The sequence below is a fragment of the Rattus rattus genome, chromosome 7 (assembly GCF_011064425.1).
Source record: "Rattus rattus isolate New Zealand chromosome 7, Rrattus_CSIRO_v1, whole genome shotgun sequence".
NCBI lineage: Eukaryota > Metazoa > Chordata > Mammalia > Rodentia > Muridae > Rattus > Rattus rattus.
In genome coordinates this window covers 6,824,704-7,113,061 of record NC_046160.1, presented here as the reverse complement: position 1 = coordinate 7,113,061, position 288,358 = coordinate 6,824,704, and the positions used below count along the sequence as shown (strand labels likewise).

The following is a 288,358-nucleotide window of genomic DNA, read 5'->3' as shown; positions in this document are numbered from 1 at the left end:
AGCAGTCATGTCTTCTTCTCCTCAAAGCTCCCCCAAATCCATATCTTAAAATGAGGCCCTCAAGTCCAGGGTACCATCTAGCCAAGGAGGTGGAGAAGAAAGACTCTTAAAATCTGTCAACATTGCTACGACTTGGGTGCACCAACCAATCAGAACAGGGCTCCATCAAACCTAGTCACGTTAAGCTTTTCGTTTTAACCTTTAGATTGCCCCTCCTCCCCTCCCCCCGCATGATGGACAGAGTCATTCTCAAACATCTGCTAAGGAGGCAGCATCAGCCTTTCGGCCCTCAATCCCTCCTTATACCTCATTGTACTTTTCCCAATGTCTAGGTCTTCCAGAACAGGCCACCAAGGACACAATAAGGAACTACTCATTCCGCCTCCACGGCATGCTTCCAGCTTTTGCCCTTTCTTCTCTCCATCCCTGGCCTCTTCTCTAAGCCAATTCCAACAAAGCTTCCCTCTGTCAGCAGTGTTTGCATTTCTCCTGGGATTAGCGCTGATGTTATGAAGCTTTGCTTCTGCCTGCCTCTTGGTGACGACTTTAGCCATTAGTTCTACTTGACCACACCTCAGAGGCTGGGCACTCACTGAGGCAAGCTCTTCTTACAAGCAGGGAAGGTCTGACCACTTTGTAGGCGTTCAAACAAATTGACAGGTGTCTGGCTTGGAGTTATGTCCAGACACTGGCCGTCTCCTCTAAAGACGGGCCTTGGCTTCCTCATCTCTATAATGAGAAGGTGAACTATAGTCATCTGTCCATTAGAATCACCAGGGGACGGAGTCTTCATAGTGGAGGGATGTTCCAGGGATTCTAGTTGGACAGTAGTTGAGTCAGACTCAACATTGATTTTTGTCTATTGCTTCTTTGTTGTTGTTTTCTTTTATTATCTTAAGCATTCCAAGTGATTCCAGCGTGCAGACAAGGCTTTGAACCCGCTGGGTTAGGTCATCTAAAATGGTCCTGTGGAATCCCATGGCAGAAATGAGTCTTCTAACGAAAGTCTAGTTCAGAGCCCTAGTGACACACAGGCATGGAAAGGCGGCGGTGGATGCTGTGTCTGTCAGCACTCAGTCCTGGTTGTCACCCATGCCTGTGGCAGGTCCTCCCTGGGCTCTGTTCTAAAGCAAGGTCTATCTGCAAAAGACTCTTGGACCTCAATGAAAGGGTTAAGGCTTCACCACCAAATCCGTCATTCCCCACACCCCACAACACATTATGTGCTCTTTAAAGTGTCAAGGAAAGTTCAGGATCGCTCTTGGCAGGTCGTGCCAAAATTCTTGCCTGAACATATTGGATTATAGAATATGTGGGTATGACAAGCATATCTGACAGGTCGGATGCCTAACTCGGAGATGATATGTAAGGGCAAGACACGGATTTTCACTGTTGTGGTTTTGAGTTTGGGTTGTTCCGTGTGTTTGCCGAGTGTTTTCATTCTTTGCTCCTTAAAATATGCCCCTGACGTTGAGTTGTGACATCAATTAAAAACTAAGCTAATAAAAACTCTAGACCCACAGGAACACATTAAAGGCCACTTAAGAAAGCTAGTTCCGGCTCCTTCCCAAAGCCAGGTCTCAGACACCATACCGTGCTGAGCTACAGGTCCACTTCTATTATTCCCTGGATCTACAGTTCTCTCTCTCTCTCTCTCTCTCTCTCTCTCTCTCTCTCTCTCTCTCTCTCTCTCTCTGTGTGTGTTGCAACCTTATTCACTGTGGGGTTCATAAATGGGCAACTCCACATTCTCTCTCTTTTTCCTTCTCTCTTCTTTCCCTCTCCCCGACGTGTTGAAACAAGCTCTGTAATTGCATTACCAGATTCCCAGGGTTAGCTTTGGGTTCAAGGGAAAGAGCTGGGTTTGAGCCCAGATCTGTAATTAGTGTGGGAGGGTAATTAGTGGCGCACAGCTAGCAAAGCCACTGTCTACAAGGGGCCCAGAAGACACGTCTATTTGTTCTGTTTCATCAAACAATTTAATCAAACACCGAGTGCTTTGCTCAGAGGCTTCACAAAACAAATATTTGCTGACTGATTGAGTCATCAAACAACTGGTCAATTCAGTTAAACCAGCTCTTCGCTGCCCAGTGAGCCAAGGAAAGAAAAAAGGCTTGAAGCAAATTTTTACATTTCAGAAGACTGCCTTACTGCAGAGAGGCTCCGGGGGAGGCTCTGGGACACTCTTAATGCCTTTCCAAAGTAAACAGCATTTAACAAACAATGGGCCACAAAATGGAGCCCAGACCTACAAGGGGCGTTCATTTCTCGGCTGCATAAAGGTGTACATCCTGAACAATGTGTCCCCTGGGGGGTCTCCCTCCTGAGAGATAGGAAGACCATGTACCCCTGCAGTGGAGCAGCCGCAGACCCCGAGGCACGCTCTCTAAGTGCCAAGGCAAAGAAGCAGTGACCTCCCAGGTGTGGACAGGATGCCAGCACTCATCCACAGACAGCAAGTCCAGGTGCTGGGGGCCCTCCCATCTCTGCTGTCTTTGCCACAGTTAGCAGAGAGCCAGTGACTGGCTGGAGTCCCTACTCTACCCTCGGTGGAGATGCCCAGTGGGGAGCGAAGTGTTTCAACACACTTTATTTTCCATTCTGGAGCCACTGACCAAGAATATTTGTGTCTGTTGGGGCCAGAAGAAAGCAGCTAGTCCCAAGCAAAGCAGGACTCCTGCTGAGTTCAGAACACCTGCCTGGAGGCTCTCCTCCCCCGGAGGAATGGCAAGGTCACAGCTTTCCAGAAAGAGCACCTTAAAGTGACATGATGTCAAAGTCCAGGAGTCCAAGAAACGGCAAACAGCCCGGCACCTGTGAGCCATCCCCTCAGCTAGCATTGTTGAGAAATCCATCTCACAAATCGCCTAGTGTTTGACTTGAAGTCCAATTGTTAATTTGGTAAACACGGACATGATGCTGACAATACTTCCTTAATCTGGGCAGGAAGGAAGTATCTAGTGTCAGGCAACTCCAGGGCCTCTCCTGTCCCCCCTCACCTGAGGGCTGGTGGGAGTGCACCTGGGAAGGAGAGTGTCAGCTTAGACAGACAGAGGAGAGAACATGGATCCTTCCAGGGGCTTCTGAGCTCACTGCGTACCAGCACTCTTGCCCCAGGGGTACAAAGACAGCCCACAGAGTCCCTCATTGTGAGAGAGAAGCTTTCAGAACGTAGAGGACGTCTCTTATTTCCTGACTAATTAAATCTCCAAGCCTGCCCACTGGGACCAGCTGTGATGATTAATTTTGTATGTCAACCTGGCTGGGTTGAGTGCTTAGGTATTTGGTCTAACATTCAAGACGTCAGATGACATTAAAATGTATACCAGTAGATAGAGTAAAGCAGTATCCACTCCAGGACTCGGGTAGCCTTGTCCAATCAGCTGAGGGCCTCAAAAGAGCAAAGCCACATTCCCCCAAGGCCAAGGAACTCAGCAAGGAGTCTGCTTTTAGGCCAGTCAGAACTCTGAGTCTCTGCCTCCTGGTCTGCTCTGTACACACACACACACACACACACACACACACACACACACACACACACACACACACACTGGGCTGTAGGTGTTTTGGAAAACCGTGAGAAACAGTTGGTGTTTCCAACTTCCAATCTGATTTTACAGGTGAGGAAATAGTCTTGTGAGATTGGGTGCCAAGGCTAGACCACCATGGCACACATTGATCCCTCAGTGAGAGCGTGGTGAAGGCATCCATGCCCAAGATGACATCATCTAAAACCAGAAAGGCCAGAGCTCAGAGGTCAGCCTGACAGCTGCTAGGGAAGGCACTGTCTTGAGGAAGCTACTCTATTCTTGTAGTGTATGAAGCCCATATTTGCCCCCAATCCCATTACCCATACTGCCTCCCCTCAACGCTAATGGGCTTCTCCTCTCTTCATTTTCCTCAGGGCTACTGCCTGCTTGAGGGATTGGAAATGCCTGGCTGTGTGGAGACCGTTACAGAAAACCACAGTGATCAGTACACAGAGCTATGGAGTTCACGCTCAACTGATCTGTCTATAAATAACATAAGCCCCGTATCTACAGCTCGGGGATCACTTTGGAAGACTGGGCTGAAAGACACAAGAGCAAAGGCACAGGAAGTGCGCTCTGAGAGAGATTGTGTTTCCTAGAGAGTTCAGAAGCCACACGCGTGAAGTCCCACCAACATGGCTGCCTAAACGTGATCTGAACGAGAATAACACCCATAGACATGCCAAGATGGAAAGAGAAAGCTCACGAGACCTCAGCCCTACATAAAGAACTGTAGGCAGGTAAGGAATGCTCAGAGGTGTGGAGATAGGAAGAAAATGGTCAGCTTCAAACTCAAACATACAGACTGAACAGGTCGAAAGAGCAGTTGTGCTACACACACACACACACACACACACACACACACATAAAAATAATCAAAGAAAAAGAGGTCATGAATTTGAATGACAGCAACAAGAGAGTGCATGGAGTATGTTCCAGGGAGGAAAATGGAAGGTAGAAACGATGTCATATATTGTAAGTAAGTTAAAAAGATATATAAATAAGTATATAAAAGTCTCTTAGTTAGGGTCTTATTGCTGTGAGCAGACACCATGACCAAGGCAACTCTTATAAGGACAACATTTAACCAGGGCTGGCTTACAGGTTCAGAGGTTCAGTCCATTATCATCAAGACGGAAACATGGCAGCCTTCAGGTAGACATAGGGCTAGAAGAGCTGAGAGTTCTACATCTTTATATGAAGGCCGCTTGGAGGAGACTACTCCTATGTGGTTAAGAGGATGGTCTCATTGCCCACCCCCACAGTGGCACACTTCCTCCAACAAGACCACACCCACTCCTATAAGGCTACACCTCCTAATAGTGCCACTCCATGGGTTACACAAAAAGTAAAAAAAAAAAAAAACATTAAAAAAAGAAAAGAAAAAGAAACCTGGTTGTGAAGCTTCTGGTGTGGCTTTCTGTGGATTAAATGGCCATTTTTAAATAGCCCATAGCACAATGCTGCCCAACAAGAAACGAAGAGAAAAGCTAGTTCACGGACTTCATCAGGGCTCTCCACATATGACTTGGGACTTGTGAAGCCCAGCGTTCTGCAGTGGTAAAACCTCGCACTGCCAACCCTGTTGCTCTGGCTATGGGACTGAGTAAAGCTGAGAGAAACAGTGTGGTGGGCGTGAGAAGATCCACGTCCAACGCTGAGGTTGCTCCTTGCCGACAGGAAGCACAGGTGCGGTGATGGGAGACTAAAGACCCGGAAAGTAAGTAAGCCATCGCCAAACATCTTCCCCGCTCTATGCTCTGGATGTGAGTGTCTCCCGAGGGCTCTGAAAGCTTGGTCCTCAGTGTAGCTAGCAGTGGAATCAACCCACTGGTGTCCTCAAATTTTGATGGCATTCCTGAACAGGGTATGGGCTTATTGGCAAAAGTAGGTCCTTCAGGGGGACCCCTTAGAGCATGCCTTTAGGGGCTGTGCAATGAGCCAGGTGGTGGTGGTTAATGCCTTTAGTCCTAGCACAGGAGACAGAGGCAGGCAGATCTGTAGTGAGGGCCAAATGACAAACTGACCCAAAGTAAACCCCTGCTCCTTTGTGTGGTTGACTGTTTGACTGCAGCAATGTAGCTCACTGGCGATACGTTCTCTAAACTACACCCTCGAGGTTTTCTTTTAATTTTTTTTAGTTAAAAAAAATTTTCTGGGGGTTGGGGATTTAGCTCAGTGGTAGAGCGCTTGCCTAGGAAGCGCAAGGCCCTGGGTTCGATCCCCAGCTCCGAAAAAAAGAACCAAAAAAAAAAATTTCTGTATACACACATACACTTATACTGTTCCCTGCCTTTGCGACAGCCTCCGTTGTCTTGTCTTTCTTTTTTTTTTTTTTTTTTTTTTTTTTTTTTTTTGGAGCTGGGGACCCAACCCAGGGCCTTGCGCTTCCTAGGCAAGTGCTCTACCACTGAGCTAAATCCCCAACCCCTTGTCTTTCCATGACGTTCAACAACTCCCACGTCAGTTCCTGAGAGACCCAAACTTCAATGCTTTACCTACCTTGAATTCATTTGAGTTCTCACAACCAAAACAGTCCTTCTCAACAGAGAACATGAAAAGGTGTGTTTACTATGAAAATTTACACACACACACACTCACACTCACACCATGGCACACATGTGGAGGTCACAGGACAGCTTCTAGGAGTCAGCTCTCTCTTTTCTCTATAGGACTTGATCCGTGCCAAGCTTGTGAAGCAAGCAGTTTTACCTACCAAGCCATCTTATAACCCCAAATTTTCGCAGTAAATACATATTTTCCTCTTCTCTGGTGAGGACTATTTTGGTTGTGAGAAATCAGAAATGAATTCAGGGTAGGTTAAGCATGGAAGTTTGGGTCTCACAGGAACTGAAGATGAGAGTCCTTGAAGATCATGGAAAGACAAGACAATGGAGGCCGTTGCAGAAGCAGGGAATGGCTTTTCTTTCTCTCCAGTGGATTTATTTTTGTCTCTCTGTTGACTCAGCACACATAGTGGACTAAAGTCTCCTCATTTAAACCTTCCTTTGTTCGAAACTCTAGCCAAAAACAAGGTTGCTAGGTTCTTTTTTAATTTTTCCAAGACGAAGTTTCTCTGTGTAGCTCTGTAGACCAGGCTAGCTTCTCACTCAGAGATTCACCTGCCTCTGCGTCCTGAGTGCTGGAGCTAAAGGTGTGCGCCGCCACCACCACATGGAGCTATATTCTTATTAAAAGCCTGAAAGCAGTTGATTCTGATGGTGGGCATTTTATCTAGTCACGGGATGGAGATGGCATCGGTCTGTTAACACGATGGCAAGTAGAACCTACTCTTGTGGCCAGTGGCGGCAGGGTGGAAGGATTGTCAATCACAAATTGACAGAAACATCTGTTTCTCAAATCTCTGCTGCCAAAACTCACACAAAAGCCTCAGGAAATAGACAAACTCCCTCCAAGGCCCTAGACCTCTTTCCCCTAGAATAGCCTAGGAGCACAACTAGACAATCCGTGCACTTAGCAATAACCTTCCCCTCTCCTCTACACCCACCCCTCCCTTCTGCATGCTCTGCAATTGCTGAAAGACCCTTTCTTATGAAATCAGTCATCCTGGTTTGGACACCCAATGTCCCCCAAAAGATCCATGAATTGAAAAGTTGGCTCTCAAACGGTAGGTCCAGTCACCGAGAGGACCCTGAAGGCTTGGATTTAATAATGGATTCATCTACTGATGGATTGAAAACCTAATGTCATATTGGAAGGTGGGATCTTGGAAGAAGTAGGTCATGGGGCACGTCTTTGGGGCTGTCTTATCCAGTGGACCTCTGTGTTGTGCTCTCTGCCTCCTGGTTGTCACACAGTGAGCAGCCCTGCTCTTCTCTGCTGTACTGCTCTGCCTCACAACAGGCCCACAGCAAGAGGCCCAAGCCACCACTGGCTCAACCCTGTAAAACTATTAGCCAACACAAAGCCTTCCTTCTTTTCTTGTGTTTTTGTTATATTTTTCTTTAGGGGGAAGGCTGGGGTGCTCAGGTTGAGCCAGGGCCTCACACTGACTAGGAAGTCACTCTTCCACCAAGCCTCTTTCCCAACTCTTTTCTTTTGTGATGGGGTTTTACCAAGTTTCCCAGCTAGCCCTGAACCCATTCTTTAGCTTAGGTAAGGTAGGTTTGCTTTAACCCATGATGCTCTTACCACAGCTCCCCCAATTACTGGGAATTACTAGCTTACACTGTGTCTGGCTGCCTCTTTATTTATGTCAGGTACATACAGCATTGAGAAAGGTATTGTTAATATCAACAACCAATGCACATAAGAAAGGAGGGATAGCAATCTCACGACCTGTATGACCTTTCTCTACATAGACATGTTTTCCTGTTTGCACCCTTACTCCCAGCTGGCTGCTGTGCTGACCGGGTGACAAGTGTCATCTCATTTCACCCCATACAAGATGAGGACAGTGAAGTCAGAGGTGTTAAGTGGCGTGCTTTGACTTGCCTGACACCACAGTACTTGTGTGTCTCTCCTTTAGTTCCCCTATGTCAGAGATGATCGGTACCTGTGCTCATGCCAGCAGGAGAGGTGTGGCTCAAGGCCGCACAGCGAATGTTATGTAGATGAATAGCAAGCTGATAATGGTCTCCAGGTTAGGCCGTCCCACGTGCATCTAGATTTCCACCTAGCCAGCCCTGAATGTCTTTGCGGGCCCTGATGGGTCATGGGTGGATTATACAGCATTTCCTCTCAGCCTCTGAAGAGGCCAGGACCCTGGACCAATGGCTTCCTCTGCCCTCTTTCAGGGAAGATGTAGTCCTTTTTCCCTAGGATGGATGTCAAGCAATTAACACTAAAGAGCAAAGATTCTTCCTGCTAATCAAAAACTCAGAAGGTGGGCTGTGCCCTTACCATAGGTCACGTTGTTTATCCAAACCCCGTCTGTGATATTTGTAAAAGGGCTCCATGCCCTCTGTCTCAGGAGAAGAATTACGTGAGTCCTCATGAGCCAGCGTTTTTCTCTCTTCAGCTAGAGAACCCCAAGGCTTACTTCCTTTGTCCAGATTCTGACTCGGGTTGGGGGAATGGGGAGGTGGATGCCTCCTCGGGTGCAAAGAAGCTAACCAGGGAGAAGGCCAAGGCCAACAGCATCTGGCATTCCTCACGTGAAACCCAGAGGCTCTCCGCCTGATGCCAGGACTCGGCAATGCCTTTCCTGCCAGAGGATTACGCTCATTTGCACAGGATCTGAGACAGGAATTCCAACGAGATGATACTGGAAACCAAAGGCCTATAGCATATTAATAATACAGACAGGAAGGCTCCCTCGGCAGCTGGTAGCAAACGTCTATTAAATAAAGAAAGGAACCTGGCTCCAGCCCAAGACCCAGCAATCCAGCCAGGTCATTTTAGATTACAAATAGAAACAATTAAACCTTATTGGGTTTATTATAGACTTTGTCTCTGGTTGGCTATTAGGTTTCTGCACTTACGTGCTAATTTCTGAGCCAAGGAATCAGAAATCTCCCCAGATTAGGTATCTACCACAGCCCAGCAGGCAACGCAAATCAAGTGGTATTTACACTTTCCTGAATGCTCGGAGCCATGCCGGGTGCAGCACTGAGCGGAAGCCAGTCAAACGAGGGCCAGGTTACAAGCAGGAGAAACCTCCATGCTGGATTCACAGGGGACCACAGCTGGCAGACATGGGAGAGGCAGAACCTGCGCAGTTGTAATAGCCGTCTGCCCGAATACCTCAGCACTCACCTTCCCTGACTCCAGATCCCCTTTCCTATACCCACCACTGCTCAGCCAGCACGCAGCTTACTACATCAATGTCAAAAGCAACCACGTGGTCCAGTCCTGTGGGCTCCGACAAGAACAAGCAGAACTTGAGGTCTTTCACGTATAAACTAAGATCAGCGGTGGCCCTGCCTGGGCTCTGGGCTCCTCTTCGTGCTCAGATCTCGAGTTGTGTAGTTTAGGTTACTTGGTGTGGGCTGCCCCATCTGTGAAATGGGGACTGCCTTCTGAACAGATGTAATAAGATGGTCTGACAACCTCTCCTGGACCCCACTCACTGTTGTCCTATGTCCACTTTTATTGGGGACATTTATTTTCTACTGAATGTAGACAGAGAATGCCTGGCTGAAGACCTCGCAGGGCAATAGCACGTTTACTGCACTCTCTTACCAGGTCCTCAGAGCGGTCCTCACGTGGGTCCAGACAGCCATTTACATAAAGAGAAATGGAGGCTCTGACGTTTTGTTTTCTTTTAAAAATACAAGTTGGGCATGATGGCACACGCCTTTGATCCTAGCAGTAGGGAGGCAGAGGATGGCAGATCTTTGCGAGTCTGAGGCCAGCTTTGTCTGCACAGTGAGTTCTAGGCCAACCAGGGACATGGAGTGAGACCCTATCTAAACACAATGCAAACAAAACGCCAGACAAAACCAGGGCAAAGATCTGGGCTCCTGATTCCCGCGAAAGCCCACATTCATTAATTACATACCGGGGCCCGCCTCATGCTGGGCCACTGGCTATGAATCTGGTCTATCCCCAGTTCCAGGGGCTCTTGGGGTTCCTCCACCTTTCGTTTGCTCAGTAGACTCTGAAATTTCTGAAACCCGAGTCTCAATCCAAAAGGACCCTGGCCTCAGTGGCACGTCTCGGGGTTTTGAAAACATCCCTGTATCATATGTTTAAGGAAACAGCACAAGACTGCCAGCCCTTGAGCCCAACGGCTGGCGACCACAGCCCCTGTGAGGGCTCAGCTCAGAGGCCACGGAGAATCCCCAGTTCATCTGATAGCATAAGAGGCTTGTTCGTCTCTGAAATCCCTTTGGTTTCACTGCCCCATTTGAAACCTCTCGTACATTTTAGTTCCTGCTAACTCAGCAAGACAAACATAATTTGAGTTAGCACAGGCAGGTAGGAAGGTACTCATGTCCTTAAATCTAGTTCACTGGCAGCCAAAGCTGGTGTGCTCTGTCTACCCATCTATCATCTGCCTGCCTACCTACCTACCTACCCATCCATCCATCCATCCATCCATCCATCCATCCATCCATCCATCCACCCACCTACCCATCTGTCCATCCATCCACCTATCTATCTTCATTCTTCCCATAAGCTCCTTGCTCTACACACACTTATCTACTTACACCCATTTGCACAAACACCTACCCCACTACAGGAACTATTGAGCAGTCGGTACAGTAGTGAGGTCACAGAAACATATGACATAATGCAGACCAGCAGCTGCATGGAGCTCTGTGCTCAGGACCCCTCCACCGACCTTGGTGTCATTGCCCCAGGATGTCCCTTGTAGAGCTCCTAATCATTGGCTCTGTAGTCACTGAGCTCAGACACTGGATCGGGTGTCTGGAGGTCCCCACAGTAAACTGCAGGTCATGTAATTCATCATGATTCCCTCACTCCAGCCTACACTTTATGTGCTTCGCGGGACACCCAGCCGATGGTGAGAGAGATAAGTCCTTGCCAGGGGCCTGGGAGGTGAAGGATTGCTCTAAAATGGAAAAAGTTACTCAGGTCCAAAGAGAAGCAGCTGGTTCAAAACCTCATGGAGGAGAGGGAGCCGCCCCAAGGGGACTCCACTCTAAGTCTCCATTTCTCTCCTCAGAACCCCACTAGGAAGATGCACATGGCCCTTCTCCGTATTTCAGGTGGGCTCCTCAGAACAGTGTTTGGGGCGTCTTGACTCTGAGTTCCCTTTGTGACACAAGAACCACTCTCAACTGAGGAATGAGACACAGGATCAGTGTGCACCACTCCCCTGGAAAGATTGACCCGTGAAGGAGTGAGAAGGTGATTTTATTTTAAATCCAATTGACCGTGCACCTTCAGAGAACGCTTCATTTTATGCCCAGGTTGTGACATCTACTTGAGAGGGATGGTGGCACAGAAGGATGTATGTTTTTTTAAACCCAAAGTGCAGAGTAGCTCTTTAAGAAGGCAGAGCCCTACACAGAGCTAGCTATTCAGAGAGGGGCTGAACCCGAGCTCCTGTATTGAATAAGAAGTCAAGACTTCTGACCTAAAATCTAAGATGTAAGTCCCCTGCCACCAGCTGACTCCCACACCCTCGAGACCTGGGACTCCACCAGGAGGCTCATCCTTCTTGCTGTGTCCTTAGACCTGAGGGTCATTTGCCCCAGGGGCACTAGTCACAGTCACCATGAGTCCCAGCCCACAGGCACAGCCAGACAAGCCGATGGTCGAGGGCCACCGCACAGCAACATCTAGACACGTCACTAAATGTTTCCAGCTGCCCCAAGGACCCTGTACTATATGAGGTGAGACCCTGCAAGGTTTCGCTGTGGAGGCGAAGACAGCCAAAGGGCATTCCCTACGCTTTTTTTCTATTGTCCCCCACTTGATGAAAGACTTGTGGTTAAACCTTTATCTTCTATAAACATTGAAAATGTGGTTACCTTGATTTCCATGTCTCATTTTCGTTTTATTAAAAAAATGGCTTCCTTGCAGTAAAACATCTGATACTCTGGATGTTCCGCTGGAAACAGATGTTTCTCCATGTAATAGACGTCGGCGGCGGGCCTCTGTGTGCCCACCCGCCTCACACTCACACTCAGACACACATGCACACATGTGTGTCTCGTGAAGAGCCCAGAGCAGAGTCCGCCCCGAAGGGCGGTATTATCTGAATAGCCACCAAGTCCCAGGGCTGGAGCCATGACAGCCAGAGCACCTATGAGTCAAGAGGCCGGAGAAAACACGAGAACACCAACCGAAGCAGTCCAGAGGCCTGAAACTGCAGCTAGAGCGCATAGCTCTAAAGGTCTCTCCTACATCTGGGTGCCCTGCTGGGTCCTGTCAGACCACGAGGGAAGGTGGGTCTCGTCTGAGTACTGTGCTCTCTCTGTTTCTGTGGGAGATAGGACACAGTTTAAAACCAGGCAGGCCCAGCAAAACCCCATAAAATCCCCATAACTATTTTCACCAAAGCTTCAAACAGGTCTTTGTCCTTCCTCCCTCCCTTCCACCTCACGGTCTTAAGCTGAAGAGAGGCTCACCTTCGGAAAAGCCCTGCTCTCTTTCCCCATACTGGATACACCCTGTCCACCAGCTGTTTACTTCAGACATTGTTCAGTCTTTCTCCCAGGAATCTGGTTCCCCATTCCCTCCGAAGGCTTCCCTAGAGCTTGCCAAATCACCCAAAGCCTATCCCCTTCCTTTCAAAATACGTACTTTACGTACAGATGAGACTGAAACATGAAGGACACACGAGGGACTCACTCACTCACTCACCAACTGCCTTGGGTATTGTGCGAGCTGCTTCTGGCAGGAAGGACTCTTCCACTGACACTGTGCCCTGTCAGACATACCTGGCTTCTCCTCAGCCTGCTCCTCTCCATTACTTATACTCCCTGCCTCTCAGATTCACTTAGGACACTGCTCATTGCCCTCTTTGAGCCATGTTTCCTGCAGGTTGATGCCCCATGCAAGGGCTTCCCTGAAATAACCTTTGTTTATGTCCATATAACCTCACTCTCAACAGGGTTTGTTAGAGTCTCTGTAAGTTCAAATAAGGCAGATGGGGGCCAACCAGAAGAGGGGCCATTACAGCAAATGAAAGAAAACTGAGCAGAAACATAAGATGAAGAGCAAATCCTTGCAAAGAAGAGCTATAAATTGGACTCTGAGCTCTCAGATGCTCCAGAAGAAAAGTAATTCTACCAGCTATGGGACTCGCTGCAAAGCGAGGGTAAAATACAAACCATGTCTAGGAAGAATCGCAGCTATTTCAGGGGGTTGGCAGGAACAGGAGACTACAAAGCAGTTTTCACATGGATTTGCAAAGGGAACCCCCAAGGGTTGTGGTATGCCAGCGGTTTTCATCTCAAAAACCAAAACCAAAAGGCTCAACTAGATAAGTCTCTCCAGACTATGTTCATTTTAGAATGTAAAGAAATGTGCTAGACAAAACAAGTTTTCCTGGTTGAAGTACTCCATACTGGGCTCTGGATGCCGTCCAGAGCCTCAGTCCCTCAAATGCCTCAGGCAGAACCACTAGGCACTGCATGAGTCACTGTTTTGCGATCTTTCCAGAGGCTTGAGTCCCCAGAGGGCTGGTGACGTCAGGGATCCCACAGCCTGAAGCAAACAGACTCTCACAGAATCTTCAGGACAGAGCAGGAGTCTGGTGTGTGGCCCTACATGATATCATGTTCAGGAAAACTTTGGAAAACAGGCCACACACCAGCAGCTCACTAAAACCTTGCTCTGGGTATATGACCTTCATTGAAAGTGGGAGCCCCTGTGAATGGCTCTGACAAAAGAAACAGTTGGGGAACAAGAAACTCTCTGCTGTGACAGAGAATTCCTCTGCCTCCTTCCCAGCAACACGCCTTCTACCTCCACACAGGCTACCCCAGCTCATCTTGTCCTCCCCGCTGTAGGGGATGTGGGTCTTCTCTTTGAAAAGAAGCAGAGATCAGTGGCAACCCCACTAGGGAGCAGAAGGAGAAGCCCAGCCAACTGGTCTACCATGGCGCACTGTCTCCTAGTCCAGCCTTCCCCTTAAGCATAGGCCAGCAAGGCTCCCACAGACCCTGCTCTCAGCATGTTATCTCCACTCTGCAAAGTGCTTGAAGGAACACCCATGGATTCATCTGTTTATCAGGCATCTCATGTGTAAGAGCTTGAGGGCCAGATCCTAATTCAGAGCCTGTCACTCTCACTTACAACCTGTGTGTCCTTGGGAAGTTCTTGACTTAGTCAGAGGGCTGTTTTCTTCATTTGTAAAATGAGGTGACACGCCTGTCAAGGGTTCTGCCAGACAACGTATGCAGACTGCAATAATAAGAATCCCAAGGGTCAGAGATTAAGACAAAGAATTATTGTTTTTATCCAGGCACAGTCAGGTGCTGATCTGGAGACGTCCCCAGGTCAATTGTCCTCTGAAGGAAACCTCTGCATAAGCTGTTTCAGGCATTTGTCTGTCACCCTGTCAACTGCTTGCTTCCCAGAGGCCGTTCAGTGCATCAGCCCAGACACATCACGTCCACACATCAGTCATTGGCCAAAACTAACCACAGGGTCCTGCCACCAACAGGGATGCATCCAAGGACAATCATAGAAAAGACCCAGCTGTAAGGAAGTGTTAAATATGGTGATGTTGAATGAGGTACTGAGAATAAAGAAAAATAATAAAGTTAATAAAGTAGTAAATATTTTAATAAAAACAATAATAAAAAGAACAAAATAATAAAATAATTTTAAAAGATAATAAAATAAATAAAATAATGAAAATAAAGATAAAAGACAATAAAATAATAAAGAAAAATAATGAAAATCTGTAGTCTAGTTTTTGCCAGAGGCCGGGTGAATGTTCATCTCTTGCCTTTTCTTCTGTTCTGATTTTCTAAGCTGCGGTCAGCTTCTGTGCTGAATTTCTAACCTGCTTAGCCCAGGGTTTCTGTCACTTGCTAGGCTCAGACTTGCCATTTCTCCTTTTGTGATGTTTATCATAAAACTCACTATGAGATATACATCAGCCACTGCAAGAACCCTGGATGCTACAATGGCAAGAGGCTAAGTCTGAGTCCTCACCTATTACACAACCACACACACACACACACACAGAGCACACTTACACATGTCAGAGGTTGGCCATTAATGTTTTATCAGTACCACCATCACTGATGGCCATGCAGGAGGGAACACTAAACACAGAGAAAAGAGCACACTTCAGGGGAGGAAGCGATGGATCTTGATCCCAAAACGTTGCTTTCTTGTGTTAAATGGTACTGATGTTCCTGCCAAGCTCACTGGGCTCCAGATGGGTCCCTGAAGAGGGGTAGGATCCTGGCCTTCTGTGCTGTGACATCCTAAATGCAGTGTTTTAGGCTTTGGCTAAACATTGACAGGTGCCAGATCCTTTGGTATGTGTCTCTAGGAAAACTCATCAGCAGATTCCTTTGAAGATCTCAAATGTTTCTCTCTATCCCTCAGGGTTTCTCTCTTCAGAGGTCTGTCTGTCTTCCACCCCCTAATTCTCGTTACAAGGATAATGGACATACCAGCAGAGTGCACAAACATATCCTCCAGCTTCCAGCTCACTGGGAAAAAGCTGTCGGATGCATTTGGGGGTATACACCGCTTCCCTGGCCTTTCCCACCGAAGCCAGAGCTCTGGGGAACTAACTGCTCATGGCTGCACTAATCGTAACAAGGATCCTTCCACCATTACTCCACTTTAATGCCAGCTTTTATGCGGGCATCTGGGGATGTGTGTGCTTACGAGCAATTTGTAATGAAAAAAAGCCTGGACCTGCAGTGGAGCTGGGAGGAGAGGGACCCAGAACACCAGGAAAGAGAGGCCCCTTCACAGAGGCCGCCCCAGGCTCTAGGGACAGGGCAGCTGCCCTGGGATGTTTAAGATACCATTTGATCTCTTGTTAAGTCCCACATGGCTTCAATTTCCATGTGCTCTGAGAGAGAATGGAATTAAGAGTCAACAGATCCATTGTGTCTTTCATTAAAGATGGGCCCTTAATCTAAAAGGAGAAGAAGAAAAGGGAATTCCACTCAGACAACCTACTGTATGCCAGGACCATGCTGAGAGCTATACCACCTCATACAAACGTCACAGGAACTCACAGAATAGAGTTTTGTTATTATCTGTGGTAGATTACAAAAAAAAAAAAAAGCCAATGTTTTGTATCATGTCCCATTAAAAGCTGGAATCAGTTTCTTCATGATTTGGGTCAGGTTTGATCATCTTTCTCTGGCCAACGGGGCATCACCAACAACATACGAGTGGGGCTTTGAACGCTTTGCCACTATACAAGCACAGGTTGGCTTCATACAGAACTAGGGACCAAAGAGAGGAGAGTCAGCTAGACCAACCATCACAGTGAGGGCCACAGCATAGGAATAGGCGACCTTGGACTACCAAGACCCACAGAAAGATAGCCCAGGCCTAACAAACTGCCCACTCAACCTACAGAATCATGAGAAATACTCAATGTTTGCTGTCTTAAGTCACTCACCGTGTTTGGGAGAGTTGCTTCTTCATTGAAAGCTATGCGATACAGCCCTTGTGGTTCAAATAGCTTGAGTCGCTTCTCCTAGCTCCCTCAGCTAGGAAGCATCAGACTGAGGACTTGAACATGGGCTATTGCCCATGTACTGCACAGCCTGTCTCCTCCCTCAGTCAGTGGTTGGTTCTCAACCTTCCTGATACAATGACTCTTTCATTCAGTTCTTCACCCCAACCGTAAAATCATTCCATTGCTACCTCATAACTGTAAGTTTGCTATTGTTATGAATGGTAATGTAAATGTCTGTGTTTTCCGTGGTCTTTTAGGTCCCTTCGAAAGGGTTGTTTGACCTTCAAAGGGGTCATGACCCACAGGTTGAGAATCACTGCCCTAGAACATGCTAGCAATGGAGGGAATTCCTGGGAGAAATTTTCCCTGAAAACATGCTAACTCCTCAATAACATGGTGGCTGTTCCATATTGAGGAACACTGGATCTCTCATCCTCTGAGGCTTTCTGCCTGAGCGGACTTCCCACACAGAGCACAGCACAGATCTACAAACTTTTCTCCAGGTAGAATTTTCATAATCAGCAACATCTTCTCTACTTCTCCTTTAAGAATCCTCAGTCCTGGGGTTGGGGATTTAGCTCAGTGGTAGAGCACTTGCCTAGCAAGCACAAGGCCCTGGGTTCGGTCCCCAGCTCCAAAAAAAAGAAAAGAAAAAAAAAAAAAAAGAATCCTCAGTCCTCATTCTTCAAAGGGGTGTGGCAACCCTGCTGGGCTCTCTGGTCCTCTGCTAAGAGACCCACCTCTGGTCAGGTGCTAAGCAGTTCAATTGACCTTCAAGTGAGTCTGGGCGCCCACTTGCTTAACAGTTATTTTGAGGGGAATCATTTTGGATCTATACATTCACCTCCTGAGAAAATCATTTCCCAGCCTGACATCTTAACCTAAGACAGCTAGTTGGAGCATAGATTCACCAGGCTCCAGGACCCCAGCGACAAGTTGACTATGTCCCAGCAGTAAGCTCATGGGCACAGACACCCACGGAAAAGTCCTGTTACTCTTGCTGGCATGACCTCAAGCAGCATGTGCACTCTAAGACATGCTCCAGACATAGGGCCAGCATGGCCTTTATTCTGAAGTGAGGGTGATTTTAAGCAGAACTGGAAAGAGTGGTTCTTAGGTGTCAGCAGGTCTGGGCTCCCTTTCAAGCTCCTGATTTGCCCACTTTTGAGTGGGCTCTATTTGTTGTCTCATGTCCACCCAAGGGCTGCATGTCCTGAAACCATTTTCCTGTGGCATCCTATCTCTTTCCCTCTTCCATTCTCCTCACGGTCTATATGGGAAAGACCTCCATGCAGCCTCCCTTAGCTGCCCCCATTTTGGGGGTTGGTGAGACAAGGTCTCACTGTAGTCTGGGCTGATGTAGACCCTAGTAGTTCAAGCTGACCTCAAATTCACAGAGAGCCTCCTATCTCCACCACCTGAGTGCTGGGGTTTCAGATGTAAGCCAGCCCACCCTGCTTTCTTCTGTTTTAATTATTTCTCATCTTCCATTAGACTAGACCAGTCTAGGCACAAACGTTAGACTGAACTCTAATCACATCTGGAATTTTAGATATAAACTCTACGCGCAGTGATGAGGAAGACTGTACACTAGTCTATTTCATTGCTTACCTCTGAAGTCTGAACCTGTTTTCAAATGCATAAGGCGAAAGAAATCTTTTGATATGATTAATGGGATGCATATGGAGCCTGGGATTTATGCTTGAAAGCAATTGTGTGAAAAGAAATTAGCAGATACTAATTGCTTTCGGGAGAAAATTGCATCTTATTACAAACTATTGGATTTTTTAAAATGAGCTTCTTCCCAGCAGCGTGAACATCTGGATTCCCAGGAGCCAGTGGCACTGCCAGAGCCTCATTCCAGCCTAAAGACGGCTTCTGCAGGTTGCTGATGTGCTTTGTGTAAGAGGTCCTGCTGATGGAGACCTGTCTACTGCTCCATTTTTACATCACAGAGTGGGTTCACAAAGGGCCTGAGGAACAGGCAGTAGAGTCTGAACCTAGCATGGTGCTCCAACCCCCTAAAGCCTGGGCCCTGGAGCCTCTCTCCTCACTGCCTCCTTTGAACCCCATCATTCTATCTGACCTCCATCTTTCTATTACAACTGCACCCAGTTCACAATGAAGTCCTCTACCCTGGAACCACTTCCTCCCCATTTCTCTCAGATCTAATCCCTTAGCCTTCAAAGCCCTACCCACAAAGCAACTTCTTCCCTGCTACCTGCATCTCTCAATCGATAGGGCCGGGGACCCTCCCCAGCACCGGCATGGAAGAACTGCATCTCCTAGGGCTCATCTCCTTTTCCTAAGGAAGGAGAAGGCGAAGGCGAGGCTAGAAAAGTCCTCAAAAGCTCAGACACCTTCCCAGACAGCACCATCAGGCACCCCTCGCCTCAGTCTGAAGACTGATGTCAGGCTGAGAACAGAGGGGTTTCTGGAACTTCTCCTGGGCTCTGAAACATAGCAGGAAGCCTCAGGGCAGAGCCTCGCATGATCTCTTCAGTAACACTGAACGGTCTCTAATCAGGAAAGGCTCTGAACTTCGTGTGAGGGCCCAGCTAGCTCTGAAGCCTTGGTTTTACTGACAGAAGAGTATGAACTACAGCCAGGCAAAGCTAATCTCTCAAGCAGAGGAGAAGCTGAAACTGTGATGGGAGGGGGAATCTTCTGTGACGCAGCACCCAGCACCCGTGGTGTTGTCAGCAGATGGGGTAGCTACCTTCTAACCTGGGTGCTTCTGACACAAAAGTGGAAACTCTGCCTCTCCCCTCAGCCCTGATTAAAGAATGGGCATCCCTAGCCTTTCTCTTCTGCTCACAGAAAACACATACTCAAGAGTTTCTCCCTAAAGCACACAGCTCACCAGAAAGGCAGTCACTCAGGTCTTCACAGGCTTAATTCAGGCAGTGGACTGAGTTCCCTAGCACCAGTGGTCACATTCTATCTTATTCGTGGACGTTTGTGAGGCCCAGGTCACACACTGGAAGCCCAAGTTCCAGCCCCATTCTGGACAGCTCTGGGTTACCCGGGAGCTCCTAACAACTGCAGAGGAAGATAGGCTAGGCCTCCACCCAGACCCTGCCTGAGCCCTGCCTAAGGCACATCTGACTCTCAGTCACTGAGGAAATGTAGAGATTGAGGGAAGGTCCCTTTTCCTCACTGACTCACTCCTAAGGATAATTGAATTCCCTAGGAAATATAGACAGTTAATGGTTAGTGAAACTGGAAGGCCAACTGGTCTACCTTCCACTCTATGGTATATCTTCTGTGCCTAGTGCCCCAGCTGCAAACCTGGACCCAACAGATAATGAGCCACAGTTTGGACGCATTTCCCAAGAGCCCACCACATTCATCTAGAAGCAGCTTACCTACCACATGCTCCAACACCAATGCACCCCTAAATGCCACCAGGCCCCTACACCTCAGAGGCCTCTGTTGTGGGCTTCATGCTCACATTGTATTCTTATCACCAAGGCCAGACTCCTAACAATATTTCCCACCAATTAATGTTTATAATTTTTAAAAGGCCAATTTCTTAAATATTATCAAAGGTTAAAAAGTTCTGTGTATCACACATATGTGGTCTGCATACATATATATATAGGCAAAGACTCATAGACACAAAATATAAATAAATAATAAATATTTAAAATATTCTGTATCTCAAAAGACAAAGCATGTGGTAACCCCATAATAAAAGATACATTTGTAAATCACAAATTTGATAACTGAATGGTATCCAGGTTTTATGAATAATTCAACTACAAGAAAACAACTTTTAAAATGGACAAAGGGCTCGAAAGGCTTTTCTGAATAAGAAGCTACAGAAATGACCAACAAACACATACAAAGATAGCAGTGTCACTGCAAGATGCCACCTCACAAGCATGCTACTCAAAGTAAGGAAGGAAGTGGCCAGTGTTAGGGAAGACACAGAGTAACCAGACCCTTGTCCCTTGCCGATGCAGACGAAAATGATGGAGCTCATATGCAAACAGTATGGTGGTCTAACACACAATCTGAAGGAGTTACCACATGATCTCAGCATACATGCAAAAGAACTCAATTCGGGTCTCAAAAACGTCCACGATTATAAGACTGTCACACTCAGTGGTCAAACGGTGGGAGCAACCAAATGCTCTCACCGAGTATCAAAGACACTGTCACTGTGAGGTTAGAATCCCCAATCTCTGAAACCTGGAGAAATACATTTTTGTTATTTATAAACAACGTATTGTATTTTGCCATAGTGGCCCAAACAGATTTAGATGGGTCTGCATACACAAAGGAATATTATTCAGCTATAAAAGGAAAGCAATTCTGACGCTTGCTACAACACAGATAATCTGAAGGACATTATGAAAAAGACAAACGTTGTATGGTTCCATTTATCTGAGGTACCTAGAGCAGTAAAACTAACAGGGGGCGGGCGGAGTGTTTTCAGGGGTTTGAGGGTAGAGCTGGGGGGAAGAGGAAATATGGGATTTCTGTTTCATGATCATGACATTTTGGTCCTAGATTGCATGAGCAGTAACGTGAGCATACCCCTAATGCTCTATGCTCGAAATGACTATAAATAATAATCAAACCGATGCAAACTCTTTAGATTTGGGTCTCCGCACTACCACTTCCTAAGAGCCATGCTGACTGCTTGTGTTAAGCTATCCCCAAACACGCCTCAGGCAACATGATGTGTCTGCAGTATATCCAACTTCTTCCCAGTGTAGTTATCTACGCAAACACAGCAGCACAGGCTGAGCACCAAAACGCAGCCATCGACTAGAGCAGAGAATACCTGACCACATCTTATGTGAGGACGTCGCACCTGCAGCCATGTCGGCCCTACGTGGGAAATCCCCATCCTATGCATGATTTAATACAGGCTTTGGGGTTTAAACGGCTGTTCCACCAGAAGGCTTCACATTTGCATTTGTTTAATTTCAGATAAAGGGTGACTAATTTTCAGTTTAACCATGCCCCCAGTATCGCACAGGACAGCACTAACCCCGAGATACTCTCACGAACTTGACAGTGTCGTAGAATTCCAACTGCGCCCTTGAGTGGGCGTTGGGTTCAGGAGGTAGAGCTGCTGTCTTCTAAGACGCATTCACTTCAAGGAGCCACCAGCTCTGGATGCTAGCCTATCACCTGCTCTCAAGGGTGGGGTCCCAGCCCTATTGTCTAGAGACTTCATCTGATGCCCCTCGTAATCATTGTGCATCCAAGGCTCTGCCAGGATATCAGACTTTCCTCAGAGCAGCACAGACTCACCTTGACTTGTAGCAACAAAGCCTCAGACACCCCGCCCCCTCCAAAAAAAAAAAAAACCCACGATGTCTGTCCAGAGAGGAAGAGAGGGAGCCACAATCAGGGGGCTGCGATCATTTCAGTAAGTGAGGCCCAACGGACACAACCTGGCAAGCATTTCCAGGCTCCGTGAGATACAGACCACGCAGCTGGGCCGGAGACCCTGAGAGTCAGGGTATGAGGGAAGACAGGAAGTGAGGCTGAAACGCAGGAATGTCTTCCAGTTCTGGGTGACAGAACTTGCTGAAGCAGGCCCAGGAATAGAAAGACAAACACAAGCTCATCTTACTCTCAGATCCGGAAAGAAAAGAAAAAGAAAAAGAAGAACAGAAATGGAGACGTCCCATAATCCTCCACTTCTGGCTCCACCTCCTCTTAAGGCAGAGGAGGAGGAGCCTCATCGGCACCCAGTGCCCAGCGTCCGCTCTCTTAGTAACACACAGTTGCGTGTAAGTGGACTCATGTGGAGGTGGCTGCCCCACTAGAACGCCCTCCTCCTTGGAGCCGAAACAGTGGCTCAAGTCCTAGCACTGTTCCTATTTGTGTTCCCACCTCGAGCAAGTGTTTGCTATCCCTAAACCTCAGTCTCCACTGTGCAACGGTGTCCATAGTTACCAGCCTTACCAGGCAAGAGACACGAAATGGCATGGTAGAAGATCCAGCTGGTAAACCAAAGCTAATATGAGCCGTTAGACGACAGAAAACGCGATCTTCCCTTCAAACAGTTTACCGTCCATTGCGGCAGCCACCATGAATGCTGAGAGCCCGGAATATTGCTGACATGAAAGATGTCTGTGTTGAGTATAATATTCACACTGGAGTCCTGGGAAGATGGCTCAATTGGTAAAGTTCTTGCCCTAAGTATGAGAACCTGAGTCTGGATCCCTGGACCCTAGCCAGGTGCAGTGGCTTATTCCTGTAGCCCGAGTAGGCGGAGTCAGAAACCCGAGAAGGCAGAGACAGATCACAGGAGCTGGTGGGACAGCAAGTCTAGCGCCCCCTCCCCATCTCAAAAAAGTAAGGTAGATGGATAATGGTGGCACACGCCTTTAATCCCAGCACTCAGGAGGCAGAGGCAGGTGGATCTCCAGGTTCGAGGCATCTGGTCTACAGAGCAAGTTCCAGGACAGCCGGGGCTACACAGAGAAACTCTGTCTCAAAAACAAAAGAAAAGAAAAAATGGAGAGCCGTAGAGGAAGGAAGACACCAGACAATGGCAACCTCTGGCCTCCACATACTCATTCAGCTATCTGCACGCATGCATTTGAGGGCGCCTGCAGGCACATCACAAAAAGACATCTTGTTACTGTGTTTTAAAATAGTAGGAAAATTGTGTTGGATAGCACATTACTATATTATTAAAATGTCTCAAGTTCTTTTTGCATCTCTTAGTGTGGCCAGTGGGACATTTTAAATTGCATACTCTGTATGGTTTTGTCCCAAGTCAGTGTTGGTCTTGATGGACCACAAGACACAGGGAATCAGTAACAAACTATAAAGCGTCACAAAACACAAAGTCAGGAGCTGGTCGCAGCACTTCACGCCTGCTTGCTGGTGAGAGGGATTTATTAGCATGCAAATCCTGGCAAACCTAGAAATGTAAACTAGCCACACTCCCCAAGCCTCTTTTCACCAGAAGAGCCAGCAAGCATTGAGAATTGTGCACAGCTCTCGGGAAAATCCAATCGAACACTTCCTCTTATTTTTTTTCTTTCAGAAGAAGAATTTAGGGTTCAGAGAGGGTTGGGATTCAGCCAAGATCACATAGCATGCCATACATTATCCAGTGTTTTCCATTGCTTTTTAGACCCTGTCGAAGCTTTTTATAAAGATTCCTAAATCAACTTCTATAACATATGTGATGTACATTAGACAAATGAGAAACTGAGACCCTAATGTGACAAAAAGACTCACGTGTGGCATCTTTGGGGCAGTCACAACCCTGTCCTTTTGTTCCCTGCTATCCTCCCAGCCCAGGTTTCCTCCCCAGATTGGAAGCACTGCCCTGCTTGTGTCCTCCCACAAGCATTCTTCCACCTAATTAAATAATGGAACCTCACTGATCCTTTCTTCAAGGTCCAGGGGCACTGTTTCCTCTCTGCCCCAGATTTGCTTGGAAATGTTGATTTTGGAAAACGGGATGAAAAACACCTCAGCAGCAATTTTCGAATCAGCTGCAATTTTCAAATCAGAAACAACTCCGCCCCCTCCCCCCCAGATCCTCAGTGCTGAGGAAGAAGCCTTGGGAGGATCAGGAGAGCCCGGGGAGAGCCCAGGGAGAGCCCAGGGAGAGCCCAGGGACAGCCCTGGGAGAGCCCTGGGAGAGCCCCGGGAGAGCCTAGAGCCACTCCTCCCCTGATAAGCAGCACTTGGAGAGATAGCTAGCTAGGTAGGTAGGTAGATAGATAATCAATCTAGTCTAGTCAGTCTGCAAATGGGTACCAGCCAGGGGTCCCAGGATTCATATGAATGAGGCCCAGCCTCATTTCTCTTCATTCCGTCTATCACAGGAGTTGTGAGAGGCTGGACTGCCAGGCAGGAGAGCACGGGTACCATTCCAGGGTCTCGGGGTAGAAAATCACAATCCAAGCAGGCTTCCTAGAGGAGTAGCCCGACTGAGGTCTCGGAAAGTGGCCAAAGCACTGTACGTTATTCCTGGAAAGCAAATGAGGTCATACCAACCTCTGAGAACATGAGATCTGGCCTGGACGCTCCTTCCTGGGGCTCTCCTTCCCTTACTCTCCTTGAGCCCAGCTGTTTCAGCAGCCTTAATAACTCCCTGCCTCTTGTGGATTCTTTAACCTATAAGACGAGCACCCCAGGAGATAAGCCAGGCAAACATCACAACATTCCCTCGGCAGATCAGGAATGCCACCCGTGGGCAAGTTAGTGTCCTGATTGATGTCATCTGGCAATATCAGGAACACTGCCCGAGCTGAACAAAGGGCTCTGTGTTCTGCGACTCAGCTCTGCCTGGTACACACTGCTCAGAAGCGCGGCCGGCATGTGAGGCCATGATTTCCTATGCCACTCCCAGAGAGTACCAGGTTCCCCTCACCGGGCACTTTCCATTATGTGACTATGCCCTGTGGCTCTGATCTCAGGACCTTTATCTTCTCTCCTCAGAGCTAAGACACAATGCGGGGCACACAGTAGGTGCTCAGTAGACCAACAGGCAGACCAGTACAGAGGTCAGAAGGCTGTATTAGAAATGGATTTCAGTCCTTTAGCTGCCATCTTGCAGGCGCTGCGCATGCGTGTGCCTTATCTCAGCTGATCTACCCAAGACTGTCTAAGCGTGAACCTCAGTGCAATAAAAAACTGCAGTTCTCCTTAAAGACGTTAGGGGTAAACGATCTTTAGTATTGAAGAGGTCTCTGGCAGCAAACACCTTCCCCATCACAGGGGGACGAAGCAGCTGACAGAGATGCTTCCCAGCATCCTCAACTAGCTTGGTGCAGACAGTCTGAGTAGTTTAAGGAGACCGGCGGAAGCTCTGCCCAAACAATCTGTGGATGGAAAAGCGCCACTTGCTCCTGGAGAGGAGGAGGAGGATGAAGTTCCCGATCTGATAGAGAGAATTTTGATGAGGCTTCTAAGAACGAGGCAAATTGAGTTGATGCAACTTCTGAAGAATTACGTACATTTTATATCATAACTGCTTTTTAAATTTTTTACGTATCTTACAAAATCTAGATCTCCAATATTTTTAAGCCCAAGCCCCCCCGCCCCAGACACTACAGCTCTTTTCAGTTTTTGCTTACACCTAATTCATTCTTGGCAGCAAATTAAGCTTGAAGAAGCCTGGGAATAAAGTTTGGAGAAGGTTAATAAAGTTCTTTGCCTAGTTAAAAGGAAAAATAAAAAAGGATTTCAAATACCATTGTCACCATGTTAATCCACAGACACTTTCTTTGGCGGTCTTTCCCCAGCAGGGCTAGCCACACTCACTGTACCCATGGTTTTTGAGACAGGGTTTCTCTATGTAGCCCTGGCTATCCTCTAACTAGCACTGTAGACCAGGCTGGCCTCAAACTCACAGAACTCTGCCCGCTTCTGTTTCCCTTGTGCTGGAATAGAGGTGTGCACCACCATACCTGGCCTCACGAAGCCATTCTTAACTAAGACACACAAGCGTAACACACTGCAGACTTCAAAGGCTTAGTCCAAAACGTATGGAATGTGTGTGGAAATGACAATGTTAGACATATTGGGTTAAATAAGTATTATTGCTAAATTCATTTCACCTACCTTTCACTTTTATTAATATGGCTACTAGAAATGCTTTAAGGAACAAAGATGGCTCCGGTGACTTGGTACCACCCTGACCTGTAGAGAGGTGGTGATCTGGAGATCTGGAAGGAAAAGAATGTGAAGAATCTACCCAAGTGAGCCCTATGCATAGGGGGCTGGGCCCTTTCTAGATGTTTGTGTGTGTGCCTTCATTTCTTTCTGCAGTGTCCATATTTTATCCTTTAGTCTGTCCAACGTGATTATGATTTTTTAAATATCTCCCACTTCCAACTAATCCAAGTCCAAGATTTTCAGAACACAACTCAGGAGCAGCCTTCGTCCACGCCCTTATTCCTGCACAGATGTTAGCAGATCCGCCCAGCTGCGAACCGTTTACTTCACCTGACTGCTGCCTTACCAGCCATGGCAATAACCGTGCTGGCTACAGGGTGGTCCCCCACAGTTATAGGTTGGTCCCCCACATTTATAGGGTGGTCCCCACAGTTATAGGGTGACCCCCAACAGTTATAGGGTGGTCCCCCAACAGTTATAGGGTGGCCCCCCACAGTTGTACAGTGGTCCCCCATAGTTATAGGGTGGCCCCCACAGTTATAGGGCAGCCCCCCACAGTTATAGGGTGGTCCCCCACAGTTATTGGGCGGTTCCCAACAGTTATAGGGTGGGTGGTCCCCAACAGTTTTAGGGTGGTCCCCAACAGTTTTAGGGTGGTCCCCAACTGTCAGGATTCATGGTTGACAAAGCACTAGTCAGACAAGTAAAGAGAATCTCATTCTGATGGCTCTGTTTCCCTTCTTTCTATCTGATGTGATTCTGTTCTTGTGTGGTTTGCTCCTTCTGAGATACCTTCCCATGACTTTAGTTGGACTCTAGTCACATGATTTTAATGTCAGGCACCCAAAGAGTTCTTGATAAATAATTTATTCTTCTCCATGGCAAACCAAGCCTCCTGTCCTTTATAAAGTCTCCAAGATCCCATTGCTCCCCAACCTTCCCCCCAATTCCCAGCATGAGCTATGTCTACAGTGAGATAGGTTACGTATGAAGTTTCCCAATGGTGTCTCAGTATAGAGCCTTCATTCTCTTTAGTCCCGTTGCTGTAATAAACGCTGTGACCAAGACAGAGAGAATTTCCTGTGGCGTACGGTTCCTGAGGAATAACGGCCTATGCTAGCAGAGCAGGAAGAGTGGCTGGAGCTTCGAACTCATGTCCTCAAACCACAAGCATGAAGCAGAGAGAGCAGGCTGAGAGTGGAGGGAGGGAGGAGTTCTAGCGCTGAAGGCCCACCCTGAGCGAGGTATTTCCATCAGTAAGAATGTACATCCTAAACCTCCCCGCACAGCACCATCAACTGGGGACCAAGTAGTCAACTACAGGAGCCTGTGCGGGACATTCTCATTCAAACCGTTCAGCTATAGTGTGTATCTTGAATGTCGCCCGCAAAGGTTCATGGCTTAGAGGCCTGGTCCTCAGCTTGGTGCTAGCGGAAGGAGGTGAAAGCCTTCAGGAGAGCCTACTGCTGGGGGCTGGGGTGGGGTGTTATCTGCAGGTCACTGGAGTTTGTCCTTGAAAGGAGTACCGGGGCTTCAGCCACATTTCTTTTTCTCTGTTTTGTTTTTCAGCCATGAGGGAATTGGTTTTGTTCTGCCATCTGTTCCTGGGCTACCTCACCTCAGGCCTAAAAGCAACAGGGCAAACCCACCATGGAGCCAAACAGTTAAAGCTGTCATCCAAACTAGCCCTGATTTCATTGAACAACACCGTGTGCGGGGTGCACAGCTCTGGATTCTTTGTCTTTTTCCTTTTCTTTTTCTTTTTCTCTTTCTTTCTTCCTTAATTTCTTTCTTTCTTTCTTTCTTTTCTTTTTCTTTTCCTTTTTCTTTTTAGACAGGGTCTCTCTGTGTAGCTCTAGCTGTCCTAGAACTCACGATGTAGATCAGGCTGGCCTTGAACTCATGAATTCACAGAGTTCTGCCTGCCTCTGCTTCGGAGTGCTGGGATTAAAGGTGGGTGCCACCATGCCTCACAGATTTGGGGTTTCTTACCAAGAACTCTGTTTTATCTCCCCTTGGGGCTACCCTAAGATATGAACACCGGGAACCCAGGCTGTAGGCACCGTCCACTGTGTTAAAAGCTGAAGCCGAACTTCGCTGCATCCGGTGTTCTGAGGACAGGGATGTGTTTACATATCTCGTATCTACTGTCCCTCCCCGCCAGGCTAGCTGTAAAGTTCAGTGAGGACTGGTGAGCTTCTGCGTCAGCTCTCACACAGGCTTACTAGGGAGTGGCTTGTCTGATACATGGGCACCCACAGATAGAAACCTGTTGGCCATGAGATGGGCCACATTTGTGCCCGAGAAGCCCAGAGCAGAAGTCAAGCCTATAGCAAGGTGGAAAACAATGCCTTGTAAGAGGTACATGCATGCATAGGTGTGTGCATAGGTGTGTGCGCGTGTGTGTTTGTGTGTGAGTGTGTGTGTGTGAGTGTGTGTATGAGCATGTATGTGCGTGTGCATGAGTGTGTGTGTGCATGTGAGTATGTCTGTGTGCGCCTTAGTGTGTATGCGTGTGAGTGTGAGCGTGTGTGTGTGTGTGTGCGTGCATGTGAGTGTGTCTGTGTGTGCCTTAGTGTGTATATGAGCGTGTGTGTGTGTGTGCATGTGTGTGTGCATGCGTGTGTGTGCATGCGTGTGTGCATGCGTGTGTGTGTGCATGTGTGTGTGCATGTGGTGTGTCTGTGTGTGTCTTAGTGTGTATATGAGCATGTGTGTGTGTGTGTGTGTGTGTGTGTGTGTGTGCGTGTGTGTTGTTGGCTGTTGCAGCACCAGGCAAATTGGATCCCCGGCAAGCGGAATGGAGCAGATTAAATTTCTTGAAACCCAGGAGACAGTCCAGGTCCCAGTCCTGAGCAGGACACACCCCGCTCCGGGATGTCGCGATGGTCCAGAGCCCTCAGTTGCAGCAGACGAGTCTGAGCATCCAGGCTGGGCTCAGTTCAAGCCTCAGAATCTACCTCAATCCATGTGTTAACATAGGGTGGTGTGGACATAGGGCCAGAGTATCCTTTTCACAGCCGACTAGAAGTCACTTAGCAATGACTAGCCCTGGGACATTGATGTGACTTCACCCCAAATTCTGTCACCCCGTGCCACTGTCCTGCGAACAGGACACAGAGAATTTCTACACTCCTGCAGCCTGGTCTCTCCGAAGCCCTTGATTTTGAGAAGGTTGGCACCGCTTCAATAGTGTGAGTTTGCTGAAGTGTGTGACACACGCCTCTCTGAAGCATTAAAAGGATGTGTTTGTGGTTTTTACTGTCCTCACAGGCCTTTCTACTAAGCTTACATCTTCCAAACATTTTATTGGAAGTAGAAGAAATTCCATGAACGTGCAGTGGAATCACTGACATGTTCAGGAGGTACAGGGGACATTAAAACACTATTAGAATTTGATGACAGCTGCCAAGGATCCTTTTAAGAGTTACAAATGAGATAAAGACAAAATAATGAAAACAACGTAAATGAAAAACAAAAACCTGGCCAGGACCAGAGACAGGTGTCTCTCCTGTTGGACCTGCCGGAGTCTGCTGCTGCTGGAACCATGCAGATCAGGGGCTAGGGAGCCACAGAGAGCCCACCCCCTTCCTATGTACACATAATGTCCCAGGACCATACACATTCTGGCTTAAAACGCCTTCTCTCCCTGTTCCCAGCATTAGAATCCCTGCCAATCTTCCCAGCCCGGCACCTCTCCCCCATTCCTCCCCCAAAGTGCACCTGGCTCACCCTGTCTCCTTCCCTGTGACCTCTATCCGTGGGTCCTGGATTGCTTAGCCAGCAATGGAGCACCCCCTGGCTCCACAGCCAGGAGCCCGGTTAGTTCAGGGAAATGTCGGTTGCACACTGGAGCTCAGTGCTATGATTTGAATATCTCTACCAAGACTCTTAATCCCCGTTGTGAAGAACTTGGAGGTCGTACGTTTGAGTTAGTAAGTCTCGGGGGCTCTCCCCTCCTGAGTGGATGTCTCTATTTGTAGATTAATAAACTGATGGATTGGTCATCTTGAGACCCCCCAAGAATAAAAACCTAGTGTGGTTCTGCCTCCTATGTGTGTGTCTCCCACCATGTGATGCCCTCTGACCAAGACTCTATAGAAACTCTCCACCTGCAAGAAAGCCTTCACTGGATGTAGCCTCTCAGCTTTGGACCTCCCAACCTCTACCACTGTGATACGAGTAAGCCTTTATTCTCTATAAATTCACAGTCTCTGATGTCCAGGTATAGCAACAAAAAATATACCTAGACTCTCACTGGGCCAATAGGCCAGGCCTTGCAAGTACTGCAGCCTCTACTGTTGCTTACTCTCCGACCACCCTCTCTTCCAGAAGGGTTTCATTCTGAAACTTTGAGTCCAAGTGTTGTTCATGCCACATCCAGACTCTTATCTCAATGGAGGCACCCAAGAGAGCAGACTCACAAAAAAAAGCTATGTTGTACACAGAATAGTGCCCATTTCTGTCTTTTCTTCACCCTCTCAGCTTATTCCTGCCATGCCTGATGATATAGTACTTGGGAATAGTAGAGGTGGAAAAGCAAGGAAGAAGGGTTAGTTAGTACTAGTTAGTTAGTTAGTGCTAGTTAGTTAGTACTAGTTAGTTAGTTACTTAGTTAGCCCGAAGCCAGGTTCCACAGGGCAGAACTCAGATGCCCTAGGAAACAAACCGCAGGGGCATAACTCCTCCTCAGTACCTTTCCCTGCCCTGGCCTGAGGCAGGATGGGAAGGAAGTGAATGTGCTCAGGGCATCCAGACCACATACCCTTCTGCAGTGAAAGCTAGCCACACAGAGAGGCAGAGGTTCTGAGGTCTGGCAAAGGATGGAATACCTGGTGGTCAGAACCAAAGGACAGATACAGGGGCACTAACCTATCTGTGCTTAAGACCTCATTTCTGCCTAGACCTGCTCCCCTGAGGCTGCCCCCAAAAGCATGCAGACTGAGCCAACAACAGTGGGGGCGGGGGTGCATTTGAGACTCCAGTTTTGAAAGCTCCTCACTGAAGCACTGGTTCATGAGCTAGAGCATTCCTCCAAGTTCTCAAGCACAGCTAGAGAACTCACAAGTACCAGTGTTTGAGAGGAAGACAATGGTGGGAACTCTGGAACAACGCTTAATACACAGGACCATTCTGCACAGAAGACAGCGCAGAAGACAGACCAGCTTTCCTCAACTTTTCCTTCACTAAAGGTACTTGTGTCTGCCCAAGGGCTGGCCTCTGCCCAGTGGTGCCCATCAACCCTTCTCACTGCCCAGACAACTGCCACTGTGTTGTTTATAGCCAACACCACTCAATGCGAAGGTCCTCAGGCCTGCAGCCTCTCCAGGCTTCTCTCCTTGGCAATGGCAGGACGACTTCCTTTTGTCCTGTGGATTTAGCTAGCAGAGTTGGCCCTTGGGAAGCACCTGAATACTGGCCGCCATTCAAAATCCCATCTGGATTTTCCATTGACATTTATCTTTTAGGTACAAACGAGGGCCCTGAGAGGCCTGTAGCCAGCATTGCAGAAGAGAGGGAGGGGACACAGCCTACCTTGCTGCTGCTGGAATCCTGGGCCCCATCTCCTATGCACTGAGGACACACTCAGTAGCAGTGTCTGTAAGTTAAGCAGGCAAGAATCTCCTGCAATCGCAGCATAGAACAAAGGCACACCTTTGGTCTCTGTGCACTTCCCGTGAGCACCCAGGTACCATGCCACTGCTGTCCCAGGATGACGCTGTGAACCACTACTGTAGAACAAGGCATGAAGGGACACGAAGGACTCTTCTGCATTGTCTCAGTATGTCCCTACCACCCAGTACAGAGCCTGGCACCAAGGAGTGGCTAAGAAGCCCTGGCCTGGTTTGTGTGTGCCTTGATGCCTCTGTGGCCATCTGGCCCATAGCTCATAGGCCCTGAGGGTCAGAAGCCTGTTACCCTCTGCACTTCAACAGCCAGGGAGACCACTCAATGGCAGTCTCCAGCAGACACTGCACAAGCCAGAGGACAGCAGCAGAGCCCATCACAGTTAAGCCCTCCCATGTCCAACATCATTAACTAACTGGTCTGCAGTGGGAGGGAGGCAGAAGGTAGGTGGAGAAGGCAGGGCAGTGTAGTCCACAGATGGCTGCCGCAGACTTCCACAGCCCAGAGTCGGCTGCTGCAGCCTTTACATAGCCCACCAAGCCTCCTCCCCATCCCCTCTGCCTCCTCTTCATCTCTGTCTGGTTTTCCTTCCAGGATCTTTTGCTCTGTCTCCATCTTCTAAAATATCTTGAACAAGGACAAGGCATCCTCCCAAGTGCAGAGCTTCAAGAGCACCTCTGTTTGAGAACCAGGCTCTGCAGACCCAGGAGGGTGACTCCTCCCAACATGTGGCCTCCCTAGCGCCTCCCATGCCTACAAAGAACTCCGCCCTCCCAAGGCTTCCTTTAATTTGGCTCATGTTGCATCCAAAACATTAGAATTAGAATTAGACCCCTGCAGACTTCTATCTTGTGCACCCCAGGAACTTTTATTTTTTTAGGCATAGAGAATTCTCTCTCCAGGAGCAGCTACAGTCCTCTCTGTGCTGGAGAAAGTCATTGGGAGAAAATGCTAAGACAGCAGAATAGAATTAGATCAATTTATTATTTTCTTAGATAAAAAAAAAGGTAGAAGGAAGTCTAGATTTATCCACATTAATTAAGGAACCAGAAATGGAATGAAAAAAAGACTATTATAAAGTCTGGGGATAATTTTATTTTACTAATTCTTGTTTTAGAATGATTCTAGATTTGCTGGAGCTGAAGAACTGTGGAGAGAGTTCCCATGAACCTCTCCTCTCCCTCAGTTTCCCCGATGTTAACATCTTATCTAAATAGAGGAACTCAGAGATTTACGTTGTTGGATTGTGATTAATAAAAAATACAGATTTTATTTGATTTGTACTAATATTTCCACTGTTTCCCCCATCCACCCTTTGCTCTAGAACCCAATTAGGCAAATAAATGGCTTTAGAGTTCAGTCTAACTTGTACGGCTGTGCTTAACTCTGTGGCTGGTTTACCTCGGGAGCTGTCAGGCAAGGTCACTGAAATGCTGGTCACCTACATCTGTCATGCAGAGCAAGCACTTGTGACTTCCAGGGAGGAACTCCTTTCAGAAGTGTTCCTAGCAACACAGTGTTGCTCTGTCTGGCTAACTTACCAAGCAGATAATTCTGAAGGTCCATGTCCTTGTTGGGGTGGTGCTCTTCTCCAGATAAATAACATGGTGTGGTTTATACTCAAAGTGTACCCCAACTCAGGCATTAAAGCTTGGTCCCAGAGCGTGGGGTGATAGAGAGGTGCTCAGATCCTGAGGGGTCTTGTAAGAGCCAAGGTTATGTTTTAGATAGTATGCCTAAGAGATCCATGAAGCAAGCCTACCTCTAGCCTGGAAGCCCTTGCCCAAGGACAGATACTGCATGAGCTGCTGCTGGAGGCTGTTGTTTAAGGGAGATAACAAGCCACGTTTTAACTCCCCTAAACAAGTTTGTTTGACTCAACTTTCCCAGATACGTGGAGGGACGATATCCGGGAGAGAGGTATGAAGGCAGGAAGTATGTCAGGATATATGCTTGCCCCTGATTGGACCTGATGGGAAATACGGTGGCCTAGCGCTTTGTCTTCTTCAGCCTGTGAAAACGTGACTCATTAGCATTTTCTGGGAATCCAAAAATGGAGCTGACTACAGTCCACCATCCTGACCAATATTTATTTAATTAACGCTTACTTCAAAGTTGACTACAACTGTGAGAGTGACTTATTCTCTCCCGGTGGGATTAACAGTCTGATTTAGTCAATGGATCAAACCCATGATGGCTTTGTAATCTGACAGCATCTGAAGGCAGCAGGAAAAGTAAGGAGGGCCCAGTAAGTGGTTGCTAGTGGTGTCCTGCAAACACGTGATGTCTCTGGCGCCTTCCAGAGACCCTGCTTCTTAGCCACCCATGAGGTGAGGCAGCTCCACTTATCTGTACCCTGTCTGCCACAATGATTCTGCCTCTCCTCAATACCTAAAAGCTGAGCAATTGGTGAGTCTGCCAAACCTTGGAAACCCTGAGCTGAAATACAACTCCATGCCTTTCCGTGGTTGTAGATATTCGTCTGCAGCAACCGCAAAATCACTTCTTCAAACTGTATCTCCTCTCGCCTCTCCTCAGAGACCAATTTTAAAGACATAGAGGCTCAGAGCAGCTCCATCAATGGGTGTATCCAAGGCACTTGTGGGGTGTGGTCAGTAAGACTTTGCCATTCCTGTCCCTAAACCTTCCATCAGGTCACTTTCAAAGCTGTTCCTGTGGCCCAAAATCTAATCCACCACGCAGTAGTTTCAGGTCATGTGAGCAGAGCTCTTATGCATGGGGTCAGTGCCTTCATTTTGTCCTACCACCCACTTCCTCCTCAGCTGTGGCTTGCAAGCCCACGTGAGGTCGTGTAACTAAATGTGGAGGCCTCCAAAGGCTGGCAACAGTAAAAGGGCTTTGAACAAGAAACAACCAAACATTAACACAAAATAGAACGGGTAATGGATCCGAGGTGATTCTGGAGGTGCTTGCCCATGCTGCATCAGGTGACCTCAGGACGGCCTGGGCTCTAGCGTAGCAGAAGCCGTCTGCACTGTGCATGTCCTGGTGAAGGCTGCCACCTACGCCTCAGCCCAGACTTGACTACCTCACATGCCCAGTTGCAGGGCTTTTATTGTTCATACACAGTTTTCTGCTCTCACGGAAACACAATGCTTAACTACAGAAAACAAAGGCTTTTAATAGTTTTCCATTGTCTTCCCTCAGCCTGTAAACATCCTATGAACATATCTTAGGTTATGTTAGAATGTTTGATCTTAAAAATTTCTGCTTGAGTTTCTGACTTGAGTTACATTTTTAAATATCACTTAAAAATCACTAAATAAATTTTAGCTTGAAATAAAGACAGAATTTCCAACAATTTCTTAAACAGTCTGAAACACACTTCTGCTATTTTCTATTACCTATGTGAAGGAACACTCTGAACATTGACAATTATAAAATCAAAATATTGATCAACTCTGAAAACTGTTGAAGATTCTCTCCATCCATCTAAGTAGTTTGCAAATTTGATTTAAATTGTTTTAGAATAAACTTCTTTATGATTGTGGTGGTTGAAATGAGAATGGCCTCCATAGGCTCATATGTTTGAAAACTTGGTCCCCAGTTGATGGAACTGTTTGAGAAGGATTAGGGGGCGTGGCCTGTTGGAGGAAGCATGTCACCGACTGTGGGCCTTGAGATTTCAAAAGCCTCATGTGATTCCAGGTTCTTTCTCTCTCTCCTTGTCTTGTGGATGTGGATCTCAGCTGCCCCTTCATTCCACTATGATGAACTATAACCCTCTAAATCCAAAAGGCAAATTAAACACTTTCTTTTATAAGTTGCCTTGGTCTTGGTGTTTTACTGCAGCAACAGAACAATAACCAAGACAATGATTTATTATCAGTAAATGATTTTTTTGCATACTCATTTTATTTCTTATAAACCCGGGCCTCATACAAATATTCTTAGGTGAATAGGATTCATAAGTGGAGAAAGTTAAGGAAGCCCTGACTAGAAGGCAGGATTAACAGAAGCAAAATGCAGAGGCAAGAGAATCTGCTCTGTGACTGGCAGGTCTTGAGAATTTCCCTTCCAGTCCACGTGTGAATAGTTACAGTGTAAAGGTGTCCACTCAGAGCACTGAGGGGAAAGGTCAAGGCCAGGGTGTGCTACTCCTTACTGCAAGGCTTTCTCCACACAAAACGGGCTTGTCCAGCAGCCCTAGGCTATGCCCACTAAGTGCCCACCATGGAGGGGTGGTGGGGAGATATTCAACATGCTCCTTCCTGAAGCTCCTCACTCCATCCTTCCCAGAGACATAACAGCACACCCAGATGTGATGCGATGTGTCAACACCTTCCACCCCCTCAAACCTTCACTGGATGACAAAACAAAGAGAAGCAACAGGGCCTGTGTCTGGCCGGCTCTGGCTTGCTCTTCATAGGAGGCCTGGTTTATTTGTTTTTCTGAGCTGGCCAGCTGCAAGCTGTTTGGTTTGGGGCTGGGGGATTAGCGTTGTTTTTCTTTCGGCATTGGATGGAATCAGGTGAGAGGATGCCCAGGATGTGGACTCCTGCCTCCCATCTCTTCCTACTGCTGCTTAGAATTCCTCTCACTCCAACAAAGGAGCAGGATGCTTTTCAAGGGAGGGTGATTCCTGGATGCAGACAACTAGAAGTGGGGTCTGCCCCTAGGTGAAAAGACCTCTTGCCAGGGGCTCTACCACTGGCACCCCTACCTCCCCAAGCCCATCACCACCCCCACCTGATGTCCCAGTGGAAGTCTTTGTCTCACTTCAGGGCAAACAGGCAGAAGAGCCGCTCCTCTCTCAGGCTTCTGGGCTTCCAGGGCTGTGGAAGGAAGATCCTCAGCACTGCCAGGGCATGCAGTGAGCACCGGGGTGGGGTGCGGGAGTGGGGGGTGGGGTGGTGGTGGTGGTCCTCAAAGCCTCTTTGTTCTCAAATCTGTGAACCACTACTGCCCCTGATAACCAGCTCCCCATTGTGATAAGGGCTACACTTTCATTCCTAACTAAGATGAGTAACAGTTAAGTTCGTTTAAGGATTAATCTGTGTTGGTTTTCTTCTTCATTTGATCAAAAGGTCTTTTAGGGTGGACACATTTTTCCACAGTCCACAGGACTGGCTGAGAAGTCATCCAATCATACTTGCTGACTGCTGAAGCTCAGAGACGGACAGCCAGGGGGCTAACTGGAGCACGGAATGACTGTGCACACCTTTTACTGCAGGCTCTTCACGGCCACACTAATACTAATCTTCCTGTGGAATCTCCAACCAATCTTCTTCTTACCATGTGCTGGCCGTAGCTTTAGGTCAGTGGAATTCATTCATGAACAAGAGAGAAGGTCAAACATCCTTGTCCTCATGGAGCTAATATGCAAGTGTTGGAAACCCCAAATAATAAACATTTGAAAATAAATAAATAAATATGCGTACAAGACGTCAGAGCAGGTGGACCGCCGTGAAAACAACAACATAGAGTAGGGGGAAAGGCTTGAGATGTGGAAGCAGGGATAGCACACAGGGCTAGTACAGTAGAGGCAGACATGGTGACACTGAGCAGAGGATTTAGGGAGGGAGGGAGGGAGGAAGGAAGAGAGGGAGGGAGGGAAGAAGGAAGGGGATCATGGGAATGGCTGGGGACCATTCCAGGAGGGAGAACGCTCCAATGTCAGTTGGAACTTCCCTAGGGTATTGAGGAGCTGCAAGCAGACCTGGGGTTGGGGTGGAGTTGACAGAGGTAGGGTAGGAGAGGAGTTTGGAAGTGGAGCTGGATGGCCTAGCTGTATGTCTGTGTCTCTCTGTTGTCTCTGTGTCTCTGTTGTCTCTGTGTCTCTCTGTGTCTCTATCTCTTTCTGTGTCTCTCTGTGTCTCTGTCTCTGTCTCTGTCTCTGTCTCTGTCTCTCTCTCTCTCTCTCTCTCTCTCTCTCTCTCTCTCTCTCCCTCTCTCCCTCTCTCTCTCTAACAGTTATTGGTCCAGGAGAGCAGCAGTACAGTCCCAGCCAAGATGGTAGCCACGGGTAACTAGAAGACTAGACTGTACCAATTGAGACAGAGATGGTTGTGGATGAAGGCTCGGCCTTAAAGGACCAAGGAAATGAGGAGGGCCATCAAAAAGGACTGAAACTCCGGAGACTGAAAACAAAGAGACCATTGTCTTATGGGCAAGGGAGAAAACAGCACCAGAGTGAAGGGCAAGGTGTGTGAACAGCAGCCAAAAGGACCTAGGCACTATCAGTGGGCCCAGAAACCCGCGGTGACAAAGGCATGATAGGAACAGAAATGAGAGGTTGAGTCTGCTTAAAGGAGATGGGAGGAGACGGGGTAAAAGTGAAACACGGAGAACTTTCTAGAGCAGCTTTGTGGCATTAGGAGCACACATGAAAGTTTTGGGTAAAATGGGGCCAAAAGAAGTTGTTTTTAAAACTAGAAGTCAGTTCTGTATCGTACGCTGATAGGGACTACAGAGGAGGAAGACGTAGGAAGGAGTGGGAAATGCGGCTGGAATATTGTCCTTGGCCGGCTGAGACGGGACGGGTGATTCAAGGTGGAGAGGTTGGCTTTGCAGAAGCACTTGCCATGTTCTTCCTTGATGTGGACAAGGAAACGAGGACACAAGGGCGGGTGTGTGGTCTGGCCATGAAGACAGGAAAGGAAGCAGGGTCATCTATCAGGAGGATCGATGAAGAGGAAGGCGTTAGGGGTCTGAAGGGAGAAGTGAAGGTTCTCTTGGCGAGAGGGAGGGTGATGTGTCAGGCCATCGTGTGTGATAACCCGTAGGCGTGAACCGAAGTGAGAACATTCAACATCGGTGTGGCACCCTCATGCCCCCAAACAAGCATGGATTAAAGGAAAAAGCGGACTTGACCATGGGTGCGGTTTTACAAGGAGATGAGGGGGACAGAGGTGTCAAAGGGACCCAGAAGGGAGCAGTCACAATGGCTGACCACTGAAGGTAAGTTTCACTCTAGAAAGGGCTTCCGGCTCGGTAAGTGGGAACATGTGAGTCTTTTGCTTTGCCAAGACTGACTGTGGATGGAAAAAGTCTGAGCCTCGCTGCCCGGAGCCATCATTAACTCGGTGGCTCCCTGATGACTTCATGGAGGTGACCTGCCTCCTGAACCTGCTCTCCTAATCAGCTCGCCAAGAGACGGGACACAGCACATGGGCTGGCAGGGGAACAGAGTAAGGGGCTGTCATGTTTTATTAAACTTGCCAGTGGGCCACCGTGGAGCACCCCATTCGTTAAAACAAAAGCTTTCCTGCCTCATCGGCCAGTCTGCCTCGGCAGGGGTAACTCCAGCAGCGGCCTGGACCTGGGCCAGGCGTCTCCCTGCTTCCACTGAACTGAAGGAGCGCCGCCACACGGTTGTCTGTCCTGCCTTCCTGTAATGGTTGGCCTCTTACCCAGTCTGACAGCCCCACCTCAATTCGGTCCTCTGAGTTCTTAAAGAGGACAGAAGGTTGCGGGTGGGGGGTCCCTGGCTTCTAGGACCAAGTCCTTGGCTGCTCTGCTCTAGCTCGTCTCTTCCTTACCTAACCTGGTCCTCATGGAGAGGTAGACGGACCTTGGCTGCAAGCCTCCTTCTCCCACATGCAGACCCAGGATGTGCCGGTTCAGCCTTGCCTACCCGCTGGCCGCCAAGCTCCAGAACCAGGGCAACAAATAAATACCACAACGACAGGGAAACACTGCGAAGGTAAGATTCTCGCCTCCTCAGCTCACGGTTGTGCTCGGAGCCTGACACACAGCTGCTGGTCCGTCTTTCTTCTCCTTCTCTTCCATGTATACGTCTGCGTGGGGGCGGGGGCGGGTATGTGTGAAATACAGACACACGTATGTGCACACGCATGCAGGGGTCAGAAGTTGATTCTAGGTACCATCCTTCATCGCTGCTCACCAGCCTGCTGGCTCACTGGACACAGAGGGCGCTGTTCAGTTGGACCGGCTGGCCAGCATGCTGTGGGTATCCTGGCTCCCTGTATCCTCCATCCTCACCCAGTCCCACACGGTCCAGGATTAACGGGGGCTGCCATGCCTGAGCAGCATTTAAGTTAACCCTGGAAGCCCAAACTCTGGCGCTTAAGCCTGGGCAGCAAGCATCTTACCAGTTGAGCCATTCGCCAGTCCCTTGGGGGTTTACTCTGAAGAATAAGCGCAAGTCTCTCGTTCATATTATCTCATTTAATTCTCCCAACGACCCTTAGTAAAAGCTGGTAGTGCCCTAGTTCTACAGCTAAGGAAAGCATGATAATAAAGAATCACATAGCTAACACGTGATCAAAATAGAGGCCAAGACTGTCTGCCTCTGAAACTCACGTGGGAAAGCCACTCTGGACCCATGAAAGTCAGGACCATTACTTACAAAGCAAAGCCGTTCACCAGTCAAAACTATGTTTGCATTCGGTATGACACAGAATTGGACAGCCTGTGGCTCCAGGAAATGACTTTGACTTCCCCAGCACTGGGAAGCAGGCCCAGTGCTTGACGGGCCAACTCCTCAGGTAGCTTTACCTCAGGGATGCCACCTCACTGGCTGGGGCTCTGCAGACAGGTTCAGAAATTCCTTCCGCTAGCAACCGTCCTCAGGTCTCCCGCACGGCACATCCCACGTGTTCAGGAGAATGACTCAGATACCAAGAGAGACTCGGAAGTTGTTAAGTCTTCCAGAGACCGCCAGCTGAAACTGCATGTCAGCCACTTCCTTACTGATAGAACGCCCGCCCGCTCACACTCTGAGGAGAGCGACTGTCTCCTGAGTTCTGAGCATGAGAAGGGTACCAGAATAGTATGTGCTTTTCTGCATCCACTTAACTGCACGTGACTTTGCTTCCCAGGGCACTTGACAATGTCTGGGGACATGACTCACTTTCGGAAGATGTGATGTGACAGGAGAAGATGACTCCTGTCATCTGGAAGGTAGATTCCAGAGCCGAGACATATACTACACCATACAAGACAGCCCCTTACACAAGAGTTTCTTGGCATAAAATGTCATCGGGGTCAAAGTCGCAAAAGGTCACTCTAGGCCATGCCCAGAAAAGGGATGCTTGTCTCCTCCTCTGCCCTTTCCTCTTCTCCTCAATGTTATAAGGTGAGATTAGAGTATTCTGCTAAGATTTATGTATTAGCAGAAAGGGCAGGCTTGGTGGCATGGCCCACACAGCAGTGTCTCTGTGAAAAGCCATGGGGGGTTGGAGCTGATTAGACTTGGAGAACTCTGATGTGATTGGTGGATGAATTCACAGATTCCTAATTTGACGAGTAGAGGGATCTTAGGCCAGGTCTGACTAGAGGAAGCAGGTCACTGGGGATATGCCTCTGTCTCTGGTCCCTTGCCTTTCCACTGCTCTGTCCTATGACCTTGTCACCATGATGTTCTACCCCACCTCAGGTAAAAAGCAATGGGGCCAGATGGTCTCAGACTGAAATGTCTGAAACTGTGAGCTAGATTAAATCACTCCCCCGTTATGCAGTATCATCTATCCTGTCACAGCGATGGCAGGCTAAGGCGCACACCTGGGCATGTCAGTGTCTTCCCAGCAGCCCTGCCCGCTGGCCTCTGTGACGGCGAGGAATGAAAAATGACCTTCCTCGTTTGCGACCTTGCACATAGTCCTTAGTTATAGTAGCTGAGGCTTCTCGGCTTTGCAAAGTCCAGTATGCAATGGCAGGTTCTGAGAACTGCAAACGCCTTCTGTTTCCTCGTGTCTTAGCTGAGGCAGTGGGATTTAGGACAACAGCAATGTGGAGTCTCTAAATGGCCTCTAGAGTCATCAAGCAGTCCCTTTCCCAGACCGTCCGGTAATTGTCTGAGATCTTTTATGTTAGGTGCAATCGGACTTCAGATGAGGGTAACTTGGTGTGATACTTTGTCCTATTCTTTTTCTTCCTCTTTCTCTCTGCAATAGCTCACGGTATGCAGAGTAATGCCTCTCACCATTATCTACATCCGAGTCTCTAAAACCTCGCAATTCCGAGCACTTGAAAGCAGGCCCCATGATTGAGGAGCTAGACCCCTCATATAGCTCTTATTCCGGGAGGCCAGCTGACCGCTAGGGCAGTGCTTCTCAACCTGTGGGTTGCCTTTCACAGGGGTTACCCCAGACCATCAGAAAACAGGTATTTCAATTCATAACAGTAGCAAAATCACAGTTATGAAGTAGCAACCAAAATAATTTTGTGGTTGGGGGGGTCACCACCACATGAGGAAATATATGAAAGGTAGCAGTATTAAGAAGGTTGAGAAAGGAGGGTTGGAGAGATAGCTCAGCAGTTAAGAGCATCTGACTGCTCTTCCAGAGGACCCAGGTCCAATTCCCAGCACCCACATGGCAGTTTGCAACTGTCTGTAACTCCAAGATCTGAAACCTTCACACAAACATACATGCAGGCAAAACACCAATACACATGAAAAAAAAGAAGGTTGAGAACCAATGACCTAGAGCTCCAGAACTTTGGAGAAGGGTTCAAGAATGCCTGCAGCCATCCTCAGGCTCCCCCACAGCACAGCCATGGTGTGTTCTTGGCATCTGAGCGTGACTCATATTTTGTCAGTCCAACTGCCTCAAACTGGCACAGACACCACCTAAAAGCCATGACTATGCTATATTACTCAGCAAAAGCACCAGTAGATCGCCCGGGTAAGCCCATAATCATCACAAAGGTGCTTGTAAGTAAAGGTGGAAGCAAGAGAAAAGGTAAAAGGACGAGGTGTGAAAAAGACTGACTGGTCACTGCTGATACTGAAGACCAAAGGGACCACAAGCTGAGGGTTGCAGATAGCTTCTGGGAACTGGGGAACCAGAAGGCACTCGCTATTTCCAGAGCTTCTAGAAGGAATCAGCCCTAGGGAAAGCTGGACTGTTACCATTTAGGACTTCGGATCTCACAACAGTAGAAGAACACCTTTCGTGAGGCACCAAATATAACTCGTTACAGCAACCGTAGGAGAAAAGATTCACTGGACACCCTTCTCCCTACAGGCACGCAGGCACGCAGGCACGCAGGCACGCAGGCACGCAGGCACGCAGGCACGCAGGCACGCAGGCACGCACGCACGCACGCACGCACGCACGCACGCACGCACTTTGTTTTCTACCTCTTTCCCGTAGTTTCTGGGGTTCTATTTCTTTGTGAAGGTGTGAGCTGATGTGTAGGAGACACCATAGCTGAGCTGGCACTTGTCCGAGGCCTCTGCAAAAGCCCTACCGGCAGAAAGGAACTAACTCTAGACAGCAGAAACTGCTCTCACTCGCTCAACAAAGGCCTGGGGCGCAGTGAGTCTTCTTAAGATGCGCTTTCTGAAACACTGCACGGTCCCCGGGGTTCTGCAGCAAATCTTTCCGTTTGTTCGTCTGTTCCCGTGCAGTAAGTCTTTCCGTCTGCTCCTGCGGAGGGCCGCTCATCACAGGGATAGCCTACTCTGCAGGGATGGCCCGCTCCTCAAAGGTGCTCAGCCCAAAGCCGAGGGGACCAGGCGGCATGGGCTGGATGGAGGTGGAATTAGCCAACCGTCTAATTCCGAAGTGTTTAGCTTTGGAGCACAAAAAGTTAAACACCTTCTTGCAACACATTGTAAACATGTCAGTGTGTTTAACATGTTAACCGTGCTCTGTTCTCCTGCCCATGTGTTTAGAAAAGAAACAGGTTATAATGTTTAACTAGTAAATGGATGTATGTGCTCATAGCAGCTAACACTTTTTAAACACTTGTGGATGCTTAAAATTATGATGTGTTTAAGATTCGAACACGTTTGCTTTTCTACACTCTTAATCCAATGAGTACTGACTGCGCTCTTAGCTGCTCGCAGGGCCCGTCCGTCCACCTTGCTAGGGCCGGTCTGCAACAACTCCCTCCTACTGCTGACTGACCTTCTCTCTCTTAGCATTCTTGTGCACACAGACCTCATCTCAGGTGACAACATCAAGGACCAGAGGATAATTAACAGTCGTTCTTCAGCGGATGTCTAGAACCCCCTTCAAAAGGGTTTTCCTGGAACCCTCTATGGGGCCTTGCCAACTCCACTATATGAGTCAGGAAATGAAAAACAGGAAAAGGACTCAAGTCCCCTGGCAGGCCACACAGTGTGTGCAGGACCAGGGCAGGGGTGAGGCCAGGCCTCCAGGCTCTATGCAGGCTTTGCATGCCCACTTGTCTTCTGGACCTTGTCTTTCCAAACTAGCGTCCAGAAAAGGGTGTGGCACTTAGCTTTGAACTTCCTGGTATGAGCTCATACCGCACAGTGCCGTCCTGGAAGAGGGCAGGAGTGGGTGGGTGCCTCCTCTTTCCTCTGTCCTCTGTGTCCTCTCACCTCAGGACTTCTCCTCTCTGAGGACTGCAGGTATCTCCCCACTTGTCCCCCCATCTCTTGTTTGTCACTTCTTCATGTGGTCTCCTGCCTCTAGGTCTGCCATTACACATGATCATAGGCCCCCTTGTTTCTTGTTACAACCCCTAGGCCTTCTTTCCTTCTCTGGTATTTCCTGCTCTGGGGCATTTAAACTGCTATTCCCAGGACCTGAAAACCGTTCCTTTCTTGGTTCTCTCCCACAGGCATTTTTGAATAGCAGATCCTCAGGAAAGCTTTTAGTCCAGGTCAGATGGCCTTTTTCTATGCTCTACCAGCCTAACACCCCTGCAGTCTCCCCTAGAAGCACCTAATTACCATTCATTTAGATTTTTTTCCACCGCTGAGCTCAGTTTCCAAGGAGAGCTGGTCTGTGGCTGTCTCGGTCACCACCGCATCCCAGTACCCAGTGCCTGACACCTAGTTAGCACCTAATGAACACGTGTCCGATGGCCAGTGGGACTTCCAGCTATCCGGTTAATCTTGAAGAAATGGAAAGAAAGGTCGCATTATGTGTTGGGGGCTGCGGGCGTAGTTTCCCACCTGGAGTAAGCTGTTTAATTTCTCCAACTCTTAGCCTGGCCGACGGCCAGGTGGGAGCAAGCTCAACTCAGCAAATGTTTATGAAGCTGGCCAAGTAGATGAGGGCTCTGCTGGACACTCTGGGAGGGGGTGACCCGGACAGGAACAGACAGGCCGGAGGCATTTGGAGCAGCGTAGAGTCACCTGGGATAAGCATGAGACAGTGACACTGGGTGGGTGGACTGGAGTACCAGTGGGAAGATCTCCTCCAAACCCAGGCAGTAGTGCCTGGTGGCAGGCTGTGAGCGGGGAGGGATGGGTGAGAGTCAGGCGTTAGTGCGGAGCCATTGTTTCCACAGTGAGAAAAATACCTGAGAGAGACAAACTTGGTTGTATCCAGGCAGTCGCACAGTCAAGAAACAGATGAATGCTGATTCCCATTGGCTGCTGTTGCCCACACAGCGCACTTCCTTACAGCGTTGAATTTATCTGAAAACACCACAGATGCACTTAGACGTGTACCCCCTAAGTGATTCTAAATCTAGTCAACTCGGCGATGAGGACCAACATCTCGGGGTGGTTACTGAGTAGGGAGGGGTAACCGGCTGAGTAGTAGCAATTATTCCATTGGCATGGCAGATAAAAAGGCAAGAGGGAAGCAGGACACGGCAGCCTATGTCTACAGTTCTAGCACTCCTACCAGGACACGTGGGGACAGAGAGAAGAATTCTTGAAAGCTAGCTAGTCTGGCGGAAGCAGTGAGAAACAAGATGGAAGACAAGGTTACGCCAAGATTGACCTCTGACCTCACGAGTGCTCTGGCACGTCTGCAGCTACACTCACACACGCAAACACACGAGTGTACGGGCATGCACACAGGCGTGGGCACACACATGGGCACACGCAAGCACACAGGAACACACACACACACACACACACACACACGCACACACACACAGATGTAAAATCAGGAAAACAAGGCAAGGGTTGGAGGATGAGATCAGGAAATGGTTAAAGACACAGAGGCTGGTTAGACATAAAGGTAAGGGACAGAGAGGAGCCCAACAAGAATGTCAGGGCTGCACGCCTAAACCATTGGAACTCGATGCCATAACACGCTAAAAGGCAGGGACAGTGAGGGCCAGGAGAAGTGGCACAGGTCAGATAGGCTCACTGCTAAGCTCTGACAAAGCCACACAGACACCTTGGCAGGCAACAGGAAATGCAGGTCTTGAAACCGGAACCTGGGTTGACGCTTCCCCACCCACAACAAAGAAGCTGACGCTCTGGACCACACCAGCCAGTGTGCGCGGAAAGGGCGGCAGTGCGCTTGTGTTTTGCTGGAACAGATACACGTTTTAACGTCTAAGTCCAAGTTGAGGAAAGTGTGTCTAATTGCTTTTTTCTCTCTGCTCAGAGATGAGAGTTCCAACATGTTGAGGTGGCCTGCTTTCCTGAGAATGAAAACAGCTCAGGAGCAAGCCCCGTGAGGTACTAGACTAAGACGGAACTGCCTTAGGGCCTGGGGGTAGTGACAAAGAAATCAAAGAATCTCACTCGTGAAGGACGGGGACAGGTGATCTCACCTACCCATAGACTGTCTAGGGAAACTGATACAAAAAACATCCAATCTCTGTAGTGATGACTTCTCTCCCAGCACAGGTCCTCACACCTGAGCAAGGTGCAGGCCCTCACCCACGCAGGCACACACGCACACACTCCCTCACCCAGGCAGGCACCCGAATGGCAGTGGATGAGACCCAGGTGAGAGAAAGGAGTGAGCCCAGGAAGGGACTCTTACAGCAGTGCGACCTTAAAGGCGTCAACACTTAGAGAATACAGCAGGCACTCACTTTCCAACAGTAACCTATCTTTATGATTCTTACCAAGACAGAGCCTCAGAGTGTGCCACCAACACTTTAGCCTATTTGAAACGGGCTTTTATTTTCCTCGTCCCTAGGAAGTGTACAGCATCCGTCCTTCACACTCAGCGGCATCTGGGGTAACTTCTGTGGACAGCAACAAAGCTGTACCTGAGCATGACTTAGATGCCATTTTTCCCTACCTTTCATTTTCTCTGTCTTTCCTTTGGCACCGGGGGAGTGGGAGGCTGGCTCCCTGCAGGAGGCTGGGTGGGTCCCAGAGGCAGTTGGCTCTTGCACACTGTGGATTCCCTGCACTTTTCTGAACCAGGTAACGTCTTGGGAGGTACATTAAAGTCTTTAAACTTTAGATTGATAATAAATAAATTATTCATTTCCTGAGAAGAGCATCACGCTGTGTGTAGTGTGGGTTCAGATCTCAGCTGATGATGCTCATCAGCGTGGGGCATTCGTTAGCTGGCAAATCCTCACCTAAGGGTGCAGTGAGGACCTCGTGCAGTGCACATGGGCTAACGTGTAACTGTGAGGTACCACAGGACTCCAAGGGACAGCCAAGGGCCAGTGCTGGGGAAACTTTACCACAATGTCAAAGGGACCGGGTCTGAGAGAGCACTGTAGATATCTGAAGTATGCTTATTACATTTTAATTTGTTTGTTTCATGGGAGGGGCATATCAGCACGCATAGAGAGGTTAGAGGACGACACGTGGGTATTGGGGCTCAAACTTTTGGAACTTTTGGAGGCTGATGTGCTCTTGGCTTGTGTCCCCTTTCTTCATCTTCAAAGTCAATAGTGTACCATCCTCAAACATTTACTTCTCCATTTTTGCTTCAGCAGCCACACCACCCTCTGAAACTCTGACCCTCATGTCTCCCTCTCAGAAGGGCACTGGTGACTGTACAGGGCTCAAGTGGAGAACCTCAGGTATTCCTCTAAATCCTCGCCCGAAACCTACCTGCAACACTCCCTTATGTGAGGTAACAGTTTACAGGGTCAGAGAATTCAATCACAGATATCTTAGTATATATAACCATATATTTGCTTATTCAGTTGGTCTCTGTGAGAATTGGCCAGCGGCAGATAACCTCCATGTAATGGTCTTCCACACTGCTTACAGGGAAACTATCACGTCACAGAAACCTCTTTCTTCTGATACATTTGTAAAACTTTGTACACCTTTCTTCTGATACATTTGTAAAACTGTGGAAGAAATACTCTACATAACTGAGCCACCAAACTCTGTAGAGAATGGGAAATGTGAAAGGACGTTCTAGAACATTCCATGTGTAAATAACTTCAGCCACTGTGAATACCTGAGACATAACTGAGTAGCTAAACTATAAGACCATTTCTAATGACAACAGCACATTTAAGAGACCTCAACACTGAGGCAAACACATCAGAGAGAAGTAGACATGTTTACCCCGAATATCCATGTGGGTTCCTTACTCCTTTCTTGGAAGCCACATGACTCTTTATTATTGTTGTTGTTGTTGTTAAGCCACATGACTCTTTTATTATTATTATTATTATTATTATTATTATTATTATTATTATTATTGCACTTTTTAAATATCTGCAAAGAACGAGGATGTCTCTGACATCAGAAAGCTCGCCTGGTGAAAATAGAGGGTCTCTGCGGTCAGAGTGACCCTGAGGTCCCAGGGGTAACTGTTCCTTGAAGAAGGGGCGGTGCTAGTTGTCTGTGGATGCCTGTGGCTGTCAAGTCCCGCTGCCCTGTGTGCTCAGGCCCCAGGTCCCTCCTTTTCTGTGTACCTTCCCTGACAGACAAGTTGGGACCTCCGAGGGAGGGAGATGGACCCACTGGGCCATCTTGGACAATGAGGCTCGAGTTCCACGGCAGCCCAGTGATAATTGGTTACCCATAGGCTCCTGTCGAGCAAGAGATGATGAAGGCAGAGTCTAGGCAGGAAAAGGCACCCCGTCTTCTCGTGAGGCAAAGGGGACATGTGAGGAACCAACGTTTGAGGAGCTCCAGGAAATGAAGCAGGGCAGGTCTGAGCCCACCCATCTTGGGATGAAAATGAGTGACAGCTGGCTTGGCACACAGAAGGAGTGGGGAAAACGGGCTTAGTCAAAGATGGCCGGCCAGTCAGAACCTTGAGAACAGCAGGAGGGATACTATCTCATCACAGAAACCTCTGACTAGCCAACTATTTGCAACAAAAACCTACAGAGGGAGAAAAGAGCCATGGGGGAAGCACCTGAGGGAAGGTCGGGAGAACACATGTGAATGAGAGTAGAGTGAGGGAATACTGGGGCTGGAAAGGGTTAAACAGGAATGGTGATGTCAACCGACACTTAAGACACAGGGAAAAACCAAATAGAAACATACTAAATTATGCGGCAACCGCGAGATTTAATTAATTTTTAAAAAAACCTCTAAACATAGGTATGAATGGACAGTGCTGCCCTCAGAGTCTGGTGTCAGAATCCCTGTGCCGAGGGTGGGATAGCTTCCGGTGAGTTCCTGCCCAGAGAGCACCCCCAGCACACACCCAGAGCTTTTCAGAACAATGAAGGCTACTGTCACGACTCTCGGATCATCCACCAGAACTGGATGGTAAGACCTGTTTTGACGACACACATTTGGAATGAACGTACGGATGAATCAGTCTGGAGCTAAGACGGAGGCCTCCTTTCTGCTGGCTAGCATTCATGGAGCCACGGATGCTAGCAGAGAAAAGGGGTCAGCCATCTTGGCCAGCTGTGGATGCCGAGTGCTACGCTGTGGACCTGCCAGGCAAGGTGCAACCAACCGCTCTCTCACTGGATTAGAGGCCCTCTCCATAGGAAGAAATACGCACCTGACACTGTAACAAGAACAGACCTGTGGCTGAGGATGTTATAAGCCCTCGGATAGAACTACTGGCTGTAAGCTAAATACTCACCAATCTGCCTTCCAAACATTTACGTTCTTAGACTAGCACAGCTGTCCACTCTGGCTAGCGATGCTTCTTTCTGCACTGGATGACGTTGTTAAAACAGAGTCCTAACTGGTCAAATGCAGAGAATATATGGCTGCCGAGAGACCTGTCCTAAACGGGACCTGGGGGGACATCACAGAAAATGATAGAAGGATGGCAAGACCTGGACACTGGGGACAAACCTTCTGGAACATCTTCCAGCTGTGTGACACAGCTGATTTCAGGATGGACACGGATGGCTCCGCCTATCCACACAAGACACTGCACATAGAGCACATAAAAGCAAGACATGAAATTAAAAGGGGGTCTGTAGGGCTGCGCGGTGGATGAGCAAGGTTACCCCGGGGTATGTCTATTCAAATTATAATATATATTTGTGTGTATGTATATATGTATGAAACTGCCAAAAACTTGAATTTTTAAAAAAGAGAAAAATGGTTCTAATGTCCAGATTTATGAGGCCCATTGGTGAAATACCACCCATTCTCTAGCCCTGTGTTGGAGAGAGCATTCAAGCAAGAGAGGCTTCTCACACTGTAGGGTTTGAAAAGCAGGATATCAAAAGCAGTATGTACGATGACTCACACAGTATAATCTAAGTCCACAGCAAGTGAGTAAATGTGCAATTGGGGGGGCTGGGGATTTAGCTCAGTGGTAGAGCGCTTACCTAGGAAGCGCAAGGCCCTGGGTTCGGTCCCCAGCTCCGAAAAAAAAGAACCAAAAAAAAAAAATGTGCAATTGGATGTCCCTAGGAGAAAACTCTACTATTTTGTTTCCAAAATCTTTACTCAAAGCTGCTCGCGCCTTTGGGACCTTCACCCATGTGCACTGTCTTTCCTAGCTACGTCTGAGTGGTCAGTGGAGAGCACTGCCCAGTTTCGCAAGGTCCTTCCTCCGATGCAGCATCAGATGCCCAGGCATGAATTCAAGACTTAACATGATTATTTTAAGGCCAGGGTAACAGTTCCTTCTGCTAATTATTTTTAAAAATACATTTGAAATGTTTCACCTTTGGGCCACCCCATGTATAAGACAAGACAAAAAACTACCACTGAAGTTCATATAGAGCTGGGGTGTAGCTCAGTGGTTAAAGCGCTTGACCAGCATTCACAAGGCCCTGGGTTTGAATCCCAGTTCTACAAGGAAAGGATCCCCACACCTAAAGTTCTCACATATTCATAAGCCTCAAACCCACAGACTGTTCCCGAAGGTGCTGGCTGCTGGCCTCTGCCAATGCTCTCGGATTAGCAGCAATTGCCTTCAGCCACCTGAAACTAGCTGTAGGTGGGAAGGAAGCCCTCAAAGCCCTCCTCCCCTATGGGCTCACCGCCATTGTGGCAGAACCCAAGTCCAAGCCTTTGCTAAGTCAACAGCTACTTAAATACCACCAACCCTGTGCTTCAGTTTTGGGAACAGAAGTGGTTGGTTGTTTTGCAATCCAGCCAGGTTCCAAGTCGAACGGACTTCCACTCCCATTTATCTCAGGCTTCAGGAAAGAGATCAGTGTAACACCACACCCCTGCCCTCTGCTCTCCCAGGTCAGCCAACCTAATGCAAGATCGACTTCACCTTCCTTTAGGATTCAGTAAATATAATGAAATGATTCCCACACGTTGAGCATCTCCCCAGATGCTCCAACCTCAGGCAGCTTACGATCTCTCTTCTAAAATCAGGGAGTCCCACTGAGTGTGTCTTTAACATTTAAGAGAGCAGTAACTTACTTACCAGCACACCAGGGGAACAAGGCAGAGCTTCCTGCAAAGCTCACAAGTCCCAGGCAATGCTGACTTGGCGAGGTAACTACTTTAAAGGAAACGAGTTTCCCCTGTCCGTGTATGTTTTGTAAAGTTAGATTTAAAGATGTCTGCTTCGCTGTCCAATTAGTCATACTTAGTAATTTACTGCTCCCTGTCCATTAAGGCCTTTCTCATGTTGGTTGTCACATGGGCCTCTCAGTCGAACCCAGAACTTGGCAACGTGGTAGGTTTTACTGACTAGCTCGCTCTGGAGATCCTTCCTCTCTGCTTTCTAAGGTGGGGATTATGGGTGGGGCACCATGCACGCCTGGCATTTACGTGGGTTCCCGGGGATCCGAACTCTGATCCCTGCACTTGTGTGCCAGACACTTTAACTACTGAGCTACCTTCTTGGCTTTGAGATAAGGTCTTGGGTTGGGGATTTGGCTCAGTGGTAGAGCACTTGACTAGCAAGCACAAGGCCCTGGGTTCGATCCCCAGCTCCGAAAAAAAGAAGAAAAAAAAAAAAAGAGAGAGAGATAAGGTCTTACTATGTAGCCCAGGCTGCCTCAAACTCAGAATCTTTTGACCTCTATCCCCTTAGTGGCTGGCATTACAGGTATGCACCACCACACCCAGCTTGCCACATATGAGCCACACCCATGCCCACTCTGTCCCCTTCTCCTGGCCTCATTGCCTGGCAGCCCCTCACAGCCCACCCTGGACTTGCCTACTGCCTTTAGCATGGCCCTGTCCTGCACGGGAATGGGCCTTAGGTCTAGAGCCCCATTGTGAGCTGTTCTTCTCACCTCAATGTGGTAACTAATGGGCTTTGACTGCAGCCTTGATTGATTGGGTGACAGAGGAGGCAGGGTTGGAGGCACCCTAGTGACTCTTTGCACAAGAAAGGGGAGCCCAGGGCACATTCCAACCCTGTCAGCATTGGCTTAGCCCCTCGTGGTGTAAAATCTCACGCCTGGAGCCTTGGGAGCTCCTGGTACCAGCTGCGGTTTTATTGGTGGTCTGTGCCTTCAAAGGCCTCTCTCCTTTTGCGTGGTTGGGCCAGGCAGTCTGTGGAGCAGAAGGCCCATCTGTGCCCGGGCACTGGGGATCTCTGGGGAGTCAGACCTAGCTTACCCTTACCTCTTTCTTTCATATGCAAAAAGTCTTTCCCAATTCACTGTGGCCAGGGCACAGAGAGGGTACGAAGTCTGCCTGCCTAGGAGACTTTACATAGACCAGTGTGCCCCGAGTTCACAGATAAAATTCTTCTGCTCAGAGATCTGTTTACTATTGTGACTAGCGAGGGCTCTCCTTTCATATTAGAGAAAGCCCTGTGAGGGTGTGGTCTGCATAACTCTGGATTCTCACCTGCTGCCTCTATCTTTCTCATCTATCAAAGGGGGTGACACCAGAGCCTGGCCATGGCCTCACAGCTGTTAAATATGACGAGGCAGGGGGCAGAGCTCCTGTCAGAAGGCATCAGTCATCCATACTGCTGGCACCTTTCTCTAGCAGATCTGAAACTCAACCGAGTGTTGTAAGATAGACCCAACGTCTGAGTCTCCAACCTGACCCCCCCAGCCATGCTCCTTTCCTGGAGTAGCCCGACCCCTCTGTGCCTCAGTTTCCCATTGGGGATTAGTTAACCCTGGTGAAATACTTCTGTAATCTGTAGTCTGTGGTAGCGCTGGTGTTTAGGAAGTGTCTGCTGTTACCGTCATATCCACAGGCCATCCCACCTTGCTTACTTGTCCCACAGGAATGAATATGGGTGACCTGCCATGAACAAGATGGCCACCTTCAGTGTCTTTTCTTTCTCCACTCTTCTCTACAATACAGACAGGCACACAGACCCCAGGCTGGCACGGGAAACGTGGACAGCCCAGCCTCTGTCCGTCTTCGCTCACTTGGTCAATGAATTTGGACAAGTTAGTAAGCCCCATAATCCAGTTTCCTCCCCTGGAAAGGGAGCCAAGAGCAACTGGTTTTTCCAAGCCATATAGGACTTCCACGGAGTTACGGTAAAGCTGCCATGAAATATGAACTGAACAGAACACCCGGCCTAGAGTGGGCATCTAGTAAGTATCCATGCTCTCTGTGGCATGGAACACGATAGCCCAGTAAGCACTTGGTCAGTTGAGGTCCTTTTCTGAACGGTATGTGTTCGCTGGGGAAGTGGTCTCAGCAGCTGGCCCCACCCCCATCCCGGCCACGCATTGACAGTGGCCTCGCTCAGGTCCCCTGATGGGCTGATTAGTTTGAACTCTTTGAGAGCAAGAACTACATCTCGTCCTTCACACCTGCCGGCATCTGGTGCAGCTCCGTACACAGCCCCTAAGACGCGACTCCACAGAAGCAGCCCTTGGCCCTCTGAAATCCTGTCCAAGGGGAAAAGTGAGAGAAACCAAAGTCAGAACTGCCTTCCCAGCATCTGCCCAGATGCTGGAGATGGAGACTACGGGGATGGAAACATGACAGCAGGGGGAAATACACACCATTTTGAAGTCTGCCCACCTGGGAGTCAAGCCACATTGAAAATCAATAAGGCATTCAAGGCTAGGAGCCCAGAGAGCTGACTGGATACCTGTTTGGGGCTCCTTTAAAGGAGGGAAGCCTTTGAAGTTGCAGATGACCAATAAAAATGCAGCTGGCATTTACAACTTCAACCCTTCTGTGTTTGCTTTCTCCTATGTTGCTAATGCTCTGCATGAGGCTACCCCAGGCAGGAATCTTGGCCTGGGACCACAATGCTCCTGCACAATCTGCCAACGAGGTCAGGAAGTCTGTCTCCTTGGCTTCACCGGCTAACAGTTGATGATTGACTACACACCTTCTCAGGGCAAACCTGTCAAGTTCGAGACATTAGAAGCAAGGCTTAGTCTCCCCCAAAGCATGCAAGGTAATCTCAGGTAGAAGCCCTCTAAGTCGTGGCCGAGATCCTCAGGAACGCTCTTGTCCTGGAGACCATTCCTCCAGTGTGCATTCTCACCCAGTGTCTCCTTCTGCACTTGTATGAGACATGGAACAATAGAGACCCAACACGATGAGAAGTGTCTACAGAAACAGGGAAAGAGAGAACAGAGCTAGCTCCCACTTCCCAGCAGGAGCGGAAGGATGAAGGTGGGGTACTGGAAGCTCTCCTCTTTTCTCTAGTTTCCCCATTCACATCCACAAGAAGTTCTGTGACCTTACTCTTCACTCGGTAAGCACAGCACAATTTCTTGGAACCAAGGCCTCATGGCCCAGGCAAGAGCCGGAGACTCAGAGACATAAAACACGCAGGGGAAATGTGTAAGGCTGCCTGCCACAGGCTGGGTAGATGTCACACTACACGGTATATATAGGCGATGTCAGGGCTAATGACCCAGCTGAGCTAATGTCAATAAACAGAGAACTATTAGGAAATTCATTTATCAAGATCTTGTTTATACTCCTATTTGTCAACCAAATTATTTGTTTGACTTGTGGCCTCCTCGGTTTCTTACGGTCACTTCTGTCATCGGCAGGGCAGAGCTCCTAGAATTTCTCACATTGCCGCAAGGAGCCGTATGGTCAGCACACGGGTTAGCAGAGCTGCGGTGGCCAGCCTTCTCCGGGGTCTCTCTTCAGTCAACGGTCACTCTTTATAACCCAATGACCGCCTGGACCTTAATCGATCTGCTAATCGCTGCTTCCTGCTTTCTGACATCAGCCGGACACGATGACCTCCCGAACACCCTCCTGCTCTTGGGGGCTTGTCAACAGGAAGCAACTGTGGGGCTGAAGAACACAGCAGTCCGGGGACCAGCAGCTTTCTGAGAACGCCAGGGTCCTACTCTAGCCCATTGTGACCTCCGTCATGTGGCCTCTCACTGGTCCTCATATTCCTCAAGCATGAAGCCTTTCCCTTCGTCTCCCCACACTCCCTCAAACCTCCCCCACCCCTAGAATCCAAGGAGGATTTGTCTCTCCTCAACCTTTTTGGATCTTAATGACCAGTTGCTCTACTAACACCTCTCAGTCATGGCTTTGTGCTCTATTCTGGTCAAGAGGGCAATGGCGGGTGAGTTCACGATGGGGGGATGGGAATCCCAGACTTCCATGCCTCACAGCTCTGCATTCTAATCCTTAGCCCACCGATACACACGCATCTGTATGTTCACTTGTGATGAGGGACCAGCGGCACGTCAGTCAGTGCAAATGTAACTGTCCCGAGGAGGCTGGGCCCCGCGCCATCCCTGTTTAGGGCCCTGCCCGTAAAACCCAGGCAGGCAATGGTGATCAATCACCTTCGTACTACGTAGGTCTTCCCCTCTTTCATCTACTCCCTCACACTGACTTCTGGGGTTTCTACCTCTCTGAGCCCGTGCTTCCTGTTCCTTGAAATGACTTCTCCATCCCTAGTGACAGATCACAGGAGTCTTCTGAGTAGCAGGCAGGGAGCCCACCTCATAAAAAGTCAACATCCTTGATTACTTTGACGGGGAAAGGGTGAAGGACCTTGGGTGGGGAGAGACCAGGGATCTGATTCCTCTTAGAATCACTCGTGGTAATAGCTAGCTAACCTCGGCAGCTATGGAGGCCGACACATCTCAAAAGGAGAGTCTGGAAAAAGCAACGAGAATATTTTACCTTCTGCGAAGGGCTACTGTGCAGTGTGTCCCTTTGTAGTTAGGGGAGGAGTGGGGGGGGGCATCTTGGAAAAATCAGAAAGCAGATGCGCCCGTAATTGAACTTGGCAAGGGCAATAGAAACCTCGTTATGGGTGTTACAGGCACTCACACCTCAATTAACCTGGGGGGCTGAGAGGCTGTTGGCTGCTTTGCCCAGATGTCTGGGGTAAGATTTAGGTGCCAGAGACTCCACGATATAAAGACCCAGGACCCGTGCCCGGCCTGCAAGCAGAATCCCTTCACCAGGTTTCATAGGCTTCGGTCTAGGAGAATGCCTGGTCCCGGGTGCCTCTCAGGTGAACCCCCAGTTGCCTGGGCCACCAGGCCCACCCCAGAGCAGACCCAGCTTAGCCTGAGTCTGGCTCTGCTCCCACAGCCACGACCTGTGCCGAGTTTTACTGTCCGTCATTTACCATTCTGACGGGGCAAACAAATTTAAAACACCTGGAAATTTATGTCTCTGATGGGTCGAGTTGCACTGTTCCATTATATTAAATAATCCAGGCTGTGCGCTTCAAAGGAGGCCGGCCTCCTGGAGGCCGCCTAGGCGCACCGCCTTTGTTAGCTGAGCTGGGGCGGACAGCCTCACCTGCGCCTGCGCGGAGCCTGGAGCAACTGGGCCCACGAATCCCTCAAATGCGCCTGCGCCTTGGCAGCTGCAAGCTTGGGCTCAAAAGGCCAGGTCCAGGGCCAGGCTGACTTTTGGGTACTTTTTCATCCTCTCTAACACTTTGCAGCCCTTTCCTCTCACCTGAGCACGCTCAGGACTTGGGCAGGTAGGACCTGCCATTTACACTCGCTTGAGTTCAAAGTTTGAGGTCCCACTTCTCAGGAAGGCGTTTACTGGCTCGGACTTGGAGAAATGGTTTTCTCTCGAGTGTTAACAGGATGGGCATGGCGGGCAGCGTGTGCTTGGCCTGCTCCACTCCCCAGCCACATACCATGGCCTGCACAGCAGCCCTCAGACTTACCGGGGAATCAAAGCTGGGGCCTCTGTGAGCTTCTGTGCCGTTTTTGTTTGCTTTTATTTTGTTTCGCTATGCCGCTCTGGCTGTCCTGGTACTCACTGTATAGACCAGACTGGTCTTGAACTCACCAAGATTCACCTGCTTCTGCCTCCTCCCAATGCTGAGATTAAAGGTGGGCGCCACGTGCTGTGTACACAGCTTGCTCCTCCTGGGTGCGGTTTTGTTTGTGTTTATTTTTATCGCCCCCCTACCTCCCCTCGGGTGAGATCCGAAGAACTTAGAATGCCCTAAACGTGCTACGTGGCTTCAGATTCTGGCACTGTGGTTAGGTGGTCGGCAGGTGTAGACACGTCACAAGTGAACCAGCACTGGCTTAGATGTTGATTGGGCTCACTAGCCACAGAAAACTCTGGAGAAGTTAGCGTCTAGAGGCCACCTCACCCCTGCACTCAAGTCTGCAAGTTGGAGGGGCCGTTTGAATTTCACACCACCCAGGACAGTGTCCCTGGCAGGAAATGCCCACCTCTGAAACAGTCCCTCCATGTCTCGAGCAAGCCTTGGAGTTTTGAAGTGGTTTGTTCTGGTTCCAGGCGTGTGAGAAAAATCTCCCCAAAGTCATTGTATAGACAACATGGAAAGGACCGTGAGAAGTACCAGATGCTTTCTGCCAGGGTGTTTAGAATCTAGAGACCCATGTCTAACCCATTCTGAGGCATCAAATGGCAGTAGTTAATTAGCGCTGGAAGAAGACTCCACGGAGCTTCTGACTCAAGCCTCCTTGCGGGCAGAAAGGTGTTCAAACCCAGGGAAGGGAAGAGCATGGGCAGCCCTGGCGTCTACTCTAATTAATGAGGAGTGTCTCATTAACCAGATTGTACAGATGTGTGCAGCTGACAAGCTTGGGGTGTTTTCCAAGTTAAGTGTTGATCACATGATTGTCCCCAATGCTCTTACACAGTGTGACTGCACACAGGATTGTCCCCAGTGCTTTCACGAAGTTTGATTGCATATACAATTGTCCCCAATGCTCTCCCCCAGTGTGACTGCATACATCATTGGTTGTCCCCAATGTTCTCCCACAGTGTGACTGCATACATGATTGTCCCCAATGCTCTTATGCAGTGTGACTGCATATATGACTGTCCCCAATGCTCTCCCACAGTGTGACTGCATACATGATTGTCCCCAATGCTCTTATGCAGTGTGACTGCATATATGACTGTCCCCAATGCTCTCCCACAGTGTGACTGCATACATGATTGTCCCCAATGCTCTTACGCAGTGTGACTGCATTACGTGTGGAACAGGTGGGTGGGTATTTGTACTAGTCTCATAGATGATATGCCTGGCTTACTATAAGCCGTGACACTGTTCAGTGTGCCAGGTCTCCATTATCTTCCACGGCCTTCTCTGCACCCAGGTTGTCCTTAAGCAGTTCTTGCCTAGAATACAAACGAGGCTTTATCATTTGCCTCATCAGCAGTTTTATCTTTATTTAAGGCACAGATAATAAAGATGAAACTCAAAATATAAGATTATGTTTGAAGTATAATTTCCAGCTTTGAAAACATTTAGGTCACACCCACATAGAATAAAATAAAAGAAAACCCGCAGCAAACGTTTAAGGTGTGGTTACCCTTGCGTTATGAAAATGTGGCTGACTTGCACAGTCATCCTTCATCTTTCTGTGTCTTTTAAGGCCTTTTAAAATAGCATGTGCTAATTTTGAATTTTAAAATAAAGTATTTTTAGAAATTGAGCTTTGGCTCGGCAAAGCATGCAGGAGTTAAGACTCGGCCTGGCCCCATCTGCATCATTGTGAGTTCAGAGTGGCAGCAGTCCAGTTGGGGGGTGGCAATTACCAAGGGAGAGCTTGTACTTTAGCGCCCCAAGGAAAGCCCCAAACTAATGGCCGTTAGCCATCGCAATGGCCGATTTCTCAGGGGTCACTCCAATTAGGATCTTCTCCACGGCTTACAGCACCAGCCCCCCAACTTCAGACAAGGAACATGTGTGGCACAGCTGGAGCAGCTGGGCTGGAAAGTCAATCACTGCCTAACAACTGTGGGACTGATGGTCCATCAATCAGAAACATAAGGCATCCGCTCCGTTTATAAAGCACACACATTTGCTTGCAAATCCGCAGATGCGCTCGGCAGCACCGGCACCCCCGGCCCCAGAGAGAAGGCAGCACCGGCCACTTCTATAAAGTCTATAAAGAATCACACCCTGGCACCCCTCTGAGGAATGCTCCCACTTCAGGAGCCTGCCTGGCAAATCTCTTTGGTCCTTTCCCCGCTGGCCCCCAAGCCTCCAGCCATCCTCCTAGGCCCCCTGATACTCTCAGGGTTGCCTCGAGGGTTTTACAGGCCCTGAAGCCTGCCCACTGCCACTCTGCGAGAAGCTCTCTGCATGTGGAATTGAAGGCCTTGTAAAATGCCTCTCCCACCTGCCTGGATCCATTTCTCCTCTTACCTTTGAAACTTCCCACTGTAAAGGTGCCACCACACTCCTGTGATGCCACACTTGGAGGCTCAAGGAAGGAAGGTGATGATTTTGAGAGTAGCCTGGGCTAAACTGTGATCTATCAAGAGAAGGAGAGAGACCGAGATGAGGGGCTCAAATATCTTTTCTCATGATCATGGTTGGGCAAAGAACAGACTTAGATGTCTTAAACGCCCATACATGAGCTGACTTCAGGGTGGGTTATTTTCTCGAGCCCACAGAACATCGCTTTACATATTTCAGAGGACCTATTAGATAAACTCTGAACCTCATGTCCAATTCTGTCCTCTTGAGAATATCAGAGCCACCTCTGCCTTTCTGTCCACTCACTGGCCTCTGGAGGAGGTTGGCAGGCTTGAGGCGTTGTCTCCACTGGGCAGGAAAGGTAGCCCAGCTAATATCAGCCGAAAACATTTCATATATGTCTCCTGGTAGTGATGAAGACAACTACTGAATACTGTTTGTGATTTCTAAGTGATCGGGTTTGATTGGAAAAGGCTGTGAAGAAACATTGTCATCCCTGGACAGAAAAAAGAAGGGAAGGTGAAGAGGAAATAAGGGAAGAGAATATTGGATAAATGTTTACTGTTGGTGTGTTCCACCGTATGTTAAGCACTTTTCGAATGTGAAGTAATCTGCCCTTTGGAGCAGACTTGAAAAAGTGAACCATACACATGCACACACACACACACACACACACACACACGCACAAACAGGATTAGATCCATTTTACACCAAAGGAATTAAGACTCAGGAAGGAAAAAGAGTCAGAGAAATTGTAGACTACATTGTAAGTGGATAGGATGTGGTGGATGAACTGGGATTTAAACTTGGGGCATCTGATTGGTAACGAAATCTGAGAACTTTCCAACTGTTGGGGTTTTTTTTTCAACATTTTTGTCAGCATAATATTTTTATTGATTTTTTGTGAATTTCACATCACGGACGCCGACTGCACTCATTTCCCCATCCTTTCATGTTTGTCCCCTACCCTTGTGCCCTCCCCCAAAAAATTAAATAAAAAATGTCCAGTTTCTGCTAACTTTATACTCACTGTGGCATGGTCAAACTCTCAGTGTCTCAGTGGTCTCCTACCCCTCCCGTGGCCCTGCCAGACATCAATTGTAGGGAGTAACGTCAGCATCCCTGTCACTGTTGGGAGAGTATAGGGTTATCACAGAAGCCGTCCATGTTACTCTCTGTATGCGTCTTCAGCCATCGATGTCACTGCACAAGGAGCTCGCTTGCTCTTGAGTCTGCAGGAACAAGGATCATGGGCTTCCACATGGTTTCTGGTGACAGTGCAGAGCACAAACATGGCCTCTGGTTGCAGGGAGTCCACAGACAAGGCCTTGGAAGCAGCCCAGACCACAGGCATCACCATGGCCTCAGGTGGCAACACAGGCTACTCACACCAATATGGCAGCATTACAGCCCACAGACATCCACATGGACTTTGGATACACAGTCCACAAAACACAAACATCAACACAGACTCCAGCTACAGTAGAACTATGGGCCCTCAGCGGCAGCAAGGGCCGGACAGCACCATGACCTTCACATGGCCTTAGGTGGCAATGCAGGCCACTCAGAAGTATGGCCCTTGGCCACAGCACAACTCACAGACAATAACATGGCTTCAGGTGGCAGAGAAGACCATGGACAACCACATGGTTTTGATGCTGACACAGGCCACGAACACCAACAAAGGCTACGGTTGCAGCAGGGCCTCAGACCCAGGCTTGGCCTTCTGCAGCAGCCCCAGTCTACACTTCACCACGGCCTCGGTGGCAGCAAAGGCCGCTGAGATCAGTGTCTCCCACCCTCTAGCAGGGCCCACGGAGATCAACACGGCTGCAGTGCAGACTTCAGACATCTGCAGGGCCTTCGATGGTGACGTGGGCCACGGATGTCAGTACAGATCCCAGCTGCAGGAGTATCTATCTCAGACCCAGACGTGGCCCTTGGTGGCAGCATGAGTCTGGACATTACCATGGCCTTCGGTGGCAGTGTAAGCCGTTTGCATCAGCCTGGTCCCCAGTGCTGTTCTGTCCAGTCATGTCTCCGGTTCCACCCGTCTCCACAGGACACACATCGCTCCGTCCTTCTGTCCTTCCCATCTCTCCATCACAGATTTAGTCATTGTAGTCTACTGTCACCTGAGCCACAACGGCAGGGTGGCCTGGGTCTGGTTTTGTTTTTAATTGACGTGTAATAGCCAAAGAGATGTATGGGGTTCACGTGACATGTCAACACGCATTCACAGTGCGCACTGATCAAATCAGTGTAATTCTGGATACAGTTCTGCGAGTCAGAGAGGCTTACCTATGGAAGGGCTGGCAAGACGGCCCAGTGGGTAAGAGCATTCACCATGCAATCCTGACAAGTTTGATCTCTGGAACTTAGGGTGGAAGGCGAGCACCGATTCCCAACAGTTGCCCTCTGACCTCTGCACATGCACTGTGGTGTGCATTTGTCCCTGGTCTCGTCGCACACACATCCCCAAGGCTAAGTGGAACTTCAGGATTCTGGTGATGCCACTCCACACATTCCAAATACAAAGCCAAGCTACCTCTCAGTCCTTGCCCACTCGGCCTGGAACTGTAGCTGGGTTTGCTCTAGAGGGGGTGTTTCTGAACCCCAGGACTCCCCAACTATGCTGGTTTCAAAGAGCTGAGTGATCTCCGCTATTGGTTTTAGCAGGTCTTTTCCTCAGTGGGCAGGAAAGAGGGCACAGTGGGTCCTGTTCCCATTCTGAGAGACCCCCAGAAAACTCCAGGCAGGAGAAACAGACTGACAAGCCATCCTGCTTCTGGGGAAAATCGGTGAAACCGTGGGATGAGCTGTGCTCAGGCTGTTTGAGTGTACTGACGGAGCTCAGAAAGAACGGCAGGGGACAGGGGTTGAGTTTACATGTGCCGAGTGGAATAATGACGAACTGTGTGGTACCTTGGCAGGACCTCAGGGGGACAGACGTCAGGCTGTTAAGGGAAGAACAGAACTGCAGAAATGAAGAAACCTGCATGTGTAGGGTCCTTCTCCTGGAGAGCCCTTCTGAGTGTGGACGTGCCCATGTCCGTGTTGTTGTGAGGAAGCATGAGGCAGAGGAGCAAGGGGCGAGATCTGAAAATCTTTCCTTCTCCTCCCACCAATGAAGTTTCCAGAATCCCTCTTCTGTTTTAGCCACATGCCTTTTCTCTTCTGTCCTTCAAACCAAGTACTCGCTGACATTTTCCAGCAACCCCGGCCAATCGCCGTGCCCAGAACCTCCTGAAGAGATGGGAACATGAGAATTCTTTTTCCTATGTCTTCTTCACACAGAGATTTAAAGCTGTTATCCAGAACTTCCCATCAACAGGCCGTTACTCATGCCTGCAGCCCTCTGTGCTGTAAAAGACAGTGACTTTAGGTAAAATAGGAGAATGTTACAAGGATAGAGCCCAAGAGCTCGAAACCCAGGTAAATACCACTGAGAACACACACCACATAGAAAGATAACCTAGCGGACAGACAGCAGGGAACTCTTGCAGGTTAGCAACCCCTGAAAGCGGCCCACGGGGGCAGAAGTTCCGTTCAAACCCACGATCTCAACTGTGAGGAATCGCTCTGAGGCTTCCCCACTCGAGAAAGAGGCAGAAGCAGTACTGAGGACTGTAGCTGCAGGCTCTGCTCTACCTAGAGAGGACTGGAAATAATGTATTCTTGAAACAGGACGCAGGCCCAGCCTACCACGGGATCAGACTAGGAAAGCCCACACCGTAAACACCAGGCCTGCAGGAGACACCTGGACCACAGGACCCCTACAAAACCACTCAGCAGAGGTAAAGGCAAGGTTGGAGAGGGAAGGAGGGAGGGAGAGAGGGAGGAGAGAATAAGTGGGCGGGGAGAGAAATTGCATTCAAAATAAGCTTGCAAACACAAATTCCAGAATGTGAGGAAAACTGGCCCCCAGAAAGTCATTTATGTCAAATGAAATAAAAACAATAGAGAACGTAGAAAGCAATTTGAGTAAGTACATTCGGGTAAAGAGATAAAAGGAAATTGACATTTAAAAAAATCAGAGAGATTAAATCAGGATGGGACAAATACAGAAATTAAGAAAACCCAAAGCTTTGGGGGGGAAATATAATTAATGACAATTTAAAATGGAATAAAATAAATTCTACATGGGATGGATATGGTTAAAGAGAAAAATAGTCCATTGCAGGGCAGAAGTGAGCACGTCCTCAAAATGGAGCATGTAGCCAGGGGTGGGTGCTTACCTTCAGTCAGAACTTGGGGGTCAGAGGCAGGCAGAGCTCTGTTAGAGGCCACTCTGGTCTACATAGTGAGTTCTAAGCCAACCAGGGTGATGTGGTGTAAGAGATAAATAATAAGTCAGCATGAAAAGAAAAATAATTTATAAAAGTAGCTTAAGAGAGACCCAAGCATAATGCAAGCGTACTTAGAGACGCTTCGTGCTGTTAAAAGGAAAGAGAGGGAAAGGAGGATGGGTGGGGCGGGGAGGGGGAGAGGGAAAGGACAGAGGGAGGGAGAGAGGGAAGGAAAGAGGGAGGAAGGAAGGAAGGAAGGAAGGAAGGAAGGAAGGACAGAAGACAGGAAGAAGGAAGGAAAGAAGGACAGAGAAGCTATATTCTGAGAGAGGAGGTGCTAGGAACTTTCTGGTAGGATGGCGGTGCATCTCATAAGATTGAAAGTGGCCAGAGTGCAGACAGGCTAAACCTGGACATCCCTGTGGAAACACAGGCCTTTGGTCAAACAGGATCATAAAGATGTCTTAGACCTGCTTCCAACAGAGCTCAGGAAGGGACTCTTCAAGGAACTCTGTGCCTAGAACCTAGAACCTCTGGTTCTTTTTACCTCTTAACATTTATTTTGTGTGTGCACGGGAGAGGTGCATATGCGTGCTTTCATCTGGTTGGAGGACAACTTGCAGAAGTCACCCTCCACTACGAGGGCCCCGGGGATTTAACCCAGGTTGTCAGGCTTGGAGTGGGCTTTACCCACTGAGTCATCTCACAGGCCTCAGAATTTCTTTCGTTTGTTCTTCGGTGAGGAGAAAGATCAGGCCCAATACCAGGAAGGAGCAGGGCCACCAAGCTGCTGCCACCATGCTGGGTAGGGCGGTGGTCCAGGTGCACAGGGAAGTCTATCACCATGACCTGGGCCACATCCGTCAGGCAGGTAGCTCTCTGCACACCCAGTCCTACATTCTCCTTACAGAAATGCTCAGGTTCCTGGGCGCTCTTAGCACTATTTGCAATGAACGGATTCCAGAACTTTCTCTTGTAAAATAAATCCTGATTCCTAAAGAAACAGGTCTTGGGGAGGCGTCCGGTTTCTTTTCTTGCCAGTTGGTGTTTTTCTTAACTGTAACTTTCAGTTTTTCCCACAGTTGGTCAGGCTGGAAAGAATGTGGAAAGAGGGGTTTTACATGTTTGAGAAAGAGAACAGACTCCTGTTGGAAAAATGAAATCTCCGACCTGGAGCCCTGAGCATGAGTCAAACTTCCCACAGTATCAAAATCTCTACTTGCAATTTGAGAGGCAAAATTAAGTTGTAATATTCCAGAAAATAGCTAGGGCCATTCAGAATTCTACTCCTGGCTTCTTGGCTGGATCGCAAACCAAGGTAGAGGCAAAATTTAATTACCTGTCAGGAACTAAATAAAAAGTCTGTTCATCTAATACTCCCAGTGTGCGGGACAGCTATGAAAACAGTTCTGACACTCAATCGATTGGCTGTTTACAGAGGCCTAAAGAGGCACCAGGACACGCGAGGGGGACACCTGGGACTGGAAGCTCTCACTGTTGTTTAAATGCAATTGGCAACAGCTCTCTGTCTTGCTGACCTACACCCAAAGCCACTGCCTACCCTCAAGAGACCTTGCATTTATGTCTTTAAAATACACCATAATCTTCCCTTTCAGAGGTAAACAATGGCCTCTAAGGTGAGGCCCAGGGCACTAGGTTATATAAACAAGAGAACACCCGGCTCTCTAGGGAGAATTCTGCTTTGTGAGGTCCAACGGTTAGCATCATACCCCCAGGCTTCCCTTACCCTCGGCGGCAGCAGCTACCCGTGAGTCTCGATAGAAAGACTATGCTGGTACCAGTCTGGGAAACAAAGTTAGTTCACATCCATTGCTGTAGAATTCACTTTCCCCAGTGCTGGCTGGAGAAACCTACCCTGCCCACTCACAGGACACTAGTGAGCCTGAGGGCGAGCCAATGAATTAATTGTAAAATGTCCCCATCGGCCTCAGGTGTTGCATGCTTGGTTTCCTGCTAGTGCACCGTTTTGGGAGACTGTGAAACTTTAGGAGGTTGGCCTGTCTGGAGGAAGTAGGTCCCGGGCAGTGTCCTTGTCTCTGCTTCCTGACCTTGTGAGAGGAAGACTAGCTCACCGTCATGATGTTCCGCCCAAGCACATGGCCATGAGCTACCTCAGTCTGAACCTTGTGAAACTAAGAACTCAAGGAAACCCTTCCACCCTTAAGCCACAGTCTTAGGAGTTTGTCTACAACCACACAAGTCTCATTAGAGAGGCATGAGAGGGTGGGATCCTGTAGGGAGGTGTCACTATGCTGGCAGACTGTTACTTTACTGTCTGTCATTGAGGGTTAGAGGTCAGGAACTACTCACCATTTCAGGAAGGCGGTGCCACAGTTGAGAACAGAAACAACCATTTGGATGGTGAGGTGGGGCTAGCAGGAGGAGAGCCCACTAGTGCTTTGCAGACAGCAGCATGACCCAGAGCGCTTTTTTAAAAATCCTTTTTTGCCCAGCCTAAAGTCAGCAGCACTGTTTTTTTTTTCTGAGCTTGGGGCATTGCTGTTACACCTGGACGCACCTCTTAACTTCTCTGGGCCTAAGTTCCCTTATAGAACAGATTCTGAAAACCACCATGTGATCATTTGAATCATCACAGTTTTAACTTTCTACTCAGGAACCTGAAGGACTTCTGACTCATCAGTCTCTCCACACTGGCTCCCTGGCCCAAGCGAGCACATGATCCCCTTAAAGGCCTCAGCATCCCAGCATGAATGTTGGTAAGTTAAAGGTTTTCCCATCCTCTGCTAACCCTGATGCCCAGGCACTCACCACCCAGAGCAGAGCTCCCCGGGGCAGAAGGCCCTAATGTACCCATCCACACATCCTAGCAGGCCCTGTGCATGCAGTACACACCTGAGACTGCTCTACCTTTGCTGTGCATGCATCGTGCAGGGGCTCCACCCACATCTCCACGCCCTGGCTTCACAGACCAACTTCATGTTTTTCCCTCTAACCACCAAAGAAGCATCCTACTGTCCAGTCGCACTCGACCTGAGTGCAGAAGGCCCAGGTGGGTGTTAGCTGGCCCAGAGCTAAGAATGGAATGAGTGACTGCACCGAGCCTCTGCCTGCTTGCTCCCCGAGCAGAGCGAAGGAAGAGGCTTCCCACACGTCTTTTAAGAACCTGATGATCAAGAAGATACAGAAACTCTAAATTGCTCTCCTTGGTGTTTTTCCTAAACAGTGCTAATAAAATCTTAAACCCACGTGGCAGCCCACTGCTCATCAACCATCCACTGCCCTCAGGGTGTACCAGTCTGTGTAGATTATAAATAAAGACTAAAATATGCAGCGCGCTCCACACAGGTTCCTTGGGGCCTGTGAAAGAGGACCCAGCCTCCTCCCCGCTGCCCCCAGTTGGGAGAAAGCTGTCCTTACAGAGTTGTTGCCTAGAGGAAGCTCCCCTGGACATTGACACACCACTACAAGGACCTGCTATCCATCCCTGGAATCCTGGTTTAATTATTTAGGAGGAAGAGAGCGTTTGCTTCCCCCAAGCTCTTCAGGCCCCCAGAGCCCATGAAACCATTGTTCAGCGCTTATTACCACGGCAGGGCCCCCGGGCCCAGTGTTGCAGAGAGCTCATTTCAATATTTACCACTTAGATCACTTAAGGGCTGTCAGCTTTAATAACATTTTATCAATTGGATACTTATATTATTCACGGCTTCATAAAAATAGCAAGACCTGCCTTGCCATTTCAATCATACCCCCGCTAATTTCCGTGACTGCTCAGGGATTTCATTTTTATTAACATTTAGATCCAAAGTGGCTCGTTCCCTTCTGCGATGCAGTGTCTGGGGCGGGCAGGCTGTGGGGAGCTTCCGCAGAGCTCTTGCAGTGAGCCAGGATCAACCAGGACTCCTGACTAGTGCCCAGTGCTGAGGACAGCTTGGGGGTCCTGTGTGTGTGAGTGTGTGTGTGTGTGAGTGTGTGCGTGTGTGTGAATGAGAGTGTGTGTGTGCGAGTGTGTGTGAGTGTGTGTGTGTGTGTGAGTGTGTGTGAGTGAGAGTGTGAGTGTGTGGTGTGTGAGTGTGTGGTGTGTGTGTGGTGGGAGAGTGTGTGTGTGTGAGTGAGGTGTGTGTGTGTGTGTGGGGAGTGCGCACGTGTGTGCGGCGGGTGCGGGAGTGTCTGGGTGGGGAGCGTGTGGGTGTGTGTGAGTGGGGAGGGTGAGGGTGTGTGTGTGTAAGGTGTGTGTGTGGAGTGTGTGGGAGTGAGAGAGTGTGTGTGGTGGAGTGGAGTGTGTGTGGAGTGTGTGTGTGGAGGAGTGAGGTGTGTGTGTGTGTGTGTGTGAGTGTGTGTGAGAGAGTGTGTGAGTGTGTGTGTGAGAGAGTGTGTGTGTGTGTGTGTGTGTCTGTGTGTCTGTGAAGATCTGATCCCAGCTTCTCTCTCCTTCCCATTTTTTTCTGCAGAATTTGCTGCAGGATGCAGTCTACACAGCCTGCTTCAACCCTATCCATAAGTCACCTCTGCCATAAAGTCCTCCCTCCCCTGCTCCCTGAGAGCCTGCAGCCAGGTAGATGCTCGATGTGTGTGTGTGTGTGGCAGGACTGATGGCCCTGGCACCCTTCCTCAACCCTAGATTCCCATTCCCTCCTCTTCCTCAGGCATCGGAGCTGAGGCCTCTCCCAGCTCCCCTTCTCCCGCCACGACTCCAAGTGCACTGAACTTCTTCTGGTTTTGCTTTTAAGATAATCTGGCATCTGACTTGTGGCTCAGAGGCATTTGCTGTTGATGGTCAACCCCAGCTTGGTTTCATCGCGTTTCAGCCTTGACCATCTTGGCCACAGCTCCAGAGATGTCCTTTCAGGGGACACCACTTCCTGCAGCGGCTGCTCCATCTCTGGTCTCTTGATGTCCATCGCTGATTCATTTTCTGCCTGCACACTTAAGCGCCTCCATCACTCACTCTCACAGTGTTCTTCAGCTCCACGGAGGAGGGAACTGTGCTCCCTGCTGCCCTCTCAAATCCATTTGCCTCACCGAGGCCACGGCTCTACAACCTGGCTTAAATCTATGTACTTCAGTTGCTCTAGGAACCAGTCCTGAGTTTCCCATAGAATGAGCCCAATGTTTGCAATCAGGACTTCAGGGAAGCCAGTTTCTCCCAGCTGCCCCCCAGTAAAGGGTAGCCACATCCCACCAACCCCACGGCACAGCCCTGCAGAGAAGGGGCAGGCTCTCTGCCTCCCCTCTGGGAAGGTGAGCACCTCTGGCTTGTGGCCCTCTTTTGCTAGAGTCCTCTGACCACGGATGGACCCTCTCCCTGCCCCATGACTCAGTTTACCTCTCTGAATGGCACTGACAGTAAATGTGTCTGTTGCTCTGATTTCTATTACAGAGATGTCAGGTGCCTCCTAGGGTGTGTATGCCTTCAGAGTGTGTGTGTGTGTGTGCGTGTGTGTGTGTGTGTGTGTGTGTGTGTGTGTGTATGATAGATTTGTTCCTGTGCCACCCAGGTTGCTGCCCTCCCAAAGGTTACATCTCCCAGGCGCTCTCACTACACAGCCCCTCCTACCCACAGATGTGTCTTTTGTTACCAACAGAGGTGTTGATCCTTCCTCAGTCAACGGCTTAATTAAGTCCTTGGAGATGAAAGAGACATTTTGACTTTGGGAGCTGATATTTATAGACGAGCCTCTCCCCTGCCCCTGCACTGGAGGTGTTAACAACCTGAGGGCTAGATCAAATAAAAATTACAAAACTCATTTCTTCACTCTACAAAAATTACCAGCAAACACAGAACTCTCTGGACTCTGAGTTGCCCAGGAAGCAGTTTCATGGAAGCTGCAGTATTCGGCACAGGTTTATGCACACAGTAGCCTACTTGGGAAGTATTTGCCGAATTAAAAAAATTACATTGTGTTTCTTTACTATAGGAAAAGGGGGAGGCATTCATGCCACCGTCCATGTGAGCTCAGAGAACAGCTAAGGGGATTGGTTATCTCCTTCCACCAGGTGAGTTCTGGTGATCAAATCCAGGTCACAGCCACCCTCCCTGCTTAGCCACCTTACCAGCCCCATTTGTTGAAGTTGTCATGGTTTGTTTCGCGGTCAGATGTCACTATGGCATCATGATTAAGAGCCTGGTTTGGGAATTGTCTTGTACTCACCTTGTCATTCACATCCCTGTCTTTGGGTAGGCTGTTTAACATCTCTAAGCCTCAGCTTCCACATCTGTCAAATGGGACAACAGCACTACCCACCCTCCCCAAGTCTGTAGCACTGCCTTTGGAACGCAGAAACATATTTAGTATTGGCTGCTTTGAGCAGAGTTTGTGCTAGCGAATAAACGCAAGCCTTTCTGTTTCTATAGAGGCCTTTGGGCTGCTTTGAGAATAGTCCCTAGGCATCTCAGCTCTGTTAAGATTAAATATTCAAGGCCCTGGGTTTGATCCCCACATGGCACACAAAAGGAATGCACTGACTTTGAATAGGTGTGGTAGCACACGACTATAATTCTTGCACTTAGGCTGACTGGAGGTTCAGGATTGTTCAAGGCCACTCTGGGCTACATGGTGAGAGTTTGTTTTAAGGAAAGAAAGAAGGACAAAAGGGAGAGAGGGAGGGAGGGAATGAAAGTAAAGGAGATATTTGATTCCCTCATTTGGGAAATGAAAATCAAAATTAGAATTAGAATCCACTTCATCCACTAGGCCAACTATGATAAAGAAGACTGAGAAATAGCAGTGTTGGCACAGCTGTTGGGGTTGGAAGCCTCAGGTATTGACTAGGTATGGCAGCGCCTACTCAATGGAGCTGGTAAGTGTGCTCCGTGGCACAGCCACTGTGAGAAAGCCCAGTGAGTCCCCAGAAAGGTGAATGTGGAATGGGCCATGGTGCTACACACGCTCGATCCTGTCTCTGGGGAGGATAAGGGGAAGGAGTGTAAAGTCAAGATCGGACTGGTTGTCCAGCAAGTTTCTGTCTCAAAAAGAAAACAGTTGACCATCTTAGCACTCTCCATCCAGCAATTACTCCATGTGCATCTTAACCGGTTCTGACTGGAGTAGCAAAAATAGACTGATAGATGAGTGACCATGTACTGTAGTTTGTGGTTCCATTGATGTGAAATGCCCAGAAGAGACACATCCGTAGAGAAAGAAAATGGCAGCACAGATGCTAGCTTCCTTCCCCACAGTCTTCGATTACACCAACAGGCACAAGGTTTCTTTTTCATTCTTCCTTCTTCTGAGACAGGGTCTGAGATTAGGCTAGACCATGTAGCTGAGGATGGCCTTGAACATCAGATCCTCTCCCCTCCACATCTTGTGCTGAGAGAGCAGGCATGCACCACCGTGTGCAGCTCACGTGCTGGAGATTGAACCCAGGCGTTGAGCATGCCGGGGAGGCACTCTGTCCGCAGAGTCCAGGCTTTGAGCTTCTGCTTGGGGAGTCAACACTTCTGGAATCAGTGCTGCATTTCAAAGTAATTGCCCTCAAAGTTACTGAAATACATCCCCTAGAGCAGTACGTTTTGCACTCGGTTTCAAAGAGAATGCATTGTCCTCCCAGTGACCCAAACCCAGCCTTCACTCCTGCTCTACCCATGTGAGCATGCCTGGCACAAAGGCCCCCTTCATCACCTTGCTGCCTGACACAAAGCCTATGCAGTATGAGACTTCTCCTAATGCTTTACAATTTGCAAATCACCTTCTCATTTGATCCTTAAAGCAGCCACAAAGGCCTCTGTTTCTGCTACTAGTCTGCAAAGGTGGAAGCAGATTAGAAATATAAAACACCACAGCCGGGGCTCTCAGCTAAGTGGACAAGGTTGAACGGATACTCTGGCCTTCAAACTCTGGTATCTTTTAGTTCTCCTCTAGTCACACTCAATCTGACCAGTGGAGCTGCAAGCCATTATGGCCAGGAGCCATTTCCAGAGTCCTAACTTTCCTCTGATTTCAGCCCTTAGCTTCATCCATATGCACAGCTCTCCTGACTCTGGGCCTCCAGAGACGTGTCCCATAGGTCAGAGGCACAGGGTGTCACACACAGAGATTCTGAGAAACGGGTCTCCTCATTTTATTTCACCTGCCGTGGACCTTGAGATTAACCACATCAAATACTCTGGGATGGCAGTCCCTGTTTGTTTGCATCCGTCTCCGGCCTTTGACCTGTAGTCAGCTTCTCGGGACGGTCGGTCGCTGTTACACATAAAGGTGAAGAATGGGATGCGGGGGGTACCCAGCCTGCTGAGTCAAGAACAAATTAAAGCCAAATGTAAAGCTGAGAGATGTGGAGGGGGCTCTCTGTTCTGGGGGTTGGGATGGGGGCTGAGAGAAAAGGAGGAAGGAGGAAGCCAAAGGGAGGGTGTCTGAGGAAGCCATGAGAGTATAGACTGCTTGGGACAGAGATACAGCAGGGGCCGCAGAATTGCCAGGTCATAAGCAGCATGCTAAGGCGTAAGGACCATCATATGGGCAAGTCACCCAGTATCCTGAATAGAGATCTGATAGGAGATCAAGCTGTTTGTGAGGAGAACCAAACCAAAAACCACTTGCTCATAGACCTGAGGTGTAGTTAGTTAGCATGAGTGGCCAGGAGGTGTGGAGGTTGCTGTCTGAGGAACAGAGCCAGCAGCGTATACAGAGAAGTTCATACTAACACTTGAAACTGGGACACAGATGTTAGAAAAAGACTAAAATCTCATCCACCCCCATCCCAGCTCATTATCCAGATAGAAGGTGACCTCCTTTGGAACTCAACAGACTGAAAAGGCACAAAAATAATGTCTTCATCGCTTGCTTCTGCAATGACACCGAGTCATTTCTGGCCAAGGCTGAAAGTGATGTTAAAGTCACCAATGCTCTCCTGTAGCCACCGGGATACCATGACAAGTTCTTTGGTGAGTCACGACAAGCAAGGAAACAAGCCAATGCCAGAGCCCCCGTCCACTGTCAGTGGGGCCATATTTACATTCTTTCTAAACATCACACGTCCTCTCATGTGTCTGCTTCAGCAAAACATCCTCTTACCTGTGTCTGCCCCGACAAAACATGCTTTCACCTGTCTGTCCCAGCAAAACATATGAAATTTCCACTCCACCCCACCCCCCTTAGTTAATACTAAAGTATGGGCATGGTCTCAAGTCCTCTTCACCTTGCAACAACCTGGGAGTAGAGACATCAGCTGTGACACAGAGGCTTCTGGGAGAAAACCAGGTGAAATGACAAGATGTGACATCTACACCTCATGGGCCTAGGAACAAGGAAAGCGTTCGACAATGAAGACTACAGCAGGTGTTATGGTTGAGAAGAAACACTCTTGGCCAAACAACCTTGGGCATCAGGGGAGCTTGGCCAAACAACCTTGGGCATCAGGGGAGCCATTTTCAAGGGTGGGCCTCTGAGAGGTGATTGGATTATGAAGGCTCCTGTCTCCTGAGTGGATTCGCCCACCAATCTGGATAGGTACACGGGCTATTCAGTGTTGGTGATGCTGAAAGGGGAGGCAAGGTTGGAAAAACTGTCTGATTGAGAGCATGCTCTTAGAGAATACAGTTCGAGTCTAACTTCTTCCTCGTCTCTTGCTACTTTCTGAGGGAAGCAGCTTTCTCCTCTGTGTACTTCCAGGCCTAGTAACCAGGCGCTGAAACATCTAAAACTCCGAGTCAAACTCTTCTTAAGCCTCTGTACAGCAACAGAGAGCTAACACAGGACTCTCCAGAGATGGACCGGGCATCCCAAACAACCCCAAGACAGGCCCAGGCATCAGCGGGGCACTGCAGCAAGTGACCAACAAGCTTCAGGGCTGGGATCTTTATTTTGAGATTGGCGTTCTGTGAAAGCCATCAGAAACAGGAAAAGGGCACAGGGAATTGAGACTTGCATCTGCACTTGGACAAGGGACTTGGACTGGGCCAGGATGTGTGCCACTGTGACCATTGGTAAGAGTTCCGGGGCACACCTTCTACATGGTAGAAGGTCCTTCCAGTGGCTCTGGTGACCCTTTTGCATTGTGAACGCTGGTTCCTCTTGCAACCAGCACACTGCCCACACTGTCCTCGCATTCTCCTTTTCCCTCTCTCTCACTCTCCATTCCAAATCTGTAATGGAAAGTCCTCTTCACGCTCTCCACATCTGTATACTCCTCCTTTTCCTTGACTGTTCCGTCTCCCTGACACTGTATCCAACTGGTCCTGTGATTCCGAGCTGCTGAGACAGTTTCTAGAGAGGAGTTTTATGGCTGATTCCAAAAGTCGCTCCGGGATAGGAGGTAGAAGGACTACCATGGAGGTCAGTGTTTTCAGACCAGCAGCCAAGGCTGACATCAGAAGGGGAAGAGTATCAAACGGCACTTAAAGCTGTTGAACTCAAAATTGGACCAGAGCTGCCTCCCTCAATCCCGCCCACCAAAGCCTGGGATGAAGGCAGCCTGTAGTATGCAAGGGAAGCGTTGCCAAGCCTGAAGCAAAGGCAGGGCTCACACACGATCTCCATGCTAGTGCAAGACTCTGGGCGTGTACAGTTCCCCCACACTGCACTGGTCCTTCCTTCCCTCAGTATGGGAGACTGACAGATTCAGGAACTGTTGGATCCCTAGGAAGGGGTGCCTTGGAAGTAATCTCTTTTCAGTGTCAAAAGGAGGATGCCACCTGTCTTGAGTCTCTCCAAACTGAACAAATACAGGGGCAGGAGATGGCGCAGGAGTGGATGTTGTTAGCCAAGAGACTGACTTTATAATAAGCAACTGGAAAAAATGTAAAATTTCACCGTGTATTTAAAGAGCTCCTAGCACAACTTGGACGTGATCCTGCATATGAAACCTTGTAATAGAAACTGGCTGGACTAGCTCTGTGTGTTCCTATTGTAAAAAACACCACACCCTAATGAAGCACTAGAAAGTCCAACGAGGTCACCCGGAGGGACCACGGCCAGGAGGAGGGCAGAGTATCTGGAAAGCATTGGAGCCTATCAAGGCATCTGAGCAGGGTTTTATGCAAATACAATCAGCTCCAAAATCAAATCACAATTATTTAACCCATTATCTCTGGCCCTCGGTAATGTCAGTGTGTTGCCCTCCCCAACCCCTTGCCCTGTCAAGAAGACGATAAAATGGGAGTGTTTACTTCTGTTATTGCACATCCTGTTACAAACCCCACTGTTGCTAAGTATGTGCGGAACCTTTAACTAAGGAACTAATTGCAAGCCACTTTCAATATCTCTTGTTTTTAATTTAATGCCCTCGGAGAGACATAATTGGGCTGGAGGGAAGAATTTTCACTGAAGTCATGAATTTGCTATATAAATACAAACAAGAAAGAAAGCTAATACAGTAAGGGAATATGGGATTAATTTTGAAATTGTCTGATTAGTGGATTGCTGCCCATCAATAATTGCCTTATATTTTCCCAAGGCCCTCTCTTTATTGGAGTTTGGCACCGCATCTGCCCACAGCCTGTCAATCAGCCTGTGCAGCTGGGAGGGCCTGGAGACGCCACAATTGGAAGCCTGCTGGGGCGCCTTGTTAGACAAAGCAATATATCCCAGACGTGCAAACACTCCCGTCTCAGCTCAGCTGCTAATGTCTTTACGCTCGGTCCTCCTATGCTGGAGTCTGGCCTCTGTGGGACCAGGTCTGACTTTTTATTTTAAGGAGAGGGAAAAAAAAGTAACAGTGGCCCATTTGCATGTATTTCGTGGGCCTGGGCTGTGGTGGAGTCTGAGGTTAGAAACCCTTCTTCCCCCCCAGCAGCCAGGATGTTCAGCGCCGTCATTAAGCTGGACAACAGCTGGAATTCCTAAAGTCCCGTTAGCTTTGTGGGGGACGGCTAAATGTGCTTCCTACATCCACAAAGTCAGAAAGACGGCCGGGGGATAGGAGTAAGTGTGGAGATGGCGCGTTTCTAACTTAATGAATGCTGGAAATCTGGAATGTTCTTCCAGCCCCTGAACCGTTTCCTGACTCTCATCCCCACGCCTGAAGCTCCAATCACTAAAGACTCTTGATCAGAGGGAGAGCGGAGTTTGTTGACGGAAGACACCGTAAACATCTCTTCAAACCACACTCGCTATCACACACACACACACACACACACACACACACACACACATGCAGAGTTGCAGCCTGGCTAATGATATGTTTATACCACGTCCATTTCCAGAAATATTTACGTCTCTCTATCTTGCCAGCAATCAGTCAAAATATACAAAAGCGACTTGCACTCAGGGACTCTTTCTTTGGAGGACAAGGCATAATAAGACAAAGATGGCTCCGACCTGGCTTGTTTGTGTTTGCTTTTCTTATTATCTACTGTTTGCCTTCCCTGTTTCGTAAACCGAACATTTGTTTTCAACGGGGAATTTGTTCCTGCTAAGTAGGAAACACTAAGGCCTGCAGCAGGGTCCTCGTGGCAACAGCACGGGTTGATTAGCTACTCAAAGGCAATGTCCTCTCCAAGTCTCGGTCCCTGCCCTGTTGGGTGGCCTGGACCAGTTTTGGGTAGCATCCTTCATCTTGTACTGTGGACGCCTGCAGTGGGGACAGCCTACTGGGTACAGGGTCAAATTCTGGATGTCCTGCAGCTCTACCCCTGTCTCTCGCTTTGGAGGAACTGGTGGCTTCCAACTGCATTCCCTCTGCAGTTCTTAACACCAGCTCTTGTCACCTCCTCCTCCCTGGTCTGTATCATTTGTGACTAGTAGGTACCACTGCCCACAGAGACCGTTCATTTTGGATGTGTTGAGAATCTCCTAGTGTTGCGTACAGTGTTTGCACAGATCCACACGAGAAATACACGTGTGTGTCATTAGCTGTTATGTCACTGCAATCTGCCTGGTACCTGGAAGATGGTCCACGAACACTCTCTTTAGGTCAGGGGGTAGGTATACGGGGCTTACAGGAACTGAAACGTACTCAAGGGGTACTTTCTGGGTTGTTTTGTTTTGCTTTTAAGACATGATCTTGCTATAAGATCCTTGGACGGCCTGGAACTTGCTAAGTAGACTGAGAAAGCTGACCTTGAGTGTGTGGTGATCCTCCTACCTCCACCTCTCAAATCCTGGGATGACAGGCTTCTGTCCCCAGGCCTGGCCAAGGAGCAGCTGTAGAATGAGTAAATTAATGTGCAAGTGGGTAAGTGAGTAAGTTGGAAGGAAATACAATATTGTTCTCATAATCACAGACACAATAACTTTCATGGGGGGAATTGAAAAAAAACTCTGCGTGCGTGCGTGCGTGCGTGTGTGTGTGTGTGTGTGTGTGTGTGTGTGTGTGTGTGTGTGTGAAACAGTGGTTTGCCAAAAGAGAAACACACAGATTCATATCCTAGACCATAAAAAGAGCCCTAGCTCCCACAACAGAGCAAAACTCAGACGAACCTGAAGAGTGTGCTGGGGAGGAAGGATGCTCGACCTGACTTTCTGGTTCTCTTCCTGCAAGTCTTGAGGGGTTTGAATGTGAGCGGCCCCCATACGCCCATAGATTTGAATGCTTGGTCACGAGAGAGTGGAACTACTTGGGAAAAATTAGAAAGATTAGGGGGCGTGGCCCTCGTGGAGGAAGTACATCACTAGGGATGGGCTTTGAGGTGTCACAATCCCATGCCAGGCCCTGTCTCTGTCTCTCTGTGTCTGTCTGTCTGTCTCTGTGTCTGTCTGTCTCTCTCTCTGTCTGTGTGTCTGTCTCTCTGTGTCTGTCTGTCTGTCTCTCTGTCTGTCTGTCTCTGTGTCTGTCTGTCTGTGTCTGTCTCTCTGTGTCTGTCTGTCTGTCTCTGTGTCTGTCTGTCTCTGTCTCTCTGTCTCTGTCTGTCTGTCTCTGTCTGTCTGTCTGTCTCTCTCTCTGTGTCTGTCTGTCTGTCTCTGTGTCTGTCTGTCTCTGTCTCTGTGTCTGTCTGTCTGTCTCTGTGTCTGTCTGTCTCTGTCTCTCTGTGTCTGTCTGTCTGTCTCTGTGTCTGTCTGTCTCTGTCTCTCTGTCTCTGTGTCTGTCTGTCTCTGTCTTTCTGTGTCTGTCTGTCTCTGTGTCTGTGTCTGTCTCTCTGTCTCTCTTTGTGTCTCTGTCTCTCTGTCTCTCTCTCTGTCTCTCTCTCTGTCTCTGTCTCTCTCTCTCTCTCTCTGCTGCCTGAATATCCAGATGTAAAACTCTCAGCTCCTGTTCCAGTGCCATGCCTTTCTACTTTCCGCCCTGATGACCGCGGACTAGACCTCTAAAACTATAAGCAGTGCCCCAGTTAAATGGGTTCCTTTATCAGAGTTGCTGCGGTCTCCATGTCTTCACGGCAATAGAAGAGTGACCAAACAGTCCCATCCCTCCTCTGATCCAGCTCTGCGTTTGCCTCAGCTCCAGTTTCTTGCAGCAAGGCTGAGACAGGACTGCCCATCTAAAAAGGACTTCACCAACAGTCCTGGGCCTGAAGGAAAGGCTCGATGAAGTCCCAGAAGTTATGTGAAGGGCACAAAAAGCACAGGAAAAAGCTTTGAGTGTGGCTTTCTTGGTGATCAGTTTTCTTCACAAAGCTGGGTCACTCTGGGAAAGGTTAGGTTGCAAAGGCTCAAGGAAGACTGGAGTCTGGCTGTGTTTACCCATGGCGGTCTTAGTATTATTGACTCAGGTTGGACACAAACACAAGTAAACATTGGGCATGGAGGGAGGAATCGCCATCAGATCTGCCAGACAGGAAGGCTGAGGGGCCTGGAAACAGGCTGCATCTCTGCTCCTATAGAGCCCATCGCACTGAAGTCTTCCCGCGGCTGCCTGAAGAAGATGGCGCGAGTCCACTTACATTGCAAACACGTGTTACGGCTTGTCGTAGAACAAATGGTATCACCCTTGAGTGCCCCGTGATTATCAATCCAAAATGAGAGCGAGGAAAAAGTTCTGAGGCAAAGCTGCTCCCTGACGATCAGGCCCAAACCCCGCACGCACGTGACTGATGGAGTGATAGGAGGTGCGGACCGTAACAAATCCCAGGGCAAGCCCCAGGTAACCGGCCGCACTGACAGAGCTGGGTGCCGTCTGCAGATTAGAAACAGTTTGCACTTACCCGTGTGGAACAGAACAATCTGCAGTGTAAAAGGAGAGCAACATTTGGCAAGCTTGCGTCAAGCCGGCGAAGAGGCATGAGAGGAGAAAATTCCTGAAAGAGACCCTAACTTAATCAATCACTCGAAGCAGGAGGCTGAAATAGATCAAAAGGGCTGTATTGGCCCAGGCATGCACACACCGTATCAATCTCTGGCCCAAGCGTGGAGGCTCCAGGCGTCCTCTCACAGGCATGCCCAGAGCAGCCTGGTTTTATTTGTAAATGCATGGAAAAGGCTCGAAGGCCAATGGGCAGGGACCATGTGGAGTAGGAGTCGGGACCTAGTGGAAATTCCCTTGGATTTATAGTCCTACTGATTCCATTCCTGTGGTGTTCGTACGAAATCCATCCCCAAACTGACAAATTAGTGAGGCTCCATCGAAGTCTTTCATTCTAGGAGGTGGAACAGGGTCCAAAAAAAAAAAAAAAAAGTCGCAGCTAGCTGTGCCATGACAGAGGCTGGCCTCCTTGGCCTGTGTCTCAGTGACAGAGAGACATTTCTTGTCTCCTAGATCAGCATTCAGAGATCTGGCCCGACAGCTAGCCTCAGCCTGCCTGACTCCCTGCACATGTAAGCAGTGCCACCCACAGCTTTTTAGCTTACATGAGGGGAATTAATTTTCTATCTTTTCTCACTGTGTAGTGTATACGTTTAAACTTCGGACTCTCCCTTGGGAATATTTTCATATAAACTCTGCTTGCTTTGAGGTAACAATCAATGTCTTCTTTGAGTTTGCTTCTGTCCTCTGCGTTTGGTATGTGACATAGTAGTTACAGCCTCGGAAGAACAGAGAAAAGAGCCAATCAAGTGGCCTGAGGTTGGGCAAGAATGAACCTTGCACGACAGTCAAGAATGAATTTAATGTCCCCTCGTTTCTGTGTGGCAGGCTGAATCTGCCTTTTTCTTTTTCTATGTTAGAATTTATTTTACTCTTTTTTATTGAATATTTCATTTATTTATATTTCAAATGTTATCCTCTTTCCTGGTTTCCCCTCTGGAAGCCCTCTAGCTCATCCCCCTCCCCCTGCTTCTAAGAGGGTGCTGTCCCAACCACCTACCCACTCCCGTCTCCCCACTCTGGCATTCCCCTTCTCGATGGGGGCATCGAGCCTTCACAGGACCAAGGGCCTCTCCTCCCATTGATGCCAGACAAGGCCATCCTCTGCTACATATGCAGCTGGAGTCATGGGTCCCTCCATGTGTACTCTCTGATTGGTGGTTTAGTCCTTGGGAGTTCTGAGGGGTCTGGTTGGTTGATATTATTGTTCTTCCTATGGGATTGCAAACCCCTTCAGCTCCTTCAGTCCTTTCTCTAACTCCTCCATTGGTGTCTCCATGCCCAGTCCAGTGGTTGGCTGTGAGCATTCGCCTCTGTATTTGTCAGGCTCTGTCAGAGCCTCTAAGGAGACAGCTATACAAAGGTCCTCTCAGCAAGCGCTTCATGGCATCAGCAATAGTGACTGGGTTTGGTGACTGCTTATAGGATAGATGCCCAGGTGGTGCAGTCTCTGATGGCCTTTCCTTCAGTCTCTGCTCCACACTTTGTCTCCATATTTCCTTTAGACAGGAGCAATTCTGGGTTAAAAGTTTGGAGATGAGTGGGTGGCCCCATCTCCCAGCCGGGGGCCTTGCCTCACTCTGGATATGGTCTCTGCAGATTCTCCCTCCCCTTGGTTGGGCACTTCAGGAAGAAGTCAAAATATCACTATTTGCAGATGATATGATAGTATACTTAAGTGACCCCAAAATTCCACCAGAGAACTACTAAACCTGATAAACAACTTCAGCAAAGTGGCTGGATATAAAATTAACTCAAAGAAATCAGTAGCCTTCCTCCACTCAAAGGATAAACAGGCTGAGAAAGAAATTAGGGAAATGATACCCTTCACAATAGTCACAAATAGTTATAAAATACCTCGGTCTGACTCTAACCAAGCAAGTGAAAGATCTGTCTGACAAGAACCTCAAGTCTCTGAAGAAAGAAATTGAAGAAGATCTCAGAAGATGGAAAGATCTCCCATGCTCATGGATTGGCAGGATTAGTGTAGTAAGTATGGCCATCTTGCCTAAAGCGATCTACAGATTCAATGCAATCCCCATCAAAATTCCAACTCAATTCTTCATAGAATTAGGAAGAACAATTTGCAAATTCATTTGGAATAACAAAAAACCCAGGATAGCGAAAAATATCCTCAACAATAAAAGAACTTCTGGGGGGAAACACCATCCCTGACCTCAAGCTGTATTCTTCTGGGGGGAAACACCATCCCTGACCTCAAGCTGTATTATAGAGCAATAGTGATAAAACTATATGACATTGGCACAGAGACAGGCAGGTAGATCAATGGAATAAAAGTGAAGACCTAGAAATGAACCCACACACCTATGGTCACTTGATCTTTGACAGTTGAGCTAAAACCATCCAGTGGAAAACAGATAGCATTTTCAACAAATGTTGATGGTTCAAGTGGAGGTCAGCATGTAGAAGAATGCAAACCGATCCATTCATGTTGTCCTGTACAAAGCTCAATTTCAAGTGGATCAAGGACCTCCACATAAAACCAGATCCACTGAATCTAATAGAAGAGAAAGTGGGGAAGAGTCTCACATGGGCACAGGGGAAGGCCTCCTGGGGCCAGAGATAGCCTATTTCTGGGCAGGACTTTTTTATATAAGTATATTCATATATTTTACCCCATGAAATTTAAAAGTATAGACATGGGCACTCTCTGTATTTTTCTATGGATATTTTACTTCCGCAAAACTTTATATATCATTATAGAAATATGTTTCCATCTTTGTTATTAAATGGTACCATTTGACCTCCCAGTTTTTAAAGAGTTTTATTCTATTTAAAACATGTCTTTATCCATTTTCCTGACCTCTGTTATTTTCATTCCATTTTCAAATATCTTGGTTTCTATTTACATTCTCCTCTGTAAGCAAAAACTCCAAGTTTTTCATTTGATTTGATTGATTGATTGATTGATTTAAATAGGTCATCTTGCTGGAGTTGTCCAGTTTTTCCTTAGGTGATTGAAATGTGTCTCTTGCTCATCAATAAGGTTCCGTGTCACAGCCGTCCTCAAGTGTGTCTGGCATGTTCGAAACGGTGTGTTGGTTGTTTTTTATTTTAGGATCATAGCAATAGAAGTCTCATGGCAAACCTTGTGCAGAAGCTCCATCTATCTATCTATCTATCTATCTATCTATCTATCTATCTATCTATCTATCTATCTATCTATCCATTCATCTATCTATCTATCTATCTATCTATCTATCTATCTATCCATCCATCCATCCATCCATCCATCCATCTATCTATCTATCATCCATCCATCCATCTATCTATCTATCTATCTATCTATCTATCTATCTATCTATCTATCTATCTATCTATCTATCTATCTATCCATCCATCCATCTATCCATCCATCCATCCATCCATCCATCTATCTATCTATCTATCTATCTATCTATCTATCTATCTATCTATCTATCTATCTATTCCATCATCTTTCAGTCACTGTGAGGTCTGTCTGATGAGCCCCATGGTTTGCCTGCCCACAAGTCACTCGTGTTTGCTTACCTACTTCTCTAAGGAATTATTAGAAGTCCAGCCATCTTATGAGCACTTTTCTCCACCGTGGCCGTTCTGACTCAATGTTTCCTAGTGTCCTTTCCTCGTGAAGCTTTCTACTTTTAGGGAATTTCTCTCGAATTGGATCTTTATTTGTATATTTGTTCTATCCATTATTCCCGACGCCTTCTTTGAACACTCTAGTTAATTTGTCTCTTAACTGTCATTTCTCCCTCAAAGCTTTGCTATTGGCAGTTTTGCTGCGGTTGCATTTTGATCTTTCTCTCACGCTTAGCTCTGTTTGCAGTCTTAACCCCGTTTGCATATGCGAGGGCAGAGGCTTTCTAACGGCGAGGACGGGGTAAGAGCATTGATTTCTATGCTCTCAGTTTTCATGTGTTCTTCTCCAAAATTGACTGACTCGAAACACATCTGACATTGAGACGTTCTGGGGGTTATTTTCCCATCTCTGATTTCATAGTCGCTCACTGTCCCTGGTGCTGGCAAAACCTCTTTTAAGGAAGGACCACAACCCATAACGTCTTCATGCCTTGTGTAATACATGCTCACAGAAAGGTTGGCCTTCTTCACCTGTGGCCAAGGAGCTTGGGTCTCCACGGGAAGCTAAAGCCTCTTTGGGGAGGGGCCCTTACTTCATCCGGTGAGTAGTTTGGCATTCAGCAGGGCCAACCCTGCTCCCGAGGCCTTGGGCTCTGTGCACTGGATCTGTTTCGCCCCGGACCTGCACAACTTAGCACGAAGGGTGAGATCTCCGCTCTCCTCAAAGCAGCTGATGTAAATGGTAGACCGCTCTAGCCTGCCTCGTCTCCAAAGACTCGGGTCGCTCTCAAATTGGGGGCTTTGTCTGCTACTCGGGAGCTGGTGGACCCGCTCCAGGATCTGGCGCTGGGCCAGCGGCAGCCCCATGCTTCCGTCCTTACACTTCCGGCTGAGCAGTTCCTCCTTAGCCTGAAGGAGAAGGAAGACGAGTCTGTGATAACCAGGCTTGTTTGTTCGTTTGTTTGTTTGTTGTTGGGGTTTTTTGATTCTCTTTTAGTTTTTGTCTGATGTTCTCTTTTTACCAAATCTCTCCTGTAACATGTTCATTAAAAGGCTGAACTCTGAAAATCAATAGAAAGACGAAGCCAGGCACTTGAAGTTAAGAATTCTGTCTGAGTCGGCATATTCAGAACTCACTCTAAAGAGGGGCAGCAAATGCTGTGCTGGGACAAAATGTTACTGAAAAAGAAAGAAAACAGGGCTCGAGAGAAACAGAAACGGTGTGACCCAGGTACCTCCTACGATAAAGAGCTCCGGTGTACATTTTGACACTTATCAAAGCATTGTGATAGTTAATTTTCTTTTTTGAGATAGGTTCTTCCTATATTGCCCTGAATAACCTGGAATTTACTTATGCTGGCCTGAAACTCACAGAGAGAGATCTACCTGCCTCTGCCTCCAGAGTGCTGGGATCAAAGGTGTGCACACCATGTTTGGTGTGTTGTGATATTTAGACAAAGGAGTCACCCATGCTACTGGCAGCTGGTGAGGAGTGAAGTCGGGTTCTCTGTCCACACTCTCACTTCTTCCTCGCTGACAGCCACAGAACTGACAGTCGTGTGGGAGGAATATGTGGCCAGCCAGTTCTTACACATTCCCAGCAGCACACGGGAGTGGACTCAGGCATGCGCCCTTAAATGTCACACTGTCCGCTCTGAGCCTGTGCCATGGGCTCTCTGTGATCCCTGCCTCCTGCTGGCATCCACAACTTCCGGCTTTTGTTTGCTTGTTTGTTTAATTCAATTTGGATAATCTCTGCCTTGTAATCAAAGAATACTTGAAGTGATTGTTGATGTTTCACAGTTTAACACTAGGCCACGATTGCTTTCTATTTGTCCCATCCACAGTGTGACTCTCTTTTCTTCCATTTTATAAGGAAATTAATTGAATACATTTACTTTTGCTTTTTCTTCTTGATTAGTTTAACTCTATTTCATTTACCAGCCTCTTCGTGGTTACTCTGAGATTTCAACATGCATCTTGATTTGCCAGAACCTGATAGAAATTCCTATTTTCATCCATGTACAGATTATATAGAATTTTCAGGACTCTTCATAGTTTTCTTACTTTTTGGCTATCATCTATTTTATTTCTGCGTATCTTAAATGCATCTGAGATGACATTTTAAGAGTTTTAATTTATTTATTATTTCAAGGTTTTGAGGGTTTTATGGGTTCTAGGTCGGGCTGGCCTAGAACTCACAATTCTTCTTCTGCAGTCTCCCAGGAACTTAGATTGCAGGAGCGAGTCGCCATTTTCAACAAATATAAGAGCTTTCAACAGTCAGGGCCCATGCATTGGTTTAAATGTTTTTCTGGCCTCTTTGTCAAGGATGATGGCTCCCCTGGCCTGGGAGATGTTTCCCTCATTGCTGTGAGAAATTAGCAGTTTTTCATCCACACCTGCTGGACTTCCTCAGTGGGACTTAAACTTTCTTTACATGAGAAATTTTAAGCTGTAAATCCAATCTCTTTAGCAGACACAACACAGTTCACGTTACCCATTTCTTCTAGAAGGAGCTACAGGACTAAGTTTATGCTTCTAAGGAATCGACATCTGGCTAATAGTCACAACGTGGCCTATTGGTCTGTTCCCACTCAGAGTAGAAAGCAGTTTATCACAGTATAGACAGAGTTTATTACAACCTGAAGGGAAACCCTCTAACGGGGTGAGAATGATCAGTGGACAGTTTGCCATTGTCACAACCACATTTTAAAATGTATCACTTGATAATTTCATACATGCACCTTGATCATAATTCAATCCTCAATATCAATAGTTCCCCTCCCATTTTCTCTGGACCTCTTCCCAACAACTTCCCATCCTTCTTTTATGTGTCTTTAAAACAATAACTAACGACTCACTGAGTTTAATTAGAATTGTTTGGGTGAACATGGGTGTGGGGTTATTTACTAGAGCAGGGACTGACCAGAGGCTGCATCACTGAAGAAAACAAGTTAACTATCAATAGCTCCCCAACGAGGGGTGTGGCCTCCCTCATCCACGCTGAGCGTTGATGGGCTTGGGTAGACACTGTGCAGGTTGCTATAAGTTCGTGCGCTTGGGAGCCATAGCATGTCTAGAGGGCAGTGTTTCATGGCGGCCTTCCCCACCTTCTGCCTCTTGTTCTGCCATCTCCTCTCTACGATGTTCCCTTAGCTGTGGGTTGAGTTGACATTGATGTCCCATTAGGGACCAGCACTGTACTGTCACTATGGTCAGCATCCTGACCAGCGGTGAGTCTCTGCATTAATTACTGGGCACTGCAAAAAGAAGCTTCCCTGACCAAGGATGAGAGGAGCACGGGTCTTGACCTTTTCTGACCCTGCAGGTATGGGGGGAGCACCCAACCCTCCCTTGGCTTCATACGTTTGTTTCTAGACCTTCTCTGGTGGGTAGACAGCTTAGTGGTATTGTCTTATTTTTTCACGGCCTTTCAGTGATGAGGTTAGTCATCTGCCATCTTATCCGGAAGGCCAAGCCTTGCTGTGTTTAGTCTTTTAAGACAGAATATGGATGGTGGTGGCTATGCCATCCCGCTCATTCCCAGCGCTGGGACGTTGCCTCCTTTGCTTTGCCTATCTGGAGGGGATGCCTATGTGCTAACCCCACACTCCAAACGTTTGCTTTCACTGAGTCCCTGTTGTTTTCCTTGTGCTTTTGTGTGTCATTTCCCTCCTTCCTCTCACGTGGACTTCATTTGCTGTTCCTTTTTGTTTTATAGTTCTTTAAGTTGGGAGTTGAAGTCAATGACTTAAAGAAAACTGCCAAAGACGCTCTGATTTTCCTATTCAGTCAACCTGCTGGTCCTAAATGACTTAAATAAAGAGCTGGACAAACAAAGCAAAGAGGAGTAACTTGGATCTTGAGAATCCAACAGAATCTTCGCCCCTAGGCTCGGGCCTAGAGTCAGCGTCTATGAGGGAGGAAAGGCTTTATGTACAGGCCAGCCTTGTAGATACAACTCTGCAGGGAAGCATCATAGGTATATGGGCAAATGGGAACCAGAATGGCTGGACTGCACTGACACGTCTTGTGAGCACTTCCCATGCTGGTCTCAAGTGATCCGTCCCAATAGTAGTGAGTAGTCTCTGGAAAATGGCAACCCTCACCAGAGTCTCGCAGTGAATCCATGATTTTCATCCGTTAGTGTCTAAATCAAGAAATTGGTAAACATGCAAGGGGATAGGACCAAAGGACACAAACTGAGGAACACAGCAAACTGCAGAGCAGACTCACGGACGGCACGGGTCTTAGAATTATCAGAAAAAATAGCCAAGTAACAAAGCGCTAGAAGCAAAATGACAAAAGAATCACAGGTAAGATCTTGGGCTGAAAAACAAAGATGACTTTAAAAGTCCTTAGAATTAAGAACTGAAAAGGCATAGGGGAAAAGGTTCATTGGAAGGTACCCAAAGTGAAGTAAATCGGGGAAGAGATGTGTTCGTGTGTGGATACAACACTAAGTTTACCAAATCGCTCACTTCGAGGTGCTGTTTCCCACGAGTTGATTCGTCCACAGTCAGGACACAGGAAACACAGTGGAACAACAGCCACGGTAGCCCTCGTTCTGCCAGTGATGAAGAAGAGTAACGCATTCAAAGCCCTCAGGAACATTTACTTGTATTCCAAAGTTCCATGTTCAGCTAAGCAGTCAAGAGAGAAGGCAGAGTAATGATAGTTTCAGGCATTTAAATCTTAAAGCATCCACAGCCAATGTATTTATTTCAAGAAAACTTTAGGGATGTGTTCTGGTTAATCAACAACAACAAAATGTAAGAATAACACCTTTCGGTTTCAAGGGACAGTTGTCCTTTCCCGTGAGTATGACTTAAAGGTGTTCACAGGACAGCAGATGAGCAACTCAGGCCAACCGGCACACAAAGAAGCCGTCTTCCAAAGAAAAGAGTATAGAGGGGATGGATGCCTTGATAGTGTGGTGAATGTGTGTGCTACATGCTAGAGAGAATGTATAAACTCTAGGCACCAAGAGAAAAAGGTAACTGAAAACCTGAGGCAGAGGGTGGGGCCTAAGAAAGATGGCCGACTCAGATCTGTTCGTTTTCTCGGCGTGTAGGAAGGATCCAGCGCTGTCTGGAAAGTTTTACTTTAACAGTAAGTGACACAGGACTTTGTTTCTCTCGTTCATTTTCATTAAGTTTCCAGTAACTGTACTCGAAGCCACAGTTCATAATATTTTCACAGTCTACAATAATTTAACCAAACGCTATTTTCCAGTTTTTAAAACTGAAGGGGGAAAACCCACAGAGGACAGAGTTGCCGCAAATGTCAACATTGTAGGAAGGACAGAGCAGTGCCAGATGGTGCAGGGCGGGCAAAGAACTGTGGATAACTCCATTTGCTTACGACGCAAAACGATACTTCTGTGTGCGTTTAAATGTAGGAGTGAGAAATTTGAACTTGATAGGCAAGAACTAGAGGCTTAGATGAATAGGACATGAGAAACAGTGAAGAGAACTAAGCTAAACTAACCTTGACTAAACTAAAGCTAGCAGGTCTTCATTTTACGATGCGGAACTAAGGCCAGCTCTTACCTCTTGTGTCTTCTGAAGTCCACCAAAAGCAAGATGAGTACAAACTTCATCTGGAGAAGAGAGGTCTAGAATCCTGTGCCATACTGCAACCTAGACTTGTGCCTATGGGTCTCAGGTGACCAACAGTGGACAATTTTCCAAGTTAGTGACTTCCCCTGAGAAGCAAAAGTTCTTTATCTGAAAAGCAGGAGGGAGTGTAATCTCCACTCTGGCTAAATGAGTCCTTTCTCCCTTATAAAATCACATAGATAGAGGCTCTCACAAAGGGAACTTTTAAGGAGGTAGAGGAGGTGAGGATTCTGAGTATCTCTGGAGAACTAATTCTCATACATAAAATATTGTAAAGTCTGAATTTATACTTAAGATGAATCCCAGTCAACTTACAAGGGGCTTCTCTGTGAGTTCGAACCTCCTGTTGGCCTAGAGAGTGTTTAGGGTCTGACGTCCTTGGTCTGCACCCTTTCTACAGGAAAGCGCAAACATTCACCACACACACCATCAAAGCATCCTTCCCCTCTGTCACAGTCACTTTTGACAAAGTCTACCCTGTTCTTTGTAAGATGGATTCTTTGTGGGCCAGTTGGGGTGAACTTCTTCAGAGTCTTGGTGAAAAACAGACAAGGAAACAAAACCCAACCTATAAGCAGCCAAGCAACACCTGAGAGGAAAGGCAGGAATGGTCTCCCAACTCCGTGAATACTGTTTAACAGTACCACGTTGTGAGGCTGGGAGATGGCTGAGTTGGGAAAGCGCTTGCTGCTCCAGCATGAGGACCTGAGTTCGGATCTGCAGCATCCACACAAGCTACATGCAGACGCTGAAAGGCTTCTCTGCAAACCTGGCGGCAGCGGGCAGAGACAAGTGAATCCCTAGGCCCACTGTCAGTCAGGATCGGTAAGAGTCCCTGCCTCAGAAACCAAGGTAGGAAGGGACTGAGACAGGCACCTGCTGTTAGCCTCCGGCATGTAGACGCACTCGCCTGCCCACGTAGGCCACCACATGCACACAAGAACACGCGAGCACGCATATACCATGAACACATATTTTAAAATTGTGCAATCTAAATGGGTAAATTCCACTGCATGTGAACGGTGTTTCAATAAAACGTTTAAAATGAATCAGGAAGGAAAATAATTAGAGGAAACTTGCAAAACAGGTGAGAAAACAAATCCAGCAAATGTCAAGAGAAAGCACTGTAGAAGAATGGTCGGAAATAGTGACCAGATAGCTTTACATGGATTGAAACGATGGAGTGAAGAGGCAGCAGTGCCGGGCACGGGTACAACACGCAGACACAAAGACAAAAGACATGAGAAGAGGCACCGTGAGGACAAAGCTGAACTGAGTGAACCCAAGAAGATGTGGAAAATTGATGACGTCACAAACCCGGAAATTACACAGACAGCAGGAAGGGATAAAGGAAGCTAAAGAAACAGAGGACTGGGGCAAGTGAAGGAAAAAGGGAAACATAGAAAGAATTATAGAAAAACATTCATCTATGTGAGAGGCAGATACTAAAAAGTCACAGTTGAATTACATTAAGACAGCAGAAAAATCAAACAGTCGCGTGCACACACACACACACACACACACACACACACACACACACACACACACACATGCTTCAAAGCATAATCCAAGGAAGTCTTCTGAAATAAGACACTTGAATCTATACATTTCAAAAGTACTTCATCTTCCAGGAAGAGCTAACAAAGGTTAATCAGCTAGAACATTTGCTAATAAAGTTATTGCACTTCAAAGATAGGATCGGTCAGATGGAAAACCAAACCGCTCTGGGGGAAGGGCAAGGAATGAGGTTAGCTTTAAGCTTCATTGAAGCAACATTCTGCATTGTAGAAACTTGCTGTCTTCAAAAACCTCAGGAAAACTATGACTAAAGGATTTTTATTTCCAGCCAAAGTCTAGTTCAAACATAAAGACAACATGTGGACGGTTTTAAACATATAAATCTTCAAGGAATAAGTACATGGATTCTACCTTTAAACTTTCTTTTAGCGGGCTGGGGAGATGGTCCAGCAGTTAAGAGCACTTGCTGCTCTTGAAGAGGACTCAGTTCAGTACTCAGCACCCATATGGTGGCTCACAACTGTCATACATGTATATGTATATGTATATGCATATGTATATGTATGTGTATATGTATATATGTATGTATGTGTATATGTATGTATGGAGAGAGTCACATGACTGAGCATTGCTGACTACCATGCCGAGAGGGCACCTAATATTTCCTAATACATCTTTAGGTTTAAAAACAATTCAAGAGAGTAAAGTACTAATAGACACAAAACTATGATCATGAAAAACTCACATATTTCATACGAAAAACAATAAACTATACAGTGAAATGGTGGGTCCCATGAAAGTCACAAAGCAAACAAGGCACGGGTTACCAGGATTATTTAACTTTGTGTGACAGATAGAAGCCAATATCATTAGAGCAGAGAAAAAGAAGAAGACGACTGCGTTTAAAGGTGAGATGCAGGGCTGGAGAGATGGCTCAGATGGTTAAGAGCACTGACTGCCCTTCCAGAGGTCATGAGTTCAATTCCCAGCAACCACATGGTGGCTCACAATCATCTGTAATGAGATCTGGTGCCCTCTTCTGGCCTGCAGTCACATATGCAGGCAGAATGCTGTACATAAAATAAATAAATCTTTAAAAAAGGTGAGATGCAACTGAGTAAGATATGTTAGGAAGTAAACTGGAAACACTCGTCACCAAAAGCACGATAATTTACCAGATGGCAGACAATGAAATTGGAACACAGAGTAATAGTTATGTTTATAAAATAGTTATCTTTATAAACAGTTATCTTTTTATATATCTGTATAAAACAGACATCTTTGTATCTTCATAAATTTTTATTCTATCTAGAAATATAATAGAAGAAAATCATGCAATTTATATAGGATTCTTAGGGATGTAGGTCATCATGTAATTAAATAAAGAAATGGTGATAGTAACATGGGAATCCTTTCTAAATAAACCTGTACAGAAATTTTTAAATTTTGAACTAGCACTCACAGTACCTTACACACTAGCAGAGGAGAAAAGTAATCATCAATAGGACACAACTATAATTCTGTGATCCACAGCATTGACCTGCCTGTAAGATCTGCTAGCACGGTAGTGTCACCAATGTGATGACATGAGATGGAACCCAGGCCAGACACTGCTAAAGTGACCAGGAACCTAACACTAGATATACGGTCCTAGGGAAAAACTCACTCCTATCATTGAGGTAAAGGAACAGAACAATAAAATAGCTCTAATATCACTATCCCCATAGATCAGGGGTCACTCAGCCCTCATCAGAGAGGCGTCCTCTTGCAGTAGGCGGTAACTAGCATAGAGAAATCGAACTGGAAGCAACAGGAAAACCTCCTTCTTGCTTGATGGCTTTCATACTGCCAGCTGTGCAGAGCACCAGCAGGAGGGGTTGTGTGTAGAAAGGCTGTGGATGGTATCCTCTAACCGTGGGTCTGCCTGACCATGGACCTGCTGCTGTGTTACTGGCCAGGTAAGATGTGCTCACTCACAGATGCAATAGCGGGGCAAGGGTTATGGGGACAACCACGTTTCGATTGGATCAAGACCAACTCCGCAGGATAGAATTCATTCCTGACATGTAAAACTGGTCAACACCTCCTGGTTCAGGAGATCCCAGGCCCTAGGGAGGAACTTACTATTGTCCTGTTATGTGGACATGTTGTCCAACTGCTTTCTAAATATTTATGTGTATATATACATATAGACATATATAGATTATGTATATATACATGTATACATATAGACACATATATGCATATATACATATATATACACACAAATATGCATATATACACACTTATATATGTACATGTATATCCATACACACACCTATATATGTACACATACACACACCTGCCCTCAACCTGGGCTAGAAAAGTTTCTTTGTGCAGTAGTCCACAATTAACGCAGAGACGCATAACTCAGCAGGAAGCGCTGAGAAGAAATGACTCGTGGATGTTCAACCCTCAGTGGGACATCGGCATCAATCCCGCCTTCCTCCAAGGCTCAGGGACCAGTGTGGAAGAGGGAGCAGAAGGAATTTAGGAGCTGGGGGGTCGGGGGTGCTGCTGCGAATGCTGCCTTACTCCTGAGCTCCAGGCAGCTGTGCTGACCAGCCCTGGTCAGGTCAACAAGAGCGGCCACCATTCCACAGGCAGCACTAAGAGGCTAGGTGGGCTTCAGTAGGGGAAAAGAAGGAGGAGAGACCATGATGTAAAGGAGACGGCAGGTGTGGATCTGATCAAGCTATGTTGTTCACAAGTATGAAATTGTCAAAAAAAAGTAAAAGATCCAATTGAAAAATCCTCCATTTTCGTCCTTCCGTCTTAGCGTATCTGTGCTAACTCCAGTTCACACGGGCTCCGCTGTATCATTACTGCCACTGATTCCCCTGTTAGTTCTTCTTCAGGGGGGCTGATTTGTTTTGGTTTTGTTGTTCCTAAATTCATGTGCCTGGTGCAGTCTCTTGAACTCAGCTGAGCGAATTCTTTCAGACTGCATTCATTTCAGCAGGTGTCGAGAACCGTTATTTCAATCCATGTTCTCGGTTTGAGAGTTCTGGGGTCACTCGCATCGTATGAAACCAACAGCGGGAAATGGTGTATTTGATAGGGTGCGTTTTTCTCCTCCCCCTTCCCCTCCCTTTCCTCCTTTTTAAAGTTGTATTTTCTAATTTTAACTTTTTTTTTTTAATTGAAAGAATTTAAAGCATTAGGTGCTACTAGCTGTTGTTGCTGTTGCTGTTGTTGTTGTCGTTGTCGTTTGCTGTCCCGCATGGCCTCTCTGAGCTCTCTGCAGGTGAAAGTCAAACACCAAGCTTTGGTTAGTCCTTGGCTCTCTTGCTCATATAGAGTAAGCAGTGCGCGCTGTCTCCGGGACCCCTGTTTTCACTGTGCTTCAGGGTGGATGCTCTTTGTTCTTCTGGTTTGTTTTTGTTTTTATTACCCATAGTGGCAGGTCTAATCCAGAACTTACAAATTACTCCAGAGGAAAGAGTCCCCAGCAAACCTCCTGGGGAGGGCGTCAGTGATGAATGGACTCACCTGCAACAATAGAGCCCACTGACGCCAGGCCATCAAACCTGCTTCCTCCAAGGACAGAGTCCATTTGTTTAATTTCTGAAAGGTCATCTGCCCTGGGAGGAAGAAGGGCTTTCTGCATCCTCGGTCTGTAACCTCATCCTCGACAGCTGCAGGGGCGCGTGCACAGGGAGAGAGCCGGCTTCTTTGCTAATCGCACGGAACTGCGTGGCACTTTGCTCTCCTCACTGTGGTCTGGGGTCAGGTTTTACCTGCTCTCGACACCAAGCTCATCACAGACGGAAACTGCTTCTGGGCTTCTCAAATCGCCAAACCAGGCACCGTTCTCTTCCTGGTCCCCTTCAGGACTGAGCTCAGTTTATCAGCCAGTCCCGATGAGCTCTTCATTTCGGGCTATGAGTCAGTGTTGGATCCTCCCTAATTTAACATGGCAAAGTTCTGTTCCCTGTTCATCAAAGCGATTGACGGAGTGCACCAGATATATTGAAATGGCTCCCATTTCTTTTGTCCTTCCAAAAAAACTTCAGTAGACCTTCTTTCCTATGGTACCAAGAAAAGAATTGCAGGGGATCGATAAAAAAGTCAATATAAGGAATCCTACAGAGCAGAACTTGGATTCCTTTACTTAGTTTCCCTGATGGATACTGAGTAATAACCACACCGATGTGTCCTTCGATTTATAATGCATATAACTGTAGCCATCATGCCACATAATGCTACAACACAGTAAGACAAAAATGGTACAGAAGGGAACCAGAGAGGGCTGAGTCGCATGGGAGTAACGAAGTTCCTGCATCTCAATGAGATCAAGTCGGTGTGATTCCGAAGTTGACTGTATAGGCTAAGATGTAGATGGCAGGTGTGGAGAGACACCAGAAATATATAAATTCAAGCAAAGCTATCCCGTGCAAAGGAAACTCCAAGTCAACATCTGTTACAAATACAGCTTTAAAATCCCCAGCAAGCTCTGAGTCAGCCAAAAGCAACAATATATAAAAAGGATCATATATCATATAAGTTTTCCAGGATTGCAGTAACATATCAGAAACGGGTATCAGTTCTGGAAGCTAAATGTCTGCAATGAATGTATCACAGATCTATTTTAGAACTCTCTTGTACCATGGTTCTACCGAATATCAGTATTTGAACAACTTTCTCCCCAGGTCTGTCGGTGGAAAAAACCCTCTCCTTTTATAATAATGAAAGTGGTGCTAGAATTGGAGCCACTTTACTGTAATGGGTCCGCGTTTTAAATAATCTTATGAGCACTGACCTTATTTGCCATTGAGGTCATCATATTCTGAGGTACTGGTGAGCAGAGCTGTAGGTGTGCTTTTAAGGGCACAATTCGACAAGTAACATATGCCATGAGCAGTGGAGTTAAGGGTGAGCTAGTATTTGAAAATTAATCAGTGTAAATTTCGTATTAGAAAACTAGAGATCAGAACCTGTGTTATCAGTCTCGAAATGAAGGGAAAGAATTGCCAGAATTCAACATCCTTTATAAAGGATCAGAAATAGAGAGACCTTAAATATCATAAAGGGTATACACACACATACGCACTCACATATACACGTGCACGTGCACACACACACAAAACCTCTATAGCTAGTATCACATATAATATTGAAAAACCTTAATATTTTCTAAGACTATAAACAGGGCAAGAACAGCCACTGTCAATTTTTTCCTCAATTGTACTGAAGCTCTAGAGAGAATGAGCAACTGGCTCCTCTCAAAATTAATGGGAAAGAAGGACTATTTCTAGTCATTAAAGGCATCGTCTTATACATAAGTACCAGGGAACCCACTACAAATCAATGAGTTTAGCAAGTTGCAATATACAATCAAGACAATAATAAAAAGCCAATAATAATAATAAAAATTATATTTTACACACTCGTAGTGAATGTACAGAAATAAATATAAGGAAACAAAGCCATTTGTAATTGCGTCAAAAGGAACAAGGGTAACAAAGATAGAAAACTTATCTTCTACAAACAACAAAACAGGTGTGGAAGAACTTTAAAAATGAGTAAATGGAAAGACAGCTCATGTTTGTGATTGGAAATCTTAACATCGTTACCATGACAACACTGCAGTTGGTCAGCACTGACAACAGAATCCTACTAAGTCCTCAGCAGACCTTGATGGAGAAATTTACAAGTTCACTCTCTAGCTCATAAGAAAATGCAAGGGTCCCAAAATAACTGAGATATTCTTGAGAATTAGGAACAAAGAGGACTCACACCTCCAAAATTCAAAATTTGCTCTAATCCTACAGCCCTCGGGAGTGGGCGCTACTGAGCGTCTCTTTCCCACAGCCCTCGGGAGAGGGCGCTACTGAGCGTCTCTTTCCCACAGCCCTCGGGAGAGGGCGCTACTGAGCGTCTCTTTCCCACAGCCCTCGGGAGAGGGCGCTACTGAGCGTCTCTTTCCCACAGCCCTCGGGAGTGGGCGCTGCTGACCTTCACTTTCTCAGCTGGAGATACGGAAGCATCGATCGATCTATCGATCGATCGCAGTCCAGCGCAGGCCCCATGCCCGGGAGCCATTGGCCAACAGAAAACGGACTCTGGGATCTTTACAGAATCTTTGTTTCTTTTTGGCATCATTTTGACTTACTGGCCTTTTGCCTGTTTACGTAGATTTTTATTTCTTTGATTTCATGGAGTTTTTTTGTTTCTTGTTTTTGTTTTGAGAGCAAGAGGAGAAACATGAAGTTGGGTGGGGAGGATCTACAGGAGTCAGGGGAGAGAAGAGAAAATATGATTAAAGTATATGGTATAGAAAGTTTTAATTAAAAAAGGAGTGCACGGTAGTAACATAAAGGTACGTGGGTTAGAACGGTCTATAGAGCCCCACCACCGCCATGGCCACTGATTATTGACAGTGATAAAACAAATGTGAAAGACGTGTCCTTTTTCTCCGCAACAGATAGTGCTGGGACAACCAGACAACTGGATACTGACACACCAAAGGACCAGTTTAGGCCTCTGTCTCATTCCATAAACAGACACTGTGTTTGCGGACTAGCTAGGAACCTGTCCGAGCTAAAGATACTAAACGTTTTTTGAGACAGGGTTTGAATGCTTGAGCGTTCTTTTAATTTGGTAATCCCACTGCCTCCGCCTCCTGAGCATGGGCTTTGTGGGTTTAGCATCACCACACCTGGATTAAAATAATTAAAATCCAGATAAGAATGATCAGGTCATAAATCTGTGGGATCTGGGACTAGGCCCTAGTTCATTAAAAGCAACACCAAAAGCCCAAAGTAACCATGGTGGTGGGGCTTAAGGAAATGACACGCGAAAACTAAAACCATGGCTCAGAAACCCTCACGGAAGTGCAAGGGCGAGGCCAAGCACCATGGGACAGTTAGAAAAAACTGTGTGTCTGAAAAGAAACCTCTACAGAACACGCCTATAGTGTAGACGGCTGTCCTAAGGACAATGCGGCCGCAGTCTAGACATTTTCAAAGCAGAAAGCGCACAAGAACATGGATGACATCGTCTGGGAAACAGACGTAAGTTAAAATCACAGTGTCAAAACACTGGCGTGACTCCAACTAAGCGCGAGTGGGAATGAGTGCTGAGGAAGGTGTGGGAAACGCGACCTGTACCAACTGCTGCAGTGTTGGTGACCGTAGGTGTGCCGGGCACTCACCTTTACTCCCAGCACCTGGAAAGCAGAGGAGGACAGATCTCTGCCATTCGAGGCCAACCTGGTCTATTCCATAATGAGTTCCAGGCTAGCCAGGATAACATAGTGAAACACTTTCTAACAAAATAAAATAAAATAATAAACTATGCACCTCACTAATTATACGTGCTGGCATATACCAGGAGACACACCTGGAAGGGAAGCTACATGAAAATTACACACATACAGGTTTATGAGAGAATAGGTACTAACAGCCCCAGAGTAGAACAACGCAATGCTCACGGATAGAGGGTCAGCGTGGTACACATACGTAGCATAGATTATTCAGCAGTAAAACACGTACTGGTCTGTGCTTCTCCCAGATAACCTCGACAACAACCCAAACCAATCACAAAAGGCCTTGGAGGTGGCAAGTGGATTGGTCACTGCCTAGCCCTGAGGCTGCCATTGAGGTGTAGAGTTTCTGCTAACAGGGGCGAGATTGCTGGGTGGTGAAAAGTCTAGGGACTTTGGTGTAGCATCAGCTGCAGAGGTCTGAGAATGCGTAAAGCCTGTTACTTGCGCCCTCCATGATTATCTTGTCGTATTGTCTTTTCAGGCAGGGACTTGCTGTGTAGTCCAGGCTGGCTTTGAACTCAAACTCCCCTACCTCAGCTTCCCGAATGACAGGGGTAACGGCGTGAGCCACCATGCAAGATTGGCTTGTACGCACCTTTTAAATGGGTGGAGGGTCGGTTGTATTTGATCTCGGTGGGCCCGTTAACCGAAATCGAAAGCACAGGGTACAGTTTCTGAGGTGAAGAGTGGCTGCAGACTGTTTTCTTTGGTCCTGGCCCCGTTTGCTGGGCCCAGCAGTAATGAAGGGTTGGCCAAAGCTCAAAGGACCTCTCCTGCTCTGTGCTTTGCTTCGAGCAATTTATTTTTAAATAACCCTTTGTCAAATCAGACAGACACAGTCTAGTTTTGCATATCCTCTCCTAGGGGTTTGCTGTTTTTATCTTGGGGATGGACCAGGACATGGAGCGCTTTCCTCTCCGAGAGATGTGGGTTAAGGGCCATTGGTCAGCTTTAGTTTTCTTGGCCCTTGACTCACAGCCATTTTCAGCTACGACAGCTTCCAATGTCAATCACACAGGAGCCAAACTCTCCCTGAGCCAAAGCCATCTGCTCTGAGTTTCTCATTTCCCTTCATAGATGTGCAGCAGCTGCCGGGAGCTCTCAGTGGGCGGGGTGGGAGTAAAGGAACCGAGGGAACGATGAAGATGGGCGGGGTCTGGGGCTGGACAACCTAGGGCCAGGAAAATGGGTTGCAGTTGAGGGCCACAAGTACAGAGTGGGGATCAGGGAGGACGGGGAAACTGCCCTAGTGAGGCATCCTAATACACAAAAACTAAGTGTGCAAGGGGGAGACCAAACATTTTTAAAAAAGATTTCTTTATTTATTTTACATATGTGAGTACCCTGTAGCTGTCTTCAGACACACCAGAAGAGGGCATCAGATCTCATTACAGATGGTTGTGAGCCACCATGTGGTTGCTAGGAATTGAACTCAGGACCTCTGTAAGAGTAGCCAGCGCTCTTAACCTCTGAGCTGTCTCTCCCACCGACCAATTCTAATGTTTGTCCTGGTAGTTTATGGGGCTCCCCAGATCCATATGGACCTCTCATCACCCCCAGCACTCTCCTCTCCAGTTGCTTCATGAGAAGCCTGAGTGGAACTCTGGTCACTTAGCAGGGCATGAAGACTGAGAACAAGGACCCTACCTAAGCATGGCCTCCATCACAACCATTGCCAAAGGGATCCAAAGTGTATCTGGCACAGTGCTCTAGCCCCAGGTAATCCATCTCGCTTGCTGACGGTAGAGACCAGGAAGTAAAGCCTAGAGATCTATGGGAGCCAGCGTACAGCCAGGCAAGCGCTGAAGACCCGGCCGGGTTTTCCTCCACAACTGTGAGAACTTGGCTAACGGCTCTTTGGATTTGGTTTCTCCATTTCCTGAGCTCTTCAATCTTCTCTTCCTTTTCCTCCCCTCAGATTATAGCCCTCAAAACAACCTGAGCACATGAGATTTCTGTGTGCTCCATTTTCTGCAGAAAGTGAGCTAAGAGAAAGCCGGAGGGGAACACATCTGGGAGAACCAAGGCGAGAAGACGGAGAACACAGGTCAAAGCCAGAGGAGACCCCGCTAAGAGGGCCAAGGCGTCTGCATTAGCATCAATAGTGGTAGACATCCAAGGTCACGACCAGCAGGGAGAAGGCAGAGGGAGCCGTTAAACGCTGTTGAGTCATGGATGGACAGGAAGTGCAGGCTGATTTTGTACCATGAGGAGGGCCTACAATGGTTGGCTTGATTTATGCAGCCTTAGGAGGCCAGTGAATCTTTTCAGAGAGGATCTCATCTAGGGTAAGGTGGTTCCTGGGGTCTGATGGACAGGTTGGGAATGAATGTGGTTGTCCCAGGCTACAGGAGAGGCTCTAAGAAAGGAGAGGCCACAACTGGAAGAATGACAGGTGATCTTGTCGTCTGGACCGCACTTGAGGTCACCTCAGAGACACGCTCTTGCCTGTTTCTGTGAGGGTATCTTCAGAGAGATGTAACTGAGCAGGGGACACCCAGTTTGGACATAGGCAGTACTGTCTCATGGGCTGAGCTTCCAGAAAAAATAAGGAGAGAAAGAGAAGGCTGGGCACCAGCACGCATTGCTCTCAGGCGCGCGACCAGCTGCCCCATATTCCTGCCTTTGCCACCGTGAAGGACTGTACCCGCTTTTAAAGTATGATTCTGAAATAAATCCTTACCCGCTTAAGCTTTTTGTCAGGGACTCGGTCACAGTACCGAGACTAGTGAGTCACATGGGAGCAGGATCACAGTTACTCCTCAAAGATTCCTTCCACATGTGACTCCCCTTTTAAATGTCACAACCCCAGATAAACAACACATCCAGTTTCACATCTTAACCCTTCATCAGCACGCAGTGGTGGGCACGCAAAGCCGAGTCGCAGAACGACCCTTGTCCGTAGCCCTGGATTTCTAACTACGCTCACACTCAGCAGAAGGCTTCTTTCGGGCCGTGTGGCGGTGCTCCGGCAACTGTGCCCAGAGACTGCCTTTCTCGCTGCTGTCAGAACAGTTATGGAGAGAAGAGGCAGGAGTCTTCAGTTTGTTCTTCATTTTGGTTAAGGATTCGGGTTCCATCCCATCACCTTAAGGACCACATTACAGCAACCAGGAAGTACAGACAGCACAAGACCGGAACCAGGGACAGATTAAACCTTCAAAAGCTCTTTTCTAAAGGACCAGTTCTCCCACATAGGTCCCACCGACTAAGGCCCCCCGGCCTTCTAAAGCAGTGCCACTATTTAGGAGAACAGGTGCTCAAACAACTATTCTGCCAGGGGCAGCTTAGATTCCAGCCAGGACCCATGATCAAGCAGATATGTAGGTGTTGATATGAAAACATCATTCATACTATACATTTTATAGAGAAAAAGCAGACCAGTATAGAAGTAACCCCAGTTTAGTAAAACACTAGTTAGGACTCCAATTTATCAAAAGTCTTCATGGGAATACACGCGATCTGGGAAGTCTATGAACTATAAAAGTAGCTACCTTTTTTTTACACTGTGGATGTTTCGGTCTCATTATTTGTATATTTTATAGCACTGTGTGTGTGTGTGTGTGTGTGTGTGTGTGTGTGTGTGTGTGTGTGTTTTATTCAGGAAAAAAAGGTCGTAAGATTACGATAAAATGGCCCCCGAGAATTGCAGGTATGTGTCAGATAAAATGACAGTTCACCTAAGAATCCAGTCGTTTGAGTTATTAAAGGACCAAATTACACACACTTGGCCAAATGGGCATTTTGTTTTCTGTTTCCTGAATCCCTTGGCAGTATGAAGCAAAGGATCCGAGAACACTGTTTTCTCTGGTGCCACCTTCCTCATTCCTGAGAGAACTGAACCGGGCCATGCGTGCCAGGTGATCCAAGGAGACAGCCACCGGGTCGCAGAGCCATCCAAGCACAGGCTGCTTTGCAGTCGGTTTCCCTCCTTGCTGTAAGGGTGGACAGTTTTGTCCGTGGTGACAGCGTTTAGTAAGCACCAGGCTCACGCGTATTACTCGGATGCTTTGTGAGGTAATGCAATAATTCCAGAGTTGTTCTCTGCCTAATTGCTTGGATGAAACAGGCTTCTCGAATTTTGGATCGCCATCGAATATGCACATTACCCCACCTCTTAGCTACCATAGTCTCTTCAACTGTAGACTGTCCTGCTAGGAGCTGGCCTGCTGGATGACCATTGTGCTGTGAGAAGCTTGCTGGCGTGGCCCTGTGGCATTTAGATGAACGCTTTCCTTTACTTCAGTATGAGATGGTTCTAAGATATCTGAAGGGTGGGTGTGACGGTTTTCAGGGCAAGAGAAGCACATCTTTTCTGGGGGTGATTCTTAACTTCTAAGAGGTTGTCAGTGCTGTTAGGAGCAGAGTCTGCACATCCCTGCACCTAAACCTGCCCGTGTGAACCCTCCTCGTGCTGTAAGACGAGCGAGAAGAAATCCCATCCTTCTTCCTGTGAGACAGACAGCATTGGCAAGGAGCCCAGTCATCCAGGAGTTCTCCAATCTGTTAATAAAACCCAACTCATAATTATGACTGACTGGCAGGAGGCCAAGGTGAAGAGACTAAATTTACTTCTGGTTTTCCCATCCTGTTCCTTCTAGCCATTTCCAGTGCTAACACAAGTGTTAACTCTGGGGTCAGAGTTAGAAATGCAGACCTTCCAGCCCCAACCCGAGTACTCTATTAACCCGGAGGAAGGCTTTCCAGCACAACAAGATGACACCAGTATTCTTCAGGAATGCTCATGACATTGGACCCGATGCTCCTTTGGATGACCCACAGGACTGCTGACAAACTCCGTGGCTTCTTCTTCATCCGTGGCTCCCAGCACCTGGCACGGGGCCCCACCACAGCTGCCCGGGGATACCCGGGGAATGCCCTCCTGACTAGAATTTTTACGTTCATAGATCTATGCTTTCTTTTTTTTATATATTCCACGTAAGTATTCAAAAATTTCTCCAAGCCTTTCTCCATTTGCTTGTAACCTTTAAACGTAATTTTATTCATGTATATCCATCTGGAGTTTATTTTATGGGTTATATGACAATATAATTTTATCCCAACTCAAAATACCACTTGTTAACACACAGAGACTTCATTAACATTAGGTTGATTTATTTTGTTAGTCCTGTTTGTCCAGCCCCACAGTTTAAATGGAAGCAGCTTTACAAGATACTTTTTTTTTAAAAAAAAATTGGATATTTTATTTATTTACATTTCAAATGTTATCCCCTTTCCTGGATTCCCCTTCACAAGCCCCCTATCCCCTCCCCCTCCCCCCACTCCACCATTCTTGCATTCCTCTACACTGGGGCATCAAGCCTTCACAGGACCAAGGGCCTCCCCTCCCACTGATGCCAGATAAAGTCCCTTCAGCTCCTTCAGTCCTTCCCTAACTCCTCCATTGGGGTCCCTGTGATCAGTTCAATGGTTGGCTTCAAGCATCTACCTCTGTATTTGTCAGGCTCGGGCAGAGCCTCTCAGGAGACAGCTATATCAGGCTCCTGTCAGCAAGCACTTCTTGGCATCAGCAATAGTGTCTGGGTTTGGTGTCTGCGGATCCCAAGGTGAGGCAGTCTCTGGATGGCCTTTCCTTCAGACTCTGCTCCACTCTTTGTCTCTGTATTTCCTTTAGACAGGAGCCATTCTGGGTTAAAATTTGGGAGATGGGTGGGTGGCCCCATCCCTCAACCAGGGGGCCATATTTAACCTCTGGATATGGTCTCAACAGGTTCTCCTTTCCTTTTGTGAGGTATTTGAGCTAATGTCACCGCCATGGGGTACTGGGAGGCTCTTGCTTTCCTGGTATCTGGGACTTTCTGGTTGCTACCCCCAATTCCCATCCCCCATTGCTACCCAGCTCTGTTCAATTTCCTGACCCTCTGTATGTCTCCTCATCTCCTCCCATACCTGATTCTGCCCCTCTTTTCCTCTCCCCCACCTCTCTTCCTACCAAGTCCCTCCCACCCTCTACTTCCCCTGATTATTTTGTTCCCCCTTCTAAGTAGGACTGAAGCATCCACTCTTTGGTCTTCCTTCCTCTTGAGTTTCATGTGGTCTGGGAGTTGTATCTTGGGTATTCCAAGCTCTTTGCCTAATATCCACTTATCAGTGAGTGCATACCATGTGTGTGCTTTTGTGACTGAGTTACCTCACTCAGAATGATATTTTCTAAATCCATTTGCCTGCGAATGTCATGAAGTCATTTTTTTTTAATACTCCATTGTGTAAATGTACCACATTTTCTGTATCCATTCTTCTGTTGAGGGACATCTGGGTTCTTTCCAGCTTCTGGCTATTATAAATAAGGCTGCTACGAACATAGTGGAGCATGTGTCTCTGTTGTATGTTGGAGCATCTTTTGGGTATATGCCCAGGAGAGGTATAGCTGGGTCCTCAGGCAGTGCAATGTCCAATTTTCTGAGGAACCTCCAGACTGATTTCCAGAGAGGTTGTACCAGCTTGCAATTCCACCAACAATGGAGGAGTGTTCCTCTTTCTCCACATTCTTACCAGTATCTGCTATCACCTAGTATTTGATCTTAGCCATTCTGACTGTTGTGAGGTGGAATCTCAGGGTTGTTTTGATTTGCATTTCCCTGATGACTAAGGATACTGAACATTTCTTTAGGTGCTTCTCAGCCATTTGATATTCCTCAGTTGAGAATTCTCTGTTTAGTTCTGTTCCTCACTTTTTAATAGGGTTATTTTGTTCTTTGGAGTCTAACTTCTTGAGTTCTTTGTATATATTGGATATTAGCCCTATATCGGACGTAGATCTTTCCCCAATCTGTTGGTTGCCGTTTTGTCCTATTGGCAGTATACAATATACTTTAATATTATATATTTTCCTCCAAGCTTCCAGCTTTATTCCTTTAAAGAATTACTTTGCTTTTCATGTAATCTTCAAAATTACTTAACAAATAACCAACAGAAAAAAAGCTGTTTGGAATTTTGGCAAATGTGTCTAAGAGGCTGCTTTTGTGTAGGTGCTATTTTTGAAGCACTGGTGTTTCTAATTTAAAAAATATTTATGTGTATGGGTGCGTTGTTTGCATGTATATCTGTATACGGTGTGTGTCCATTACCTACAGAGGCTGGAAGAAAACATCAGACTCTGGAGCTAGAGTTACTGAACGTCGTGTGTCACTATTTGTGTGCAGGACTTAGAGCCCTGGTCCTCGGACAGGGCAGCTCTTGATTGCTCTCAATCACCGAGCTGTCTCTTTAGCCCAGAGCTGATCCTTTCACACTGCAGTGCTTATCTCTCAGGAGCCTAGCAGACCTTGAAGTAGCTGCTTTCTTTTTAAATTCAGTAGTAAAGTTTTATAACTTTTCATCTCTTAGATCGCTTGTTGAATATTTGACATTTTACAGTGTATTATAATGAATGGTAATCTATATGCCTCTGTATTGTCTAATTGATTTTATAGTTTTATTAGATGTTCAGTCATTCACTGACTTTTATTGAACACCGACTATATGTGGGGCGATTTTCTTCATGGAAAGGATACGGCGAGGAGCTGTGACATGCAGTAGGAAATGCACTTTATTCCCAGTTTAAATAAATGATTTATTTTTTCTTACATGGTGTGCAGTCCAAAGGAGGCCATGCAGGGCTACTTTGGGTCACCTACAATGCCAGGATAAATTCAGCACTTTCCATAGAGCTCTCACCACTGCCCCACAGCCAGCACGGCCACCACTCCAAGCAGGAGAGAGCAAGGACAAGACAGTCTAGTGGTGGTGCTGGCACCCGACCTGGCACTCCTCTACCTTTCCTAGAAGCTGTTCAGTGGGTGGATTCTGCCTATACTAACCGGCCAGACCATCTTCATTAGTCACTCTCTTCTTCCCTTCAGTTAGCTTTCTCTTAGCAGGAAATAAATTCTAGTCTCATGGAGAGGTTAGGGTTGTCTGGCATGGGTTTCTTGGAGCTTCTGTTGTTTTATGCTCACTCACTTCACTAGTGGTCTCTTCCTGTTTCATGGCTGTAGCTGGTTACAGGCTTTCCAGAGTTCTCCGGGTCTTTAGAATAGTCTCTGATGGTCAGTTTTAATTGTTCACTTGAACCAATCTAGAATTACCTGGGGAGAGTTCGTGGGACTGTCTAGCTTGGGCTGGCCTACAGACAGGTCTGTAACGTGTTCTTAACTATGTGAAAGGATGTGGGTCTTCCATTATAGGCAGCACCCTTCCCTGGGCTCTGAGTCCTGGACAATATGAACCACAGGGAGTTGAGCTAGCATGCATGCATTGACGACTCTCTACTGACTAGATACAATGTGAGCAGTTCTCTCCACTTCCCACCACTGTGGCTTTTTGGCCATGCCATGATGGACTCTAACCTGGATGTGAGTTCAATAGGCCCTTTCTCCCTTAAGGCGCTTTTATTGGAGTATTTTTATCATAGCAACAGAGAAAGAAACCAAGACAGAACTGACCCAGCATGTCCCCTTGGATATACTCTACTGAACATCTGACACTCCCCTGTCCTAAATGGACTCCTTACTGTGCCTTACAATTGTGCATCTCAGTAGATGACAATTCTACACTCCAAGTTCCTATGACAGCAGCCTGGAGCCATCGTTGCTTGTTTCCAAATGCAGAATCATGATTTTTGTGGCGCCTCTACCATGCTTTTTCTTACATCTTTAATTTCTGTTTGTGTATATCTGTATTTGTGTGGGTGGATGTCCTATGTGCTCACGTGGGCCAGAAGAGGAACCTTTGGTACTGGATTTGCAGGGTGCCGGAAATCGAACTTGGGTTCTCTGGAGGATCAGCAAGAGTTCTTAACCACTAGACAACCTCTTCAGCCTCCAATGGTCTGTCACCATATTTTATGCCAGTATATCCATTGCAACCACAAAGACAAGATCTTTATCCACAAAGCGTTCAAACTCTCAGCTCCTGACTTCTAGTGGTCACCTTCTCGTCTTCTATCTGTCCGTGCTAGGTCACCATCTCTCTCACTGCATCATTAACCAAAAGTGATGACTCCAGGCTTTGAAGGTTATGCACCCTCACTACTATGTCCTTTATCCACACCCAACGTTCCTTGGCTCTACCTGCACTCCTTCAGCCTGCGGTTTCCCCTGTCCTCCGCTTCCCCTTTGGTTCCCACGTTTCTTTTTACTGAGTCTAAACTTCAGTTAGTAGTTTCTTTATCTGCAAGCCTTTAAGCTCCTGCCCTTCTCTCTAGTGTGTACTTATTTTCAAATCCAAGCAGATGCCCCTCCTCCTGACCTGATCCTGCACCCCCATGGATGATCTGGTTGGTGAATCTGACTAACTGCGAAGCCAACTATCCTCCCTCCATGTCTGAGCATGGGCTGACCGACTCTCCTCCATGTCTGAGCACTTTTCACTCTATCTCATCCTTTTCTTGTCTTTCCCTTTCTTATTTCCCTGATCCTTCTTCCTTATTTCAACCAGAAAACCAGAAGACATTCAGAGACCTTCTGTACGTTCTCACATGAGCTCCTACCTCCGTGGTGCTCCTTATGTACCCTATTTCCTCACACGAGCTCTTACCTCTGTGCTCATGTACCCTGTCTCCTCACATGGATTTCTATCTCTGTGCTCCTCATATACCCTGTCTCCTCTCCTACTAATATGGCTGAACTCCTGCATTCTTATTTTAAACACTTTTTTATTTTCTATTTTATTGTTTAAATTTTAAATATATTTTGATCATATTGTTCTCTTCATCCTCACAACTTTAAGTTCTTTCTCAAATATCAAACAAAAACTCAATACAACAGCCACCCCCTCAGTCAAGAAAACAAAATAAGACCATGTCAACCTCCTTCCCCATACACTACCAAACTGTAACCACAAGCTCACACACAAAAACAAAACAACAACAACTCTTGTGGAGTCCATTCTTTGTTTTATGTTGGTCAACTCCTCCTGACCATGAGGCCTGTCCCAGAGTGGTTGATATACCCAGTGTCACCCTACTGGAGAAAGCTCCCTCTTCCAATGGGTACAAGTGACAATCCAGTTGTCACTGCACCTTAAACTCCCCACAGTGAACTGGATTCCAACTGAGTCCGTTCAATCGAGAACATTATTTAGAAACTTTCCTGTCCTCTGAATCAAATTTCTCTTCATTTATACACATTATTTCTTTTCTCTAGAAATACATAGAAACCCTTGGCTCCATTTCACTGTCTAGCCATTATACTATTTCCATCTCTACAAAAAGCCACTGCCTCAAAGCCAACTCCAACTCTTAAACCCACATCAGTAAGAGCTGCAGTGATGACAGAGATATGGCTCTTCTTTCCCCAGGCTGGGCTATGCAGAGTTCCTCTCGTTAGATAAAAAGGGCAAAGGACACACTGACCTCCTCCTGCTCACAAAGGTTTAGCTGTCAAGGGCACAGAGCTTCATCCAACATGCCCAGGAGGAGGAGCATGCCTGGGAGAGTCCTGCCTGGGATGTCACGTAGCTTTCATCTGCACACTAGGAACCAGAGAACCTTGGCAAGAAGGAGTAAGAAGGCCAGTTAAAAACACTGGCACTCCTTGTCAGGTAAAGACCAGTAAAAAGCAAAAAAAAAAAAAAAAAAGACACAGGAATGAAACAGGCAACCAAAGCTCAAATGTGTTGCTTGTTATGGAGTCAACACTCAATGATCTTAGGGAAGAATGCTGAGCTAGCTGTAGGGGTAAACGCAGGCCCTGGGGAACCCACAAGTCCCATTTACGTGTCTTGTCTCCTCTCTCAGCCCTTTGTTGTTTTACGTTATCTGGAGGCAGAGTGGTAGTAGCCTGCTTTGTGCTCCCTTTTCAGGGGCCAGTGTGAGTGGACAGAGGTGTGTCCACTGGGGTGGGCAGGAAAGGGCCTGAGACAGGGACCTAGGGTCCTCATCTTTGTGTATCTGGAGTACGGCAGAGCACTAGTTAGAGTACTAGGTTTTGTAATAAACACCAGGCAGGACTAGTGTGTACCATGAGTACATTACTTCCTAACAACTCCCACTGAGGGATTATATGATCCCAAATCAGGCATCCTGAGGACAAAGAGCAGCAGCACTGAAAAGTCTTCGAGGGTAATGGTTGCTTCCTTACAAATTAAGGAATCGCTCAAGACAAAGAAATAGGGCTGGCCACACTTTAGTGTCCTCCCTCCACACATCACCCATGGAGACTGTCAGGTCCGTGCCCACACAAACACTTTACTGAGTGAGTCATCGTAGCAGTAGTGGTCAGTGTGGACTCTGCTCACCTCATCTGACCCTGAACTGTTATGTGAGAGTCAGAGTCACTACCTTCACTGTTCTCGGTCCTTCTTAGATGATGGCCTCTGTGATACATTACGTCAATTAAAGTCATTCTTGAGATGTCCAGCATCTTCTGTCTTCCCTGAGGCACAGTTCCACAATCACATCTTTAATTCAGTGTGGCTTCTAGCATTCACTCAATGAACACAGCACACCGAAGTCACCAGCCAGTCATTTATTGTACAGGTTGATACATATGTTCTGAGGAACACATCGAAATGATTCAATTGATGGTCATAAACACATGATAATCTTTTACTAGTATATTTTTACTTGGTTTGCTACGGGAAAATAAAGATTATTACAAAATTATGAATTGTGAGTAAAAGGGCTAATAACACCTCAATAAAATGGCAGGATTAAAGAGTGCTAGTCTTAATATGTCAATCAACACCACACACTTGAAATAAGAAAGACAACCCACCAGGTCTGCGGCAGCAGACGGCAGCAGGAGGATGTGCAGTCACCCGCGTAGAGTGTGGTCAACGAGAAATTACAACGACAGAAACTGCTGCTGCAGGGCGCCACGTGAGGACGGCCATGGCTCTTTTTGTGGGAAGTCAGGAGAGTGTGATAAACACTTCTACCCAGGAGCCCCTTCCATCTATTCTCTAGGTTTCATGAGCTCTGGCTTGTCCTTGTCAGGCTGTAGAAATGAGGGAAGACATTGGTGTTTGGCCTTCACTGGGGCACTCACAACACCCGGAGGAGGTCAAGTGAAATCCTTGATCGGGGAATGTCAACGCTGAGGACTTTCACCTCCACTTTTTCTCCAGGGCCCAGGCCCAGGCTCCTTCTCCTCTTTGTCTTGGATAGCTTTGCTTCTGTTATGAATCGGATGGGGATCAGCCCCGCCTTCCCCACGCCTATATCTACAAAGACCCCAAACAGAGTGGCGTTCTCCACTTTGCCTGTAAGAACTGTCCCGACCTGCAGGTCTTCCAGACACACTATGCTTCTCTTGAAGTCAGGCTTATCAAAATCTGTGAGGAAAGAGGGCAAGCGTTAGTGTAACCAAGAAGGAACTGTGTCTAGGGGCTGACGCGCTGCGCATTGATCGCTATGGAAGCCCAGATCAATAAAGTCCTTGGAGGGAAGAGATAAAGAGGCTAAGGACACAATGCCTGTCTTGGGAAAGGAAAGTCTCAAACCCTCTCTTCCCTAAAGCCAGCCTCACTGACGGGACCGTGAGCGCTGTCGGGGGCCTGGCTCACTTGCTTCCTGTAAAGGGCGATGGTCAGAGTCTAGCTTTGCTCAGTGACCACACCAGACTAAGTCACAAACACAGAACGTACGAGCCCCGAGACACGAGAGGGAGAGCTGGCTTTCGGTGCCTGGACTCTTAAGCTGTTTCAAGGTGGCCAACATTCACTAGCTTTTGGACAAATGGGGGTGAAGTCAAGTGTTATCTCTTTAGTGGGAATTCAGGAATCAATTCTTTCTATTTAAAACACATTTATTCAATCAGAATGTATAGGTTCTCAATTACCTATGGTTCAGAACTGCACACCAGCCAGAGTCAGCCAGAGTTAGCCTCTCTCGTCCTCCAGTTCCACTGATTTGACTTTTACTGTCATTATCCGTGGCCAGGGCTCTGCCGTACTCCAGATACACAAAGATGAGGACCCTAGGTCCCTGTCTCAGGCCTTTCCTGCCCATCCCAGTGTACACACCTCTGTCCACTCACACTGGCCCCTGAAAAGGGAGCACAAAGCAGGCTACTACCACTCTGCCTCCAGATAACGTAAAACAACAAAGGGCTGAGAGAGGAGACAAGACATGTAAATGGGACTTGTGGGCTCCCCAGGGCCTGCGTTTACCCCTACAGCTAGCTCAGCACTCTTCCCTAAGATCATTGAGTGTTGACTCCATAACAAGGAACACATTCGAGCTTGGGTCTCCTTCACTGAGACCTCACCCCATCTCCCTTCCTCCACAGGGCTGCCTGTGCCTTGATTATTTCCTTAACATTTGTACTAACAGCTGGTCACTCTTTCCTTCCCTCCCCAGTCAGACCTCCTTAAGACCAGGATCTTTTTAGAAATTGAGCTCCCCCAACTCAAAAAAAAAAAAAAAAAAAAAAAAAAAAAAAAAAACCCTAAACCCTAAACTTCACTCATTGTCTTATTAAACACACGCATGTGAGAACAGACTCAGGGATTTCACCCGATGCTAAATCCCAAAGCAGGAACTTCTGGTAATTTGAACCACACAGACCAAGACCATGAAGGGAACACGAAGTGAAACTAAGGTGCCCAGGGCAGAGGCAGGCTGGCCCTCAGGCCAGGAAGGCATTTTCATGTTTGGAAATCTCTCCCCTCCTTTCCTTGCAGAAATCTGGGGGCCGCCAATCCCCATGAGGTTCTGATCAGCTGCTCAGTTTAGTTTTGCATGAAAACCAGAGTCAGGAGCCACCCAGCATGTCCTGTCCCCAAGACAGCCAGGAGCATGGAGAAACCAGAAAGTCTCCATGAACTATATACATTTTAATACGTCAAGAGCCAAGGCAGCAGTTAGGCCACTGCACTAGTGTGCTCTTAATTAAGGAACCTAACTTTCAAGGAGAGTTTTAACCTCCTTGAAGAGAGGACCGATGTCAGCAAGGAACGGAAGCCAGATGAGTGTAAGGAAAGGATGAGGTCATAAGACAGGAAACACTGTTGAGAAAAGAGATGTAATACAAATACTGTAACATGGAGATACTCAAAGTCTGTCTACCGCCCCCACCTTCAAAGTCATCTGCTTCTCCCCCTGGAAATGTGTTGTGACTTAACTTGGGCAAAGTCTAGTTGACAGTTTGCTTAGAGAGAGGGTGTGAAATTGCACACTGGAAAGCCCCGGCCCATCTGCATTCTGCCCAACAAGAGTCTCATCAAGGAGGGGCCTCTGCTTAGCTGGGTTAACTGAGCGTTTGCCTTTGCTTAGAGTCCCTCGTGTGACTGAGATAAAGGAGCAATCAACGCCTTGATAGAAAAGTAAAGGTGGGTAGGAAAATACAGTCCAGGCTACCCTACGGGTAGACTCAAGTGCCTTGGTCAACCATCCAGTGAGTACATAGGGCTATTACCAGTCCACTTGTCATGAGACACACTGACCTTCCAGTCGCTGCACAAAACAGCCATGGAACCCATAAGGAGAGAAGCGGTCCTCTCCACAGCCCCTTCTGTAGGGACAGCCACTTTACACGAGGACCACTGGGAGGCTCCGATGCCCACATCTGTGGCACTGGTCTGACTCAATGTTTTATTTTCTCCAGCTGCAACTCTGTCTCAATGGATCATTGCTCTCAACAACTACGGCTATTACACTTCCTGTACCCTCTCCCTGCACAGAAAGCTGAGAACGCTCTAAATCAGAAAGACAATCAACAGAGATAGCATCTTATTTGTTCAGTGTGCTCAGCAAAATGGAATCCAGAAACCCAGAAGGCTGTAATTTAGGAAGAAGACTTGCTTTTTGGTGTGAATGGAAAATTTTACCTTCTGGCTCTTCAGACATATAGACAGTTAGAGGAGAGCATGCGTCCATGCACACACAATAGCATACATAGCACAGGAGAGCCAGGGAGAGCATGCGTCCATGCACACACAATAGCATACATAGCACAGGAGAGCCAGGGAGAGCATGCGTCCATGCACACACAGTAGCATACATAGCACAGGAGAGCCAGGGAGAGCATGCGTCCATGCACACACAGTAGCATACATAGCACAGGAGAGCCAGGGAGAGCATGCGTCCATGCACACACAGGAGCATACATAGCACAGGAGAGCCAGGGAGAGCATGCGTCCATGCACACACAGTAGCATACATAGCACAGGAGAGCCAGGGAGAGGCATGGTCCATGCACACACAGGGCATAGCACAGGAGAGCCAGGGAGAGCATGCGTCCATGCACACACAGTAGCATACATAGCACAGGAGAGCCAGGGAGAGCATGGTCCATGCACACACAGGAGCATACATAGCACAGGGGAGCCAGGGAGAGCATGCATCCATGCACACACAGGAGCATATCTAGGTCAGGAGAGGCAGAGAGTGCATGCGTCCATGCACACACAGGAGCATAGCACAGGAGAGCCAGGGAGAGCATGCGTCCTTGCACACACAGGAGCATAGCACAGGAGAGCCAGGGAGAGCATGCGTCCATGCACACACAGGAGCATAGCACAGGAGAGCCAGGGAGAGCATGCGTCCATGCACACACAGGAGCATAGCACAGGAGAGCCAGGGAGAGCATGCCTCCATGCACACACAGGAGCATACATAGCACAGGAGAGCCAGGGAGAGCATGCGTCCATGCACACACAGTAGCATACATAGCACAGGAGAGCCAGGGAGAGCATGCGTCCATGCACACACAGTAGCATACATAGCACAGGAGAGCCAGGGAGAGCATGCGTCCATGCACACACAGGAGCATACATAGCACAGGAGAGCCAGGGAGAGCATGCGTCCATGTACACACAGTAGCATACATAGCACAGGAGAGCCAGGGAGAGCATGCGTCCATGCACACACAGGAGCATAGCACAGGAGAGCCAGGGAGAGCATGCGTCCATGCACACACAGTAGCATACATAGCACAGGAGAGCCAGGGAGAGCATGCGTCCATGCACACACAGGAGCATACATAGCACAGGAGAGCCAGGGAGAGCATGCGTCCATGTACACACAGTAGCATACATAGCACAGGAGAGCCAGGGAGAGCATGCGTCCATGCACACACAGGAGCATAGCACAGGAGAGCCAGGGAGAGCATGCGTCCATGCACACACAGGAGCATAGCACAGGAGAGCCAGGGAGAGCATGCCTCCATGCACACACAGTAGCATACATAGCACAGGAGAGCCAGGGAGAGCATGCGTCCATGCACACACAGGAGCATAGCACAGGAGAGCCAGGGAGAGCATGCCTCCATGCACACACAGTAGCATACATAGCACAGGAGAGCCAGGGAGAGCATGCGTCCATGCACACACAGGAGCATAGCACAGGAGAGCCAGGGAGAGCATGCGTCCATGCACACACAGGAGCATACATAGCACAGGAGAGCCAGGGAGAGCATTCGTCCATGCACACACAGTAGCATACATAGCACAGGAGAGCCAGGGAGAGCATGCGTCCTTGCACACACAGGGAGCATAGCACAGGAGGGAGCCAGGGAGAGCATGCGTCCATGCACACACAGGAGCATAGCACAGGAGAGCCAGGGAGAGCATGCGTCCATGCACACACAGGAGCATAGCACAGGAGAGCCAGGGAGAGCATGCGTCCTTGCACACACAGGAGCATAGCACAGGAGATGTGTCCAGCGTGGTGCAGCTGCAAAACAACATGGACAAGGAGTTTGAAGCCATGCTTCTAGCTTTGACCCCAGATAGGAATTCGAGTGACTGTGGAAGATGAACGCTGACCCTTGACCCTCTCTGGTCGTGAGGTCCAGAGGTGGTGATGGAGCATCCTGAAGACAAGGATAGCCACTCACCTGTTCGGATGTCAAAGGTCTTGGGCTGGCTCAGGCCATCTATGATGACCTGTAGGGTGTGTGCAGTCGTCTGCAACCTTTCGGCAGTTTTCTCTATGCCTTCTTTTCCGAGAGACGAATTTATTTTCTGTTGCATTTCAGGCTTTCCAATCTCACACAGTGTCCCCCCAATGAACGACAAAAACCTTTAGTGGGAATAAAAGTCCAATATTTACCAGTGCTATTACCTTCTACATTTCCATACATAGGTCACTTTCAGATTCTCTTACCCTAGGACACCATACACCAGTCGGATAGTCTATAGTATGCTGGGTGCTATGCTAAGATTTAGCTAAAGGGCATGTGGGCAAAGGGGAGAAGGTTTCCAAGTGGCACCTGCTCCAAGCTGGCCCAAAAACATTTTGCAGTGAGCTGTGCCCGACATTTCAGTGTCACATTATCTCACGCTTCCTGCAATTTTCAGTAGGAAACCACTTGGATTTAGATTAATAGTCAAATACGATCTATTGATGATACCAGAGTGCAACACAGCACGTGTCAAGCATTGCTGGCCTCTGACACTGCCCACGCTCCATATCCTAGCTGGACATGCATAGCTCTGCCTGTGGCCTGACACTCCCACTTCCAATGACACAAATGCCACCGAGCCACACACAAGTCAAATTACCGAGAAAGCTCAGAGCATTCAACAGGAAAGGAAGTCCTAGAGGGTGGGTAGGGGCGGGGCACACTTGCGCTCCTCCAGCAACCCAACAGCACAGAAGGGAAGGTGTGAGAGAAAAGGTGACTTTTTCCTCCAAAAGAACGCAAGTACAACCTCAAAGCTATAACTGAAAGCTGGATGTTCCTTCCCTACGCTCTACACACCACACAGCTGCACTGCTGCCTTTAGACCTCACCTTTGCCCGGCTTGCTCGCTCCCTTGCCTGCACCGATGCTGCCCTTAATGAGCTGAGGTAAAACCACACAACAGGAAAGTAACAACACAAAGTAACAAATTATGGTTAAGATGCAGTTTGCTCCGGTTTCCTGTGCATTCCGGGCCATGGCTCCCTTCCTTGACATTCTCTGGCTGGGTATTTTCTACATCATTAAGTTCCATTTCCTATGATTAATGGCACTTTAAAAATGTCAACACAGTAATCAAACAGATAGTGATACTAATGCCCTCACATTCTTTCCTCTGAGAAATCGTCTTGGATACAGGAAAGGAAAGGGAAACTGCTGGAGGCTTGTCTCTGGCTCTAGGCCTGCGGTAGGCAACTGCACTGTGCAGGATGACTGCTGGCCCTTCCCCTTCTTTCTGGGCCCCATGCTCAGGCAGAGCAGACCTCTTCAGTGACATCTGGGCTGATAATCTCAAGCCTGGTGGGAAAGGCCTCTCACCTCGCACTGAACTAGGGTATCTCTTGGGGTCAAGTGTGCAAGCCTTCTACATTTCCAGAGCCATATTTTTTTTATTTTAAAAGATTATCCAGCATCCAGCAAGTTCTCTTGAGGACAGCTTTGGCGAAGAGTGTAATAAAGACAAGAGTGATGCTCATATCCTTCTTTGGGAATGTGCATTAATTGAAGTGGGAGGCCAGGGAGATCTGTCCCCTCAGTCTGGGACTATGGCTTCTCTAGCAGGGGAGAGGCAGCATGTGTGTGCTTGGGCGCTTGATGGACAAGTAGTACAATGGGCTAGTGACAGGGCACAGCTGCTGAAGCTCTGACCAACAGGGCAGGTGACATAAGGCGGCATCTGCCCACAACTAACTTCCTTACTTGGCTTTCTCAGTACCTCCTCCTCGGTGGACAGACTTTCCTGGCACTCATTGGCTTGATTTTGCTGGTGCACAACTGATTACCATGGAGGACACATCCCACATCCTCCGTACTCTGGCTCACAGCCGTGCTCATTAGTGGATGTGTTAACTAGCCGCATGTGTTAATTAGCAGGAAGTTAGTAGGTTTTTGGTATATATAACTGTTGGGGTTTAAATCTCTGCTTGCGCCCAGACAAAGTACACCAAGCCAACATGGCTCCACATGGAGAGGTTTAATGAGAGAAGAGTAGAAGAAGAGAAGAAAGGCTGGTCATGAGCACATGGAGGGAAGTGGGGGTGGGGTGCAGAGAAGGCACAGGGACAGTGGGGAAGAGAGCAGAGAAGAGAAGAACAAAGAGAGCAAGAGAGAGAGGGAAAGGAGGGGACAAGCAGCTCCCTTTATAGTCAGGCACAGCTGGCTGTTGCCAGGCAACTGTGGGGCGGAGCATACCTGGCTACTGCCAGGTAGCTGTGGGGGTGGAGCTTAGGCAGAATGCCAACAATAACCCGGAATAGTACCTAGTAATTAATTAGTAAAGCCATGGCAGGAAACTTCCCAGAGCAGCAGTCAGCGGCCACTCGGAGCTCTGAGACTGTACATGCAGCTCACTGAGAGGGACTAGGTGCTGCAGAATCTCTTCCATATAAAAAGGAGGTCTGCTTCTGGCAACTGCAGCTCAGTCTATCCTGGGAGTGCAGTTCATATATCTTTTCACCCTCCCAGAAGCCTGCCTGTGGGCAGCAGTGCTGAAATCAATAAGGAAGTGGCACATTTGCCTCCAGCTAACGCTTTCTATTGATCAAACCTGTTTTTAAATAAAGATGGAGCAAAGTCCTTTTTGCATTTGAAAACTTTCTTGGGGCTGGAGAGATGGCTCAGCGGTTAGGAGCAATGACTGCTCTTCCAGAGGTCCTGAGTTCAATTCTCAGCAACCACATGGTGGCTCACAACCATCTGTAATGAGATCTGATGCCCTCTTCTGGTGTATCTGAAGACACTGACAGTGTACTCACATACATAAAATAAAATCTTAAAAAAAAAAAAAAAAGAGAAAACTTTCTTAAAGGTAACTGGTCACAGAAAAAGCCAATGAAAGGGGGAGACTGGGAAGAGGAGCCAGCCTCAGGGAGGGTCTCAGACACACCTGGCAGCCCAGGATGGGAGGAGGTGCTTCATGGAGTCACTCATCAGACCTGGCTTCTGCAGTAACACAAGAAAAGTATCCTCTACATTCTAAAGCTCCCTCCAGCAGTGAGAAGCATGCCCAACACAAAGAACTTCCTAGCTCCAGAGTGCAAAAGGGAAGTCAGACGCTCGGAGCCTAGAACAAGCACATAGTGACCAATGCGCACCACGCTGTGCTTGCTAGCTGCGTATCATCACTTAGTACAGCAGCAGCCTCAACATGAGAAACATCAGGCTGCCCAAGGCCATGCAGCCACTCCTGTGCAGTGGAGTTTCGTATCACACAGGTATCCATGCCCCTGAGTGCATGTAGACAATTACTGTTGGATTTGGCCAAGACAGAAACATGATGTGTTGGGTAATACCGTGCCAACACAATTTAATGGCAGATCACTTCTGACCATTAGACAGTTAGCACCGAGGAAATCCCACAAAGAAGTTATTATGCACAAGCTTCTAAAAAGACAGTTCTCTCGAGTCGATGAGTTATTAAAGCCATCGCCTTGCTCTCTACTGTCTCTGCAAGGCTTTTTCCATTTGCTAAGGCTGCTGTTGGAGCTGCTGTTTTTATTTAATATGTAATTTCATCCATCTTACTTAAAGTAAGAAAGTAGCATAAATGCAACAAATGAGCACATCGTGTTCTCCTAGCGCACATCTGCACGGAGTTAGAGCGCAGCGCAGCACACAGCGCGCCTACTTTCCAAGCAGCTACACAAGCTAACAGTGCTGACGTTTCCAACAGAAACTTGCTACAAAGGCCAGGTCCTTCTTCACAAAGAAAAAGTCTTTGTAAAACTCTTCCCCCAAAGATTAAGGAATTCTCCAGATTCGTAAGACTCTGGAAATGGCCATTCAGATTTATGTAATCATTTCCAGCACAGGGATTTAGAAGCTGAGGGGTTTGTTACATAGAGCAACGTGACACCCTGCAGAGCTCAGAACCTTGGTGATATAACACCATCACTTTACAAGGAGCACATACGGTTTACAGCCCATCAAGAGAGAGCCACGCCACCACAGCAAAGGCCACTGCCTTCAGAGACTGCCAGGGTTGTCACATTTTATCCATTTGTCCTATAGGAATCTCATCGTAAGTAAGAAATTAAACACAAGAGCGTAGCCATTTTGGAAATGAAAGGAAAAAGAGAGGGTAGGTCACAGCTGTTAATGTACGGAGAAAACAATGACATAGGCAGATGTGGCTTTTAAACTGGAGTTGTGTGCGAAGGTGGGGCACTGACTCAACCAGCAATGGTTTGCTACTCTAAAAACTCCAGAAACTGTATATAGTTTCAAATCTATCATAGTAAAACGCAGAGAAGAAAACTTGAACTCAATATGGCAAAATGACCCCCATCCTCTGCCCCGGCTGGTATACACAAGTGGGCTGCACGCCAGGAGCTCGGTCTGGCTTGATGGACGGGGTGACAACGTGACTATCTCAGCTGTGATCACATCAGGTGACAACCATGGGAACTGCACTGTCATAATTACTAAACATCTTTCAAATTTCTCCTGGGTAAACCAAGGCACAGACCTGGGCCAGGATCTTAAAAATCTGGGCTGGTACAAGCCCCACACACAAGTAGAAATCCAAGTAAGGTGTATTTACAGAAGACCCCAGAGCTACCGACCGCTCCACAGAAGCCAACAGAGCGCTGATGAAAATGGTATTCAAGTGGCTTTTCTTAGCATTTAACCAACAGAAAGTACAGAGAATGCTCCATAAGAATATGCAGCTGACTAGGTTTTAAAAACACAGTCCAGATCAATATCTTGAACATATAACGGTGCTTTCTTTGAGGCTCTCCTCAGAGTCCAGTTTTAAACAGTATGAACTATCTGGGTCAGTGGGGACTTGAGAGTCCTTTTGTGGCACCATCTGGAACGTCTTCAGAAAGTCTCCTGCATCAGTGAGTTTCAGAAGTCACCAAGAACCAAGAGAAAGCTGCCATGACTGAGGAATGCAGGCTTCTTTAGAGCACCAAGCTGCCATGTGCTTTCACCTTAGGTAGACTGAGTGCACACTTCCTTCTATTTAAGGGCTGGTTAGACAGTGCTCAATGCTGAAGATGGCACGCACACAGTTTAACAAAGCATGGGAGACTAGGGCAGCAATAACAAACATCACACACAGCATTGGTAACCGATTCCAGAACAGCTTTCCATGAGTCTCATGCTGTGTAAGTATCGGAGATTAACTCTAATTTAAAAGCAACATACGCATGCCTGTGCACAACCACGCGCACACCCAGACTGCAATGTTGTGTTGATGTGAAGATGTCCACACTCCTCTTGTTTTAGGAACTGCCTCACAAAAAAATTGACCAGTGCCATAAGGAGTTTCTCAGTCTTAAAGAAACGGTCCCACTCTCCTGCACCTGAGAGAGAAGCGGGGGGGGGGGGAGAGAGAGAGAGAGAGAGAGAGAGAGAGAGAGCGCGCAAGCACGAGCACAATGGTAGGGGTAGGGCAGGATGACAACATCTTTTGATCACCTCCTTCCTGGTGAACTAAGGTGTTCTCAAATACACACACCCTACCTCAAATGATGAAGATTTGCTAAAACAATGTGACAAAATGCTGAAATCAATTCAAACTACATTGGAAGAACATGCTTAGCTTTAGTTGAAAAACATTTATATCGGGAGGCTGGGTGGATGACTTCAGCTCCGCCTGTCCTCTCGTAGGCAGGGTTTATGTTCAGATGCACACATACCTCCATGCACTCCACACATCTCACCCATGCCTCGCCCCTGACTTTAGAGGAGCTTCAGTATAGACACAAGATTGAGACTGCAGATAAAACTTGGCACCCAGAACTACTGTCTGGGAGCAATTTATTATTATTTTTTAAACCAAATTTGAAAGAAAGAAACTTTGGCTCTTTTTGAGTTACTGAGTAAGGGTTGGACAAAATTAAGTTAGTGGTTTCAAAGGCTGCAGCCTCTATATAGTTCAAAAACACTGTGTTTAGAATTAATCTAATTCAATTTACTGCCTGTAAAGCTATAATGTGGATTAGTGCCTGTGACTATTTGAAAGAGGAGGGTAAATAAAGCAATAGCATTCAGAAGCACACAGGCGGCTGACAGAAGGGAAGGCTGAAGCGAGCCACTCTGGTGCTGCTTGGAACAAGCCCAAGTGACAGGGAAACACTCCTAAGAGACAGATTTCATACCACAGGGTCAATTGTCAGTGATGTTCCTTTCCAAAAACTAGCAGGGGTTTATTAACATCCACCATTAACGCCCACCATTCCTGGCTGCCTGATGAATGGGCTAGGGACACTCGTCAGAGTGGGGAAGGAGGTTGCAGCAGCTCACCTATGACACAGAATCAGAAGACAGACAGAGACTCAAACCCACAGCTAGACTGGGAGCAGGAAGGAAAGGTAACAGGAGAAGGAGTCAATGCCTCCCTGAGTGCTGGGCTCCAGACTGAGGGGGCCTAAGCTCGAGCAAGAGAGGACAAGGACATCCAAATGCTTGTATGACAGAAGATTCTGAAGCCACACAAGTCCATGGCTGGCAGGCAGCTCCCTCTTTGTTCTCTTCCACTGGGAAGGCAGGCAGAGAAACAGTTCTACAGTAGAAGGCACAGAAACTGGCCTTCTCCCCAGTCCCAGGAGCTGGCATGCTGGTATTAATAGGAATTAATAATGCTAACTGTGAAAATTACATCCAGATTACAGAGGACGGGACTCCACTACCACTACCACCTCAGAGAGGCTGTTGTGACCTGCCGTATTTTTCTGCAGCACCTTCCTGATGACAGTGAATGTAAGTGATCTTTACAGCTCCTACCAAGTCCCCGGAGCTAAGTGTAAGGCATGCATTAACTTCCCAGGCTCATCTGATTACTGCTAATATTTTAATCATTTAACAGACAAGAAAACTAAGGCCAGGAACTTCAAAACCATTCCCAGGTCTAACAGCCAGGCAGTCTGAGGGCCCTTACACTTTCTAGGGCTCTCCACTAGTTTCATTAGGAGTCTGAAGTGGGCTGTGGTGGAACAGCGTGGTGTATGGTAATTCTGGGAGTGTCCTGGCCTGGCCATTCAGTTCTCCAGCAGGCTGACTCCCTTTCACTTCTGATATGCTAAGTATAACTTCCTGGGCATTACAATGAGAAATTAGATCGCTATTTACTATTGGCTGATTTCCCCAGCCTGCTTTCCCTGGGGACCCACTGTTTCCATCTCTCCAAGGCTGGGATCACAGGCTGGTCAGTATGCACATCCAGGGTTTACTGGGTTCTGGACATCCAAACTGTGATCTCACACGTGCATGGCAAGCACTTTACCACCTGCTTGCTTTTTCTCACAAAAAGTAACTTAAACCCTCTGTAGTACAGTTGCTTGTCAGTTAGGAGACTCGTTCCTAGCTGGCACAACTCTGTAAGGTCAGGAAGCTTCTATCGACGGCTCTAAAGGAGAGGTTCAAGCAGCACAATGCCTTGCACAGGCGCTCAGTACTGGGGCTTGCCATCCACCCTCATAAAGGCAGGGCCTCCAGGGAATTTCTCCAGCTGTCCTGTCCTACTGCTAGCCAGGGGTGCCAGTCAGCAGCTTCTACCCACTGTGTGCATCAGATGGATTTGTTCCACTTTGGGTCTTAAAAACCCCAATACAACTTCTCGATAAATCAAGTCAACATTGCTTCTTCTTCCTCCCCACCTAAGGAAGCTTCATGCCCAGCTTATGTGATTATTCTTGTCCTACACCTGATTTTAAATTTACAAGTTGTTGATGCTCTCAAAATATACTTTGCTGCATTGGTCGTAAGAGCCAGAAACAGGAAAATCTGCAGTAACAAGGTAACTTCCATAGCTCTAATACTTCAGTACTGAGCTGATAGGAGCTAGTCTCTGAGATCCGCTCACGTGGCCACAACAATGATACCACATACCTTCCTCCTGCTATGCTGGGATTTCTGGAAACCAGTCTTAAAAAATCCGGCCTAACAGCCCAAATGGAAATAGCATATACTTTATCAAAACGAGTGCTGAGTGAGTCTTGACATGAAGTTTCCTGGCATTTTTCAACTTGCACTGAGAACACGGTAGTGTTGGAGCTCGACTATCAGCAGTGCATTGAATTCTTAACACAGCAGACTGTGGCTGAGAGCCAAATTTCATGTGATGCAGAGGCTTGGCAGAACCTGCAGCCCAGAGCTCCCTCCTCCCCTAATTTGAGCGGGAGAAATCAGATATGGCGGCTGCTAGACCAACCAAGATGGCAGAACAAAGGAGAGGGAGGAGGCACGGAAGGGCGGGGAACTCTGCACACGTTTGCTGGCTCCACTTCTACTCATAACCCAGCTGCAATTTTATTTATGGCTACAGTATCATACACAACCAAACCACTCACATGTGGATATGGAAGAATTTCTCCACAACAAAAAGTGCAGGCAGAAATGCCTATGGCCTTCCTCTGCTTGTCTAGTCCGTGATGTCTGAGAGGTCACTGGACACAGACAAATTGCTCTGTCAAGGTACAGAGGATTCTCAAGGACGGACTACGTTGGTATGTGGCTGAGGCAAGCACACCAGTGTTCACAGTGACCGTGCTTGCCCGTGGACCTCAGCCTTTCAGACTGTAGAAGAGTGTGGGAAGCAAAGCTAAGCATCCACCGTGTTCTGTCAGTTCGTGGTTTCTTCTCCTCAGTGCTCTACACCATTCCCTTTCATTCTCTATTTCTGCCACTTATTCCTTCAGCCGGCTAGATCAGCATCTGTCGGGTGCTGTGGATGCAGTGGTAAGCTAGATTCTTAGTCTCAGCTTACAGCCTAACTTTTAATTCAATCGCTAACAGCCTGACAAAGATACATCATTTATAGTACAGGTTCAAGAACAACTGTAGAGAGTCACAACTTTATGCTATTACGGGGTCTTTTTTTTTTTTCTTTTCTTTTTTGGCCACCCAAGTCTATTGTGAATATGTAAGATAAAGTGGAGAAATCATGGTCACATCAATATAAGGCATTTAATGCCAAAGTTTAAATTTAATCCTACTTTTCTTGATTATATACACACGTATGATCTCTAAGATCAGTTCAATGTTTTTGTTTTTTATTTGTTTTCTATGTGTATGAGTGTTTGTCTTTATGTGTATGTATGTTGTGCAAGGTGCCCATTGAGGTCAAAAGATCCCTTGGAGTGACAGGTGGCTATAGCTATCCCATGTGAGTGCTGGGAAGTGAACTTGAGTTCTCTGGAAAAGTAGCAAGTGCTGCCCCTATGTGACTGATTGTCACAGTCCTCTCCCTGGGGTGTCTGTCGTAGTCACATGTTCCAGGACAGGACCCTGGTTGAGAGTAGATGAAATGCTCACGGTCCTCAGGTCTGAGGGCACCAGGGTTTCTGAATCCACTACTTTACCCAGCTTTCTATCTGAGGGCACGGTCTACTGACCCACAGGGGACTGCTGGTATCCTCACAACAAAGAGTGGAATCACCCCTGAGAACTATTTCTAAACAGGTCTACATCTCCATTTTACTACTAACCTTTCCCCCTACCTCTAATTGGTGGGTTAGAAGGGAGGTTGAAGCATTTAAGAACCCTAAATAAAGTAGATTTTGAAAAAAATCTAAGGCTAGAGATCATTCTTGTGATATTTTGGTGAAGAGTGTAAATGCCTTTTGCCTTGTCTGAAGAGTCTGCCTGAGGCTAAGGTGAAAAGATTCAGATTGGCTGTACTGAGGGAGGGGTTAGCCTAGCATATACTCTGCCCTGTGGTTCTTTCTTATAAAGAGTCTTTAATCACATATAGCACGCTTAGAAAGGAAAAATAGAAAAAGTATGGTTCAAAGAGTAAAGGGGCACCAATAGTAAAATGGACCTAAATCCCGTGTTCAAGAGCATCAAATGGAATTAAGGGAATGGTGACCCAGAGCGAGACCTATCCAGCTAAACTTATTGTTATGGGTTTGCAGTTGAACAGGGGAGAGTTAGGCATGATGACCAGCTTACTGCTTTCATTTGGATATAAGGAGGTATATGATAGTGTCAAACTGACAAGGGAGGAGTTGTGATGGCTATTCTCAGTTGTCAACTTAACTAGTTGTGGAATGACTACTCATGTTGGTACAAATCTTTAATTCTAGGAGACAGAGGCAAGCAGATCTCTGAGTTCAAGGCCAGCCCAGTACAGAGCAAGTTTCAGGTTAACAAGAAAAAGCTCAGGTGAAGGCGCAGTAGAACACGACTTTGATTCTAGCACTCAAGAGACAGGCATCTGTGAGATCAAGGTCAATCTACTGAGCAAGTTCCATAACAGACACAGGATGTGAAGGAAACCACTGAGCACAGAGAGCTGGTGAGGATAGAACAGAACAAGAGGCTATGGTCCAGTCCCCGCGAGTAGTAAAACATGGCAGTGTCAGCTCTATCAATCTATCTTCAGGTTACTGGGACAATTGATGCTGGCCAGCTGGAGCTAAGAAATTAGTGGTGACTAAGAAGAGACCAACATTGCTGAGGTCAAATTTTCTAGAAGTTTTTTCTGAGAGCATAAAGAAGCTGTTCCAGAGACAGACCTTATGCTTTCTGTTGGACTTGGCAACGTGTTAAAAAAAAAAAAAAACTCACTCAGGTGGTATTGCTTTGAAGACTTGAAGGGGTTATGGCCTGGCACTGTGAGAGGGCAGGGAAGGCCACTGTGAAGGTGCCACCTCAGCTGCAGTTGATGGCTCAGGAAGGAAGGGATCATGCAAAGAAGTTGAGGCTTGGGACCATGAAGAGAGCCTGTGAAAGGATTTTGGTGAAGGCTAATTGCAGCTGAAGATCCCAGCAAATTGGAGACGCCAACACCATGGGATGACCACCAAGAACAGCAGAAGCAATGGAGTGGAGTCAACCAGAACCTAGTGTGCTACAGAGGGCAGTACTATAGAAGTGACCAAGCCCTTTGGGAGCCAGAAGATAGTGTGTGGATCCTGGACATTGGAAAAAGAAGCTGTGAAGTTGAAGTTGCCTCAGAGACCCCAATGTTAGAGATGCAGAGCTGTGGGATGCCTGCCAAGGAAAGCTGCTGACAGGGAGTGGAACCAGCCCAAGACAAAGGATTGTGTTGCAGTCGAGAAAGCTGAAAGGAGTTGGACATAGGCATGGAGGTGCAGAGTTTGGGTTTTGGTCTTGCTTAGGTTCAGTGTTTCCTCACTATGAAGTTTCAGAATAGTAAGAGAATCTCTGGTGTACTATATGGATACATCATCTGTCAATAAATATCCCATGGCCTTCAGAAAAGTGTCCAATAGAAGGTGGGATATCCAGTAGGCAGAAAGGATTCACCCTCGGACATGAAGGAGGAGAGACCCACGAGGGCTGAACAGAGGTAACTAGCCACATGGCAGAACTTAGATCAGAAAAAATATGATATTAAGTTATGATCGAATCAGGGAACCAACCAAAGAACATTTATAAGCCAAAAATCTTACACTGTATATTGATATAAAATTGAGGTTGTATTTTGTTGTATTGGTATAGATCTTTGTATATTGATACAGATTTATCCTATTTTGCTACAACATGCTAAGATATTTTACTTATGCAATTCATTTAAAAATGCAATGCTAAGTTCTGGTCCTTTTGAAATCTGCTATTACAAACTATTTAAGATAATTAGAAATACAAGTTAATAGCCAATTAGATGTATGGTCCTGTAGGTACTAGTGTAGTTATTTACAAGAGTAAGTTTTACTTAGTCTCCTGTAGATGTTTTCAAGGTTATTTAGGTTGTAGTGAACTAGAAATGAACAATTCAGATATACTACAGATAGATAAATGGTCTTCAAAATCCTAGAGATCCACAGACTATGGCATTTAAAGATGTTTTATTACTTTAGGCTTTTTTTTTTTTTTTTTGATGACACAGGTCTGCTCCTGACAATACCCCATTCCACTTTAAAGCAGATGATGAGTATCAGAGAATCTCTTTATGGAGCTTGCTTCAAATGTGGCAAATTGCCACTGGACAAAAAAATGCCCTTGTCTCAACTGTAGACAGAATGACGTCCAAAATGGACAAATGGGACACAGAGAAGTCAACTGTTGAGCTTTGCAGGGACAAGGTAGGCAAGTCCTTCATAATTCCTGCTTCACTAAAAGTCTGTCAGATATACTGGGAAACAAGGCTAAATAGGATAATAGAGTACTTTACCCAAAGTTGCCAATACATATGTGTAAATTTTACCTGATAGTTTCATATTAGTTACTATTGTATACAGTTTATTGATGTAAGATAAAGAGCCTTTTACTGGGCTATAAGGATGAATTATAGAGAAAATCTCTTATGGACTGCATAGACATGTCACCTGTCAATAAAAATCCTATGGCCTATAGGAAAGGGTAAAACAGAAGGTGGGACATCCGGTGGACAGAAAAGATTCTGCAATAGAGTCAGGCCTGAGAGTATTTACCCCAGACATGAAGAAGGAGAGACACATGAGAGTTGGACAGAGGTAACCAGCCACGTTAACTTATGAGCTAGTCAGGGAAGAGTCACAGCTTATGGCCTAGGTCTTTATAAATATATTTGAGTCTCAGAGTCATTATTTCTGGGAACAGGAGCATGGGAGGAAAAACACCACTCAACAAGACATTGCATGAATCTCAGAAGAGACTTTGAACTTTTAAACATTGTTGAGACTGTGATGGACTATGGGGACTTGAAGTTGGCCTAAATGTGTTTTGCATTATACTATGGCCCTCAGAGGGTCATATGTTTTAACAAGCCTACTGGGGCCAGAGAGTGGAATATAGTAGTTTGAAAATGCTGAGCACATGGGAAGTAGCACTATTAGGAGGTATGGTCTTGTAGGAAAGGCGTGACCTTGTTGGAGGAAGTGTGTTACTGTGTAGGTGGACTCTGAGGTTTCTAAGTGCTCGAACTCTGTATCAGGCAGAAGAACTCTTGGCTCCTCCAGTAAACATCTGCCTGCACACTGCCATGTGATACCGGACTGAACCTCTGAACCTGTAAGCCAGCCCCAATTAAATGTTGTCCTTTAGAAGAGTTGCCTTGGTCATATTGTCTGTGCACAGCAACGAAGCCCTACCTATGACAAATTATTACTACTAACTTACAGTTAACCATTCGGTGAAATAATATCTAGATTTTAAATATGAGGGATATACACTCACAAGAGAAAGTAAATTGTAAAATTTTATAAACATATTACCAATAAACACAAAAATGCACACTGAAAAGGATTGGTTTGTGCAATATAACTGCTAATCAGATTCTCATAAAGATGTCAGAGTTATTTAAGAAGTCTATGCCCATACACATCTATGTAAACAACAAACAATAAAATACCATTGCTCTGAGAGGGTAACATCTTTGATAGTAGCAAAAGGGAATGTGCACCAAGGCTAAGGACAAGACAAGAAGGCCCCTCTCCTTCTCAGCACTGTGCTGAAGGCTGTGGCCATTGCAACAGAAATAAAGGATGAGGATGAAAATGGGAGCGGTAAGATTTAATCTACTTGCTGATGACCTAAATTTGTGGATTCCGGAAGAACACGCTAAAACTAATATAAGGATTTAACAGGCCTGTGCTGCACAAAGATCAACGGCAGTTTTACCTGCTGGGAAAGACAAGCCTTACATTTGAAATTGCATTTACAGTATCACTGGGAACATTTCACACAGCACACCACAAGGAACTGTACATAGAAAGGTAAAATGAAGGAGGACATACATAAACGGAAAGATGGATTGGTTAACTCTTACTGTTTTGCTTGTTGGGGTTCACTGAGTAATGTGCTCCAGAATTAGTTTTGGAGACCAAAGGCTACAAAAGCATTTTATGTTGTACTGAGAGGAAGGGATAGGAAAAGCATGCTAATTTTTTCTGCAGCTCTTAATTCCTCAGGTAGTAGAATAGACAGACTGTAGTGTATTTTTATAATGGCACATTACTCAGCAGGAAAATGAAAAATAAAAAAAAATAAAAAAGGAGAACAGAATAATTTATCAGTGCCAGTCACAGTGGAGCTAAGTCTTTGAGCACTATACTGGGAAAAGAAAGGCACCCTGAGCACACCTGAGTGGTGACATTTTTAAGAAGTTCTAAGAGCAATGAGCTAAATTGTGCCAATATCATGGGGGTGGTTTCAGCAGGTCTGGCTTTAAATGAAGGGACTGCCTGGGGATAAAAACACTAGTTTGTTTTTTTCTTTTTTAAGAATTTTATTACATTGATATTGGTATTTTCTAAAAGTCAGCAAATGCATACTTAAACTTTAATTTTATATATATTTTATAAGAGAAAAAAACCTAAACAATTATTAAACTATGCCTGAAGAACTTAAGGAAAAGTACACTGATGTCTTCTTCAGTGCTCTTCCCAAATAAGCTGGTGGATGGACAGATGGACAGCCACAGACAGACAGGTGGAAAGGCAGGGGCATGCATGCTAATATCCAGATGCCTGAGTAGAGTAATTCCCTGCACTTGTCAATGACTCTCATCATCAAACTCTGAAGAAGGCAGACTGCTGTGGTGTCTGTGAAAATCTTCATGTCTCCTTTTCTGAGATATCCCTGTACCTTTATAACTGCAAACAGTTTTAAAGAAAGCAAGCTCTCTTAGGGTTCTATTTCTGTGAAGAGAGAGCAGCACCACTCTCCAAAGGCAAACGTTTAACTGGGGCTGGGTTTAGTTTGTTACTGTCCTGGCGGGAAGCACAGCGGTGTACAGGCAGACATGGTGCTGGAGAAAGAGCTGAAGGTTCGTTCTATCTGGACGCAGGCAGCAGGAAGGGACTGTGAGCCATGCTGGGAGTATCTTAGCACCGAGAACACCAAAGCCTCCCCACAGTGACAACCTTCCAGCAGCCAGGCCACACCTCTTCATAACGCCCCTCCCTGAGTCAAGCATTCAGACACTTGAATCTACGAGGCTATTCCTATTTAACCTACCACGCAAGCCACTGACATTTACCAAAGTGAGCAAATACAAATGATTTCAAAGCAACCTCCAGAGCCCACATTTTAGTATCAAAGTAAAAACAAGCTGGTTTTAAAGCCACTCATGAACAATCTAGTTAGAATCTTAGGAATTTTTGCTTATGTAGCAGGTCATAGCTTTTGAACTAATGGAAAGTTTTAAGGATAACCAAACATGCAGCTAAAGGCTTGTTTTGGGGTCTGTGAGTGAGTCTTGCTGCCTGAGGACCCATGTGGTAAAAGGAGGCAGAGCTGACTCTTCTGCCCGTTGTCCTCTGATCCCACCCCCACATGTACACAAAAACAAATATAATAAGTATTTTTAAAGCTGTTTTCTTTGAACACCTTATATTAAGCTTCTCTTGTACTGAAAATGATGTCAGCATCACTCCCTGTTAATGTGTCCTCACTAAAAGAACATGTGCAGACTTCTTGGGAATGTTGGCTCTTTATACTTCAGAAGGAGTTAGTTTTTCAAAGAGCCCAAGTTATACCAGGTGCTAGTCAACTGAGCCATGCTAATCTCCAAAGCAGACAGAGCGCCATACAATCTCCACTCCGCACATTCCTCCCAGGGCTGATTGGCTGACAGCTCCAGGAATTGTGGCTTCCCTCCTCACTGCCAACTCAGCAATTGAACTTCTAAAACTTGTCATGTTAAGCACAGCCTTGTGTCTTGGCTCTCGTTATTCCCACACAAAGGCCATGTTCTGTACCAAACTCACTGGGCACATGGAGAGTTCTGGTCCTGGCCTCTGGCTCACCTGACTGCTATGTCATAGGACTCCGGGTGGATGCAAGTCTCGTCCAGTGGGTTTGGTGTGAGGGCGACATCTGCTTTGTTCTTCTTCTTGCTGGGCTTCTCATTTGTGACCATGGCAGCTTCCTGGCTCTGGCCTGAAGAGTCAGTGTGCTGACTACTGCAGTCAGCACAGCCATGATAAAACACATTCGAAGACAGGAAGTTGGACAGAAAAGAAAAGAAACTTTCGTTAATTATGTGCTTAGTCCTCTGCTATGTAAAACACACATAGGAACCACCCCACAGAAACTACCACATCTTCCTTAAAACACTATTAACCCAATTTCTGTTACTCAAAGCCAAACACACTCTTACATGGTTCAGTCGATGCAACTGGCATTCTAGGGGAAATGAAGGAATAAATAAAACCATCACCATTGTAGTAAGATAACACAGATGGTTTCTTGGAGCTGAGGAAAGTCAAGTTCCCAATAGAACCTGAGTGCAGAATTAGACTGTGAAGAAAAATGCACATCAGGCATTATCAATGGGACACTTCAGGGTATCATCAATGGGACACTTCAGAATATCATCAATGGGACACTTCAGGATATCATCAATGGGACACTTCAGGATATCATCAATGGGACACCTCAGGATATCATCAATGGGACACCTCAGGATATCATCAATGGGACACTTCAGGATATCAATGGGACACCTCAGGATATCATCAATGGGACACTTCAGGATATCATCAATGGGACACTTCAGGATATCATCAATGGGACACTTCAGGATATTATCAATGGGACACTTCAGGATATCATCAATGGGACACTTCAGGATGTCTATTTGAAAACACAGTATTTAAAGATAAGACAACCCAAACCAGACTGGCATCCAATAGTATAGTGCAAAGAGGAGACATCGGATCACAGACAAGAAACCTTGAAGGTATAAAGAAAGTGAACCCAAACCATCACTGAAGAGGAGGACAAGCTGACAGAACCTCAGACATGCAAGAGCTTTAGCAAAATCTACACAGCATCTCAGGAGCCCTTCACAAAGGAGCCCGAGAGAAGCATTGATTAGAAACAGGAACAAGTTCCATAGTAACAGTGGGAAGTGCAAATCAAAAGGCAAATACACACTTATAAATGTTATTAAAGTGTATTATAACATTGAAATAATGCTATCTGTGTGTGTGGGGGGAGGGGCATTAAGGAAAACAGCTAAAGAGAAGCAGATTGGGAAACTGAAGGAAGTCCTAAGTTTCTAGCCTTTTTTAAAAAGGACAGAGCTTCTGATTAACTCCAGAGGTCAGTGCAAAACAAAGTTGAGGATAATCAGGAGGAGAAAACAGAAAATGTGCAACTTTGAAACTACCAAGAAAAGATAAAGATGTAACAGAAAAACAAGAAGAAACTTGAGTAGGAAAATCTGTTCACTAAGAATTCAAGAGAGAACATCAGAAAACATGATGGGAAAAATACAGATGACAAAAGATTCAGTACAATTAATTAATGCAATACATGCAAATGTATCAGAGTCAGACTGAGAGAAAGCCTGAGACCAATATGTTTACAAGAAGTAACATCAGTTAAATGCACAGCAAGAAGAAAAATAACAGCAAACACTCTCATAGGGACAAGGAGAGCAACAATGCTAGCCCTTAGGAAATCTCAAGGGAAAAGCCCACTGAAGTAGCAATTTATATGATATTCTTATTAAAGGCATAAACTGTTTAGATGATGTAACAGTCACAAAAAAATTTCAAGTACTGACCTCAGTTGAAAATATAAGACTTTAAAACAACTCCAATGTTTATCAATAAGCCAATGAAAACATGAAATTATGGCCCATCTATAATTTAATTAAAATATTACACAGACCTTGTAGAGAATGACAGGTCTTGTAGCAAAAAGAATAGAAATCTGTAGGTGATGCTTGATGCTTGGGAAAAGGTACGAGTCAAACAGAGATGCAAACAGTTATAAAGCATAGGCCCTCTGCTCATACCCAACCACACGCATAAACACACACACACACACACACACACATACAAAGGTGGCATGGAAACACACAGTGTGAAACAAAGCACAAAAAACTCTTGAAGTGAGACAGCAAGGCACAGCACACTTATTATTTCTTTCTAAATACTATGTGAATTTTCTGATCAAGCTTTCAGAAAACATGAACTAATGAAGGATTATTTTATCTTCAACAGTTTTGATCTGTGGCTTCTGAGTTTTGTGTATGTTGTGTGTTTATGTGCAGGGTACATGTGTGTGCATGTATGTGCTTGTAGAGGCCAGGACTGGGTATCTGGTGTCTTCCTCCATTAAACTGTCTTATTTATTTTTCTGAGACAGGTCTTGGACTGAACCTGGTTCGGATAGGCTGGCTGGCCAGCAGCAAGCCCCAGTGACTGCCCTGCCTCCTCTCCCGACCTCCAGCATAGGACTGCAGCCCAGGTCAGGGTTTTGTATTCTGCGTGGGAAGAAGTCCTACCATCCACTCTTTTGCAAGAGTTCTCCATGTCTTGTGCTATATGTTCAGTTTCCCTCTTCACATTTAACTCTACCTGGATTTCCTGAAAATAAGGAGTGAGTTAGGATGGCTGCATCCTCTGCATATACCACCGCCTGAGTTGCATTTTTCTGTACGAAATTTTCTGTAAGTATATGAAATGTCACTTTATCATAAACTAAATTCCAACCACGTTACAGTGCATTTGAGATTCTATCCTGTTCCACTTATCAAAACCCAACTGTTTCATTTTACTGTCATTATTGAGCTTGGCAATGTATTCAGTGTCATATGTAGCTGACTCTCCCTTACACTGTTCCAGAATGAAACTGCTTTTGCATGACCTTTACCATAATATTGTGAAGAGGAAGAAATATGCACCAATAGGCAAAAAGGCTATTCTTTTATGGTTATAAAATGCTACTGAGTTTACCCAATTTCTTTGATTTTGGGTAACTTGGACATACCCAAGGGTATGTCATTTCAGTCACGCAGCTAGTGAATGGTGATCGCTGTGAAGTCAGTGCATGTAGGGAACATCAACTGTCTGCTGCCCCTTCCCCTTCCACACTGCGGTACCTCTCCTGTTCTTGACCACGCTGCCGTCACACGCTGTCATGCAGCTGCATCTCTAGTTTCCCTGCCACACAATTGCAATGCACTTGCACCTTGTTTCTGAACACATTAAAGCCAGCCCTGCCACAGGGCTTCTCAGACTTGATGCAGCCCTGTGAAGCAGGACCCTGTATTTCACTCAAAACTTTGCTCAAACAACTTTCTAGTACCTAACATATCTAAAGCAACTGCTGGGCTCCTCAGAACAGCACCAAGTCCCTTAATTTGGACAGCAAGAATTTTCATTCGAAACACTTACTTGTTGGCTTATTGCCCTATCCAAGCATTACAACACAAATCTTGCTGACTAACTGCTATATTCCTGGCCTAGTGCAGAACATACTCAACTCAGTAGTGGGTTTGGCCTAATGCTGCTTGTACTCTTATGTTAGTTTGGGTCCTCAAAATTGTTCGCACGAGAGTCTCCACGTCCTCATGTAAGATACTGAGGGACTCTGACCCCAGTTGGTTCTGACTGGTAAATAAAGAAGCCGACAGCCAATGACTGGGCAGGGCAGACAGAAGTGGTACTTTCGGGATTCCCAAGGGAGGGACACAGAGGAAAGGAAGAGGAGATTCTCCAAGACCAGAGAGGGAGAAGGAGGAGAGGAGGGATGCCACCCCTGAGAAGGTGCAGGACAGAGAGGAAAGCTATCATGTGAAGGAGTCAGAAGAGTGCACCTCAAGAAGGCTGCTCAACTGGTCCAGAGCAGCCAAGGTGGACTGTACGTTTAGTGAGTAATAACTCGGGATTACTGGTGGGAGGTGAATTATTATGGAGGGTAGGCAGTAGCCCAGCAATTGAGCTGTATTAGACATATCAAGATAGAAAGGCTGTGTATGCCTTCCCTTCATTTGGGAATGCAGAACATTGGGACGAGCAGTGTGGCACGTGCCGCTGCTGGGATTTATATAATTATTTCAATACTGCACACCTCCTATGGGGTGAAGGAATGAATGATGGCATCTAGAACTTACACTGTCAGCAGGGGGGGGGGTCAATAGCAGGGGAGGAGGCTAGCAATACTACCAGAGTGTAAGCTTTTACAATCACCTGCAGAATGTCCGGATGTAATCCTGGTTAACTCTGACAAAGCCAGCACACTGCTGGAAGGATTTTGGACCAAGCCCTTTTACCTTCTTCAACTGTTCTCGGTTGATGAAAGGCCCATTTTTCTCTCGCCACTCAATAATATTTTTGGCTCTATTGGCATTGAGTCCTGCAATATGCCTAGAAATTAAAAAGGTAAATTAAAGTAATAGAAATAAAAGTAGAAAGAAACAAAAGTTTGCACCTAAAAAGAAAATGGCATAAATCACTTGGATCTGAAAATCAACTGCAATTACACTTTACAATATATCCAGATTGATATTAAAAAAAGAAAGGGCAGGTGAGGGGTGCAGTGCAAAGCAGTGACGAGCCAGCCACTGCCTGTGATACTAGAGAGACCAACGCAGGACCAGAGCATCCAGCTGCCTCCCCACGTGGCTTGCAAGCTCTGCACCTCTCCACTCGGGGAAAGCTGCGCCCATCTCTGTGTGGCTCAGAAAAGGGATCTGAGTAGTAGCACACACAACTATCAGAACTGTCCTCTGGGTCCACTGATACACATAACTGAAGCAGAGAAAGGGACTTCTGGAACTTGAACTTTTTTTCCAATCCTACCTTTAATGATGGTCCTTTAATGCTTTCACCTCCCTTTTAGCCCTCCACCTACCAGAGTAGTGGAAAAGAGGATATAGGGGAAGTGGGCCTGTTTAGAAAGGTTCTTTGGAGCAACAACTCTTGTCTGTACTGTCTGAAAATTGGCAGTTCAGTCAGTTCGGCAGTGTCAGCTTAACCCATTCCCAAACACTTCATGGATACATCAGCAGTCCAGTGACGTAGAGTCAGGAGAGCGGTGGCACTACCTAGCAGTCAGCAAGGTCTCAGCCTTGGCACGAGTTAGCAGGAGAAATTCTCAGCTGTGCCTCTCTCAGCAAAGTGCGAGACCAACAATTGTTGCGTAGGTAGCTCTATAAGCAAGCCCAGCTCAGCTTCAGCCACTGTCCGTTGAGTCAGGTCAAACTCCCTCCAAACATCACATGTCCTCCACATGTCTTGCCTCAGCATGTGTGTCTCTCTTAGCTGACCTAACTCTGCCAATAAGCCTGAGTCTGTGGAAGCTGAAGCAGCAAAAAACTGCAGCACAGCACCACAAGTTTTCGGTGTTTCTCTCTATGGAATCCCAACAAATGGAGCTCAATTATGCAATGTAAGCTTGACCAATACATGAGTGTCCTTAGTGAAGAATCCTTCATCATGTGTCCTTTCATGTGCTTGCTTTAGCAAACATCCTCTCTCCTGTGTCTGATTCAGCTAAACACTCCTTCACAAGTCTGCCTTAGCCTTTTACCTGTGTGCACTTCAGGAAAACACTCTTTCACATGGCTGCCCCAACAAAACACCATCCAACACAACTGCCTTTCCAAAGAACCCTTAAGTTTCCATTGCAGACTTCTGTGTGAATGGCAGGATTGGCACAAAGGCATGGAAATTATATCAATAAGGAGTTTGCTTGCTTTCAATTAAAAGATTCTTAGTTCGGAAAACTCTAACTCCACTGTGTAGTTTCAAGCATGGAATTATGACTTTCATGGCTTGGTAGGAAAGTGCTATCTTAGAATACAGAGGGTATTTTTCCACTATCACAGTTTCAGTGAGAAGGGTCTAGATCCTGGAATTTAATATGACATACCAGCAGACCTGTATATCTAGAACTCTTCTGGGTGAACCAAAACAAAGAAAAGAAGAAAAGAAAAGCAAAGCAGAAAAGAAAAAAAAAAAAAAGAAGGGAAAGAGAAGGGGAACTCTTCTATAATCTGCAGGAGAACAGCCAGTCTGTGTTGATGGGTGACTTGTGTATCATGGAAAACCCAACAACGACCTTGAACCCTCCTCTCTTTGGGTAGCCTTCAGCTTTGACACATGTGTGCCAGAGACCAGGCTAGTGAGCACACCTCCTCTGCATCTGGGGGCACAGCCTTTCCCATGCTGGCCCTATTTAAATTCATCAGCAGCACTAGTGCAATCAACGGTCACCAGGTCACCATGAGCCCGTCATTTGTGTACCCCTGAAAACAGCAGTATGAACTCTTGCCATCCTTTCCTTAAATGACACCTTCTTCTCTGGCAATTCTACAGGAACACATAAGCCTACAGACTGTCTATGCCTGACAACATTATATACATGTCCCCTTCTCTTAGCTAGCAAGTTAACCTCTTGTCTCACCTTAATAAAACCTCAGAACAGATGTTAATATCCACTCCCACGAAGCTGACACATTCTTCTACAACACTGTCCAGTGTGGCCTTGAGTAATGTCTGGGATACATCATGCTGCAAAGACAAAGACGAGGTAACAATCAAGATAAAGGAGATGCCATCCGTAGACTTTATTTCTGCTCAAATTTATTGGTAGTAACATGTACCAGGGGAAGACTTTATGCCTTCTAAGCATACTGTTAACAGTTATGATAGAGCTGAAATGAAGGAATCTCTTCCACACATTCTAAACCATGCACACACATTCATATATCACACACAAAAGAAAACAGGGTGGAAAAAAAACACCCCAGTAGACTGGTGTATTTTTGGTAATGATGTTCTTGCAGATGACAGCCTTAAATCTTCAAATTCAAACACTTGGAACATTCCAACACAAAAGGCTAAAATAATACTGGTGGCATATACCAAACACTGGTAAAGATGTGGCCCCAGCGTGCTCAAATCACTATCACCCAAAGTGCATTTTTGAACAAATATACAAAATAAAGCAGTTTTTCCTGGAGGGTGTATTCTGTATGGTTTAAATATACCTACATAAAACTTAATCAGATACTTAATACAATACACAATGTGTGCTGTTAGTCAATGTAAGTTAAACTACAAAGGGATTAAAAAAAATTAACAAAATCCCAAGGAACTGACCCAAAAAGAAACAGAAAACCTAAGAAGATCTATCAAGGAATTCAAACTCTAGATCTCATAATAAAAAAGACCTTGGGTCCAGATGCTTCATTGGTGAACATGACCAAACTTTTCCAAGAATAATTACTGTCAGTCCTCAAAAATTCCAATTATAGGAGGGACTGCTTCTCATCTTCTCCTGGAAGGCCATTATTAACACCAAAGCCAGACAGAGACACACAGGAAAACGGCACCCCTTACGAACATAGGTGCAACACAACACGGGCAACGCTCTTGCTCCTAGCAGTGATAGCCAGTGTGCAAAACTTAGATGTACATTCCTGAGTCTTTATCTGCTATAGCTCTGTCCTTTTCAATACATGACGTGCATATTAGTGTGGTTCCTTGTATGCAGCTACAAGGAAGCTGTCATTTATGTTGAGGTGGGTGCTTTCGGGATGCAGATGTTTGGGCAACAATTTAAGTGCCTGTGAGTGAGTCTGACTAAGCAAATTCACTGGCTCACTGCACCCCAGTGGGGAGGAATCACTACTTCAGTCTGTTACAGTGCCCTACCTGGCATGAATAAATGTTCAAAGAAGTAAAGAGAACTTCTTTATAGTCTTCCACCAGACATTTCAGTGTGTTTTCCAAATAGCAAGAACACTGCCACACACAGGTATAATACAACTATTAAAAGCAAGAACTTTATTGATACAAACAAAATTATCTAATGCATAGGTCATACTGAAGTTTTCTTCATCTGACACTCCATAAAGACATACATACAGGCAAAACACTGATGCACAATAAATACATTTTTAAAAGTAAAAACACCAATTTGCAAGTATAAGAAGCAAACAAAGAAGCGTGAGATGCCACACAGCCTGACAGTACTGCCCTCACATCGTCAGGACTAGAACAGGTCACTGGAGCTACTTATGTTAAATCTACTCTGATATTCGTGAGTTTGGTTACTAAACATAGGTAAAGCCATACTTAATCTACCACTGGTGTATTAGTCACTATTCTATCACCATGCTGTTAACCAGCAGACATAAACAGCTTAAAAGAGGATCTGTTTCAGTTCAGGGTTTCAGTGTGCTGGGGAGAGCATAGTAGAGAAGCAGCTGACATCACAGCAATCAGGAAGCAAATAGAGGTGGGAAGGGCCCAGGACAAGTCACGTGCCTGTGTTCACAACCTACTTCAGCTCGACAGGTCCTATGTCTCCTCCCAGATGGAGGATGGAGGTTTCAGCACAGGGACCTTTTGCTGTGTACTTCATTTATAACCCACAACAGTGGCAAAAGCTAGTATACTGTTTCCAGGACAATTAAAAAAATTAGATCCAATTGTAAAGAATGACATACACATGTGCTCAAATATGTGTGTAATGGATAAGGTGACACCTCTTCTATGGGACAAAGCAAAGAGTGTCAGCCACTATTTATTTCATAATAATGTCAGGGATTTAGAATGAGAGACCACAAGGAGCTTTGCACCATGTGTTGGGACAACTCTGCGAGCAGCTGACTCACTGAGGGTGGTGAATATAAGGAAAGACAAGCTCCAGGACGAACTAGCCCTGGACTCTCTCCTCTGAGTCTGGTAATGAGGTTTCTTCACTGCTTAACAGGGAATAACAGATTTTCTTACTGTTCAAAAACCTTGAGCTGAGACCACTAAGGTTTTCCAACCAAATGCCTCATCTGGGGGCTCAAAGTCTCCTAAGGAAGACAGAGGTGATGAAAAGAAGAAGCAGACTACCAAATACCTTGGCACTTCTTTCCAGTCAGGCATTATCTAAGTCTTTATAGCATCATCTAATCGAATTCACACAAGTCTACAGCACACATCTATGTCCCATAATATCTTCACAATAAGAAGATTCCTAGGGAACAGCAATGCGAATGTAAGCGTGAGTGTGTTCTTTATATGCCCAGCACAGGGGACAAACACATGAGATAAGAGCTACACAGTGATGTATTCTGAAACTAAAACGTCAACCAACCAATCAAATGAGAACCAGAGCAGAGTAGCTATTTCACTAGAATACTGCATTTAAAAGCACCCATGGCAACCCGAGCATTAGTGCTCCCTCAGTAGCTCTTTCCTTGAGAAGTCACGTGAGCACGTCTGTCTACTGCCATCCTAGCCTTTGCCAATGACGTCCTCCCCCTTCCTGCTCAGGAAGGGGTTAACAGGCTCTCGTCTATCTGGGGAGGATACTAAAGGTCCTGTCACTGGCTGAGGCAGAGGTGTCTACCAGACACCACACATGGAGCTAGGTGCTGACAGGGCTCGGATGTGATGTGCCTGCAATGTCTCAGAGCTTTGCTGAGACCTGCTGAAAGCCGAGACATGACACATGGCACTACCTGAAGTCACTGGTCCAAGAAGCGAGGCCCCCAGTGCTGACTACTAATAATCCCCAAGGACTTGTGCCAGGAGAAAATGGACCACTCTATTTTTAAAAAGCAGTTACCCAACTCTGCACTGGGGGTGGGGGAGTTATAGGAATCGTATAAACAGACTCCTTCAAATTCAAGGACAGACTTTTGGGCCATTATGTTTTTACATAAAATTTATGAGATTTTAAAACAGGATTATAAATGGTCATTTATGCTAGTCAACTTTCTGCGGTCAGAATCCACATTTTTATTATTTACCACGAACTTAAGGAGATTGCTCATCAAACTGCGTGTTCTAGTTTGTCCTTGAAGCACCGAAATCATCTCACAATTCTATTTTTTAAAGCCCTTTCAGATGCAACAGCATTTCACTGTACACTAAACTCCACACTAAATTTCAAGTGTGGTTCTCTGGCCCAGGCTTTGCAATCTTTATTTGTTTTGTTGTCACTCAGGTCCTTTCCTGGTCCTTAAAGATGACCCAAACACAAAGTAGGGCTAGAAACCAACACGCAAAGCAAAGCGGCAAACAGCGGCACTGTACGGGAGAGCTCACCCAACTGCACGCAGGGCCAGCTTCCTCTGCTCTGCTCGTCTTGCATGGCCTTTGCTTGGTTGACACAGGGCAGTGTGAGTCCTCTAGGGAGGTGGGAATGACCCACGGGTGAAGGAAGTGACAGGAAGCACTTGAGGAAACAGGACACAAAGGTCCTTAGGAAGCCCCGGGAAAAAAAGGACAGAGAGCCTTTAGCCAGCTGGCTCTAGCTCTGCCCAGTCACAGATAATTTTTACATGCAACAAGACAAACGATTTTGCAGAAAACCAAGAGTTCTTCATAAGCACATCCCTCAAACACTGCACTAAAGAGCACAGACGAGTTGTGCGCTTTAAAGGAGCCAACTGCGAGACCAGCTCGCTGTGCTTATGGGGCCCTGGAATTAAGGTGACAAAGGGCACTAGTCTTTCAGCACCAGAGGGATTTTCAGGATCTGGAAACAGACTGAAATATGGCCAGTGGTTAGGAGGGGAAAAACAACACAGGAAGAAGTCTCTGTAATCCTCCCGATGAAGCAGATGGGAGGGATGTGGTGACTGCTAATGTGGCAGTAAGAATCCAGTTTGCATGAGTTTTTACTATTTAGTGGAAATCAATTATTCAAGCCAATTTGACAGAAAAATCCTTGGGACTACAACTTATTTGTTCTGCACAAGACAAATTGATTAATTTTAAACGCCTAACCTTTCAGGGCATCACGTGAGTACCCACAGATGTTCGGTGAGGTTCCTTCACTCTGCATGAGCAGACTCCTGTTTCCAGGACACAATGCACCTTTGGGAGTCTCCGTGCAGCTGACAAATCTCTAGCAACTCTTCTGTGTCTGGTTTCAAGGAATCCCGTCATATACCCCTTAATACTTGACCACTGATGCTACATAACAACTGTTGTCTGAGACAAGCAGCTTGAGGAGGGAACCCACGCAGGGTAAAGCCCCAACTTTCCATGTGAGGCCAGTTTCTAGACTTGGGGCAGCACAGCAGTCTTACTGAGCTAACGAGGCACACCCTGGAGTTTAAAGTACTGACACACTTTTTAAGATTTTAAGAACATACACTTGAAGAACAAAGCTCCTTTTGTTTAAGAGATCGTGTACTCAGGGTGAACACAGCCCCAGACCTCTAGACAAGAGTCTACAAAAACACAGAGGGACCACTGAGATTCCTGACATGGCACAGAGCCTGGGAACAGAGATGCTGTATCCTTATCAATCATCGTGAGAAGACCATCTTCCTCCCCGCCCGCCTGCCCCAGATATTTTGTTGAGATCCCAGAAAAGACAAAGTTGGCTACCCTAGGCCTAGAGTAAGGGTTAATGTCTCTAACTTTAAAAACAATCTTTTCTCCCATGGATCCAGTGGTTAGTTACTTCTAACAAACATGAAAGAATGAATTATGACAATCTCTTCCAGAACAGAAAAGCAGACATGGGACTTCCTAACTTATTCTAGCCAAAACTAGGTGGACATTTCAAACAAACTATAAACCCTTAGCTCTTATGAAGAGATGCAAACATCCTTAACATGAACAAAGCAAACGGAAAACTTACTAAGAGAACTACAGCCACAGCCGACTGTGGTTTACTTGAGATAGATAAGCTTAGCTCCAAACTCTGCAGTCAATGGGCTCTGCCTACCACAAAAACAAGCAAAATCCCACAACTCTATACATGGATGCACAGAAGATTTGAAAACCAAACTCTTACTCATGGTACGATCAACATTCTGATAGAAAGGGAACACACTAAACAAGCTGACTGACTCAACTTGATTAAACTCATTTATTTAAAAAACCCTACACCTAACATTAGCAGGTTCAGAGACTAAGTTTATTACTAACACAGGAACAAATCCAGGATGCCCCTTCTCAACATTGTTCTCTAAGACCCAGGAAGATGGGAAGAAAAGATGCTATATACATTGGAAAGGAAAACACCAAATTGTCCTTGTTGAAATCACAGGAAAAAAAGCAAGATACATACAGACATATTAATATAAAGTTCAATCACATTTCTATTAACCAATGGATGAATGGCACTTGGAATTAAAAAGATAGTATTTACTTTAGCAGTCCAGAAATAAAGAATTTAGGTTGGAGCTGTAAATAGTCTCTCTCCTCCTCCCATCTTCCCCCCCTCTGTGTGTGTGTGAAAAGCACAAAACTTTGGCAAAATATACAGAAGAATTCAGTAAGTGGAAGCTATTCCACGTTCATGGCTAGAATAACCCAATATTGAAAAGATGGCAGTTCTTCTCATCTTGATCTATAAATTCAAACCAATACTAGTCAAATTGTAGCACATTATTTTCGGGACACTAAAGTTTATACATTTTATGAGGAGGAAAAACTCAGAATGACCAATGGAATACTGATGGAGACAAGCGAGCGAGCTGACCAACAAGATCCTACTTGCTATAAAACCTCAGTAAGAAAAACAGTAAGACACTGGGAGAAAACAAGCAAGCAAACAGAGTAAGGGAACAGAAAAGCCCAGAAAGTCTCATATGAACACAATGGACTGACCTTTGACAAAGAAACAAAGGCCATGCAGTGAAGCAAAAGCATCTTTTCAAAAAACTGTTGCTAAAGCAGCTAGACACAGAAAAGATTAAAAATGAATCTACCTATTCTTAGTCCTGCTAGGGCTAGATGTCCCAGGGTGGGGTGGCACCCAAGGGGGGCTACCCCTTCTCTAAGGCGATGGGAAAGGGGTAATGGGTAATAGGAGTAGGGATTTGTAAGGGTGGGACTGGGAGGAGAATAGGGAGGGGGCTTTGGTCAGGATGTAAAGTGCACAAATAATTAATATAAAAAACAAACAATGAATTTAATCACAGAACCAGTTCAAAGTGAGCATGGACCTAAATGTGAAATCTCAAACTACCCACTCTTCACCAATCAAGAGAACTAAGTGACCTGTCTTACAAAGGGAATAAACTGATAAGTTGACTTCAATACCTTTACAGTCTTTGTTCTGAAAAGGACAGCACCAAGAAAATGAAAAGACAAGCCACGCATTGTGAGAAAATAGATTAGTTATAATCTAATAACAAAAAGTATAAGGAACTCTTCAGATTGGATAGTAATTATTTAAAATGGGCAAATGCTGATGGCAAACAGGTATGAGTAAGATGCTTTACACCGTGTCACTGGGGGATCCATACTAAGGTATTAAACAGGTCTAAACACTCAAACACTCAATACTTTATTCCTTGGTCCTTATCCAAATGAACTGAAAACTTATGTCAATACAGAAACTTTCACTTTTATCCTAATTTCCCAAACTCAGAAGCACCAAGATGCCTTCAGTGGACAGAATCGTAAATGGTGGCACACCCAGACAAGAGGAGGTCTGGCAGATCATGGGAAGGCATGAACTAACCCCAATGTACACTGTTAAGCGCAAGGTGTGACTCTCAAAGGCTTCCCCCTGTGTGACTCCATGTTCTGGGAAAGGTGCCTTATATAAACAACGGCAAGTGCTGATAGCTGACTGGAGGTGAAGGTGCTATGAACTGGCATGACACAGGTAACTTCTCAGGGTGCTGAAACTACTCCCCCAAGATCTAGAATACGAGATACATGCCATTACACTGGTGTCACAATCTACAGAATACTAGATACATGCCATTACACTGATGTCACAATCTACAGAATACTAGATACATGCCATTACACTGGTGTCACAATCTACAGAATACTAGATACATGCCATTACACTGGTGTCACAATCTACAGAACAAAACCTCTCGGGAATGAACTTTGGTGACAGCGGAGTCATCAACTGCAATAAATCACTACTCTGGTGCAGGATGCTAATAGTTTGGGAACCCACTCTTCCGTGCAAGAGGAAAATACATGAGTGCTCTCTAGTTTCTGCTCAGTCTTGTTGCAAACCTAAACCTCTCAAAATTCCTATCATATTCGATCTGATGTGTTGGTAAATTACTTGATTGACAACAAATGGAATATTCTGAGGAAGAAACAAAATCTGCACAGTGTCTCCCATATAAAATAAAATGGGTAGGGTATACAAAACAGTGAGCCAACGTGGCCTATAACAGAGACCAGCAGTCATTCAACAGAAAGGTACATAGGATGGACTCCAGGACGGCAGGGGGACAAGGCCAGGACTTTAAAAAAGGTTTAAGCTACTAAGAGGCAACTATGATAATAAACAAGTAAACAAACAAGCAAATAGATAAAGAGAACAACCATGATTATAAAAATGTATCTGAAGTAAAAATGAAATTAGTGGACACAAAGTTATTAAGTTTAATGGTGGATTGCAGGAGAAATGTATCAGTGAACACAAAGAGACTGGTGGACATCATTCAACATGACAAATAGCAGTAAGAGGAGGGACAGGGTGGGGACGGCAGAGCCTCAGTGATGGAAGTGACTGCAGGGCGGAAATCAAACTGGGTAAATGTGCAAGACCTTAGAGCAAAGAGTAGATAGAGTAAAAATGTGAGGGAAAACTCCCCAGTTCTTTTGAAAACCGTTGTAAAGATTCAAGAAGCATGCTGAACCTCATGGAAGATTAGAAAACTATACATAGGAATGCTGTGAAGTGCTCAAGGGCTGGGCAACAGGGAAATGTGAGCACAGGACAGAAAGGGGGCTTCATACACCATACACGAAGGGCTGGCTACTGGAGTACTGGCTGAGTCAGCAGAAAGGGGGCACCATACTCAAAGGGTGAAGGGCCAAGGGCAGCGTCAGTGCTGGCTGAGTTATCAGAAACAAAAGGGACAACGACATCTTCAAAGTTCAGTGTAGGAAAAAAAGAAACACAAATCCCTGTCAACTTCAAATCTGTCACTCAAAAGAAATATAAAGGCAATTTCATTCAGATAGATGAGAACTGGGTGCCAGCCGACCTGCCCTACAAGAAATTCTATGAGGAATTTCTGACTAAAGAGAATTGACAACAGATGGGAATGAGTGGACATGTATACAATTATGAGTTTGTGTGTATTCTAATTTAACTTAAAGGAGCATTTAAAGCAAAAAGTGATAACATGATATTTGAAGATATGTATTATGCATGTGACACATCAATATGAAAAGAAAGGCGGGAACTGAGATAATCTGACCACTGCAGATTAGTGAAAAGGTAAGAATATACATCACAATCCCTAGCATAACCACTCAAAAAAATGCAGAGGAGTGCAGGTGAAAACCAATACAATGAAAGTTGAAAACCAGAAACTTTATGACTCTTCTTTCCAAAATAATCCACCAAAGAAAGGCCAGAGGAGCAGCAGGCAGATGGGAAAACAGAGGTGCACAGCTGCAGGCCTCAACGCAGCGACATAAACATGGCAGCTACAGTTTAGTGACGTAAACACTTCAATTAAACGACCAATCTGCCCTTTATCACTTTGTCTTTGCCTTTTGGTACACAGATCATAATTTAAAGACTCTGTAATCAGCTGAGGAGATGGCTCCCGCTGGGCAAGCAGGAAGACCTGGACTCTGATCCCCGCATCTGCCTGAAAAGCCAGCAGTGCTGCTGCCCTCTTGCAAACCCCAGCACTGTGCAGGCAGAGCAGGCAGATCCCCGAACGTCACTGGGCAGCTAGCCTAGCCAGACTCATGAGCTCTGGTGCAATGAGATCCTGTCCCAATAAATACGATTCCTGCTGTTGACCTCTGGCCTACACTCTCATGCACAGCACATACAGAACCATATAAAAGAAAACCAATTTGAGCTTCCAGGCCATTAGCTGAGATGCCATAGCTCACAGCTTAGAAGGGAACTCTGATACTCAATGATGCTCTCTACTGTGGGCTTCATAGTTCTAGAGCAGGTGACTGGTGTAAAATAGAGCACTCTGGGGTTTGTCCACTGGACTAACAGTAGATGACCTCCCTGGACACTTGGTACCCTTGACTTTAAATTTAAAAGAGAATTTCTGCTATATAAAGTTATTATCTGCAAAGCTAGAAGCATTCTCATCCCCGCCTTCATAGGTTCTGAGCAAAGGAGCACAGGTCAGTAGCAAAGCTTGCTAGGAGGAGCTTGTTTGGTCCCATTCCTTTAAGACGTTGATCTCACCCTTATAAATTCCCTGTGATAACAGAGACTTAAGAATGTATAGCTTCTTTATGAATCATGGAAATAAGAACTGAGTCTTTCACACGGCCCTAACTGTTCAGTGTTTACATTTTGACTGACACAGACTTTCACTCTGTCCTGCAGCAGGTGCTCTCATGTCCCCTAGTGGATACAGGGTGACATAGTAGCGAGAAGACGACAGCAATCCTGGCTCAATAAAGGCCCATAACTCCTAAATGCCTGCTGTGCCCACAGACTTTCCTAAACCAAGATCCACTCCATCATAAAAAGAACATCAACACATCTGAGCTGGGCCACACCTCATGTGTGGCCACACAGCTAAAACGTAATCTTGGCTCATGACATAGACATGAACAAACACACACCAATTAGTGACACAGTTCGACCTGACACAATACAAAGGAGTTGGCATTTCCACTATAAATCTTTATTTTTAGCAATTTATGGCTTAGCCATAAAAGCAGACTTCAGGGGAAAAAAACAGCAAAAAAATTTAGCCACAACAGAGAAAATTCCCTTCTAATAAACTAGAAATAAAACATTGTAGAAAGTCTGACCTGAGACTGTGGGAGGGGGAGAGGACCTCTGTGGGCACGAACACCCCTTGTCAGCCTGGTGTATAACTGTCTCCAGAAGGTGGGGACACCCCTTGTCAGCCTGATGTATAACTGTCTCCAGAAGGTGGGGACACCCCTTGTCAGCCTGGTGTATAACTGTCTCCAGAAGGTGGGGGACACCCCTTGTCAGCCTGGTGTATAACTGTCTCCAGAAGGTGGGGGACACCCCTTGTCAGCCTGGTGTATAACTGTCTCCAGAAGGTGGGTGGCTGGAGAGCAAAGAACCAAGGCTTTTCTTAAAGAGAAATAAGGTCCTTTGATACTTCTAAGTTCTAAGGTGAATATTTGCTCCCCAGATGCATATCCATACACACGTGTGGCCACATATACCGATGGCTACCAATCGGCGTCTGGGGATTATCATTAGAGACAGCTTACTTTTCCCAGTAAACCAAAGGCTGCCATTGCCAGCCCTGAGTCCACAGCAGCACACTCGCAGAGCTGCAGAGGAAATACTAATGACAAGGCTCCCTTTGCCTTCAGTACCGAGCTTTTCAAGCCATCATGGCAGCAAAGAGCCCAGGGGCTTCATGTGATCTGCAGTAATTCTGCACCCCTAGCTTCCTGCATTGCTAGAAATGAACAAAACGCCACCTTCTCATTTCCTGTTTTCATCTGTGGGGTGAATACGCCATGCACAGACCTACGAAAAGCGAGTAACTTCGTTTCATTTTCGGGTGTATTTGGCACATACCGAGTGCTGAACCCTGCCACCTTCATGTGCACTGCACGGATCGCTAGATCAGCTGAGGATGTTTTCCTGTGTCATGAGCCACTTAGACTATTCTCTGTATCTTTACTTCCTATTGCCTCACTGCCAAGTACCCTGCAGGGACTCAATACACTGGAGAAAAGAGGGTCAGCCGGGGCCGAATTTCTTGTAGTTCAGCCTTTGGATTCTTCTTGCAGAAGCTGAGAATTAAATTAAGGAAAAAGAGTTGCCCACAAGTCAGAAGAGGTACTGGTGCATGGGCAGTCAGATGGTTTGAGGAGACTCTAGTGCATATGCACATTAGAGAGAAACCCTTGCTAGTGGCAGACTCAGAGCCAAGTTTTACAATAAGGCCTAAGCTGCTCTAGCATGCGCGAGCACGGGCCCACGGACAGCACTCTCCAAGTCTGCAGAAGACCGGAACCAGGGGCGGCTCCAGGATAGAGTTCCTGTTAAACTCCACCACAACAACCTCTGATGCCTCTGTCCTGAAAACTCAATAAAACTTAGCACCTGGCATCTTGAATACCACTAATTTCATACAACTCAAGACACCAAAGAAACTGGAGGATCTGGAATGAAAGTACAAAGAAATACTATCAAAAAAATACAAAAATTACTACTGGCTAGCTCTCAGGTCAGCCTTTAGAGTGCATCCCCAACTGCCCTTACTACAGCCAGATGACATTATAAACCAGCAGAAGCTAAAACTGACTTAGTGCCACTGCTAGAAAGGTCGCCCAGCTGACAGCTGATAGACAGCCAATAGGTGGTGACAGTTTGGTTTCTGGCATGAAAAGTGTTCATTTAAATTCATTCTATGTTTTTTTTTTTAATTTACATTTCAAATGTTATCTCCTTTCCCTGGTTTCCCGTCTATAAACCCCTTGTCCCCTCCTCCGTTCCCCTTCTTCTATGATGGTGTTCTCACACCCATCCACCCACCCCTTCCTGCCTCCCCACCCTGACATTCCTCTACACTGGGGGGGGGGACTGTGTTTCAACCCTTGGCAGGACTAAGGGCTTCTCCTTCCATGGGTGGCCAACAAGGCCATCCTCTGCTACATATGCAGTGGAGCCATGGGTCTGTCCATGTGTACTCTTTGTATGGTGGTTTAGTCTCTGGGAGCTCTGGTTGGTTGGTATTGTTGTTCTTAGGGGGTTGCAAATCCTTTCAGTTCCTTCAATCCTTTCTTTAACTCCTCCAATGGAGTCCCCTTTCTCAGTTCAATGGTTGGCTGTGAGCTTCTGCCTCTGTATTTGTCATGCTCTGGCAGAGCCTCTCAGGAGACAGCTATATCAGGCTACTGTCAGCAAGCATTTCTTGGCATCAGCAATACTGTCTGGGTTTGATGGCTGTATGTATATGGACTGGATCCCCAGGTGGGGCAGTCTCTGGATGGCCAAATTTTGTCTCCGTATTTCCTCTTATGAATATTTTTGTTCCCTCAAAGTGAAGCATCAGCACTTTGGTAATCCTTCTTCTTGAGCTTCATGTGGTCTATGGATTGTATCTCGGGTAATCCGAGCTTTTGTGCTAATATCCACTTATCAGTTAGTGCATACCATGTGTGTTTTTTTGTGATTGGGTTACCTCACTCAGGATGATATTTTCTAGTTCCATCCATTTGCCTATGAATTTCATGAAGTCATTGTTTTTGATAGCTGAGTAATATTCCATTGTGTAGATGTACCACATTTTCTGTATCTATTCCTCTGTTGAAGGGCATCTGGGATCTTTCCAGTTTCTGGCTATTATAAATAAGGCTGCTATGAACATAATGGAGCATGTGTCCTTGTTATATGTTAGAGCATCTTTTGGGTATATGCCCAGGAAAGGTATAGCTGGATCCTCAGATAGGACTATGTCCAATTTTCTGCGGAGCTGATTTCCAAAGTGGGTGTACTAGCTTGTAATCCCACCAACAATGGACGAGTGTTCCTCTTTCTCCACATCCTCGCCAGCATCTGTTGTCACCTGAGTTTCTGATCTTAGCCATTCTGACTGGTGTGAGGTGGAATCTCAGGGTTGTTTTGATTTGCATTTCCCTGATGACTAAGGATGTTGAACAAATCTTTAGGTGCTTCTCAGCTATTCGATATTCCTCAGCTAAGAATTCTTTGTTTAGCTCTATACCCCATTTTTAAAAATAGGGTTATTTGATTCTCTGGAGTCTAACCTCTTGAGTTCTTTGTGTATATTGGATATTAGCCCTCTATTAGATGTAGGATTGGTAAAGATCTTTTCCCAATCTGTTGGTTGCCATTTTGTCCTATTGACAGTGTTCTTTGCCTCAAAGAAGCTTTGCAATTTTATGAGGTCCCAATGTTGATTCTTGATCTTAGAGCAAAAGCCAATAGTGTTCTGTTCAGGACATTTTCCCCTGTGCCCATGTGTTCAAGACTCTTCCCCACTTTCTCTTCTATTAGTGTCAGTGTATCTGGTTTTATGTGGAGGTCCTTGATCCACTTGGAATTGAGCTTTGTATAGAACAACATGAATGGATCGATTTGCATTCTTCTACATGCTGACCTCCACTTGAACCAGCACGATTTGTTGAAAATGCTATCTGTTTTCCACTGGATGGTTTTAGCTCAACTCTCAAAGATCAAGTGACCATAGGTGTGTGGGTTCATTTCTAGGTCTTCAATTCTATTCCAATGATCTATCTGCCTGTCTCTGTACCAATATCATATAGTTTTAATCACTATTGCTCTGTAATACAGCCTGAGGTCAGGGATGGTAATTCCCCTAGAAGTTCTTTTATTGTTCAAGATATTTTTCGATATCCTGGGTTTTTTGTTATTCCAAATAAATTTGCAAATTGCTATTTCTAATTCTATGAAGAATTGAGTTGGAATTTTGATGGGGATTGCATTGAATCTGTAGATTGCTTTTGGCAAAATGGTCATTTTTACTACATTAATACTGCCAATATATGAGCATGGGAGATATTTCCATCTTCTGAGATCTTATTCAATTTCTTTCTTCAGAGATTTGAAGTTCTTGTCATACAGATTTTTCACTTGCTTGGTTAGAGTCACACCAACTTATTTTATATTATTTGTGATTACTGTGAAGGGTATCATTTCCATAATTTCTTTCTCAGCCTGTTTATCCTTTGAGTAGAGGAAGGCTACTGATTTGTTTGAGTTAATTTTATATCCAGCCACTTTGCTGAAGTTGTTTATCAGGTTTAGGAGTTCTCTGGTAGAATTTTTGGGGTCACTTAAGTATACTATCATATCATCTGCAAATAGTGATATTTTGACTTCTTCCTTTCCAATTTGTATCCCTTTGACCTCCTTTTGTTGTCTGATTTCTCTGGCTAGGACATTGAATAGGTAGGGAGAGAGCCTCGTGTAGTTCCTCATTTTAGTGGGACTGCTTCAAGTTTCTCTCCATTAAGTTTGATGTTGGCTACTGGTTTGCTGTATATTGCTTTTACTGTTTTCAGGTATGGGCCTTGAATTCCTGAGCTTTCCAAGACTTTTATCAGGAAGGGGTGTTGAATTTTGTCAAACTCTTTCTCAGCATCTAATGAGATGATCATGTGGTTTTTTCTTTGAGTTTATTTATATAGTGGATTACGTTGATGGATTTCTGTATATTGAACCATCCCTACATCCCTAGGATGAAGCCTAGTTGATCATGATGGATGATCGTTTTGATGTGTTCTTGAATTCAGTTTGTAAGAATTTTATTGAGTATTTTTGCATCAATATTCATAAAGAAAATTGGTCTGAAGTTCTTTCTTTGTTGGGTCTTTCATTCTTTAGGTAGACACAGTGGGTCTGTTATCTCAATGCTCAGGAGACTAAGGCAGGAGAGTTTCTGAAATTTCATGCCCAATCTCACAGCAAGTTCCAGCCCAGTGAGAGCTGTGTAAGGAGACCATGTTGCATCCTTTTCTTTTTTCTCTCCCCTGTTCCTCTCTCTCTGTTTTAAGAAACAGTCTTTGACAGTTCAATGTATGACAATTAACCTTTCTCCAGAAGTGTCTCCATGGGTCATGGCAGGATTAGATCTGTTTATCCCACAGAGTAATGATTTGTAGTAGAAATATTGAAGAATTTGGAAAACTCCTCAAAAAGAAGAACTGAACTGTCCTTACAGATCAGCCATGCAAGACTAGGACTCACATACTTACTGCTTTAATTCTTGAAACTACCAAGGAGACTATTTTATTAGTGTTAGATTTGGTTTAGAGAATATCATTTTAAGGGAGTTTTGGTTTCTAGGATGAATTTGCACATTGTTTATAGTTTACTTTGAGAGTTTTGTTTGTTGACACTGAGAAGAAACAAAAAGGCAAAGGGAACTACAGAGAAATTCTAATAATGGAGGCACTACTGTTTGCGTCACAAAAGCAGAACTGTTTGGAATATGTGCTGTTATGAATGGAAAATCCAAGAGATGACCACAGTCCATTCTACTGGGAAGCAGCAGTGAGCTTCATCCTGTCTAAAAGGTAATTAGCGGACTGGGGCTGCCACTTGGAGAGGGAGAGCTCGCCTTGCTTTCACGCACCTGAAAAAAAGAAAACAAACCAACAAACCCAAGTAGTCCCAGGCCACCACTAAGGAAACTGAAACTCCTAAGGTGACTTTGAGTGATAACCACAGCTTATAATCCTGCCGTCTTGATTGTGAGAGACCTGTGGTTTGTGGATTAGCACGTGGCTGTCATTCCTGAGAGGAAGTTACATTATGGGGTAAAGACAATTATCTAATGTGATGAAATAAGTAGTCACCCAGGGGGCAAGGAGCTGTGGGTGGCCTCCAGGAAGGGCTGATGCTAGTCTAAGGTTTTTAATACAGTGTTAATGAGGTTTGTAGCTTTATAAACTGGGTCAATGTGTTCAACTGGAGGGGGAAGAGGAGGCTGAGACTCCTTGTATACACGTAACTCTGGGATGCCTATTAGATTTCTAACTTATAAACCACAGGTAGTAGGTATGGAGGCTAGGAGTTCAGAGATCTATAGAATTTAAAGAACGGACCACCTACTCTTCAGACGGGAGGAACATACTAAGCAGGAAAGTCTTGGGAGAAGGTGCAGTAGAGCAGAATAAGGGTCCATAAGAAATGAGGTACAAAAGGGGACATGTACATTCTTTAAGCAAGAAGGCACCAGAAATCTTAATACCACGCTTTCTATATTTGCTATGTACAAATGATGCTGAAAACCCATCTGTGAAAGCCAGGAGGTAGTGCTCTACTATTCTGTGAAGAACAGCCTCCAGAGTCTATACAAGTCCAGTGGTATCCACAGGAGAGGGTTTTTAAGCTGTAGCAGCAGGTACTCCATATGCGGCTGTGACAGGGTTGGATTGCCATAGATCCATCAGTTTGCTTAGCAGTTTTTCGTACAAGGAGCAGTATGAAAAAAGTGCTACAGGGAACCCATATGGGCTGCCATACGGGCTGTCAGAGTCCACCCAAGTCTTCAGAGAAGAGTTGCTTCGAGTAGTAATCTAGAGAACATTAATGCTGGATACTAGGAGAAGTACAGTATCTTCCATGACACAGAGGAATAAGACACTAGGACAGTATCTTCCATGACACAGAGGATAAGACACTAGGACAGTATCTTGCATGAAAAGACACTAGGACAGTATCTTCCATGACACAGAGGAATAAGACACTAGGACAGTGTCTTCCATGACACAGAGGAATAAGACACTAGTACAGTATCTTCTATGACACAGAGGATAAGACACTAGTACAGTATCTTCTATGACACAGAGGATAAGACACTAGGACAGTATCTTCCATGACACAGAGGATAAGACACTAGGACAGTATCTTCTATGACACAGAGGATAAGACACTAGGACAGTATCTTCCATGACACAGAGGAATAAGACACTAGGACAGTATCTTCCATGACACAGAGGATAAGACACTAGGACAGTATCTTCCATGACACAGAGGAATAAGACACTAGGACAGTATCTTCCATGACACAGAGGATAAGACACTAGGACAGTATCTTCCATGACACAGAGGAATAAGACACTAGGACAGTATCTTCCATGACACAGAGGAATAAGACACTAGGACAGTATCTTCCATGACACAGAGGATAAGACACTAGGACAGTATCTTCCATGACACAGAGGAATAAGACACTAGGACAGTATCTTCCATGACACAGAGGAATAAGACACTAGTACAGTATCTTCCATGACACAGAGGAATAAGACACTAGGACAGTATCTTCCATGACACAGAGGAATAAGACACTAGGACAGTATCTTCCATGACACAGAGGATAAGACACTAGGACAGTATCTTCCATGACACAGGAGAAGGAACTGAAGCAACGGCCTAAGTTCCTACCAGCAATGGAGCAGAACGCAAAGGCTCTGTCTCTGGAGCCCAAGTATTTAGACACGATATTCCTATTAAAGAGTTAGAAACTCCAGCTTTTTGGCGTGAGTTACAAAGAAAACCTGCCAACTTTACCTATCTCTTGTTTCTTTAAGGGCACGTTTTAAAAATAATTGTCAACATACCTTTTCTTGTTTATAATATGGCTCCCGCTCATGCGTAAGACTTGGTATGACCAAAACTGTTCAAAGAGAATAGATAAACCTTTAAAATTCTGTATTACAAATCTTACGTAGGTGGGAGCTGTGTGCAATTTTAGGAAAAAAAGAAAGATGAGTGATTGCTCAGGAAATGGTGACTTGCCATGACAGGGTATAAGTCTGAGCCACCATAAAACTATAATTTCCTTTCTCCTGTTTCCTTCCCTCTAATTTTTCTATCCTTCTGTCACTAAAAAGAATAAACTGTACCATTTTATCTGACACACAGAAAATAATTATGATTAGCCATCTAAGCGGCTCAGCTATGAGTGACAGACGTACTTCTTCATCCATGGAAATGACTACTTTGGGCATTTCGATTACTGTGGGTTCCTCCACACGACAGTGTACACGGAGGTGAACACGTGTGATGCCCACAGCAGACTCAGAAAGGAGAAATGTATCTCACCAACTGTCTTTTGTCTGTTAGTCTTTCTTCAGAGTAACCACATGCCCTGATGAGATTCCCAAACTGCATTTTCACACCTAGACAGACATGTTGGTGCACGCCTGTACTCCCAGCACGTAGAAGGTAGAAACAGGCAGATATCTGTGTGTTTAAAGCCAGCCTGGCCTACAAATTGAGTTCCAGGACAATCGGGGACACACAGTGAGACTGTTTCAAAAACAAGACAAAACAAAATCCAAATATGGAACTGCATCTTCTGCCATAACAAAGAAATAATACCACACTACTTGGTTTCCCTGGGTTAGTGTTTCTTGAACTATAATTCAAAAGATCACACCTTTTCCCCTTAACCTAGTACATCACTGAGTAGAAGGCAGGGTGAAGTTCAAAGTCATGGCCTGGAGCTCAGCAGGAGTGAATGCCAGCTGATGACAAAGGTGTCAGTGCTCCACAGCAAAACAGAGAAAGGAGCAGTGTGACAATTTCTCAATGACAGAGTTCCCCTTTACATAACTGTCATTTACAATGGAATTATGACATCCCTGATATTTTGATGCAAAAATTGTCCTTTTTAAAACTCAGCGCAAACAAGAGAAAACTTTAGAAATGCATCAGCTCTCTACAACCCGACTACCTTAGTTATCTACTGCTCAGCCTGGCCACGCACAACAAGAGCTTACTTTCTCAGTTTCTGCACAGCATAGCAGAGCCTCTCAGGAGGTTCTCCTATGAGCTTTCTGTCAAGAGACAGGCTGGAGCCACAGTCAGGTCCGAGGTTCCTGGTGAGGCGGCTTGCATAACTGCCAGGGTCCTCAGAGGCTGCTGCTGCCACCAGAGGCCCCGGGTCTCACCATACAGGCTGCATATGGCTGCACACGGCATGGGAGGTTCCTTCCCAGTGAGTGGGTCATGAAGATGGATGAAAGCAGTTGTTCACTAAGCTGAGATTTCCTGGGATAACTGGCTCTCAGAGACATAGTACCACTTCCCCTATCGAGCAGTGGGTAGAAAAGCTGGTACAGTGGGGGAAGAATAAGACGAGTGTGAATGCAAGGAGTCAGAGTCGCTGACAGATATCCTGGAAGCCAGTGGCCACAATAGACTCTTAGAGATGTCATTAGCCCATGAAATAAAAGATCTCGAAACTGCTTCTACACAGCAGAACAGAGGCCAGAGGGGACGAGAACAGTGTTCTGGCAATGGCTGAAATACTAACCAGCTCCTGAGATTTCAGTTTCTTTAGACAGAGGATGAGCTAACCAGGCCTCAGACGTCTTTCTCAATACTAACATCTTACTGTCTGTAATTTTATACAAGGAATGAAGCCAACATCTTAACTCAAGCATCTGGGGTGCAGAGCCATGCTACCTTGTTCTGCCTCCCGCTTGTGAGCTTCTTGCCTTAGGCTCTGAACAGCTCCTGCCCTCTCAGTGTTAGATAAATTAAAACAGTAAGTGAAATACAATTTCCTGATGTCATCAGTTACCACCCAAAGCACAACCTATCCCACGCCCTTAAGTGCTTCAGAAGAGCTGACTTTTCTTTTTACCCTTCACTGTAGTGGGTTTGGTGGTTTTGTTGCACATTTGAGAACTGTGCTGTTTTATTAAAGTAACAATGCTTTTCATGTAATGTGAGGTTTCCCCAGCGAGACTGCCATGCTGTTACTGCTTGGGCCGCCCCTTGGAGAGAGATGCTCCTTCACACAGACAGTGTGGATACCTGCTCTGCTTAAAATGACGTGCGTGAGGAGGTGCTCAGTGCTTTCATCGTGTTTTCCTTTGTTCTCTCTTTTCCTTCCTTTTCCTCCTTTCCATTTCTCAGAGGCACTTTATGATAGTTAGTTTTTAATTAGTTTTTTTGTTTGCTAGTAGTTTTCAAAAGAAACATCAAAGGCTATGCCAATACGGGATAAAAAATATGGTAATTTTGAAAGGTTCTTTATCCTCTTAGCTAAAAACAACAACATAACCATGCTGTCTGGCATCATTCTCAGGTAATTTCCTTCATGTCTTATCCAGTTTTCCTCCGGGTATACTGCTGAGTCTCCCGGACACTAACGTCCCCACGGGGAACTGGAAGCAGCTCTGTGGCCGCTCAGTGCGTAGGACACAAGCTTCTGACGTAAAATGCAAGGCTAGAAGTCAATCAGAAGGAATGATGCAAATGTTCTCAAAAATATTGCCAGAGGGGCTGGCAAGAAGGCTCAGCTCGCAGAGGCACGTGCCACAAACCCTCTGGCTATAGGTGTGTGTCCCTGGGACACATAGTGGAAAGAGAAAATCAACTCCTGCAGTTGTGCTCTGAGCTCCATGTGTGTGTCTGTGTCCACACACATGTACATACATATACACACCCCCTACACACATATACAAATGTGTAACGTATGTAATGTGTGTAAAAAATGGGTAATAAATTAAAAGAAAATATTTCCAGAGGGCAAAGAAAAATAAAAGCAAAATCACACAACTAAATTGACTTCATTCTAAAAACTCAAAGCAGAGAAAAATCATCTTGGGCACAACAGACATCACTTTTACCGCGGTTAACAATAGATCACTGTCATCGATGTTTAAGGCTCTGAAGAACAACTGTCTTTCAAATAATTGCAAAGAACTTGACAAACATTTGTTGGAATAAATGGAATGTGTCTTAGCTTCTGTGGTCAAAATTTCTGGTACTCAGCTGAACATGATTCTGGTGTAAGACTACCATGGTTTTCAACACTCCATAAACATTAACATTATTAATGCAGATCTGCCACTTGAAATATTCTACCCATATCCTCTCCAGCAAGGAATTCTCTTTTTACCCATTAGTCTCTAGTGACATATTTGTGGCACTTACAAATTTAAAAGGCTGTCAGAGTCTAATAATGGAGTTTTAAGGAGAGTCACGTGGGCAGAGATCAGAAAGAACTAGAATTAATTTCAGAGGATTTACTGCATAGGTTAGGGGTCACAGTGTGGCAAGTTTCTCTCTACAATGTGAGATTACAGAGGCAATTCCTTGCAAGGGTAAAGAGAAACCAGAGGAGGAGTTAGTACTAGTTAAGCCATGAAACCCAAGTTAGAAATGCATAAAATCATAAACGAACACCATGAAAAAAGCCACATGCTCTTGGTGACCATGCATGGACAGCAGCCTGAGCCACACTTGCTTTTAATGGTGTCTGTTATGAGGCATCCAATCAAATTCTTGACCATGAGAAAACTCACCCATACAACCTTTCCATTTCAACAAGGACTAAATCTAAAGATGTAAGTTCTAGACCATTCTCCCAGTGAAGTTTAAGAAAAGCTTGAAGAAGAACAACAAAAAAGACCATGGTTTTGTTTTTGCTTGATGAATCCCCCATCTGTCACCAGGTATCAGCAGCTTGGGACATGTTTGCTTCAGTGCCTCAGCACTGAGCCCCTTGAGGAGGATATTGCAGGCTTGCACATCACACAGAGAATACAAGTGAGGAGGGAGCTTCCCAAGTCAGGTAGAACCTCACCAGAGCTCTGACTTGGAATGTGTCAGAGACCACAATGGATAAGTCAGTGACATTTATTCAAAGCCAGGCTATAGAGCAGTTTCCTTCCAAGACAGTAAAAGTTAACAGGCCAACAACTGATGCCTCCTGGGCTGGCTTCACACAGGCCTTCAGCATTTGTGCCATGTGCAAAAAGTAGCCCGAGGAACGTGATGATCTTCACAGGGACCATTCTTCTACACAGAATTCTAGTTTCTGTCTTCTGCACATGGTATTCTCTGTCTGTGTGTCAAAAGGTCTTTGTTTTCATAAGGACATTGGTCACTGGATCAAAGTCCCCGCTAATCTATCATGACCTTATTTTAGCAAGCTATATCTCAAAGATCCTCTTTCCAACTAAGGCATGAACTTGTCAGGGACACAGCTCAACCATGACATCCACAAGGCTTACCCCAAGAAGCATGTAAGATATTTATTCCACCTCCCCTCATCTAAGAGAAATGTACAAACACATACTTGTTTCTTCACTGAGGAGGACCTATATATAAAGCCACCAGAAGAAGTCCTCTTTGGTGTGGCAGGTAGGCACTTTCCCCTCAAGAGTTCCTGGCAAAGTAGAACACACTAATGACACTGCTACATAAAACAGAGTTCTTGTCTGCTTTGGATGACTGGATCCTTAACAACATTTTTTTGTTAATTCTTTGGGAATTTCATATAATGTATTTTGATCATATTCATCTCCCCTTCCTCAAGTCTTCTTATATTCACCTTTACCACTATAATTTGAGTTTTCATTTCTCTCTCTCTCTCCCCGCCCCCCCCCCCACAGTCCAACTTGTGTTGCTTAACTACTTTGGGAATGGGGCCTACTATGGAGTAGGGCTGCCCTACCAGTGACTTTGTCTGTAGAGACCCCAGTTCTCTGTCTCCCGAGCCATCACATGCCAGTAGCTCCTCAGCTGGCAGGTCCTCTGTTGATGCTCTTTAGGAACAGATGATTCTTAAGCTCACTTCTTTTCATACACTGTGGGATTTGCTGGATACAGTCTTACGGCAAGATCACCATTCTTTTATTGGCATTTGGACTTCCTTTTCTTTCTGTCTTTTTAATGGGGTGGGGGTGTCAGCACAACATTAAATTCCCAAATGTTCCTTTTCTCCTCAAACCACACATTTTGCATTTCTTTTTGCCCCACTTGCTCATTTTTATTGTGGACCTACATAAGGGTGTTCACTAATAACCGAGCGATACAGTCAATTTTAGGCTATCTTGAAATCTCCTCTGCCAACAAAATTAGTCCAAAACTCTTCAATTTGGGTTCAGGCAGATTCTTATAACAAGGGCAAAAAACAATCTACGTTCTTGGCCAAAACACCAAGAATGGTCTCTAGGCCAATTCCTAACATGGTTTCTTTCTGAAACCTCCTGAGCCAGGCTTCAATAGTCTATAGTGCTCTCAGTACTACTTGAATCCACATAGACTTACCTTCAACTCCTGGTTCTCTTAAAAGGCACTGAGTTTGTTGAGCTTCAGTTATTTTGTCAGTAATTAGGGGTACAGTAACTACCTCTCTGGAATTAGAAATGGCACAGAGAGGCTGCAACCTCAAAGCTGCATTACTTTTATTAATAAGTCTTCTCTGATGTTCTGAAGTACTCTATATTAATACAACTGGAAATGGATAATTTTATTTCAACTACATAAGTTGTTGGGGAGCAAACTTGGGTAGAATACTAAAACTAAGGATATGAGAATCGTCGTCTTTGCTCAGCACCAGGGCGCTCCTTAGCTGGGGCTTTGCTTTCCACAGCTACAGTCCTGCTGGTTAGCCACAGCTCTAAATCTAAATGGGAAATCTCAGAAATTAAAAACAAACAAACAAAAACCAAAACTAAAACTTCAATCTCAAGTTCTGCTCTATTCTGCTTGTTCCTGGACATGGATCCCTTTGTCCAGTGCATCTGCACTGTCTTCACTGCCTGTCTGATGAGTCACTCGGTGGCCAGTTTAGTTCAGATCACTTGTCTCAGCACCCCAGTGCCTGCGTTTGCGTATCAACGTATAGGAGCATTGATGCTAGAAACTTACACACGCCAAAGAGAGGATACAAACTATTTCCTTTAGGTGTGAAAACAAATATGACATGAGGGATTTAAAGAGAGACCACACTCACACACTTCACATTGTATGCACATGGTCCTGTACTCTCAATGAGTTCCAACTCTGAACCTAAACAGTAAGGAAAAGCACTAAAGCATGGTCTAAATTTAGACCAGTAGTCTTAATGGCGATCCATGTAGGCCTTGCTCACACTCCATAGGTAGGTAAGCTCTTTTCCTAGGGTAAGCCACTACAGTAAAATGAACTAAGACTTCCGGAGTTAGCTATTTCAATGAAATAAATTCAAGCTTTCAAAGGCAATCAATCAGAAGCCAGACATTGAGGGTATGTGCCTACAGTCAATACCTGGAAGCCCAGACAGAAGGAGTGTTTAAAGTATAGGGAATAGCATGGGCAAAAATGCAAAATTCTATTCGAAACAACAACAACAAAACAAACTAAAAGATATCAGGATCGACAGTGATAACCCTTCATAGTACAGTCTTGATGGAAAAACCAAACTGTCTCATAGAAATATTTAAGGTAAGCAGTATCCTAGTAATTGGAAGGGAAACACATTTTTATTTGCATTTTCCAAAAGATAGCAACTGAGCATAGAAAGTACAACAGGCACATTTTCTTATTAAGCTTATGAGAATGTTGCTACATAGAGATAAAAGATAGAAACAGTGAGGCACTTGAAGAGGGAGAAGCTCTTAGCATCTCACAGCTTTATGGACTAGCAGTTCTAAGACAGTGAATTAAAAAGTACATAGTACATGCACTTGGCCACCTGGTACACTATCCTTGGATCTGTCCACTGGTTGAAAAAGCAGATGAATAATATTAACTATATTTGCACAGTATCATATACCAAACAGGTTTGTATAACCATATGTAACATGCTTTCCCATTAGGAATGTATAGTAAGAGTGTATTCCCAAAAAATTTTAGATCCCCTATACTGGGAAAAAAGGAAAAAAAAAACTTACACTATTTTTTAATTTATTGTGCTCTGTAACACTAGTTGCAAGTTAAGAAGTTCTTATCAATTATTATTATATTTAAAAATGAAGGCCTGTCTTGGTCCATTAGATGTTGAATAGGGAGAAGAAGAAGAAGACTATGCATGTCAATTAAAGCAACTACAGAACAGAAGGATATGGGGATGAATAGCCATCAAATTCATTTTCGAACACATAAGAAGCATCAGTCTTGGAGGAAAAATAAAAGGCAAAGTGCCCTATCTTGGCCGAGTAGCACTATTAAATTCAGATGCAGGGTTCTATTTAGTTTGGACAGGTCCCAGCCACAGAACAAAGTCAGTCTGTCTTGGTACCATAACTGAATTCTACAAGTTAACAGCTTTTCATGAAAACCTGCCATTTCAAAATGTCAATCAAATCTGAGCATAAGTGGGAACTCCTGCAGAAATAACCAGCTGCAGGTTTGAAAAACATTTTTCACTGAAAGTGGAAACACAAAAGATGTTTGAATGGGATCTCTTTTCATTCCTGTAACAGTAGACGGCCATTTTCACAACATCAAGGACAGAAAGCAGAGGACAAAATTGCAAATAATGTCTTGAAAGGGTTATTTGCAGGGGTGATGACTGATTCAAGTTACAAATGACAGAATTATTGGCAAATCGGTTCTCATTAATATGGAATTGTTTGTTTCTCATTACGTGATCATAGTCTCAGACTGTGCTTTAAATTACATTTGAGTGATTGTGCCTCATAGGACGGATTGTGGGCTTAAGTTTTGACATTTATTTTCTACTTGTTTACAGAAATTGGTAATGGTATTCCCTGGCTCTCTGGAGAAACATTACCAACTGAGGCTTATGAACATAAAAAATAACTATTTTACTGCTCAGAATATCAAAGACAATAAAAACATTTCCAAGCAATACTAAACCATCTCCAAGAGAGACCCTCTGGTAGGGAAGCACATATCACAGCACAGCGGAGCTGAAAGACAGGTTCTAAATGCAGCCCAGTCAGGTGAAGGGGCTGCCCCCGGCACCTCAGAGGCGCCCAACAGGGAAGGAACAACCAAAAGTAACAACTAGCATAGGAAAGGGAGCCCAGTGACAGGGTCCTGCCTTGTTAGTTCAAGACCTTGGTTTGATCTACAGCGCACGTGTGCATTTGTGTACACATACACACACACACACACACACACACACACACACACAGAGAGAGAGAGAGAGAGAGAGAGAGAGAGAGAGAGAGAGAGAGAGAGAGACAGAGGAGACACACAGATATACAGTACACACAAGGAGAGGGAAGAGAAGGAAGAAAGATCTTTTTGTTTTAAATAAATTGATACAGATTTTCCAAACAAAATCTCTTTGTATCATACTTCAATACTTTTTTCTCACTTGCTGGCAGCAATTAGGGCAATGAGTTCGCAGCAATGGTGACCCCTCCCAACACCACCTGAATGGCCAGTCTGTGCAGCAGAGCCCGCATCAGTGCTCATTTTCTTTTACAGACATGAAACAGACTGGAGTTAAAAGCACTGCTCCCCTGGATGCATCCTGTTAGGTCCTACGAGCCTTGTGTGAGTCCTGAGCTAACTACCTTTACTGATGCCCACACTTACAGAATCTTTTGGCACTGTATTTATATATTTAGTACACCTTACACCGGTGTCACTTAAAAACAAAAACAAAAGAAAATTAGAATCCCATCTCCAAATAAATGCTATAAACTGTTGGAACCAAACTGCTTTGGTATGGAATGACATAATTCAGGGGCATTAGAATTTTTTAATTTTTTAAGCTTAATATTCTTTTTCACAAATATGATCTACTGTATTGCCAACACAAACACTGGCCACATTTACAACAGCAGATTTAATTCTAGTAGGTCCAGTCTAATTAACAAATTTATCAGTTGGCCAAATCAGGATTCTTGGGTTTTACACATTGTAGGTACCTCAGAATTACTCTTGGGCTCATACAACAACAGAGCCCTTATATCAGCGTTTAGTAATATCAAAGGATTAAATATGCACTATTGCTAAGTATCACTAAGCTTCCTTCTTTCCCAAAGAGTCCCAATTACACATTTCAAAGAAACCCCAGCAAATGCATGTGCTACCAACAGATATGTTCCTGAACATGGACACTTGCATCCTGACATGATGCACCTTCTGTGTCACCTGAGGATCTTTTCACTTCCTGCTGTCACATCCACAGACTTCCTGTGTGTTCAAACAGCTGCATGAGGCTGTGTGGTCATCCCCAGTATCACCCAGACACCAGCGCTCTGTCTGTCACTGCAGGGACACTGCAGATGAGCATGGCTAACGTGCATAAACTGTGCTGGGCTTTAGTTAGAGTCTAAAGCGATCACACTAGGCATCCATCTGCAGTCCTGTTTATGGGAGTGAAATATGTAGTCATTTGAAGTTCACAATATGTATACTGTGTTTGTAATAACTGCAGATTTTACAAGCACATTATTCTTTCCATTAGGATTAAAACCTCACCGAATAGCAATTTGTGAAAGAATTCTAGCAGGGCCCAGAGCCCAGAACTCTGACCTCTGATGAGATGCTTGGCAGCAACAAACTCTAGGTCTAGGCAAGACATCTGGTTCGAGTTAGACTTCCTGAAAAACAGCCCTGTACTGGGGGAACTGGGATTCGCTCAGCTTTGTATATATACTTTGACTGACTTCAACATTGCTACAGGGGGAAAGAGGAAGAAAAAGAAAAGCCTCCACTAGACGCCCGTCAATCATGACCAAAGTCCTTGGTGGCCCCTCCAGAGCTAAGCACTCTTACTAGACAGAATAATCTACTTCATTCCACGTTACTCTTTATAATTCTGTATTCCGCACACAGCGTCTAGGTAGTGTTAAAGTTAGCCCAATGTTATTAGTAACAAGCAGTGCACTTCTCTAATTAGCACAGGAGATGAATCGGCGCACAGATTCACCTTTATTACGCTTAGGGTGAAAGCCATCACACTCGAGAGCACTGCAGATTTCAGAAGGATCAAGGTTTTATTTTTTATTTTAAAAATAGTTTCTTAACTAGTGTTCTTTTATACTACAATTTACAAATTCGATGTTAGTGGAAAAGTTTTGAAAATTTGGTATTTGAAAACAATCACACTCAAAACTTGTTCTCCTGAGGAAACAGTTCTGCATTAATACGAATATAAAGCACAGGCTCTGCTACCCAGGATGAGGGAGCGCATGTGGCGATTCACCACCGCAGTGAACAGGGCTCTGGTTTGCGGCAGTCACCGGAGGGCAGTTTTCAGACTGTTCTCCCTTCTTATACAAATCCGCGGTTTCTTGGAGACAACACTGAGCACAAACCATGCTGCACAGACAGCAGAGTGGGTCTCGCTGAGCTGGATTCCACACCACAGGTCGGTGGGCAGAGGCAGCAGGCACTGAACAGCAGTGCAGACTGCAGTGCTCGGGATTTGATTTGAGCATCTCACTCGGTGCGCAACGAAGCCTGTCCGTCGTCACTGCAGACTCCAGGGCCCATGAGGGATCATGGGAGCAGGATGTGATTCTGTCTGCAGGACCTGGAGTGTTCTGTCAATCTTAGTGGTGGCAAACTGCCATTTTACCTTCCTATGCATCATCTTAATTTAATTATTATTTTTGTGAGAAGTAAAAAGTGTATTCAAATTCAGTCTTTGTAAAAAAAACCAGCGTGGGATAAAAGCAAATGATTAGTTGTGCAGTTTCTTTAAGTACAATTTAACTTTTCCACTTAATGCCAATTGGAAGGAGCCCATTGAATAGTTACAAGTTATAAAACATCAATATTCCTCTCTGACAAGTATTAAGAGTCTGCAAATCTCACTTTTACCATACTTCAGGGAGCAATTTAAGAGTGAGTATAATTATTTACACTCTGCTGCTGGCCGAAAAAAAGGCATTACTGACCGAAGCAAGATTCTGCACAAAGGTCCTGGGCGTGACAGTCTGTCGAGTGTCACAAACGTTACGGCTACTATTTTACCAAGTCACAAAATTTGTGTCATCTTAACATCATATAATTTTTACAAATTATGTTTCTACTACAAAGTCTTAGTTCTTCTATTCTAACCTAAGAATAAATAGGGAAATTTGCTTCTCTGAATTTTGTTTCTTGAATGCATAATTTTTAAATAAACCTTTTATCTGCCAGCTTGAGGTAAACATCTGTAGCTCAAATTCCTCACCTCTTATTTGCACACGGGAGACTTTGTACACATAAACCCCATTGTGCCTTGGTTCACAGTGAAGTTATATGGCTCTAAAATATAACCATTTCATCTAGACAAGGAGAGAGGCCAACAGGCCAAACACCTCTCATTTCAATTTTAGTTTTTGAGGCTATATTCTCAAAGTAAAAATGCTTATTGATACTTTCCCACTTCAAAATAAAATAAAGCAAGCTTGTTTGGTTCAATTCAGAATAAAAGATGTGGTAGGAACAGCATAAAAAGGGCATGGCACATTACAAAACATGTGCACACTTAGGGACATGCCGGGGTGAGGGAGAAAGTTTAGACTCCTCATTGCCCTCAATGCCCACTTTAGTTACATGTGAAAGATCACTTTCCCTTTAACAATATGGCCATGTAGCCACTTGTTCTTGGGTCAGAGCACAAACATGCTTATGACTTCACACATGGCTCATACGATGCCTGAGCTTTCGTCTTGTCTGTGGATGTAAAGAAGAAAGCCGTATTCCCAATTATGAAGACAGAAACCGCGACACAGGGATGGGGACGTCCCTGTTGCTTCCCTATAGTAAGATAACCAGCAACCATCATCCTGGACACTCTGCAAGCCACAGACTGAACCTCCAGGGCACAGGGCAAAGAGCTGCACAGAACACCGATCAGAAAGAACACCTAATAGCAGTGTCTGGATTCTCGAACTCTTCCTATGTTGGAACTACAGTGAAGTTTCTTTCCAAAAGACATACAGAGCACATCACTGCTACCCCTGGCCTTTCTAAAGCTACAGCCACCAAGGCACATCTATAAGATAAGCCCCCACTGGTTAAACTGCAACCCTGCCTCCATCACTGGAGCTCTCCTGAGGGACTTACATAAATCCAGAGTTACAAACGCTGCTCTATGAACCAGGAAAGAAGTCACCTTACCAAATAACATGGCAAATGCAAAAGGAAGCTAAATTTGGTTTGCTCATATTTTCTGAGTTCCCAGAATATAAGCAGCAGTGTGGGGAACTTAATTCCTTCAGCTGGACGATGTTTACTCATTTCAGTTTCCACACTGGCCTCTCTGGAAGAGGAGGGGAAGGATTAAACAGAAAGGCTGAGAGGACTGGAGCAGCACAATCAATATGAAAACTGCTGGGTGCTTACGAGGCATCGCTCCTGATGTAAGCAGAGCTTGCGGTCTGGAGATAGCTCAGTGGTTGAGTGCACTGGCTGATCTTTTGGAGGATCAGGGTTCAATTCCCAGCACTCACGTGGTTGCTCACAAGTGACTGTAACTCCTGTTCCAGGGGACCTGATACCCTCACACAGACATACTTGCAGGCAAAACAATGTATACAAAATACAAATAAATTATTTTTAAAAGGTACTTAAAAGGAGAGCTTGCCAGAGATCTTTGCACTAGGTGAAGCTGGAGGTAGGTCTGGAAAGCGACCTCTGTGATGCGGATGTGACAGCTTCACGTAGCCAAGGTGTTCAACGTGAGTCTCTGGATCTGCCTGCTCAGCAGATGATGGTAAAACACTCCCAAATACTGCACTGGCTAATGCTGTCCTGGAAAATGTTTATTCAGAGCACACTAATGACTACTGTCATGCAAACAGCTTTCCAAAGATACACTGTTTCAGACTTGTTAATATACTACTGGAGATTCGGGAAAGTTTGAACATAATTTTCAAATCATCACCCGGATGACATCAACAACAACACTTATTTTAAATAAGCCCAATTTTTAAATAAGCCCAAATTATATTCAGTTGATTAAATTTTAATTTGTTTTCATTTAAGGTCTTCTAAAGTTGAGGCCAACATGCTGAAGAAAAATATTAAACTGCCTAGAACTCTGTGTCAACACATGATGCTACTGGGAATGGTAAGTGAATTAATTTTCCAAGGAAAATTAATTACTTATGACTTACAGTTGTAAAAGCAAACAACGTAACTCCGGATTAGGGCACATTCAATTTCTGTTTGTAATAGTGATTAAATTAATTTCATATAATTCATGGTATGTAATGGAAAGCAGGGAAAAATTGAAATTCTAGACAATGACTGACTGATAAAATGTATATATTTATGAATCTGATTCAAAAATAAAGGCCATGGATGTTAATCACTGGATATTACCCAGCATTTCTTAGTGGCCCGATAGTAATGGGTTTTAGCACAATTTTTGAGGAAGCATTACCAAACAATTCAGAAAAGGAAATGGAAAGGTGCAATAAAGCCCTGGGATGCCTCCTAGCACCCAATCACTACCCACACAGGTCGTAAGAGTCAGGACTTGCACATTTTGTATATATAACTGATTGAGTTGTATCCACATAAACTTGGAACAGCCGAAATGAAATACAGCATTCAATGATTTGGGGATGAAGCTCTCAAAACTACAACTAAATTTCCCCCTGACATTCAAACAGTCAAGTATTTTAAATGGCCCATCTGTGATTCATTTGGCTGAACTGCCTTAAGGCTACTAAAGCAGCAGGTCCTGCTAACGGAGTCCTGCCACAGGCACAGCTACAGGCAGAGAAAGCCGCCCTACACTTCACCTCCTCCCACTGCTGCACCCATGGCACCTTAGTCCCTTGGTTGGTTCCCAACGCAGTGGTTTACAGCCAGTGTTTTAAGATGAGGACTAAATGCCCACGTTAACTGTAACTGAAATAGCTCGAGAGCAGCTAAAAGAAATGCCATTGTCATGATGTAATAAAATCAGAACGGGTCGGATTCTGGTAATGAGACCCAGTGGCATCCCTGATGGTCTAGTTCCCATTAACAGCTGGGCTCATTTGACTATACAAGAGGAAGGATTTTTGACAAATACTTTTAAAATAGAGTAAAATATGTTTACAACTTAGACTTTTAGAAAAGACAGATGAAAGATAACAGTATAAGCATAATAAAAATATATACTATAAAATATTTCAAAATTTGATTTTTCACACATTTTAAACTAATACACTCCTTTTCCTAGTCAGCATCTCACAAGAAGAAGGGCTGCTTGCTGTCTCTTTTGAAACCCATTTTTATACTGAGACTACTTTTAACTGATATAATACACCTTTGTGACCAGGGGGAGAATACTATGGCAAGGATTTTTAACTTCCTTGTAACTCCAAATTTCAAAGCCAGCAACAGAGCAATGAAAGACACAGTTAGAAAATCAAAGCGGACCAATCACACTGCAGTGACAAGGGCATTCCCTCAGGCAGCCTCGGAACCATGCCTAGTGTAGAGCTGTGACTTTAGAAAATATTGATTTCGTTCTTCAGTGAGATTAAGTGGAGCAGTAGAAGCTCACCTTCCCTGCTCCTCTTCCGAGAGCACAGAGCTTTCTCATTTCAAATGGGACTGACTCTCAGCAGTGCAGAGAGAAGAGTGTTTACACAATGGCCTGGAAACATCTACAGCAAGAGGCACGCTCAGGTCTTTTCCAGCTGGTAAAGCTGCCCCGGAGGCCGAGCCATCACTGCAGGAGCAGAATTGTGATTTAGCTTCAGTTCCTTTCCTTCCTACCTTCAGCACAGCGAAGTGAACACCAGCAGTGTTCGAGGGAAAAAAGTCACAAGGATGTCTGGCAAGCAAGGACGGCCTTTGGGATGAGAACGAGCTTTTCTACCATCTGCATATGTGCAGGCTGCATTCGTGTAAGCAAGCGGAGAACAGAATGCCTTTCAGTGACGGGTCGACAAGAAGGTAAGCATCGCACTGAGGAGAAAGCACGCATCAAAAGCCTCCACTGCATGCCCCTCAGTTCAAAATGTACCTCAGCAGTTTCTTCAGGCATCTTTCTTTCATTACAATTCACATTCATACTTCAGTAGGATGACTACAGGAGAATAACTAATTTTATCTCTACGATGACGTTTGGCAAACACTATGTTACTGACTATAAATCTCCAACAAGTCTCAAACACAAAAGAGCTGGTAATTCCATGACTAGAAACAGCTTGAACATGAGGGAGGGAAGGCAGCCGTCAACAAACAAACAGCTGCCTTTTATGCCACCGCACACCAAGCCGGCCCCGAGCGGTGGAGCTTGTCTCTGCTGTGGCTGCTGGCTTTGTCTTTAAGCACTCTCCTCTCCTCTCCCCACCTCCAGAACAGTGAGTCAACTTAAACCCTGGACAGGACCCGCAACAGAAGAGTCCGATGTGCACGTGAGTCAGCTAACGAGTGGAGCACTGCAGACTCGGGTAACGTCGGGAGTTAATCACTAACAGAAGTCTCACGGGCATGCAGCTCCACACGCCTCTCTCCCCTGCAAGTGAGAGGCAGCTCAGGCCTCATTTCCTCATCCTTGGACAATGGCCATGTGAGGCTGCCACTCTGATTCTCTGTTCTGAGGTTTTGCCCACAGTGTCTTCGTGCTCCTCCCTTCGGCAGACAGGAATGAACATGTCTATGTGTGCCAGGATGACCTGAGCGAGCCTGACATTGAAGGAGTCTATGAATACTTGATAAGCTTAACATGAATAAATATTTGGAGTAAAACAGACTTTAACAACAACAACAAAAAGGCCAAAGAATTCTAAAGTACACGGAGTTTATTTGACGTCTCCTAAGTAACAAAAGCACGTTCATACCTGAACCTTGAGGCACTTTCATGTCTATTTTTCTTTCTTTTTTAACAGTCTTCTAGAAAGCATGTGGGTGTCCTTATTTTCCAACAAAGCATGAACAAGTAAAATTATTTTCCCAAGGAGACATGGTAAAGGTAAAGCCATGGTGCCCTGGGCAACGTTCTCTCCACTGAACCACACTGAAATGAGGATGGTGCCATGAGAATGTTTATGCAATTTAAGTTAGAGAGAGGCTCTGTCTATGTAAGACTATTGTGATTAAACACACCCTGAATTACAGCTACTCAACCGTAAAGACTGACAGAGGTCAATGAACACAGTTTTGTGCCCCGGATACACTAGCTAACCAAGAAGCCCTTACAAGCTTAATGATAAATACAATATTTCCCATAAAAGGCTTTCCGCTTCATGTCTCTCTCTTGACTGTAAGGTGACACTTACGGTAGGCTGTGCTCAGACAGCAGACTCGGTGGGACTCCCTGTGCTATGCTGCCATCACTGGGCCTGGGTGTGAGTAATGCTAACCTTTGTAACAGATCCATACATTTGTAGACTGAGAAACTCAAAAGGCTGCCTAAATCTGTTAACATGAATCTTTGTAGACTTTATGTTACAGATGATGGTTGGATCACTTTTTAAGGATGCCTGGCTGTATTTAAAACGGTGTAAAGGATGGGTAAGGAGGCCTGGAATGGGGAACTAGGGAACAGAGGCCTCAGGAGCTCCTTGGAGCCTATCAGACAGCAGAGGTGTGCTTGCTGGGCACACCAGGGTCGGGCCTTCTCTAGGACCCCGGTTTTGGAAATGGCTGTGACAATCTGTACTGAGCTGTGGTGAGTACTGAGAGAAGTAAAACTATCAGACTTTTAAAAAATAACTCCCCAAAATAAATATTAAGTCTCAGTCTTCTAAAGTGTGGCAAACTCTATTAAGAACAGAAGCCCACTTTTACTAGGTCACACCCTGTACAAACGTGTCTTCTCCAAAGCCTCTTTGTCCAAATTGGTTGTCTTCTATGAGAAGACATGGGAGCGGGGAAGACCCAATCACTAGAGCTGAGAGTCTGCCTGCTACCAACTGCTTCTGAGAGTCCATGTCTACAGCTGTGGCTGAAGCAGCCGGCATGTCCAGGACACTGTCACAGGGAGAGCTTGGCTGTGGTGCCTGGGCAGAGCCAATCCAGGTGCCAGCATCCTTGCCACCCACGCTCTTTAAACTCCGCAAATCGGTGTTTCTCCTGCCATTGCCATCCCTTCCTGGAAAGCATGTTCTGATCATTTCCAGAATAAATTTAGGACTCTGAGGAGAAATGCGGTCTGCTAGCCCCCAAAGACAAGACAAAATAGAAAAGGATTGTTAGCCTTACTTCATGGAAACTGGTGATGTCTCAGATACTAAACACCTTCATTATCTTGTCAATTCAACGCCTGGCTGATTTCTAGCTTTTTTTCCTTTGTTCTTTTGGTCTATAAATGAGTGGTACTGGGCAGATCTGGAAAATGAAAGAGTCTTTCAAAAATCACCCTGGGAAGATGACCTATTTTCACTCACCTTCTAGGCAGGTTTACATCACAGATGATGCTGGACGTGGCTCTGCTCCAGTGAAAACAATCTTTCTGGGCCGCTCAATGGCTGTTTATGAGTATACAACAGAAGCTTTATATGCGCTGTGAGCTTGTTAGACTCCGGGTTCTCTCCCACCTCACTGTGGTCCACACACCTCTGTGTAGTGTGCTGCTCACAGCTCCTCCCACAACCACCCTCCAGCCACAAATAAACACCTGGGGGCGGGGGCGGGGGTGGGTGGGGGGAGGCTCTAGCAAGAGACTTTTCCACAGTAGCATTTGTGTAAGGACACAGAACGGGGGAGACCTCAGATGCCAGACTTTCTCCTGACTCTTGTCTGATTCTACACAGTTTTCCTCACTTGTTGAAGCCTGGAGGTGCCAATGTATTCCATGAAGGTCTTCTGAGGTACAGCCAGAGGTTTGGAAACTGTCAAGGTATGCTACTCACTTTCCTAATGGCCCCACACAGCTTCTCAGCCCTACTTTCCCCTTGAGGTTATTGGCAAGGACTGTTCCGTTTAGATTCAGTAAGTGCCCACAATAAAATAAAGGAAAATTTCAAGTTTAAATTTAGACAAAAATATTAGAGAAAAAAAGGAGAGAATTGTTTTGTAGATAAACTTCACGCTCTGGTGTTGAAAGTTAAGGTCCACAAATCAAACAGCAGACGCGTCTGCAGAGCGGGGTTTACCCCCACTCTCAGTGAATCATGCTGCGGTTAGTTGAAAGTGCTGTTCACATAATAAATTAACCACCTCATTTCCTTCATCACCAAAATACACACAGCACCCCCATACAGATTTGTTTTAATAAAGGCAATAAAGCAAGTCCGGAGGTTATGCTGCTGTGACCTAATCACGCCTCTGAGATTTAGGAACACTCACTTGTACATCATGCCTCACATGGTCTTGGTCCCTCCAACAAAATCTAACTGTACTCATACCTCTGGGCCCATTACCTCCAAAGAAAGAGTCAAAGAGAAGACTTGGACACGTCAGGAGAGACTTCTCTTTCATTATACACTGGTATGCACTCTTTAAAGTAAAACTGTACAACAAACAACTTGGATACCTACTCTTAATTATTAAAACAATGTATCTCATCCTGGTTAACAGTGCCCTAAGATGTCAACCAAGTAGCAGTCTCACCCCCAAATAAAGATGTTTTCTAAAATCAGTTGTTCAAAATGTCAGGCAACAGATGCTTTTCCTCCTATGGACTTAGAGACAATTCTATACAATTCCTAGCATATTAGTAAGATATAATTGCTGATTAAATATGAGAATAGTAGAGAGGGGAAGAAAACTTTCATAATCTTGAAGTCTTCTGGGCTTGATTTATTTATGTCTCATCTCCTTTGGATTCCTCTCTATGACTACCAGGAAGATACTGCAATGCAACTGTCCCAGCAAAGGAGGGTTCGGTAGTGTTGCTTGCTGCCTGTGGAGGTGAGCTCGCACTAACTCAACTCAGCATGGCCCGAGCTCACACTAACTCAACTCAGCATGGCCCTGAGCTCGCACTAACTCAGCATGGCCCTGAGCTCACACTAACTCAGCATGGCCAGAGCTCACTCTAACTCAGCATGGCCAGAGCTCACTCTAGCACTCAGCATGGCCAGAGCTCACACTAACTCAGCATGGCCAGAGCTCACTCTAACTCAGCATGGCCTGAGCTCACACTAACTCAGCATGGCCCGAGCTCACTCTAACTCAGCATGGCCCTGAGCTCACACTAACTCAGCATGGCCCGAGCTCACACTCAGCATGGCCCGAGCTCACTCTAACTCAGCATGGCCCTGAGCTCACACTAACTCAGCATGGCCCTGAGCTCACTCTAACTCAGCATGGCCCTGAGCTCACATCTAACTCAGCATGGCCCTGAGCTCACACTAACTCAGCATGGCCAGAGCTCACACTAACTCAGCATGGCCCTGAGCTCACACTAACTCAGCATGGCCTGAGCTCACTCTAACTCAGCATGGCCCTGAGCTCACTCTAACTCAGCATGGCCTGAGCTCACACTAACTCAGCATGGCCCTGAGCTCACTCTAACTCAGCATGGCCTGAGCTCACTTAACTCAGCATGGCCAGAGCTCACTCTAACTCAGCATGGCCCTGAGCTCACTCTAACTCAGCATGGCCAGAGCTCACTCTAACTCAGCATGGCCCTGAGCTCACACTAACTCAGCATGGCCTGAGCTCACTCTAACTCAGCATGGCCCTGAGCTCACTCTAACTCAGCATGGCCCGAGCTCACACTAACTCAGCATGGCCAGAGCTCACTCTAACTCAGCATGGCCCGAGCTCACACTAACTCAGCATGGCCTGAGCTCACACTAACTCAGCATGGCCTGAGCTCACACTAACTCAGCATGGCCAGAGCTCACTCTAACTCAGCATGGCTCACACTAACTCAGCATGGCCAGAGCTCACTCTAACTCAGCATGGCCCTGAGCTCACTCTAACTCAGCATGGCCCTGAGCTCACTCTAACTCAGCATGGCCCTGAGCTCACTCTAACTCAGCATGGCCCTGAGCTCACTCTAACTCAGCATGGCCAGAGCTCACACTAACTCAGCATGGCCTGAGCTCACACTAACTCAGCATGGCCAGAGCTCACTCTAACTCAGCATGGCCTGAGATCACACTAACTCAGCATGGCCCTGAGCTCACACTAACTCAGCATGGCCAGAGCTCACTCTAACTCAGCATGGCCAGAGCTCACTCTAACTCAGCATGGCCCTGAGCTCACACTAACTCAGCATGGCCAGAGCTCACTCTAACTCAGCATGGCCAGAGTTCACACTAACTCAGCATGGCCAGAGCTCACTCTAACTCAGCATGGCCCGCTCTGTTGCAGCACATCCCATTAGCATTACTTTGCAGATACAGGGTTCATGGTTCAGCAGCCCCTCCCTCCACACCTGAGTCCTTCCCATGGGAGCATGGGTTTGATAAGAGCTGCCACTCACTCTGCTCCTGATGACTCCTGTCCGTGGACAAGTGCAACAGACTCCCATGAGCATTGCAATCAACGGTCTCCTGTTAAAGACATGACTATGGCACTCCACACACACACATGAAGTCAGGATCCATATTCCTCAACATAATAGATACCATAAATTAAAAATACAGCTTTAAATGCCCAGGACAAAATGGTGCTTTTAATATTTACAAATTTTCTTTCTTTTCTAGGTCACTAATTAACTAGCACAACTATATAATCTTTTTTTTTTCTTTTTTTTTTTCAGAGCTGGGGACCGAACCCAGGGCCTTGCATTTGCTAGGCAAGTGCTCTACCACTGAGTTCAATCCCCAACCCCATATAATCTTTTAGTACTAGGGTTTTCAACTATCCCTTTGTGGTGCCGGGAATTGAATTCAGGATATTCCACATATGAGGCATGGATACCACTATACCACCAGCCTCTCAACTCCTTTCCCCTAATGTGAATATTATTATATTACAGACAGTTTTTTCTGCCAAAGTTAAAAATTGCATCTAAGATTCTCCAGGTTGTGCCAATAATCCAGACATAATTGTATCTCTAAATTCAGCAAAACAGAATATCTATATAAATACTCAAACTGAACATCCTTAGAGTAATCTTAAAGCACTGTACTGCATATACTGTCTGTCCGTATCTAACTAATATGAGGTCTAACATGAGAACTTTCTTAAGGCTTATATCAAAGATGAATCAGGAGAGTCAACCGACTTCTTTAGACAGTTTTGCCTAAAGGAAAGGTCCTATTCTGATGAATGCCACTGGAATGGAGGAATTTCTGATCAAATGTATTAGGTAAAAGTTCATAGAAAGAGATTCACTGATTTCTGACACTGTAACAGCATTCCTCCCCTCTGACTTGGTAAAAATCTCTGCCATGGAGACAAACACACAGTTTAGAGGAGAGACAAGTGGAGAGAGGTGTGTGGACTGTAGTTCTGTCAAGAGCAGCAACCCTTCCTTCCTCGGTTATTCTTTAAGACAAAAGAAAGCAGAGGAGGCAGGCGGTGCACGCTGGTTCTTTCCTGTCTCAGGCAGACGCTCAGTGGCTAACAAACAACAGGGAAAAAGCACACCTATTATAACTTTTCCACAGATCCCTTACTGGGCCCAGGGATTTGTCCCAATTGGGAGCGATGAGAGGAATGAAGAAAAGACACACACACACACACACACACACACACACACACACACACAGAGAGAGAGAGAGAGAGAGAGAGAGAGAGAGAGAGAGAGAGAGAGAGAGAGAGAGAAACAAAAAGTTGGGAATAGATGGACAAGCCTCAGAATCTTGGAGCTTAGCATGTTTATTATACAGACATGCACATAGAGATGAGATTACTGGACAGAGCTGACAACCGCTGTTACATACAGACAAACAGGGTACACAGCTGGGTCAAGGAGACAGGTCTGTCTAGTTGTGCTGGGATAAGGCTTCAATCTGTAACCATCTGGTAGGGTGGGAAGCTATGGTGGACATTTCCTGCACACACACACAACATCCACACTTGGACCAGAAGGGGATATTTTGCCATTTTCCTCTGTGCCTTCTTCCATCTTCCCATGGGTCTGAGGTGAGGGACCTTGATACAGCACAGCTCATGGCAACAGCATGGGTTCACTCAGGATTTCACACAGTCAGGGCCTCCTTTGTACCCACAATTTTCAACTGCTCATTTTAACTGAAATTCATTCTAGGAAAACAATGTTATAGAAAATCTTCTGAAGTCAGATTCCTGGATAAGCAACAGATTTAGTAAAGAAAGATTACTTTCTTACAGAGTTAATTAGTACTGTTTCCATGTACTGGACATAAAGCATTGTTATGGATGTGGCTGTAGTCAGCTTTGGGACAAATCACATTTAGAGCATGTAAGCAAAACGTTCATATGGTCGGACCCCTAACTAAACCCAAAGGCTTGCAGTCTCCAGTAGGGAAAAAAACAATAAAGCTCAAAATCAGAAACTGTATCAGTGTGAGAGCATGCAGTATGTACTCGAAACAAAACCTCTTCAGATTCCTAAGGTCTTAACATAAGACTGAACAAAAGTATATGCCCAATGTAAGTTACTAAAGTGGGGCACGGGGAGGCTATGTCATCTTAGGAGTCTACTGTAAGTATTCAGTGGAGGGGGCTGGAGAGACGGCTCAGCGGTTAAGAGCACTGACTGCTCTTCCAGAGGTCCTGAGTTCAATTCCCAGCAACCACATGGTGGCTCACAACCATCTGTAATGGGATCCGATGCCCTCTTCTGGTGTGTCTGAGGACAGCGACAATGTAGTTATATACATAAAATAAATAAAATAAGTGTTAAATAAAGAATTATTACATGAAAGCTGGGCAAAGTGGCAAACATTAAAGGAAAGTATCCAGTGGAATGAATGTCCGTACTCAGGATGAAAGTGCTACTACAGTTGAGGCGCCTTCACACCCACACCCTTGTCTACCCCCACACCCACGTGGCAGTAAACATTCTGATGGAAAATGGTTTAAGCACTTCTGTAGCCAAAGAGCTGAACTAATTTGTAAATTGAACATAAAAAAATTCTAAGAATCAAAATGTAAGACTAGAGGAATACCAGAGGATTTTTCAAGATATATTTTGTGAATGGAGTTTCATTAATATGTGTGTGTGTGTGTATGTGTGTGTGTGCTTGTGTGTGTGTGTGTGTGTGTGTGTGTGTGTGTGTGTGTGTGTGTGTGTGTGTGTGTGTGTGTGTGTGTGTGTGTGTGTGTGAATGGCTGTGGATACAACTCAGTGTTAGGATATTTGCCTAGCATGTGTCCAGCCCTAGGCTCAATCTCTCTTATCAGCCACACCCATGAGCATCTTGAACTCTTCACATCCATTACCTGGCTTATGCTATTCCTCCTGTGACTGTGTCTCCTCACATACTCAGCTTACCCCCTCTCCAACCTCCAACTTTTCCCTTCTCCAATTCACAACTTAAAATATTCTAGTTCTGAGCTTCTTTAAGATCTGTGACTCTGTCTCTACTGCGTTCTCTTCTCATTCAGTGAATCCCTGATCCACTGCTGATTTTTCTTCTGTCAGTCTAGTCAAATCATTTTTTGTTACTGAAATGATTGACTTTTCCTCTATATATCTTATATTTTGAAATGCATTTGCCAATGCATAAAATGTACATATTAATGAGGTTCTCACTGCACAAATTTTAATCGGGTTAATAATATGTACCCTTTCCAATATCAGTTTATTTTGGTAAAAACCATTGAAGGCCCTTACTTCTGTACAACTGCTATCCGTGGTCTCCTTCTCAACAACACTGAAGCGGACTTTCTTCTGTTCTGTGAATGTGATACTCATCAGTAAAGCCTTCCCTATTTCTCCTTCCTTCCACTTTAAACATGAAATAGGAAAGGTCTATCCAAAGTTTTGTCCCACTTTCTCTCTGTGGTGTTTCATACAATGCTGATGTTTGCTTCCTCAATGTTGGACTCCCTGACTAGACTCTCTGAATATCCTGCTACATCACAGACACCATAATAGACATTTAAGACGCTAGAAGTCTTATGAAAACCCTAGTCTGACTGAGTAACTCTTGGTGAGGCCTGGGAGGTTTTGAGTGTGATGTCTTGCTATATAATCTGGGTTCTTTCTAGAAAGAGAATCTCATTGACCACCACCGATCAACTGAAGTAGAATGTGGACTTTAACACCTCCACAGGGGCAGATAGCATATTCAAGATGAAAAGCATTAGAGACCAGGGCTATTAAACCTGAGCTGGCAAAACAGGCTGGAAGGCTCTTCCTCCAAATTTCTTATTCTGTAGGCCTTGAGAGGACACAGGAGTGTGCACTTTAAACCAGTTCTGTGGCAATACTGAGCAGCTTCTGGTCTCCTACATGGCTTAGATACTAATCACAAAAGATAGTTGTTCTGTGAGGCCCAAACCAGACCAAGCAAGGTGAAATCTCTAAGGAACATGGTCTAAACTGGGTTATTTTCCTTTTGTAAGCTTTCCTGCTCAACCTTAACATGTCTAATTCAGACCATTCTGGAGTAAGAGAGGGGACCCTGCGGGGTGTGTCGTGAGACACAGATGCCAGCCGGTCTGAAGCTGTCATCAGCAGTCCTGTTATGAACATTAGAATCCAACAGTCTGTCTGAGCACAATCTCTGCTGTTACCAAGGAAGCGAGAGAAATGATAACTAACATAAAATGTACAGATTGTGTTTATGAGGTAAACATTTTCTTCAGTATCAAAGCAAGTACTAAGACTATTGAAGTTTGTACAAGATTAGGTCTCAAAGAGAAATACCTGGATTAGCATTATGAAAACAAACAGAACCTAAAATAAAACTTTTTTTTTTTTTTTTTTAAGATTTATTTATTTATTATATGTAAGTACACTGTAGCTGTCTTCAGATACACCAGAAGGGGGCATCAGATCTCTTTACAGATGGTTGTGAGCCACCATGTGGTTGCTGGGAATTGAACTCATGACCTCTGGAAGAGCAGTCGGGTGCTCTTAACCGCTGAGCCATCTCTCCAGCCCAAAATAAAACTTTTTTCTTTTTTACTTTTTCAGATTTTATAAAAAATCCTCAACTCTCACACATTTAGATACAAACATATGAGAAATTAAAAACCACCTGAAAGACAATGTTCCCAAGTTAGGGCATGTTTAGTATTTGACCCAACTTCCTGCATATTTTTAAGAGTATAAAATATTTAACAAGTGCTTTAGAGTACGGCACAGTGGAAGAGGCAGCTGTTGTCTTGTACAGCTGAGCTTGCTATTACATCTTTATGCACATGTAGCCTGAAGCAGCTGTGCTGTTGGTGAGTTGGAAGGGGCCTTGCTGTCTGCTCTTGCGCCTGTGTACACTTCACCTCTCTCCCCTCCCAATTACCTCCTGTGAGGTGCATATAATAGTGAACAGTGTACATCACACTAGTTTTTCTTCCTGTTTTCCCGACAAAGGACACACGTTTGTACATCTTCACTGTTTCTCCAGAAACTTCTTGTCCCCAACTCCTTGCATCAAAATGAGGTGATTTTCTAGGCTCTGTACTCCTAGCAACAGAACTGCTGGGTTGGTGTCTCCACCTCCAACTTCACTGATTTCTGACTGCTCTCCAGAGGCTGCGCTGATCTACACTCCTGTGAGGAATGGGCAGGATCACCAGTGTTCTCCCTGTATGTGGCCTGTCTAATGTGTTCTGACCCAGAGAATATTTTAGATTCAAATGAAGTGTAATCTTTCCCTTTTAATGGTCACCTTTTAATGCAATGTGTAAGTATTTTAATGCTTATGTTAACTAACTTTTAAACACTAAATATCTTAAAATTCTATATCTCATCATGGATTTAAGTGTTAGTATATAAAAACCAGAAGACATGAAGTAGAAAGTGACATAATTCTGGTCTCACTACTGCAGCTAATGACATGCAAAGGGGAAGCAAGAACAGAGAGAGAAATTAGCTATGTGACTATTACGTCAGTGCGTTACTTGAAAGAGGGTCTTTAATAATAGCAACCGTCCACACCAGGGCATTGGGCACGTGCACACTGTCTGGGAAAAGTGAGGCTAATATTTAATGTAGAAAGCTTAATATAAGCAGGTGTGAGAAAACTATTCAGGAGAGTTTTAAAGCTGATAATCTCAGTAATAATTAACAAATCTACCATCTGAGTTTAGTCTGCAGCATTTGCCATGGTTGGTTTCTTGTTTACATTCTGTTAAATTATAGACGAAGAAACCTCTGAATTACAGGCTCTCTGAATGGCTGGGAACTCTGGAAGCAGAGATTCAATACACAGCCTGTGTGCTACTCGGTTAAGGGATGAGACTGCAGAATCATTTTGGCAGGAAATTTACCCACTTGCTTAGGTTTCTGTCGCTGTCATAAAGGCCATGACCAAAAGCAACTGGAGAACGGGAGTGTTTATTTGGCTTAGAAGTTACGTCCATTATTAGGGAAGCAAGGCAGGCTCCTGGAGGCAGGAGGTGAAGCAGAGACCATGGAGGAATGCTGTTTACTGGCTTGCTCCTCATGGCTTACTGAGTCTGCGTTCTTACAGAACGAGCCCAGGGTCACCTGCCCAGTGGTGGCCCTGCCTCAGCAAGCTGGGCCTTCCGACACCAATTACTAATCAGGAAAACTTGTCTGCAGTCCAGTCTGATGGAGTCCATTCCTCATTTGGAATATCTTCTGTCTCACCTTTGCCTTAGTGAGGACCCGAAAGATGATAGTGCTGACCTAGGCAAGTCCCCAAATAACTATGGGCATCTCAGAGTCTCACTCTACAGCAGCTCAAATGTGTTTTAGAAGCTCTAAGCAAAGGACACAAAAAGACAGGCAGTCTCACCTTTATATCTAACCACGCCTTTACCCCTCGAAGGCTGCGGGGAGGGCTCCACCCACCCAGCACGTTCAACAGAAGAGTTGCCTTCGGATTGGTTCTGATCTACGTCTGTTTGATGAGGGATTTACTCCATGGTGGAGGAGAGGAGAAAATGCCAGCTGCTGCGTGTCAGGTCCTGGCAGGCGTTTCCCTTTACAGTGACTCCTGTTATCCCAGCACTGAGGGCTGTGTATACAGACACTAAGGCCCACCACCTCACTCTGTAACCTCAGCAAATGCTCTCACAGAGAGGCACGGAGTGGGAAGAGCGGGGTGTCTGAGTCTTTACTATGTGACTGGCAGACTCTTGAGCATGTGCAGGTGCTGATGAGAGGGAAGCGTGAGAACACAGTCCCAAGAAGACATAAGAACCAGCAAGCCCATCACCTAAACGCATGGCCCCAAAAGGCCAAGTGAAACCTTCATCGTCACATCCCACAGCGTCCAACGCAGGCAGTCCTGCGTCATCCTGCTTTTTTCACCCCAGAGTGTTTTTTTGGGAGCAACACCAAGCCACTTTGCAGCAACATCTTCAGGGGTCGATCAGGGATATGCTGTCAGTCAACCACACTGGCTGCCTCGCTCTCCAGAAATAACGACGGGCATGTGTTTTTAAAATCAGCTCTCCCCATTTTCTCAGACAAGAACTGGAGCACTGCCGAAAGGATTTTAGCTGCTATTAAGCCAGAAGCACTTGAGTTTCCATTGAAGTTATACTGTAGTCTCTACTATTTCATCTAACTCTACTTTAAACGCCTTTCATTCTCTCAGTCAACAATGTTTTAAGTCAGGATGAAATTTATATCAAAGTCACAAAGGGGATCCAACTAAAAGGAAAGTCAGTCCCATTATGGTTGTATTGTATGAAGAATTAATATTGAATGGTCCACAGGCTCGGATATAAATAAATATATAATTATAATAAAATTTCAGAATATATATTCATTATAGGAAATTTGAAGATCAAAGAAAATTTAAAAATTTCATCATGTTCAGCCTGCTAGATGCTGTCTTCTGTAACAGAAATTCATAGCTACATTTTGAGATTCAGTTTATTTCTATATTAACAGCTTTGTGTAATTTAAACAGATCATTTCAAAAATAATTTCTCATGTTAATAGATCTTCCTTAAGAAACCTGATTTTGTTTGTTTTGAGATAGGGCTGTGCTACCATGGATGCACCGAGTTCTTAGTCAATCATCCCAGTGCCTGGAATAATGAGAACTTGCAAGTGTGTGTGGCTCAAACCCTGCGTTATCAATGAAGCCACGCTATGGACAGGCTCTTTATACATTTATGTAAATATTTCAAATAAACACCATGTGAATATATACAAACCAACCAGGAAAAAAAATCTAAATTCTTAACAGTAAATATATAATTGTCATACAATACATGTGAATTTATGGCAAATAATCTCCCTAACCCATCACCTGGCTTCACCCCTCTGTGTTAACAAATGACTTGTATGTGGAGCTGTGGCTTCGTGGTTGTTTCCCACAATGCTTCTGTTCTTGCTTCCTATCTTTGATCCTGTTTAGTCAGACTTCTATCACTGTGACAAAACACCTGAGCAAACTATTTCAGGGAAGAAAGACTCATTTGGCCCAGGGTTTTAGATATTTCATTGCTTGACAGGGAGAGAATGGTAGAGCAATGTGGTCTACCATTCACGGAGGCCAGGAAGCAGGGAGAAGCATGCCTTTCTTCCTTCATTCATCTGGACTCTAGTCTGTTAGACGATGTCACCCACAAAACTACCTCACACCTTTTCTCCTTATCAACCTCTCTGGAAATGTATGTACAGACACACAGCAGTGTGTACCAGCAATGTAAAGACACCACTAAGCCCAGTCATTACCTTCACAAGACTGCAGACGTAGGTAGTTCTCCACCACTAACAGAAAATGCAGAGTCTCAGCTGAGAACCAGTGCACGTGACATATCAATCCAAACTCTGCCTTCTAGGGCACAGCATTTTGGTGTTGTTTTACTGTCAATGATGAGGGAGAGCTGAATGATTTCTGGAGTTTCTCCCATTTCTGGTAACGCAAATGCCCTGACTTAATACTTCTTTAGAAAAAAGTCTAATGCAGCACCACTCAACCCCATGAAAATTAGAGTGGAAAATACTGTACTTCAGATCTAAAAAGCACTTTCCTGCCAGGGTTGTCTCTATCTCCAGCACTAAGAGACTGAGACAGGAGGATTTCAATGATTTTGAGGCCATCCTGGGCTACATGATGATTTCCAGGGAGTCTAAACTACGGTAAACCCCACTATCGAAAAGCAAACTATACACCAACAGCAATGACAACAATAGCAGCAACAAGGCCCACTTAGGGGTAGGGAGGAACACAGTCTTGCTCATTGGCCAGGCTGGGTTCAAACTTAGGAACTCAAGGAACCATCTTGCTTCAGCCTCATGAGTAGTTAGAAGTTCAAGTGAATATCACATGCACAATTTAGGAAAGAATTTCTCCAACAAGGAGAAATCTTTTGGACTCCATGTCCCACACACTTTATGTACAAAGAGTGTCCTTTGCCAAGGTTCATTGCTATCTGCAATCATTCAGGGCATGCATACAACCTCAAGAAGTGAAAAGACAGTACCGGCAAAAACCACCACGGTGATGACAATGGATCAACAACTTCAAGACTTTAGACGACTCTGGGTAAAACTAATAATGACCAAATACAAATGAATGCAGAAAAGGTCACAGTAAATACCAGAGATTCCTGGGAGACCAGTACCAACTGAGTTCATTCTGGTTTAAACAAAGAGTCACATGGTCCAGTGGTCCCGCTTCTTCCATTTTTGACAATGGAGTTGAAAAGACGACGTCTCCAAATCAAGTGCCTAGCTGAACCTAATGTTATGCAGCATCGAGTCTGGACTAAGGTTTTCAAAGTATTCAGATCTGTCTAGAGCCACTTTAAAAACTTAAGACAAGAAAAAGCAAGAAGGAATCTCTCTTTCCCTGAAAGCTTGAAACTCTTCACTACCTTCCTATCGACTGCATAGGCTTTGAAAATGGAAATCTACTCCCAGTAATGGATAAATACATTGTCAGGGTCAGGTTTACGCAGAGTCTTTGTATTGATGGGTTTCAAAATTAAACGATCCACATTGCTTTACCTGATACATTCCAACTCCAATGTGCTTCGGGTCAAATTTCACTAGCTCAGCTAATGGATCTTGAACACGCCTTGCTATGGAAACTGAAAAACAGAATCAGAAAATAAGTATGGTTTAATGTGAAAAGCAGTACTCGGACAATTGCTTAGGTTGGTTCCTCATGATACAAACACTCAAGCCTATCTATCCCACTAGCGCCCACCTCCAAAGACACAACAATTTAATTAATATTCAAAGTTCTTCTTTTTCCATGCAAGAAGGAATGAATGCAAGATTTCAGACTTAATATTCTCTCTCTCTCTCTCTCTCTCTCTCTCTCTCTCTCTCTCTCTCTCTCTCTCTCTATCTCTCTCACTCTCTCTCTCTCTCTCTGTGTGTGTGTGTGTGTGTGTTCGCGCCAGGCATTATTTATTATTTTTGAGATGAGGTCTTCTGTGGCCTTGGTTGGCCTGAAACTTACTATGTAGCCCTGATAATCCTCCTGTCTCAACCTCCTGAGTGCTGTGATTACAGACATGAGCCACCACCCCTGACTAAGACTCCCAGGCATTAAGACATACATGGAAACGGCTACAGATTCAGAGAAATAAATAAAACATCTTGCTCCTAAACTCACACCATTATCTGTTCATTCTTTTAATAAGGTATAGGTAGAGTGCCTCAAGCTTTAAAGAGTATAGAGAGATTTCTTTCAAATAATCTTTCATTGGTATCAATATGACACATCTAATATTCTTAATAAAACTAGAACATGGTAATGATGAGTAGATGTAGAGTATTATATAAAGGCAACCAGGTTATGCTGGCAAGTAAATACACTTGGGAGCTTTAAATGTGACTGTAGAGCAAACAGAGTATGTTCTAGAATCTACCTACTGGCTTTGATCACAACCTTTCTTCACCATTACAATTTGGGATCAAGAAACCTGGAAGTATGGAAACTGCTACTGTAGAAGCTTCCTAAAATACATCGTACATATAAGAAAGGAGTCTAAATGGAGTAGCCAAATGAGACAGTGCCTCACAAGACATGCCACCAAATATGACATCCAGTGCCAGAATTGTGTTATACCTTGCTGCATTATTGGTCAAAGGGGCCCCATGGAAACTGCAAATATCACAGGCGATTGCCAAGGCTATTGGTTACTCTCCACAACTTGATGGGAAGATCCTATCACTGAAAGCTACACTTACATATGTCATCTTATATGCAGACATTCTAGTTATGTCTAGCTAGAAGCTAATGCTCATGGTACTGGTAGGTACCCTGCATGCTACTAGACGAGAAAGATAATCATCGTATCTCTTAGCTACAAGCCCAGCAACCTAAAACAGAGACCTGGCTGCAAGATATACTAGCGTCATGGCACCATCCTGTAATGGTACATAAGCGTGACCATATCATGGTGGCATGAGTGTAATGGTGACATCGTGTCATGGTGGTATTAATGTGACAGTGACTTTGGGTAAGGGTGGCATAAGTGTGATGAGAATAACCAACCACTTTACCTTTGAATTTAAAGCCTACTCCATGACATCGATCCCATACTTGAAACTGCTGAAATGACTAAGAATCTGAAACTAGATAGGTGATGGGCCCTGGGGGACCCCACTACTGTTATTCTGCCAAAAGAACATAGCAATAAAATGACTCCTAATGACATACTCCTCTACCCATAGCTTCCTTTTGCAGTAGACAGGAACTAACAAAGACACCCCCAACTGAACAATGTGCAGACAATGAGAAACAATGGAGCACTCCGTCCTAAAAAGGATGTCTTCATCAAAACCCTCAGCAGCCTTGAGAGAAACATTTCTTCTCCCTTCATAATAGATCTTATGTCCTAAGGATGCAACAGGTTCTAGGTTTTGGAACTTTCATTTTCTAAGAAATATTTAAATTCCTAAAATTTATAGAACAAGCCAAATTATTGCCCCCAAGACTCCAGTAAGCAGTGATCTTCAAACTTTGTCTTCTTATTTAATAGTATTAAACACAATGTTGTGATGGTTTGAATGAAAACTGTTCCCATCCGTTCCTACAGCGTGGCATTTATTGGGAGGTGTGGTCTTGCGGGAGGAAGTACGTCACTAGGGATGAGCTTTGGGGCTTCAGACGCCCGTGCAGGCCCAGAGGTTGTCTCTCTTCCTGCTGCCTGTTGCTCTGGATGTAGAAGTCTCAGCTGCCTCTCAGCACCATGTGTGCCTGCACGTGCTTCCAGCCGTGATGATGATGGACGGTGCCTCTGAGCCAGAAGCAAGCCCCAGTTAAATGGTTCCTTTTATAAGAGTTGTTGTGGTCATGATGTCTCCTCACAGCAATAAACCACTACCTAAGACAAGTATTTCTTTTTAAATCTAACACACATCTCATGTTATCACTTTCCTGGGTGGTCCTGGGTTCTGTAAGAAAGCAGACTGAGGAAGCCAGGGGGAGCAAGCCAGAAGGCAGCTCTCCTCCATGGCCTCTGCACCGGCTCTAGCCTCCAGGTTCCTGCCTTGGCTTCTGATGATGATGGACTGTACCTGTGAGCCACATAAAGCCCTCCTCCCCACAGAGGACCACGTGCTTTATCACGGCATAGAGACCCACGGGACAGAGGGAGCACGGAGACCACGTGGCTTTATCACGGGCATAGAGACCCACGACAGAGGGGCACGGAGGACCACGTGCTATATCACGGCATAGAGACCCACGGGACAGAGGGAGCACAGAGGACCACGTGCTTTATCACGGCATAGAGACCTACGGGACAGAGGGAGCACGGAGGACCACGTGCTTTATCACGGCATAGAGACCCACGGGACAGAGGGAGCACGGAGGACCACGTGCTATATCACGGCATAGAGACCTACGGGACAGAGGGAGCACGGAGGACCACGTGCTTTATCACGGCATAGAGACCTACGGGACAGAGGGAGCACGGAGGACCACGTGCTTTATCACGGCATAGAGACCCACGGGACAGAGGGAGCACGGAGGACCACGTGCTTTATCACGGCATAGAGACACGGGACAGCATAGGCATAGAGACCCACGGGACAGAGGGAGCACGGAGGACCACGTGCTTTATCATGGCATAGAGACCCACGGGACAGAGGGAGCACGGAGGACCACATGCTTTATCACGGCATAGAGACCCAGGGACAGAGGGAACACGGAGGACCACGTGCTTTATCACAGCATAGAGACCCACGGGACAGAGGGAGCACGGAGGACCACGTGCTTTATCACGGCATAGAGACCTACGGGACAGAGGGAGCACAGAGGACCACGTGCTTTATCACGGCATAGAGACCCATGGGACAGAGGGAGCACAGAGGACCATGTGCTTTATCACAGCATAGAGACCCACGGGACAGAGGGACACAGGAAATCAATCTCTTCATAATCTGAATACTCAGTGCAAGGAGACTGCAATCCTGACCTTCTGTAAATAACTCTATTCTGAACAAGAAGCTGACAATTATGAAACCTGACAAACTGTCTCTACAGCTTGACTGCGATGATGGTGGTAGCTACCCAGCCAAGGAGTTTGTTACAATTCACAGATGATGTTTCTTCCATCTCTCAGCCAGCCCTGGAGCTGCTGGGGACGCTGCAGCAGAAGGAACACAAGTTGCGAGGTGCCGAGACCTGGTTTAAGATGAAGGTGATGTATCTGTGTGACACACACACACCCTCGAGTGATGGAAATGTTTTGATTATCCTGAGAAATTGGACTTTTCATTCTCTCATCTGTATCATTTCTATTTCCTCCAAGCAACCTCTTTGTCCCTGTCTTTTGACAAAGTCTTTAATACAGGGCTTTCTTACAGCAGGGAACCTATGATCACCCTCTAGTTTACCCAAAGGCGAGGGGTTGGGACCTTGTTCTGGCAGGCCTGATCCTGAGGCGTCTGTCAGCCAAGCATCTGATGAAAGCTCAGCTCTGCTCTAAGGTTCTGAGAACACACTCCTCCCTAGCGGCAGAGATGACCACTCTAATCTCACACAAAGATAGAAAGAAGCAGTCACACTGTATAAAAGCAGATGTCTGCTGCTGCCATCAGGGTGAAGTGAAATTTATTACAGTAGGTAGGCATTTTAAATAAAGCACAAACTCAGTGCAACTTACTATACTCACACTGTGTGGCTACTCTAACCAACTCTAACCAAGTTCTCAAATGTTCAATTCATCACATCAAGAGAAAATCCGGAATGCACTGATCAGTCACCCTATGGCCACCTCTCCCTCGTACCTGACAAGCACAGCTGCTTGCTTCTCCCTACAGATCTGCCTATTCTAAGGCTTCCTACCAGTGCCATTGCACAGAATGCCATTTTCTGTGACTGGCTCCTTACACACAACTTAATGTTTTCGAGTTTCACTCATGGTGTGCATGTATTAGCACTTCGGCCTTTTTACGGCTGTATAATATCCCAGTCTGTGGGAATGTATTTTCTTTCTTTATCATCTGCTGCTGGACCTGGACTGTGTCCAGCCTGGCTGCTGTAACAAGTGCTGCTGGCCACACTTGAGCTCTCTTATCGACCTGGGCTGGGCTGGTTGGCTCACTGGCTGCACATCCAGCTAGCTTCAGGTTTCAAAACTTGTTGCTGTGTTCTCGCTTCTCATTTTTCTTTTTGTCCTTGTTTCTTTTCACTCATGTTTCTTCCTTTTTTTTTTTTTTTTAGAATTTCAGAAATAAGGGGAAGGATGAAATCTACAAGTTCTATCAGTCCAATTTGAATGGTCTCATGCAATGTATTTACTATAGGAGATACAACCATTTAGTAGAGAAACAACTGTTTTCAATAAGCTGATAAGGAGATGTCTGTACGAAGGTCATTTCAGATATGCTTTAACGCTTCTAAAATGTTATGATTCTGTTATATTCTAACACAGCCAATTAATACAGGATTTATGTCAGTCTGTTTTCAGTTGCTATAGCAAAATAGCTGACAGTGGGTCATTAATTGTAAAAAGAGGCTCATTTAAATTCAGTTCTCGGTTTTAGAGTTAGAAAGCCTAAGATTGATTGGCCTCATCTGTTTGGCTTCTGGTGAGGACAGAATGGATTACAGAATGGAAGAAAGGGAAAACAAAACAAAATAAAACAAAACCAACCATGACATGCAGAAGGGGCAAAGCACACTGTGGCCTCCTTGTATATCAATGAACTCTTATGGAAAGTCACTCACTACAGAAGACTGTGTTTACCCCTGCTGAAGGAGACAGCCTTCTGGGTTCAAACACCCAGGACTAGGCCCCAGCTCTGTAAGGGTCAAGCATTTATCAACATTGCCATACCTACCAAACTTCTAGTACTTTAATCCAGGGAGAGCACACATCCAATGTATAAAAGGGTTTAAAGATAAAAATCCATACCTACGTGTTGAGGTTTGAAATAAAGTATGAAGTCATCCTGGGCATCAAGTACTAGGAAACAGCAAAATGTTAGACAACAATGAGACTTGAAAAGGGACGTGGGCCCTAGGAACTACAGCGGGAGACCAAGCTTCTTTGACCGTTTTCCTTAAGGGCAGACACTGAAGACCTGAGTGGCTTGTAAGATGCTTTGAGTCAGAATAAATTAAACACCATCACTTCCACCCAGGTGTGGTCTGAAGGAAGGCATACTTGTAGCGAGCCACGACTGAAGCCGCTGCCAGTTAACATTCTGAAATCAAGCAAGAGAACCGAGCACTGGCTCGTCTTTTCCTCACACTCTACCTTCATAGGGCACTGCTGGACACTGTATTCTGTTTTCACCTGTGACTCTATGACACTGGTCTTCATGGGCCAGTAGTTTCATTAGCAGCTGAGAAACCCAAGAGACTGTTGTTGTGGTTTGCCCTGGAGTTAACTGTATTTTGATGCTAATTCCACCGCCCTAAGGACAGCGGCCTAGTCACATGCTCAGGACTCAGGTGACTTCACCAGAACCTTCACCCCATTTAATTTGTAAAATACAGGTGAGGGCAGGTACAGGATAGAATGAGGCCTGTCATTGGACGAGAAGGAAGGATGGGTGGGAGAAAAGTTTGAAGGAAGAGGAGGAGACAGGAATGGAGAGACAGGGGACTGAGGGTAGCCGCAGTGGAGAGAACATGGAAGCTGATGTTAAGATTCACTCTGTATATTTACAGGTTGTTATGAATGTTCTTCAGGGATGGACGTGTACAGGGCTTTGTATGTTTAGGTGGGCAATTATATCTTATCAATTGGATCAGAGGTTATTGTATTGTGTGGTCTTTCATGTAGTGATTTAAGTGTAAGAAAATGTGCAGCAGCTAGAGACACTGGGCAGCCATGGAGTTGGGATGTGTACTTCTGACAAGGTATCTACCAGGTATCTTGGGGCACTACTGTGCCAGACCTAGAGTGGGTAAAAAGACTGTTTTATTTTTTATATTTTTACAACAACAGACTGTTGCCTCCCCCAAATTATGGCAAAAGTATTCTTCCCAACACTGTGTTAGAAGAGAAAGCCAAAATGGGCAATTACCTTTTCTTTTCTTTTCTTTTTTTTTTTAGATAAATAAAGCTATCATTTATTAAGAGTCTAGACACAAACATTATAAGCACACTCACAAAATATATAGCCTCTTTAAGCCTTAGTTTCTTCATTTGTAATGTGGTAAGAATGATTATGTCCCTGGGCAACAGTGACGATAGTGTGCAGTGTTTCCTGAACTCTGGGTAGGAAAAACTAGTCTGCAGGTTCCCTCTGATGACTTCCCTCTCCTAGCACTGGTTCCAAGGCAAGCACTAGGAGATGGGAAGGAGGCTGAGCTGTGCGATAGGGGAGACAACAGCAAAAGAAGCAAGGTTTGAGTTTTAGAAGACAATTTAGCTAAGGAAGTGTCTCATTCCAACAATCAACTGAACAGGGTCTTTTATACTAAACTTTGTAAAGCTTTAGATCAATGCAAAAACTTTTCAAAAATTATATTTCCAGATATAGAGCTAAAATTCTAAAAGTCAGTGAAAATATTTAAGCACAAATATTGAAACTTTAATTTCTAAGAGAGTGGCATAAATATTCCCCATTGTATAGAAAATATATCCAGATGTAAAATTTTATTTATTCAAATTACCTTGCCTAGATTTCTCAAAGTATTTTAATTTTCTATTACACAATTTTAGCTACTCCACATCCTAGACATCGAAGCAGCCAAGTGCGAATGAAAGGCAGGCTTTTTAGAGCACCGCGTTTAGAGCACCGCGTCACCATGAAGCCTCATTCAGGCCCAGAGGATGCTCAGTTGCTAAGTGTTTAGGAGGAGACCAAGCGTCTGTGCCTTACACACTGGCTCTGCATTATGTTTATGTCACTGACTGCCAAGAAAATGCTACAATAATTATTTCATAATCGTTTTATTCTCCTTATATTGAGCTCTGGCATTTAATAAGACTTGTTCCTTTGAATTTTCACTATTTCTGGAGTACTGCGAGGCATTTAAAAGCAGAAGAGTACTGTTGCGGATGAGGGCAGGCACAAGATAAGGCAAGGCCTGTGATTGGGCAGTGAAAAGGAAGGCAGGCTGAGAATTTTAGAGATGGGACAGAGAGTACGGATGAAGAGAGAGAAGAACCAAGGTAGAGGAGGAGAAGGACAACCCAGATCTGTGTGGCTTTAAGTAGCCACAGGTAGCTATGAATATCTTATAAGGAATGGATTATTATAGAATAATTTGTCTTATCTAGGTGGGCAGTTTATATCAATATCAATGGGCTCTGAGTTTATTGTGTGGACACTTTGTGGGGTGAGAATTTACTGATATAAATCTGACTGTTAAATTACAAGCCTCTAGAGTTTTGATTTTACCAGGTTACTAGGAATTGTGACTGAGCAGAGTCAGCAGCAAGAGAGCCAGGAGATAAGTGGTCATTGCATGGGGCTGGCTGGCATGGCAGCAACTGCCAAGGGAACTAGAAGGGCAGTCGCCATGACGCCAAGATCACCACAGGGTCCAGAGAATAGCCAGTGATAGCATGCCATGGTGTCTTGTTGTACTGTTGCTCACCGTTTTCATAATTTCTAGTATTGGTCTAGTCTACAACTTACAGAAGTACCAAGTCTTTACATGTGGTGACGCTTTTGCATTTTCATGGATATGTAAAATACTTAGTTTGTCACATTTACAGATCTAAAATATCTCAGTCCCATGTTGTGTGATTGTCACAGCTTCTCACCTGCACTTCTCAAGTTAGGGTCCAGCCCCGGCATCTCCTTGTTAGCTTCAGGGCTGACACTGTAGATAGAGGCCCCTGCTTCACTGACGATGCTGAGAAGACAGAAAGCGGGAACATTATTTTCTAAGCCATCCACCTGGTCAAAGAGAACACATGAAGAAACTAGGCATTACAAGAAGAGCCAGACAACAGCCACAGCATGGACTGCCCACCACAGACCGTAGCACTGAGGTGTGCTTACCTGGATAAGCTGTGCTTTTCTGTATAGCAGACACAAAGGCTCACATCCGGGACAAATTTATTTACCTACAAGAGCATCTAAATGAACACAATGAATACCTTCCCCTAATGTCAACTTTAAAGTTGCCAGAATACATTCAGCTTCTCTCCTATTTAGTGGGCATTCCTGACTGACTTTATGATTTCCATCTGAATTAACAGTCATTGGTGTGGTGGACATGCAGCAAGAACCATTACCATAAACACTTCTCTTCTATTACCTGGTGATATGCATGGCACATATGTAACAACATACATGGAAAGGGAAGGTCAGGCCTGCCTGCCAATCCCCTGTCAGGAGGGTCAGTACTGTAAGCTTTCCCCTCAGGCAGATACTAAAGGGGTCGCTCATCATTCACTTAACCAGAGCACCACACAGATCAGCCTCTCCCCTTTCTGTGGCCCCCAGTGCTTTACAAACTACAGTGAAGACACTTGTGCAGATACCGTTGTACAATGTGGTTGGCAAGCATTTGCCTAACTAAACATTTGAAATTATGACATAAAAGTAACCACAAGACCGTCACTCTGCCATGTGACCATCAGGTGTGCAGAGTCAAGGAGAATCGCGCCAGTGTTAATTTGTATTCCTCCTTTAGCAGCCTCTTTCATCTGAGCTCCTCACACTCCTCTCCGACCATCCAAGACGCACTCAGAGGACCTTTAACATACTACCCTTTGCTAATAATCAAATGCTAAGTAATCAAATGGAAGCCTCTTTACTGAAATGTGACAACTGTAAGTCACTAATGCTTCAGATTACTCTAGAGAAGTGGCTCTCAACCTGTGGAGTGGCAACCCCTTTGGAGGCCAAAGGGCCCCAGAGACCATTGCTCTGGGATCTGATGACGAGAAACAGCACGGTCGGTCTTTGTTCCCTTCTGAAGCACAGAGAAAGGTACTCCAGAAAGACGCTCATCAGTAAGTTAGGTCCTACTGACAGGCAGACACCGTTCAAGGTTACAGCTGACGAACAAGTGGGCTGGGGTGTATCCTAACCTGCCTGGTCCCCAGGCATGAGCTCTGGACAAGCACAGCTGAGAAGCTGCTAACAATCTACACGGCTTTCACTAGCAGGGCAGCTCAGTTTTGTGTAGCACCTCTCCAAGGATCCACTTCCCCAGCAACAGCTCCTATGAACTCCTACCTCTCTTCCTGTGTCTTCACCTAAGACCCAAAGAGAAAGGGAGTTTGTTTTCTTTAGAACCCTAAAGCATGTTCAAGATCAAATGAAACTCCTTAACTTGAAAGCAAGTTTAAACTAAAAGGAATTGTGCTTTTCCTTCCAACATAAGATCCAGGTTATCCTATCTTCTACTCATAATAACGACAGATAAAATGTAACATAAAATAGAACAAAGTGTAGAAAACGCAAGCTGATGAAATGGGTCAACAGATTAAAGTATTTGCCACCAAGCTTGATAACCAACCTGAGATCAATCCCCAGAACTCACAGAGGACAACAGCACTAAAGATTACTGGCTTCTGAAAAATGTCCTCTGACCTTACTAGTGTGCAAAGACACATGTGTCTGCATTGTCTCACAATAACAATAAGTAAAATAAAAAATGTAAAACCCATGGATTAAAGAATCTTCGTGTGGCACAGCAAGATGAAGCTGATGTCACTGACTAGGAGGGACATCAGTTTCCATACAGCAGTTTTCTAACTGGCTTCTGAGTAACTAGGCAGCGAGACACAGGTTTAAACTATATGTGAAATGCTGTTTATGCCTACATATCCCTAGGGAAATGGGTTGGAGCTTACACTGGCTAGTTAAGAAAATTCATAATCTCCAAAAGGGTTATAACACTACCACGAAAGAAGACTATTCAGGAACCAGCTCCAGAAAGAGCTACCTCAGGACAAACAACACGCGGGCTAATAAAGTCCTTTCTAAAAGTGTTAACTATCCACAAAACGTAGCCATTATTAAAAGAAAAGAATATTTAAAAAAAAAAAACCTTCTCACAAATGCACTTTATATCATTTCCAGAAATTTCCAACGTTACAACTATTTAAGTGAAGGGAACTTAAATGGTAAGCTAAAATTTTAATTAACTGCCTTTAGTAGTCAGGTACCTGAGAATTTGCCAAGTGATTCACTTTCTCTTGGAGGTTATAATTCTCAACAAACTGAGGGGAAACTTTTGCAAAGAAAAATACTCAGATAATAAATATTCCTCCAAATTCCATACTGCCACTTCTTTTAAACAGAGGAATACGAAACAGATGTAACGCATTGCACCAAAGATTTTATATTAACAATAATATTAAATCAATACAAAATGTAGTAAATTTCATATGCCATATTTGCTGAACAGTGTGGACCCAATAAACGGTCAAATACTAATCATGGGTCAGAAAGCTAAAGGACCTAAAGGAAGATTACTCAGATATAAAACACATATGGCCTAAGATGCATATGTACCTAAAATCAAAACGAATGGGAGGGAGGCACGTCTTACCCAGGGGACTTACTGAGGACAAAGCTATCAAAGTCCCTCTGCAGCTTTCCGTCCTGTCCCAAGGCCAAGGGCAGACTCAGCAGGACCCATGTCAGACTAAGCAGGCACCTTCTGTTGAGGGGAAGCCTCCCAGTCAGCCACAGGGAGCTATGCTGACGGCCTGTAAAATTCAGGCATATGAAGAAAACAACCTCGAGTCTTGTGAAAGGTCATCTGCCAAGATGTGGGAAGCGTTATAGTTAGAAAGCAGAGTCTCTCCAGGATTCTAGCCTTAGGATCATAGCAATCTTTATTTATTTGAACATAAAGCCACCGGGAGTAATCAGGACTTATTACTAGGGGCAATTTTAAGAGAGAAAGTTGAAAATGAACTAATGTTTTAACACTCTCGGAGTGTACCAACATTCCTTCTAATTATCCCGCTGAGACAGAAGCCTGAGCAGAGACATCCGACATCCGACATCCGGCATCTTGCACTCTAGACTTTCAGAAGCTCACGTGGAGCTCCACCTCCTCAGACCCACGTGCAGCGCACTGAGTCTCGGGTAATAAGCAGGTAATTTTAGAAACATTTTAGCAAAACAGGATTTTGGGGTTGTCTGTGTCTCTTTATGTTAAAAAAAAAAATTCAAGCTACACCTTCAAAAAAAGTCAAATATCTACAATATAGAAACAATTATTTTCAATTCACTAAAAAAAAAAAAAAAAAAAAATCCCCCAAAACTCTCTAAATAAAAATGCTACATTTTTAAATACTCAAAATCCAATAATGTTGCTTATATAAAATATGCCATAAATCAATAATTGATTCTTTTTTTTAAAGAGATACTTCAAGTGTGGAATTGACATCTCTTAGCTCTCACATGACAGCCTATGTTGGTAAAGCCTTCCTGGCCAGGTCGAGTACTTGGTTGTCTTAGTGACTGGGTGCCTTGACTTTCTTCTTTACAAAAGGAAGAAGAAGGAGCGAGGTCCCGCAGAAGAAAGGGCTGGCTTGCTCTTGCTACTGACAGTTCTCGCATTCACTTCAAAGGCTGTGCAGCTCCTGCATGAACAGCTTCTTCTCTCCCCATTCTCCAAATACAGAAATAGCTTTGCTGTCTCCTCTGATATTAAAATAAATTACTTCCTTCCTTATGTTAATGGAAGAAATAATTTGCTTAAGTAAAAATGTAATAACTAAGATTTAAAAAACAAACAAAAGATCAAAAACCACCTGGCAGAGCAGAATTCTTCCCCTGATACAGACTGGTGTCCTTCTCCTTCTTCCTAAGCCTGTAGTTCCTTCCTTTTGCCCTCCTTAAATGCACGTATTACACCTCTGCTGTACTGAAAAGCTAACATTCCACTCAAGTCTTCAAAACAGCGTCTTCAAACACAGTTCTTTCAACTTTCAGGCTGAAAATGTCCTCTAATCTCAGTACTAGGAAGCGCCAAGTCTCTGATTCCTGTGCCTTCTCTTGGACTCTTCCTGCTCTTGCTGTCTGGTCTAACCCTAGCAAGTCACTTTTTATTTCATCTTACTCACTCTGTTTACCGTAGAAAGGAACTGACATGCAGTGACTGCCTGCTCTGCCTGTGAGTGAGTCTGTTATGAAGTATGAGTGGATATCGGCTTATCACTTAGCACAGGTAATAAACCTAAAACTCAAACCCCACAAACAGAAGGGGTTGTAGGGTTGAATGTTAGGGAACACAACCAAGCTCTCTCTCTTCAGTGGGGCTTACAGAGCTTCCGTCATTCTGAGCAGGGAAGCACCCAAGCTGGGCATGGAGACTCACACCGCACCTCCAGGAGTGGGAGGCGGAGGCAGCAAGACCACAGTCTAGGCTGTACAGGAAGGCCCTGTCTCAAGAACCAAACAGTCAACCAGTCAACAGCAAAAACAGCGGTAACCTGCTGATGATCAGGAAGACGATGGAAAAAATCAAATACTGGCAGGGATATTTAACTTTAAAGCTTGGTGGTAAAATAAAAATGCGAGCAAAAATTACAAAAACTATCCTTTCTTCCTGATCCAGAAATATATTTTTAGAGTTAATATGAAATAAAAGTAAGACAACACAAAAAAATAAATAAATTTTGGTTCAGAAGGGACCAAAAGTAAATGAAAATCTAAATGCCTATCACTAAAGATTCAATGAATGGAAAACCAGCTTGTCAATCAAAATTATCATCCTAAGAGATTTTGATTTCATGTAAAATATTCATGATAAATTAAGTGAAAAAAGTAACAATAAAACTGTATTACCACAATAAATTTAGCTTCAAAATATATATGTAAACAAAGAAAATTGTTTCATGTAATATGTGAATAATACCTAAACAAAAATTATTCCTTTTATTTTTCACAATACCCAAGTCATATTTTTGTAATTAAAAAACAAACTTCAAATGTAAGTATAATTGCTAACTAACAAGGAAATCTGTTATTAAACAATATTTAATATTTTGAATGTACCCAATTTTAAATTATTCTATTTTGACTTCACGTGGGACAGACAAATTTTGTTGGTAATGACCCCTGAACATCACCTTTAGATTACTGTAGGCTTGGTGTTTTCATGGCTCCTTAAAAGGAAGCAGAAACCTCACGTTGTCAATCTCACACAGGCCAGATGAGAAGCAAATGCATTAAGGCATCTTTTATAAGGAAGGACTAGTTACCTGGCCCTAAATTTCCAGGGCTAACATCCTCCATGATCAACTGGCCCAACTGACTCACTGCTCACAACGTTAACTGTGAACCCACTCCAAAGCATGCCAGGAAGGTCAGCAAAGAAAGCACTCAGAAAGAACTAGAAAGCAAGCACACTTCACCTCTGCATGGCAGCTGCATTTGCCTTTAGGTGTGTAACTCTAGCACCATCTGGTGGCAGGCAAGATGGGAACAACTCCTCAATTAGCAGTTGGGAACGTCTCAGCACTATTCATTTTCCTGAGAACAATATCGGCAACAGTGCAGTCACCATGCAGAGGACCCTCCACAAGCCAGGGCAGGTTTAGAGTCTGCACATGTGAACCTCCATGCACTCCCAGGTACATATCCTTCCTATCAGATATCCTTCCTACAGAGCAATTTCAACAGCACCAAGTTCCCTGGTTAATTTTCCTGCATCTCAGCACTGCATGGGAAGCACACTTCATAGGCACACTTTAAGAGGCCTTGAAGGGGCGGATCCAAATTCCCAACTGTCCAGCAGAGCCTGCACTTGGAGCCTGAGGTTCCTAATAGCACTAGCAACAAATCTTCTCATGCTATTCACAAACTACGAACAACAAAACAAACAAAGAAAAAACCATGCTCTCTGCTTGTGCCTGTCATCCTATCCTCCTAATATGTGGGCAGTGGGGGCAAAATGTGCAGGAGTTCAAGGTACGCCTTGTCAGTATTGTGAACTGGAGCCAGGTCTAAGCTGCTCGGTCTTTAAAGGACAGGAGACATGTGCAGCAGGTAGCACCTGCTGCTCATCCAGAGGATGGAGTTCAGTTCCCAGCACCCAGCGGTTCTGAGGGACCCAAAAGTACACGACACCAACACATATGAATAAAAAAATCTGTATTTTTAAAAAGAATCAAACAAAAAAGCCTGCATTTAGCAAAGCCTGCATTTAAGCAAAGACCCCGACTCAGAGCATCACAGGCTTCTGCTACGTCATGTCTCAGTGTGGTAAAACAGCACAGGCATCTACTACTGTCTGTGGGTCAGACTGATCCCGTGAGAACGCCCTCTGAGGTGTAAGCATTGCAATGGGAGGGGCAGGGACAGAAAGCCCTGCTTTCTCCTGTGTGCCTTCTACAAGGAGTATAGCAATTCTTCCCCCACATCTTCATACTCCTTCATTTTGAAAAATCTTTCATCCCCACCCCACCTATGTATGAAACCAACTTAAAATTGTTATAAAAAGCACATGACACCACTAAGCACACCACAGGGCCAGCCATAAGGCAGGCAAAGGCCCTGCTAAATGCAGGACAGGAAGAGCAGCTCAGCTCCAGAGTCAACACTGGCATGATACAGGAACACAGAGGGCAGGACGCCCTGAGAGCTTGGGGATGCTTCATGTCTAGCATTTGAACATTTGTCACCAGCACTCTGAAATGCGTGAACCTGAAAACCCATCATCCTACCTGCAAGTCCTCCCCACACCTGAAAGTATAATGACCCCCGACTAACAGTTAACTCTAAGACAGAAAATTCATAGTACTCAATCTGTACACATTGCAATAAATAGTAAAAACTGAAGACCCCTTTATCTCACACTAGTGCAGCACCACAGGGTCATTGCCGGTATCTTTATCTCAGCGGCTCCACGCTGCCCCCAAGTACTCTCAGACCCAGGCAGCCCCTGAGCCGATCCAGCAATCCAGCATGGCCCCTTGTCACGCTGGCCCCTAGAGTTAGTTCTGGCACCAGAGGACCTTATGGGACTAACCATAATTCATCTCTGCTCTCTACTAGCTGTGAACTCTCTGGTTCTAGCTACCTGGTAAAATCAGGGCTCTAGAAGTCCGGCATGGGGCTGGCCTATCTCAGTTCCCTGCCACGGACTCTGCTCACACTCTCCATAGCTGCCCCTGGTAGTTAAGGTATAAATTTCCAACTACACGGTGAAATTATGACTTATAAACCGCCCACCTAGATAAGATAAATTGACCTATAGAAATCCATCCTTTAAGAAATATACATAACTACCTAGGGCCATTCAAGACCACCCCGATCTGGGTCATCCTTCTCCATCTCCATCTTGATTCTCCCACTTTCCCTTCTCTCTCACCTTACAAAAACTTTGTCCCCATCTTACGTTTTTACTGTCCAGTCATGGCCTTGACCTATCTTGTGCCAGCCCTCACTGGCATATAGACATCAACCTACATGTACCTGATCATGATAAAAGATTAGCTGCATTTTCTTATTTCAATTTGATTTTAATTTACAGCGACATGGGTCTAAATGTTCATTGAGAAAAGTCTGCTTCATTCATTTTATTTGTTAAAACCTTAAATATATCTTGGTTAATTTGCTTGCTGCTATAATAAAATACCCAGTCAAAAGCAGCTAACGAACTTACTGTGGTTCTCGTTTGGGGCACTGTCCCTCATGAAGGGGGCAGTCCTGGTAGCCAGCACTGGAAGCAACAGAAGCAGCAGTGCATTGGCAGTGTGGGGCAGAAGGGGACACGAGCTCAGCCAGCTTCTATGTAGTCCAGGATGCAAGCCCAGGAGACTATGCTGCCCTGTGTTAGGTGTGGTCTTCCCACCTCAACTAACCTAATTAAGATAACTCATCTCCTAGGTGACTCTAGGCCCTATCAGCATGACAGTCAGTTTACCATCACTGCATGAAGGAAAATCTGTCTATTAATAAATAAGCATGTAAAATCAGGTTGCTATAATCATTCTCAGTGAAACTTATTCCAAATGTTCTTTATCGTATAGCCAGACTTCAGACACTCAGAATCTCAGACAAACAAAGAGAATGTTGTATTCTAACAGCCCAGTAAGAGCTGGATAACCTACTGCTGAGCCGTAAGAGCTCTAGCTAAAACATTACAGCAGAACACTAAACAAATGGGGGGGGGGGGACCAAGTCAGAGTGAGCGAGGAAATATAATTTAGAAGAGGAGAGAGTCCAGGTGGTGAGTCCAGCAGTCTCATCACTAGGGAGGCCGAGCAGGGAATCAGGGGTGAGGATGGGGTCAGCCTGGGCTACAGCTGACAATGTCTGAGAAACAAAGAACACATGAAGTAGGGGCACACTGCAAGAGAAAGAAGGCGAGATACAGAGGAAGAAGGGTTTGCAACAAGCCCAGCTCTTTCATCTACAGCAGTAAAGTTTGCACCGCACTCTTTAGTTAACACTTCCTTAACTTCAACTGCTTACAACCCCAATCCCACAGACAAGTGGCCTGGAGCTACCATTTCCATGTTCTGGTTCCCATTCCTCTTTTTCTTCCCCTCTTTCACAATTGTTTTATCCCACCAAAAGGAACTTAGTTAGGCCTCCTTGAAGGGGTCACACATACTTCCCCAAACCCCCAAATAGGAAAGACTCTAGGTACAAATCAACCTACCACTTTCCAAGAGCATCCAGGTTGGATCGCCAGGCCCTTGTGGAGCAGCCTCCACCATCAGAATCCCTTCTGGCTACCCAGCCAATGCTGAAAAGCATCCCCAAAGCACAGGGCGTGTATAAGCTGTGCCCCAGGGCAAGCCTCTTTGCAAGTGTGGCTTAGAAGCAGCGCCTGCCCAGTGGAGCTGGGAGAGGATGCGAGCTCAGTCCAGCCATGCTCCACTTCCTTATCAACAGCCACATCTTCACTCTGCAGGATCACTGCACACTGCCGGCTCTGCATCACACTGTGTAAATATTTAGGAGAAATAATTCCTTCCAAGGATCTAAACTTCTACCGTTGTTATGGCAAATGAACCTGTTTATGCTGTGTTCGTTAATGAAGGCAAGCCTAAAAGAGCACAGGAACTTACTAACATGTGATAGACAAACATTACAATCATACAGCTTCTTAGGGGACACATCAAGAACATGAAAGAAGTTTATTTTTACTCACATTGCCCTGTGATTTCCTTTAACTCTACTAGAACAACCCTTAATTTAAACCTTTCTTGCAATTACAGGAACAGCGTAGATTGAATGTACAAAAACTAGGTGATACTCTCCCCATATCTCCAATGAACTTCTCTTGATTCTCACAATTCAGCCTGCATCAGAATCAGCAAGAAGGCTTGGCTAAACACAAGTGGCTCGACACTCACCCTCAGAGCTTCCACTATAGTGAAACTGAGACTCTGCACTGCTAACAGGTTCCTCGGCAGTGCTGCTGCTCTGGTCTCGGGAGCAGTGTTGGTCTAAGGTTTGTCGGGCATCCTGGTCTAAGGTTCATCAGGCATCCTGGTTTAAGGTTATCAGGCATCCTGGTTTAAGGTTATCGGGCATCCTGGTTTAAGGTTATCGGGCATCCTGGTCTAAGGTTCATCAGGCATCCTGGTTTCCTATTGCTCTGATAAAATACAACAACCAAGGCGACCGATACAAGAAAATGGTTACCTGGGTTTAAGCTTTCAGAAGGTTATAGTTCGTTGTAGCCAAATGAAGACATGTTGGTAGGAAGCAGAAGTTGGGGACTCACATCTTAAGCCACAACCAAGACAGTTTACCTGGAATGGCACTTAGGCTTGAAGCCTCAAAGCCCACCCTTACTGATACACTTCCTCCAGGAAGGCCACACCTCTTAAGCCACCAACTGGGGACCAAGTGTTCAAATGCCAGAGAGCATCAGAGGCGTTTATCATTTAAACATCACATTGAACTGTAATTTACATTTCAGTAACTTTTAGTAAATGCAGAATCATACTTGAATCCCAGGTCAGAACGCTTCTATCTGACAGGTTCTCTGTAACCACATGTGGGTTCGGTTCTCACTCAGCTCCCTGGCTCCCCTAACGTACCTTGTCTACATGCCTGCATTTTTGTGCACTTCATATTAACGTAAGCATACAAAGCATGGCCTTTTGTGCCCATCTTATTCAATGTGCCTGTTCTAATGTCTCCTTTATTCCTGAAATATATTGCTTTTTAAAAATTCTGGGATTGGCTAGTTCTGCTTTGTTTGGTTTATGAATATTTACTGCCACAACACTTTCACACCCTTATGCATGCAAGCCATACACTTCTTATCTTGAATGTATTTCTCAGGAGTAGGAACACTGGGCTGTAATCTTTAAATCACTTTTCAGGAAATCATCTAGGTACAATGTATGACACACTCATACCCTTGGCAATACTTGGTTTTTGGTTTTGTTTTGTCTTTTTACCAAAACCACTGTATTGGCTACAACAGCAGCAGCAGCAGCAGCAGCAGCAACAACTACTACTACTGCTGCTGCTGCTGTTGCTTCTTCCTCCTCCTCATCCTCTTTCTCCTCTTCCTCTTCTTCCTTCCCTTCTTCTTCCTCTTCTTCCTTCTCATCTTCCTCCTCCTTCTTCAGTAAAAGGAAATCTTTAGCACAGCTTTGTGGTACAAACCTGTAATCCCAATTACTTGCAAGGGTGAGGCAGGAGGACCACAAGTGAAAGGTTTACAGAGGCCGGCCTTGTCTCAACATAAAATGTGAAGACAGAGCTGGGCTACCACTCAGCGGCACGGCACCTGTATGAGGATGAGGACTTAAGTTCAGTCCCAGGACTTGTGGGAAAATTTGTTATTCATTTTGAACTGGCTTGCCTCCTAATTAATTAGTTTTAAATATTCTTTATTCTAAATACAAATTCTTTAACAGATACACAATTTATAGTTTGCCTTTTCAGTCTCTTTAGAGTCTTGAAATACAAAAGTTTTTAAGTGTGATGAAGTCTGGGACTACACTTTGAGAAACATTGTTCTAAAGCCTCAAAAATGCAAAAACAAAACAAACCACCAACTGCTTGAAAAGTGTGCAGTCTCACGCTCTGCTGTAGACACATGGCATTCACACACCACGTGGGCATGTTATTCACGCATCTTACCTATTTTGTCTTAGCAAACCCTATTCATTCTAGTTTGCTTTCTGTTGCTGTGAGAAACATAACCAAAAGCAAGCTAGGGAGGAAAGGGTTTATGTTAACTTACAGACTGTAGCCCATCATTGAAGGGAACCAAGGGAAGAACTTGGAGGAAGGAGCTTCAAATAACCAAGGAAGAACACTGCTTACAGGCTTCCTGTCCCGGGCTTGTTCAGTGATCTTTCTTATACAGTCCAAGCCCACCTGCCTAGGGACAGAACCACCCACAATGCACTGATCCAGCCTACATCAATCAGCAATTAAGAAAATGCCTCTGAGACATGCACACTGGTCAATGGGATAATGGCAAATTTTTAGTTGAGTCCCCTTTCGTTGGGTGTGACCTGTTTACAACTGATAATAGTATTGTATTGTATTTAGTATTTCTTTAATGAACCTTTGTAGGAAAAGAAAGAATAAAACCTGCAACTAGTTTTAACTTATTCCATAATGAATTCACCTTTAGCTAGAACTTCAAATTTGGAGACAATGTTCACAGTGAGAAATATGGATTTCTAAGCCAATCACTGGTCAGCCATAGGACTGACACTATGCTTACTTAAGGTGCAATCTATCAACACTGTAGATTAGCAGGAAGAAAGGCAACACACCACATGAAGATTACAAAGATTATGATTTGAAGGGTACATTTGGTCAATATCAGAGTGAGTGTGAGTGTGAGTGTGAGTGTGTGTGTGTGTGTGTGTGTGTGTGTGTGTTGTTGTTGTTGTTGTTAATTACACTGGCCTTCTTTACTTTGGGGCCTTTTAAAAATAATCCGCATGCCAAAACAACCTCTTGCTGTAAGTCTGCAGGACCTTAAGTTAAAAGAAAACAAGAACAACAACTCAGGTTCAGGTTCATCTGGAGCCCTAACTTCAAATGTAGAAAATGTTCCAAGACACATTTGATTGAGGTAGGAGTGGATAGGTTAGCTCCAAGGTGAAACCCAAAATAATGTTTACTCTCAGATGATTTGTTTATAATCAAAGTGAAGGCCTGGTTCCGTGAGTGTAGCTACTACCTGAGACTCATTCCGGATTCTGTGCAAGCTGTTACACTAGGAAGGATCCAATAAAGAGATGAAGAAAGGCAGGTTTTAAACAAGATTTCTTTATATAGCAATTTGACCTAGAAAAAGAGCACGCTTTTTATTACTAAAGGTTTTCTAGCGAGGCTTTCCTTACTGGAAAGTAATTTCCAATATGTACGCTCTAGTTGCTGGCTCTTGATAACATAGAAGTTGTGTGTCTCCCTCACTTTCTAGTTGCTAACGACTACTTCCCTTCCTCTCTGTAAGTTATCCTACTGAGCAGGCCTGCTGACCAGTACTCACTCCCTTCCCACTGTGCCTGCCACTCAAAGCCACTGAGAGAAAGCCTTCCAAAGAGAAGCCACAGGCTAACAGTTTCCCATGTAATGCAGTCTCACCAGTCTCTGGATCTGGATGGCCCAGTGTTTGCAGTACCTTCTCACTAACCATTTGGGGTTGTTGTTGTTGTTGTTGTTGTTGTTTTTACAATTTAAAGACTAAAGTCATGGAAGCATCTTTCCCAAATCACTTTGAGTTAGATTGTGGTTAAGTTAGACTTGAGATTCAAGGTGAATGTAACTTAGGCAATAGTTTACTAAATTGCATAAAGCCAATTATAATTCAGTCCTTAGTTTGCAAGGTAAGAATAAACAAAGCAAGAGCAGCAGCAGCAGCCATAGTTTTCTAAATTTTCGCTTATACACCAGAGTTCAATTCCTTTCTTCAATCCACTAAACCTCAGTGTAGCTCTGAGGCACAAATTTAACAAAGTTATCACTTTTTCTGCCTTAACAACCAATTCCTGGGTCTTAAAACCCTAAATGGTGGAGGGAAAACAAGAGAGGAAGAGCAAGGACCTGGAACAGGAGCTCTGACTGCTGGGGCTGACGGTGGTGAGGCACACATGGGATAGTGATCTGGTCACGGCAGCAGCCCAGCTCCAATAGCTGCAGTCTCCACTTAGGTTTTTCATAAACATAAGACAGGAGCAATGCAGGGAACTCTTGTCGGAAGGCTTATCTAGTGAGACCCAGAATGAGTATTAAAGCATTTCCTTATCCAAACAGCATCTGTACTGTCATACCAAGGAGCTGCAAGGGGGAATAAGCACAAGGCCTTGGTCACAGATTTTGTGCATGCTCTCTCAGAACTAAGGGAAGTATGCCACTCATCAATTCACCCACAATGCCCTCAGCCCCCTTCAGGGATGGGGAGGATGATCAGCTAGATCTGTCTTCATCCTATCTGGAAGTCCTGACATTTTCTAGCAAGTACAGGTTCCAAATGGCAAGTGCCAAAATGCCTTAATGTCACATGTGGACCTGGAGGGCAGAAAGAGCAGCAGCAGCAGCAGCAGCAGCAGCAGCAGTGCATGGTCATAGCTGAGCCAGAGAAACTTGAGGCTCGGTTAAACCAGCCCAGTGCCAGATGCCACTCCCAAAACAAGACCATGGTGCGAAGGCTTAGCTGCCCAGAGAAACAGTCAAGTCAAGAGCCTTGCCGAAAAGGAAAGGGCTGAACACAGCAGCATACGCATAGCCTGTCTATCTAACAGGCCCCGACGGATCCTTCTGACGATAGGAAAACGGTTGGAGAACTCTTTAGTCTGCAAGTGGGTACTACTTTTTCAAGGTCATCTTCTGCCATTCTAAAGTACGTAATACAAATCTCTTACATTTACATAATGTGATTAGTGTCCCTTGATAAAAGGGACATGTGAGAAGCATGTCACTGAGTGACTGTCATTTCCTGAGGGCCACAGAGCATGCCAATACCAACTACAGTGGCTGCAGCACCTCTGGACAATGACCACTGTTGCATCCTTGACCAAAAGGACTGAAGTAAGCACATGACTACATACAGCTTTCTGAGAATACAACATGGCCTACTCACTCAAATTAATGCCCTTTCACATTTACAGCCTTCGAGTAAGTCTGCACCATAAACAACCTCATTTTTTTGAAACAGAATGACACCAAAAAGGAATCAAACCAGTTTCATCTGAAACCAAGCAGTAAAACAAAGATTTTTTTGAAAAGTCCCGCCTCTGGACTAGCATACATCCACCCACAGCCGCCCTCCCGGCCACCTTCCTGAAATAAATCTGGTGCGATGCTCCCTGTTTCCTCTGATGGGCTCTCAGACACTGTGGTGGTGCTGGGAGATTATCAAAAGCTGAAGGCACTGGGCACAAATACACCCTTTGCTCAGGGAGGAGCATGCTCCACCAACTCACCAGGTCAGACCCACCAGAAACAAACAGATGAGCATCCACTTAGCTCAACAGGAGCTCATGGGAAAGTAAACTCAGTGTAACTTGGGGTTCTATACCCAACCATGATCTACGAACACCAGGACCCCAAATCCACCTGATGCACCTTACAAGACAAAGCACAAATAGTTGGGGCTCTATGCGGATTGAGGTTAGGACACTACTCACATAAGCAGTCCTGGTGAAATGGCTTCTCAAAGCATCATGCTAGAGACTGTTGCTCTAACTCTCCCGTGAATTGTTTCTTTCTTCTCAGCTTTCACTTCCTGCATTTGTCATACATTTGTATCTATTTTTCCACAGACTAAAATTCAGTAAAGCTTCCACTGTCTAGTCCTGCTTGTAAACAGCTGGGAAACATGGCTCTGTGACACTGGGCAATCACACAAACATCCCTATCTTCACACTTTCAGATCTTTCCTAAGCTAATAGAATAAACGGCACAGGAGCTGGCGAGAAGGCTGTGTGGGTACAAGCACTTACTGTGCAAACAATAAAGATCCTGCTTCAAATCCCCAGCGCCCACATGTTAAAATGACAGACATGGCCGCACGTGCCTACAACGGTGGCACTGAGTGGGATAAAAGGAGGAGGATTGCTGGGGAAGGAGAAAAGAGGCTCAAGTGCAGTGAGACCTTGTCTCAGGGAATCAGGTAGACAGAGACAGAGGAGAACCGTCTATTCCTTCCTCTGTCTTCCACACATGCAAGCAAACGCACACACCCCTGCATGTACACAAAGCATAAACATTCACACAGGACAAAATACCAAGAAACAAGTAAAACACCAGTTGTCTATATTCATATAAATACTAAAGACTCATATTGTATAGTTCAAAAATCAAATTATTACATAAAGGTGAACACAAACAGGATAAAAATACTTTTTCTAAATTAATTTAATTTCAGCATGTATTTTGCAGGTTTATATTATAATGTTTGCTGTCTTTTTCCCTATACCCTTTGCTTAGTTGATTCCAGACTTCCCAGAATTACATTTTTCTATTTTACACATTAAAATGTAAGGCTGTTCTTTTCATAACTCCCCATGAACCTGGAGAAGAACTGGTTTGTGCTCGTTACTGGAAAGATGAGTGTGGGCGGAAAGCAAGGAGGATGCTGTTCATAGAAATGTTCACTGCTCAAGCCACGCAAATGACAAACACAGGAGGGGACAACTATTTACATTTCAACTAAAACACAAGCAGGACAAAGACAAGCCAGACTTAATAAAATCCCCAGTGCTGATGCAGGGTCACAGTGACAGCTAACAGTGCTGATGCAGGGTCATAGTGACAGTCAAAGTGCTGATGCAGGGTCACAGTGACAGTCAAAGTGCTGATGCAGGGTCATAGTGACAGTCAAAGTGCTGATGCAGGGTCATAGTGACAGCTAACAGTGCTGATGCAGGGTCATAGTGACAGTCAAAGTGCTGATGCAGGGTCATAGTGACAGCTAACAGTGCTGATGCAGGGTCATAGTGACAGCTAACAGTGCTGATGCAGGGTCATAGTGACAGTCAAAGTGCTGATGCAGGGTCACAGTGACAGCCAACAGTGCTGATGCAGGGTCATAGTGACAGCCAACAGTGCTGATGCAGGGTCATAGTGACAGCTAACAGTGCTGATGCACGGTCATAGTGACAGCCAACAGTGCTGATGCAGGGTCATAGTGACAGCCAACAGTGCTGATGCAGGGTCATAGTGACAGCTAACAGTGCTGATGCAGGGTCATAATGACAGCTAACAGTGCTGATGCAGGGTCATAGTGACAGTCAAAGTGCTGATGCAGGGTCATAGTGACAGCTAACAGTGCTGATGCATGGTCATAGTGACAGCCAACAGTGCTGATGCAGGGTCACAGTGACAGCCAACAGTGCTGATGCAGGGTCACAGTGACAGCCAACAGTGCTGATGCAGGGTCACAGTGACAGCCAACAGTGCTGATGCAGGGTCACAGTGACAGCCAACAGTGCTGATGCAGGGTCACAGTAACAGCCAACAGTGCTGATGCAGGGTCACAGTGATAGTCAAAGTGCTGATGCAGGGTCATAGTGACAGCCAACAGTGTTGATGCAGGGTCATAGTGACAACCATCAGTTTATCATTTTACTTTAAAAAGCAGACAGACTAGAGTACTACACTATCACTAGGCTATTGGGACTATAGTAAACTCCTTTGCAAACCAAGCTCAGAGTGCTATGTTTATTAAAGTCACTAAACATTCTCAGACACAAAAATGGCACACAGTCCATTCTCCTTCCAAGTATCAGCATGTCCATTGGGCAATCTTAAAACCTTATTTACTTGGATCTAATTTCCAGCATATAAATTTTATCTATAATTCTCAATGCTAAGATAAAATCATAAAGTGGCAAGAGAGAAATGCAAGGGGGGTCATGACCAACAACAGAGGTAAACATGTTGTTGTCTGAGCATATATTTATCATCTGTCCTTTCTGAGTTTCCTGCTCCAAATAGTTAAAATACAGCTAAGAGAGAGTCACAGAACTTTTGTTCACATATATATGTACATGTATATGTATGTATATATATCATTACTAACAGAGAAAGGTATATATTTTTGAAATTAAGAACAAAAATTAAATACAAGTTTCTGAAGTTAAGGCAAGCTTCCAAAGGCCAGGGAGGCAGTCACACTCTCAGCAGGGACATATGTTTACCATGATATATAAAGAGAACCTGCCATATAATTTGATCCTTAGGAATCTGAACTCAGACTTCCTGGGCCCAGAGCTGGAGAGCGCTCCAGCAGCACAATGGCTGGAAGAACTTGTCAGATTATTTTATTTCCCCTAAATCTGATTTAAGCATTCATTAAGTCTCTATTCCAAAGTAAATTTTATACAACTTGATGTCTCAAAAACATGACATTTTATAACCATGGGCTCCCATGAATTTTTTTTTTTTTTTTGGTGCTAATTCAAATTTTTTAACTCAAACTTTGAGAAATTTCAGTAACACTACAATCTTTTAAGATAATATTAAAACACTTATAGCCATATTCCAAGTTTTCATTTGCAAATTTTAAAAAAAGAATATAAACCCAAGTCTATGATACTCTATGTTAATGTTGACTTTTTTCCTTTTAGAAAATTTGAATAGTAGCATTTTAATGAACAGTTTTAAACAGTGGATTGTGGAATGTAATTTGAAAGTGACTCTTTTAAGTTATTTATATCCCAAGTCTCCACGAAAAAGTAGGGCAATCAATAGTCATAGATACACCACAGAGTCAGCCAATTATATTAGCCCTTCCCCCAGAGAGAAAGAAAAGGAAAACGGATAATAAGGAGGGAAGGAGGAAGGAAGGGAGGAGAACAAGAAGAAAAGGGAGGGAGAGAGGAACTAAGAATCCACTAGAAACTTGTAACCTTGGCTAGAGAGATGGCCCAGGGGTTAAGAGCACTGGCTGCTCTTCTAGAGGTCTCAGGTTCAATCTCCAGCACCCACCTGGCAGCTCTCCCTCTATAAGTCTAGTTCCGGGGATCTGAAGCCCACTTCTGGCTCCTGTGGGCACTGAATGCACGTGGTGCACAGATAGGCATGCAAGCAAAACATCTGTATCCATAAAATAAAAATGAGCGACTCTTACGAAATTAACCATGAGATATTAGAATAAAAACTAGTAATGATTTCTAACAGAAACCAGGGTCGGTCAACACTGGATATTCTACTTATAATCTGTCAGTCTCAGTCCTAGAAAACATTTTGGGAAGGAAATAAATATTCTGGGTGTTTTCTGCACACAGACTAAATCACAGTCATCATTGGTGGGTTGAGAGTATTCATTTCTAATCACATCTACTAGATAAGAAACAAAATGTCACATAGTAGGAATATGCAGAGACAGAAAAATGTGTCTAATGTATATACTCTGTAGTTGCTTCGAGATTTAACTTCATTTTATTGTTTTCCATCTTAAGCCACAGAAACACACACAAATAATCTGCTGTTGCAATTAATCTAGTTTGCCATGTTGGCGTGGCGGGATGTTAGAAGTGCTATTCTAAGGAGAATTGGCCACGCTACCTCCTGGGCAGACCTGCTCAGCTCACGTGGGGCACTGGGCTCCAACCTTGCCCTACAAAAAAGCTTTAAAAACGTATGCTATAATACTTGGAAAACAGGACATAAATTTTATATGCTGTATTACTGTCTTTCTGCAAAGCTCTCATCATAAAGAATGCATTGCATTGTCTGTTCACCCATAGTCTAATATCAATAGGAAAATGTCCAGCAATGTAACTCTTTGAGTGCAGACCTACACAAAAGCCGGCGAGCAGCTGGGACTCGCCTGTGGGGCGGCTCGCAGGGACTTTCCAAAGGCAGCTCCCACACCAGTTCACGGGCACCACTAGAGAAGCCTCCATTTCAGGCACGTGCCTAAATTCGGTCCCTGAATTGTTTCTTGTCAAATTAAAATGTCAAAAATTATTCTATCAAACACTGTCCCTAAGGAAGCCAAGCTCAATCCAAAGAGCAGCTACCAATTAGCAAAGATGGGCTTCTGAAGGGAGGGGGTGTGCACTTCTCTTCGTGTGTGAAATTAGCAGGATCCAAAAAGGAAAGTTTCGTCTCAGCAGTTAGTGTAAGTGCTACTGATAGCTATAATCACACGCAGGCTGCAATTCCCACTGAAAGGCTTTTCAAATGAACAAACACAAAGAGAAAGGAGAAACACAAGTGTTTTCATGGTGAATGGCTGCCTAGGATTACAGCACTGTCAGAAGCCAAGGCTAGAGATCCAATAGGCCTGAGTACTGTGAACTAGCAAACCAAGTCAAATGAAGCCTCATTCACTCTTCTGACAAGGTCAGTGCACCTATCCCTTAGCACGATAACCAATTTAAATTTCAAGTTAGGGAAGGGGCTCCGAGAAAATAAAATTTCCCACAAGTCACTTAATGTTCTCTGCTGCCTTGGATGAAGACATAAATTCCTCTAAGAAAAGCGTTTCCTCCTCGCCTTGCTTTACAAAAGCTGCTCAGCCCTCAGACGCAGAGCTCAAGTGTTCCCTTGTTGCAGGGCACTGTGCGGACTGCACACACTCCCTGAAGGTGACTCACAGGGTGCAGGAGTGTTTACAGTGCCTCTGGGATTTACCCACACAATACTGGGAAAAATCTATGATTATTCACAATCTTCCCCAAAAAGTTCTAAAACATTATTTCTAAGGCTAGAAAGACAAGCATTAGATAAAAGTTAAGACTCTCAGAATACAACTTTATGTGAAGCATGCTCAAGTGATCGCTAACTTACGGTTGGCGAAAACAATCTGATGGGCTATGCCAGATAATGAAAGCAGCCCTTACTGTTGCAAGGGATGGGGTTAGTAGCAAAAACCCAAGGGCATACATTCCTGGGCATATATCCCTGACACATTTCTCACAAAATGCCCCTGGACTTGAATTATCAAACACTTTTCTCTGCTGATGTTTTTTAAGGTCTCTCTCCAGGTAGCGCGTTTCCTGGTTCTGTGGCTCAAGCGATGACAAACAGACCATTCCCCATTCAGTCTACTTACCTCATCAAGACTTTGAGAACTCAGTTATGCAAAGAATTATTTTCAACAGCCACCTTCAATTACAAACGTTTGACGAGATCACAGACTTCAATGCCAGTGTGCTTTCATGTTTAAATACCCACACAAGGGCTCTTTGAGGCGCACAGCATGGCTGCTTCCTGTTTTCCCTTACCCAGCAAAGAGCCTGAGGTATGCTGCCATGTCCATCTGTAGCAGGGCAGCTGTACGCCCCACAACTTTGACAAAGAGGTTCCCTTGATTAAGACATGGCTTTTCTGAGTGATTTTCTAACCTGACAACTATTTAAAGAAAACAACATTTTAATGGGATTTATCCCATTTCTCCAGTTTTCCCCCTACGAAACATACTTTTTTGGTTTACCTCCGTTTGCGTGACCTGTCTGTATTCAGTCCTCCCACTGACCCAAGTCTAGCTGCAGAAAGCCCCGTCCAGTGAGTGAGGAGTGATAACTATCCTTCTGCAGTGGCAAGCCCGCCTGCATCTATGAAGGAGAAGTCCATCAACAGGAACTTTTACTTATTCCACAACAAACAATATTTTAAAAATTTAAAGAACAACTTGTTTCTGACACACTAAATCCAGGGATTTTTATGCAAATATGTACTGAGTTCTTTGTTATTTCTGAAGGACAACTGAGACTTTGGACTCAAAGATAAAGTTTCCCTTTTATATCAACATGGGGGCTAACCAGCTATTTAAATACAAAGCAACGTCTTTACAATGCAAAGGAATCACTGGTAAAGCAAACGCTGGTCTCTCCTTTTATAAGCGGCTAACTTCAGTGTATCTATTCAGAACTTATGTAAGTGAACAATGCTGTTCCTTATTCCAATATCATATTTATGCTAATCATGGAAACATGAGTCCTTCATGTTCTGTCGGGGAAGCAAGAGAGCTTACATCTTAAGCTAAATGTAGCTTCTGTTGAGAGAAGTGAGAAGCAGCACAAGCCCCATGCTGAGGGCCAGCCAAGCACACAGCTAGGCTCACATGCTGCCACCACAGGTCTCAGGAAGCACACCGGAAAGTCAGCAGCCAAGCTCCCCTTTCAGATGCAGTTTCTGCAGGTCATGCACTGCTAGTAACACTCAGCCTCTGTGCCAGCAGAGCCACGGCCACAGGACAGCACACCAGATAAGCCAGACAGACTTCACATTTCTTCCTGTTTTCTTTGTCATATAACGGCATGTCAGTCCACAGGTAATTCTCAGTGACTACTTCATGACATTGACTAAGATCACAGGCTCAAAAATTGTCAGAAGGTAATGCTATGACACATAAACCCGTCATATACTAAGACAACAGTTATTCTGCAAGAGCCACTCACTCAGAATGCACCTTAAAAACAAACAAAAACCTGACTAGTTAAGGAAATAGTCAGTTTTAAACAGCACAGAAACAAATTAGGTTCATTTTGAATTCCAAAATGCTGGAGAAGATGAAAGATTCAGAGGAGGCATTACATTTTACAACCTTAATAAAACTATTTGAAAGCGTTCAGGACACAAGGTCTCAGATCCCTTCCAGAGAAGGAGAAGCTAGACTAGATCTGAAGGCATTCTGGCTCCTTTCTCACACTATAAATAAGTTAAGAAAATTTCTGAATGCTGAGAAACATACAAATCCCCCTGTTCACAATTGGAAGTTTCTTTTTGTTTCTTTTTGTGCTTAAAGGAGAAAGGCTTACTGACTACCCTCAAATCCTCTGACAGTGCTCTCACACCTAAATGACAAGGGGTGTATAGAAACAGACTGGACTTAGAAGCTGGCCTCCAGTCTCCCTTCCTCCAATTCTTTAATCCTCTTACTCTATAATTAATCTATAACTCAGTTTCCTAGATACAATCAGGGGGTCACTGAGAATTGAATGTGAAGAGGTATAGAGGTACTCATACGGCAGCACTACATGCCTTGGCTACTACACTAAAGTCTGGATTAAACATTTACTAAAATCAACCTTTACTCACCTCTAAGGACATCATGGTATAAATTATATATATAATATATATATATATATATATATATATATCATGACTTACAATTCAGTAAAAATGCTCAAGTATAAACTATAATGTCATCAACTAAGGACAAGTGTTCTGATTGTTTTTAAACCTTAATAACTTATATTCAGAACCAAAGAAACAAACTGTCTGAGACTCTTAATAGATTACCAGACATGGAGCACATGCTTGTAATCCCAGCACTTAGGAAAATCACCGGTGTGAGGCCAGCATCAGCCATTTGGAAATGCTGTCTCAAAACAGCATTTAAGACAGAGACCACATTCTACACATGGTGAAGTAGTGAGAGCAAGAGCGGAAGAGTGTGCTGTGTGGAAAACAGTGGCCAGCATAACAGACAAGTCAGTCCAGACAGAGGCTCACAAACAAATGGGTGACACCCAACAAGAAATGAATGTGAGAAAAGAATTCTCTCAGGTCATCTGTGAAAGGGAGAAAGATTAGTTCATCAGTACACATACCACATAAGAGAATGACAAAAAACAAACGCCAAGACACCACTCAGAAACTATCAACACAGATACTTCAGCTGACTTTCTGGGTAAAATGTAGGAAAATCATTTTCTTCGATGCCTACAATAACCCGTGGCTAAGAAGAAAACAAACACATCATTCTTCTCGACTATTCTTGGAGAAAAGCAAAGGACTTGGGGGAGCTGGCCCTGTCTCCACCCTGCCGGCTCCATCCTCATGGAACCAGTGAGCTGTCCAAGTCAGACTTTCCAAAGGAAACATGTCTTCATCTCGGTGTCTCAGGAATACTTTTCAGAATGTCCCACGATTTATTTAAACCACTTTAAAAAGTTACAAACAACTTTCTTACTCCTTACTAATTTTATAGCACTGGCTATTTCCAAAGCATTTTCAATAAACACTCCAAACCTTAGATGAACAGCTAAGATAGACTCCATTCTCCACCACATATCCTTATTCAAACCTTTAGTCTCCTAATTTCAAAGGGAATTGTTTTCCTTATAAGAAAACACACCGCTAAACAATGTGTCAAAGAAACTGAGATATTAATGGTAGTTCAAGGACAACAAATTCACAGTAGAGCAGGAGGGAGAGCATGTGAACGCATACCCTCATAGACATAAAATATAGGACCTCGCAGAGTTACATTTCCTACTTGCTGCAAAGTGCTAGGAGTCTCTCCACTCAACTAAATGACGCACTGGCCAATAAGAATACATGTGTGCTAATTTTTAAAATCTTCACAATGAGCTTACTATTGGCCTATGTAATGAAGAAAGTGCAGCCGTTCAGAGGTCAGGGAGCTATGAGGGTTATACACAGTTACTGACAGAGGTAGATCTGCAAGGGTCACTCTGACTCAGGATCCTGGGCTCCTGGCCACTACTTTGAGCTCCTTATTACATCACCCCATATCCATATAGCGATCTGCCATGAAGCATGCACACTTGAGAAATAGATTATTACTGCCATTGCACTAACAAGATCAATGAACCCTGAGAAGATTAAGAGACTGTCAACAAGACTGTCAAGGCACAGAGGAGAGGTCCCAGCTTAGGGCTGTACTGTTGAGAGGTCTATGCCTGGACTAAAGATGAAGCCAGTGATGGGTGAAGTTAGTGACTGCCCCGCAATAGCCTCTCACCAACAGACAGGCCTCTTCCTCCTGTATTTCGACACTGACCTAATAGGTAAGTGTGGGACCAAGTAAACTCTGTGAAGAAAACAAAATGCACATGTAAATACTGTGATATCTCTAAGTTATCTCTACACAGAAAAGTCACTGCTACCACGAAGAAAAAAACACCACCTCCACCTTCACCCCCCTCCCCCACGACCATCACCTCCACCACCACCACAAAGAGGCAGGTCATAAACTGACCTTCTCACAATCACCACTGCTACTGGCTGTGGCATGGCCATTTCCAAAGAGAAATTCTAAAAGGAGTCCTTGGGAATACCTGTGATGTTCTTCAGCAACCCTGGACCTGTCCTTGAAGCCAATCATCTTTTCTATCCCCCGTAAAGCACTAGCCAAGCACTCAGTCTTGACTTTGAACCCAGTGAAAACATCTCCAATGAGCTCATTTCAAAGTACCGAGAGCCGATTAGGTTCACTTCGAAAGTAGGATTTGAGGATAAATTATTGAATATAAAAATTGGATGAAGGAATAAATGGAGAATCTTTCGTTCTTAAAAAGGGGACAAAATGAACATTTCAAATATATAAATAAAAATACAAGATAGTACACTATTATTTTTTTCCAAAAAAAAAAAAAATTAAGGATAACTAGCAGTTGGTTTTATTCTGATTGGCAAAATCATGTGTTTAACTCTCTGCCAGAGTCCATATTAGGAAAACTAACCATGAAAGAAACAGAATAAAATGCGCTCACAGATCCTTAAAATGTTATGTATGACATATGATGAAGAGAAAGATGAGGACTGCTAAAATGAAGCTATATAGCAAGCACGTCTGCAGAATAGAGGCAAACCTAGAGTCCCGCCCACAAATGTAATGAGCATTACTCCGGAATAATGGGATGCACATTACATTTCTGTAGTGCTTGCTGGACTAGTATCTATTTTTCAAACTAGCTGCAGGGGTCCATATTTCCTCAAAAGCAACAATAATATCCTTATTTTCTTAGTATATAAAATACATAGCATAATATTCTAATTTCACCAAAATGAGGATTGTTTTTAAAATGATACACACACACACACACACACACACACACACACACACACACACAGACCCTGACAGAAAATTACAAAGTAGTTCTGAAGGAAAAGCCATTTTGCAAATATAAATGCAAAACAAAATATCCTAGAGCCTACAAGTGCTGGTTACACAGAATATATTTAGTTATTAAATACCAAGTGAGCTGCCATGTGTTAGCCAACTGCTCTATCCCTGGAGCAGTTCACATCAGTGAACACATGACCAAATGCCCCTTTCATTAATGGGACTCTGCATGTTAGTGCGTATTCAGTAGTCCTTAAGTCTGAAGTATGAAAGCCAACAGTTAAAGCGTGTGCAGCCTGCTAGTGACGTCCACTGTAGCGGGGAAAAGCTCAGGCTCACAATGAGCTCTCCAGAAAGTTGGGTCAGTGATCCACAAGTCAGTTGCCCAGCAACACTCTATAGCAGTGAATATTATCTAAATATTTTATTAAATCCATCCAGACATCATTAAGCCATATTTCCCCCACTGATTTGCCATGGTAACTAACTTTTCAATAGTTAGTTCTGTTTTGACATCTATTTTACTTACTATTATTTCTGTGTTTACCTTGCTTTGCGATATGCTTAATTTCGATTTTTCTAAGATTTGACTTTTTCGCTAGTGAGAATTCTCACTGAGAAGTGCTGTGGTGAGAAGTCAGTCTAAACAACCAGCAGGGTACATCAGGGTAACTCAGAGCCACAGAAGTTGTTCAAGCCCTCAGAGGAGATGAAAGCTACCCCAGAGCGAAGAGAGGCTGCTGCGACAGAAGGCTCTGAGCAAGTCTGCAGCCCAGCACCCCGGTAGTAATTTGTCAGAAATTGCCTGCTGACTCAAAGGCAAACTTCACTCTCAACTGAGTCTTTGAATACGTATAGAATTTCAGAAATAATTTGGCTGATCTTATTTTAACATTTTTATTATAAGAGTAATCTATGATAAAATTTATGTCTAGACGATTCTAAAAGCTCTTGGTGGTGAGAACGTTCAATGACACTTTAATAGGCAGGGTTTCAACAGTTGTATAAATACACTGTGTCTTTAATGGTGTCTCAGACTATTAAATGGATTAATTTATTTAGCCTCCAGAATAATCTTATTAGTATTGTTATTGTCCCTGTCTTTACAACTCAAATGGTTAGATCATTTGCCCAGGGATACAAACTAGCAAACTATCAAAGCTGGCCTGGAATGCAAACTCTCACTTGTCTCTTGGTTAATTAGCTCAGTCCACGCTGCCTCTTCAAAGAATTTCCTGAATATCTGAGTAATTATCACCATTATCACCCCCCCAATTTATCTGAACATTGCTGGTTGAGATAATCTTAAGAAAAATGATTCAGTGAACATGATAAAGCCACACATGGCCTGTTCCAGCAACACTGGTTGGGAGGGGAGGGGTAATAGAGGACCAGGAACTCAGGTATAGCCTTGGCTACATAGTAAACTGGAGGCCAGTATGAGATCCTACCTCAAAAAACAAAGCGGTTTTATCCAGCAATGTGGAGCCACAAAGGTAACTGCTGCAGTCAGTTGTTGGCTTTGGGAAAGAGAATAAAGGAGAGGTTGGCAGAGGCTCAGGGCCTCAGGCCACGCCTTTCATTTCCGTAATCCATAGCACCCTGCTGGGAACTGGAGGGAAGCATAAAGCAGAAGCCTGCACTTTACACTTCTGCAGCTCACCTAGGCTTTCCTAGGAATCAAACCAGGAGACAGCCGCTTTGTGCTCAGGACAGACTGTAAAGAGGTAGTTTGGAAAGGCATGGATGGACCTTAAGAAATGCCCTAACAGTTTTCCATATAAAGAGGTTGTCTATAGTCAAAGAACTAAGTCTAAACGCAAGTGCCTATGTGACATTTCATTTATAGTAATAAGCCAACAAGTTACAAACAGTAAAAGTGAGTTTTTAAAAACTCTATGGTTACCATTTTATAATTTTCTCCAGAAGAAAGAGCAGGTTTGGCGCTACCTACCTAAGGTTTGAAGAGGAAGCAGAGCTGGCTGCAGCCGTAGAGACACAAAGACAAAGTTTATCTGATCTGTGATGCTTGCAAGGCCCCCACACTGGCATTTTACGGTTACAAAAGGTATATTTGATTAAGTGTAATTTCACTGTCTCCTACCTCTCAAGATGAATTCATTCATACTCATTTCTGTACACATATTGAACAGATTTGTACATATTGAACACTTTGTAAGTCTAGTGTTTGATGGGTCAAAAGAAAACTGGGAGCTCTGGAGAGATGGCTAAGCACTTAACAGCAAACAGCTCTCCCAAAGAACCCAAGCTCAGTTCCCAGAGCCAGCTCCTGACCACCTGGACTCCAGCTCCAGAGGATCCTACTCTCCTGGCCTTCTCAGGAGCTGCATTCATTCACACATACATTCCCAACATATACATAGTGAATGATAACATTAAATTGTTTTTAAAAGAAATGTTTGTAAGTCTATTGATTCAACCATACACATTAATGTGAGTTTAAATAAAAAAAGAACTACTTGTTTTGGCTGGTGAGATGACTCCAGTAGGTAAAGGGCTTGCAACACACACACACACACACACACACACACACACACACACACACACACACACACACCACCACCACCACCACCACATAGACACACTCATAGCACACACGCACACACACACACCACCACATAAACACACTCATAACACACACACACACACACACACACACACACACTTCATTTTCATTTTTCTCTAATTTTCACTTTGGATTCAACATTTCTCCCTCTCAGGAGGGCAGAATTTTCTCTGCTGCACGGTGGCCGACCCCTCTCCTAACTGTATTAACTCAAGTTTAAATACGAAGAAAATTCGGGGAGACGACCTGATCAAATCCAAAATGATTAATTAAATGACAGATTAGGATCCAGACTTAGGCAGACTAGATGCAAAAGGGACATCCTTAAGTACAAAAAGACAACATTTTCTCATATGTACAAAGGGTCTTTTTCAGCCAGCAAAGCAAAACCCCAAAACTAATATATTTAATAGTAAAAGATTGGATACATTACCCCTGATATTGGAACAAGTTGAGAATACCTGTTATTGCACTGGGAACTCAAGTCAAGGCAATTTAGTTAAGAAAAAAAAAAGACATCCACACTGGGAAAGAACTGAAACTATCTCTATGGGCAGATGTCCTGGTTGTGTATAAAGAACGACAAAGCAGGGATGGGGAGACGGTTCAGTGGGTAAAGTGCTTACGTTACAGAGCTGTGAAGACCACTAGAGTTCGTATCTCCAACACCCACATGTGGGGCTTGCCTGTGACCCCAGAGTTGGGGAAATGAAGACAGGGCACCCTTAGAACAAGCTGGATAGCCAGACCAGCCACATCACTAAGCTGAGTTCAAGGAAGAACCTACTTCAGTGTATAAAGCCAACAGTGATGAAGAAAATAGCACTCAGAGCCATCCTCTAGTCTCCACACAACGACACACAAATGTGGTGCCCACACATTCAAATGGACCCCAAATATATATACACTTACATGTGTATACATACAAAATTTAAAAACTCGAATTTTTAGAAAAAGAAAATCCAAAGGAGAGATATATATATATATTACACACACATATATCAATTGTATTTCTACATGTTGCAAAAAACAATCCAGAAACAAAATTTAAGAATATTTCATTTATAACAGCATCAAAAGTAGCAAGATATTTAAAAGTAACTTTAATATAAAAAGTAAAAACTATATACTCTAAACTACCAAATATTATTAAAATAAATTAAAGGGATCTAAACAGAGAGATGTCCCGTGCTCACAGAGCCTACAGAAGAGCAAAGCACTCATCTCACAAGTCAGGAAACAGAGGAGAGAAGAGATGGGATCGCTCAATCCCCTTCAAAGGCCTCCACTGACCTACAGACTGCCAACAAGGACGGACCCACCTCCTAAGCTTCCCGGCTTGCTGAGGTATCCAGTGAGACTACAGCTCTGACGGGTGTAGCTTTAGCAGACATACACCATAGCAGTGACTGCTTAAAGTCAGGAGGGGGAGGAGGAATAGCAAAGGATACAGGGCTCTTTTTAGGATAATCAAATGCTTTCTAAATTGACAGTGGTGACACCTGCATTGTATGTGAATGTACTACAAATACTGACTTGTATATTTCAAATGAAAGAAATAAAAAGTGTGTGTTTTTATCTCAATAAACTATTATTTAGAAAAATAATTTTGTCCTTCAAAAAACAATCAAAAGTGATTCAAATCTCCATCAACCCTAAAATAGAAAGATATGTATAACTATGCAAGACAGCCCTAAAAGTGATCGAATTACAGATCCATGCATAGACACAGGCATTTATCTAAAAATGTAAAATTATCTCCAAGAGGAAAATGGAAGTCCTATTAATATTACATGCAACAGGGTTCTGTTTGAAAAAGAAGCCATCATGCAAAACAGCAAAGGAATCATCAGCATAGAACATGAGAGAAAGCAAGAGCGAGAGCAAGAACAAGAGCGAGAGCGAGAGCGAGAGCGAGAGCGAGAGCGAGAGAGAGAGAGAGAGAGAGAGAGAGAGAGAGAGAGAGAGAGAGAGAGAGAGCTCTATAGAGAGCGCTATGGGAAATGGGAAATGAAGGCAGACAGACAAGGAGCTTCTGATGAACTGATGTTTCATCATAAACTAAGTGTTGGACACACAGTCCATTAAACACCACTGTCCCCGTTATTTCGGTGACTTTTTAAAAGATATGGTACACATGATCAGGTACTGGGGGTGAGGAAACAGGACTAAAGCCCTGAGGGCCAACACAAAGAATGGAAACAGGCAATCTTGGAAGGTAGGAGGTGGGAGACCTTCTAGATTGTACCAGAGACCTGGGAGGTGTGAGACTCTCAGGCTTAAAGGGAGGGACCTGAGATGAAATGTCCTACAGTGGGGAGAGGGAACTTGTAGAGTCAACCTCCAGTAGAAAGACAGGGCATCAAGTGGAAAGATGGGGTTGCCATCTCATAGTCAAAAACTGTGACCCAGAACTATTCCTGTCTGAAAGAACTGCAGGGACAAATATGGAGAAGAGCCTGAGGAGAAGGAGGTTCAGTGACAGGACCGAATTGAAATCCCATTCAGGGGAAGGGCCCAAGGCCTGACATTATTATTGAAGGCCTATCACGACTTCCTAACGAGCAGCTGGAAGAGCCAAACGCAGTTACTTACACACAGCCAATGGACAGAAGCTGCTGACCCCTGAGGCTGAATTAGGGAAAGGCTGGAAGAAGCTGAGGAGGAGGTTGATCCTAAAGGAAGACCAGCATCTCAAGTAACCTGGTCCCCGGGATCTCTCAGACACTGGGCCACCAACAAGGCAGCATAGACCAGATGATATGAGGCCCCCAGCACATATACCGCAGAGGACTGCAGGGTCTGAGCTCAGTCAGACAAGATGCACCTAACCTTCGAGAGACCTGGGGTACCAGAGAGTGGGAAGGTTGGGGGTGAAGGTAGGGACATCCTCTTGGGGATGGAGGGTGGGGGTGGGGGTGGGAGAAAGAGATGTGGAATGTGGAACAGTCAGAGGGTGGACCGGGAGAGGAGAGGGGGATAAAGTCTAGACTGTAAAGAAAGATTAAAAAAAAAAAGATAGGGTACAAAGTAGCTCAGGCCGACAGCTCTGTAACGACGATGACTGAACTTCCGGACGCCCCGCTTCCATGTCCTCAGTGTTGAACCTCAGGCGTATGCCAGACACTGGGGAGTCAGACCCAGTACCTTACTGTGTATTCTGGACAGACATTTCCCAGAACCCCTACGACATTTTCAAAAACATTTTAAAATCCATAAATAACACTAGGTTTTAACCCAGAACACACACCACTTATTTTGCATTTGTCAAAAAACCTTGGAAAATGTCTTTACTAAAAGTGTGTGTGTGTGTGTGTGTGTGTGTGTGTGTGTGTGTGTGTGTGTGTGTGTGTGTGTACGCACAATATACACAGGCATCAGCGTGAAGTGAGTCTAAAATGAATTCACACCTAAGTTGCTGTTGGACAACACAGTTGCTGTTCTGAAGGAATGAGTAATAAAGCCGCACTGGTTATCCCGATCCTCCGAGCTAACCCACATGTCAGCGCAGTACAAACGAAGCGTCTCAGCAAAGCATACAGTACGTTTGGGAGGGACTTAGAGGAGGTGAGTCTAACTCCAACCTGAAATCCCTAAGGGAACTACATGGGGATGGAGTGTGCCAGAGGCTCTGAAGGCTCTGCCAGTGCTGTCCCAGGGAGGTAAGGAAAGGCTGGGACAGTGATCCACACTGTACATCCAGGGAGGGTAAGGAAAGGCTGGGACAGTGATCCACACTGTACATCCAGGGAGGTAAGGAAAGGCTGGGACAGTGATCCACACTGTACATCCAGGGAGGTAAGGAAAGGCTGGGACAGTGATCCACACTGTACATCCAGGGAGGGTAAGGAAAGGCTGGGACAGTGATCCACACTGTACATCCAGGGAGGTAAGGAAAGACACTGGGACAGTGATCCACACTGTACATCCAGGGAGGGTAAGGAAAGGCTGGGACAGTGATCCACACTGTACATCCAGGGAGGGTAAGGAAAGGCTGGGACAGTGATCCACACTGTACATCCAGGGAGGTAAGGAAAGGCTGGGACAGTGATCCACACTGTACATTTGGTCAAAACACAAGAGCAACTCAGAGTTGTCCACCACACTGCGTACCAAGAACTATTCTCAGTATTTTTAACCCCTTACTCATTTTACTTTTCAAAAACAAAAGTCCTACAAAATAGGTCATCTTACTGCCTCCACTTTAAAGAAGAGACCTGGATGACTGAGTAATGGATGTCAGTGGAGAAGACTAGGAAGGAAAGGGAATCTGCAGGAGACACACATGTGGGTGAGGGAAAGGCTTAACTTCAGTAGTGAGGGGTCCGTGCAAGGGTGTATACAAAGCAGGCTAACCAAACAAGTCCCACTATGCAGAAGGGCAGGAAGGCAGTCTAAGCTAGAGAGCCATGCTGTCTTAAGTGGGTGAGCACGAGGGGCGTGGGACCAGTAAGCTCGAACTGATGCACTGCTGCAGAACTGAAATCAAGTGAGCACTGACAAGGCTTGCTCACTCTTCGTGTCCTCTGAGCCCAGCGCAGATTGAGGTCCTCAGTAAGTGTTTGCTTAATTGATGAACAGATGGATTTTAATAGTCGAAAGAGAAGGCAGTTGTCTCTTCTACCCAGAAGACTCCTGAATACACTAGCAAAGGTGAGGCATTGGCGAACCCGCAGTGCGTCCCGAGCATTCAACTATCCTCAGGAATTCCAAGGAAACACTTCATTTCTGACATGCCAAAACCAGCAAACTTCTAGCGGCATGTGGAATTCAATGACGGATACATTGTACATTTTCCACCAAGCACAAACCTGCCAGTTCTCACTAAGGAAAGGTAAGCAGAGAGAAAGCAGGGAGGCAGTAACCTGGATGAAGATGCAGAGGCAAATCAAACCTGAAAGATCTAAGATCTGAGACACTGCAGAAGCATCCCTCAGACATCCCCAGGTGAGCTGAGACACTGCGGAAGCATCCCTCAGACATCCCCAGGTGAGCTGAGACACTGCGGAAGCGTCCCTCAGACATCCCCAGGTGAGCTGAGACACTGCAGAAGCATCCCTCAGACATCCCCAGGTGAGCTGTCTTTATCTTCTTGGGTCTCCTGCCTAGATTCAGGAATGAGAAAAAGGTCAATCCTTGATCTGAATTGAGTAAGGGTCCCTAGAATAACCTTCATGAGGAAAAAGCAAGTCCCAGAATATTACATGCAACAAGGTTCTATAAGGAATCATTAACACAGAATGTGTGTGTGTGTGTGTGTGTGTGTGTGTGTGTGAGAGAGAGAGAGAGAGAGAGAGAGAGAGAGAGAGAGAGAGAGAGAGAGAGAGAGAGATCTGTAGGAAAGACGGAAAACATGAAGAGTTTTTCCATACCCAGTTAATATCTTCTAAATAGAAAACATTTAGTTTTTGGCTCGGATTCTAATTACTGTTTTTTCCACTTAAGTGTAAAACATCTAAAAGCATCACCTCCTAGTGAGAATTAGATGTAAGACGGTCTCAAAAGGCTTAAAGGCGTAGACCCCCAAAGCAGAAGAGATGGACACCAGGCATTCTTTCTCTTGTATAACTAGTGACTATCTGGAAAAGCAGCCCAGGACCCTGAAGAATGGGGAGTCTCTGAACGCTACACTCAGAAGCTATGGTTCAAACAGGGATGGAGCGTTCCCTAAGCACTAGTCCTCACTGAAGATACTCTAAAGGCCTCTTTGCATTTACAGAACACCAAGTTCTGGCAATACCAACATCTGAATTCTAAGTCAGAAACACCTCAAATAACATTACTGCAAGGGACTTAACATACCAAGTGAAAAGACAGCAATTTTAATGAAGGCAGCAGCAATGTGATTTCAGAAAATATAAGTACCTAATTCAAACCTGCAATGCGTGGAGTCTATCAAGGTTTTTATGTCCTCCATAGTCCTCAGACTCATGTCAATCACTGTGTTAAAAGGAGAAACAAAAATGCTTTAAAGAACCACAATACTTTAAGGTAAACAAGGCAACAAAAGCAGTTTCAGTTGTGTGTTCAGTTGTGTGTGATTGTGAAGCGCTGCAGCGTGTGTCTGTGAAGGGAGCACTGAGGACTGCACATGAATGTGGGCAGCAGCAGGAAAGGAATCGGACCTGAATCCAACGTCAAAGGCCAGGCGGGCACAAGCACTCATCTCCCTCCACCTGACTGTGGGCTCCACCTTACCAGTCACTGTACACACCAACCTCCATGCCTTCCAACTGCCATGATGGGCCCTAGCTCCTCAAGCCAAGAGTTAAAAGAGCCCTTCTTCCCTTAAATTCTCTTCTGCCAGCTATAGGATAAGTGTAGAGAAAAGTGACTGAGACGCCAACATGAGACATGAATCAGCTTCTTGACACAGTGGCGACTGCCAAGCTGGTGCTCACTCCCCAGCAGCCAGTAACTATCACTTCCTCATCCTCGAGACTCTAACAACCCTCGTCAAAGCAGAATAACTTGCAGTTAGAATGCTTGACTAACAGTATACATAAGATTAGGGTGAATTTATGTGCTTTACCTATGTTGACCTCAGTACGGTAGAATACACAAAACCCCAGAATCTTAAATAAATAGCAACAAAGAGAAAGAAGTGCTTTCTGAGGTGCGCTGACTCGCTGTCTGTGACTATACCAAGCCATAATCCTCCCGTGAGGCATGATGTCACACATCAACAGTGCAGCACTAAAGCAATGTCATCATGTTGAGCCATCCTACACAGCAAGGCAATGGACACAGACAGAAACATCTCTACAGCCTTCAGTTTTCTTACCCCAGGGGCTACTCTTTGACACACAAAGAGCCACACAGAGTACAGCAATGGCGGCAACAAATTCTACAACGCCTTTCTTTATTGGCAAGTGAGCCAGGTGTACCTCCCCACCCGCCTTTCTTCATCACGAGTTTGACCCCAGATACACTGCACATATATGCTCGCCCTCACATTGACTAGGCCATCCCCCCAGCAGTTCAGTTTGTGTTGATCATTACAGAGTGTCAAAACAATCTGCTTCTCTGGGAAAGGCTATTACTAAACTAGTGCGTGTCACTCAGGTGTGGGAATCCTATATTCTACAAGCTAAATCTTTAGTCCAATAAACTTCCAAGACTAGGCCTCAGTTGAAACTTAATTTCCCATCATATATGAATAAAAATAATCAGATGAGTGCACAGACAATATAGACTATAAAAATATAGTAATTTGGGGGTTAGAGAATGGCTCTGCATTAAGAAAGCTTACTGTTCTTTCAGAGGACTTGAGTTCAGTTCCAAGTACCATCAGGCCACCCACAACCCCTTGTAAGCCCACCTCCTCAGGATCTGATGCCCTTTTCTGACCGTTTTGGACACCTGTATCTACATGGTATATATAAACTCATTTGACACATAAAATAAATCTTTTAAATATATATTATATCACACATAACAATCTCACAGCATTTTACTTAGATGCAAATATATGTTAACACATCCTGTTAACAAGAGCTCTTACTGTAATAGACTGTAAAAGACTTTTACAAGTCAGTGTTATGTTGTTATGTTCAAAATAATAAAAGTCTGAAGACAAATAAATATCACTCTCTAAAGCAGGCCATAATTCCGATTTCCCACTATTGGCTGAGGAAAGTTTATAGTAAAGACAACAGGTGTAAATCCCGGGAAACTGGTGAAAGCCTTACAAGTGCTTACGTGTTTCCTCTTAGTGAGGGACAGAACCCAGTCACTATTTGTAAAACAAAAGCAAAAGTTCAAAATTTAGCTACGAGAAGTTCTACCCTCAAACATCTGTCCCCTAAAGAGTTCTCCGCCTCTAAGAGATAGATCTACAGGAAGTACAGTCTACAACAACACATGGCAGCCTTCTCTGGACCCCACTTCCTTTGGCCTTTCTTCAGACTCTGTTTCCCATGAAGCGGTAAGGAATAAACAGGCTGTGAAGTTCAACCGTTTAAACAACCTCTGGACAGGGTACTGGCATTGCCTTTTACTTAGTCTGTCACAGAAATCTGAGCGGTTCTTTGGCCACTGTTCAAGCTTCTGATAACCAAGGTACATGCTTGCTCCACCGAGTCAAAGCAGCGCTCACCTGAAAACCCTCAGCTCACCAGGAAACACAAATGAGGCTGGGAGAAGCACAGCTGGGAGAGCATCCTAGCCCTCATTTACTCCCTCTCGACCCAGTCCTGTCCCCATCACAGCCATCACCACCACCATCCCTACTACCCCACCCCCACCTCACCCCATGAACACTTGAAACAACTGCTTTAAGTTTCTTTTAGTGCAGCAAGCAATAGCTTGTAAAGGATGCAGACCAGCTGAAGCATTTGACAGACAATGCTAATACCAGGGATTCCTGTCAGCCATTTTACTTTAAAGGAGCTTTGAAGTTGGTTATCTTTCATGTACCTCTTTCATGGCACATTAATAAAGAAAACGGAGCCGAAGTAAATCAAGACCCAAGGTCATGTCTAGAATTACAGCACTGCAGGTACCTGACGAAATGCGGATTAATGCTGCATGAGCAGTGAATAAATAAAAGCACCTCTGCCCGCCAATCAGGCCAGCTTTACAAGCGCTTCTGAGCTTTCTTCTGCAACTAGACCGCGACACCTCTAATCCTCCATGTCCTGGAAACCTCATTATCATAATGTGAACCCAAATGTTAGGGTTCCCTCAATATGCGAGTGCTATGAAGCAGAAAAGCAATGGGAATTAAGTTGGGTGTAACCTTAGAAATGTGCGGATGTGGGGGAACTTAAAAGTGGTATTTTGCTAAGTTAGGAGTACCTAATACAAAGATTTAGCCACATAAAACAAATCAGAATAAAAAACCCACCATGCCATGCCAAAAACCACAAATAAGGTGGATTTAAGAGCTCTTATTTTCAACTCTGAGTTTCTGGTCCCTGACTCTACAAGTCTCACAGAACCAAATGAAAAGGATCGTAGCAAAGAATTCTTGCAATTCTGAATTCTTCTAACACAAATTATAAACCAAAGATCCCAGTGATTCTATGTGACCCAGACAAGAGCTGTAAGAAATAATTTTCAAATAACCAACAGAACACTTCTTTCTCAAAGTGCTGGCCAAAACGTATGGAAAAACTGAAATCACAGGGGAACAACAACAACAAAAACAACAACAAACCACGAAGGAGAAGAGGCTCTGAGCTCAAAAGTACGAATGGTCCCATTATTCACCACTTACCCTCACGTGAATTCCCATGAGAACTCCGAGCAAGCAGTGCTAAAGCGATTTAATGTATCTGTCCAAGTGCATGCCTGTGTTCCCCAACACAGAATCCAGCACAGACTGCACTGGACCCTATGGGATGGCTACTGAAAGTCCTGAAAGGCAGGCTCTCCATCTCCTGTATACAGCACTACCTACTGTACACTATAAGATGTTATCACTGGGAAGATAAGAGCTCCACTCATCTATTTACACACATTAGTGCTGAGAACCTCTGCTTTACACCAACACCTCCAGGTCGGAACGTAGTGCTAATCTGATGTATAGACCTTAAGAAATAACTGACCCATAAACAGGAGATGGATGAATTCTTTACTCTTTTAAAGTCACAGTAAACTGTCCATTTACAAGAATATAACACTATGGATGCCAAAACTGAAACTTCAGAGAAAAATATATTAACAACTGTTCAGAACAGGCACTCTTTCTTCCATAACCTAAAGGTTATCAGACACAAACTCCAAAGTTCATCACTTATTAAGGTAATGTTCAAGTTTGCTGTTTAACTGACATCTACGTTCTGTTAGAGCGTGTGCGCTTGTCTAACAGAACATCTGTTCTGGTTACACTACACTGTATCTTTGGCAAGAACTTACAATAAAACTAACAAAAACAATCAAGAATCTGTATTGGAACTGGCAACAAAAGTAGATTTGTAACCCAAAACCTTAAGATGCAAAGTGACCATCTCTGGGCTCCAGGCCAGTTCTAATCTAAGTCAATAAACAAAGACCTACAAGAAGGGATGTAGTTAAGGGTGGGTTGAGGCAACTCCTGCAGATATTTAAATTGGACTTGGAGACACAAAAGCACATGGGTTACAAAATTGGTAAAACATTTTATTTTAATCAAAAACTGTCAAACTGATCTCAAATCTAAACATTATTTTGAAAAACCCCCTCCCCTTATTATGTATTCCTCATGCCCCCTTTTCCACTCTATTTAGCTGAAACAGTCTATTTAACTACATATGCTTAAAAGTATCCTAGCCTTTCAACAAAAGGAACATAAATTTACTTTTAAATTGACTGAATAGCACAAATATTGCAACAAGAAGCCTCATTAAGAAGATTCCAGTGCTTATGGCCAAGTGTGGGAAAGGAGAGAATATTGAGAGGTCAAAGGAAACAAAGTTCTGCTGTCTTACATCTTCCCAGGCTGCAACTGTAGAAAATGCAGGATGGAAATACCTTACCACTTCACCTTGTCAGGACTTACAATGACCATGCTGAGACCCATAAAACAATGGAGGCCACCCCAAGTTCCCAGAGTAATTCATGCCAGGCCCGGCAACACATGCCTGTGGTCTCAATATTAGGAAGGCAGGAGGACCACAAGTTAGAGCCCAGCCGAGGATACAAGATGACATCATGGGATGTCCTTCACAATTACAGAGAAAGTTCCTTGTGTAAAGAAGGGAAGGGGATACAGTAATGACAAAGAAGTAAGAACAACCACATTGCGTCATATAAAACAGCACTGACTTCAGAGCACTGTGGGCTCTATGCAGCTAAACATCTGGACTGTCCAGTGAAGTTTGGTAATTTGTTAGAAAGTAAATTTCTTTCAACTGAAGGAAAAGGTTCAGATGGCTCATGTTATTTAAAAGAATTGCCCACAATCAGAAATCAAGGAAACCTCAGAAATCATCCCTTCAAAATCTAACCAAACACTCTAACACCGCAGGAGTCATTTATCCAAATGACAGCTCACATGACAGGATTGTAGCTAAAACCCAAGGCCTCTCAAATTTTCTCAGGTATTGATTCTAGCAGACTCTAGTGTCCATAGATTTGAAAAGCACACCTCCGAATGCGACTATAATAACCAGTCCTGGTGTGTGGAAGGCACCGAGGCCCTTACACCAGACATTAACCAACATTCCTTGGGTAGTCACATAGCCACACCTCTGGTTCCCTCACAGGGTTTAGAAAGAGGACCCAAGGAGTGAGGCAAGATCAAGTGTTCACTAGTCTAGTGTTTAATTTCCAGGGACACACTGACTTCCAGAGGTTACTGCCATTTTGCCTAACAAGAACACACCCAACAGCCACTGTCAGAACTTTATTTCCTCTTTGGCCGTTTGTCTCAAGTTCCCACAACCCCTCAGCAACCACACTGTGCCTTCCTAACGCTATTCATAAATGCACCCATAGCATCAGGAAATGCTTCATCTGCACAGACGATGAATAACAAATAAAACCTCTCTTGTCTTAGAGAGGTTTGATTTCAATTACATTCCTGTCTTCTTCTGTGATACCTATTCCTATCTTCAGCCCAAAAAGCATTTTATTTCCCAGACCTGACAGAGAGGTGAGGTGAGCAATTCTCTTGTCTGGCCGTTGGTGAGGATCATGGCAATGAGAACTATCTACATCAGTGGGATCCACTTATCACCCTCTTTCCTCTAAGGTAATTATTAAAGCCTTCTGTTATGTTTAGCACTAAGAGAAGGAAAGGTAATGTATTTTAACCTTAAGCTTTGTCGTTGAGAACTCTTTTGATATCCCCTCTTACACACATCGTTGGTTTTTGTCTCTATAAGAGTCACCCTTGCAGGAGGGCTGCAGTCAGTCCATATAAATTGGTTTCACTTTTAGTCTCAACTTTTTTTCCCTACTGGCAAAGCCCTGGAAACCAATGCACTCTATTCAGAACATGATGGAATATTTGCATATAAAACAGCATGATTACATACATAAGAGCTAAATCAGATACTAAACACTAGCAGATGTCAAAAGAAAATGTTTGAGTATAAAAGAAAATTTGTTCCAATCTTAGTTTAAGCAGAAGAAATTCAAAATCTTTCACACACACACACACACACACACACACACACACACACACACACACACACACACACAAATTACAGCATTCTTAATACACTCCTTAACACAGTTACCTGCTACATGGGAACAGATGTAAGACTTGTTCGAAGAACCAAGTCTCCAAACAGTTTCGGTTTTCTCCACCAGCACGTTTATATTCTCTTCTGAATAACAGTCTACTCTCAGGAGTTCATCTCAGCTGGCCTACTAGAAGCCTTTTCTCTTACAGTGAAATTTCCATAAAACCCCTGACATGAGTTAATAACCGAAGTATTGAGAACGTTTTCTTTGACACGAGGAATGTTACTGAGAAAACTGCATCTTAATTTTAAAATTTCAGAAAAATTTGGAAAGGACTGTGGTTTGGGTTGTACAGGTGCAGTCTTGGGGTCTGTGTTTTCGCTTTTGTACTATGTAAATTACTGTCCTATTTTCTTTCAAAACAAGGCTCTTTTGTCATTTTATAAAGTAGCCCAAATTCTATTTCTAAAATCTTTCCACCTGCTTGGCCAATTTTCTCTCTTAGCAATTTTCAAGGTTTATAAACTTTTAAAAGGTTGCTGGATTTCATATAGCAATGGTCCTCAAACTTGACTGATTCTGCAAATACACTACATATTACTTCCCAGCATATATATATATATACCAACAGTCATGAGATGATGTCTGGCCTACATTTTCTGTTCTTTTCAACTAAAATGTTTCTGAACTTTCACCAATGGACTGAAATCTATGTTATGTTACGGAAAACACACTCTAGAGAACTCGGAAGATTACTGAGAGTGCTCGCTTTGGCAGAACATATACTAAAAAAGAATACTGAGAGCAGAAATCTAAAAGACACAGATAAATTCATATGCACACTTCCTTCAGCTTGAGTGGTTTCTGAAGATTACAAAGAGAGCATCTCTGTGGGTCTAGAGTCTGTATTTGTTGCCCCTCTGTACCATATTTCTTTGCTTTTACTTCTCCATGTGTAATTTATCACTAACTCACATGCATATTTCTTTGTAAGTTTTCCCTATTGGTATAAAAGCTGTGCCTCTCTCAGAGAAGCAAAGGTCAGTGAAGACCCAAGACCAACAAGCTTGGTCTGTAAGCAAACCAAGTTCATCGAGTCCTTTTTGAACTCTCTCCAAGCATCATGTGTCATCTTGCCTCAGTACGCCGTGCTCTGCCTCAGCTGACATCGCGCTGCCAAGCGGCCTGACTGTGGAAGCCCAAGAAACTGCAGCACACCGCCAGAAGTTTTTTGATGTATTTCTCTCTATGATGTCCCAACAACTGTAGCTCAACTATGCAATGTAAGGCAGACCAATGCATGCATGTTGTTAGTGAAGAGTCCTATATATGTCCTTTCACGTGCTTGCTCTAGCAGAACACCCTTTCACCCGCGTCTGCTTCAGCTAAACGTTCCTTTACATGTTTGCCCCAGCAAAACACCATCCAACCAACTTTCCAAAGAAACCTTCAGTTTCCACTGCAGTAACATGAACTTTCTTTTCAAAAGCTGACTTTTTTATCTTAAGGTAAAAGTCTATTTATTCTACAAGGGAGTTGACCTTTCAAGGCCCATCTAATTCCCTATTTTGTTAGTTTCTGGAAGGTATATAAATTTACCTTAAGCAAAAAAAACCCTTAAGATTCCTTAAATTATGTTTTTCTCCTATTAAAAGTTGCTAGCACACTGGAATGGAATAAGAACAAGCATCACTGTTTCCCAGATGTCCACCACCAGGGTTTCCTCCTAGCGTGATCTGGTCACTCCCACCCCTCAACAGCTAGGCCGAGGCTCACCAGCCCACACCCCAGACCCACCTCTCCCCTTTGCTCCCTTTCAACACACACTGTGCTTCTCAATCATTTCCATTCCTAACACAAGTGCTCACTGCAAAGTTTTCCATTTGCTCGTCTGGGGACTCGCCTGCTAGCATCCATGTGTCCAGTCAAGCTTTCAGCACAGAAACATAAACAGGCCCAGCAACAGCACAACTGTTCTGCATTTCTAGACGCCAGGTTTGGAGTGACCTCATGTGTCTGTGAAGCTCCAAAACATACACAGCAAGGTGACTGGGAGCACTCTTTACTCTAAAACTTGCCAAGTGGAGATTAAAATATAAGATACCATATTAAACATTTCATATGAAACATCTCATTTCATAATTCAGTTATACAACTCTACCATGTCATAATTTTATTCACAAAATCAACATCTATCTTCGAGAAAATATTAACTCTATAAAAACTTAAAATTTTTAATGCTGATATGACACAAGAAAAAAGTTCCATATATGGTTTTACGTGCTAGGTCCTGGTCAAAGTATAAGCACATTCTAAGTATTGTGTAATTACTTCTGGGCTTTGTATATAAGGTTTTTGTAGAACATAAAAAGGCTCATGTTTAAGTTCAAGTCCTAGCCACATGATGTGTTATTTTATATAGGAAAATATCATAAAATTAAAAAAATCCAAAAATATTAAACATGTCTGGTCCCAAGCATTTTAGAAAAGAGATTTCAACTAGTATAAGTCTAGTCGATAGTCTTGAAAGATTTATCTGATTAAAACCAGTTTAATGCTTACTGTTAATAAACATGAATGCACTTACAGCAGGCTATAGTAGAATAAGTACTTGTCTCTTGAACAAGGGGACCTGAGTGCACACTCCTAGCGTTCAGTAAGAGCCATGCACAGCTGCACATGCAGCAACCCTGTGCAAGGCTGGATGGAGACAGGAAATCCGGTGATTTGCTGGCCAACCAATCTATCCCAGTGTCCAGCTCCAAGTTTAGGTGAGACTTGGACTCAAAAGCTAAAGCAGAGAGGTTGAACAGATGGCTCAGCGGTTAAGAGCACAGGTAACTCTTGCAGAGGACCCAGGTTCAATTCCTAGAACCCACATGGCAATTCAGAACCATCTAGAACTCTATCTTCAGGGGCCCTAATGCCCTCCTGTGGTCTTTGTGGGCACTGCATGTGTGCGATGAGAGAGGTCAAAGGGAAGTGCTGCTGCAGTGAGGGGTGCCTGGGTGTGTGCTTTGGAAGTTAGGCGAACCTCTGCCTGGTTACCATGCCACGAGGAAAGCCCTGGTGGTGGACAGTGGGAACACACAGTAACACTCATTCTTTCACTCCAGTGTGTTAGCAGTGTTTTAGGAAGAAAACATGATTTCAGGAAACGATGCAAGGAAACGATGTACAAGGAAAGAAGAGAAAAAAAGAAAGAAACAGGTGGAAAACAAGAGGAAGACCCTTAACATGGGCTTCTGACTTGCACATGTGCAGGCATGAATGTACACATATTATACATATCACACACACACACACACACACACACACACACACACACGTGCGTGCACAGCAAACCTGTAAATGATGAGCTCATAGAGCACGACCATGAATATTAGAACATGTGCCCCTGATTTGAGGATATGTCAATGAGGTAGACATTTGCTACATATATGTGAACACAATGTCTCCATTTGTACATCTTACCACAGCTATAAAGAAAAAAATGGTATCTTCTGCCAAAAACATAGCAGTATAAGATTAGAAAATAATTCTGTGGCAATGTAACGTGAAAGAAAACAAATATTAAAAATCAGGTGTCACTATTTGCCAGAAACTGAAGACAAGGCATCTATCATAAACTATACTGAACTCTACAACAGTGCACGCACTTTCAACTTTAAATGTAAGGGACTGGCGAAATCCAGCTAAACACCGCCACTTGGATCCAGTTTAAATTTTTCTCTTCTTTGTAGTTATGATTTGAAAGCCTGCGTGAATTTCTTCCCAGGGTATGGAGAAGTCTCAGAGACTACAAAGTGTTTCAAGGTGGGAATAGAGACACTAGAAAGGAGAATGGCTGTGATACAGCAATAAGGCGTGATACAAGTCACAGAACACCCAAACTTACAGCAGCCAATCAAGATAACAGCACTCCAGAGTGGATGAGGAAGGTGCTAGAAGCTTCAATACGATGGTTTGAAAAGATTTAAATGCAGATTGACAAAATTATAGAAATACTTAAAGAGAACATACATAGAGTGACAGACAGAGAAAGCATGGAGACAAATGGAAGGTCACACGAGCTGAAGGAGTGGTATTTTCATACACTTTAAACTGACTGACCAATGACAACAAATGAAATCAAATACTGATTTTCCTAATGCAGTCACTTGAGTTCTGATTACATCCCTGCAACACTTAAAGACTTCACAAGTCCACGGTAAAGTGTTAGCAACAGACAGGTCCATTACGGCGAATGCTCTATGACAAAGAGCATTAGAATGAGGGTTGGAGGGCTGGAGAGATGGCTCAGTGGTTAAGAGCACTGACTGCTCTTCCAGAGGTCCTGAGTTCAATTCCCAGCAACCACATGGTGGCTCACAACCATCTGTAATATACATTAAATAAATAAATATTAAAAAAAAAAAGAAGAAGAAGAATGAGGGCTGGAAGGATGGCCCAGTTACAGGAACAGAGACTACGGCTCACCCCGGGAAGACTAAAACCTGTCCGCAACAGTTTCCCAATATTCTTAAAAGGGAAGAGAAGACGTGAACAGAGCATGGCTCACTACTGCGAGTCAGAGACAGGCACTCTACAGGACAATGTAACTCAACATTTCTACAGTGTCTCTGGGACACATAAGGCAAATCCATGTGCCCTCTCACTTCTAGTAGCTCACAGCCCAACTACTACAAACACCAAATGGCTTATATACCAAGCATGTAAGTATGGTTGTTTAAGATCAGTCATTTTCATTCCAAAGTTTACTAAATCCAGATTTCTATGGTGTCATGGTTCATTTCCCCCAATATGACCTAATACCTAAAGCTCACCGAAGACACACTTCGTGAGCACATTTAGACCTCACGCAGAATGCTCCCACTACTTTTACTTTGAAATGTTTGAGACAGGGTCTTACTGCATAATCTCAGGCTGCCCTCGACTTGTAGATATTCCCCTGCATCAGCCTCCTGAGCGGTAGGATTTATTGGTATACTAGGCATCACTCCAAACGCCTTCTTTAACTGATTCCTACATTGTGTATACATAATCACCGCGACTATTCCTGAGATATTTACTTCAAATTAAAATGAACAGGTAAGAATGAAACCAGCTGTAATAAACATCATCAGCCATGACCAAGGGTTCAAATAGTTTCTCAGAAGTCCCAGTGCCCATGTGCAGCTTTGAGAATGGGGAAACCGTACGGTTATCTTGGCTCTTAGCTCCAGAGTACACTGGATTACAATTCTGGCAGAAGAAGGGTAAGTTATTCACAGTCAGCGGTTGTTAAGTTAGTATTCACCATACTGATTAGTTAATGCTTAACTAGAATCCTCACATCAAGTACATCTGGGAGACTCCATGGAGTAAACTGAACTCTGATTGGCTGCCACACTGAGAGCACCTCCCTGCTCTACTCACTCCTGCAACATTCTTGTTAACCGCCAACAGCAGTTAGGGAGGCAAATCAGACATATTTTTTCAAAAAGGAAAGAAAAACTCATCACAAAAGGAGTCTGAGAAGCTGCTCTGCACGCCAAGAAAACAAGTCTTCTACGGTCCTTACCAGTAAACAACGTCCAGCGGTGCAAAGTAATTTTTCATTATCAGGTCAGCAAAGTAAGCTTCGGTTTCCCGGCAGGCAGTTCCGTTTCCAATCACCACTGTGTTGCAGCTTCAAGGGAAAACAGAATGAGAACCTAGAGTCTCAGGCACACTCTGAGGTCAGCCAGAGAAAGCACAAAATGCACAAGTGCTAGACACAGCTCTTCCTCTCGCCTGTATCCATGCAACCATTCCTTTGCTCTAGACTGCACAGCGCCCTGCATTTGGTAAGGAGGGTGGAGGGGAATGGAGAAACAGTTTACTGTTATCTTAAGAATAGTCAGTCAGCTTTTTCTCATCTACAAAGAGCCAAAATAAACAAGTAAATTCAGGCTCATTCCAAACCATAATAAAGATATACAACTAAACTTTACCATGTTAATTTCTGAGATTCTTAACTACTATAGTAGCCTTTCTTTACTGGAGAATGGAAGGAAGGGACGAGAGGGTAGGGAGGATCTCCCGGGTACCACATCCTCACCTCTACTTGACAGAAGGTGGAGAGAGTCTCATGTGAGTCCTCCAGCAACTCCCCAGCACTGTACACAGGGGCCCTCTTCCTCCCCAGGTGCTTCCCTTAATCCCGCACTCCAAATGAGGAGCTTCCAAAATGCCTATGATTAACTGAGCCACTAAACTACGCAACAGGCTATTTATCTCCTTACTTGAAATTCAGCAAAAGCCTCTTGATCTTCTCTGCCTCTCGGAAACCTTGTCCACAGTGCAAATAAACCACATCAGTATGAAGTATCTGACCTGGGGGGTGGGGGGAAGATGGGTGTAAAAAGACATTTGCAAACTATAACTCCCTACTGTTTCTATTAAGCAAGTTGCAACAGGAAACGAAAATGGCTTATCTTTTAGGATGCAATCTGAGGATCTATGAGCTGCCTCAGAAAGTAAATGTACTTGCCCCACACGTGACACACTTAGCTGGGACCTGAAACCACACAGTAGACTACAAATGATGACCTCAAGCTCTCCTCTGACCTCCATGAATGAATTTACATGCACATATCCACACAAAGGAAAATGTAAAAAAGGTTGTTAAAATAAAGTCTGATTCATTATTCACTAGTTCAGGTTCTTCTAAGGATTCAGAAATGCTGTTACTGTCACAGTAAAAGAACTCCACTTTCAGCATAAGACCATTACTAGGTGGACACTATGTTGTGGCAGCTACAAGAGAAAGACCTAGCACAGCAGCAGCTGCAGCTCACACTGCCCGGCTACGTCAGGCGTGACTACGCTCTTCTTTCTTCTCAGTTGCTAATATATGAATTTGTTTATTCCATTTCTTCGAGTTATATATTTAAGACCTTCAGGCTTTTTCTATCTTACATTATATAATTTTATTTTTAAATAAACATTTTTAACTGAAAAAATTTCAGAGTGATCACTCAATGAAGAGAAATAAATGAGCTACGTAAAGACAGTAGGAACTTGGTGAGAGTCACAGGATAACCTCAAAAAGAAAGGGGTAAGGAGTAATGCTGTGATCCAGGACTGAGCAGGGTAGCTGGGGAGACTGCTTCAAGTTCTGAGACAGCTGCTACCTTACAAAAATAACTGAGGAACAAAGGAGGAGGAAAAACTACAACAGAAAGGACCAATTAAGTTTCAAGTAAACCATTGGTAAAAAAAAAACTGCTTTCCATTCCAGTCTGAATCAATGCCCTGAGCAGACCTTTTGCACTGGCTCTGCATCCACTCCTACAACACCCAGAGGAAGCCTGACTCCCAGGTGCTCTGAAACGCCCAGGGACACAGGAGAGGCCACAACATCTGGCCCAACACCTACTCCAAAACCCGAACAGGTTCCTTCGGGTCTGAACCAGTGCCAAGAGCAGACCTTGGACGCTACCTCCATACCCAGTGCCACAACACCCAGAGGAAGCCCGACTCCCAGGCACTCTAACACACCCAGGATCAGAGATGTCTAGGATCTCTAAAGACCTAGGATCACAGGAGCACAGAAGAAGCTCAACTTCCAGGAGATCCGATACACCCAAGAGCACTGGAGCTCTGATGCACTCAAGACACAGCTGAGGCCACAACATCTTTCCCAACACCCAGCATAACTAGAACCCTCTCAGGAGGCAGGGAACACAAACCCCCTCCCAGCCAGTCACAGGTTCCTTACATAGGCTGTACCTGTGCCTGGAGCAAGCCCAGAGCTCTAGCTTCCCAGCCACTCCTGCAACGCCCTAAGAAAGCTTGACCCCCAGGAGCTCTGACACAACAGGACCTCAGGAGCCTGGACACATCAGGACTTCAGGATCCCAGTGGCAGCTTGACTCCCAGGAGCTCCAACACACTCAGGATCTCAGGATCTCAGGATCACAGGATCCCAGAATCATAGGATCAGAGACAGCTGGACTCTGAGGAGTTCTGACACAACCAGGATCACAGGAGGGACAAGGTCCAGTCAGAGACAGAAAGGGCAGGTAGCACTAGAAATAATCAGATATCGAGAGACAAGTGCAAGAACCTAAGCAAACAGAAACAGTGTGGTAGAGTGCCAGGGAGTCAGGCTTCCTCTGTGTGTTGTGACACTGGGTGCAGACGCAGCGTCCAATGATACTTGGCATCATCAGAGCCTAGTTCTCCCACCTAAGCAAATACTGGATATCCAAACACACTGGAAAAGCAAGATTTGGATTTAAAATCACATTTTATAATGATGATAGAGGACTTTAAGAATGACATAAATAACTCCCTTAAAGAAATACAGGACAGCACAGGTAAACAAGTAGAAGGCCTTAAAGAGGAAACACAAAAATCCCTTAAAGAATTATAGGAAAACACAACCAAACAGGTGAAGGAATTGAAGCATCCAAGATCTAAAACTGGAATTAGAAACAATAAAGAAATCACAAAGGGAGACAACCTTAGAGATAGAAAACCTGGGAAAGAGATCAGGAGTCACAGATGTAAGCATCACCAACAGAGTACAAGAGCTAGAAGAGAGAATCTCAGGGGCAGAAGATACCATAGAAAACATTGACAAAACAGTCAAAAAATGCAAAGTGCAAAAAACTCCTAACCCAAAACATCCTGAAAATCCAGGACACAATGAGAAGATCAAAGGATAATAGATGTAGAAGAGAGCGAAGATCCCCAACTTAAAGGGCCAGTAAATATCTTCAACAATATTAAAGAAGAAAACTTCCCTAACCTTAAGAAAGAGAAGCCCATAACATACAAGAAGCCTACAGAACTCTAAATAGATTGGACCAGAAAAGAAACTCGTTCTATCACATAATAATCAAAACGCCAAATACACAAAACAAAGAGAGAATATTAAAAGCAGTAAAGGAAAAAGGTCAAGTAACATATAAAGGCATACCTATCAGAATTACAGCTGACTTCTCATGAGACGCTATGAAAGCCAGATCTTGGGCAGATGTCATACAGACCTTAAGAGAACACAAATGCCAGCCCAGGCTACTGTATTCAGTAAAACTCTCAATTAACATAGATGGAGAAACCAAAATATTCCAGGAAAAAACCAAAATTTTCAAATATCTTCACATAAATCCAGCCCTACAAAGGATAAAAGATGAAAAAGCTCTAACACAAGGAGGGTAACTACACCCTAGAAAAAGCAAGAAAGTAATCTTTCAACAAACCCAAAAGAAGATAGCCACACAAACATAATTTCACCTCTAACAACAAAAATAACAGGAAGCAACAATCACTATTCCTTAATATCTCTTAACATCAATGGACTCAATTCCCCAATAAAAAGACACAGACTAACTGACTGGATACATAAAGAGGACCCAGCATTTTGCTGCATACAGGAAATGAACCTCTGAGACAAGGACAGACACTACCTCAGAGTAAAAGGCTAGAAAAAATTTTTCCAAGCAAATTGTCCCAAGAAACAAACTGGATTAGCTATTCTAATATCCAATAAAATTGACTTTCAGCCAAAAGTCATCAAAAAAGATAAGGACACTTCATACTGGTCAAAGGAAAAATCCACCAAGATGAACTCTCAATTCTGAACATCTATGCTCCAAATGCAAGGGCATCCACATTCATAAAAGAAACTTTACTAAAGCTCAAAGCTCACATTGCACCTCACATGATAATAGTAGGAGATTTCAACACCCCACTCTCATCATTGGACAGATCATGGAAACAGAAACTAAACAGAGACACTGTGAAGCTAACAGAAGTTATGAACCAAATGGATTTAACAGATATCTATAGAACATTTCATCCTAAAACGAAAAATATACCTTCTTCTCCGTACCTCAAGTTACCTTCTCCAAAACTGACCATATAATTGGTCACAAAACAGGCCTCAACAGATACAAGAAGACTGAGATAATCCCATGCATCCTATCAGATCACCACAGACCACAGACTAAGGATGGTGTTCAACAACAACAAAAACAACAGAAAGCCCACATACACATGGAAGCTGAACAATGCTCTACTCAATGATATCTTGGTCAAGGAAGAAATAAAGAAATTTAAGACATTTTAGAATTTAATGAAAATGAAGGCACAACATACCGAAACTTATGGGATACAACGGAAGCAGTGCTAAGAAGAAATATCATAGTTCTGAGTGCCTCCAAAAAAGAAAAAAAAAAACAAAACAAAACAAAACAACCAAAACTGGAGAGAGCATATACTAAGATAGTACACCTGAAAGTTCTAGAAGAAAAAAAGGCAAATAAACCCAAGAGGAGTAGAAGGCGGGAAATAATCAAACTCAGGGCTGAAATCAACCAAGTAGAAACAAAAAGGACTATACAAAGAATCAACAAAACCAGGAGCTGGTTCTTTGAGAAAATCAACAAGATAGATAAATCCTTAGCCAGACTAACCAGAGGGCACAGAGAGTGCATCCAAAGTAACAAAATCAGAAATGAGAAGGGAGACATAACAACAGAATCTGAGGAAATTAAAAAAATTACCAGATCCTACTACAAAAGCCTATATTTAACAAAACTGGAAAATCTGGATGAAATGGGCAATTTTCTAGACAGACACCAGGTACCAAAGTTAAATCAGGATCAGATAAACTATCTAAACAGTCTTATAACTCTTACGGAACTAGAAACAGTCATTAAAAGTCTCCCGACCAAAAAAGCCCAGGACCAGATGGGTTTAGTGCATAATTCTATCAGACATTCAAAGAAGACCTAATATCAATATTCTTCAAACTATTCTACAAAATAGAAACAGAGGGAACATTATCCATTTCTTTCTATGAAGCCGCATTACGCTTACAACTAAACCACACAAAGACCCAACAAAGAAAGAGAACTTCAAACCAATTTCCCTTATGAATATCAATGCAAAGATACTCAATAAAATTCTCAAAAACCATCAAAACAAACATCCATCATGATCAAGTAGGCTTCATCCCAGGGATACAGGGATGGTTCAATATGCATCAATGTAATCCACTATGTAAACAAACTCAAAGAAAAAAACCACACAATTATCTCATTAGAAGCTGAGAAAGCATTTGACAAAATTTAATACCCCTTCATGATAAAAGTCCTGGAAAGATCAGGAATTCAAGATCCATACCCAAACATAGTAAAAGAAATATACAGCAAACTAGTAGCCAACATCAAACTCAATGGAGAGAAACTTGAAGCAATCCTAATAAAATCAGGGTCTAGACAAGGCTGCCAACTCTCTCCCTACTTTTTCAATATAGTACTCAAAGTCTTAGCCAGAGCAATTAGACAACAAAAAGAGGTCAAAGGGATACAAATTGGAAAGGAAGAAGTCAAATATCACTATTTGCAGATGATATGATAGTATACTTAAGAGACACCAAGAGTTCCACCAGAGAACTACTAAGCCTGATAAACAATTTTGATTGGGTATAAAATTAACTCAAAGAAATCAGTAGCTTTTCTCTACTCAAAGGATAAACAGGCTGAGAAAGAAATTAGGGAAATGACACCTTTCACAAAAGTCCCAAATAATATAAAATAACTTGGTGTGACTCTAACCAAGCAAGTGAAAAATCTGAATGACAAGAACTTCAAGTCTCTGAAGAAAGAAACTGAAGATATCAGTAGATGGAAAGACCTCATAGATTGGCAGGACTAATACAGTAAAAATGGCCATCTTGCCAAAAGCAATCTACAGATTCGATGCAATCCCCATCAAAATTCCAACTCATTTCTTCACAGAGTTAAAAAGAGCAATTTGCAAATTCATTTGGAATAACAAAAAACCCAGGATAGCGAAAACCATCCTCAACAATAAAAGAACTTCTTGGGGAATCACCATCCCTGACCTCAAGCTGTATTATAGAGCAATAGTGTTAAAACTATTATGGTATTGGTACAGATACAGGCAGGTAGGTCAATGGAATAGAATTGAAGACCTAGAAATGAACCTCCACACCTATGGTCACTTGATCTTTGACAGTTGAGCTAAAACCATCCAGTGGAAAACAGATAGCATTTTCAACAAATGGTGCTGGTTCAACTGGAGGTCAGCATGTAGAAGAATGCAGATCGATCTATTCTTATCTCCTTGTACAAAGCTCAATTCTAAGTGGATCAAGGACCTCCACATAAAACCAGCACACTGAATCTAATAGAAGAGAAAGTGAGGAAGAGTCTCAATCACATGGGCACTGGGGAAAATTTCCTGAACAGAACACCAACGGCTTACGCTCTAAGATCAAAAAATCGACAAATGGGACCTCATAAAACTGAGAAGCTTCTGTAAGACAAAAGACACTGTCAATAGGACAAAATGGCAACCAACAGATGGGGAAAAGATCTTTCCCAATCCTACATCTGATAGAGGGCTAATATCCAAAATATACAAAGAACTTAAGAGGTTAGACTCCAGAGAATCAAACAATCCTATTTTAAAAAATGGGGTACAGAGTTTAACAAAGAATTCTCAACTGAGGAATATCAAACAGCCGAGAAGCACCTAATGAAATGTTCAATATCCTTAGTCATCAGGGAAATGCAAATCAAAACAACCCTGAGACTCTACCCACACCAGTCAGAATGGCTAAGATCAAAAATTCAAATGACAGTAGATGCTGGCGAGGATGTGGAGAAAGAGGAACACTCCTCCATTGTTGGTGGGATTGCAAACTGGTACAACCACTCTGGAAATCAGTTTGGAAGTTCCTCAGAAAATTGGACATAGTACTCTAAGGACCCAGCTATACCACTCCTGAGCACATACCCAAAAGATGTTCCAACATTTAACAAGGACACGTGCTCCACTATTTCACAGCAGCCTTATTTATTATAGCCAGAAGCTGGAAAGAACCCAGATGTCCTTCAACAGAGTAATGGATACAGAAAATGTGGTACATTTACAAAATGGAGTATTACTCAGCTATCAAAAACAATGACTTCATGAAATTCTTAGGCAAATGGATGGAACTAGAAAATATCATCCTGAGTGAGGTCACCCAATCCCAAAGAACACACATGGTATGTGCTTGCTGATAAGTGATAAGCCAAAAAGCTCAGGATACCCATGATACAATTCAGAGACCACATGAAGCTCAAGAAGAAAGAAGAACAAAGTGTGGATGCTTCTTAGAAGGGGTAACAAAATATTCACAGGAGGAAATACAGAAACAAAGTGCAGAGCAGAGACTGAAAAAAAGGCCGTCCAGAGACTACCACACATTGGGATCCATCGCACAGGCACGAAACCCAGACACTATTGCAGATGCCAAGAAGTGCATGCTGACAGGAGCCTGAAATAGCTGTGTCCTGAGAGGCTCTGCCAGAGCATGACAAATACAGAGTCGAATGGTTGCAGCCAACCATTTGACTGAGAACAGGGTCCCCAATGGAGGAGTTAGAGAAAGAACTGAAGGAGCTGAAGGAGTTTACAACCCCATAGGAAGAACAACGATATCAACCAACCAGATCCCCAGAGCTCCCAGGAACTAAACCACCAATCAAAGAGTACCCATGGGGGATCCCATGGCTCCAGCCACATATGTAGCACAGGATGGCCCTGTTGGGCATCAGCGGGAGGAGAGGCCCTTGGTCCTGTGAAGGTTCAATGCCCCGTTGTAGGAGAATGCCAGGGTGGGCAAGCGGGAGGGAGTGGGTGGAGGGAGTGGGTGAGTGGGTGGGTGGATGGGGAGCCCCTCATGGAAGCAGTGAGTGGGGGGATGAGATAGACGGTTTCCACAGGGTATATTGGGAAGGGGGATAATATTTGAAATATAAATAAAGAAAATATCCAATAAAAAAAGGAAAAGGAAAATGCTTTCATCAGTATCAATTAAGAAAAGGAAGATACAAATATACTAGAAATGAAGAAGCTGTATAACCAGGGTACAACATTATAAAAAGAGTGGGACATAGACTAAATGATGAAGTACAAGTTCTGAGCAAAACTTTATCCACACAGGCTGCGAAAACATCTGTGTTTCAAAGCCTAACAAGGGCACTCTAACCACACTACGGAAAATTAAGCTACCAGCATGCCCAGAAGAAGGTACCAAGGAGAAGTTGAAGTTAACTTTTAAAACCCATGTAATCTGACATTCTCAAAACAAAACTCCTAACAGGGCCCAGAATCCGAACATTCAGAAAGCTAAGGCAGGAACCTCTGTTGGGGCTACACAGTGAGCTTAAGGTTAGCCTACACCAGAGTAAAGCCTTGTTTAAAAATAAAACAATAAGGAAAATCCAAATACTGTAATTTATCCCAGTGGCACAGTAAGGGACACACATCTCAGTAGGCACGGTAAAGATCCTGGGATTGCCGGTCCTTCCCATGTGGGAAACAGGAATAGCACAAATGACGACCAGGAAAACAAAGAAGCACAAGCCACGGCTGTGCCTGTGAAAGGTAGCAAAGAGTCCTCCAAAAGCAAACACCAAGCGTCTGGAGGGCACAGCACAGCACAGCACAGCACAGCACAGCACAGCACAGCACAGCACAGCACAGCACAGCACAGCACAGCACAGCACAGCACAGCACAGCACAGCACAGCACAGCACAGCACAGGACAGGACCTCTGTAGGAGGCATCTGAGGGAGAATCGCTCCCACTGGGGAGCACAAGTCAGTCTGAGGAGCTGACACTGGTGGCCACCAGGATAAAGGCTGCCTAGTGACCGTCTGAAGACTGAAAAATGGATCCATGTGGACTCCCAAAGCAAAAGAAGAAAGGATGGAAACAAAGAGCTAGACTTGGATCTAAACTGAGCAAGGCAAGGACAGAATGTGGAAAGGAAACAGACCCAGAGTAAACAGGAGAAAGCAACAGACAACCCAATCTGAAACCATCAGCCAGTTACAGCTGATGTCTCTAATAACTGGCAAACACGAGACAAAGTGAGCTTACGGTGAGAAGCCTGTCCCGAATTAACTCACCTTCTAAAGGACAGGAAGCATAGCCTAAGCAAAACAAAAAGATGATGACGAACTGTGCACAGAAAGATGCTTTTCTTATGGCATAAAAGTCTACCATGATGTGCCCACAAAACAGAACAAGATACATGAAAAATGACATTTTTTAAAAAGAGAACATTATATAAACTATGAGGCTAATAAACATCAGAATCATAAAACCACATGAATGAAATAGCAAGAATGAATTTCATATGGAATTTCGGCAGCATATGTACCAACGCTGGGACAACACAGAGGAGGGCAGCAGAGGCCTGGCCAGGACAGCATGAGGAGACAGCACTCCAGAGATGGAAACCCAGCTGAGGGACAGAGGACAGACGTCCTCAGAGAAGCAAGAGATAGCAAAGACGACAAAATAAAGGAAAGATGCTTACCAGGGAATTATTGTGAATAACTATCAAAGAGAAATTCTAAAACCATAAAAAAAATTACATACAGAGACTCAAACAGATGGCTTTAATAACAACTTAGGGAAGATTGGAGGATTACTAATCTGTAGAAAATAAAGTAAAACAGTGGAAAACAGAAGAAGAAAAGAGAACGAGAGATATAATAACATAATGGCACTCAAATGGAATTCATGCCAACACATACACAGTGTTAACCATACCACATAAAAACTTTGACACAAAGAAAATCTTCGCACCAGAAGGAAGAGAAAGGAACACCTATAAGTCTGCAGACTAATTACAGGGAAAGAAAAAAAGTCAGCCAAAACAATAAAACTAAAAACAATGGGATACTATCTTTAAGTAACTACTGATTAACCAATCTACCCATAAAAATAGTCTTCGAAAGTAAAACAAAAGCAGCTTTTTCAGACAAAACCGTAGACAACTTTTTGTCAACTAAGTCCCAGCGCTCAGGAAGCAGAGGCAGCAGATTTCTGTGAGTTCAGACCAGCCTGGTCTACAGAGTTCCAGGCCAGCTGGGGCTACACAGAAAGACCCTGACTCCAAAAGGAAGAGAAAACCAGTAGCATGGAACTTTTCGGGCAGTAAGGTTTCTCAAATGAGAACTGAGGAAATACAAAAAGGAGGCACAGGAAGGCTAACTACAGAGGACAGGGAAACTACACTAACTCCACATTCACAGCTACAAAATATCTGATACTTAAAGTGATACAAAATCAGATACATCATAAAAAGTTAAAGTTGATAAGAGCCAGGAGTTCAAGTCTTAGCATCTGGGGTTCTATAGAGCTCAGCTGGAGAATGCGTGCCTGGGCTTGAAGGCCAGTGCCACATACACAGATGTGGTAACACGTGTCCGTAGTGCCAGCACTCAGGAGGGAGAGGCAGAGGCTCATGAGGTCAGTGTCCTTCTTAGTCATCACAGGAGAATTTAAGGGTAGCCTGGGCTATGAACTATGTCAAGAAAGAAAGGGGGAGAGGGTGCAGAGAAGAAAAAAAAAAAAGAAGAAGGAAAGAAGAGACAAGATGTTAAAGCCTGACCCTAGTTAGTTAATGGAGAGAGGGAACAGGTACATGGTGGTTTTCCTGTGAGGGTTCTGATCAGAACTATGGGAAATCCTTTGATTCCCATGGCCCCATGAAAAATTTTCTAAACCACAAAAACAAGCATTATTTCCAAATCTTCATGATATCTATGAAATGGAACTCAACCAAAAAGTTCTCATATGAAAAGCTGAGGAACTTACTAGTAGGAGAAATGATGGCTAGTTTGCATCCGTGTTTGTAGCCAGGATCTACTCCCATCAGGGTGCGGCCTGGAACAGGACTGGTTAAAAGGAGCTGGCGGAGATTCTGTCCAAACATCATGACTGATTGCTTCTCTGCATCCGAGGTCAGTTTGGCTCTTTAGAAACGGAGGGGAGGGGGACAACACAAAAAGTACTTAGATTTTTCATTCATCCAAATTTTCTTTTCAGAAAAAGAGCAGACTTTACTTTGTGCAGTCAATCCTCAGGGAGAAAGCATCCTGCCCCTGAGTTACATTGGGTCTACTCTTGCTAACCACAGAAATACGACCCCACAAACAATTCCAAAGCAAACTAAGTCTGCATACCTATCTATACCTGTCTTCTGGAACTGCTCCATTAGACACAAGTCCCAAGTTAGATGTGCACAGACACGAGGAAGAGTGTAGCAGATGGCAAATATAACCCCAGCAAGACTGAAAGGCTGCAGCACAGCGGCCTCCACAACCTTATTTACTTCAGTGCTCTCCTGTCTTTGTCTGCATTCCTCTCTATATCTCTCCTCCCTGTCATTCCCAGGCACTCGGCCATGCCACAGCTCCTGAGAGCTGGGACAGAAGCAGGCCTCATGTGACCACGTCCTGCTTTATCCAGACAGTTAGAAGTGTACTTTTAAAACCTTGAAGCCCTCAGTGTATCATCTCTTGAAATTCATAAGAATTATGTCATAAGAATTATTGCTTCTCTATTAGACCAAATAAAAAATGAATGCCATTGGCCACAAGAAAACGTAATACAAAGCAATTCAAATATATTTTATGTCTTTGTGGGTTGGGTTAACTAGATATGTGTGAAAAAGTGCACACTACTGTCTGTTTCTCTAGTTAATTTGGTTTGTAAGGATTTTCTATCATCTTCTCTAACATTTCAATGTAATTCTCTGACTTCTGCAAAACAGGATAAAAAAATCATTACAAGTATTTCTAAATCTTTATTTTGAACTTCATTTATTGTGAAGTCATTGACTGGTAGTCTTTTCAAGGACCCATGATTGGTTTAAGAGACACGAAGGTGAGAGACCACTCCCTTCCCAAAGAGCACCATGGTAACAGAAGCAGAATGATGATGGACAGAACGGACTCCAGCGGTGAGGGGTGCTAACTCAGGAGGAACCTCGCTGGGAGCAGCTTAGGTGAACAAGATGGGAAATGTAAGGGGCACACAACAGAGGTGGGGACACTGCACACAAGGAGAGTGCCATAGAAGGCTCACATTCTTCAAAGAAAAAGAAAGTGATTTCATAGGCTAAGAAAAAAAATAACATGGACACTGAGGAGACAGAGGAGGCCATCAACCCGGTCATCAGACGCTTCCAAATAGCCACAAGACCCACGGAGACAGCTTTCGGTAGACTACTGCGAAACGATCAATGGGCTTTTAAAAGATCGTGTGGGGCAGCAAGATGGCTCACAGGTAAAGGACCTGAGCCCACAGGAGGGTCTGTTCTGGTCCTCAGCACCCACAGGAAAAGCCCAGCATGCTGGCTGATGGCATCACCTGTGAGGCCGCTGAGGTCAGAAGCAAGGATCAATAAAACAAAGCTGACGAACACAACCCTGGCAATCAATTTTTTTATCCTTAGGATACATTTCTTCAGAATTAAAGAAACAAAATATTTTTCTTCAAAACACTGGTCAAGTCATCTTTGACTGCCCTCTTCAGCTGCTGCTCAGATAAGCATTCCTAAGGAGACCCTCTCTGTAGACTAACGACAAGCAGAAATGAGCTATGCTGTTCTACCTCGGGCAATTTAAAAGAAGAACACGTTCTTGCTTACCCACAGTGCAAATCAAAAGAGGACTGTGTCCTACAGAATCCCACACTACACAGCTTAGCAGCAATGAAATCATTCCACATGCTATAAAACCAAATATCAAAATATCATTGGATGCTGAACACAATATGGAAAAATCAAGGAAAGAAAAAGAAGTACCACATTGAAATTTTAAATAAGATTATTTCCCCTTTAAAACAGAATGAATGGGCCCCAATAATTCACTTGCTACATAGCCATGGCAACCAAAGTTTGGATCCTAGCACCCACATACCAAGGTGGGTGTCCTGACAATGTCTGTCACCCCGGCTCCATGCAGGGTGTAGACAAGTATAAGGCTTGCTGGCACCCGGCCCAGCTCAGATGCAAGCCGCAGGTCGGGGGAAGGACCTCCACCTCACAGGAGCAGGTCCAGGTGACAGATGACACCCACCACCCTTTCTTGCCTCTGCACACAAGCACCTGCACCACGTATGTACATGTATATGCGCTCACACACAGACATATACACAGATGCCTGCACGCACACAGGTAAATGAATAAGTAAAGAACAAAACCCTCAAGTTTATGGCACAGCACGGAAAGCAAGAGACATTAGATCACACAGATGATACAGAATTCCAAACAACAGTCTCTGTCGGGGCCATCTAGGCTACGAAGAAGGAAACCAGAGTGTGGCACGGAGACAGAAATGGAGCGGTGGAGTGCCTCATCTTTATAACGGTCATTCCTACTCTGGACACGTTGACTCAAAGGCCAAATGTACAAGGCAGGAACAGAGAAGCTTCAGTCAGCTAGAACTCCTAGAGAGCTGACCAGATATGTGCAGTCCCACCATGCCCAGGCAGCCTGGAGAAGTGAAGATGAGAAGTGCTGGTCCACAGTACACATGAAGGACTGCATGAAACCATGCTGACTGCTGGAACTTAACAGCTAGAAAAAAGTCGAAGACAGAGTGCAGGGCTCTGCTGCTGTGAGACTCTCATTTCTCTGCTAACACACGTCTGCACCTCACAGAAGCCCCTGAGCCTGCTGGTTCTTTCAGTCACCTCCTCTTCTATGCTCACCGATGCTCACCCAGGAATTCCCACTGGGAGACGGGCGCACATAATTGCTTTCTCTCCTCAGAGCAGTGAGAGCATCCTGTTCTTCACCAAGCTCCTTATGCTTTCTTTGGCTCTATTACCTCCAGAAAATGCTTCCAAGTAACCTCTCCATTAACTCCTCAGCTTGTTTTTCCAAGTCAAATCTCTAATCAAATCAATAAAATCATGTTTGGCTTGACTGTCAAACTGAAACATCAGCAGTGCAGAACTGGAAGGGGTGCAAGCACTGAGCATTCAGGACTAAAGTGCATCACAATTGAGAAGAATATTCATAAGGATCAATCTGTAGATTAAAACCAAGACTCACGCTGAAGACCTGGTTTGAAGACCAAGTTCTTTGGCTGGGTTCAAATTAACAAACATTTACTCCGTACTCCTTGAAGACCATACATAATGTTAAACAGGACCCAAAATTAAACAAGACACATACCTGAGCTCTCTACAGAGGAGAGGAACAATGAGACGTTTAAAGGAGTCATCTAGTGAATTATGTAAAATCTTCATTAACTCTGGCCGTGCAAAGCCACGTGGCCTCCACCTACAAGAAAGGAAAAACTCAGGACAAAACTAAAGTGACAGAGATCAGGAAAGGACATCTGGAAGAGGGGAGCTGAAGAGCAGGGACAGCCTTTATGGAAACCATTGTAACATAATCTAGAAGGAGGGGCTGTCCTGAGGCTGTGGTGTCTGAAAGGGATTATGTGCCATGCTGACGGGAGACTTTGAGGGGGAGACTGTCATTTTGTTTAGGGGTTTTTGAAACAGGGTCTGGGTCTCTCCCCCTCCCCCTCACCTTTCTCCTTTCCCTCTCCCTCTCCAACCTAGAATTCACTATACAAACTATATTTGTTGTGACTGTTCTCTCCATAATATTACTAGTAAAGGCTAAACTCCTAAGACATCTCAAAGACACCAAAACACCTTTAACAGCACCACCTTCCCCAAATCCACGTGTGGAAGTCCTAGCCTCTAGTGTGAGGTATCTACAGAAGGGCTTTGGAGAGCATGTGCACTAGAGAAAGCCATACAGGAGAGCCTGCTGTCTCCCTGTACTCTGTGTAGCATGACAGAGTGGCACGCAGGACCTCACCTGTTCACTCCTTCATCTCCTACTCCCCCACCCCTGAGACTGTGGAAGATCTCTGTAAGCCAGCACCAATTAAATGTTGTCCTTTATAAGAGTTGCATTGGCCATGGTCCCTCTTCACAGCAATGGAACCCTAAGACAGATTTCTCGGAGTTTTGTTGGACATGGTAATTGGTTTGGTTTAGTTTTACTTTTGAGACAAGGTCTCACTACATAGCCTAGGCTGGCCACAAACTCACAATCCTCATGCTCATCCTCCTGAGTACTAACAAACTGTGTAGTAAACCTTATTTCAACTTTTAGTTCCACCTCAGTGTTCTCAGAAGAGTTGCACAGGACGCTATTGTGTGGGTAGAGCATAGCTGCTTAAGCAACTCACCTACTGACTAACGTAACTATTTTATGTGGTGCTGCCTTCTTAGCATTATTTGAAGATTCAGCAAGCTAATCCTTGGTGGACTTGGCTAAAAAGCAAAATGGCTTCTAGTGAACTTACGTAAGAATGATGTTGGAGGAGACTGCTAATTCCTAAAGAACATCTAACCTTTCAAGTAGATTTCCCAGCAAGTTCTCCCAAGGGGCTACTAACTAAGCACATACAAAATCTACAGCGACAGCAATGTGAGCCATTTTATGTCCTTGCTTTGACTGGCTTTCTCAATAAAATGCTAGCTACAAAATCTGTTGTAGCAATTAAACCGACTGTTGTAAGGCTCACACACACCCAGCAAAATTTAAACTAAAAGAACTATACAAACATGCATTGGTAACTTAAAAGGCTCTATTAACAGATAAGAATTTTAATATTAAAAGTTGTTTAAAACTTAATGTACCTGTTAAGTTTAATTATTATTTCAATAGTTTTAATGTGCAAAGTATTTTAAATAGATTACATACATTTAGTTCAGCTATATTGTAATATGATATAAATTACATTAGTACTTCAAATTTTAGCAGGTAAAACATCAGACATGATATGTATAAGTGACATTTTTTGTTAATTCATTTTTCCCAAGAAAAACATGTTTATAAAATATGGCATAGGGGAGTTGGGGATTTAGCTCAGTTCAGTGGTAGAGTGCTTGCCTAGCAAGCGCAAGGCCCTGGGTTCGGTCCCCAGCTCCGAAAAAAAGAAAAAAAAAAAAATATGGCATAGGAAGGTACTTCATATATCAGTGGATAGTAAAGTGATGACCTCATTGTGCACCCCTAACAGAGTGTACCTATGTCTTCCAGACTGTGAGTCTGTACAGTGTCACTACACTACACACTGCATCAAGCAGAACAAACCAAGGCATCATACTTAAACACAGAGCAGGCACACGGCAGAAGCATGGTCTAGAGATAAGTGTGTTTGTGCAGGCTTCTCGCTCACACGGGACTGGCAGGTCTCTGGGAATCAGTGAGCACCAAGCACTGGCGTAGGTTTCCGTGTTACTCAAGACTCCGAATACGGTGCACTTAAGCCCCACCAAATTCATAACGTTTTCAGCTTAGTTTTTTGTTAAAAGCTCATGTATTAGCCAAGGGCTCCACAGCTCTGCTGCTTCTGCACCTTGTCAGAGAAGGGTCTTCAGGCTCTACGGTGTGAGCAACTGCCACCTGTTATCCCACAATAACAGGACCTCCCTAAATGACTTCCCAAGACCCTTCCCAGGGCTCTCCTTGAGGGAGTGATTCCCTTTACTGACATAGGTGGGATCTCGGCTTGGTTTGCTCCCTTTTACAACAGCTTTCCTTGGAAGTAGACTGGCATGGATACTGCACTCGAGTGCATAGAACCCACTGGAGCAGGGGCTCACGCTTTGACTGCCTGAGAAGCTCACTAAGGTCTACCCAAGCTTCTACTGCACCATCACTGGGAATTCTCTCAGGAGTTCTTTTTTCTCTTCCTGTTCCTTTAGCTTTGTGCTCAATAAGTGATAGGTTTTTCAAATCCATAATAATTATAAAACTATAAACATATATATGTTTTGTCAATAACCAGTTTATAAAGCATATGACTACTCTGAAGTAAATGTCCTCTCCTCACAGACAGTCATCATTAATAATCTCGTATGCCCTTCATAGACATTTTCTATGTAGGTATATGTCTCAAGCATACTTTTTTTTTAAATATTAACTTATTAAACAGTGGAATATAACTTAGGGAGTTGGTAAGCCCCCCATATTAAGTTTATAATGTAAAAGGGAAATAATAATATTGTCATTTGCTTTTTAACATAATATGCATTTTATATATCAGTAGGTATTTTAGAAAGCAAATTTTATGGATAGCCAATCAACAGACCTGTTTTGTATACACCACCGACAGAATTCATTCTTCACTCCATCAGAAATGTTGACCTTGACTGTCAGTATCTTCAGATTCTCTCCTCGGTTAATGGCCAGAATCTGACAGAAACACATGACAAAGACTAATAGTCAATGAAGCAATGTTAAATTTAAGGAGTTCACATTTATGAAACAAATCAAGCACCCCTCTAGCCAAGAACAGACTTGTTTTTATTATTTACAAAGAAATGTATTAAAAACAATTGTTTATACTTTCCTCAAGTTACATGTCTTTGTCACAAAGAAAATCCTAGCTGGGGCTAAGGAAATAGTTGAAAAAGTATTTGCCACACACCATGAGCACCTAAGTTAAGACCCCCCACATCTACAGAGGCAGGGGCAGAGGCTTGTGTCTGCAATGTCAGTACCAGGGGGCAGAGACAGGCAGCATCCTGGAGCTTACTGGTCAGCCAGTCTAGCTCCATGGTCAGTGAGAGACCTTATTTCAAAAACTAAGATCAGAAGGGAGAGAGATGGCTGCAGGGTTAAGAGCACTTGCTACTCTTTCAGGACTTGAGTTGGGTTCCCAACACCCATGTCAGACAGTTCACAACTACCTCTGACTCTAGCTCCAAGGGACCCTACTGCCACCATCAAGCAAATACATGAGAATACATGCACACACTCCCTAAAATCCACTGACATTCAATTATGTCAATTGACTAAAAGAGCTCACGAACACCCCAATAGAGTAGAAACATCTGATAAAATCCAGCAGCCCTTCCTGAAGAAAACACTCAAAAACTGAAAGTCCAAAGTACTTTTTTAAAACATGAAAAATCAGAGCTTGGGACAAAAACTAAAGCTAGAACTATATAGTCAGATATAGCAGAATTACTACAGAAAGTAACAGTAAAGAAGAAAGACTGAAAACAGCACACAGGAAGTGGGTCAGTGGGTCAGCAGACAAGAACAAGGGTGCAAGCGAGGTCTCCTGGGAGGGTTCAAAGGCTGAGGCGGAAAGTCAGGACCTCACTATGGACTAATCTACAGAAGAACAAAGCCAAGGTGAGGTGGATCAGTGAACTTGGCAGACAGCAGTGACCCAGTGGTGCTTCCCCCAGGGCCTCTCATCATGTCATTCATCTATCTCCTGAGATTCCTATGCTCACACAGTTACATAGAGGATGAAAAGCAAGAGTTGACTACCACATAGACTAGAAAGCAGTCTCTACCCAGCAGCACCCTCTGGCACATGCAAACCTAAAAAGCTCCTAAAACACAGGGGCACTTTTCAGAGGAACATTCTAAACTACTCTTATTTTATCAGGCTTGAGCATCTCATCTCCAGAAGTCAAGCATAAATTTAAATCCAATCACTCAGGTTTCTTAAAAATTCTTGTGTGAAATATTGTTTAAATTTTTTTTCTCTTTCTCCTTCCCTCCCTCCCTCCCTCCGTCCTTCCCTCCCTCCCTCTCTCGCTCTCTCTCCCCCCCTCTCCCTCCCTCTCTCCCTCCCTCATTCATACATACACACACACACACACACACACACACACACACACACACACACACACACACACGGTACAAAATTAGATAAGAAGATCTTTCCTGGAGCTGGAGAGATGGCTGAATGGTTAAGAGCACCGACTGCTCTTCCAGAGGTCCTGAGTTCAATTCCCAGCAACCACATGGTGGCTCACAACCATCTGTAATGAGATCCAGTGCCTCTTCTGGTGTGTCTGAAGACAGCCACAGTGTATTCACATATATAAAATAAATAAATCTTAAAAGAAAAAGATCATTTCTGCAAAATGAATTTTAGCAAAGTTGTATAGGCACTGGTACATTTTTAGATATATTGGGTATGTGTGTCTATGTCTGTTTGTCTGTCTCTCCCTCCCCCTCCCTCACTCCCTTTTCTTCCCCTCCCCCCTCTTCCACCCCCCCCCCGTGTGTGTGTGTGTGTGTGTGTGTGTGTGTGTGTGTGTGTGTGTGTGTGTTACTGAGAACTGAAAAGCCAGGGCCTGCCACTCTCTACAACCACTTTACCAGAACTATACCGTCAGCCCTCCCTGTGGATGGTATTACAAATCACTGTTTTAGTATCTTATATTTGTAGTGTATAACTACGTAAATACAGCTCCATTCTGCCTATACTTTTAAAATTACTGAAATTATGTATTTCATCATGTATGACAAATATAGTACACAAAGAAGTAACATAAGCAACTTTAGACATAATAAGGGAATGTGGTCGGGGAGGGGGCTAGAGAGTGGTTAAAATCATTTGCACTTACAGAGGACCAGAGCTTGGGTCCCAGCACCTACATGGAGGCTGGAACTCTAGTTCCAAAGACCCTCGGGCCTTACTCTGGCCTCTGTGGGCACCAGATATGTCATGTGGTACACATATATACATGCAGACTGTCCTAGTTAGAGTTTTGCCGATATGATCAGACATCACGGCAAAGGCAAGTCTTATAAGGACAACATTTAATTGGGGATGGCTTACAGGTTCAGAGGTTCAGTCCATTATCATGAGGTGGGAGCCTGGCAGCATCCAGGCAGGCATGGTGCAGGAGGAGCTGAGAGTTCTACATCTTCATCTGAAGGCTGCTATGAGACTACTGGCCTCCAGGCAGCTAAGACAAGGGCATGAAAGCCCACGCCTACAAGGCCACACCTACTCCAACAAGGCCACACCTCCCAACACTGCCACTCCCTGGGCTAAGCATACACAAACCATCACACAGACAAAACATTTATACACATAAAAATAAAAATTAAAGTCTTTAAAAAAATAGTGAGCTATTTCAAATCTTCAAGTGGCCATGTCATCTTTACCGCTCAGACCCACCACATGGTAAAGAGTCAAGCAGCATCTATGTGATGAAGGAAGGCTCTTCATGCCACACTGCAGTAAGCAAAGGGTAAGTTTCATGTTTATGTGACCATATTATTTTAAACTGCATGTTAGTAATCAAATAATTATCACACAGAAGGTAAAGAATCCTAACAAGTTCCATTAGGCTCTTTTCACAGCTGTAAAACGTAGATAGGAAATTTTAAAATGATTAGTGAGGACTTCCATGTTGGGAGAGCACTTGCAGTCGCCTACTTCACACCACCCCCTTGACAAACCACCCAAAAGACCCATAAAACCAATGAAAAGAATAAATAGAATAACACCGGACATCTTTAGCATTCATAGGACACAGAACTAGACTGGCATCACATTTCTCAGAGAGAAAGAAAGAAAGAAAGAAAGAAAGAAAGAAAGAAAGAAAGAAAGAAAGAAAGAAAAGCAAGCCAGCCAGCCAGCCAGCCAGCCCGCCCGCCTGCCCAAAACTAACCAACAAACAAACAAAAAAAAGAGAGAAAGAAGAAACGTCTTTTGGGCTCTTTTGGGAGAGCAGGAGCACAGCACTGTACATCACACACATGGTGTGAAGAATGTAGTACATTCTATACTAGGAACATTTACTACAAAAGACTTTAAGAAATGAATGATGACTCTGAAGCACAATGAAAACCTATGGGAGTCTGCTTCTATCAGACCTGCTTCCTATGAAATATTAGTGTTGTTAAGGCTGGAAAGAAAAGACATTAGCGCATGGCTCATGGCCATGAAAAGAGATAAAGAAAACTGGTTATGACAGCTACTTTGTACATGGAAAGACAGAGCTGTGGGACCCTTATTTGTAACACGTCTCCTGCCGCTGTGCCTGTTCAACTGCATGACGCACAGTACACAACCTAGGAAGACATTTAATAGAAGAAATAAATATATACTTAGGTAGATAACCTCAAAGACGAAATTAGAAGTCTGAGCTATAATGGCCATGGTACATAAAACCAAATGAGACCATACACCACACTATTGGACGACAGTTGTCTTGGGAATGGTCTGTCCTCACACCTATGCACACTAGAAGCAGGGTCTACTGGATGTCACCAGCCGAAAGCAAGTCATGAGGGTTATCACACTGTGAACGCTCTTAAACTTCTCAGTATCAGTAACTCTTCTGGGCCTTCAGTTCTCCATTTGGGAAATCAGGAAACTATGACAACTTTTTATAAATTTTATACAAAATAGAAAATAAAATAGTTGGCATAAGCCTTAATAAAGTATTATCACCATTATTATCAGCATGCAGTTCCTTATTTACCTGGTGATGGTGGATGTTTCTTATGTTGCAGGAAAAATTCTGGTAAAGCTGAAACTTATCAACTTCTTTCTCATTTACTTTTTTTGAGGATACTTTTGCAAGAGATGACTGGATACAAATGTATCTATGTTTACACCTGGTCAGATACACAAATATTAAAAAAGAAACAAGCATTTATTTATGTGTGTTTTACGTTTCACAAATTTATATAAAAAAGATAGAAAAAAAAGTTAATCTATTACCAAATAAGATTTGGTTAATGATGCCCAAATAAGAAATTAGCATTACTAACCCATCAAAAGGACTCTGCCAGCCTGTCACCTTTAATCTCAGTACAGGGAAACTTTTGTGAATTTGAGGACAGCATGATCTATATAGTATGTTCCAGGGCTGCTAGGGCTACATAGAAAAATCCTGTCTTGTGGCTGGAGAGATGGCTCAGTGGTTAAGAGCACTGACTGTTCTTCCAGAGGTCCTGAGTTCAATTCCCAGCAACCACATGGTGGCTCGCAACTATCTGTAATGATATCTGATGCCCTCTTCTGGTGTCTGAAGACAGCTACATTGTACTTACATATAATAAATAAATAAATCTTTAAAAAAAGAGAGAGAAATCCTGTCTCAAAACAAACAACCATACTAGCATATACTCTGAAGATCAGTTTATATATCAACATAAACCATCCGAAATGCCTGACTTCAGATAGTATCTACCTACACACAAGGCTGAAATGTTTGGTAGCAATCAGACCAATCATCCTATCAGCCTTCTCTAAGAGGTTAGGAAGGCAGAGCTCCAGGCACCCTGCTGAGAATCCAATTAAAACAACTTTGACTATTTTAAATATTAAGATTCTGTTGCTTGATCAAAGAATTGTACTACCAAAAATGAAAAAAGGAGAAAAAAGCCTGGAAACCAAATTTTAAACAAACACCGGGTTAGCACTAACAACACTTAATAGTGTAAGTCCCACAAAGCAGAAAGCTAAAAGAAAAGCTACTCACAAGTCCCGAATGAAGTCAAGCGTGTCTTTGTCTTTTGCAATCATGTCTGCTAAAATATGCTGTACTCCTGTTTCGATATCCTTGAGCTCAGAAAGGCCTTTAGAAGGGTAGAATAAGATCAGCTGTTAGTCTATAAGTAAACAGACTAAACTAAATTCCAGTCCATAAGTCCTCATGCTAACAAACCTAGGAGAGAAGGCATCATGGGAGTGACTTCCCTGCCCAAAGGAGTCTGTCTGCAGAAGCAGCTCCGCAGGCCTCCCCACGGGCTGCACCCTGCTGAGATGCAGCTTTGGACTCACCTGGTCAACTGCTGGCTCTTCCACTTAATGGTCCTAGGACCTAGAACTGGTTATCTGCCTTGCCTGCCTCAGTTTCCCATAAATATGGAGTAATCATCTTCTCCCTCATGTGGTTACAAAGATTAAGTGTTATAAGAACCAAGTCTGAATCAATCGTATCTCAAGATACATACTTTCAAGTAATTTCATTAATATTGCTATTTGCGTGTGAGGCATTACCACGTGGTAAGCGGCCCATTTGACTCTCCCAAGCCTCACAAAGACAATACTCGCTGTTCATCCTGATGAGTCCGTCTGCAGGCAGCACATGAGACGCCCACGAGCACTCTCCACTGCTTCACAGCCCTGACTGACCCAGCATGGCCCCTGTGTATCACCTCATGTGCTCAGAGAGTTCTTCCCTCGCTCTCACTTCTCTCCTCTTCAGTGTTCTATTTGCTTTGTTGATTTACATCAAGGCTTTAACTACAAAAGCACCGAATGCCATTTATGTCTTTCCATGAACAGTTTCCATGAGTAAAAAGTACGAAAATCAAAGAGAACAGCAGCACAATATTATTAATAGACATAATAAATAAAGGTAAAATTACTTGGGGTGTTATAATAATTTGTGGTAATTACTGAAACAGTATTTATTTTAAATAAATAGGAATTGAAATTAACAGAAATTCCATTTACATTTTAAAGGAATTTCTCTGAGAAAATTTTCAGTGTCAAACTACTTTTACAAACAGAAACCTGTATACGTTAAGGGTGTCTATAGTGTGCATTCATGAGCTACGAGACGGACCGTGAGCTAAGAAAACTGTGTACTGTACACTAACGCCTGGAGCCCCACGCACCTCAGGGCATCGTTACACAGAGAAGTCACAGCAGGAGGCAGAGAACTCAGTAGTAAAAGTGGCATACGATGAAAACCGTTCCTGAAAGCGGTGAACAGAAAGTACAAGTTTGCTACAGCAAAGGAACTTTGGAAACACTGGAGAACACCATTCGAAAGTCTTATACACTCAGTGTTTATTCTTAAAGTTACACTCGTCTAAGGACTGTGCTTGGTCAAAAATGCAGAGTCTTTGATGACAGGAGCATCGCGGATGCTTTGACAAAGGCTTTAAACCACTGTGGAGTTGCTGCGGTGCCTGTCCTCACGGTAGTGGGTCTCAGGCAGAGAGAGAAACAACCATAGTCATTTGGGCAGCCTTTCCTCACGTTTCGTGCCTATGTGCTTGAGCCAGAACAACCAGAGGACATCTGCACGTTTGCAAAAGCCCCACTCCCAGGTGCCCTTTCAGGCTTACCACAGCCTTCAAGATGAGCATCTCTGTAAAATCAAGAGAAGACAGGCCAAAGCGAAGAAGCAGATAATAAGAACTCCAGAGTGACGGAGCCGGACATGCTGTGAAAGGACAACGGTGACTGTAAACACTGAGAAGCCAGTATCTCTCCACTTTCTCTGTGTACAGCCTTCTGGAAGAGCAGAGCCTCAGGCCCTCCTCAGCACAGGGATGCCTGGACCCAGGGCAAAGCCCATCTCTGCTCCAGGATAGCTTTATATTCTGACCTGACTCTTAGTCTGTAGACAGTGAGAAACATCTTCCACTGAAGAAAAGTATAGATCTGGTTTCTAAAAATATTCCTAGGAAGAATGATGGGAATGATTAGAATACGTTAGAAGAACCCCACAGTAACAGAATTGGAAGTGATCATGTTTATGTGCATAAAAAGTGAGCGGAATGAGAAAGAAGAAACATTTCACACGCAGCTTTAAAAGCAGCATGTGGAAGAGGGGAGGGAAATGCCCCCGAGGCTCAGGCATTTGAACACTCGGTGCCCAGTTAGTGCCCTGGATGGAAGGCCCCTCACTGGGACAAGTGCTGAGAATTCAAAGCCTCACGCTACGCTCAGTCTGCTCTGCGAGTCACATGGCTGCCATAGCCATGCCTGCTGCTGCCACCATACCTTCCATCAGGACGGACTCCCAGAACTGTAAACTAAAATAAACTTTCTCCTAGAAGCTGCTTCGGTCTGAAGAGTCCTGACACACAGTACATAGTTATCTGTAATTGACCATAATTCTCTGTATTTGTGGTTAGAATCAACAAGTGAGTGAAGCCCAGACTAAGTCCTGTTATGTCTGTAGGAACCATAGAAACCTGCTGAGTCTGAGTTAGTCACATGACCGGAAGTGTCGAAGCCTGCTGTCCACCATCATGTATCCTGTGTCTCCATATGTGACCATCAGAAGGGATATGGTCAGGATTTATGTTTATATCGTAGACCAGTGAGTAGGCCCTGCTCATCTACCCTCAGAGAACAGAGAAAGAGGCAGAAAGAGCATAGGAGAGGGAATACAGAGAGGAGTGCTCTGAAATGCTGTGTTGGGGACAAGACAGCCACTATACTCATGAACTGCTTGCAGCTGTGGTTACCCACACAAGCTCAAGACAAGAAGACCAGTCAGTATTCCAACAGGCAGCAGTAATGAACCCAGTGAGCCACACAGCAAACAAAAATAATAACCAAAAACAAAACCCCAAGGACAAGACATGGGGAATGACGACGGGGGGAAGCCACATTGAGGGGTTTCCAGAGGAGTGAGGAGGATGTTGGGGTGAATAGAATCACAGTATATAGGGATGAACCTGTCAGAGAAAATAATTTTTTAGGAGACACAGGCACAAGACCTGTTTAGTAGGAATGCGGTCCACCTGCGAACCCACGAGACAACTGTAGCGAAGGAGACAGCAACGGAAGGCAAAGAATCAGCCACAAGGAACAGCAGGCAGCAAACCTCCCTGCAGCCTCTCTCCACAGCGGACACATAGTCCCCAGCCCCAGCAGTGACTCTCAAGTCTACTAGGGCTCAGCTGTCATTAAAATATCAAATGCCACCTGCAAAAGCAATAGGGCCTGCTGAAGGAAATGCATGCACAGGGCTCTGGCTCAGAAAGGAGATGAATGAACTTTGTAAGGCTGTAACTGAAGGAGCCATAGATGGCATACGAAAACCAAATCGTAAATGCTGTAAATCACTGAAAATGTAAGCATACATTAGCATTACAAACTAAACAGATGTGGATTGTATTCATTCCATCCATCTCTAACTCCACGTAATCCCTTACATTACTGTCCTTTCCCAAACACACTAAAATGTGTACGCTTCTGTGAGCAGTTTGTAGTTTACAGATACAAATACTCATCTTTAAAAACACAAATTCAACTGGCTAGAATATGGCTGATACACCGTATTTCTCTAGAGTTGAGTACACGACATGGACTCTGTTATCACAGAGTTATTACAGACTGCCCCCTCTTGACAAGCACATCTCCCAGTTTGAAGAATCAACAGAAAGTCAGCTGGGATGGAGAAGCACTGGTGAAAGCTGGAGCTGCCCTGCTACTGCACAGGCTACACAGCCTCGGCGTCTAATGTACAGCAGGAGGACCACAGCAGCTACACAGCCTAGGCGTCTAATGTACAGCAGGAGGACCACAGCAGCTACACAGCCTAGGCGTCTAATGTACAGCAGGAGGACCACAGCAACTTACACAGCGTACTGGGATTTGCTACGAGTGAACTGCAGGTGCTTACGACCAAAGAATGCAGCTGTGTAAAGCCATAGGCATATTAATTTGATTTCAGGTCAGTATTGTCTGACTACAAATTCATTGTATACACACACACACACATACACACACACACACATGCGTGCGCACGCGCGGCTATCTCAATACATGCAACTACTTAAACATAAAAGAATCAATGGTTTTTTAAGAAATCTGTCATTTCAGCTTGAAGATGAGGCAAGAAAACTACAAGTTCAGGTCCAGACTGAAGAGTAGGCTCCAAAGAACAATAATCTTTTAAATCTTTCTCCTGTGCCTGTCTCATTTTCTCTCACACAAAGGCCAGAATACATTTGGAAGCAAATTTTAAGAAAAGCCCCCTTATTACTTAGGAACAAGCATTAAGAGCAGAAGCCAATTTGTTCTTTGTGAATGCCAGAAGTATTAAGACTCTTTTTGAAGAGGAAATCTGAGTTATATGGTTTTAAAAGGCAGAAATAAAATAAAAGCTTTGAAAGATAATAGAATATCTTTATAACCTTGAGACATAGAGGAATTTCACTTAAGAGAACATTTATTATCTTAAAAGATTAATAAGTTACAAAAAAAAAAAAAACCACCTAAGACCTTCTATTTACTGAAGATGGCATTAAGAAAGACCAAGCAGCAGCTGGGAGGTACATGTTGTGAAAACAGATCTCAGAGATAGGTGTAAAGGAAGAAGGAGAAGCAGCAGAGAGTGGGGAGGTCACCAGACGCAGAAGGTTGGCCAGGAGCTGTGTGTTCCCATCATTTGTTCTTTACTGCTGTTCACAGACATTTGCACACCCGCTGGTGAGAACATGTTTAGTTTAAGTATGTGCAGTCTAAGCAGAGCGGCAGCAGGCTGCCGTCTCCTGGGAGCCAGTACCTTTAACATCAGGCCTGACGTAAGACGGGAGGTTGAGTTGCCCTGGGTTCTCCAGTAGTGTCCACGCTGCTCCTTCTAATCCCAACTGTTTTGCTCTCTGGGCTTTGGTGCCCTTGCTCCCCATTTTATATGGAGCAGACTAGGAAAAAAAGCAGAGAATATATCACAGGAGTCTGTTTTTCAAAGCCAAAATCAAAACAGGGATGCAGGACTAGAGGATACACTAAAAATACCATAGACATCCTCCTCTGGTCTGTCCTATCCCCTCTGAACTCTATTACACTAGAGTTCTGTGTCAAAACTTTATCTTCATAATTTTCTATGTGCTTAGTTCATTCTCTGCTTGGGTTTACTCATCTTTAAAATTCCTCATCTGGACTGCAAGGTATTTAAATAAGCAAGTCCCTGTTAAAGTTGTTTCATATAATGCCTCTCTCTCTCTCTCTCTCTCTCTCTCTCTCTGTGTCTGTCTGTCTCTCCTCTTCCACTTCCTTGTCCTCTTCCTCCTCTTCTTCCTCCTCTTCTTCCTCCTCCTCTCTTCCTACCCACTCCTTCCTTCCCCCTTCTCTCCTCACCACCACCTGCTGGCCTGCTGGCTTCTCTTCCCACATAGCTTGCTGAAGATCCCACATAGCTTGTTGAAGATCCATAGCACTTCCCTGATGATAACGATTTCAGTCCAGATCTTGCCCAACCCCCCTGCTACAATTACTATTCATCACCTCACTCACAAACCTCCTTCCTCCTGATCCACTTATATCACCTCCAGATTCTCCTCAGAGTTCTCTGAACATTTTTTTCAACATGTCCTCTAAATTCTGACTCCTCACTTATATTTCAAACGTTGCTGTTTCCCAGTGGTCATACTGACCTGCTCGTCCATAATCCCCTCCTAAAGTGAGTTCTTCCAGTCTCATAGCTTCTAAAATAAGCCTACTAAAGAATCCATGCGGGGCTGCTGGCTTCTGGGAATACCAAGTCCCTTATAGAAAACAGCCTGGTGCTTCCCATGTACTGCTTCCTTAAATCATCTCTAGATTACTTATAATTAAAACAATGTTACGTGATACATCTACACTTCTTGGGTTATATTATTTAGGGAGGTAATTTTTAAAAGTATGTACCTGTTCAGTACAGTGTTTTCTACCTATGGCTGGTGGCGCACAGAGATGTCAAACCAACGAGTAACCAGAGTGCCGACTGCTTCAGTCACAGGCTGAAGACATTCGTGTGTAGGCCTCCAGTTCTGCCAGCTCCCCTGCACTCCATGCTTATATAATCTACTCCCCTTCCTTCCTTGACTAGAAATTCCTTGAGGGCAAGGCCGATTTACTACACTGCCCATATGTGTAAGCCCAAGTTCCGGGCACACACAAACAGGCATCCAGTGAACCCTATTCACTAAAAGATAAAATCCCTAGTGAATGAAATAACAGTGGCTGGTGGCTTTAGCTTTTTGTCTTAGTCTTCCTTAGTGATAAAAAGATAGCAAATCATAAATATTCAGGCATTAATTAAAAGACAGTGTTCCTTACCACATGCTCTAGTTCTTCAAATGTTTTACAGTTCAACAAGGCTTGTAGCAAGCACTCAGACATCTTCCCCTCCTTCTTAATTTTCTGGATTCTACTATGAACCTTCTTTGCAACATCCCTGAAATTAAAAACTTACATAATGTATACAATCTCTATGTCCAAGCTTTCTCCTCAAGACCGCCTCTCATTTACAGAGAAGTTGCAGGGAAAGGAAAAGGGAACTCCGAACTGTTTATCTTATCTCATGTGACAGTAACTTCACTCCCAAATATGTTAGTATGTGTTTCCAAGAAAGAATAACCTACAAACCACAATAAAGTCATCCGGATCAGGTAGTTAACGCTGACCCATCGCTATCTTCTCCCTCACAAACCTGAGGCACTATTCACAGTTCAGCAACAGTGCTGGCAATGGCCTCTGAGGATTCTCTCCACATTGTGGTTTGCCCTGGGGTTATCTGCATTTTGATGCTAATTCCACTGGCCCAGGACAGCTGCCTAGTCACATACTCAGGAATCAGGTGACTTCACCAGAACCTTCTCCCCATTGAATTTGTAAAATACAGGTGAGGGGCAGGTACAGGATAGAAGGAGGCCTGTCATTGGAGGAGAAGGAAGGATGGGTGGGAAAGAACTTTGAAGGAAGAGGAGGAGACTGGAATGGAAAGAAGAGAGACAGGAGGGAGAGGGAGAGAGGCAGTGACAGGACAATATGGCAGGTGATGTTAAGATTCCGCTCTGTGTATTTACAGGTTGTTATTAATGTTCTTAAGGGATGGGTGGTACTGGGCTTTGTATGTTTAGGTGGGCAATTATATCTTATCAATTGGGTCAGAGGTTATTGTGTTGTATGTTCTTTTATGTGACGGTTTGAGTGTAGGAAAGTGTGCGGGGGGCAGGAGACACTGGGCCACCTCAGGGCTGGGATGTGTTTCCGCCAAGATATCTAGCAGATATCTTGGGGCACTGAGGTGCTAGACCTAGGGGACAACATTACTTTTTTTATTTTTTATATTTTACAACAACATCTCCAGAAGATGGGTAGCTGTCAGATGCAGTCTCTCTGGCTGAAGCAATGTTCCAGGCTCTCCTAGTTTCAAAGTCTTTGAAATGCTTCCTACCAGTTACTTTGTAGTATCTTGAGTCTGGCCTCCTAGGATGTTTCCTTACAATTAATCCCCAGTCGGGAATCTCAAACTGTTGACACTGCTCTGTTTACTGCATCTCACTGAGAGGCAAATGATTTCAGGGCAGCCTGTTCTTGAGAGAAGTCAGCACTTAAGGAAGTGACACTGGTTTCCAACATCGGTAACTAATGCATGTGCTGTGGAAGGAGACTTTGAGACTATCTCATTGCTCACTAAGCTCCCAATGTGTACACTGATTTACTACTATGACCACAGACTTTGGTTCTTATTTATATTTAGTGGCTATAATCCACCAAGTTAAGAGATACGAGTGTCTGACTTGTCCCTCTTACTCTCCAGCACAAGACACCCCAGCTCATCTTCTACTTTCCATCCCGAGCACTAAAATCCTAAGGCTGCCCATCTGGAAGCATCTGACCACTACTGTGCTCACTGACACTGCTGCCAGGCTGCTCAGGACGCGCACACTCAGCACACGGAACTTGCTTCTAAATACTATTCTCTATTGACAAGGAACTGGGGCTCCATAGAGAAGACACGATTCCTGAAATCAATGCAGATGAGTCAGTACACAGCTGGGCGAGAGGAGGGGCAGGCACAGCAGAGGAGAAGCGGGCACAGCAGAGGAGGGGTGGACACAGCAGAGGAGGGGCGGGCACAGCAGAGGAGAAGCGGGCACAGCAGAGGAGGGGCGGGCACAGCAGAGGAGAGGCGGGCACAGCAGTTCTAGTTTTTAACCATTATTTTTCATTGTGAGTGTGCAACCCTGTCTGTGTCTATGTCATATGCACCAACTTACCTCATTACCTGTTCATGTTTATAAAATCTGCCCAGCAATGGTACTGATACAGGGAGCATGAAGGAGGACTATGTATACATTAAGACATGTATTAAGAAGGAGCATGATACATTAATCCAAGACTCTCTACCTCAAGTCTCTGTTGCTTTGATTTCCCTACAATGATGGGTTATAACCTGGAATTAGGAGAAAATAAATCCTTTCCCCCCTAAGTTGCTTTTGTTGGAGCATTAATCACAACAACAGAAGAAACCAAGAGAGAGTCACTGGCAGTACAGTACAGTACAGTACAGTACAGTACAGTATCATTCCTTCATGATCACATGGCTGACTGGGAGCAGCTTGCCCAGAATAAAAAATAAAACTCAAAATATTCAAAGGAGGGTTTCCACTGAATGCTTATGGTTTTGACTATCATGAAGCTGCAAAACTAAGTCACTCCACTGTATGTTGAAGACCATCTATACCGGCAAGAACTCTCCATTTGGGGACTGTGGAGTGGTAAGAGGACAGTGTTATGCAAGTTTATGCAAGCTATTGAAGACTTAGACCAACATTTTTAGTTCCCTGTTGGCAGCCCTGGTTCTGCCATTATACCTAATCATTTCAATTTTAAAAAAATGGTCAAAACCTATCGATACACGGTCAGGCTAAGCATGTAGCAGAGGGAAGCCATGCCCTAATATAGCAGATAGACCTGACTCTCTCTGACAGAAGAGGACTGCACTCAGATGACATCAATAAAAAGACACAAGCACCGAGCAGACAGCCACTCGTTCATGCCCTTGTTTCCCTCAAGCGCTCAGAGCCTCTGCTCTTCCATGACACCTATCCTGCTCAGGTTTCTTACCGTAGCTCATCTAGGGTTTGACGAACTTCTCTTAAGAAATCAGCATCAAGGTTATTAATAAGCTCTTTTCGATAGCGTACAATGAAGGGAATTGTATTGTCATCATTAAAGAGGCGTATGATGTTGGCACAAATCCAAGGTTCAATGTTAGTTCTCTCAGATAAAACCTGCAAAGAAAGATAAACAAAAATTAAAAATACTGATGCCTAGTATCCCAACACTTGGAAGGCTAAAGCAGGAGGATTAACACGAGTCTGAAGCCAGCCTGCGCTATGAAATAAGATCCTATCCAAAATTATCATCATCAACTGATTAAGAAAATCAGGTCAAAATATCAGATAGAATTGTTTCAAAACAACAAATGTAGTACACGGCTAAACTCTCTCCAGGCTCGGCTCTTCTCCGCGCTACCTCCAGACCCATGGACAGTTATTTAGGACAGTCTCCCAGAAAACTAATGGTTATGTCAACCCTGCATCTGTAAAGAGAGGTTCCTGTCGAACTTACCCTCCACTCTCCTCATGTGCTTCCTATTCGAACAGTAACTCAAACTAGAAAAGCCACCCACTTCCAATTCTTAACTGTGGTCAACTCCAATTACAAAATATGTCTTTACTCGTTTCTGCTCTCCCATCCCCACAGCACAGCCGTGCTCTAGCCTAGAGCACTGAGGCGGCCTTTAGCTGCCACCCCTGCAGGTGCTCCAGTCTCATCTATTCCTATTTCCATAAGGAGCTCCATGAATATTCTTCTCAAATGTACACTAGACCATGTGATTTAATTAGTCAAAACCATCACTAATATGCCATGGCACCTGGAATCCAAACTGTCAGACAGCTAAATAAAGCTGGCAGCACCAATTAAATAAAGAAGCCAGGCACTGGGGCCACTCCCATTTACCTGGCACACAACTTCCCCTCGTTAGGCCTCCTGGTTGAAAGAACGGAATACTCTGGCCCTGGGACATATAATCTTCTCATCTGCTCCAAAGTTTAGACCTCTGCATTCTGTTATCTCTTCCACGGGAAGCTAACTCGGCTTGCCCTGTCAATCATCTGGCAGGAATCCAACCCCCAATCCGCAGAAAAGCTGATTTCCCTGAAAACCCTGTGAGAGACGGAGGAATCACTCCCTCCTCAATGAAACAATATCCTTACCCTTCTCGAAAGCCCTGCTCTGAGGTACAACTTTCAGACCTTCCCTGCTAAGCACTTTTTGAGTTCTGAAAGCATAATTTTTCTTTCTTTCTGTCTTTTTCCAAAACCCTAGGCACACTGCCGCAGTCTAAGCGTCTTTCCTTGATAATCTGCGCTTCCCCACTTATTCTCTCAAGCTCACTTGTCCTTCAGCCATGAGCTGCCTGCCAGTCTTCATTGTCGGACAGGATGGTTTTCTTAGACCTAACTAACCCAAAAGACACCTTAGGCCATGCTAATCCAGTGATAATCAAGACATTGTTTAAAAAGGTGCGAGGAATGAGGAACAGCTCAGTGGTAAAGTAGTAACTTTATATGCTTAGTACACATAAGGCCCTGGGTATGATTCTCAGCAGCACAGATAAAAAAATAAATAAATACCAACCCAAGTCCCACTAGCCACATTACCTCTTCAAAAATTCAATTTCTAAAAGAAGCAAAAGATTTATTTGAAGTATTTGAATTGTCTCCTCTCCTGAGCACAGGTAGGACAGAGCACCTTCACACTGCCCTCTATCTGTTGGAAACATCCAGAAAGATGCCTTCATGTCCCCAATGTCCCAGGATCTCTTACAAGGGAAAGTCCCCTCTGCTTAGTGAGAAAGAAAACATCTGGGCATTAGCAAATCCACTGTAGCTTTAATCACCCAGCAACATCTGCACTTTTAAAAGACTTTTCAATGACTCGCTAATGAATAAAAGTTAGAGAATTTTCTATTCAGTCAGAATCATTCCCAAGCCAACCACTTGAACAGCTAGCTCCCTTTTGAAGAGTTACTGATTCTGACTGTTTACCACCTGACCCAAGGAGTTGACTGAGTCACTATGTCACATAAAACACTTACATAAAGATGGGAGTGGGGACAATTAATGTACACTACCAGCAATCAGAAAAGAGGTTACAAAAGAGGAAAGGGAGGAGTGACAGGGGTATCAAGGGGGATGCTGTTGTTCGCAACCCGGAAGTTGTTTGGTTACACATTTGAGCATCCAGGGCAATTGCACATATGTATGTAATACATCAAAGTTTGCTGATGGCTTAAAGCGTCTAACAAACTCTACCAATTAGGTAATGATAATAATAATAATAAAAATAATAATAATAACAACAAACCGTTTTAATCTAGTTAATGTCTCCCAGAGCAAACAGCTGCATCTAAACACAGTGCAGAGCAGCAGTGAGGTCGCCAGCTCAGACACTGGCTCCCTTTCCACTTTGCTCCTGACTTCTGCCTTCCCGAGCACAGCTATTACACCTACGTCATCCCTTACTGTCTCTCGAAACAAAGGGAAAGAGCTAACAAAAAGGCTCTGCTAGCTTTTCTCCCTAATGTAGGAAAGGCTACTAAGATCCACAGAGCCACTGACCCTGCCCAGGCTCACCCTTAAAATAAAGAAACCATATTACAGCGATCACAGCCTCGGCACGGTTTAATCCCAGCTCCCCGTGCTGCTCACTTTTCCGTTTTTACTAACATGCTTATGTGGGACATCAGGGGCTTTAACAAAGGCAAACTTCCCGTAGTAACCACACGTTCACAGTGAGAGACATGAAAATGGGTACATTGCTCAAGAGAGCAGCCCTCAGTTGCCTGTCAGAAATTACACACAACCATGTTGGTAGGTAAAGTCTAAACACTAATCGAGTGTGGGCTATGCAGTTTGTCCTCCTCACACAAGGCAGTGAGATCCTGAAAGGCTAACCTCGACAGAACAGAAGACCAAGGCAGGAGGGCAGAAGAGTCATGGGAAGGGTACAGCCTATAAAATCCTATCCTGAATTAGCTGTCAGAAATGTGTAACTTTTAGATGGGTTCTCTTTAGCTCCTACTATGAAAACAAGAATGTTTCTGTCTACTCTTCTGACTAACTGACTTTTTAGATTACCCATTTATTACTTCAAATGCGCCATGATAATAAATATAGATACTAGTGTGTGTGCTCTGGAGCCTGGTTCATATAGAGTCAACTGTAAATAAACGACAATCCTTACCATTCAGCATTTACAGACCTATAAACAAACACCTATGAGCCCAGTCATCACCGAGATTCACAACTTTACACTCTTCACAGCTGGCTCTTGCCATCTACCTTACGGACACCTGATCTCACCTAAAGCTCAACCCTGAAGGACACTGTTTTAGGGAGCCAGGTCTCACAACAATCACAGAACCTCCCAACCCCTCCCCCACACACACACAAACACACTAAACAAATGTAACACTATCTTTAAAAAGTAAGGTTCTTTTTCTCTTTGTTCACTTGTAACCTGGAGAGCAATAGCCAGGGTTGGGCTCTATTTCTCTCTTCCCGCATGACAAGGAGTGGGGATAGAGCATAAAGCAAATGCCCAGAGAAGGCAGCCCTTCTCTAAGAAAGTTTCACTAAGGTGTCCCAACTTTGAAACCCTCCTCCTTCCTCCTCTAACTGCCAGCAGCCAGAGGTGGAGCTGCCTAGGTAAACTAAATAAGCTTAGCAGCACTGACAAAGGCAAGGCAAGGAAGTGGGGCGTGTCCACCGCCCTGTAGCTCTGGACCAAGGGCGAAGATTAAAAGGAGCCATGAGAGTAAAGTCCCTGTGGATGGTCTATGACCTGTTCTGTGAAAGCATCACCTTCTAGATCTGAACGAATGATGCAAGGGAAGACTTAGACAGCTGTTTACTGTGGCTGGTCTTTGTACTTTGTGGGTTCTTCTTTCTATCACCCTTTTTCTACCCCAGTTTTACCCTTATCACTAGTGATAGGAAAGAAGGATGGGGTGAGGGTGGGGGTGTCCCTGAATCTATGTTCTTTCCTTTTGTTTCTTCTTTGCGCATGGCTACTAACAAACCACAGCCAACCTCCCTAAGTGGCCAACAACCCCCAATCTCACTTATCAGGGCTCCAGCATTTATACCCTCTGAAAAGTTCCCAGAGTTCCAGATGTCACATAACTGCAGAAGCTATCTACAGCTAGCAAAACAACATCTTGACTGGAGCACGAGGCAAACCACAGTCAGCTGCTGCAGACAGGCGAAAGCAGCCCCACATCCCCATACCTGGGATTAATACAAAAGCACATTCTTGGGGTTGGGGATTTAGCTCAGTGGTAGAGCGCTTGCCTAGCAAGCGCAAGGCACTGGGTTCGGTCCCCAGCTCCGGGAAAAAAAAAAAAAAAGCACATTCTTATAATATTTCTGTGTTTTTTAAAGAAACAAAAATTCCAGAACTCTCACTGAAATTTATAGTTTCCCAATGACTCTCTGCATAAAATGACAAAATAGAGAAAGCTTTAAGATAGCATTCTAGATTCCTTAGTGTGCCAAAAAGAACAGGACTCAAAACCATTGGTGACATGCTGTAGGTAACAGAAAAATCATCAAGGCCCAAAACAGGACCCTCTGAACAACAAAGATGTCACAAAGTCCCAGTCTTAGAACCCACAGAAGTCCTGGGCTCTACAGCAGCAATTTACAGCATAGGATAGGACAAATTAGGAGGAAGGGCATGCCCATGTAGCCAGAAATAGCCCCAGAAAGTGTTGGAGCACACAGGTTTAAGGCTCACTGCTCACAACCAGCTTTTTAGTCTCCTCCATCATATCCCAACACAGCTAAAAAGGTGAGTGGGCAGAGGGAAAGGAAAGGAAAGCTGGGAGACATCGTCAAGTTAGAGTTCTTAAAGAATTTGTCTTCGAAACATTCCTGGGTCTTGCTCCTAACATACCTGATACACAAACAGCCAATGACCTAATCGTGTGTGCTGCTTTTATGGAGAAATACATCTGCACTCAAAATAAAAATCCAGCAGTGAGCCTTAAAGGGCCCCTGTTGGTGTGAAATACGTACACTGTGATGTACAGAAACAACCACCGTCTCGACTAAGGGGACAGCTCACTCCAACACAAAAGCTTGGTAAGCCAGACTACAAATAGTGTAGCCAAGAAGAGAAACAGCTGCCAAAGCTTGAGTCAAGAAGTCACTGGCAAACAATATTCAAAACTGCTAGCACGTTCCCCGGTGAGCGTGGTGTAGGTGGCAGTGCAGGACTCGGCGCACACAGGTGAGGGAGGCTGCACTTACCTGCACTATGTCCCAGTTCATTTCCACCTCCTCCTTAATGTCGCTGGCCCCGGGCACCCTGGCAGGCCTCCCCTGAGGACATGACTCAGTCTTGATCCTCTTTAATGGGGACTGCTCAAAGGTGAAGCTGTCCTCACTCTCCTTCTTGCACATGTCTCTGTCCTCGCTTGTTGAGGGGGCCTCCACATTGCTCTCTCCACCCTCGAAGGGGCTGGCTTGGCTGGTTTCCTCATCAACTTTCAACCTTTTTTTGGCCCTGTGACCTGCGTTTTTTTGCTTTTTTGCTGCAGTTTTCAGAGTGTTTGTCGTATGCAACTTCTGATTTTCCTCTTCCAAATTGGCATTAACAATAGCCACTGGGCTGTTCTATAAAGTCACAAAGAGAAAGCATGAGAATTAGAAAATTAGAAACCAACTGCCCCGGTATGCTGCCCAGAAGTAAAAAAAAAAAAAAAAAAAAAAAGATTATCAATAGTGCAACAACTGAATGAACCTCAAAGGAACTGTGCTGAGACAGCTCCATCCCACAGTCACACCCTATGAGCACATTACGTAACCATCCTAAGCACAGCAGAGCTCGCCAGGAGTCCGAGATGCATGGGTAGAAGGAGCATGGTGCTGTGGAGATGAGAGGGCAATGAAAGAGATCCTTGTGACGGTTACACAAACCCACATGTGCAATAAAACTGCACAGTGCTAAATACAAATACCCCCACTCAAATAAACATAGAAGGCCAGAGTGCTCTAAATGAACAGAGAATTTTACCAATGTTAATATCCTATATGAGACACTTACCATTGGAGAAAACTAGATAAAGGGTACCTGGAATCCCTCCTGACGTTTCTTGTAATTGCATGTGGACAGCTTATAAAGTTTGATTTCACTACACGAAGTAAATGATGCATCTACATGGGCCAGAAAACAGGATGAAGCTCCACCCTGGCAGGAGATGAGCACGATCCAGAGAGCATGTTTGCCCAGCTCACACGCTTAGCACATGCGAAGTCTGGGCTGACCAGCACCTCAGAAAAAGCAGGCATGGTAACTCACGCCTGAGATCCCAGAACTTGGAAGGTGGAGGCGAGAGGGCTGGAAAGTCAAGGTCACCCTCAGCTACAGCCAGCCTGTGCTACATGAGACCTGACTTAAAAATATAAATAAATTGACTTGTTTAAATAAATTCAGAAATTGATAAACAGATATAATGAAAACCAAAGCCACCAGTTAGAGGGAGAAGAAAAGCACCACCTCCTGCTCAGACAGGAGGCACAGGACTGGAGACAGCAACAGCAGCCAGAGGTTTTTGAGACAGGGTCTCGTGCTGTAGCCCTGTCTGCCTAGAACTCAGTATGGAGCCCAGACTAACTTTGAGCTCAGAGCAATTCTCCTGACTCGGCTTCCCAAGGATGACGAGTGGACTGTACCAGGGCTAGCATCTTTTTCTTTGAGAGGAGGCTTCCCAGGAGCCTACACAGGTACCCAGGGAGCAATCTCTGCTCCTTACCCATGTCACCTCGCCTGATGGTTATCTTGGCACTCAGGAGAGTGGCAACAATGCACAGAGCTGCCCTTGCGAAGTTTACAGTCACAGGCTGGCTTGTCCATTACTCAAGTGACACAGACAGCACAAACACAGCTGCCAACAAGGTCTCAGTCAAAATTAAACTTCTGTCAAGGCTCTTCACAGACTGAGTGAGGGTGAGCACTGAGACCCACAGTAAGGACCCCTCCCCAGCTACCACATGTGCACCTGAAATACACAGAAACAGCCTCTGAGCAACACCTGCTCAAAACATAATGGAGCCAGGCAGGGACAGGCAGATACAACGGCTGGGTCTACCCACTGTAAGTCACGACCTAATCAAATGAACTGGCATAACTGAAGAATGTGTCCATCATAAAGGAAGCTGCCCAAGAGACAGAAAAGGAGTCACAAGAGACCAAGTATGATCAGCATTCTTCTACCTATAATAAGACAAAGGAAAATCAACAAACAAACTCTTTCCAGCCCCAGTGACAAGAGAGCCATCTCCCAAGATGGCTGTTTCAGACTACCTTAACATCACACAATTACAACCTGCAAGTCTCACTGGGATGACTATGGCCAAGAACACAGGAGGCAATCAATAACCCAAACTGATTTGTCTAATTTCTATTCTCGGCCCATGCTCATCAAGCAAGTTTCTAACTACGTAATTTCCTACTTCAGCCTCCAAGAAGAAAAGTGCTGCCCGTAAAAGCTTCAAGTGCTGTGAAGATTATTTCTAAGTATTAATTATTAAACCAGCACTCTCTGTAAACACATCACTCTTGCAAGTACCGTTGATATAAAAGTACCCCTGAGAGGTATATTAGCTTTTGAACTGCTGACTTAGAAGCCCAGTTCCATCACTCACTATCTGTGTTCTAGGAGAGTCACTTAACACTTCCTGCCTCAGCTTTCTTGTCTGTAAAATCAGGATGGTAACTACAGAACTCTCAGTGGCTGTACCCATCCTGCAAGATCTTCAGAAGAAATGTTGAGTGTGCTGCCTGGCTAACAATACCCACAGATAATGCTGACACCACCACCCAAACCTCCCTTCCACACCTAACCCAACCCCTTAGAGAAGAGCAGAAGTCGCTGAGGAAGCAGTTGCTGCAGTAGCTAAGTATTCCCAAGACTGTGACCAGGGATAGTGCCCTGACGTTTGTGTCATTTACATGTTCTGTCCTGCTCAGTGTAAGGAGGAAGAAACAGTCCCTCCCATGTGGAAAACACCGGGCCTCCCCACATCTAGCAATACCACCTACCAACTCCTCCTTGACAGCCACATCTTTTGATATGTCATCCACCTGTTGGGAGCTCTTCTTCACCCTAGGCCCCTGCTTCCGTTTGGATCCCTTGGAAGCAGGTTGTCTACGATTTCTGGGGACTTTCTTCTGAGGTTCCCAAATGCTGTCTTCCTTGTTGTCTTCTTCAGAGCCAGATGACCTAGAAGTGAATTGACAGGAGAACTTGGAAAAATGAAACCAGATGACAAGGGTAGAAAGAGGCACATGCTTCATAAATGATAACTGGAAATGTGTAATATAAAATGGAGTGATATGGCCATAGGCTGTAAACAACTAGTGCTAAGAATTGAACAGGTGATCAGGGACCCAGAGAAGTGCTTTCTCCCTACTACACACACTATTCACAGGTCTCCCCTTCCCTGACCTGACAAGCATTATATACACTGTCATGACACAGAAAATCAATCATTACCTTAAGTAACTTACAGGGTCAAGTCACACCATTGTGAGCCTTTTAAACTTAACAGTAAAAAGCACTTAAGTTCCTAAAGGCCAATCAAATCCATTGAAAATGTACTAAGTTATTCAAACCAATGAAAGGTTGAGAAAGAGCTTTTTAAACACCCCACACTGCATAAAAGAAGCCAGCACCAAGACCCTCAACTACTTTTTGACCTCCTTCCTTTCACATAAATCTGTGCCCTGAATAGACTGAAAACCTACATTGCTTTTTCCAACCAAGAATCAAACTCACTTCAAGAGTGGAGACAGCACAGCTCTCTAGCCCATCTGGTTCACGCTATTTCTCTCCCCTAAGGAGATCAGTATGTGAGAAAAGTACCAGATCTTAATCAGTGAGGCTGTCTGAGCTTCTGAATGGTCTCAGTTCTGCGGAAAGGCAAGAACCAGACTGGATGACTTCTCAGATAAATTAGGTTCCAAGAAAACATAATGATGGTGGGACGAACCTCCAACACCATCAAAGAGTTCTTTTCAGAGGCTGGTAAGCAGCCAGAAACTAGCAAAACAACAATCAAAGTCACTAAAACAGTGGATTCAAAGGGAACTAAAATCGAAAAACCTGTGTTTTACTAGATATTCCTCGGAGTACTTGGGAATCTGAAGGCAGGAGGATCACAAGTTCTGACCACTCCCCTACATACACAAGCACACACACCACATGCACACACATGCACATGCACAGAGGAGGAAGGGGAAGGAAAGAAAACAAAGGAAAGGGGTGAAGAGGGAAAAGAGAGGGAAGAAGGAAGAATGGGACGAGGGGGAAAGGAAATGGCAAGGGGAAGACATAGGAACTTAGTCAACTGAATAGGACATCTTCCTACCCGACTGCCTAATCACCTATCAAGCTGGACATCTAACTGTACTTTTACACAGGTGTGTTGTTACAAGTACAGGTTTTTGGGTTTTTTTTTTTTTTCATTATTATGAAGAAAACCCAAGCACCCAAAATCACTTGCCACACAGGAAGTGGCTTAAGGCAGCTATCAATGCTCAGTCACTGATCCCAGGAGAGCGTCAGCAGTGCCTGGCACTTGTCCTACAAAGCACATCTTCCATGCTCCTCTTTAGTCCTCTTGACCCTCCCCTTCTCTCCCCAGCCTCAAAATGTTGACCAGAGTCTTAGTCCTCAGAAATCTCTAGTTTATATCTTATCCTGTAAGTCTCAATTCTACATCTGCAGATGTCCCTTCCCCTTGTTCGGCTAGACATCTATCAATTACCATCAACTTGCCAATGACAAAATAGACCTCTTGGTTCTAATGCTCCTGTCTATACCTCTGGTCTACAGAAAGTCCTGTCTACTGTACCTTCAAGAATCTATCCAAACTGGACTAGTTCTCACTGTTCTCACCCCTACACCTAGCATCTGTTACATACCAAGACCATAGATATCTTACAAATATAGGCCAGATCAGGTCAGATCACTGTCCACAGCACTCCGTGGCTTCCTAACTTACTGCTAATGAAGCCCTAGCACTTCTTCATAGTCTTAGATCCCACCAATCCCAATCTAACTTCCTGTCACTCTCTTACATGATGGCTCCACTATGGCCATGCTGTTCTTGCTGCTCCCCAAACACAATTCACTGCCGCCTCTGGGCCTGTGCATTTGCTGCATTCTTTATTTGTACCATAATCTAAAATCTTTACTTGTGAGCTTTGGGTCACTACACTGACATATACCAACTAATTTAACTTAATAAATGACTTATTTATCTTAGAGGTTCGGTTCCAAAATCAGGTGGCCCACTGGCCTGAGCCTCTGCTGAAGAGAGCAGGTGGCAAAGAGCTTGTACTCAAACACATTCACATCTTGAGGCAGGAACAAAGAGAAGCCAGGCCAGGGTGCTACAGTTCTCTTGGAGGGCTTGCCAGCAGTGACCTAAGAGCCTTAGACTAGCCACCAACTCTTAAACATCCCACCACCTCCAAATAGCTCTACCTTGGTAATTATCAAAACTACAGCAACTAGCGAATCTCACATGGATCTCTTGGCATATCTTCCAATGACCATGACTGCTCAATCCAAAATGCCCCCTCTACCACAACCATACAGCATGCTCCCTAATCCCTGACCTGCTTTGATTTTATCTTATATTACTATTATGGCCTAACAGTAATCATTTGTTGTTGTTTTTTTAAATAAATGTCAGAGGCATATGTAATATAGTACTCTATAGCAAAGATTTTTTTTTTTTGCTTGTCACATCAAGAACTATTGTGACATTTAGAGGCCACCGATGCCACTAAATGTCCTATAAAGCATCGGGCAGCCCCCAAAACAAAAGGTGACCCTATACACAGTGGCAATGCTGTATGAGTTAAGAGCTACTCTAGGGCCTGTAGAGATGGCTCAGCAGTTAAGAACACTGGCTGTTCTTCTGGAGGACAGGGTTCAATTCCCGGCACCCATATAGTAGCTCACAACCATCTGTAACTGAAGTTCCTTAGGATCCAAAACACTCACACGAACATCCAGACAAAACACCAATGCACATGAAAAAACTCATTAAAAAGAAAGCTCTGCTCTAAGGCAGTGTAAACAACAGTTTGCCCTCTTTCAATCTGCACAGGGTAAACATCACATAATCTGTTCAGTGAGCTGCTTTCTCTCTTCTCTTGGATCACGGCACACGTATAACAGAGTTGTTACACAGAGAAAGGACAAGGACACACATGTCTTCGATCCAAATGACTTAAGTTTCTAGGGAACAGACCACATTACTCTTAAAATAGCCACCATCCCCCCAACAACACTACTATGCTTACAACTCAGAAAAGGATGAACACTCGTCTCTGGGCTCTGCATTCTCCATCTGTATTTTTGTTCTTTTGCGCAATGATGGCATCTGGAAGAAATGGAGCACAAACAAAGTCAGACGACATGAAGAGTTTATCACTTCTTCTGGGTACAAAATGATCCTCCATCTAAAATTAACACACCAAAGCTTTGCTCTCAGAAACACCGTAGAGAGGAGAAAAATAATAGCTTATTCACAGGCCCAACACTGGCTCCCCACAGGACTTGGCCTGTCCTGATCAGAAGAGGACCCAGCAGTCTTCTAGTGTCTGAGATGCCTTCTGACACTGGGACCGTCTCTTGAAAAAGACAAGACCCTCCAGGGTGAGAAGTCTGCTTTAGAATTAAAGGTTGGAGCATTCTGCAAGTATTATTTTATAGTGATCCTGAGAGTCAACAAATTATAAAGTCATCTAGTCTCCTATTTCTCAAATATAAGAAATATTTTTCCCTTCCATATCTTCTCATAACATCAAAGTAGAAGTGTCTTCACAAAGTTAGGAGTCAGTTAAATGCTAATCAATTAGTAAGTAGTTATTTAGGAATAATCTATATTCCTAAAACAAATCAAACATCCTCTTGCAATATAAATGATTAGGCACTATTCCACTAAAAATATTTACCATATTCAAAGGCTCAGCACTTAAAAAAATTAAGACAAATGACAAGAGGAATCACACAATACAACAAGTAAATAAATTTACCTAAACTGATAACATTTATTACTTAAAGAATGTTTGTCAAACCAATTAAAAAATGCATTAGACTGGCATGTTTAGAACAAGTCTCTGGACCAGAGCAATACTGTACACCTTGGTTCTAACACACTTATAAGAGGAGGTAATACCTCACAGAAATACTAAAGCAGTTGTCACAAAAGGAGTCTGATCTCTCAGCATCTCTGTCCTGTGAGTGCAAACGAGGGAGACCCATGTTTAGAAGGAAACAGAGCCCAGCAGGAGAACAGTCTCTTAGCAGCAGACAGGACAGGGCAGGGCAGGTAATCACCCATCTCTTCTCTCTCTGTTAGGAATTCCTAAAGTTATGGGAACAGGCAAATATGATTTCTTATGAACAGTTTACCATAATAAAAATAAAATGTAAAAAGAGGGCTGAATAGGAATGTGGCACACCTTTCTTTAATCCTAGCATTAGGGAAGCAGAGGGAGGAGGATCTCTAAGAGTTCCAGCCAGGTTGATCTAAATAGTAAGATCCTATGTATAAATAAATAAGTAAATAAATAAGAAGTTAGTTTCTGACACAGTGCCAATTCAAACCAGGTCAGGGAAGAACTTGCCTTCACTCTGTGAATGGAAGAGAGACAACTAGCTGTTCCTCTGAAGGAAAGCAAGTGATTTAACCCCCCAGGCCTTCCTCCAGAGCAAACCCATGTTCTATGTAAGATTTAAACTACACAAAACAAAACTTTAGAAGTTCTACAGAGGGGTTGGGTATTTAGCTCAGTGGCAGAGCTAAAGGCCCTGGGTTTGATCCTCAGCTCTGGAAAAAGAAGTGCTACAGAAAGTAAAGGTGCGTTGTCTTCAGAGCACTGAACAAGAGGAGAGCATGCAGCTGTCCCTATGCATGACTCAAAACTCAGTGAAAAAATTAACACATGTTATTGGGTAAAAACTAAAGTCCCAAGCCAGTAACTAGGGCACTTGAGAACCAAGTCAATTTATCCGTCAGTCTCCTTCATCTTTTTTAAGGGAGGAAGGGAGGAAAAAGGACAGACAGATGAACAAAATGAATGAAAAGGAAGGACAGGTGGACAACAAAAGTGAGTACCAAAATCTTTAGGACTAAGTTTGAGGGATCTGGAGTTAGGTATACTCTGTCACAAAAGGATCTTTCTAGGTGCCCTAGCCCACATGTTACTAGGCACCTAACCCACAAAAACATCTAGAAGTTTATTTCCCAGGACAGAGTCAGGAGATTAGAAGACAATGAATACAACTGTACACATAGAACCCAATCAAACCGAATGCTACAACCCCAAAGACCCCAGACAGGAGCAGAGCTATAGGTCAGCTGGGAGAATGCTTGCTTGGCATGCGTGAAATACTGCGTTTGATCCCTAGCAATGTATAAACCAGAAGTGGCATGGCAGCATTTGGGAGGTGGAGGAAAAAGGATCAAGAATTTAAGGTTTTTCTCAGCTACACAGTCACTTCAAGGCAACCCTGGTTTACCAAACAGACCTTGTCTCAAAAACAAACAATTCAGTGACACACATCTTTAACCCCAGTGCACAAGAGGCTTGTGCTACCTGAGGCCCTGCCTCAAAGAAAAACAAAACAAACAAACAAAACAGTGGGGGGTAAAATCTAAAGTAGCCAAGCCCCCAAACAAACAACCTTCCTGGGCTCACCTTACCCATCCCAATCTACAACACACAGACTACCTCCATCCAAGATTTGGCTTTGTACAATTTGAGGTATCTCAGTCAACTTAAGGACATAATCATTAAACAGAAAACTCCAAAAATAAACAATCATTAGTTTATAGAAGTTGCTATGGTGTCACTGAGCAAGTACTATAAACTAGAAAAAGTGAAACTAGGAAGAAAAGAACAGGGTTGGGGATTTAGCTCAGTGGTAGAGGGCTTGCCTAGCAAACGCAAGGCCCTGGGTTCGGTCCCCAGCTCCAAAAAAAAAAAAAGAAGAAAAGAACATTCTCTCTTTTATCTCTCTCTCTCTCTCTCTCTCTCTCTCTCTCTCTCTCTCTCTCTCTCTCTCTCTCACACACACACACACACACACACACACACACACACACACAAAAACAGGCCAATATTTAAAAAAGGGAAACAGCATTTAAACTTCTAGGGCAGTAGTTCTCAACCTTCCTAATACTGAGTCTCTTTAAAACAATTCCTCACATTTTGATGACCCCAACCATATATTCGCTGCTGCTTCCATAACTGTAATTTTGCTACCGTTATAAATGGTAAATGTCTAATATGCAGGATATCTGATATCCGACCCCAGTGAAAGGACTGTTCAAACCACAGTTGGGAAACACTGTTCTGGGAGAAAATCAAGACAACTCAAGAGGCATCTAAAGGATTCTGGGGAGGGGGAGGATTAAAAAGGTGCTTTAAATGTCAGCAGACCCTAAAGAGATAAACAACACAAAATAAAGAACAACAAACCATCTAGCAGGAGAGCAGCAGCTAGCCTTCGCTAGGAGAAAGCCCGGCTGTATTTTTATAAATGAGAATCCTGAGATTCAATGGGATGGAATGGTTTACTCAAACGGTAGAGATATAAGGCAAGGTACTAGAAGTAAGAGCCACAAGTATCAAGAGTATCCCTGTTTCTCACTGCGCATATATTAACGGCAAGCTGCCATGTGGGAAGGTTGGGGAAAGTTGCTTAGAGTTCTCATTCATCATTTTCCTCCGCTGCTTGAGCGCCTCTGTGCCCAGGGCACTTCTGAAGGCGCGTGATTCCGCGCGCCACGACTGACAGTGATGCTCCCTCCGCGCCGACTCTTTGGTGTTTAAAAACAAAACAAACAAAGTTCCCCTGGCTTTCTCACCGCTATCATGCACTAACAGCTGGTTCAATCAAAGGACGAGCAGTCTGACAGTTATCAGATGGTCCAGGTATAGACTGTGGGATAGACCGCTGATACTAAAAGGTAGCGAAACTTCATCTTAAAAATTGTTCTTTCCCAAAAGAGCACTCATAAATACCGGGGCCGAGACGCGAAAACCGCTGGCCCGAAGCATTGCTGCTAGAGCAAACACAAAGCTCACCTTCCGGGTTGGCGAATCTATAGACTGGAGTTCTGATGAGGAACCTTCCGGTTCCCGCCGGAAGTTTTTCAAACACAGGAAGTCCCGCCTTACTTTACTAGAGTCGGACTACCGGGGCGGGGTGGGGAGGGGCGGGGAAAGGGCCAGGGCGAGGCGTGAGCACGGGCAAGCCGTGGGCGTGTCGTGGGCGGGGACATGGGCGGGCGAGGAGCCAGACTGCAACTCGAGTCCACTGGGGATTTGGGTACGCCCTTACCCTAGGGGAGGGGCAAAATTTGGCAAATATGCGCCCGCCTCTATATTTCCATTTTTCTGACCGACCTCTCTTGAACCACTTTATACCCTTTTCAGCCATTCTTTCATTTTGTGTCTTGGGTTGTTTTCTGTTTGTTTTGTTTTTTGAGACAGGCTTACTCTGTAGCCCAGCTCAGTCTGAGTTCGCCACGTTGCCCCTGCTACATCCGTTTGTTTAGGCCACAAAGCCCAGCTCATCTTTTTTCTTTTTCTTTCCCCACTCCACCCCACCACTCTATGAAAGTGTCTGAATTTTAACGCCTTATTCATACCAGGGGAACCTTACTTAAGGGAAGACATTAGCTAGAGAGTCATCAGCATCTTCCTCTGCTCTCAGACAGTTTGATAAACTGCCAAGTAGATCCATTTAGAAGCCGAGGCCTCTTAGATACTTCCTAGAAGATTTGTGCAAATTTCAATTTTGCCTTTGGACCGATTTCCCTGGGTCCCATTCCCAACCAACACTACCTGTTAAGATGTCCAAGACAATGAAAATAGTAGCCACTGGATCGTTAACTTGAGGCAAATGCAGGTCTTTCCCAGAGAATGAGAAACCCTGCCCTATTTCATATTCAGAGTTGTGACAAGTGCGGTGACCACAATCCTGGTAAACTAGGCACATTTTCCTTCACATTCAGCGTCCCTGTTTTTCTCGTTCAGAGCCGGTGACATAAAGCACTCATACTTGTCAAGTAAGATGATAAACCAGGTTGGACCCCTGGAGCCTGTGTAAAGAGAGAACCAACTCCACAAAGTTGTCCTCTGACACAAAAATAGCCTCTGCGTTTTAATTAAATTAGGCTTAAATAACTCTTGTCCACAAGGAGGTGGTTTTCCTTTTCATTTTTGTTTCGTTTTGTTTTGTATTGTCTGCTTTGGTCATATCAAATGCCTAAACTGTTAAATAGTTTATAGTGAATAGAAAAGCAAATTCTGTACCCCAAACCACAGAAAACTCCCATGCTGCTCTCTGAGTTTGGGAGAGGTGGAGTCTTAAACCCACTGTGATAACCTGAATCCCGCCTTCCCGCCCTCCCTCAATCATCCTGATTTTAAAAACTATAAATCATTCTCCAGAAATTCTTTCCATTTACATCTCAAAATCAGTTCCCAGAGGAAATTAAAAATTACTTGTCTCTTTGCTCGCTATAATTTTTATCAGCCCTACTGAGCTCACAGAAACAACAGAAAAATAAGGTTTTAAGCTAGAGAAACAAGACTCTTAGTCTAGATTAGAATTTCATCTATCAAGCAGAACATAGCCTATAATCCCAGTTTGGGACATAGAGGTACATCTTTATCTACATAGTGAATTGGAGGCCAGCCTGGGCTACATAAGATTCCTTCTCAAATAATAATTTCACAGATCAGAACCCATTGATGAGCTGGCAAGACAGCTCAGTGAGTAAAAGTGCCCTCCACTAAGTCTAAACTCCAGACTCCACATGGTGGGGAGTCTTTAAGTTGTACTCTGACCTATACACATGTCCACCCATACATACACACAAAAATAACTGTTAGCCAGCATTCTGCAGAGTCACAGAACTTTTGGAATGTCTCTATATATTAAGGGAATTTATTCTGTTGATTTACAGTCTGTAGTCCAACTAACCCATCAAAGGGCAGCTGTGAATGGGAAGTCCAAGAATCTAATAGTTTCTCAGTGCCACGAGGCTAGTTGTTTGAGCTGGTTTTCTGTAGAAGTAGATTCCAATAGATGTGCTGGCAAGTAAGCAAACAGTTAAAGAGTGAGTTTTCCTTCTTCCAATGTCCCTAGGTAGGCCTTCAGAAGAAGGTGTGGCCCAGATTAAGGTGTGTACCATCACTCCTGGATCTGGGACTTGCTCTGTTCCAGGCTGACTTGGAACTCAGAGATCTCCTTGCCTCAGTCTCCTGGGATTAAAGGAATGTACTACCTTGCCTGGGCCTGTGTCTCAAGATCTCCATGCCAAGATCCAGGTCAGAAACTTGTGTCTTCCAGCCTCAAGATCTGGATCCCAAGTGTGCCCTTCAATTCTGGGTTGTAGTTCATTCCATAGCTGAAGCTCCTGACACACAGAAAACAGGGCCTCTTTTAAAGCATACTGTACAAAATGTAAACAAACAATTTTTGTCAATCACTTAGAGTGGTGATTGGTTTTAGATATCAGCTTGACTGAATTGACAGACATCACTAGACAGAGTGGCTTTATTTCTGTGTGCCGGTCAGACTGTTTCCCAAGGACACTGACTTTGAACTTACTAGATGAAGGAAGATCTCCACATGATGTGAGTGAGTGCTGCCCAGTTGTTTAGAGGCACTGAATAGAACAAAAGGGTAAAGGAAAAGGAATACTCTGTGCTCTGTATCTGGAACAGACCCTTTATGCTGCCCTCAGATGCTATACTCCAGAGTCTCTGCCCTTGGAATTCTGGGACTTCCATCTTTTTGCTCTCCAGCTTCTCAGGAATTCTGGGGCCTTTGTATTTCAAGTGAGCCATATTTCCAGCTTCCCCGGTTGTCTGGGTTGTAGATGGACTATTGCAGGGCAGCCTCCATAATTGCACGAACCAATTCCTGTGATAAATGCCCTGTCTACCTATCTACCTGCCTGTCTATATAACTTATCAAGGTGTCAATCATATCGGCTGTTTCTCTGGAGAGACTGGACAATTAAAAATAGTAATAACGGAAGAGTGTTTCAAGTAATACGATGTATAAATTGAAATGAAAGACCAAGCAAAGGTAGGAGCAGTAATTATAATCTAGTATTTAAATAAGAAAACTGTTGTGGTTAATATTACTCTGTGGTTAATATACTACTTGGACCACAGAGTTCCCAAATAAAAGACACAAAAACCTTTGCATTTGTAATAAAACTTATAGAGCTGGGCAGATATCAACTCTCTAGGCTATTTGTCTACTTCCCTGTCAGTAATCCTGAGATGTCACTTGCCATGTCGTGTGGGGGCCGATTTTGCTCCAACAGGCCAGCCCTCATGGCCATGCACTTGATCCAACTACCCTGTGGCAACTTCTTCCTTCTCCTCTTTCCTCTTCCTTTCATGGAAGCTCTGAGACTCCACCCCCACTCTTCTGCCCATTCCCGGCTGTAGGCATCTTTAGTAACCAATCAGGGATTACTGGGGGGGGGGGGGAGTGGAAGTTTACACAACAAAAGCTGGTAAACATGAGGATTTGTTCATCTTGGAGTAATCAGATCTTGGGTTACAGACGAACAGCGCCAGGCTAACCCCCCTACAGAAAACTCCATTTTCTGTAGATTGGGACAAATTCCTATTCTTTAATGTTGAAACTAGCTACAGGAACTACTTACCTGGTGCGTGTTTCACGTTAAGATGGCAACCTCTTGTTTTCTCTTCAGTGCTAAGGATTGAACCTACGACCTCATGGTTATTGCCTGACAAGCATCGCATTCCCAGCCCTAGGTTATCAACCAAGTTAGAGTAACTTTATGTGAAATGAGGTCTGTTCTAAGCCTAGAAATGTTGTCTATACTGCAGCTGAATAAACCAAAGCGGTTGTTCATGCCACTCTTGAGCCTTAAAGTTTGATTTAGTTTGCCCTGGCCAGGTAATAAGAGTGAACCATGAAAGCCAACAGGAATTGATGAAAATTACCCCGGAGGCTGCCATCGCTCATACCCAAGCAGCATTGACTTGGGTTCCATCTCTGTTGCGTTGGAAAGCCCTGGCCTTGTGAATCCCTCCCCGACTCTGGATTCAATATTTTTACTGCTTGAGGCCCGATATCAGCTATTCTTCCTTCTCAGGATTACTGAGATTAACTTTCCCCACTTTAATATGACCTCATGTGTGTATATAACCTTCAGAGTGACTTTGGGAATGGCCATCTGCTTGCGTAAACACCACCAACAGGCTTGAATCAGAAATGGCGTTTCAGTGACTTGGCTGAGTCTTCTAGTCACTGCCTGTGCTCACCTCACCGCGTTTGAGCAATCGTGATAGCGCGACTTGTTAGCAAGTGTGATGACACCAGTTACAGTTTGTTTTCCTCCTCACACCCTCACCCTGGATGCTGTTGAAGGGTTCTTTTGGAAACCAGAGTCTAATCAAAGCAGAACAACATATGTACTTGTTCCTTGCCTTGTGGCACAACTTCAAAGTAAAGAAGGCGATGGGACAGAGTTGTGTTGAGCTCGCCTGTAATGAGTAAGGACCTGGTTAGCATTTACAGGAGACTGTTTGTCTGAGGGTTCACTGCTGTGAAGAGACACCATGACCAAGGCAACTTTTATAAAGGACAACACTTACCCGGGCCTGGCTTATGGTTTCAGAGGTTCAGTTCATTATCATCATGGAGGGAAGCATGGCAGCATCCAGGCGGACATGGTGCTGGATGAGCCAAAAGTTCTACATTTTGACCTAAAGCAGCCAAGAGGAGACTGTCATCTGCAGGCAGCCAGGAGGAGGGCCTCTTCCGCAGTGGGCGGAGCCTGAGAAGAGGAGCCTTAAAGCCTACACGGTGACACACTCCCTCCAACAAGGCCACACCTCCTCCAACAAGGCCACACCTCCAAATAGCGCCACTTCCCAGGGCAATATTCAAACTGCCACAGTGGTTTTTAGGGAGGAAGCGATGAGATCAGTTGGAGTTAGTTTCTGACCAGCTGCCATGCTGGACTTTG

At 44.8% G+C, this 288,358-nt stretch overlaps 1 protein-coding gene across 1 annotated transcript; it reads right to left on the bottom strand.

The window, feature by feature from the left end:
- Positions 1 to 108,249: 108,249 nt before the first annotated feature.
- Srbd1 (S1 RNA binding domain 1) lies at positions 108,250 to 283,228 on the bottom strand. Its single transcript, XM_032908732.1, has 21 exons — positions 283,196 to 283,228; positions 279,621 to 279,700; positions 276,345 to 276,525; positions 273,551 to 273,916; positions 268,293 to 268,459; positions 265,497 to 265,614; positions 263,962 to 264,100; positions 259,183 to 259,279; positions 258,178 to 258,313; positions 254,022 to 254,125; positions 251,075 to 251,182; positions 247,705 to 247,862; positions 237,306 to 237,396; positions 236,603 to 236,710; positions 191,416 to 191,507; positions 183,233 to 183,315; positions 135,688 to 135,794; positions 133,470 to 133,646; positions 129,291 to 129,443; positions 113,578 to 113,762; positions 108,250 to 109,072 (listed from the first exon to the last, which is right to left on the bottom strand). The coding sequence occupies exons 1-21, from the start codon at positions 283,202 to 283,204 to the stop codon at positions 108,783 to 108,785; spliced, it is 2,949 nt and encodes a 982-aa protein (XP_032764623.1). The 5' UTR covers positions 283,205 to 283,228; the 3' UTR covers positions 108,250 to 108,782.
- Positions 283,229 to 288,358: the final 5,130 nt, after the last annotated feature.

Bases quoted from the DNA above. Each gene is read 5' to 3' on its own strand.
- Srbd1 (XM_032908732.1), bottom strand. The intron at 276,526-279,620 runs GTAAGCATAGTA...ATTCACTTCTAG, and splicing joins TGTTCATCCTTTTCTGAGTT to GTCATCTGGCTCTGAAGAAG. The intron at 264,101-265,496 runs GTAAGGAACACT...TTTTTTTCCTAG, and splicing joins TTGAAGAACTAGAGCATGTG to TCTGCTCCATATAAAATGGG.